General features: G+C 43.0%; 1 protein-coding gene across 1 annotated transcript; it reads left to right on the top strand.

Moving 5' to 3' along the window:
• The first annotated feature begins 78,727 nt into the window (after positions 1-78,727).
• Positions 78,728-259,924, top strand: AHI1 (Abelson helper integration site 1). Its single transcript, XM_065401145.1, has 25 exons — positions 78,728-79,029; positions 94,520-94,591; positions 95,069-95,190; positions 100,403-101,013; positions 101,774-101,958; positions 105,437-105,656; positions 106,442-106,634; positions 108,152-108,247; positions 114,243-114,428; positions 115,770-115,922; positions 117,262-117,394; positions 118,687-118,810; positions 120,637-120,866; positions 124,935-125,038; positions 125,696-125,814; positions 133,179-133,309; positions 134,645-134,785; positions 142,204-142,406; positions 166,740-166,857; positions 203,540-203,598; positions 223,717-223,782; positions 230,433-230,595; positions 232,024-232,127; positions 252,493-252,572; positions 259,711-259,924. The coding sequence occupies exons 2-25, from the start codon at positions 94,582-94,584 to the stop codon at positions 259,922-259,924; spliced, it is 3,765 nt and encodes a 1,254-aa protein (XP_065257217.1). The 5' UTR covers positions 78,728-79,029; positions 94,520-94,581.
• Positions 259,925-288,358: the final 28,434 nt, after the last annotated feature.

Raw genomic sequence — 288,358 nt, 5'->3', positions numbered from 1 at the left:
TTGGCTAAGATCCATTGATGGACCTATCCTCCATGCACATAATTCTTTCTGCATCCCATTCTGAGGTGACATGTTCCCAATCAATATGGGGATAGTTGAAATCTCCCATTATTATTGGGGTTTCTATTTTTGAAGCTCTCAAATCTTTAAACATTTCACAATTACTGTCACCATCCTTGTCAGGTGGTTGGTAGTATATTCTTACTGATATATTCTTATTAAAGCATGGCATTTCTATCCATACACATTCTATGGTACAGTTTGATTCATTTAAGATTTTTACTATATTTGACTCTGCTTTCTGTCCGATAGTGCCACTCCCCGACCTACTCTGTCATTCCTATATTTTGTATCTTGGTATTACCATGTTCCACTGATTATCATAATTCCACCAAGTTTGGGGTGCTTATTATAGGAATATCCTCATTTAATACCACACACTGAAGTTCACCCATCTTCGTATTTAGATTTCTAGCATTTGTATACTAGCACTCATAAAATGTGTCAATATTTAGTTGTCTGCCTTCATGTGATGTAATTTAATGGGATTCTTTGTTTGACTGTTTCTCTTCAGTTCCTACCTGTACTTTATAAACTTCTATCATCTCCTCTTTACTAGGATATAGATATCCCCTTGAATAAATCCTCCCCAAAGGGATGCATCTGTCCAAACTGTGTGCTCCTCTGCACCTGTCAGCTTTCTCCCAGCCCTTAGTTTAAAAACTCCATGATTTTTTTTAATTGTACATGCCAACAATCTGGTTCTGTTTTGCTTTAGGTTGAGCCCATCCTTCCTGTATAGACTCCTCCTTTCCCAAAAGGTTCCTAATAAACCTAAATCCCTCCCCCCAAAACCATTGTCTCATTCATGATTGGGACCCTGCAGTTCTGCCTGTCTAACTGGTCCTGAGCATGAAACTGGAAGCATTTCCGAGAATGCTTCCTTGGAGGTCCTGGACTTTAATGTCTTACCTAGCAGCCTAAATTTGGCCTCCAGGACCTGTCTCCTACCTTTGCTTATGTCACTGGTAACTACATGTATCAAAAGTGCCAGCTCCTCCTCAGCACTGCATATGAATCTATCTAGATGTTTTGAAAGGTTCCCAAACCTTTGTGCCCAGCAGGCAATTCACCATCTAGTTCTCTTGTTCATCCCAATCCCAACTATCTAGATATCTAATTATCAAGTCCCCCATTAATATTAACTATCTCTTCTTAATACCTGGAGTCCCCTGCCCCAGAGGGTATCCTAAGTGCAAGAGGATGATACCATGACATCATCTAGAAGGATACATTTACTATAAAACAAAACATGTGGCAGTGTCAAAAATGTTTGACTTCAAAAGAAGGGGATCACCAGCCTGAAAACATTAAGGGACACCGGTTTAGAGCATCAGGCCTAGACCTCATGATAGAGAGAGGATATGGGCTCCCCTACCTATACCTGGCCCCAACAGCAACTAGGCAAAGGCCATATAGACTCTGGACAGAGGGCTGTGAGCCAGAAAGGGTGAAGGGTTTTGGGGAGCCTTTGCACAGTCAGCTTCTGCTGTTTCTAGGCTTTGTAGCAAGCTCTCTCTCAGACTTATAATGCAAAAATCAATTATTTTGTTTCCTTGTTTCTTCCTTCTGGAGTGGAAAAAAAATACATCCACAGAGAGAGTCATTCAAGAAATCCCAGGATTGCCCCTAAAGGCTTGTGATGCTCAGATGATGCTCAGGATTCAGAAAACTGATTATCCTGCTGCCCTGGGCCACTTGTAAATGACCACCCAGCTCGTTTCATCACTATCCTGCAAATCTCTTTATTCAACTTTCCTGATAAACAACCACACCAGGAGGACTTTTCTGAAAAGTCCACCACACAAAGTGATCTTAAAATAGAAGCCCATCAGCTGCTGACCAGATTAATCAATTGGTAACAGGCCCAACAGATGCTTGGTTGTTCTGATCTAATGGCTATATGACAGAACAAGGAGTAATGGTCTCAAGTTGCAGGGGGGGGAGGTTTAGGTTGGATATTAGGAAAAACTTTTTCACTAGGAGGGTGGTGAAGCACTGGAATGGGTTACCTAGGGAGGTGGTGGAATCTCCTTCCTTAGAGGTTTTTAAGGTCAGGCTTGACAAAGCCCTGGCTGGGATGATTTAGTTGGGGATTGGTCCTGCTTTGAGCAGGGGGTTGGACTAGATGACCTCCTGAGGGCCCTGCCAACCCTGATATTCTATGATTTTAGGTGCATATAACAAACCTGCCTTTCCTGCTGGTTTCTAGGGGTTGGCATCACATAATAATCATGACACAATTTCCAGCAGGGAGGGCATGTAATAGGCAGTGAAGGTTTTAAACTAGTGTGTGGTAAAGCAGGTGAACAGTTACTGAGATTACCACTAAGCAATGCCAAATGCTTGAGGCTGAATGAGCCATTCTGATTATGGGGTATTTCTCCTTGATATTTTTCTTCTTTTAATTGAAGAGTAAATCCAAATATAATGAAATCCATTTAGAATCAATTAAAATAAAACAACTTCTGCAGTAGCCTAACACAGTTACTGTTGCTCTAACACAAGAAAATCTGGTTCAAGTTCAGTGACTCTATAAATGGAGATGTAAGCTGTATGTCAGGAACAAGTGTAACTTACCAAGTTAGAGCCCAACTCTCATTTACACTATGGGTCCTTGACACTGATGTGCCGAACAGTGTCAAGAGACCTCAGTATAAACGGGAATCAAGACCTTAGTATTCAGCGAGGTCCAAAGCAGGGGTAGCCTACCCCAACTTGATATTCCACGGGGATGGAATTGATCTCTGGACTAAATGTGTCCAACTGCTTTTGCAGTCAGTGGGATCATTCATCCCTAGCATTTGTTTATTAAAGGCCCTTATCTGGTACTCTAGGTGACTTCATTTATAAAAATACAATAGCTCATACACAAAACAAATCAAGATTCACCAAAAGATCTGAACTCTCTGCATAAACCCACCCCTCAGGGAAAAGAGATAAGCCTTGTGGCTACCCCTGGAAGTTAATAGATCTAGGCTCTGTCAAACCAGGGTTGGATGGATACTAAGGGCTGGTCTATACTGAAAAGTCTATACTGAAAATTGGCATAGCTACCCCTCTCAGGGGTGTGGGAAAAAAATCCACACATCTGAGAGATGTAGTTATGCCAACCTAGCCACCAGCGTAGAACGCACTAGATCAACAGAAGAAGTTTCCTATTGATCTGGCGCTGTCTACACCAGGGATTAGGTTGGTTTAACTGAGTCACTCAGGTGCGTGGATTTTTCATACCCCTCAATGATGAAATTATACCAACCTAATTTCCTAGTGTGGACCAGGCCTTAGATACAACAATGATAGGTACAATGCAAAGAGCTACAGTAGGCAGAGGTAATGGACATTTACATTGAAAATGCACTGCTGTTTGCCTCCCTCCTGTTTAAATGGGAATTCACATGCATCAGTTAATCACACTTACTACAGCATCAGAGGGAAAAGAGATGGACTTTGAAATTGCCAGGACCCAAGCCATTTAGGGCACAACATCTTATACATCGCATGGAAAAATGTTGACAGCCAACGCTGACTGAAGCACAGGTACAATATGCTCTCTGTGAGAAGTCTGACTTAACAAGCATCCACATTCTGCACCAGCTGAAGTTTGACTCATTTTCAGGCATAGCCCTGTGTAGACAGTGTTGCAGCAGTCCCATCTCAAAGCAGTACAAGCATGGATAGCTGCAGTCAGGCCCAAGTGTGAAATTTGGGCCTGATGGATTGCAACCTCCTAACCATGAACAATTTATTGGAAAAAAAAAAAAAAAACAATTCCCCTCTTCCCCCTCTCCCCCCGCCCCTCCCCCCCCCCCCCCCAAAAGCCCCACCACCATTCTTGATCACTGCTATCTGGGCAACTGAAAGAGAAGCGAGAATCCAAGAGAACACCTATGTTGCAAACTACATCAGAGGAGCAGATATGGTTCCACATCTTCTGGTTACTTCCTATAGCTTGCAAGTACTACCTCTCTCCACTATCATAACCAGGCCTAAAACTGAATTTATTAGGATCAAGAAGATTTAGCAATTTCAACAAAGTTACACTAGGTATGAATTTGGCTCATTGGAATTAGTACCACCTTAGTCTAGGGCTCACTTTGGCCGTGAAAGCATTGAAGATAAATTAAAGAGACCTGTTTTATCTTGTACCCTCCTGTGTTACTTCCCCTACTTCTACCCTCTCACTATGTAAGTTGTGTTCATTTAGCACACCCACTGAATACCAAAACATTGCAAGCTTCATTTACACAAGATGTGCAGCTTACATTACTGGTGAATTTGGCCAAAGATTTTTTTTTTTAAATGTACTGACTTGAAGCTGCATTTTAGCTGAATTGGGTCCATGTCCTGTAGGAACCTAATTTATTGTATTAGGAATGGGAAATTTGACCTTCTAATCATTTTCATCATGCATCACAAAATTTGGTGTTACTAGAGCAACTGTCCAGAGTTCTTTAATGGGCAACTATCAGTTTTAAAAATCCTTTCTGAAGGGCCAGTCCTGTCTTTAATCACTGCAGGTTCTCGTATTCCCTTGTATAGCTCATTGTTTCGGTAGCATTGTGCCTTTACACAATAGCATCACTGCTGATCTTCAACCTTGCAGATCAACCATATTACATTGCTGAAGTTCTGACAATGTAAAACGTATCATTAGCTAACAATTATCTGCAGTGCAAACATAGCAATGTTCTGACACACTGACATCTTGTGGTAATTTTAAAGTACCTTGGGGTGGGGGGGGGAACAGATTGTATGTATGTTAAAAACCTTTTGCATTAGACAACTGGAGCAGACATGCAAAGAAACTCCTCTGACACCTCACTCAGGGGATACAGCATTGCATTATATTACTGGAAGCTGGATTTAGTGTCCAGTATGGCAAGATGCAATGGCAGTAGCTGAAGTATGTATCAGACATTCCCCTTCCACCCTCCTGCAAATTGTAACTACCACCCTTGATTCCAGGCAGTGTAGCTGTCCCAACAACCATTATTCCTCTTTTCTGCCCCAGATGTGCAAAGCCTCATACCCACCACTACAGTAACAAACACTTGTATTGTTTGTTAAAAATCTGTATGAATTTACCATGCTCAGTACAGTATCTCATAGACTTTAAAGCCAGAAGGAACCAGCATTATCTTCACAGTATTATTCCAAAGCCAAAAAGCTTCATTTAAAAGAAAACAGTGGAGGTTACTAAATGATAACAGTGCACTTATCTGTCACATCATTTAAAAGCAAGGCATTGAATCATTAAAGCAACATTAATCCTACTCTCCTGCTGAGGCAAATCAGTGAAATGCAATCTTAGTTAGGTGCTTATTATGTATTATGGTAATGGCCGCTATTGAAAAGAGATTTTTTTAGATGGGATGGGGGAGGAGAGAAAACCGTGCGTTGCACATATATAATGCTTTTTCTTTTAAATGATTTAAAGTCACTTTCAGAGGTAGGAAATCAACATAATTGGCCTAAGCACAGATATTTTGAAACAATTTGCATGAAGGCACAGACGTCTATTGGATGAGATGTGGGTCTGTTGTTTCAGGGGGCCCAGGTTCTTTCCTTCCTCTAGTCTAGACTTCCTACGTACCTTTGGTAAGTCACTGAAACTCAGTTTAGTAACTTTCCTTATAGAAAAATCTACTTGAAAACTCATGTGCTGACTATATTTAAAGACAACAGATATGCAACATTTCCCCCTCTCCTTTGTGAGTAGTTTTTGGCCCAATTCTGATACTGTTGATATCAATGGACAACATTTTTGGCTTTGACTTCAATGGGAGCTGGATAGATCACTGTAAGGTATCTGTTTGAGTCCGATACTCACTATAGGTTGGTTACAGCTCTAAAACATACAGGTTCTTTTGTAGTTGACGACTAATAGCACTCTTGCTTTATCAACGGTAGTAGAGGCATGTGTTTTTGGAAATGTAAGCCCTGGGTAACACTCCAGGCTATCTAGGTTTGTGAGACATAATTATGGAGAGGTACCGCCCCTCCACGAAGGCTACAACACCAGTCTCATTATAAGAGTGATTTTGATCTCCCTTTTAGCTTTAAAATACTCATGTTTTCAATGCTTCAGGGTTAAGCTTCATTGTAGAACTAGTCAAAAATTGTTTGCCTCAAGTTTTTTCCCCTCCTACTGAAAAATGGCTGGTCTCAAACTTATAATTTTCACAAAAAGCTCTTAATTGAAAATAAAAATAAATCCAAAAATTTTGTAATTTCATATTTTGAATGTCTGTTTTTTCTTCTCCCCCCTTTTTTCTCATGAATATAAACAGAATAAATATGTTTTCTCCCCCACCCCACCCCTGCTCTTTTTGCTACTTTGTAACTTTTCAAAGCTTTCTCGCCTGTGGAAAAATTAGAGTGTCAAGAGGAAAAAAATGAAAGAGGGGAATAAAAACCCTGGACGTCATTCATTGGACTGCACTTTTGGGGGAAGGGGGAGAAAAAGATAAAATTAAAAAATGTCATTTAAGGAAAACAGTACTCTTTGAGGTTAACAGATTAAAATGTCCCAGTCTAAAATGTTTGCAGAGTGAGTATTTGAGTCCCTATCACCCTCCTCAATATTTGAAACTTAGGTAACTATGGACAGTGGCTCATGCAACAGTCAGTTTTCAAGTGCAAGAATAGAAAAGTGTTTATAAGTTTACTATTATCTGAAAACAAGACCCAATTCTCTATCAGTTAGGCCAATTAAGTCAGACACATGATTACAGAGAATGTCCATCACTGACCTCCTCCAACCTTCAGTATTCCACACTGTAACAGGGTTGGCCACCGCCTGTGTCCCCCAAAATGGCTCAGAAGTATCCTACTTCAGTTTCCCTTCTTGGTTCCTCAATGACTAAAAAAAACAACAACCACCCTTACACAACTCCAATAATAAACCTTCTTGAGGTCTGCTTTCATCAGCATAAAATTCAAACAAACACCCTCCTTCCTGAGATACAGTCTCTTCCTGTTCTGAGTCACTGGAGAAGATACGGTCTGGCCTACCTTCTTTGCCACTTCCCAAAAGGCAAAACAAAACCTCTAGCCTGAGCCAGGACTTTCTACCCAGCTACAGCTCCCTTCCTCAGGGACTATTGCAGGAGACTCTCTCATATTCAGCCCCCTTCTGGCTGTCCACACACTTCTGCTTTTCCACTGGCAGAGGTTGGGTTTAATCACATGATCATCTGTCATATGATGTAATGCATTCTCTTCACCTGGGGCACAGAATCAGCTGCATCATAGGTGAGCTGAGAAATATCTTCCTTTAGAAGAGACATCCACTCTCATATCCTTAGAACCAAGGGGAAATTCACACAAGTTGGGTTTTTGTGTGTTTGGGTTTTGGGGGGGAGGGGGCGGGGAGCACACAAAGAAATGTTAGAATTCAGAATGGAGGTAATTTTTTTTTATAGTGACCCAACTCAAAGACCTTGATACATTTTCATCAGACTTTGCAGAAACATTCTTCTTTACCTTCAGAAGAAGTCTGGTAGTTTTCAGGATAAACACATTTTTCCAAGCCAAAGTTATAGGATTGCTAAACAGAGTTTTAATGGAAGTTAGTTGCTATCATGACTATGAAGAGTCTGCTTCCTTTCTAAAATACATCTAACATTTTCATTAACTGTGCTTTCTTTCACACCCTGAGCTTAAAATGTATCCAAGTCGACAGTTGTAAATTTGATATTTGCTGTTTCAAAGCTGGTGTGCCTGGGGACAGCTGTGATAGTGTTATTGTGTAACTCAGTCAGCTGGTTTGCAACCCCGTCTGTTATTCGGATGTTTGATACTGTACCCATGCTATGTTCAATTAGTGATCACTGGGAACATGTTACTTGACAGAAAGGAAGTTATTAGACAGTGTCAGGTTTTAACATCTCCGTTTGAAGATGGTAATCTGACTTAGTATGTGACTATGCTAAGGCAAGTGAAAGTAGTTAGCAATACAATTTTAATTCTGCTTTACATATATGAATGATGTCTATTCTTAAAGAAGTGAAGACAAAATAAGAGGGTGGACAAAACCCTAGTGTAATGAAACAGAAGAGGAGTCTATCTCATGGGTTTCTCCCAGAAGCAGATAATGCATTTACCAGATCATTTTTACTATTCTTCATGGAAATATAAATCACTATTGTGTGGCTAGGAATGGACTATTGAGAACCAGAAAGGATTAAACTCTAAAGAATCCTGATTTATCATGAATCCTGCAGACCTTGGGAACGGCTTTGTTTGGTGTGTGGGGGGGGGAGGGTTGTTTGGTTGGTTTTTTGGAGGGGAGGGGAGGAAAGAATAGGTAACCTCCAGGTCTCTCTTCCTATCTTCTTTTCTAGTCTTTTATTCGCCTTCTAAAGCCTGCACCTCCCATTCCTTTCCACATCCTATCAAAAATGGCAGGTGCTGCTAGCCAGGGAGTGAAAAACAAGTTCAGGACCCAACCTCAAATTTCTAAAGGCCAGTGAGCCAGCCCCTTGGAACTTCTTCTTCAAAGGTTTTCAAATGCTCGTTATGTAAATTACCATCTAAAATTCCCCACTCCCATAATAGGGTTGTGCAGGAATATTTTATTCTACCTGTAAAGGTTTCTGCTGTAACTGAAGTTATGGGAGACTAAGTAAGTCCTATGTCTTATTTATAGTATTTCTAATTATGTATGCATTAAGTGACAGTTGCACTTAGATGTGCTTTAGGGTAGCTTCCTATTCTACTGACTGCATGTTTTTGGAGGCTGGCTTCAATTATTTCAAGGAGCCGAGCTGGACATACTAATATACACCACCACACCACACTCAGGACGGATTCAGAATGGCAACACCAATCTGCATTGAGGCTACCAGGATTAAAAAGGTACTCAAATACTGCTCCAGGTATATATCCAGTAGCCAAGACTCTAAGCAATGTATATCCTGTGTGGGTATCTTTTTATCCTATTGTAGGTCAATTATGGTGTTTTGGCCCATACTACCATTCCCCAATCTTGTCAGAAATATATTTGATATTCACCAATCTGAGCCATTCAGATCTTTAGTCACAAATTTTTTTGCCTCACCAGAATTGACCCTAGGTTTTGCAAGGCCCTTTCCATTGACTTATGTCCCACCTAAACTTAACCCCAGATGCCTGGGTTATTAATGTCAGATAGGAGGCACAATGACCAAATTTTGCTTTGGAGGTATGCAGGGAGAAGAAGTGATGCTCCCCACATAGTAGTACCAGTGCCCACCACTGAGACAATAAGAATTTCAAAATGTATAGATAAGAATTTAACTCATGGTGTGACATCCTGAACCATTGATATCAATAGGAATTATGCAACCCCACTGAAATCAGTGGGGATAGTGCAAGTGTAACAAAGCAGAATTTGGACCATTTTATGCAATTACTAAATCATACCAGTATAACTTTTGACATCAAACTTAAATCCTACTTAAGTAGTGTATTGGCCTTGTGATTTCCCTCTGCACAAAGGAGTATCTTATCCTTAGTGCTCAGTTATTGACAACAGTAGCTTTTGGGTTGCTTTTGTTACTTTCTTGGGGCAGTCTATTATTGTGCACACCACATATATGGGAAACAACATTTTTGTACCATATATTCAGAATATGGGTAAATGTGACCTACTAAGACTTAGGCTCCTAAATCACTTCAGTGCTTTTGAAAGTTTTACCCTAAGTCTCATTGACTTTCAATGAGACGAGGCTCTTGTTTACATGGGAAAAGTTTTCCAGGTATAATGATATCATTATGGATATAATCCCCCCTGCATAGGCACTCTCATTCCAGTGTAAGAGTGGCTTTCCCCCCCCTTCCTAAGAGAAATAAGTTAAAAGCCAGAATAGGAATTTCCCCACCAGAGAGATTGATATCTGTATTAGTTTAAATTCACACCTTAGGTTATACCAAAAATTCCCATGTAGATTAGGCTTTAGATTCCTAACTCACTTGGGGGGAAAATTGAAAAGCACCCTCAAATCTGCTATTTGAAAGATACTACACAAAAGTACGTATTCAAGAGAAGAGTTTTGTAGTCTTCCCTGACAATTCAATTGTACTTTAATATGTTTCTTACCAATTCCATACTTCAGGTATTCTGTAAATCATTTCCCCACCCCCACCCCAAACACAGCAATGGTACTTGTTCTCAGAGAGGATGCATTCCATGATAGTTTGAAGTTTAAAAGTGAACTTGTATTTTAAGGCATTTTCTGAGCCCTCCGAAAGCATCTACAGTTTTTCTTAAGGAAAAAGTAATTTTTGTTAATAAACCATGTCACAATACAAATTGTTTGTATTTGTATTACTGCAATATTTCAGGTAGATAGATCCACTCTGGCTGATCAAAAGCCTTTTTAGCATCTTGTGAAGTTATTCTGCACAGGTTGTGCCATGTTTGTCTTTCTTCCACAGGACAGAAGCGACTTTGTCTGTACAAAGTGCAAGCTGGTCTCCATATTGGAAGAGAAGGTTCGAGGTCTGGAGAAACGAGTATCGACTCTGCGTTGCATAAGGGAAAATGAAGATTTCCTGGACAGACGTCAGGAGATGCTTCTACGGCCACAATGTTCTGAAGATTCAGAGCAGGCGCAGCAGGGACAGAAGGATGAAGAAGAAGTTTGGCAGCATGTGACCTCCAGAAGGAGAAAGAGGAGCGTCCATGTACCAGCAATGTAGATACAGGTGAGCAATCGTTTCCATGTTCTCTCTACCGGTACTAATGCGGAGAGTGGAGTAGATGACCCATCTGAGGGAAGGGAGCAGAAGGAGACTCCACCGATTGGAAGGCAAAAGATGCACTGTCCTAGGGATGGGGGTTCCACGACCACCACTCCCAAGAGGAGGAGGAGGGTGGTGGTGGTCGGGGACTCCCTCCTCAGGGGGACTGAGTCATCTATCTGCCGCCCCGACCGGGAAAACCGAGAGGTCTGCTGCTTGCCAGGAGCTAGGATACACGATGTGACGGAGAGACTGCCGAGACTCATCAAGCCCTCGGATCGCTACCCCTTCCTGCTTCTCCACGTGGGCACCAATGATACTGCCAAGAATGACCTTGAGCGGATCACTGCAGACTACGTGGCTCTGGGAAGAAGGATAACGGAGTTTGAGGCGCAAGTGATGTTCTCGTCCATCCTCCCTGTGCAAGGAAAAGACCTGGGTAGAGACCGTCGAATCGTGAAAGTCAACGAATGGCTACGCAGGTGGTGTCGGAGAGAAGGCTTTGGATTCTTCGACCATGGGATGGTGTTCCAAGAAGGAGGAGTGCTGGGCAGGGACGGGCTCCACCTAACGAAGAGAGGGAAGAGCATCTTCGCCAGCAGGCTGGCTAACCTAGTGAGGAGGGCTTTAAACTAGGTTCACCGGGGGAAGGAGACCAAAGCCCTGAGGTAAGTGGGGAAATGGGATCCTGGGAGGAAGCACAAGCAAGAGGGGAGGACTCCTGTCTCATACTGAGAAAGAGGGACGATCAATGAGTTATCTTAAGTGCCTATACACAAATGCAAGAAGCCTGGGAAACAAGCAGGGAGAACTGGAAGTCCTGGCACAGTCAGGGAACTATGATGCGATTGGAATAACAGAGACTTGGTGGGATAACTCACATGACTGGAGTACTATCATGGATGGATATAAACTGTTCAGGAAGGACAGGCAGGGCAGAAAAGGTGGGGGAGTTGCGTTGTATGTAAGAGAGGAGTATGACTGCTCAGAGCTCCGGTATGAAACTGCAGAAAAACCTGAGAGTCTCTGGATAAAGTTGAGAAGTGTGAGCAACAAGGGTGATGTTGTGGTCGGAGTCTGCTATAGACCACCAGACCAGGGGGATGAGGTGGACGAGGCTTTCTTCTGGCAACTAGCAGAAGTTGCTAGATCGCAGGCCCTGGTTCTCATGGGAGACTTTAATCACCCTGATATCTGCTGGGAGAGCAATACAGCGGTGCACAGACAATCCAGGAAGTTTTTGGAAAGTGTAGGGGACAATTTCCTGGTGCAAGTGCTGGAGGAACCAACTAGGGGCAGAGCTTTTCTTGACCTGCTGCTCACAAACAGGGAAGAATTAGTAGGGGAAGCAAAAGTGGATGGGAACCTGGGAGGCAGTGACCATGAGATGGTCGAGTTCAGGATCCTGACACAAGGAAGAAAGGAGAGCAGCAGAATACGGACCCTGGACTTCAGAAAAGCAGACTTTGACTCCCTCAGGGAACAGATGGGCAGGATCCCCTGGGAGAATAACATGAAGGGCAAAGGGGTCCAGGAGAGCTGGCTGTATTTTAAAAAATCCTTATTGCGGTTGCAGGAACAAACCATCCCGATGTGTAGAAAGAATAGTAAATATGGCAGGTGACCAGCTTGGCTAAACAGTGAAATCCTTGCTGATCTTAAACGCAAAAAAGAAGCTTACAAGAAGTGGAAGATTGGACAAATGACCAGGGAGGAGTATAAAAATATTGCTCAGGCATGCAGGAGTGAAATCAGGAACGCCAAATCACACTTGGAGTTGCAGCTAGCAAGAGATGTTAAGAGTAACAAGAAGGGTTTCTTCAGGTATGTTAGCAACAAGAAGAAAGTCAAGGAAAGTGTGGGCCCCTTACTGAATGAGGGAGGCAACCTAGTGACTGAGGATGTGGAAAAAGCTAATGTACTCAATGATTTTTTTGCCTCTGTCTTCACAAACAAGGTCAGCTCCCAGACTGCTGCACTGGGCAGCACAATATGGGGAGAAGGTGACCAGCCCTCTGTGGAGAAAGAAGTGGTTCGGGACTATTTAGAAAAACTGGACGTGCACAAGTCCATGGGGCCGGATGTGCTGCATCCGAGGGTGCTAAAGGAGTTGGCGGATGAGATTGCAGAGCCATTAGCCATTATTTTTGAAAACTCATGGCGATCGGGGGAGGTCCCGGATGACTGGAAAAAGGCTAATGTAGTGCCCATCTTTAAAAAAGGGAAGAAGGAGGATCCGGGGAACTACAGGCCAGTCAGCCTCACCTCAGTCCCTGGAAAAATCATGGAGCAGGTCCTCAAGGAATCAATTATGAAACACTTAGAGGAGAGGAAAGTGATCAGGAACAGTCAGCATGGATTCACCAAGGGGAAGTCGTGCCTGACTAACCTGATTGCCTTCTATGATGAGATAACTGGCTCTGTGGATGAGGGGAAAGCAGTGGATGTGTTATTCCTTGACTTTAGCAAAGCTTTTGATACGGTCTCCCACAGTATTCTTGCTGCCAAGTTAAAGAAGTATGGGCTGGATGAATGGACTGTAAGGTGGATAGAAAGCTGGCTAGATCGTCGGGCTCAACGGGTAGTGATCAATGGCTCCATGTCTAGTTGGCAGCCGGTTTCAAGCGGAGTGCCCCAAGGGTCGGTCCTGGGGCCGGTTTTGTTTAATATCTTTATTAATGATCTGGAGGATGGTGTGGACTGCACTCTCAGCAAGTTTGCCGATGACACTAAACTAGGAGGCGTGGTAGATACACTAGAGGGTAGGGATCGGATACAGAGGGACCTAGACAAATTAGAGGATTGGGCCAAAAGAAACCTGATGAGGATCAACAAGGACAAGTGCAGAGTCCTGCACCTAGGACGGAAGAATCCTATGCACTGCTACAGACTAGGGACCGAGTGGCTAGGTAGCAGTTCTGCAGAAAAGGACCTAGGGGTCACAGTGGACGAGAAGCTGGATATGAGTCAACAGTGTGCTCTTGTTGCCAAGAAGGCTAACGGCATTTTGGGCTGTATAAGTAGGGGCATTGCCAGCAGATCGAGGGACGTGATCGTTCCGCTTTATTCAACATTGGTGAGGCCTCATCTGGAGTACTGTGTCCAGTTTTGGGCCCCACACTACAAGAAGGATGTGGAAAAATTGGAAAGAGTCCAGCGGAGGGCAACAAAAATGATTAGGGGTCTGGAGCGCATGACTTATGAGGAGAGGCTGAGGGAACTGGGATTGTTTAGTCTCCAGAAGAGAAGAATGAGGGGGGATTTGATAGCAGCCTTCAACTACCTGAAGGGGGGTTCCAAAGAGGATGGAACTCGGCTGTTCTCAATGGTGGCAGATGACAGAACAAGGAGCAATGGTCTCAAGTTGCAGTGGGGGAGGTCTAGGTTGGATATTAGGAAACACTATTTCACTAGGAGGGTGGTGAAGCACTGGAATGCGTTACCTAGGGAGGTGGTGGAGTCTCCTTCCTTGGAGGTTTTTAAGGCCCGGCTTGACAAAGCCCTGGCTGGGATGATTTAGTTGGGAATTGGTCCTGCTTTGAGCAGGGGGTTGGACTAGATGACCTCCTGAGGTCCCTTCCAACCCTGATATTCTATGATTCTATGATTCTATGGGGAAAAATGAGCCAAGATGCAATGACATATAGCAAATGCAATATATTTGCCATGGAACATCATTCAGGTATAAAACTAGTTAGATCATTATGTATTAGTGAAGTGACCACTTCCCCAAATGTTATTACTTTTTTAGATAGGATTTTGTTCACATTTTAAAAATAAATATTACCCTATAGGAGGTAGAGTTTATTGGGGCCTCTCCTTTCTTTGAAGGAAAAGAAGTAATGTTAACAAGTCTCCCTACTGCGGTGTATTATTATTTAGGGGGTTTACTGCATTAGTGCTGAGAGACTACAACCAGAACTAGCACAGCACACTGCTGGGTGCTAACTGACACAGAGTAAGTGACAATTCCTCCCCAAAGATCTTATAGTCTAGATAGACAAGAAAAACAAAGGATGGAGGGGGAAAAACAGCAAGTCGCTTTATCTCCGAGCCTAACGTCACCCAACAGGCTGGTGGGAGAGCTGGGAATAGAACTTTGGTCTGAGGGTCCCAGTCTAGTGCTCTGTACACTAGACCCATACTGCTCTTCTATGTTTTTCAAATTATGGTATATGGAGAGCCACAAACTTTTCTTTCAGTAGTGATGGAATACTAGCTGCAGCTAACATCCTAATCTAGCATATGTTGTTTGAACTCTAGACCTCTCTCTGAAACTTCCTCTTTACTGTACCTCTGTACCCTCCCCTCCATAGAAAGAACACAAATGTATACTAACCTTTATAATTGTCCTACTGCACAATGAACAGGGCTGGTGAGGACTTTAACAGCTGATATATGTTCAATAACTGCCCTGTAGTCATTTATTAACATTTTGGTCAATGCTCATTCAGTAAATTTATTCCAGGAAATCCTTCTATTCACTCACAATCTCCAGAGGTGGATGAGCTGGGTGTGGGTACAGTTAACTGATCTCAGGAAAGTTGTGTACTCTGCAGACTGATGCTCCTGCTGAAAAAAACTCTTCTAGGAATGCTAAAATATCACTCTTATCCTGTGTCTTTAGCTTCACCAGTAACATGTACGCTTTCTCTCTCACACACAGGAGACTGAACACACTCACTCCACTAGGTTTCCCTCACTTCTCTCTCACATACCCCACCCTTATATTTTAGTCTTCACAGTTAGACCACTTCTAAAAGAATAGTGTGAGGAAGTGTGGTGCTCATAGCCATAATGGGGGAGACCTCTGTGCATAGATCTCCCCATCCTGCATGACAGGAGGTTTCAGTCACCTCTTCAGCATCACACCCCTGCCACACGGAGACCTCTCTCTGCTTGTCGGGGGAGCTGCACAGGGGCGAGGTGGGGACCTGGCAGGCTGAAAGAGCCACTCCCTGTGCTCAATGCCAGGTTTGAGGATAAGGTGTTGCACCCTTTTTCCACCACCCCCACTTGGACAATATTGTGAAATCTACACAGGAGTCTCCTGAGAGAGATTTCCTCTCACAAATTCCATTGAAGGGAGCTCTACGGCAGGCAGGGTCAAGCTGACCCTATATTCTTGTATCAGAGGGGTAGCCGTGTTAGTCTATAGCCACAAAAACAATGAGGAGTCCGGTGGCACCTTAAAGACTAACAGATTTATTTGGGCATAAGCTTTTGTGGGTAAAAAACCCTACTTCACAAAAATATTTATAAATATATCCACACACACAGAGCAAAGCTTTTTATTAGTGGGGAATGAACTTGTACATATAAAAACTGGCCTAAACCTTCAGCCTGGACTGAAAGTGAGCCCAACCTTTTAGAGATTCCAAACGGAAGTGTAGTAAGATTGTTCAGTTGTTTTCATCTCCTCACACATCTGCACTTCCAGGTTCTAGCCAGGAATAGAAAGAAAGTACGAGGATAGGACAAAAAAGGACAAAACAAAATTGGAAGCTCTTTCCCTTCAGCTCCTGGTATATTTTGTATCACGGGGAATCCCCATTTCTCTGCACCCCCATTCCCAAGGATGTCACCAACAAAATACAACTATGCTTTACAGGATTAGAGAGAATGTGGAGTGTATGAGAATTATACTTGCATTAAAACAGACTACCTTTTCTGAATTTCAGTTTGCAGCAGGATGAAAGCCTGCTCTAAGACAACTTTCCATTACAGAGAGAAGGTAAACCATAAGGCTTTCCTGTAATGAGTAGGCATCGCTCTGCTCAGATACATGTTTTTTGCATCATACTATGCAGCTTTACAGTGGCTTAGATCTACCCAAAAAGGATATTTTATATGTGTAATGTTTAGAGAGGGTTGAAAAGGGGTTAAATTGTGGGTGAAAGTTTTACTAATTAGAAAAATGTCCCTTGTCATTGAACGTTTTCAAAATATAAAGTTTAAGTGAGCTTTAATATTTTGTGACTAGTGTTTTGAAGTTAAGCAGTCATTAACAATCCTATGGGAAATACGGTGACTCAGAGTCTGCATTATGATCCATTCATTTGTAGTGCAAAGTAGATACATTCAGGCTGCAAATGGTCTGTGGAGAGATCCTCTTACAGAGGAGAATTCCCAACTGGTATAAAGCTGGTAGAGACAGCAGACCTACCTTCTTGTGCCAGCCACCGCACTCCAGCGAATGTCAGGGGTAGGTTGGGGTAGGGCAGGGCACAGATGTCACACTCATTCTTCACTACTGTAAATTCATAAATTAAGAAGGTCAGATCTTCTAGTCTGAGCTCCTGCTTAACACAGGCCATAGGACTTCCCTGAATTTATTCTTGTTTGAATTAGAGCATATCTTTTGGATAAAGATCAATCAAGATTTAAAGATTTCAGATGATGGAGAATCCATCACAATCCTTGTTAAATTGTTCCAATGGTTAATTACCCTTGTTAAAATTTTGTACCTTATTTCTAATCTGAAAGTGTCTCTCTTCAGCTTCTAGCCCAGGGGTAGGCAACCTATGGCACGTGTGCCGAAGGCGGCACGCAAGCTGATTTTCATTGGCACTCACACTGCCTGGGTCCTGGCCACTGGTCCGGGAGGCTCTGTATTTTAATTTAATTTTAAATTAAGCTTCTTAAACATTTTAAAAAACCTTATTTACTTTACATACAACAATAGTTTAGTTATATATTATAGACTTATAGAAAGAGACCTTCTAAAAACGTTAAAATGTATTACTGGCACACGAAACCTTAAATCAGAGTGAATAAATGAAGCCTCGGCACGCCACTTCTGAAAGGTTGCCGACCCCTGTTCTAGCCATTGGATCCTGTTATACCTTGGTCTGCTAGATTGAAGAGCCCTTTATTATTAAATTTCTGTTCACCATTCAGACACTCCTTAACCTTCTTTTTGGTAAGGTAAGTAGATTGAGCTCTGAGTCTTTCACTAGAAAGGCAAGTTTTCTAATCCTCTTCTCTGAACCGTGTCCAATTTATTAACATCCTTCGTGAACTGTTGATTTCAGAACTGGACACAGTATTCCAGTAGTGGTCACACCAATGCCAAATAAAGAGGAAACAACCTTTAATCCTACTGGATATTTCCTCATTTATACATCCAAGGATCATATTAGCTCTTTTGGACACAATGCCACGCTGGACGCTCATGTTCAGCCCTTTTTCCCTTATGACCCTTAAGTCTTTCAGAGTCCCCCATCCTGTAAGTATGGCCAACATTCTTTATTTCTCGATGTATAACTTAACATTTACCCTTTGTCATGGCTGGGTCCCTGGCAGCCAGACCTAGTGGTCAAAGCTAGAGTTCACAGTCATGAGACAGGATCAAGAGTCAGCTGGGGGTCAAGAAATCAGAAGCAGGAAACAAACTGGAGATCAGAACCGCAAGTCAGACAGCAGGAGTCAAGCCGGGTTGGGATGCCAGGAAGTCAACCGGGAGAAGCAGGAAGCATAAGGTACACAGCCCAGTTGTTCAGACAACTTCCTGTTCCTGGCTTAAATAGGGCCAGAGGTCCAATCGGCTGCTCTGGGACTCCTCCAATAGGACCTCAAGGGCAGAGCCTCAAACTGGGTTTGGGATTCATGGATCCTGGGTAAGCAGTTGTCAGCAGGCTGCCAAGTGGAGAGTTAGTGCATGGCTGCTCCTGCAGACCCGGGTTTGAGGCCCATGGGTCATGACATAACCTCCTTCCCTAGGCACACCCTCTAGGCAGCATAGGTCCAGGGTGGCTCCTATAGAAGGCCCACACCAGGGCAGGAGTGTGAACATTCTCAGCTAGCTCTGAAGTGTGTTCCTCTGACTGGGAAGTTTACGGTTCAGTCAGGTACCAAATTTACATCACTTGACTTTGCAATCAAGGACTTTGTAGAGAGTGTATTCCTCCTGACCTTTTACTTGACCCTGGTGGGGGTGGTGATTGGGCTGTATTGGGAAATGTGTTCTCAGTGTAGAGTTTTAGGAGTGTGACATGGAATATGGGGTGGACTCCAAGGGAGCTGGAGCTCAAAGGGACAAAGTTGATTTGTTGCCAAATCCAGAGCAGGCCAAGGAACCGGTGGTCTAGTTTCCAAGGTCTGTCTATATGGAGGTGTTCTGTAGAAAACTTTACTTTTTGTCCTATAAAATAGGTGGGGCCTTGTTGCCTATGCTCATCTGCATAATTTTTGTAGTCCTCCTTTATCTTCTCAAGCTGTCCCTTCACCTCTTTTTGGATGTAATGGATGTTTTGTATTAGGTCCAAGGCCGATGGGTTGGGAGAGGATGTCTGCAGTTGTGGGTGAAATCAGAGGTGGTACTCATAGTTGAAAAAGGAGATTTGGCCTGTGCGTGCGTGGTCTGAATTATTATACAAGAATTCAGTATATGGTAATAGTGTAAACCAGTCATTCTGATGGTAGTCGGTGTAGCATTGTAGGTATTGCTCTAGGATCTGGTTGATTCTTTCCATTTGGCCATTTGACTGAGGATGGTAGGCAGAACTGGTGCTTGTAGACCCGTAATAGACATAGGGCCTTTTGCCAGAAGCAGGCACTGAACTGGGGCTCCTGGTCAGACATGATCCTGGGGGCCATGAAGACAGACTATATTGTTTATCCAGAGCCAGGCAGTTTCTCCTGAGGAAGGTAAATCCATGCAGGGAATGGAATGGGTCATTTTTGAAAAGCAATCCACCGCTGTCAGGATGGTTGTGAAACCACTGGATTCTGATAGTTTTACCATAAAAGCCAAGGAAATGGTCTCCCAAGGCTGAGATAGGGTGTCCAGAGGTTGGAGTAGATCACAGGGTTTCTGGCATGGGATCTTGGTGCAGGCACACCCCTGGCAGGAAGCAACAAAAGTCTCTATTGTGGGGCACATATGGGGCCAACAGATGAATCTGGATGTTAATCATTGGGTTTTATATCACCCCACATGGCCTGCCAGGGTAGAGTCATGGCACAACTGAAGAACCCCCACTCTTGCAGATCCAGGGGAAACACAGATGTAGTTCCTTACGAATGCAATACCCTCCTGGGTGTCGTGTGGCTCTTGGTCAATAATGGCCATCTTGTCGGGTGGAATTCCAGAGACAGAGGCAGAGTGGATGAGCATCAGCAGGTGCTGCCAATTGGGCATGTTGCGGAAGTTATGGGACTTGAGAACATGGGTTGGTTCCAGAATGCTGCTGGCTTAAGTAGGGCCAGTGGGCCAATCAGCTGCTTTGGGACTCCACCAATAGGACCTGAAGGGTGGAGCCTGAAACTGGGGCTGGACTTTGTGGGTCCTGGATAAACAGTTGGCAGCAGTCTGTCAAGTAGAGGGTTGAAGCATGGCTGCTCCTGTGAACCCTGCAGACCCAGGTTTGAGGCCCGTGGGTCATGACACCCTTATTGAAACACATAGTGTTTGCTTGTGCTCAGGTTAGCAAGTGGTCCCAATCGCTTGGTATCAGTGACTTGTGCTCGTCTTGTCTATCACTCCCCCAATCTTTGGGTCATCTGCAAACTTTCACTAATGATTTTGTTTTCTTCCTTAGGGACCTTATTCTAGTAGTAAGAATTAGTTATAATAGTTCAAGGGCTACTCTAATTCTGGAGGCTGGGCTGGTGCAGATTCAGACAGATGTAATTGGCTCTCTGATGAGCCTTCCACTCCCCTACAGCAAACTGAGTTCAGTTGCAGGTGAGACTTGAGCCTGTGGCTTTAAGTCACAGCTTTAAGTACAGGATAATGTACAGGCCCAATAAGTCAGTGGGAGCTTCAGGAAGCAGCATCTCAGATATAGGCTCAATAGACCTAATTCTTCACTCATTCATGCCAGTGTAACACCACCAGTTTTAGTGAAGTGCCACCCAATTTTTACACCAGAGCTATGGTGGAACAACCTGTGGCGGGTGCAGACCTGCACATCATAAACATGGCCTTATCACCTTCTCCCTCTTTGGTGTTAGCCAAGAGTAATCCTTTGAGCACCAGGACTAGAATAGCTACTAGATCCTGCTTAGAAGTGCAAGGAGGAAGGAAAGATGTTTTTTTTTAATGACCTTTCCCCCTGACTCACTTGCACAGGACTAATGACAATCTAACCTTTGTATGTTTTAGGACTAGTATTTTAATGCCCTAGAGATGCCATCCTGCATGGACGGCTACTCTATACTCCCAGGAATTCCTTGCCATACCTGATATTGAATCAAGCAGAATAGAATTCAGTTCACACTCTTATAGCAGTGTTGGTTCTATACTATTAAAGGAATTTGAGAGACTGGTTATAATAACCACATTTTTGTCACTAAAATGAGTATGTATGACTCTGAATACACAGAGGGCAAAGATCTGCTGATTAAGAAGCCACTTTTATAGTCTCTTTTCAGACCAGAAGCACACTTCAGGATATAGAAGGAAGGATAAAGAAAGATGAAACATATAAAGAGGTAAAGCACTGATGAGGCAGGAGGATAGGAAGGTACACAAATAAGCCAGCAGAAGTTTTCTCTAATTGCTGTGGATGCTGTTCTGGTATTTGTTTACAGTGAAATAGTCACTGTTGGTTAATGTTGTTGCAGTAATGTTTTGTCACTGAACTTTATCCATGTTCTCTCTCTCTCTCTTTTTCCCCACACTCCCTCACCACACACACACACACTTTGATTCATTGTTAAAAACACACTTGTTAGTCTACAAGCAGGCTGAGAGCAGAGACTCACTCATTGGGATGTCATCAGAACTACATGCTGACAAGAAATTTCAACAGCAGTTTCATTCTCAACAGTGTGACTCCAATTTATGGCCCTTCGACTTTCTGCTCAGTCCTTTCTATCTTTTCACACAGTCTATGCAACATAAGGCTGTAGTGTATCTCAAGACACTTGACACACCTCAACAACAACAGAGGGTGAGAGAAATTAAGAGGTATAACAGAAGGTGAAAAATTTGCTTTCAACTACAGTAACTCCTCACTTACCGTCCTCCCGCTTAACGTTGTTTCGAAGTTACGTCGCTGCTCCATTAGGGAACATACTCGTTTAAAGTTGTCCAATGCTCCCTTATAACATCGTTTGGCGGACTTTACAAGGGAGCATTGCACAAATTCCTCTTCTCCGCCTCCTCCCCCTCCTTTCCTCCCTCCCTCCCAGCGTTTCCCCCACCACCAAACAGCTGTTTGGCGGTGCTTAGGACTTTCTGGGAGGGAGGGAGGGAGCAGGGAAGCTGCCCTCCCCCCGGCAGGCAGGGCCACCCGGAACACTGGGGCTTTAGGGGCTAACTCCCTCCCAGACCCTGCACCCCACCCTGAGCGCCCTCCTGCACCCTAACTCCCTCCCAGACCCTGAACCCCCAGCCCTGAGCCCCAGGGGTAAGCCAGGGGCACCTCCCCACCACAGTACAGTACTATACAGTATATAATGCCTTTTGTCTGCCCCCAAAAAATTTCCTTGGAACCTAACCCCCCGCATTTACATTAAATCTTATGGGAAAATTGTTTCACTTAAAGTTGCATTTTTCAGGAACATAACTACAACGTTAAGTGAGGAGTTACTGTACATTTTTAAAGGAGATAGGAGATCCAACAAGATAGTGAGATACAGGAAAGTTGTTCAGATGCCACAAGGATAGTGTTTTTGGAATTCTTCCTTTGGGTGAAGGAAGTTTCTTCCAGCAGGGAGAGTATGGGGTGTGTGGAGTGGGAAACATTCTGCCTTCCAAATCCTTAGCCTTCAGCAGAACCCCTCACATATCTTTCCTGAAAAGGCCCCTTACCTTCAGCTTGCTGCTTACCCACTGGGAGCTATGGCAAAGTACCCCAAGAGCCATGATGTTGGAGTACATCCTTACTGGAGCACCTCCTTGCACTGTTGTGCAGGGCAGCAGCTACTCAGCCTCAGTTTCCTAGCTGGTCTTCCACTGCTCCACCCAGCCACCAGTGACTTCTGGGTAGCAGAGGATAAGCCCTCCAACTGGCTTACTTACAGTTCTACCCCTTCCAAGAGCACTCAAAGTCCAAAACAAGTATGAAGTGTCGCAACCCTATGCTCAGACATGATGTCTGTATGGCCAATTGTCGGTCAAAAGGTCACATTGGTGTTGTGTGCACCACCGTGGTGCCATGTGCCTATTCTCGAACCTTCTGCCTGGTCAATTGTAGGTCACATTGGTACCGTGTGCTACAATACCGGCGTGTCGTGTGCATAAACTTAGTGTGCTGGGTGCAGTATCTGTTGACGTAGAGGGCACCAGCTCGGAACCCGGTTGGTGTAGGAGCGGGGGACCAATCGAATGCTGGCACAAGTAAGGGTCTTCGAATAAAACTATGTCCCGCACCAAAATCTGTGGGAGTGTCCGCGTGTTAGCTGAAAGGCCTGATCACCCTTTCAGCCAGGGTCTCCTCCGGATTTAGCCGGCTCGTGTCATGTCGTTTCAGATTACATCCCGTCATGCCCCTGGTGTCTGTACTGCTGGTCAGCTGCACCTGGAGTGTGGTATGTGCATTTTAATTTTTGTAAATATTTTGCCTGCTTGGCCTCTTCCTTCTTTCTCCTCCCTTACTTGGTACCAAATCTCGTGTATAGTATATAGGGGACGAATTGTTGTATTAATTGCTGTTGTGGTATAGGATTCGATTAATGTATGTACGGTTTACTCAGTTTTGTATGTCTGTTCTGGCTTTTAGTGAGCAGTTGATTATAGATCATTCGGTTCTTCATTGTTGGATGTAAATAGACTGTTTCAAGTTACATATATTACTGTTCTGGTGATACTTTTGATTGATGACTTGTTTCTCTTTTAGTTAGAGTTGTGTGAATATTTTTGCTCTGATAGTATTGCTAGTGGTAAAGGTATTCCTCCCCAGCCCAAGTTGTAATTCATTCCCCATTAATAAACAACCACCTGTTTTGAATTGCAATCTGTCTTTGCTTCAATTTTCCTCCTTCACTCAAATACTCATTCGAACCTGCATTGGTCTCGGACATGAAGCAACACAAACAACCTCTTCCCTTTCCTCCAGGAGCCCTGCTACAGTCTTGCCCTATGTCAGCAAGCAGACATTGCCCACAACTAAACAGAGTTCTTCCGTTTAAGCCCCTCCCGGGAAAGCCTACCTCCTGCTCCAGGCCTCTTGATTTGGGCTGACTGGGACTTCAGTAGCTCATTAACCCCTTCCTGCCTTGCATAGAAGCTGTGGACTGTAATAACTTTTCGTTAGTATCAATCTGGATGAATTTGAACTGGCAGCATACAACAAAACACAGATAATTGTTGGGACAGATTGATTTTCTCAGCTTAAAAAAGGCAAAGTATACCTTATAACTAGGACATATGCTGCTCTGCTATTGGAGACAGAAAATGATGACCAGGAAGGAATGAGAAAGATTTAGCATTTTAACAGGATTCTGAGATAGGTCTTAAAAACAAAACAAACACACCAAAACAGAACAAAAAAACCCAAACAGTAACAGAAGACCAAGTTTTCCAAATGTAAAGTTGGAAAACTAACTTTATTTAATGTCTGTGACAAACTTAAAATACAGTGAAGGGGATTTAAAAAGTTCAGTAAAAAGAAGCTATGTTTTGCTCTACTATTAAAAAAGTCACCATTGCACTTCGCTGCCTAGCTACAGTATCTTTCTTAACATCTATGGAGACACAACATGGAAAAACAAGTTATACTAATCAATTTCTTATTGCCGCTTTAAAGGGAATGATTGTATATTTTCCCCACCTCACACACACAGAGCCCCAGCAAACAAATGAATGTTATGGATTAGCACTTTATCCATCCGTCCTAGGAAATGCTGACTAAAGTGATAGCCATTTGGATACCGCCCAATTTTGAAATGATTTTTCCATAATAGAAAGTCATCTCATTCCACCAATATGCAATTTACATGGGATGCCAAATGTAGAGTCACTGAAGTTAGAGCCAAAAATCTACCACTGCTTATCAGGTATTCAGCAATTATCCATGTCAGAGTGGCAAGATTCACAAGAGATGTCTAATTGTGAATTGTAATTTAATTATTTTAAAAATATTTTTTTTCAATTACATAAAGATTTATTATTTCATATTTTTCAGATGGCTGGTAGCCTCTCATGTTTGTTCAGGACTCCAGTCCTGAAACCTCTCACTCCCTTAGAGCTACAGTCTAAAAATGTCCTATGAAAATTACCAGGGCCCTCACCAAAGAGGTCAAATGAAGTATTCAGGCATCTGCCTAAATCTGCTGGTGCATTAAAATATGCTCACATAAAAAACTCTGTAAGATATATTGCTTGCATGCTAATTAATTCATAGTCTCTAGGGCCCAGATCCACAAAGGTACTTATGTACCTAAATCTCAGACTTAGGCACCTTAGTCCCAGTTTTGGCTCCACTGTGATCCACAAAACTCCCACTGAATTAGGGTGACCATATTTCCCTATGCTGAATACGGGACACCTGGTAAAATTACTCATATTCAAGCGAGTTCAACTGCAATCAATCAGAACTATGCAGTACAAACGTGCAAATTAACATCAAGTTGACTGAGACCCTATTAAAAAGAAATACTGCATAGCTGGATTCTTTTTATTTACCTTCTTATCCTTAAGGCTTTGGGGTTCACATGGGGAGAGGTGACACACACACTCCCGTACACCTCTCTCACACAGGGGGGTGATTGACTGACCCGACCTTCTCTACCTGGTGCTCTCCGCCCTCTATGCCTGGCTGGGCCCACAGGACAGACCTGCCTCTCCTAGTATCTGGCACCGCATCTTCCCAAGGCAACACGTGGGGAAGGCACGCAAAGTCACATCGACCCCCCCCCCCCCCCGATTTCTGCCAGGGTTCAGAGCAGAATGTTGCCAGCAGCAGCTTTTCAGCACTATGCAGGAGAGAAGGGATGGGAGCTGCTTCCAGCCTCAATGGGGGAGGGGGGGAAGGATGACCTGGCCCAAGTCTTTGCAGAGCTCATCTCTTCCCCGCTCCTGCCCCCGCTCCCCCGTGGCTGGAAGCAGCTTGTACCTTCCTGCCCGCACAGTGTCTAAAGGCAGCTAACACCTCCAGGCTGCTGCTGGCCACTGACATAACCCAGCCACCTCCTGTCCCCTGGCTACAGCGTGGGCAGGGAGGGGTTAAGCCCTAAGGATGCATTGTGCACCAGGGCGCAGGGAACCTGACTGCAGGGGCTTCAGCGAACCCACCCAGAAACTCGCCCAGAGAGGTGGCTCAGCAGAGGAGGGTGCCTAGGGGATGGAGCAGCCCCGTGCTCCATGGGGGCAGGACCCAGTGCAATGAGGGGGGCAAAGAGGGTGCTAAGCCCCTGGCTGGGAGGCTGCTGGGTTGGGGCATGAACAGGCTGGAAATTGCTTCCTCCCCCCGCCCCTCTCTGCCACTCCAGATCCAAAGGGTCTTGGGCTTTCCTGGGGCGCCAGCCCAGCCAGAGGCAGTGGGGGAAGGAAGGAGCCTGCTGGCCAGGTTGTTGGTGAGCTGAGTGCTCCGACCAAGGGCTGGTTCTCTGCACAGTGCTGGGAGCAGAACACGCCCCGCGGGGGGGGGGGGAATTATGGAGGAGCAGCGGGGCTGGGGGGGGTGAAGGGGCAAAGCAGGGAGAGGACAGCGAGAGGGGGAGCACATAAAAGGACTGATGGGTGGGCAGCAGAGGCGACACATAACTGGCACCGCCTGGCGCCTAACTGCACTCACCAACCACCACAGCTTTGCAGCGTGCACCCAGTGCCAGCTGCTGGCTGAGAGCCAGCATGCAGCAGGGACTGCGCTGATGGACCAGCAGGGAGAGCAGCCAGCCCCACACGCTGCAGCTTTGCCCTGCCACCAGCCTTGCACATCCACCATTATCATCAGCCACTGGACCCCTACACTCACCGCTGGTGGGTGAGTGGCTGGCAAGCAGGGATCTAGCCAGCAGCAGGACCTGCAAGTATTGATGGGGGCTGGGGGGAGAAGATAGAAAATACGGGACAATTTGCCTGTTTTTAAGAAAAAGTCAGGACACCTGCAGAAGGGCTTAAAAACGGGACATCTGGTCACCCTACACTGAATCTTGTAGGTGCCTAAACTCACTCAGCACCTAATTCTGCCTCTAGACATGGACACTGCTGCCTCACTCTAGGCATCTGGATGCCTAAGTCTCAGAGCCGTTAACAAACAAAGGGTCAATAGGCATTCGTCCACCTAAGTTACATGCCGGGCCCAATTCAGTAAGTGTGCTCAGAGGCTGCCAACTGGATCAGTTCTCAATCAAAATCTGGCTGGAGGAGGTAGTGCCACTACCCCGCCTTATGACTTGTAGACTAGTGGTTAGAGCATGGGACATGGTAGACCCAGGTTTGGTTCCACCCTTAGCTGCAGGGAAGGGAAGAAAAGGATTTGAACATGAATCTTCCACCTCGCAGGAGAGCTCTCTGTCTACTGAGCTATGGGATATTCAGATGTGGTGGTCCTTCAGTCTCTCCTGTTTATTTATCCACAGTGGAACAGCTTCAACAGGAAGATTGTGGGAGCCCAGGTCTCTCTCATCCCAGGTGAATTCTTTAACCTCTGCGCTAAAAGTTATAAAGTGAGCACCACCACCAGCACCACCTCCTCTGGAGGTTTTGTGTGGTGAGAGGCAGGCGCCTAACTCATTCCTACAAGAAACTACTTAGGCAGATAAGCCACCTGATTTTGTGAGAGGGGTTTCTGTTTGTGGATTGCTAGCAGAGATAAGCGCCTAAGTCCTGCTATAGGGAGATGCCTATCTTGGTGAGGGGGCAGGGCTCAGTACACATCCTATTGTCAGCATCTCGCATTGGCTAGCTTAGGTGGCTTCCCACGCAGTGTCCTGGCTTTGTAGATCACATTCTAAGGTGCCTACTTCTCCCCATTCATTGTATTGGGAGCCTAGGCACCGAACTCAGGCTTTGGGGATTGCGGTATTGTTCCTGTGATTTTTCTAGTCACCTAACTTTTAGAGTTGTAACATCTACATCCCTTTGTGGATCTGGGCCTAGGTGATGAGGAGGAGACTGATACAATCTAAGGGCCCAATCCTGCAAAGACTTATTCACACACACAACTTTAAGCAAAGTAAGTAGTCCCCGTTGACTTAGAATGGGACTAGTTGTGTGCTTAAAGATGAGCACGTTCATAAGTCCTTGTGAGATTGGGGCCTAAAAGAAAAAAAAGTTGTTAGAACAGGAGCAGATTGCAAAGAAAACCAAGTAGAAGCTAATCAAAGTGGCTTTACACCACTGAAGATGCTACACTGTAGAAAAGAGCAATTTTGCATCAGGGGAGTGGGACAAATCTGCCTTAATGCAGGCCAGAATCTTACCCCCAAAGTATATATTGTTTACTAGCTTTACCAAGGTTCTCCCCTAAACTTCCTTTCCTCATTGCATTTGTCTCCTTGGGCCAGAGCAAGTTTTGCCATTGACTTCAATGGTCTGAGCAGGCTTATTAGGTATGGTAAGCCCCTTCTTTTGCTTTCTGACAAATGTAACTCTCACACAGACATTAAAGCTTTCCCACCAACAGCAGTAGACTCAGTATGGGAAAGGATCCAAGCTCACAAAACTAGTGAAGAACACTAGAAGTCGGAGACAAGACTGGTAAATATCATTTAGGTTTTATTTGGGGATAGGGTTGAATGCGCTTCTTTTAAATTTGCAATTTCAAGTTAGCAGCAGCAGATTAAGCTATGGCTATTACTCTGTTTGATGATCTTTCTTACAGGAAAGCTTTATACTGTGTAGCAAAACATACACTCATGGACAAAATTCTTTGGGGGCAAGGTTCTTGGAACACTCACTAGGTTTTCTCTATGATTCTGATCTTCTGCAACAGGGAAAGAAAGATTTTAACAGTGCGTTTCAGAGGTCATCTAGTTCTCTCTACATCCGGAATGCAAACTGTCTTGCTACCTTTGCATAATCTGTAACTTACCAGTATCTGCAGGAAAGCCACAAGAGAAACCTCATTTACGCACATATTCACCACAGCAAAACCACGTGAGCAGCAAGGTGGAAATAACAGACTGATACAGCTGGAATACACTTGTGATATAAATAGCCAGAGAAACTCTGCTCCCTAAAAAAAAAAAAAGACACCCCTAGAAGCACTTTTTGGTAGGCATTTTTAAATACATTTCTATGTAGTTTATAAACATGTATTATATGTATACACACACACACACGTACGTATAGTGCTACTGTATGTTTAAAAGTATTTTTTGGTAGGCTTGAGATTGGGATCTTTGACTTTTGTCATTTGTTCTATTAAATTCCTTACATTTACCTAGCTTATGGAGTTGGAAACGGTTTTTAATAAAAATCACTAAAATAGTTTGCAAGAGAAAGTCGTAGGCCCCAATTTAACCTACAGGACACTTCATTTTTTTACCACTTTCAAGGGGATGCAAGTATTTTTAGTCCTGCAAAGAGGTGTTGGATTATGATTATTTTGTTGAGAACCAATATAACAGAGTATATGTCAGAGTTTTATAAGGGAGAGCTTTATAAAAAACATGGGCTTGACTTCAAAAAACAGCACGTTAGTCTTTAATTGTGCACAAAAATACACCACAGGACTAGGGAGGGGTGAAGTGGTTTAAATAAATCAAGAGGCACTTGACCCAAGCCTTCGCCCACAACTCAAACCAAATATGAACCTTTTCTGAGGTTTGAAAAGGTTCCATTAACTTTGTTTGTTTGTTTTCATTTTTATGCACTGTGGCACTTCCTGGTTTCAGCCATAAGCAGAAATATCATAATACAGTACGAAGAGAAAGGCTGTTCCTCTGGTACTGTATTTCTGGCCTGATGAGCAACAGGAAATACCAGGAGTCTCATGAGAGTTTCTGTTCTCAGAAGATCTCCAGCCCAGTTTTGGATGATTATAGGAACCCATCGGAACGGCAGAACCTTTTGAGGTTTGCCCATTGCTAATGGGAAGATGAAAATCATTGCAGGAATTCAGTAGCTTGATCATTAAAAATATAAAATGATTCAGTTATGGTCATAAGCACTATTGCTTGACAGAGCTCCCTGCAGCAAGGACACACTTGACAAATGCTGAATGACAATGGTTGGTGGCTCTTATAAAAAGGCCACAAATGTACCTGGCCCTTTACAAAACAAAGCTCAAGGTGCAGATTTTCAGAAGTGACTAACAATTTTGGGTGCCCAATCTGAGATACTTTAAAGGGGCCGGATTTTCAGAGGGCAGGTGCTCAGCACTCTGAAAAAAATCAGGCACCTTTAGAGACTCTCAAATTGGGCACATAAAACTTCAGACACCCGGAGTCACTACTTTTGAAAATTTTGGTCAGAATCCTCTCCCCCCTTCCCCACACCTCCAGAGTTTACCATTTACATTAAGTCAAGAACAACCAGAGAAGATAACGCAAGGAGGGATTGGTATGGGAAGAATTAAAACAAAGACACGGATATATATTTTTTCTGAAGATACCCTATGTAATCCTCAATACACATGTACTACTCTCCCAAGCAACTGCTTCTTTTACTGTCATATGTACTTATACAAGACTCCTTGAAGAAGTGTTTTCTAAAAAAGCTTAAAGGGGGAAAAGGTGACAGACGGGATCAGGAAGGCAGTCCCAGGCATAGAGGTTGTATCAGAGAAAGGCTGAGGGCATAAAGGACCCTAGATCCAAAGCCACTATGTTCAGTGGGGTTTTGATGAGGCCCCAAAAGGCAATCAGACAAACATATTGGGCTGAGTGAAGAGGCATGGGGTTTTGGGAATAGACAAGGAGTGGGAAGGAACCAAGTTGTGGAAAGCAGAACAAGTGATCAATCCCTTATGATTAGCTAACATAACCTAGGGCTGAATCCTGCTCCCATAGACTACAACAGAAGCTGGATCAGGCCCTAGATCTCCTTGCTTAAGAGACACTACTTTTTGTTTATGAATATGCATTAAAAAACATCCCTGTGAAATGAAATGTCATTTAAGCTATTTCCTTGCTGAAGTTGTTAATCTAGAAATTCTCAAAAGGTAATAAGGATTATAAAGAAAACTATAATTTCAGTTCTGTTGCCAGAGAGAACTGAGCTGGAGGTGTGAGGAAGATTTTTTCTAGAATCCCTGCTTTCATGGTCCTGTAAGCATTGTGATGTGGAAAGAATAGTCCGCATCTAGATTGCACATAGACTTCATTAGCTGAGTTAGCAGGTTTGCCTTATCCAGCAGCATGAGTTAGAGATGCATTGTCAATGGAGACAGATGCTCTCAGTCACTCTTTTTGTCACTTAGAGCTGTGTGAAAGAACAAGGATTTCAACTACAGATTTAAAAAAGCTTCATGAAATGAAATTAAAGAGGTAAACCAGACTAATCTGTATATTTTTAGAGAGGAATGTATGCAGGCTCTTTCATACTCTCCAAGTTCCTGTGGATTAGGCCTTTAGAAAGGGGTCTGCTAGACCAGGAGGCAGGGCCGGCGCTTCCACTAGGTGACCCTAGGCAGTCGCCTAGGGTGGCAGGATTTGGGGGGTGGCATTTTGCCGCCCTCGGTGGAAATTCTGCGGCGGGGGGTCCTTCCGCTCCGGGTCTTCGGCAGAAATTCAGCGGTGGTCCTTCACTCGCTCCGGGACCCGCCGCCAAAGTGCCCCGAAGACGCAAAGCGGAAGGACCCCCACCGCCGAATGCTCAGAGGAGGAGCGCTTCCGCCTAGGGCGGCAAAAACCCTGGCGCTGCTGCTGCCAGGAGGGCATGCCAACAGCAAAGTTACAGTGAAAGGAAAGTGCAGATGAATTCTTCAGGGTAGCGAATGGCTGGTAAAGTTGACAGAGGCATGTCAGCTTTGATGTATATGAAGCTTATTATTATGGATTCAGAGGACCAAGTCAAAATTAAAATTGAAAGTTTTAGTTAGCTCAAGTGTGGGTTCTAAGGCTTTGATGAAGAAATAATTTTAATCTGAATAAGAATTACCTGTATAATTAGCTGACTCTTAACTACCGGAGCTACAACTCGCTAATGCTTTCATCCATTGCAGTGATCTGTGATTTGTATCAACATAAAGGAATGGCGTACCCTAAACTAGACATAAGGCTGAAATTTCAGCCAGGGTTTGGATAATATCAAGTCATAGTGAAGTCCCGGTCACTAAATACCACAGAATAGAATTATAACCTAGTTCTCATACATTTTGAAGCTTTATTACTTACATGGTTAAAAAATCCCAATTCACATATCACTATATCTTATAATTTTTAATTAAGCCACATCTGTATCTTACGTTCCTCCACATAGAGTCAACGAGAGCTGCTCAGCACCCCTCAAGATCAGGCACATTATTCCCCTTATCTTGACTGCTTTCATTTTAAAACTATTTACATTCCCAAATGCATAAGATAAAATTTGTGTATCTTGTACTTCCCCCCTCCCCCCATCTGTGATGGGGTTTACAGACCCCACTCTAAAGCAAAGGGAGCTGTGGAGCAGTACTGGGACAAGAACTCCTACCTCAGCAGCTGCAGAACATGCTCCACATGGAGGACCTGCTTAAAAGGGGACAATGACAATCATCAGGGCCGGCTCTGGCTTTTTTGCCGCCCCAGGCAAAAAAGCCTCCGGCCGCCGCCCCCCCCCCCCTTGGGGGGGGGCGGAGCCGGGGGGGGGCGGCGAGCCCCGGTGGGGGCTCCGCTCTCCCGCCGGGGGCAGGGCGCCGGGGGGGGGGGGGCGAGGGCGGCGAGCCCCGGCGGGGGCTCCGCTCTCCCCCCGGCGGCCGGGAGCAGGGCGCGGGGGGGGGGGGGCGGCGAGCCCCGGTGGGGGCTCGGCTCTTCCCCCTCCCCCCCCGCGGCCAGAGGGCGGCGAGCCCCGGCTGGGACTCGGCTCTCCCCCCGGCGGCGGGGGGGAGGGCGGCCAGAGCGCCGGGTGGAGGGCGGCGAGCCCCGGCGGGGGCAGGGCGGCGAGCCCCGGCGGCCAGAGGGCGGCGAGCCCCGGCTGGGGCTCGGCTCTCCCCCCACCCCCGCGGCCAGAGGGCGGCGAGCCCCGGCTGGGACTCGGCTCTCCCCCCGGCGGCGGGGGGGAGGGCGGCCAGAGCGCCGGGTGGAGGGCGGCGAGCCCCGGCGGGGGCAGGGCGGCGAGCCCCGGCGGCCAGAGGGCGGCGAGCCCCGGCTGGGGCTCGGCTCTCCCCCCACCCCCGCGGCCAGAGGGCGGCGAGCCCCGGCTGGGGCTCGGCTCTCCCCCCGGCGGCGGGGGGGAGGGCGGCCAGAGCGCCGGGTGGAGGGCGGCGAGCCCGGCTGTGGCCCCGCTCTCCCCGGCGGCCCGAGCGCCGCGCCGCCCCCCTCCAGGTGCCGCCCCAAGCACCAGCTTGGGTGCCTGGTGCCTGGAGCCGGCCCTGACAATCATGGACGGCCGGTATAAAAGCCTCTCCAAACGGGGCAAGAAATGCTGGATATGGGGCACCATCCTCTGGAGGTGCGTCAGCCCGCCACCTTTGGAGTGCCGTCGCCGTAAGCTCCTGAGAAGAGGGGGGGACATTGGTGCCCAGACTGTGGTCCTGCCCATGGTCCGGCCCAAGGCCCTGCTCCTGCTCAACATTTCCCCAGGGGAGGGGAAGAAGCCGCCAAGTGCAAGTGAGGCCACAGTCCGGGAGCCGGTGGCCCCCCCACTTCTAAGGAGCTTCCAGTGCTTGCGCCCAGACTCCCCAAACACAAGAGTCATGTGCCACCTACGATGACAATCAAGCAGAGGGACAAGATGGGTGACGTAATCTTTTATTGGACCAACTTCTGTTGGTGAGAGACAAGGGGCATGTCTACACTACAGAATTAAGTTGACTTAAGTTAGGTTGACCTACAGCCACTGCTGTGCATCCTCCCTCCCCAAGAGCATTTCCACCAGCTTAAGTGGGGCATTATGGGGCATTGACAGCCTGAGCTGTCAGCCCTGCCCGGGGCGGCGGGATTCTCGCTGTCAGCAGCAGCAACAAGTGATGTAAGCAATGCAGTGTCTACAAAGACAATGTGTCAACCTAACTACATTGACCTAAGCACTATGCCTCTTGTGGAGGTGGAGTTATTAGGTTGACATAGTGGGCGAGTTAAATCAGCGGGAGGAACATAGTAGTGTAGATGCTTACATAGTTAGGTTGATGTACGCTGCCTTACGTTGACCTAACTCTATAGTGTAGACCAGGCCGAGCTTTTGAGCTTACACAGAGTTCTTCAGGTCTGGGGATGTCCCAGCTGAATACAAGGGGGAACAGATAGTTTAGCATAAGTAAACACATATTTCAAGGGACCATTTGAGGTGAAGTGGTCTGTTAACGCGCCTCCAGTCATAGGGAGGAAAGTGAAGGGGATGGGGGAGCAGCTGGCAAGAGATGTTTAGTGAGCTATAGATTGTTGTAATAAGACATAAATCCAGTGTCTCTATTCAGTCCATGATTTTTAGTGCTTAGCAAAGTTATGAATTTAAGCTCCCAGGCTCATCTTTTGAAAGTATTGTGCAGGTTTCCTTTGAGGATGAGGACAATTAGGCCAGATATAGAGTGTAGATGGACTGTCTTTATGACCAAGTATGGGTGGCCCGACTCCAGGATCTGCAAGAAGGAGCCACAGAAACTACTAATGCCCGTAAGAGTTAATGGCTGCTGCCAAGCTCTGGTGAGGGCAAGTCTGGCAGGACCTGAAACAGGCCCTTTGGCCTAAATGGCACAGGAGCCACCTTCAAAAGCCGGTGGATAAGGTGCTTTGGCCTCACCATCAATATGCAGCTGCATATGTCAGTGACATTGTTATCTATAGCAAGTCCTGAAGCCAACATCTAAAGCATGTCACATTGGTCTTGCAGGCCCTCAGAAGCAGAGGACTTACATATAACCCAAATAAACTGGGACGCCCCAAATGACTGTCTGCATTATTGAGACTATGAGCAACCATCCACTGAGAGGGAAACAGAGTACTGGGACCATGTCCCAAACTGAACCAAGAACAGAGGAGGTAGGAAGTGGCCCAGGGGAGGCTGGTCTGTTGTACCAGCTAGAGGGGCCTGACACTCTCCTTCCCCCTTCGGCTCTGGGCCAGGACCCAGTGGAAAGGGAGGGCCTGGATCCCCCTACCCTTTCCCCCCTCCTCTGGCTGGGGATGGTCGACTGAAATTCAACTACTAGGCCCTCAGGTTGCCCGGAAAGCCCATCCCAAGACTCAGGTGCACCATGCCTTCTAGGCCTGCTGGCCCCAAGTGAAGCCCACAACAATATCACTTTATTGCTCTGAAATATTCAGCACTATATGTATATTGTTTCCCAAAAACAGATTACATGCAAAATGTTAAGTTTGCAAAGTAAAGCACTCAATGTCACGAGACAGCTAAGGTTATGTGTGCAGCCTTAACTCTGTCCTCTTTTGCATATATTACTATTGTCATTATCCATTTCTGGTGGCAGATGAGAAGTGAGTTTACAAGCTAGAGGGACAAAGGTTAGGGGAAGGGGCTTCAAAATATACAGTAAGCAGAGCAATCAAGGTGGTGCATGGCCACACTATGATCTAGATATAAGACTAGTCAACTAGGTTCCTCATAGGCAGCACAGCAGGAGGGGGTGCTAAAGTTGTATAATATGAAGGAGAGCACGTATAGCAGAAAGGCTGCTAGACTGGCTCTTAAAAAGGAGAGTTGCAGATCTAAGAGATAACTTAATGGAATAAGAGGACCTGGTGCCATGGACAGAGAGATGACATAGGGAGTGGAGAGCCCTGGAGGAATGGCATAGTGTTAGACATGTGGAGAAGCCTAGAAGTGGTTGGTTGTAGACATTCCAGTATGAGAAGTAGATAAAAGCAGTGTGGGATGGGTGTAAGGTTGTGAGGAAGAACCAAGACCTTAGCTGGGGAAGTAGAGATAAGAGACCCAGGACACAGTGGTCAGGGTGAATGCAAGACTGCCTTTATTGCTTGTTCTCACTATCTTGTCTTCTGGCTTTGTGCTCCCTAGTGGCCACCTGAATGGTAACTCTATATGTTCACACATCACAAAAGGGTTGCTCCTTAACTGAAACTATCCCAAACCTTGGGACCGTCATCTTTAGTTTGGAATTAGGCTAAGGTTCAAACTGGCCCTTGTAAATACCAATTTGGCCAGCCCTAATCTCAAATTTTGGAATAGGAACATAGAATTTACCATACCAGATCAGACCAGTGCTACATCTAGTATCCTGTCTGACAAATAGCCAGTACCAGATTTTTCCAAGGAAGGAGCAAGAGTTGTTGTAATACACAACTATAAAATAAACTAGCCATAGGGAAATTTCTTCCTAGCCTCCTTATCTATAGGTTAGTGTGATGGGTTCCCCCCAACCCTGGGGTGCCACTTGGAACTGGGGTACTACTGAGCCTGCCTGACCCACCAGCCTAGGCTCCCTTTACACTGTATTGCTGAGGCAAGCCAGCCAAGCCCTCTGTCAGGCTTCAGACTGCACTTAACCAGCACACAGACAGGTAGGGACCCACCCAGCTGCAGCTATACACACACTGATGCTGATATCAGCGCTGCTTGGGAAGGCTCAGCTAAGGAATTGCGCAGTACTCCAGTGCACACACCCCTCGAGAGGGTAAACCCAAAATTATACCGTCTTGCGCTGCACAGAGAACTGTACAGCGTAAGCTCATGAAATTAGCCCCCACCCTCAATATGGAGAGGAATATACACAGCTTGCTGCCCCAAGTTATGATTTCCACACACACAGGTTTTAGACAAAACAAAAATAAGTTTATTAGACAGATTTTAAGTGATTATAAGGGATAGCAAACAGATTAAAGCAGATTACCTAGCAAATAAAACAAACACACAGTCTAAGCTTAATGTACTACTGAAATTGGATATGAGCAGCAAATTCTCACCCTAAATGTTCTAGGCTATTTGCAGAGAGGCTTGAAGGGAAGCTGCACTTGCTTGCTGCTTAAAACTCCAGATCAGACATGCCAAACCCGGGGGAGGGGAAACCCAGAAATTGGGTTTATTTTTGGCTTAATTGGATTGTGAGTTGCTTGTTGGAAAGTTTTTTGCTTGTAGCTTGTTTGGCTTGTAGCTTGTTGCTTTTTTTTTTTTTTTTTTTTTAAATCGGCTCCCAGCAAGCAGGGGCAAGTAGGGGCAAGCAGGGCAAGGGGGGAAAGAGAGTCAGGGGTGCACAGTGGGCCCACCAGATTGCACGCCGGGGGGGGATCTAGTCACATAGAGTGGTGGGGTTCTTAGGGATTGGCTTGTTTTGGCCTTGTTTTGAAATGGAATTAGCTTGATTTTGGGCTTATTGTAAAACTCAGGGAGCTTATTTACTGCATGAAAGTTGGCAACCGTGCTCCAGCTATTTCTTTCACAGGCCAGACAACGCTCCAGCCTAGGCTCAGCCCTTCTCCCCTAGTCCAATCCTTTTGTTCTCAGGTGTTTCCAGCAGTCCTCCTCTTTCTTGGGCGGGGAGTCAATGAAGAACCAACCTCGATGATGTCATTCCCAAGCCTTAAATAGCTTTTGCATATGGCAAGAATACTTTGTCTCCCAGTGTGATTCCCACCTCCGGTCAGTGGAAAAATACTAGTATTATCATCGAGTCCAGTATCAGGTGACTTGGTCACATATCCCTGCAGCCATAATTCAGAGTCTGTTTGCAGCATCCCCAGGAAGCATTCCCGGTGGGAGATTAGCATCTTCAAAGACCTATTGTTTTCCCTAATGGTCCTTCCCAACTGGCCATCCAGACTGACTGCATTCTGTCTAGTGGGCATTCCCCAGGTGTAAACACATTTGTAATAGATGCATAGACAATATTCCTAACTTCAGATACACAAGTGATATGCATACAAATAGGATAATCATATTCAATAAATCATAACCTTTCCAATGATATCTCACATGACCCATCTTGCATAAAACACATCTTAGTTATGCCATAATCATATCATAACCATATCTCTATGAAGAAATATGGAGGGGGGAGGTAATGTGACACAGTTAGTATGAGGATTTACATCTGTTTCAAACTGCTAGAAGTCCTATCTAGTATAACTATGCTCTAGAAGTGTCTGGCCTTTTTGGAATCCTCCTAAGCTCTTAGCCTCTGATACCTTCTGGCAGTGAGTTTCACATGTAAACTATTAACTATGAAACATTTCCTTTGTTAGTTTTAAGTTTACTACCTTAAAATACTATTTTAATGTGCCCGTGTTCTTGCATTATGAAAGATGGCCTATAGGAGCACTTGATTTGCCATTTACCTAAACTTGTTTGTAATCTAAGAAGTTTTCAGCCAAAACTTGAACCAAGCCTTATAAAGTTTGAAAGACTGCATTAATGGTTTTGTTTCACCAAATGATTTTCATTTTCATCCATATCTCTACTTTTTAGTTCTGGTCAGATGCATGTGTCAATATGGAAAAAAGACTGTTCCCATAAAATCTTTGATTGACCAGAAACAAGAATTACAGAAAATGACAAGAAAGCTTGTTCTCATGAGACCTCTAGCTCAAGTTTCCAGACCCAAAAGTTTCAGATAATTTGGGTCACGTTCAAAGAGGCACTGGAAATATTGGCTGCCTATCAGAATAGAAGCTCTAAGACTCATTGTTTCCCTCCCTGTCACCATTCAAGACTTTTTCCTTTTCTTTCTCCTCTCTCAGATGTCCTTGGTTCTTTTTGTTTTTCAACCCTTTCCCACGTGTTTGATAGTTCAACCTTTTGACATTATTTACATTTTGCAAAGTACATATCCAGATTTCTAATGTATTTTTCTGCTGTCACTTTATTATGAAATCAAGCACTGACCAAAAATAAGATTGTGGACACTTTTTATAATCCTTGTATAAGCTCCCATGATAGCAGTATCATTTGGCATCCTAATAGTGTTCTAATGCAATGCTGCACTCTTCATTGCTATCCATAATGAGTAGGGCCAAACAAATAAACAAACAAGACAGACAAAGTGTGACATAGTGAACTAGAATCTATAGGAATCATAGGAGGAAAATAATTTAAAATGTTTCCCATTTATATTTTCTGTAGTGGTTTTATGGTAATGAGACAAGTATAGCTAATATTGTGACTGGTTAGGATTCATTAATAAAGCAATAGTATCAAGGCAGAAAATGAAACTGATCTAGCAATTAGGGGACTAACTCATCCTAGCAGAAGGATAGGGTTCATTAACTAGGGCCAGATCTACACTACAAACTTTGGTCAGGGGTATGATCTCTGACCAAGATAACTGTACCAGCAAAAGCCATAGTGCAGATGCAGCTATACTGGTAAAACTTCGCTTTAGTTTACTTCACTTGCAGGGGGAGGGCAGGGGCTCCTAGCGTACACCTGGCCTAGGAGAGAATGTGCTTGTGCTTAGAAAGGTATAGGACTGAACCGTAACAATAAAGTAACATGTCCTGACAGAAGGATGGAGTTTGGAAGAGAAGAGAACATACAGAGGGATGTAATTCAGTAACAAAAGCAAGTGAGCCCATCTTTACAGAAGAATGGACTTTGGTTAACAATAAAGAGATGGAGAGATAGTTACCCCTCTAGTTCACTGGGGATACCTGCTGCCATGCATCTTCATGGCCTATCTAAATGAAAGACAGAACGATAAACAAAGGAGCAATTCTCCCCTACCACAGCCTCAGGTACTTTTAAATAGTAAGTCAACCCACGTGCTAGGCTTTGGACACACCCTTTGTACAAACAGGACCATTTCACTCTTAAACACACATATTACAGGGCATGTGTTTAAGTTGTTTATGAAATTGGATGCACGGACTTTCAATTGCATTTTTACAGTTATAAAATAAGATGTTTTCCTTTCTTTCTTTATTTTTTCTTATAGTCCCTTGAGGTTTATTGCTAGCTTAGTTTCTGGTTTGTGTCAACTTGTTTATATCAGCTGCTGATTTGCGTCATTGGATTGGCTTTGTGGTTATGTCTGTGGCCCAGTGGACACCCTGGTGCATGAAGAAAGTCACCACAACAGTTCAGCATATTGAGATCAGCTAGCATAACCCAATGTTGCTCTCTCTCTCTCTCTCATACACACACACACACACACAACCCTAGCAAGTTCCTGAAGACACCTAAGGGAAGTACATATCTGCATGGTGCTGACCAGTCTGGATTCTTTTAGATAAAGAGAGGTTTCAGAGTAGCAGCCGTGTTAGTCTGTATCCGCAAAAAGAACAGGAGTACTTGTGGCACCTTAGAGACTAACAAATTTATTTGAGCATAAGCTTTCGTGGGCTACAGCACACTTCATCAGATGCATAGACTGGAACATACAGCAAGAAGATAGTTATACATACAGAGAACATGAAAAGGTGGAAGTAGCCATACCAACTGTAAGAGGCCAATCAATTGAGATGAGCTATCAGCAGGAGAAAAAAACCTTTTGAAGTGATAATCAAGATGTAGCTCACGAAAGCTTATGCTCAAATAAATGTGTTAGTCTCTAAGGGTATGTCTACACTATGAGGGTATTTCGATTTCACTTAAATCGAATATGTGGAATCGATATTGCAAAGTCGAACTTGTGTGTCCACATTAAGGACAGTAATTTGACTTTGTGAGTCCACACTAACGGGGAAAGCGTCGACATTGGAAGCGGTGCACTGTGGGCAGCTATCCCACAGTTCCCGCAGTCCCCGCTGCCCATTGGAATTCTGGGTCGAGCCGCCAATGCCTTCTGGGTAAAAAAAAAGGGTCGAGGGTGCTTTTGGGTAATTGTCGTCATCCGTCTGTCACTACCGCCTTCCCTCCCTCCCTGAAAGCGCCGGCGGGAAATCAGTTCGCGCACTTTTCGGGTCAGTGACAGCGCGGACGCCACAGCACTGCGAGCATGGATCCCGCTGCGACCATCGCTGCAGTTGTGGCACTTGTCAACGCCTCGCAGGTTATCATCCACCTTTCCCAGAGGCAGATGCAGATGAACCAGGCGAGGAGGCTACGGCACCGCGGTGAGGGCCTGAACTCTGAGAGGGGCACAGACCTCTCACAAAGCACGGGACCCAGCTCCGAGGACATCACGGTGACAATGGGTCATCTGGATGTTGTGGAACGGTGATTCTGGGCACGGGAAACAAGCACTGACTGGTGGGACCGCATAGTGCTGCAGGTCTGGGACGAATCCCAGTGGCTGCGAAACTTTCGCATGCGGAAGGGGACTTTCATGGAACTTTGTGAGTTGCTGTCCCCTGCCCTGAAGCGCAATGACACCCGGATGCGAGCAGCCCTGACTGTCCAGAAGCGAGTGGTCATAGCCCTCTGGAAGCTTGCAACGCCGGACAGCTACCGGTCTGTCGCGAACCAGTTTAGCATGGGCAAATCTACCGTGGGGGTTGTTGTGATGCAAGTAGCCAACGCAATCGTCAAGGTACTGCTCTCAAAGGTAGTGACCCTGGGAAACGTGGAGGTCATCATAGATGGCTTCGCCGCAATGGGATTCCCAAACTGCGGTGGGGCTATAGATGGAACTCACATCCCTATCCTGGGACCGGACCACCAGGCCAGCCAGTACATCAACCGAAAGGGCTACTTTTCAATGGTGCTGCAAGCACTGGTGGACCACAGGGAACGTTTTACCAACATCAACGTTGGATGGCCGGGCAAGGTTCATGACGCTCGCGTCTTCAGGAACTCTGGTCTGTTTAGACGGCTGCAGGAAGGTATTTACTTCCCGGACCACAAAATAACTCTTGGGGATGTGGAGATGCCCACAGTGATCCTTGGGGACCCAGCCTACCCGCTAATGCCCTGGCTCATGAAGCCCTACACTGGCGCCCTGGACTCTGAAAAAGAACTCTTCAACTACCGGCTGAGCAAGTGCAGAATGGTGGTGGAGTGTGCTTTTGGACGTCTCAAGGGGAGATGGAGAAGCTTACTCACTCGCTGTGATCTCAGCGAAACCAATATCCCCATTGTTATAGCTGCTTGCTGTGTGCTCCACAATCTGTGTGAGAGCAAGGGGGAGACCTTTATGGCGGGGTGGGAGGTTGAGGCAAATAGCCTGGCATCTGATTACGCCCAGCCAGACAGCCGGGCGATTAGAAGAGCCCAGCGGGACGCCCTGTGCATCCGGGAGGCTTTGAAAGCCAGGTTCCACAGTGAGCAGGGTAACCAGTGACTTTTAAGTTTCTGTACAGAGAAGCTGAACCTGCCCCCGTTTCTTTACCCAGTTAAGGATGACTATCCTCTCCAGTTACAGACATCCTCCACCCCCTTCCAAAAAAATAAAATCAGTTTTACTTTTGTTATTGAACACCGTTGTCTTTAGTACTGTTTTCGCGGGAATCTTTGAAACCGGGGATGCAGACTGTGGTGGGGAGCGGGTGTAGTGTACTGATGCAAATGATCCTTCTAAACTCCAGGAATGACAGGATTCACAGTAGCGGACTGGTTGTTTCAACGGAGCCTGCCAGCCCTCCTGAGTGGGACTGCGTGTATGTGGGGGCTATGTGACTTTATGGCAGGGGGAGGAGGGTTACAGATCCCCTGCTGCGTGGCTCTGTGATCCAGGACAAGGACCGCTGCATACGATCTGTAACTGCCCTCCCCCGCCACAAAGTCACAGAGCAACTAACCCCCCCCCCGCCCCCCACAGAACATGAAAACCACCTCCCAGACTGACCAGGGTAACTAGTCACTGCACTGTGTATGTGCCCTGCTGCTGGACCTGCCCCCGCCTCTGTAGCCTGCTAAAGGTGACTGTCCTGTCCAATTACCAAGCCCCTTCCCCCCCTGCAGACAGACTCTCCCTCAAAACAGCATGACTGAAACAGTAATGAACAGAAACGTATTTTTTATTAACAACCACACATGAAACTGGGGGGTGAAACTTGGACGGGGGCTTGGGTGAGGCTGCCAGGAAAGGACTTTTCAAATTTTGGGGAATGACAGCCTTCTGGTGCTTGAGCAGTCTGCAGGGGTGGAGTGAGAGTTTTCACGGACTCTTCCGCCCCTCCTTCTTTGGACTTTGGGCGAGGGGGGTATGGGACTTGATGGCGGGGGAGTGCGGTTACTGATAGACTGCAGCGGGGCTCTGTCCTCCTGCCTCCATTCCTGCAGAACATCAACAAGGCGCCGGAGCGTGTCCGTTTGCTCCCTCAGAAGTCCAAGCAGCGTTTGAGTCGCCTGCTGGTCTTCCTGCCGCCACCTCTCCTCACGTTCCATGTGTGTCCGGTGCATTTGGGACAAATTCTCCCTCCACTGGTTATGCTGTGCTGCCTGGGCTCGGGAGCAGCCCATTAGTTCTGAGAACATGTCCTCTCGCGTCTTCTTCTTCCTCCGCCTAATGTGCGCTAGCCTCTGGGAGTGTGATGCCAGGCTGGGTTGGGAGACAGTTGCAGATGTGGCTGTGGGAATGAGGAAAAGGCAGTGAATTCCTCCGAAAGATAAATGTAGTTGTGAATCAAGAACATAGTCTTTCTCTGTGAACAAGACCATGAACCACACCTATCACATGCGCACTGAGGACAAGGTCGAATTTTCAAACCTCGCCTTCAGTGCCTGGGCTTTTGCACTGCCGATCTGGGAACCGGGGCAGGACACGGTACTCTCTGTAGCAGGCAAACATGGTAAGCCGTAGACTTGTGGCAGATTAAAACTTTAGGAGTACCACTGGCCACCTTTCACATTGAAAGCACTGCCAGTCTGTGCTGCCAGCAATCGGCCAAGCAGTAACTCTGGCCCTGTCCCACCCCCTCGCGGATGTGCCAGGGAAAGATCCCTGGATGCTGGCCCTCTCCTGCCCCCACCGCGTGGCTGTAAACCAGCGGTCACAGTTCTGTAAAGGAACTTGTTGCAAGCAGTCCCAATACTAACAGTCCCCTACCTAATTCAAAGCAGGTTGTCATGAGCGACATTACCCTCATGAGGATCCCGGACACCGAGATCCAAAGGATGCTTCGAGAAAGCCTGCAGAGACCGGGGCCCTATGCCGCCATGCTATGCAAGGCACTGATCCCAGAGTACCTGCTTGTCTCCTGGCGCGGGAACGTCTCGTACTTCGGAGGACCAAGTAAAGCCGCTCTCCCCAGGAACCTGATGAACAAGCTATCCCATTACTTGCAGGAGAGCTTTGTGGAGATGTCCGTGGAGGACTACTGCTCTATCCCCGGACATATAGACAGGATTTTCATCTAGCTGCAGTAGCAGGGACTAAAGAGTGGAGCAGCTTGGGCAGCACAATCATGCACAACCGGACACTGTTTGATTTTTTTATAAATAGTTGTTACTGATTACTTAAGCGCCCAGGGGGAAGAAATCATGAATCACAGATTGTTATTACTCTTAATATTCAAGTTTTGTACAAAATAAAGGTTTATATGTTTAAAGCACTTACCGCTTGATCCTTCCCCTGAATCTGTGTCCGGGTTACATGCTGGGGAGGGTTGGTAGGGGATCTCTGTAAGGGTGATGAAGAGCTCCTGGCTGTCGGGGAAATCAGCTTGGTAAGCGCTGTCGACTGCCTCGTCCTCCTCATCTCCTTCCTCATCTTCCCCGTCCGAGGAACCGGCCCTGGACAATATCCCATCCTCAGAGTCCACGGTCAGTGGTGGGGTAGTGGTGGCGGCCGCACCAAGGATGGAATGCAGTCCCTCGTAGAAACGGGATGTGTGGGGCTGGGATCCGGAGCGTCCGTTTGCCTCTTTGGTCTTCTGATAGCCTTGTCTCAGCTCCTTGATTTTCACGCGGCACTGCGTTGCATCCCAGCTGTATCCTCTCTCTGCCATGGCTTTAGAGATCTTCTCATAGATCTTTGCGTTCCGTCTTTTGGAGCGCAGCTCGGAAAGCACGGACTCATCGCCCCACACAGCGATGAGATCCAAGACTTCCCGATCAGTCCATGCTGGGGCCCTCTTTCTATTCTGGGATTGCACGGCCATCTCGGCTGGAGAGCTCTGCATCATTGCCAGTGCTGCTGAGCTCGCCACGCTGTCCAAACAGGAAATGAGATTCAAACTGCCCAGACAGGAAAAGGAATTCAAATTTTCCCGGGGCTTTTCCTGTGTGGCTGGTCAGAGCATCCGAGCTCGGACTGCTGTCCAGAGCGTCAACAGAGTGGTGCACTGTGGGATAGCTCCCGGAGCTATTAGCATCGATTTCTATCCACACCTAGCCTAATTCGACATGGCCATGTCGAATTTAGCGCTACTCCCCTCGTTGGGGAGGAGTCCAGAAGTCGAATTTAAGAGCCCTCTATGTCGAACTAAATAGCCTCGTGGTGTGGACGGGTGCAGGGTTAATTCGATGTAACGGCACTAAATTCGACATAAACGCCTAGTGTAGACCAGGCCTAAGGTGCCACAAGTATTCCTGTTCTTTAGATAAAGAGGACTCCCTTGTGCACCCTCCCCCTGCCCCTCAACAGAAAAATTGCACTGACTTTAAAAAATATGTAGTGATTTTTAAGAATTAGTACACCAAATATTAAACATTCCTCCACCCTCACCAAGTTCCCACTACAAATGTCCTAGTGCTACATTCTTTTATGTGCAATGAGGTTTTTGATTTTTAAATTTGGAGCAATCACTATAATTAACTTCAGTACAAAAAAGTCACTGAATATTTCAACTGGAAAATTTGGCTAGTTTGTTGTCCAGGACAACCACATACTATAGGCAGTTCAGTTGTAAGACACAAACTTTGTGAAATATTCACAATACACCAGGATGCACACACAACAGATGCTATGATTAACTTTTAAGCTATATGCCCTTGTTTAAGATGGCTGCTGTTTATATGCTTAATGAAATGCCTCTTGGAGCATTTTTTACACATGCAAGGGCTTTTAAATGGAGAGTCTTCTTGCAGCTTCTACTAGGGTTACCATATTTAACAAATAAAAAAAGAGGACCCTCTACGGGGCCCTGGCCCCGCCCATTTCCCACCCCCAGTCCCGCCCCAACTCCGCCCCTTCCCCGCCCCAACCCCGCCCTAACTCCGCCCCCTCCTCCCTCCCACTCCCAGCCACGCGAAAAGGGCTGCCCGAGTGCTACCGGCTTCACGGTTTGCCGGGCAGCCCCCAGACCCTGCGCCCCCGGCCGGCGCTTCCCCAGCGCAGCTGGAGCCCGGGAGGGGAAGCGCCCAGCCGGGGGCACAGGGTCTGGAGGCTGCCCGGCAAACCATGAAGCCGGTAGCGCTCAGGCTTCGGGCAGCTCCCATGCCTCCGGACCCTGCGCCCCCGGCCGGGCACTTCCCCTCCCGGGCTCCGGCGGTGCAGGGTCCGGAGGCATGGGGGCTGCCCGAAGCCCATAGCGCTCGGCTCTTAAACAGAGCCGAAGAGTCAGGGGAGGAGCAGAGCCGCCGCGGCCGGAGGCTCTGCTCCTCCCCTGACTCTTCGGCTCTGTTTAAGAGCTGAGCTGCCCGAGCGCTACGGGCTTCGGGCAGCCCCCATGCCTCCGGACCCTGCGCCGCCGGAGCCCGGGAGGGGAAGTGCCCGGCCGGCGGCTCGGGGTCCGGAGGCAAGGGGGCTGCCTGAAGCCCATAGCGCTCTGTTCTTAAACAGAGCCGAAGAGTCAGGGGAGGAGCAGAGCAGCCGCGGGAGGGGAAGTGCCCGGCCGGCATTTTCCCGGACATGTTCGGCTTTTTGGCAATTCCCCCCGGACGGGGGTTTGATTACCAAAAAGCCGGACATGTCCGGGAAAAACCGGACGTATGGTAACCCTAGCTTCTACTCCAGATGTCACAGTCAATAAGAATGAGCACAGGGCAGGGCTGCTGGGGGGGCAGATGCTCAACTTGAAATCCAAATTTGCATCCACTAAGCTAGTCTCAACTGATATTTTTAATCAATGTGGGTTTATTTAAAATGACAAAGAGCAAGAGGCACTCAAGAAAAGAATGCCCCTGGGCATAGTAGGGACATAGTAGAACAATTTATAGATCTGAAAGAAAGAAGTGTTGGAAGATGTTGCATGAGAGGAGAACAGATTACCTGGAATCTAGAAATGGTTTATTTGGATTGTATTCTGTTTGGATTGCATTCTGGAGTAATAATCCAATGTGGTTGTTATGCTTTACTTTTCCAAAAAAGTAACAAAGAACTGTCAAACCTTGGACACAATTTTCATTGCTGGTTAAAGGCTGCCAGTTAAAACAAGAGGAAAGGGTTTTTCATTTAGTATAACATCTAGTTTATGCATTTCCACACCTTTTTGCATGTCATCATGACAGCCACAGAAAGGAGAGATTACAAAAATATTTACTATGTAGTATTAATTTTGTTTCTTCAGCCATTGACTTTTTAAATTTTATTTTAAGATACAGTTTAAAATATGCACATGTACTTAATTATTTTACATTTGATAACTAGGGGTATGTCTACACTACGAGAGTAGTTCGATTTTACTTAAATCGAATATGTGGAATCGATATTACAAAATCGAACGTGTGTGTCCACACTAAGGACAGTAATTCGACTTTGTGAGTCCACACTAACGGGGAAAGCGTCGACATTGGAAGCAGTGCACTGTGGGCAGCTATCCCACAGTTCCCGCAGTCCCCGCTGCCCATTGGAATTCTGGGTCGAGCCGCCAATGCCTTCTGGGTAAAAAAATGTGTCGAGGGTGCTTTTGGGTAACTGTCGTCATCCGTCCGTCACTACCGCCCTCCCTCCCTGAAAGCGCCGGTGGGAAATCAGTTCGCGCACTTTTGTGGTCAGTGACAGCGCGGACGCCACAGCACTGCGAGCATGGAGCCCGCTGCGACCATCGCTGCAGTTATGGCCGTTGTCAACACCTCGCAGCTTATCATCCACCTTTCCCAGAGGCAGATGCTGAGAAATCGGGCGAGGAGGCTACGGCAGCGCGGTGAGGACCTGAAGTCTGAGAGTGGCACAGACCTGTCAGAAAGCACGGGACCCCGCGCCGAGGACATCACGGTGGCAATGGGTCATGTTGATGTTGTGGAACGGCGATTCTGGGCCCGGGAAACAAGCACGGACTGGTGGGACCGCATAGTGCTGCAGGTCTGGGATGAATCACAGTGGCTGCGAAACTTTCGCATGCGGAAGGGGACTTTCATGGAACTTTGTGAGTTGCTGTCCCCTGCCCTGAAGCGCAATGACACCCAGATGCGAGCAGCCCTGACTGTCCAGAAGCGAGTAGCCCTCTGGAAGCTTGCAACGCCAGACAGCTACCGGTCAGTCGCAAACCACTTTGGCGTGGGCAAATCTACCGTGGGGGTTGTGTCATGCAAGTAGCCAACGCAATCGTTGAGGTACTGCTCTCAAAGGTAGTGACTCTGGGAAACGCGCAGGTCATCATAGATGGCTTCGCCGCGATGGGATTCCCAAACTGCGGTGGGGCTATAGATGGAACTCACATCCCTATCCTGGGACCGGACCACCAGGCCAGCCAGTACATCAACCGAAAGGGCTACTTTTCAATGGTGCTGAAAGCACTGGTGGACCATAAGGGACGTTTTACAAACATCAACGTCGGATGGCCGGGCAAGGTTCATGACGCTCGTGTTTTCAGGAACTCAGGTCTGTTTAGACGGCTGCAGGAAGGTATTTACTTCCCGGACCACAAAGTAACTCTTGGGGATGTGGAGATGCCTATAGTCATCCTCGGGGACCCAGCCTACCTGCTAATGCCCTGGATCATGAAGCCCTATACTGGCGCCCTGGACACTGAAAAAGAACTCTTCAACTACCGGCTGAGCAAGTGCAGAATGGTGGTGGAGTGTGCTTTTGGCCGTCTCAAGGGGAGATGGAGAAGCTTACTGACTCGCTGTGATCTCAGCGAAACCAATATCCCCATTGTTATCCCCATTGTTATTGCAGCTTGCTGTGTGCTCCACAATCTCTGTGAGAGCAAGGGGGAGACCTTTATGGCGGGGTGGGAGGTTGAGGCAAATAGCCTGGCTGCTGATTATGCCCAGACAGACAGCCGGGCGATTAGAAGAGCCCAGCGGGACGCCCTGTGCATCCCGGAGGCTTTGAAAGCTAGGTTCCTGAGTGAGCAGGGTAACCTGTGACTTTTAAGTTTGTGTACAAAGAAGCTGAACCTGCCCCCGTTTCTTTACCCACTAAATGTTCAGTATCCTCTCCAGTTACATACCCCGTTCCCCCCCTTCCACCACACGTTTAAAAATAAAATCACTTGAATTTTGTTAATGAACACCGTTTTCTTTATTACTGTTTTCGCGGGAAAGTGTTGAACCTGGGACGCAGACTGTGGTGGGGAGCGGGTGTAGTGTAGTGATGCAAATGACGCTTCTAAACTCCAGGAATGACAGGCTCCGCAGTGGTGGACTGGTTGTTTCAACGGAGCCTGGCACCCCTCCTGTTCGGGACTCTGTGTGTGTGGGGGCTATGTGACTTTGTGGCAGGGGGAGGATGGTTACAGATCCCCTGCTGCGTGGCTCTGTGATCCAGGATAAGGACCGCTGCATAAGATCTCTAACTGCCCACCCCCGCCACAAAGTCACAGAGCAACCCCCACCCCCCCACCACAGAACATGAAAACCACCTCCCAGACTGACCAGGGTAACTAGTGACTGCACTGTGTGTGTGCCCTGCTGCTGAACCTGCCCCCGCCTCTGTACCCTGGTAAAGGTGACTGTCCTGTCCAATTACCAACCCCCTTTCCCCCCCCTTCAGACAGACTCTCCTCTAAAAGAACATGATGGAAACAGTAATTAACAGAAACGTATTTTTTATTAGCAACTACACATGAAACTGGGGGGTGAAACTTGGACGGGGGCTTGGGTGAGGCGGGAAGGAAAGGACTTGTCAAATGTTGGGGAATGAGAGCCTTCTAGTACTAGAGCAGTTTGCAGGGGTGGAGTGAGAGTTTTCACGGACTCTGCCGCCCCTCCTTCTTTGGACTTTGGGTGAGGGGGGTATGGGACTTGGTGGCGGGGGAGGGTGGTTACAGATAGACTGCAGCGGGGCTCTGTCCTCCTGCCTCCGGTCCTGCAGAACATCCACAAGGCGCCGGAGTGTGTTCGTTTGCTCCCTCATTAGTCCAAGCAGCGTTTGAGTCGCCTGCTGGTCTTCCTGCCGCCACCTCTCCTCCCGTTCCATGTGTGATCGGTGCATTTGGGACAAGTTATCCCTCCACTGGGTCTGCTGGGCTGCCTGGGCTCAGGAGCAGCCCATAAGTTCCGTGAACATGTCCTCCCGTGTCCTCTTCTTCCTACGCCTAATCTGCGCTAGCCTCTGGGAGTGTGATGCCAGGCTAGGTCGGGAGACAGTCACAGCTGTGGGAATGGGAAAAAGGGAGTGAATTCGTCAGAAAGATAAATTTAGTTGTGAACAAAGAACATAGTCTTTCTCTGTGAACAAGACCATGCACAGCACCTATCACATGCGCACTCAGGACAAGGTCGAATTTTCGGCCTTCGCATTCAGTGCCTGGGGTCTTGCAGTGCAGATCAGAGAAGCGGGGCAGGACACCGGAATTTGTGTAGCAGGCCGACATGGTAAGCTGTATACTTGTGGCTGCTTAAAGCTTTAATAGTAGCACTGGCCTCCTTTCACATTGAAAGCAATGCCAGTCCCTGCTGCCAGCAATCCGGCAAGCATGAACTCTGCCCCTGTCCCACCCCCTTGCGGCTGTCCCAGGGAAAGATCCCTGTATGCTGCCCCTCTCCCGCCTCCACCGCATGGCTGTAAACCGCCGGTTACAGTTCTGTAAAGGAACAGGCAAGCAGTCCCAATACTAACATTCACCTACCTAATTCAAAGCAGGTCACCATGAGCGACATCACTCTGATGAGGATTTCAGAGACGGAAAAAGAAAGGATGCTTCGGGAAAGCCTGCAAAGACCAGGGCCGTATGCCGCCATGCTCTGCAGGGCAATGATCCCGGAGTACTTGCTTGTCTCCTGGCGCGGAAATGTTTGCTACTATGGAGGACCCAATAAGGCCGCTCTCCCCAGGAACCTGATGCAAAGGCTTTCCAATTACCTCCAGGAGAGCTTCGTGGAGATGTCCATAGAGGATTTCTCCTCTATCCCCGGACACATAGACCGGATTTTACTGTAGTTGCACTGGCAGGGACTAAACAGTAGAGCGGCTTGGGCAGAACAATCATGCTAAACCGGACATTGTTAGATTTTTTTCAGTAGTTGCACTGCCAGGGACTGAACCGTTAAGCGCCTAGGGCAAAGTAATCATGCAAAACCCATTGTTAATATCGTTAATGTTCCTGTTCTGTTAAAAATAAATGTTTAGATGTTTTAAACACTTACTGAGTGATCCTTCCCCTGATTCTGTGTCCAGGTTAACGGCTGGGGACGGTTGGTAGGGGATCTCTGTAAGGGTGATGAAGAGATCCTGGCTGTCGGGGAAATCAGCGTTGTAAGCGCTGTCGACTGCCTCGTCCTCCTCCTCTTCTTCCTCATCTTCCCCGTCCGCTAACATGTCTGAGGAAGCGGCCGTCGACAATATCCCATCCTCAGAGTCCACGGTCAGTGGTGGGGTAGTGGTGGCGGCTGCACCTAGGATGGAATGCAGTGCCACTTAGAAACGGGATGTCTGGGGCTGGGATCCGGAGCGTCCGTTTGCCTCTTTGGTCTTCTGGTAGCCTTGTCTCAGCTCCTTGATTTTCATGCGGCACTGCGTTGCATCCCGGCTCTGCCATGGCTTTAGAGATCTTCTCATAGATCTTTGCATTCCGTCTTTTGGAGCGCAGCTCGGAAAGCACGGACTCATCGCCCCACACAGCGATCAGATCCAAGACTTCCCGATCAGTCCATGCTGGGGCCCTCTTTCTATTCTGAGATTGCATGGCCATCTCTGCTGGAGAGCTCTGCATCGTTGCCAGTGCTGCTGAGCTCGCCACGATGTCCAAACAGGAAATGAGATTCAAACTGCCCAGACAGGAAAAGGAATTCAAATTTTCCCGGGGCTTTTCCTGTGTGGCTGGTCAGAGCATCCGAGCTCGGACTGCTGTCCAGAGCGTCAACAGAGTGGTGCACTGTGGGATAGCTCCCGGAGCTATTAGCGTCAATTTCCATCCACACCTAGCCTAATTCGACATGGCCATGTCGAATTTAGCGCTACTCCCCTCGTTGGGGAGGAGTACAGAAGTCGAATTTAAGAGACCTCTATGTCGAACTAAATAGCTTCGTGGTGTGGACGGGTGCAGAGTTAATTCGATGTAACGGCGCTAAATTCGACATAAACTCCTAGTGTAGACCAGGCCTAGGATACTTCTAAAATAACCAGGTGTGTATAAAAAAGTCAAACGAGTATTTTGAGTATTGCCACTTAATTTTAAATAGTTGACATGGTAGAGATATAGGAAAGAAATAACTAGAAAATTAAATATTGTTTTATTATGTAATCTGCCCCAGAGCTAGATTTTTTTTAAATGGCTGTTTGTCCAGAATATCATTGTATGCAACAATTGCCAGCTGGAATTCACTAGCCTGTTGGGGAAATGTAAAGAAGTCAGTAAGGCGGTATGTCTAACCGAGCTGCTATCATACCTTTGATTACACTGCAGTTGACCTGGAGACATAGCCATAGGCTGCTCAACAGGCCCTTGCAATTGGTCTGTATCCGTTTTTGAATTGTTGGATGATGTTGTTATGGAGTCTCCTTTACCCAACTATTCTGTTGACATGCCTGAAGAATGCAAGTACTTTGGAGAGGCGTCCTCTTCCTGTACAGAAGCTGCGTGAGTTTGCCCTTCCTTTGTCACAACCACTTAGTTGTTTTATAGTTTACATTTAGTTATTTCAACCAGTTTCTCTGCTACTGGAGTAAGGCTTACTGTTCTTTCATTCCCAGAAAGTCATGCTCTGGCACCTTTCCCCCCCCCCCTTTTTTTTAAATTGGGGATAGGTACAATATTTGTTACTTTCCAGTCATCTAATATAGCAGCTGATTTTAATGAGATTGCATAGTTTTGTCAGCAGCTTAGCTACTTTATTCTTAAATTCTTCCGAACACTTGGGCATATGCCATCTGAATCTAGGGCCTGCACAATACGGGTTGGGTAGAGATGCTTTCTTGGCTCCAGATAGAAACAGTAGCCCCACACTTCATCAGCACTAAAATACACAAGTAAATAGAAAAAAATATATATATGTAAGTCCAGGAAGTAGAGAAGACAGAGCCAAAACAGAATGGGAACTTGGTTTTGCCGAAACCGATACCTTGGTTAGCACTGTGATATTTTATTTGTTTCATATTAGTTGTACATGAAGGGTATCAAGACTATAGATAATTATGTCAAAAAAGTGTCCATACAAGGTGTACAAAACACACAATGACAAGTGTTTGCAAAGTAAACAAACCCTGGATTATGCACAATTAATTGGTCCAAAACAGAAAGTTTGCAATGAGATGGGTGAATCTCAATAAAGAAAGGTGGACTTTCTGCTGTCAGAAAGTGATAGAACTAACCTTTTAAAAACCTCAGACTCTGGGAAGTTCAGAAAACACAGAGATATATTTTGTGAGCTACCAGGAACCTTCTGACAGCCAGATCTGAATGAGAGAAGGAGAGCTTGTTGCAGGGGCAGAGAGAGCAAACCTGAAGGTTGAGCAAGAGGAGAGGATGGTCTGGGGACCCTGAAAGGAGTGGTTAAAAGCTCAAAGGTCTCCTGGAGTGGTGAGAACACTTGAGGAAGGGGTTTTGCATAAACATTTTGTTTTGCAAGATCTGCAAGATCTGCAAGTTTTATGAATAAAGTGCGTGTGTTTAAGAAGTTACTTTGTAAAGCCTCTAGGTTCCTTGTTGTAAATCTCAGACATCCCCAAAGAATTAACCAGTAGTTTGGGTCCCAGGGCAGCTGGGCCATTGGGTCTCATTTACAAGGGTTACCCAACCGAGTCTGCGCCCTGGGAAACCAAAGCCTCGATGCTGCTCAGACTAAGTGGGCTGGGAAAAAAGGAGCCTAACACAGGAGCCCAGTCATTGTCCAGCAAAGGGAGCTTGACCAAGTCTGTGACATCTCCTAATGCCCAGTACAATTGGATGAAAACCACTGCCTTGCAGAGTGGAAGCCCTGACCCTAGGCATGTAATGAGTAGGTAGGCGGGGGGAGGGGAGAAGAGAAAACAAAACCCATACTTCCTATTAGTGCTAGGGAACATACTGACTTGTGAGAGATTCTTTGAGCAATACTGCTCCTGGAAACTTTCTGCACTCCGCTGTCTCAGCTCTTTTGGGTAATGTTAGCCTGTCAGCACAAAGCAGTTACACAGCTTTGCCTATTACAGTCTACCTTGCAGAGGCTGGTTTATAAGTAATGTGCAACTTTATTTGGGGTTCAGAGGATTAGGGGAATAATATATTCTAAAATTGAGAGAAAAATCCTGCAAAGGAAAAGACACGATCCGGAGTTGCAAACTGGTAAACAGTCTAAATATAGCTATCTATCTATATCTTCCCCCCTAGTATGGGTTACACTCCCTTTCACTGACTCTAAGGGTCCTTAAAAACTTTGCTTGCATTAAGTCCTTCAGAATTCAGTCTAAGTCCCAGTTTGCATTTTGACTTGTATTTACCAAAGGAAATAAGTTAAGCAACATCCAACTGTCCATGATTTCCTGAGATGTATTATTTAAAATGCAGCAAACTGACAATGATTGCTTCATATGCATTTATACCTTTTCTGCCCTGTAATGAGTGAATTAGTAAGTACTTAGTGATTTAAAAGCATATGTTGCCATTATACCCATTTATTAACTATAATTAACTTGAAACAATTCACCTTAAAGATAGCAAATACAGTCATTCTATCTGACTTTGGGAATAGTTTCCCCAAGGGCTCTCTTCTATTTGTGATAATATGCAATATTTTCCCCATAAAAGTCTCTATATAAACAGAGACAGAAACCAAATCCATCGGATCATGCAGCCTCAGTGCAACGTGTCTAATTTTGCCTACCCTGATGACATCAGTGATCTGCAAGGCTTCTTTCCTGTTCTCAAATCTTTTCAGATTTCAATAAATCAGCATTAGTACCAAAGGAGCTCAGTCAATACTATTTAATGGGTTCAGTAATCAAAGCTATAGTATAAAACCTTCATGACCAGCATTTGCTGTCTAATGAAACATGTTATAGTATAAATGCCTTATAGTGACTTAGATACAAGATGATAACCTTTATTTTTGAAGTTATTTGAGAATGTATAATTGGTTTTCAGGTGGTTTGATGGAACCAAGAGATCCTGAAAGTATAGCAGATTAAATGCTGTGATCCATGTTACAGAAATTAAGCCAAAAGATTTTGTCTGGTCAACTTCCACAAATATTTCCTATATTTCATATATATATATATATGAAACATAAGCAAAGTAGTGTTCTGCAGATCTATTTTGTTTTTATTCTAGAAAGACAGTTATATCTTTCTGGGGTCTGGAATGAGGACTGACTTTCTGGTTAGGATTGCCAACTTTCTAATCGCACAAAACCAAACACGCTTGCCCTGCCCCGTGCCCCTTCTCTGAGACCCTCGGCTGGGAGTGCGGGCTCCGGGGTGGGGCCAGAAATGAGGGGTTCAGGGTGCAGGAGGCGGCTCAGGAATGAGGCAGGGGGTTGGGGTGTGGGAGGGGGTGAGGGGTGCAGGCTCTGGGAGGGAGTTAGGGTGCAGCAGGGGGTTCCGACCTGGGGTAGAGGGTTGGGGTGCAGGCTCTGGCCGGGTGGTGCTTACCTCAGGTGGCTTCTAGAAGCAGCTGGCATGTCCGGCTCCCAGCCGGAGGGGCTGAGGACTCTGCATGCTGCCCACATCCATGGAGCCACCCCTGCAGCACCCATTGGCCACGGTTCCCAGCCAATGGGAGCTGAAGAGCTGGCGCTCGGGGAGAGGGCAGCATGCAGAGCCCCCATGGCCGCCCCTGTGCCTAGGAGCCAGACATGCCGTCCACTTCCCGGAGCCACGCGGAGCCAGGGAGCCTGCCTTAGCCCCACTGACCAGACTTTTAGTGGCCCAGTCACCAGCTGACCGGAGCCACCGGAGTCCCTTTTCGACCGCTCCAGGCCAATGGGGGATGCGGGAAGCGGCACGGGCCGAGGGATGTGCTGGCCACTGCTTCCCACAGCCCCCATTGGCCTGGAGCGGCGAACCGCGGCCAGTGGGAGCTGCAATCAGCCGAACCTGCGGATGCAGCAGATAAACAAACCGGTCCGGCCCGCCAGGGGGCTTACCCTGGCGGGCGGCATGCCAAAGGTTGCCGATTCCTGGCCTATGCTATCTTTAGTGCACTAGCTAGAGCAGAGCTAGGATGTGTCTGTCTACCCACACTGGGAAGCATTCCCCCTCCTGCAGCATAGACGTGCCCTATGTTTTGTGGTGGTCCATATTTTTAGTCAGTCTTAGTCATGGCCTTCAATTTTTCATCTGTGCCACAATTACTTTTCTTATGAACAAATTGAGAAGCAGGGTACCCAACTAACCCAACTACTCAGTTTCCATATGCAAATATCTGCTTTCACAAAATACAACAGCTGAAAATTTGTCCTTGTCGTCAAACTTGAGAAACAAAGTTTTGCAGACAAACTGTAATCAGTAATTGAACATAGAGGAGATAATCATAGCATATACCTATTATCTCCGTAGGTGGTTCTGAAAAGCCAGCGTTCTTCAATTTAGTTAACAAGAATTATACTATTGCTAAACAGTGGTCATACGAAGTAATTTCATTGTTTTATTAATGTTTTAAATGAGAAATTACACACATTGGCTGTGCATTCACCCTTGGCCTAACTCTGTTCCATGAGAGTCAGTGAGAACTTTACTATCATTTTAAATAGGCTACGCATTTTTGCAAATCCATTCATAGATTCATAGATTCATAGATTCTAGGACTGGAAGGGACCTCGAGAGGTCATTGAGTCCAGTCCCCTGCCCGCATGGCAGGACCAAATACTGTCTAGACCATCCCTGATAGACATTTATCTAACCTACTCTTAAATATCTCCAGAGATGGAGATTCCACAACCTCCCTAGGCAATTTATTCCAGTGTTTAACCACCCTGACAGTTAGGAACTTTTTCCTAATGTCCAACCTAGACCTCCCTTGCTGCAGTTTAAGCCCATTGCTTCTTGTTCTATCCTTAGAGGCTAAGGTGAACAAGTTTTCTCCCTCCTCCTTATGACACCCTTTTAGATACCTGAAAACTGCTATCATGTCCCCTCTCAGTCTTCTCTTTTCCAAACTAAACAAACCCAATTCTTTCAGCCTTCCTTCATAGGTCATGTTCTCAAGACCTTTAATCATTCTTGTTGCTCTTCTCTGGACCCTTTCCAATTTCATTATGTTGTCAGTAAGATGACTGGCAACATAACAGAAGACAGCCTTCAGGCAGGATGGATAATGATTATGGGCCAGATTCTGCATTGCCCTTACATAGGCATGCAGTGTATGCAAGCAAAGTGTAAGGAGTCTTCATCCCACCCTCCTGTGTGCCCCATAAGAGCCAGCCAGAATCACTGTCCTTATGTTCCGGGTTGCTCCATCTTTACTCCTTCAGCCTCACTCCTTATGCACCAGCCAATGGAGCGAGCTGATTGCATGAGTAGTAAACTAACCATTCACAAAGAAATATAGTAGCTGGCCCACTGGTTGTATGCTAAGGAGCTCCAGGAGGCAGAGTGGAGCGTTAAATGTTACCTGTATGTGGGTTGTATCATATCCCTAATAGGTAGGCCCAGTTACAAACACATCCATCCATTTATAATGTTCCGGTTACTGTAATATCTAGACATCATCCAATTTGAAAAAAGAACGTGGGCTGTACGGATTTAGCTAAATATTACAGCTGTTCCTTACCCACTTTTACATTTCCCATACATTTTAGCAAGAGTTCAGTGTGACTGCAAGGTGGGTTCATTGGACCAGGGTGTTTCAGAGGGTGTGTATTTATACAATATGTTTCACCATGAGATCGGAGTATAAAAATACTCACTTCTGGAGGGGGGGGGGAAAAGGGAGGATTTCAGTTACTATAGAGTGTGCGAGCCTTGTGCCAGCAGCAGTCCTCTGTTTTATTTGAGTCTTGGTCTCAATATTTGGTTTGTTCCCTGTAGTCAAAGTATTGACAGCTCATCTGACCTTTGAAGGCCGTGTGAGTTAGACAAATTCCCAGTGCACTAAACTGGGTTGGGAACTACTATTTGTAAATCTCATTGAAAGTGCAAACAGTATTGAAGTTTTCTAGTTTGCCTCACTGTTTAACATGTAGAATTATATATAGAGAGAACTGTAAGCAACTGGACACCTTTGCAACAGACTCTTTTCAAGTTCTTATAAGTGTCCAAGAGTCCCATAGAGAAGGAAATCTTCCTACTGATTCTTGGCCAAAAGGTTTTGTTAATATTTAACATGGACATTTAGTTTGGCCATATTATAGTTATCTGAGCATGGGGGCAGAGGGTGGAAGTGGTCTTCAAAATTTAAAAGGAAGTTCAGAAATTTTTTTTGTATGTGTCTAGGTCACAAATGACTTTGTTTTCAAAATTTAAACTTGACAAGTGAGGAAGTCTAATTTGACAAGTCTGAGATAACATTAGGGGGGGAAAAAATCCAAACCCTGTTGTACATGCAACATGTTATTCTCTTTTCTGATTCAAGAGTATCTATTTTGTATGTCTGGTTATACACTGAGAATATCGAAAAAGTACATTTATTGAGATGTGCAACAATTTGATTCTTGCATCAAAAATTAAGTTTTTCTCCTTTCAAGGTGAAAATAAAATTCACCACACCATTTATATAATCCCCATTCATACAAAACTGTACTCAATATCTACTTCAAGAGGTACTGCAGATTTTAAATGTTAGTCATTTAAAGCCAAGTGCTTTCTCTTTTGTATAAATAGATATTTCATTTCAGAATAAAAACCCTCAGCAGTTTCATGCAAGCCAAAATCGTGCGACCTCTGAAATAAAGTGACACAGCTGATATGACAAATCTAGTGAGTAACTTGCAGGAAGGATACAGTCAGATTGATTCACAGCACCAGTGCTCCCTAGTCTAGGATAACAGAGACGCAATCCCAACTGCGATTTGGAAAGGTGGAGAAAAATTACAGTGATATTCTTAAATTGAAAATATACATGTTCCATGCACAGCGTGCATAAATAAATAAGTAAATAAATAAATAAGTCTGGCATTTTGTTAGTTTAACTTATATCAAGTGTCCTAAACCAGGAAAGAAAAAGAGCTTGTTTGTTCCACAGTATGGTATTTCCAATGATGTAGGAAGAAAGCAGTAAAGTGACATTTTAAAATAAAAACAGACTACTACTTTGATTTCTGTAAAGCCTGTCATACTTAATTACATTTTATAGTGTTCTAAATGGTAGTGAGTTAGAAATCAATAGTGAAGTGACTGCAGGCAGAGATGATTCAGAAGTTCTAGTCTTAAAATGTTTGATTTCTAAAAGTCATCTAGCATCCATTCAATGTTATAAGTGCTCATGCACATGCTATATACATATGCACTCATGCTCAATTTGTGCAGGCATTTGCATGTGCAAATGCAATAACTGGTCATGTGTGTGCACAAGTTAGCTACACAGGTGCATTTCTGGACATAAACCTTTTGTCTATTTTTAAACATGGTCAGCACAGTTCTGGACATGAGAAAAAAATCTGAGAGAACAATTGAGAGTCATATCCCAGATCATTGCCTACTCCTTTCAAAGAGTGCCTTTGGACCTTTAACATCCGTCTACAACACAGCCATCAGAGACTTTAGACACTCTACCCTGAAGGAAAACACCTTTAACAATGCAGCATTCCCTTTAGTCCTGTACAGGATCACCATTAATACTGGTTTGTGGGTGGAGCTATACAAAGCTACCCTAAAACTCTGAACTTTACAAGGCTCGGTTCTCATTTACACTAAGGTTCCTTTACACCACTCTGGCAGCGTTGGGAACAAATGTAATTAACACTGCCAGAGTGGTGTAAAGGAACCTTAGTGTAAATGAAAACACAGTCTTGCAAGCCCAGAACACAAGCAAGATTCATAAGGGTCAGTTTGGGGTAAAAGCCACATGAAACTCATTGGCTTTGTTTGTATAACTGACTCCGAGGCAAAGACTCTGTATCTTCAGGTAATTTTAACTTTGCAGTTTATGTGAACAGGGAGTTCAAATCAAAACACAGGGGATAAAAATCACACGAGCCAAAACTGGAGGAAAAGCCTTGCACAAATCCATTAACTGAAGCAGCAAGAGTTAAGAAGCTGCATTGCACCCTATCTGTAGAGGAGCAACAAGCCATCATAGGAGCCACAAACAAACATATTTCAGCAGGAGGCACGGAGGAGAAATCCTTCCCTCTCTAGTTCATTCTTAGGCCCTTCATGTCCTTCGGTTTTTATAAACATTTTGTACACAGCAGAGGGAAAAACCCACATGCAGCCAATCACTAGGTTTTTCCTTGCCCCAAGGAAACCTGACCAATCTTCCCACTTACGAAATGGACAAATAACCATGGTTCCTTTCCCCTCAGGGAAGCTCTATTGCTCCTTTCCACTTCTCCAGTCAGGCTTTGCTCCTCAGGCCCCTCAGGCGCAACGCTGCTCAGTCACACAGACTAAAGATCCTCTCTCTGCCAAAGCAGCCAGCCCACTAAAGCCTACTTCCTCCCTTATATTTGCTGTTTCCCTCCTGTTCATACCTTCCAGATGGAGCATTTTGGGCAGGTGACATTGCATAGAGATGACTACAGGTCAGATCATGAACCCTTCCAGCCCTGGTCCAGGGCAGGGTTTGTACAGGCTATGAAATTCTGGGTCAAATGTGAGAACCTTACCAATGTAACCAATCTGACATAAAGGGCCAAGTCTTCCATGTCTGTCATTCGAGTAGCTTTACCGATGTCAATGGACTGTCCGTGTGAGTAAAGTGAGAAAGACATGACCTTCAAATATACAGATACTCATTAAAAACAGTAAGCCAAAAAGCATGATGAAGGAATAAGTCTAAAAGTGTTTTATGCTATAACAAAATATATTTTCCTAGTAGACCTTTACCATTCTTTGTTAAACTTTCCTTTTGAATTGTTCAGCAATGCTTCCATTCAAAAGAAGAGACTGATATTTTCCCACAGAGAGATAAATATTGAGCATTCTCAGCTTCCATAGATTCCAGTGATGACTGCACAACACCTTATAGATGGGCCCTAAGAACAACAGGTATATGGTGGCAAAGAGCTTTTTCCTCCTTTCTGGCTAAGGGGCATGGTGACATTGTAAATACATACTGGTATTTTTAAAAACAGAAATCAGAACTCTGACCCTTGATAATACATAAAATTGAAGTATCCTATCTTTATTAAGTTATAGGTGATAGTGATTTTCTTGTCTGAAATGTCTGCCCTGATTAGTGGATTGACTGCTTTATTCTCATATATCATAAAGTGCTTTTGGCACAAGTCTTCCTTCACAGGGTGACTCTAAAAGGAGAACAGGCCATCTCTCTTCCTCTCCAAACAGGGTTTTGAAGTTCACAACTGCAATGCAGTCATTACTAGATGGAAGTGAATGCCTTTGACAGCCTTTGGTCAGCAAATCTGATCAAACATAGTCTAGCAGATAGAAACAAATGGAATAGCTTTCATCTACATTGAAGGTACTACTGCACTTAGACTGCCTAGGAACCTTTATTATTTTGTGTGTGTGTGTGTGTGTGTATATATCTGCAGGCATGTAATTTTACAACTAATCCAATTATATTTTACTATGTCACTCAGTGATTCTATTGTACTTTTTTTTTTTTTTATGTGAAAAACATCTGGGCTAAATAGATATTTCTGATGAAGTGGGCTGTAGCCCATGAAAGCTTATGCTCAAATAAATTTGTTAGTCTCTAAGGTGCCACAAGTACTCCTGTTCTTTTTGTAGATATTTTAGGAAGATCAACTGACATGTCCCCCAATTGACTGTGGAGCAGCAGAAGTCAATCTAAATTCTTCTCTGCCTATAACATGGTGTGTTGTAGGAAGCTATGGAAGGAATTTCCAAATCAGCAATGCTTGTACACAAGATCATTATTCAACCTCAATTTTGGAGGCTACAGTTAAGTGTTTGTTGTTGTTACTGTATGAAGTTTACATTAACAATCTTAACTTGGACTAAGATTATCAGAGGAAGCACACTTTTATGTATGCTGAAAAAACCAAGAAAACAGAAAATCTGAAGGATAGTTTCATGATACAATTTGAGGAAACATCTAGAATAATCTAATTTATCCAGAAACTAAAGAGCTTGATTCTCCACTACAATGAACCTTGTATAGTTGTTTACACCTGTGCAAAGTGGGTACAAATGCTACTCTTCTGATCTAATAGCATTTTACACTGGTGTAAATGACTACACAAGGTGCAATGCAGTGGAGAATTGGGTCCCAAATATCATTTTGTCTTGTGTTTGATAACAAGGAGAATATGATTTCAGACAACAGTAGAAGTGGTTGCCAGATGTGATATATATAGCAATAGTCTTTTTGTTCTATAACTCACTTGATTAGTGGTTGGGAGATGCTAGTCAGGCTCTTCCATGTCACAGAGAGCTAAGTTCGAGCAATACAAGCAAATGGCAAAAGCCATGTAAAATCACTGATACCATTCATGGCAATGTACACTGAAGAGTGAAAAATAAGTCATATCATAGCCATCATTTATAACAGGAATTCCAAAGAGTTACATGTGAGTGAGGATTCAGATATTCTTTAGAATCACCCAAAAATTCACAAGTAAATCATTTAGCAGGGAAGACAACATGGACTGAAAAAGAGAAAGTGAGAGCAAGTTGGCAAGAGAATCCAGACTTAAAAAAATTGGGGAAAGTGAGAGGTGGCCAAAGGGACTCTATGTATCAGTATACTGGAATATCAAAGATGAGTCACCTTGTAGATGAGTGTTGTTTGCCAACTCAAATACTGGCAAATGGCTTATTTGGTACAACTTACAGTAGCCAAACTGTAGTACATACATGTGCCACAGAGAAAGTCATCTGTAGACTAAAGAGGGAAAGAAAGGCTTTAAAAGAGATAGAGAGGAGGTGACTCAGCAGAAAGTGGAAGAGAGACTCAGGAAAGGGGCAATACAAAAGAATTCCTCCAACTGTGGAAAGTTCTAGGAGGGAGATGGACAGGAGACCAAGATTGGAAGACTAGAGTGAGTGAACAGACAGTTAAAACCAACAGGGCAATTTTGAAATGGAGATGGAGAGGGACAGAAAGCTATTGAAACCAGGTAGAACTGTGATGGTTCTCAGAGTATCCAGGACTGTGAGTCACCTTGTTATCCATTGCCTTCAGCATGAGCAAGTCTAGCTTGTGCTTAGCTGGGGTCAGCTTCCTAACACCACCAGCCTTTTAGATACTCAAGCACTCTCCTCTGGGCTAAACCAGCCCTTACTTTGCCTTGCAAGTTAACGATAGGTGCACCCCACTTCCTGAATCCCTTTGGAGAGTTCTCCTGTGATATCCAGCCCATATCACTGGCTACTCACAGAAATACCAGGACAGCTGTCCCCAAAGGACCAGAGAACTCACCAGCTTGCAAGATTCAACTCAGGACCAGCACTTTCCTGAATATCACAGCCCTTCACTATATTTATAGTAGAAAAAAAGAATAAGTTTATTATCAAAGATTTAAGGTTCAAGTGATAGTGTGGAAGGATATTGGAACAAATGTTAGATATAAAACTAAATCATAACATTATTTCTATAGACTAAACCAGGGATTGGCAACCTTTGGCACACGGCTCACCAGGGTAAGTACCCTGGCGGGCCAGGCCGGTTTGTTTACCTGCCGTGTCCGCAGGTTCGGCCAATCGCACCTCCTATTGGCCGCGGTTTGCCGTCCCAGGCCAATGGGGGCTGCAGGAAGCAGCGCGGGCCGAGGGATGTGCTGGCCGCGGCTTCTCGCAGCCCCCATTGGCCTGGAGTGGCAAACTGCAGCCAGTGGGAGCCGCGATCGGCCGAACCTGCAGATGTGGCAGGTAAACAAACCCGCCCGGCCTGCCAGGGTGCTTACCATGCCAAAGGTTGCCGATCCCTGGACTAAACATTAGGTTACCCTCTAGTCTAAAGAAGTTGCTCATCCAAAACCTTTTGCAGCTTTTCAACCAATGTTGGCTGAGATGCTGTTTTCATGGATGTAAACACATGACCTCCCTATTTTCTAGGTGCAGGATGAGGGGAGTGTCTTCTTTGCCTTCTACTTATACCCCCAAAGTTCATAGTCTTTACTCAGAGACAGGATAACCACCTGTGGCTGTTTTTCCTGTGTGCTGCTTTCCTGCTGACTTCACTTCTTTGTTGACCTTGTATGCAAAAGAACATCCATTGTGTAAGCTTATAATGCTTAATTTACATCTTGACCAAGAGATAGGTGAATAAACATTTGTCTCACAGAAAACCTGTTTTGTCACCTCTGCTGGTGACTCAGACCTTGATATAGGCTCGGAGAATGTATTTTCAGTGTATATACAAAACTCCTTACATAGTATCTGCACATACATTTCACAACAACATTAATGACCAGAGTGACTCCAGCTTTCATTTAAGACCTCACATGACATTCTTTGAACCAGAATGTGCATAAAATAAGGAAAGTCCTGTAACTCCCTTGCCAGTTGGCATTAAGGAGTTCTTGGGTCACAAGAACTAAGTAGAAAGCAAGGAGAAAAAAAACATTTGCCAAAAAAGAGTATAGGAACCAAAACATAGCAAAGACACAAAGCATATAAAAATCATACATACTTTGCAAAAACGTCGCCAATAGAAACATCTGGTAGATAAACTAGTAAAATAACATAATAGATTAACTCAGTAATAAGTCAATGAAAGTTGCTATTTTCTCTTTTGCAATACTATGGTTGGTGATGCTTTTGCAAACTAAGTTTTCCACTTGCATTGTTTTTGCATACATAGGGTTTTGGTCACAATGTTTTTGCATCCTATACTTTTGTCTTTGTGGTTTGGTTGCTGTATCTTTGTCCCACACTGTTTTTGTTTGTTTGTTTTTGTTTTCCCCCTGCTTTGTATTGACATGGAAACAGTGACAGAGGACAATGGTAATAAGATTCAACTTCCTGCAGTGAGAAGTCCAACACTATTCTCACTTCACTCACTATTCTCTTGCTCCTATTAGATTATCTGATGTTTACAAAGTGGAGATTTAGGAAAATCATAAAAAAGGAGCTGTGTTAGTCAAGAAGGAAAGTGATAATGGCAAGGCCAAGAATTTCAGAAGGGGCAAGGACAAATTTAGACAGTCTTCCAAAAGAGGCTAGAGAGAGTTTTACAGACAAATGGAATGTAGAAGATAAAGAGAGGTGGGAGGATCAAGGATGCCTCCTAGATTTCTGGCTTTAGAAGCAGTCTGAGTTAGCACAGGGAACAGTGAAATCAGAGACTGGAAAAGAGAAGATTTTTCTTTTTTGCCATGAAGGATTTAATTCTATGAAGGATTAAATAATAAGAAATTATGGTTGCATTCAGGAGATGACAGTCAAGGCAGACACGAGTGGGTAATAGAAAATACTGAAAGAGTTATGGAATTGAGCAATATCTGCACACAAATGATGTACACCATAGATACTAGTAATAAAGATGTTACGGAGGACCAGGATATATGGGGAAGCCTGCCAAGGGTAGAGCCTTGAAGCTGTACATACAGGAGAAGGGGATGGGAAGTTGTAAAGCTTCTGAAAAAGAATGAAAAGTAAGCAGTTAGATAAGTATGTTTCCAACCACATGAGTACAAGTTTTTTGCTCAAGATAAAGCAAGAGGAGGAGGAGGAGAGAAAGAGAGTGTATCTTCTCTACAGTGGGGATGTACACTAGTTATGGGGGTGGGGGAGGGGGGAGTTAAGGCTATAATCATTATCAAAAATGCTTTCCACTGCACATTCCTCCCTAAAAAAAGATGAATTTTATTTAGTTCTATACTCACTGAGTCTTTGTTTCATCTAACTGGTTCCTTTTTTAAAAAAAATAAAGAAGTCCTCTGGTAAGTTGGATGCAGTCTTCACCAAGTTTTACTTTGAGATTTTGATTTCATTTGAACTGGTGCCAAACACACATCCTCACAATTCTCTTGTTTCTTTAGCAGGATCAGTTGTTTTAAGTAAATCACTTGTGAAATGAAGCCTTGGCTAAACTGGGGTTTTCAAATTTGGCAGCCAGACACCAGAGTATGGTGCCACCACAAACCTCTCTAATGTAGACAATGCCAGTAAAGGCTCTCTGCTGCACAGGTTTAGCTCACCCCACATCCTGTAGAGGTAAGTTGCACCACTGGAGTCACAGTACAGCCTGGCCACATGAAGTTTGGAGTTCAGTTTTCACGCTGAGTTTCAGATTTAAATGAACTCAACATCTCAAAGTGAAACTTGGTTCAAGTTGCTGAGTTTCACCTGGTTTCCCAGGCTGCTCCAAAACACCATGAAACTCAGCCAAAACTTACCCTGGCTTTTTGGGGGGTTGGCTGTACTAACAAGTTAATATAAAAACCCAATAATCTCCAGCCCAAGCCTTCTCCCCAAACTTGGTGCTTCCTACCTCAGACCTGTTCAAACCCAGATTACTGTCTATAAAGGTTTCAGAGTGGTAGCTGTGTTAGTCTGTATCAGCAAAAACAATGATTAGTCTTTGTGGCACCTTAGAGACTAACAAATTTATTTGGGCATAAGCTTTCGTGGGCTAAAACCCACTTCATCAGATGCATGGAGTGGAAAATACAGTAGAGAGGTATAAATACACAGCACATGAAAAGATGTGAGTTGCCTTACCAAGTGGCGGGGGGGAGGGTCAGTGCTAATGAGCCAATTCAATTAAGGTGGAAGTGAGCTATTCTCAACAGTTGACAAGAAGGGGTGGAAATCACTTTTGTAGTGCTAATGAGGCTAATGTAATCAAGGTGGCCCATTTCAAACAGTTAACAAGAAGGTGTGTATCAGCAGGGGGAAATTAGTTTTTGTAGTGACCCATCCACTCCCAGTCTTTATTCAGGCCTAATTTGATGGTGTCCAGTTTGCAAATTAATTCCAGTTCTGCAGTTTCTCATTGGAGTTTGTTTTTGAAGGTTTTTTTGCTGAAGAATTGGTTCCTGTGTTAGTATTTTTGTTGTATGGTGTGTAGTTGCTGGTGAGTATTTGCTTCAGGTTGGGGGGCTGTCTGTAAGCGAGGACTGGCCTGTCTCCCAAGGTCTGTGAGAGTGAGGCATCATCCTTCAGGATAGGTTGTAGAACCTTGATGATGTACTGGAGAGGTTTTAGTTGGGGGCTGTAGGTGATGGCTAGTGGCGTTCTGTTACTTTCTTTGTTGGGCCTGTCCTGTAGTAGGTGACTTCTGGGTACCCTTCTGGCTCTGTCAATCTGTTTCTTCACTTCCCCAGGTGGGTACTGTAGTTTTAAGAACGCTTGATAGAGATCCTGTAGGTGTTTGTCTCTATCTGAGGGATTGGAGCAAATGCGGTTGTATCTTAGAGCTTGGCTGTAGACAACGGATCATGTGATGTGGTCTGGATGAAAGCTGGAGGCATGTAGGAAGGTATAGCGGTCAGTAGGTCCAGTATAGTGTAGTGTTTAATGTGACCATCGCTTATTTGCACTGTAGTGTCTAGGAAGTGGATCTCTTGTGTGGACTGTTCCAGGCTGAGATTGATGGTGGGGTGGAAATTGTTGAAATCCTGTTGGAATTCCTCAAGGGCTTCCTTCCCATGGGTCCAGATGATGAAGATGTCATCAATGTAGCGCAAGTAGAATTGGGGCGTTAGGGGACGAGAACTGAGGAAGCATTGTTCTAAGTCAGACATAAAAATGTTGGCATACTGTGGGGCCATGCGGGTACCCATAGCAGTCCCGCTGACTTGAAGGTATAAATTGTCCCCAAATCTGAAATAGTTGTGGGTGAGGACAAAGTCACAAAGTTCAACCACCAGGTTTGCCGGGACATTATCGGGGACACTGTTCCTGACGGCTTGTAGTCCATCTTTGTGTTGAAGGTTGGTGTAGAGAGCTTCTACATCTATAGTGGCTAGGATGGTGTTTTCTGGAAGATCACCAAAGATCTGGTGTTTTCTGGAAGATCACTTCCTCAGGAAGTTAGTGGTGGCTTGAAGATAGCTGGGAGTGCTGGGAGTGACTATTCTTCCCTTGTTGTATCCAGATGGAGTTCATGAGACACCTGCAAGAAAGTCAGTAGGACTCAGATTGTCCCAGGTGGAACAACTGTTAACAAGCTAGGTCCACAAGTTCATTACTCCCTTGTCAGTATCAAATCATAGAATTTTTAATGGTTTCAGTGTGAAACCATAAATCTTGGACAATAAGCATACCTTCCAACAAATGTAGGCCGAGTATGGAGATCATAATGAAACCAGGTAAATTCACAGTGTTAGGTGTCATCATTCACTTTTTTTGTGAAGCTCTAATCCAAGGATCGGCAACCTTTCAGAAGTGGTGTGTAGAGTTGTCATTTATTCACTCTAATTTAAGGTTTCGCGTGCCAGTAATACATGTTAACGTTTTTAGAAGGTCTCTTTCTACAAGTCTATAATATATAAATAAACTATTGTTGCATGTAAAGTAAATAAGGTTTTTAAAATGTTTAAGAAGCTTCATTTAAAATTAAATTAAAATGCAGAGCCCCCCGGACCGGTGGCCAGGACCCGGGCAGTGTGAGTGTCACTGAAAACCAGCTCGCGTGCCGCCTTCGGCACACGTGCCATAGGTTGCCTACCCCTGCTCTAATCAGACTTCACCAAAAATTAGTAAGAATCCAACAAAGACAAGACTGCATTACAACAGAAATGCGAAAGGGCTTTCAAAGTTAAATAATGGGACCCCTGTTTGGACATATAGTCATTCTGATGCAGGTGGCAATTTAAAATACATCTTACTGAAATACCAAAGAATAAAATATTCCAGTGCAATAGCCAACATGCAATTAACAGACAGGATAGAAGGTTTGGAGGACTATATTAAAGAATACCTGTTAAAAAAAAGAAAAGAAAAAACTCCTTAAGAACTAACAACTCCAAATGCATCCCAGGTACAAGAGGATTAAAAAAAAAAAAAAAAAGGAAGATGTCTGGCAAGATAAAACAAACAAACAAACAAACAAATATAACAGAATAAAAGAATATCTTTCCTAGGACTGTCTAAGGAAAGACTGTTCGGTGGAAAGTAATCTGGAAAGGAAATGTTAATTGCAGTTAATTACAATAGGGAGATAAACTTTCTTCATAATTAGTCTCCCTTAAAATGGTATCATAAGCAGTGTAAGATGAAAATAATTAAAATGTATCCACACTGGCAGTATGACATGTTAATTGTATAAGTGAAATAGTAATATGCTAAAAAGATCAAACACAGTCATTTTATACCTACTGTCGGAAAATTTAAGAGCCAACGTTATGGTAATATTTGAGAAATTAGATGAGATGTGTTGCTACACTGCCACCTAGTGTTGAGGTGGATAATTGTACTTGCCACTTAAAACCTTCCATCTGAGACATCAAAGTGCTATACATATATTAATTAAGTATCACAACAGCCTCCTGAGCTAATGTATAATAGTCCTATTTTACTGATGATGACAGTGAGGCACAGAGGTTACAATACATGCCCCAGGAGAAACAGTGGACGAAATCCGCATTGAAGTCAATGGAAAGACTTCCATTGACTTCAACAGGGCCAGGATTTCACCCAGTAAGGCTGTCAGATTCAGGCAGGACCTGAACTCACGACTCCTGACCCCCAATTCTCTGGCAATTAAACAAATAGATTTAACTAATTCCTTATGTTTAAGTTGTATATATTATGTCATGCCATACACTGCTAATGTACTGGAATACAAACTAATATAAGGGATTTTTCACAACTTTTTTTTATTTAATTACCGTCCATTTAAACAGGTTTCAGAGTGGTAACTATGTTAGTCTGTATCAGCAACAACAACGGGGAGTCCTTGTGGCACCTTAGAGACTAAATTCATTTAAATGAAGTCCATTTAAAATGAATAATAAAATTACCAATTAAAATTCTAGAAGCCTTAAAATCCCTAAAAATACTAGATCTCAGTGGTTTGCTAACTTCTGGTTTCAGCTTCAGTCCAAGTCTCCACAACTGGTACCCTTAAAGAAGCCATGGCTTGAACTTCTTAAAGCACTTGAAAGCCAGAAATTGGATAGACTCTAGAAAAGGCTTTCAAATGGACTAGAGTTTTTTCAGATGTTTGTTTCTGAAGTTTTCAATACAAAAAACTGCGATTTCAAAGGTAGCTTATATGGCTTTGGCTGAGGTGAAACACCGTAGCAAATTTTGAAGGGCTTCTGGATCTTAGGAATTTTAGCTTATGGAGAAAAGGTGTCCACATTAAGATGACAAAAACAACCCCGCCATGATAAATGATACTTTCCCTTATTCAGGAAGCACATAAGCATGTTGTCAGGGTTCCCTCCCCACTCTGAACTCTGGGGTACAGATGTGGGGACCCACATGAAAGACCCCCTAAGCTTATATTTCACCAGCTTAGGTTAAAAACTTCCCCAAGGCACAGATTCCTTTCTTTGTCCTTGGACAGTATTGCTGCCACCACCAAGTGATTTAAACAAACATTCAGGGAGGGGCCACTTGGAGCCCTATTTCCCCCTCCAAAATATCCCCCCCAAGCCTCTTCACCCCTTTTCCTAGGGGGAGGCTTGAGAATAATATACCAACCAAATAGGTTAACAAGGTGAGCACAGACCAGATCCTTGGGTTTTTAGGACACTAAAAACCAATCAGGTTCTTAAAAGAAGAATTTTATTAAAAAAAAAATATTAAAGAATCACACCTGCAAAAACAGGATGGAAGATAACTTTACAGGGTAAATAAGAAGATTTAAAACACAGAGGATTTCCCTCTGACTCTGCTTCCCAGTTACAAAACAGGAATAAAATTACCTCTTAGCATAGGGAAAATTCACAAGCTAAAACAAAAGATTCATAGATTCTAGGACTGGAAGGGACCTCGAGAGGTCATCGAGTCCAGTCCCCTGCCCGCATGGCAGGACCAAATACTGTCTAGACCATCCCTGATAGACATTTATCTAACCTACTCTTAAATATCTCCAGAGATGGAGATTCCACAACCTCCCTAGGCAATTTATTCCAGTGTTTAACCACCCTGACAGTTAGGAACTTTTTCCTAATGTCCAACCTAGACCTCCCTTGCTGCAGTTTAAGCCCATTGCTTCTTGTTCTATCCTCAGAGGCTAAGGTGAACAAGTTTTCTCCCTCCTCCTTATGACACCCTTTTAGATACCTGAAAACTGCTATCATGTCCCCTCTCAGTCTTCTCTTTTCCAAACTAAACAAACCCAATTCTTTCAGCCTTCCTTCATAGGTCATGTTCTCAAGACCTTTAATCATTCTTGTTGCTCTTCTCTGGACCCTTTCCAATTTCTCCACATCTTTCTTGAAATGCGGTGCCCAGAACTGGACACAATACTCCAGCTGAGGCCTAACCAGAGCAGAGTAGAGCGGAAGAATGACTTCTCGTGTCTTGCTCACAACACACCTGTTAATACATCCCAGAATCATGTTTGCTTTTTTTGCAACAGCATCACACTGTTGACTCATATTTAGCTTGTGGTCCACTATAACCCCTAGATCCCTTTCTGCCGTACTCCTTCCTAGACAGTCTCTTCCCATTCTGTATGTGTGAAACTGATTTTTTCTTCCTAAGTGGAGCACTTTGCATTTGTCTTTGTTAAACTTCATCCTGTTTAACTCAGACCATTTCTCCAATTTGTCTAGATCATTTTGAATTATGACCCTGTCCTCCAAAGCAGTTGCAATCCCTCCCAGTTTGGTATCATCCGCAAACTTAATAAGCGTACTTTCTATGCCAATATCTAAGTCGTTAATGAAGATATTGAACAGAGCCGGTCCCAAAACAGACCCCTGCGGAACCCCACTCGTTATGCTTTCCAGCAGGATTGGGAACCATTAATAACAACTCTCTGAGTACGGTTATCCAGCCAGTTATGCACCCACCTTATAGTAGCCCCATCTAAATTGTATTTGCCTAGTTTATCGATAAGAATATCATGCGAGACCGTATCAAATGCCTTACTAAAGTCTAGGTATACCACATCCACAGCTTCTCCCTTATCCAGAAGACTCGTTATCCTATCGAAGAAAGCTATCAGATTGGTTTGACATGATTTGTTCTTTACAAATCCATGCTGGCTGTTCCCTATCACCTTACCACCTTCCAAGTGTTTGCAGATGATTTCCTTAATTACTTGCTCCATTATCTTCCCTGGCACAGAAGTTAAACTAACTGGTCTGTAGTTTCCTGGGTTGTTTTTATTTCCCTTTTTATAGATGGGCACTATATTTGCCCTTTTCCAGTCTTCTGGAATCTCTCCCGTCTCCCATGATTTTCCAAAGATAATAGCTAGAGGCTCAGATACCTCCTCTATTAGCTCCTTGAGTATTCTAGGATGCATTTCATCAGGCCCTGGTGACTTGCAGGCATCTAACTTTTCTAAGTGATTTTTAACTTGTTCTTTTTTTATTTTATCTGCTAAACCTACCCCCTTCCCATTAGCATTCACTATGTTAGGCATTCCTTCAGACTTCTCGGTGAAGACCGAAACAAATAAGTCATTAAGCATCTCTGCCATTTCCAAGTCCCTGTTACTGTTTCTCCCTCTTCACTAAGCAGTGGGCCTACCCTGTCTTTGGTCTTCCTCTTGCTTCTAATGTATTGATAAAAAGTCTTCTTGTTCCCCTTTATTCCCGTAGCTAGTTTGAGCTCATTTTGTGCCTTTGCCTTTCTAATCTTGCCCCTGCATTCCTGTGTTGTTTGCCTATATTCATCCTTTGTAATCTGTCCTAGTTTCCATTTTTTATATGACTCCTTTTTATTTTTTAGATCATGCAAGATCTCGTGGTTAAGCCAAGGTGGTCTTTTGCCACATTTTCTATCTTTCCTAACCAGCGGAATAGCTTGCTTTTGGGCCCTTAATAGTGTCCCTTTGAAAAACTGCCAACTCTCCTCAGTTGTTTTTCCCCTCAGTCTTGATTCCCATGGGACCTTACCTATCAGCTCTCTGAGCTTACCAAAATCCGCCTTCCTGAAATCCATTGTCTGTATTTTGCTGTTCTCCCTTCTACCCTTCCTTAGAATTGCAAACTCTATGATTTCATGATCACTTTCACCCAAGCTGCCTTCTACTTTCAAATTCTCAACGAGTTCCTCCCTATTTGTTAAAATCAAGTCTAGAACAGCTTCCCCATTAGTAGCTTTTTCAACCTTCTGAAATAAAAAGTTGTCTGCAATGCAGTCCAAGAATTTGTTGGATAGTCTGTGCCCCGCTGTGTTATTTTCCCAACATATATCCGGATAGTTGAAGTCCCCCATCACCACCAAATCTTGGGCTTTGGATGATTTTGTTAGTTGTTTAAAAAAAGCCTCATCCACCTCTTCCACCTGGTTAGGTGGCCTGTAGTAGACTCCTAGCATGACATCACCCTTGTTTTTTACCCCTTTTAGCCTAACCCAGAGACTCTCAACACTTCCATCTCCTATGTCCATCTCTACCTCAGTCCAAGTGTGTACATTTTTAATATATAAGGCAACACCTCCTCCCTTTTTCCCGTCTATCCTTCCTGAGCAAGCTGTATCCATCCACACCAACATTTCAATCATGTGTATTATCCCACCAAGTTTCAGTGATGCCAACAATGTCATAGTTGTATTTATTTATTAGCACTTCCAGTTCTTCCTGCTTATTACCCATACTTCTCGCATTTGTATATAGGCATCTAAGATACTGGTTTGATCTTTCCTCCCAGTTTTGTCCTGACCCTCCTTTCTCTCTGCCAATATAGCCCACACTCCCTCTCGTTTCCGACCCATCTCCCAGGTCTCCATGTTCCCCACTTACCTGCGGGCTTTGCTCACCTGTCCCCGTCGAACCTAGTTTAAAGCCCTCCTTACTAGGTTAGCCAGTCTGTGTCCAAATAGGGTCTTTCCCCTCCTCGAAAGGTGAACGCCATCTCTGCCTAGCAGTCCTTCCTCAAATAGCATCCCGTGGTCTAGGAAGCCAAAGCCCTCCTGGCGACACCATCTTCGCAGCCAGGCATTCACCTCCATGATGCATCTGTCTCTGCCCGGGCCCCTACCTTTGACAGGAAGAATCGAAGAGAATACCACCTGCACTCCAAACTCCTTCACCCGTACTCCCAGAGCCCTGTAGTCACTCTTGATCCGCTCAGTGTCACACCGCGCAGTATCATTTGTGCCCACATGGATGAGTAGCATGGGGTAGTAGTCAGAGGGCTGGATAATCCTCGACAATGCCTCCATAACGTCTCGGATACGGGCTCCCGGCAGGCAGCATACCTCCCGAGATGAAATGTCAGGGCGACAGATGGGCGCCTCCGTCCCCCTCAGCAGAGAGTCTCCGACCACCACTACCCTACGTTTCCTATTCGCAGTGGTGGCAGCAGACCTCCCAGCCTTAGGGGTACGAGGCTTCTCCTCCTTTACTGTAGGGGGTGATGCCTTCTTTCCTGTATCAAGAAGAGCATAACGGTTACCTATTACCACAGCGGGAGGGTTCGGAGCAGGGGTGGAGCACTGCCTGCTGCCAGAAGTAACCAGCTGCCAGTGTCCACCCTGAGCCATCTCCTCCTCCACCAGTGGTGTATCAGCAGTCCTGTGTACTGGGACAGCTACCTCAGCTGTCTCCACATGGACACTGTCCAGGAATTGCTCGTGGATTCGGATGCTTCTCAACCTAGCCACCTCCTCCTGTAGCTCTCCCACCTGCTGCCTGAGAGATTCCACCAGCAGGCACCTTTCACATTGGATGGTCCCCCCAGCCTGGATATCAGTAAGTGGAAATTGCAAGTTACAGTCTCTGCAAAACCACACCAGGATCTGGGTAGAAGCATCCATGCTCAGGCGCTCTGTCTGGCTACAGGCGCAGGTGGAGGAGACAGAAGCAGTGCTGGCACAGGTGTTGCGGGTCTTCCTAACCATCGTAAGCCTCCCTCTGTCAAACTCCCGTCTGCAGCCCCCTGTCCGCTGAAAGGGTTGTTTAAGCAAGAAGTTTAAAGTTTTAAGGGGAATAAAGGGAAAACAGATAGAACCGGCAAGGGACCCTCGCCCCTTCCCACTCCCCTTCCAAACTCCCTTGCGAAACTCCCTGTTAGCAGCCCCTGTTCGCAAAAGATAATCTAACGCATTTCCTTGCTATTACTTACAATTTCTGTAATTTTAGATGTATCATTTCAGGATCTTGTGAGGAGCTGGTTTACCTGCTTGGTCTCTCTCTTTATCCTGAAAGGGAACCAACAAAAAGAGCACCACCAAAACCTTCTCCGCCCCAGATTTGAAAGTATCTTCTTTCCCCATTGGTCCTTCTGGTCAGGTGCCAACTAGGTTAATTGAACTGATTAACCCTTTACAGGTAGTGATTCTGTACCTCTGGCCAGGAGGGATTTTATGTTACTGCATACATAAAGGTTGTTACCCTTCCCTTTATATTTATGACACATGTACTTAAATTTAAGCATATGTGTCAGTCCAATAGAAGTCAATGGGTTTTAAGCATGTGCTTAAAGTTATGCATGCATTAGCATGTACTTAATTTCAACCCTACTCAGGAAAGTGCTTAAGTGCCTTCCTGAATTGCAATAACTAATATTAGCATCTCCACAAAGATTGAACTGGTATGGAAACTAACCTATCTTTTCACCCCTAGGCATTGAAGCACATGGGTAGGAAGGTGTATGTAAGCTTGCACTGCTAATTACTGTGTTGTACTTGTTCTTCTTCTTTAAGAGACTTCAGTTTACAAGACTGCCAGAGTCCAGGACTGCTCCTTTCAGAGCACTAGAAACCTGACCCTGCAGAGCACAGTACAAGAAGTGGAGGGTGCTCAGCACCTTGCAAGATTGGGCCCTAAATTTACCATAATTTTGTGATAATCTTAGGCTTTTAAAGGCTTTCATTGCTCTTATAAATTCATTTAAAAATTATAACTGTATAATATAGTAGGGGAAAAGCTAAAACATTTTTTCTTATATTTTTTCCCCTTGGCGTATTACTTCAAAAGGCCAATGTCACTAACAAATTCCACTGTGGCTGTTGCCATATAAATCACACTGGTTGGGCCTTGTAAACCTGCCCACTTTATAATATATTATAAAGAAGAAGAAGAAATTATTATCAAGGTAAAATAACCTAGTATGTAATTCTGTTACAAATCCGACTTTTATGCCTCATTACTGGTAATCACTTTAAACCTATCTTTCTGTAGTTAATAAACTTGTTTCACTGATTTATCTAAACCAGTGTGTTTGGATTGAAGTGTCTGGGGAAACCTCCATTTGGGATAATAGGATTTGTGCATATCATTTTCTATTAATAAAATGGCAGACTTTATATGAGTTTGTATTGTTCAGAAGAGAGCTGGGCAGTACAAGACCTACATTTCTGGGGAAAGTCTGGGATTGGGAATTGGCTGGTGTTTCTCTGCAGTGTAATTCAAGAGTGGCTGGCTATAGCAGTTAATGTTTTCACCCCTCAGCTCATAGAGAGCAATTAACATGCTGGAGGTTGTTTGTGAATAGACCAGGAGTGGTAACTCTCACTGTGAAGCAATGTAAAAGGCATCCCAGATTGAAGAACTGAGGGAACAAAGCTGTTCATCAGTCCAGATTGTACTCTGGGTAATGTCACAGTGTCATAATTGTACTAAGATTAACAAAATGTGTTTTAATAGTTGCATATAACTTTGACAAATGTAGGGCCTAAGCTTTCAGAAATCTTATGGACTTGATCATGCAATCCTTACTACTCATGTGAGTAGTTCTTTGAGTGCTGTGTAGGAACTCATAGACTAGAATCAAGTCACTCCTTAACCTTCTTTTTGTTAAGCTAAATAGATTGAGCTCCTTGAGCCTATCACTAAGGCATGTTTTCTAATCCTTTAATCATTCTCATGGCCCTTATCTGAACCCTCTCCAACATATTTCTTGAATTGTAGACACCAGAACTGGATACAGTATTCCAGCAGCAGTTGTACTAGTGCCAAGTACAGGGGTAAAATAACCTCTCTACTTCTACTTGGGAGACCCCTGTTTATTCATCACAGGATCACATTAGCTCTTTTGGCCACAGTGTCACACTGACAGATCATATTCAGCCCCCTAAATCTTTTTCAGTGTCAATACTTTCCAGGATAGAGTCCCCCATCCTATAAGTACAGCCTACATTCATTGTTCCTTGATATTTACATTTAGCCATATTAAGCTGGACACAAACAATATGCATTTTAGCAAGCAATCTAGTTAGCTCAATCAGTGACCTGTCCTCTTCATTATTTACCACTGCCCCAATTTCTGTCATCTGTAAGTAAGTTACTTAATTTCAAACTAGAACCCTAATTCTTCTGCCTGCTTAAATGAGCCTAGATTGGGGAAAGGAAGCAGGAAAGGGGGAGATGGGATTCTTCATACAATTGATTTACTCAACACTGCCAATTTTTAAAAAAGACTTGGAAAAAGCCTTTATATGCATATTTTACATATGTACTTGGCTATAGGTTTCACTCTGTGTTCCTGGAACTGAATTTTAGCCGTATACTTGAGAACAGTGAATGATGACACTGTCATCCAGGAATACAAGTTTTAGTGGCATCTCTGAAGTGATACAAATAGCATGGAGTTAGTTGAAAACTGACTTTGGAATTGAAAGGGTGTGTGATTTCATTTAACCAGGCTTTTGGAAAGATTTGATTATATTCATCCCTAATGTAACTCTATTGACTTCAGTGGAATTACAGCAGGGATGAATTTGGGCTTCTAGTACTGGAAGTCTTGACCTTTCTAGAAAACTTCTACAAATGAGAAATGAAATCATTTATTGCGCTGATTTTTTGGGGGATATGACTCCAGAAAGGATTTATTCCCTATTAGAACAAACGTCATGCTGATTGACAGGAGGTTACACTGAAAATGGAGTTTCCAGATTCCCAGTGTAGGTACACTGAAAAACTTTGGCACTTACTGACATATGTGAGTCTATTTGTGCTGCCATTTATAACTGAGGCAAAGACTGAAATTGTGTCCTCACTGAAGTCAATAGCAAAATTCCCACTGACTTCAGTGGGGACCAGGATTTCATTCAAAGACTTTCATTTGACAAGTTAATTTTCATAGTTAATGCACACACAGAGCTTGTAAAAATTTAACTTTTTTTCATCAACCAATGACTTAATATTGAAAAAACTGTTCTCTGCATTTTTTGGCAAACGTTTTTCTGTTGGTTTGCTTGACTTCCAGTTTCATGCTTTTGAACTTGAATTTTACTGGGCCATCACCCATTACAAGGGCAACAACAGACACTGATTTGGGGCTTCCCAAATAACAACAGTATAGCTGGTGGAAACACAGTGACGTTCCTGTTTTGCAAAATATTGTCCCTGCTTTAACAGTGAGATGCTGAGGTCGAGGGAACGTTTTAAATAATAATTCACTTTATTGCATGCTTCCTACATGTCATCCCCCTCCCGCCCCATAGGGTTAGGCCCCGCCCTGGCTGGGGAAGAGGGGCGTGCACTGCCCTCCCCTGTGCCCGGCGGGCTCCTGGCTGCCCAGGTCACTTGAGGGATCGGGAGTGTGAGGCTCCCCTTCTCCAGCCCGGAGCCCCTGGGCTTTGGGGCAGGCCCACGATGCCCCGAGCAGACCCCTGCCGCGGCCAATCGCCAACGCCACCAGGAATCGGCTGCGGGGGCATTAAACCAGTGCAGAATTGGCCGTTTGCATCATCCAACAACCGCCGCCCTTAACACTGCCGCGCCTAGTTAGGCGGCAGGCATCAGAAACCCCAACCTCATGCGCCGCGCATGCGCATCACGTCTTGCCCGCATCTCTCCGCGTGCACTGCATCACTCTCTGGCGCATGCGCCTTTCCTCCCCCAACGGCCTCCCTTAATTCTAAGGAGCGCACGCGCGTTTCATCTTCGGGAATCAGTAGTGGCGCATGTGTTTCCGTTGCCGTTGAGGTGGGAAGCCTGCGAAGAAGTCCCGGATGTACGCTGCTTCTCCACGCCCGGCTTCTAAAGGAGCTGTTCGCCCCGCTTTAGGCGCATGCGCGTTCTGCGGAGCGTTGTTTCCTTGGCAGCTGTTGTTTGTTTTCGGCAAAAGTACCGTAACAGGCCGCGGAGGGGGATAAGGAAGAAACCAAGTGGCGGGGGGGAGAACCGGCAGCCGCGGCAACAGCGGCCCTAACTCGAGGCGGTGCCGGAGACCCGGTCAAAGTGAGTGAGAGCCCCTGTCCCGTGCGCGCTGCCGTTTGCTGAGGCACCGGGACTGGGAGGAGGCTCGGGGAGCGGGGAAACTGCGTCTCCGCCCGGCCGCCTCTCCAGCCCCCATTCCCTGTGCCCCGGTAACTGCACAGTGGGTCCCTGGCTGCTGGTGACACTGGCCTTGCGCTGCTGGTCTTGTGTCCCCAACTTTCTAATCACACCAAACCCAACGTCCTTGCCCCGCCCCCTGCCCTGAGGCCCCGCCCCCTCCTTCCCCCTCCCTCCTTCTCTCGCTCTCCCCCACCCTCACTGCTGCAGCCCGGGGTTGGGGGCGGGGGATGCGGGCTCTGGGATGAGGAGTTTGGGGTGTGGGAGGGGGCTCCGGGCTGAGCCTGGGGCAGGGGTTGGAATTTGGGAGGGGGGTTGGGGTGCAGCAGGGGGTTCGGACCTGGGGCAGGGGTTCGGGCTCTGAGCACCGGCCAGGTGGCGCTTACCTCAGGCAACTCCCGGAAGCGGACGGCATGTCCAGTTCCTAGGCAGAGGGGCCGGGGGGCTCTGTGCACTGCCTGCCCCCACAGATGCCACCCCCACAGTTTCCATTGGCTGCGGTTCCTGGCCAATGGGAGCGTGGAGCCAGGGCTCGAGGTGGGTGCAGCTCATCGAGCCTCCCTGGCCACTCATGCACCTAGGAGCCGGATATGGCAGCTGCTTCTGGGAGCCGTGTGGAGCCAGGGCAGGCAGGGAGCCTGCCTTGGCCTTGTTGCACCGCCGACTGGACTTTTAGCAGCCCGATCAACGGTGCTGACCGGAGCCACCAAGGTACCTATTCAACCAGGCATTACGGTCAAAAACTGGACACCTGGCAACCTTATGCTGACCACTGCCCTACCTGGGGGTTTCAGGGGGGCTGAGACCGCATGGGAGGGGCGTGGTGGTGCTGTGAGATGGGTCGTTCACCCCACTTGGCAGCAGCCACCTGGACACTGGCCACTGTCTTTGGGCTTGGGCAGACTCCTGCGTGGGGGCTACTCTTGTGGGAATTCTGTGCCAAAAAATGAAAGATTTGCACATATTTTAAAATTCTGCAATATTCTGCATATTTTATTGGCCAAAATAACACAGTATAATCACACACATTTCAATTATTTTGGTAATTTATTTCAAAATACCTGTCAGCAAGTATGTCTGTAACAATACAGACAATGAAAAAATATTCAGGAAATGTTTTTTGTCAAATAGATTCCTTACTAGGCATATAAATACAGAACTTTGAATAATTAATTTAAACTACAATGCAGAACCGTATTTCCCGCCCCCCTCAGAAGCAGTGAAAAAGCTTGGGGGAGTCAGGGGTAACAGAGAGCTGAGGGAGAGGGAAGGAGCCTGGGAGTGAACCTGGAGGGTTGATGGGTATGGGTGGGAGAAATATGGAACAGGGTTTTTTGCGGGGCAGGAATGGATTGTTAGGAAGCCTCCCCCATGCAGACTCTGGCTGACCTCTAGCCTCTCACATTCAGTCAGGCACATCTGCCCCATGTGTCCCTGTACCCCCGTGTGTCCCCCCATCCCCACTCAGACACCCACTCCCCCCATGCCCATATGTCTCTGCACCCTTTCCCTCATCCCCATGTGGCCCTGCACCCCCTTAACCAGCCCCCTCCTCCCATGTGACCCTGCACCCCTTTTCCCACATCCCCATATGTGACCCCACTCAGCTGGAGGTGAGTAGTAAGAATGAGGGTCCAGCTCTCGGTGCAGCTCAGATTATATAACTATGGCCCTACCAAAGTCACAGTCCATTTTGGTCAATTTCGCGGTCATAGAATTTTAAAAATTGTAAATTTCATGATTTCAGCTCTTTAAATCTGAAATTTCACAGTGTTGTAATTGTAGGGGTCCTGATCCAAAAAGGAGTTGTTGTTGGGGAGAAGGGGTTGCCAAAGGTATTGTAGGGGGGCGTTGCAGTACTGCTACCCTTACTTCTGCGCTGCTGCTGTTGGCAGCGGTGCTGGCCAGCTGGAGGGCGGTGGATACTGGCCAGGAGCCCAACTCTGAAGACAGAGCCAGCAGCAGCACAGAAGAAAGGATAGCATGGTATAGTATTGCCACCCTTACTTCTACGCTGCTGCCTATAGAGGTGGGCCCTCAGTCAGCAGTGGCCACTCTCCAGCTGCCCAGCTCTGAAAGCAGCAATGCAGAAATAAGGGTGGCATGGTATGGTATTGCCACCCTTAGTTCTGCGCTGATGCTGGTGGAGCGCTGCCTTCAGAGCTGGGCACCCAGCCAACAGTCACTGCTCTCCAGCCACCTAGCTCTGAAGGCAGTGCAGAAGTAAGGGTGGCAATACCATGACCCCCCTAAAATAATCTTGTGACTCTCCTGCCCCGCAACTCCTTTTTGGGTCAGGATCTCCAATTTGAGAAATGCTGGTCTCCCCCATAAAAAACTGTATAGTATAGGGTAAAAGCACACAAAAGACCAGATTTCACAGGAGGAGACTGGATTTCACGGTCCGTGACGTGTTTTTCATGGCCGTGAAATTGGTAGGGCCCTATATATAACCAACGTAGCGTGTGGCCTTTCAATAAGCTGCTGCCTGTGATATGTGTCCACAGCAACATAGGGCAGGAGACAATAAGGAGCTACTTCTTGCATGTTAATGGGTCTTCTGCAGCGTCAAGTAGTGGTCTAATTGGATGGGAAAGGGTGGGGGCGGGCCTTGGACTTGCTGGTGGTGGGGCTACGTGTTGCAGGGAATGTGTGAGACAGAGGCCAATTTGTGGTTCACTATTCTGTCACTATTTGTGTTCACAGAATAGTGGCCTGACATCTTCACTACACCTCACGCACTGGTGTCATGATACTATATAAAAGATGATGTAATATATTGTTTGAAATCTAAACACACTGGGCATTAATGTCACTGTGAATTTTTGTACCAACTTTGTAGCTGGAATTATGAATACTCTCTGATATTATGTCCTGGAGACTGTAAAGGTGACAAAACAGATTCTTCTATATAAAGGGTAAAGAAAATATGGTAGCAGATGCTCTGTCCAGGAAAAAGGGATCTGACCTGCTGCCTCTGGGTCACCCAGTGGCTAACCTTCCTGCAACTGTGTAAGGGAGGAGGTGTGACCCTAAGAGCATCCCAGTGCCAGAGGGCAAAGGGCTCATTTGTATCAGGTAATGAGTTTCTGCTCGCTGCCCAATTCAGTATACCCCAATTCACGGTGGTTATAATCCGTGTCTGAAAGGTGTCATGTAAGATGTCCTTGGAAAGCTAATAACTCACTGATCATTAATATTCTCGCGTGATGTATGTATGCAGTCTGTACTGAGAGCTATGGATATATGCTGGAATGATGACTAACGTGCTTAAGCCAGGCATGTCAGGGGAGTTGGTAAACAGGTCTGCTCTAGACAAAGGAATATGTATTTGCTTCTCTGATCAGCCCAAGCGTCAGGCACATACGGTGAAGGTCTATTTGCATATTAGCTTCATAGCTTTGTTTTCCTAATAAGTGGGGTCAGAGGCAGCAGAGAAGAGAAACTTTGGGCTATAAAGATGGGGGTCTGAACTTCAAATGATAAGCAATTGAATCAACTGATTATATAAAAGTTTATCAAGTAAGGTGTTTTATGAAAGCCAATGACACATTGCTGGTTAATGCTGTAAAATGTGTGTGTTAACACTATATGTGGAATTGGGTACTCATTGATATTAGACTTTACAGTCTGTGCCTAAGTAAAGGGAGAAACATGCCTCTCCCAGACAAGAGACAGGTAAATAGCTGTGATGTTTCCTCCTATGTAAATTAAATATGGTGGAATTAAAATGATTGGAAGCCCAGTTTACATACAGGTTGATGGGAAGCCCACAGGAAGGGGAGAAACAGCATGAGGCCATCCTGCCTCTTGATAAAGGTAATTGAAATTTGGAAGATATAAGCAAGAACAGAAGCCATCTTTGGCATCCATTACTAGACAGATACAAGAGAACAGAGCTCTTGCAAGGTGAGAAAGATGGGTCCTTCAACCAAGGGGGGATTGAAGTTGCTGGAAACTGAATATGGGTGAAATAACTGCTTAGGCAAAGATCTTTTGCCTAGGAAGACAAGGAAAGCCAGCACCTTGTACTTCTGTGGAAGGTCTTGACTGAAGAAAAGACAGCTTTGGCAGGGAAGAAGGACCCCATCTTTCTCACCTTGCAAGAACTCTATTCACTTGAGTCTGACTAGTGCTGGATGCCAAAGACGGCTTCTTTGGTTTAGTTAAGTTTTAGACTTTTAGATGCATATCTTCAGTTTTATTTGCTTGTAATCCTTTCTAACTTTATTTTTTTTACTTGGCATCACTTAACCCAGGGGAGGGCAAACTATGGCCCGTGGGCCAGATCCGGCCCATCAGGGTTTTCAATCTGGCCCGTTGGATTGCTAGCCCCTTGGTGCAGTGGGGCTAAGACAGGCTCCCTGCCTGCCCTGACCCCGTGCCACTCCCGGAAGCGGCTGGCACCGTGTCCCTGTGGCCCCTGGGGGAGGAGGGACAGAGGGCTCTGTGCGCTGCCCTCTTCTGCAGGCACTGCCCCCCGCAGCTCCCATTGGCCAGGAATGGGGAACTGCGGACAATGGGAGCTTTGGGGGTGGTACCTACAGGCGAGGGCAGCACGTGACAGAGCCGTCTGCCCCACCCCACCCCCAGGAGTCACTGCCGGACATGCTGGCCACTTCCGGGAGCGGCGTGGGGCCAGGGCAGGCAGGCACGCCGCTGCCACCCTGGAGTGGCTAGAGGTAAGTGGCGCTGGGCTGGAGCCCGCAGCCCAAACCCCCTCCTGTACCCCAGCCACCTGCCCTGAGCCCCCTCCTGCCGTCCGCACCTCCCCTGCACCCCAACCCCCTACCCTGAGCCCCCTGCCGCACCCCTCCTGCACCCCAGCCCCCTGCCCCAGCTCTACATTCATGGCCCTGCATACAATTTCCCCACCCAGATGTGGCCCTCGGGCCAAAAAGTTTGCCCACCCCTGACTTAACTTATGTCCTATTATTAATAAATTTGTTTTATTTTAATATAAACCAATTCAGTGCTGTGTTTGAGGGGAAAGGTGTATTTATCCCAGTTGAGTTAATAAGCTGTAATATGCTTTTGTCTCTTTAAAGGCACAACAGCTCTCTGAGCTGTCCAGGAGAGGACTGGACACTCCAGGACACACGGTTTGGGGGACATTTGGGAGTGGAAGTGCGGTAGGGTCATCTTGCTGGTTATAACCAGGGCTGGTAGGAGCTAGAATGGAGGTGTAGATAGGTTGCTGGGATCAGAGCTGCTGAACCAGGCCTGTGTAGCACATAGACACTCAGAGTGTCACCTGCATTCTTGTAGGCTAGCTGTGAGCATCCCAGGCTCGTAGCTATAGCTAAAGCATTGTAAGGCACCGAGGGTTGCATGGCAAGTGGTGACACAACTCTTTACTGGAGTCTGGATGGTGCTCTCAAACTCTGTGACAGAATGGTGCGGCAGAGACACACTAATCTTCTGTCACATGTTTAGTGGCACTCGAACAACCATGTAATAAAACTGTGAAGGGTTTGGGACGTAGACCATGTATGAGATTTCTCTCACTGACCCTATTAGCAACTACACATTGCAAACATTATGCTAATTCTACTATAACAAAATTGTAGGAGTGGAGAAGAAGCACTGGAGAATTACATAGTGACCCTATGGTCTAGCGGAAAGACCACTGTACTGTAACTGTTCCTTACTCTGCCACTGGGCCTGCTGGATGATCTTGGGGAAATCACTTCACCTTTCTACTGTCATTGAATAATTACTGTCTGACACCTTCTCCCCCCCCCCCCCAAATGTACACAGTTACAGGAAATTAAATCAATTAAAACAGAAAAAATGCCTAAAATAAACATTGATATTTGGTCAAAATTATATATGTTAAAAAAAAATAATTAATGGTGCCAAGTCTAATTATTACCTACACACAGGAGCATATAAGCTAGAGTGACCAGACGTCCCGATATTATCGGGACAGTCCCGACTTTAGGGGACTTGTCCCGCGTCCCGACCTTACATTGGTCGGGACGTCTGGTCACCCTACATGAGGGGGACCGCGGCAAGCCGGCGCCGCCGACGCCACTCACCTTTCCTCCCTGGGCCCTGGGGCAGCGCGCAGCTGAGCTCCCGGCGCGGCGGCGCCAGCCCACGGGGCCCGCCGCCAGGCCGGCAGGAGCCTGCAGAGCGCAGCCCTGCCCCTGCCCTGGGCACACAGAGAGGCAGCGCGGAGGTCTCGCTCCCCTGTGTGCTGCAGCAGGGCGGGGCTTGTAGACTCCGGCAGCAGGCAGCGGTCGCCGGGCAGAGAGCCCTTCCCTCAACCCGACCCTAGGAAGGGGCCAGAGGGACTGGGGGGACGTGCCTGCTGGATGCTTCCTGGGAGCCGCTCCAGGTAAGCACTGCTGGGCTCACCTGGCCCCTGGGCAGGTCCCTCTGGGGGGGGCTCCCCTCAGACCCACTGCCCTGAGCCCCCACCCTGACCCTGTTCCCTCAGCCTCCCCCGCAGTCCCCCCTGTGCCCCCCACCCTCAATCCACTGCCCTCAGCCCCTCTGACCCTGTTCCCTCTGCCTCCCCCACAGTCCCTCCCCTCCCCTCCCACCCCCCCCATCATCTCACCCTGCTGGATGTGGAAATCTGTCCCGGATTCCAGGCTGTTGTTAGCCCCTGGGACAAAAGATCAGCAGAGGTTTCCAAAGGGAAGTTTGCAGCCTTTGCTCAGACCCAAACATTTTCACTTAAAAAAATAAATAAATACCCAAACCCATCCTGACACCCATCTGCTCTGTCCAGATTTGCTGTTATCCCTGTTGAGGCCAAAGTGGTTTGAAAAATTAAAAATCCTTGACACCATTGTGTTGCTTCCCCCTGTGTTGCTCGTTAATCTGATGGACCTGCCGATAATGATTAAAGATGAATGCCCTGGGAGCAATGTGCCAGGCAGACAGTTTGTCAAGTAGGAAAGTGAATGCTGAAGCCCTCACAAAATGCAGAGGCTTTTCTTAACCTGAGAACTGAAAAAGAGCCCGATACCCTGCATGGGTTTGAAAGTGACAAGAGCCTAGCGACTGACCAGAGCAGCACCAGGTTTGAAGTGACGAGGAGGGTCTGTGTCATGACGTCTGCATTTCCACTGAGGACTCTTCCATCGCCAGGGTAGCGCTGGTGCAGGTCTGCCGCCCGGCACAGCAATGCTGAGAGGTGCCAGTGTAGACCCGACCCACTGCCCTCAGCCCCCACCCTGACCCTGTTCCCTCAGCCTCCCCCGCAGTCCCCCCGTACCTCCCACCCTGAACCCACTGCCCTCAGTCCCTGCCCCGTTCCAACAGCCTCCCCCACAGTCCCCCTGCTCCCCCCTACCCACTGCCCTCAGCCTTGCCCTACCCCAAATCTCTTCTTCAGCCTCTCCCGTCATCCCACCCCCATCGCTCCTCCTGCTGTCCCACCCCCTCAACTTCCCCCCCATTCCAGTCCTGCTCCCCTCTGTCTCATCCCCTCCAGACCCTGTTCCTCTCCCCAGCCCAGCCCCATTGTCTCCCCCGCCCCACTCTACACAGCTCTCTCTACCCTGTCCCATTCATGCTCCCCTCAGCCCCTACCCTACTCCCCCCATCCCAGTCCTGTCCCATCCCCCTCAGCCCCTCCCGACTCCCCCAGTCCTGTCCCCCTCAGTTCCTCCACCCTGCTTCCCCTGGTCCATCCCCACACACCCACCGACTTCCTCGACCTCCCTCCCCCCAATCCCACTGCCTGGACCCACCCCCGTCCCACTCAGGACATGCAGGAAAAAGAAGCAATGGGCTTAAATTGTAGCAAGGGAGATTTAGGTTAGACATTAGGAAAAAACTTCCTAACTGTAAAGGTAGTTAAGCACTGGACAAATTACCTAGAGAGGTTATGGAATAGCAGTGATTGGAGTTTTTTAAGAGGTTAGACAAACACCTGCCAAGGATGGTCTAGTGTTATTACTCAGTCCTGCCTCAGTGCAGGGGTTTTAGATGACCAGTTGATATCCCTTCCAGTCCTACATTTCTGTGATTCACACTGAATTGCCTTGTGCCACTGTCTAGTAGTAGTGGCACACAGTTCTCTGACATGCAGGTTTATAAAATTGTAGTTAATATACAGTTTAGAGCATAGCAGTTTTAAAGCTCTGCATGTTCAGACCAACTGAGCTGAAAATTGTGATCTATAGTATTCAAAACTATTAAGATGTGGGCTGAAATAAAATCAACATGAATTGCTCAACAATATCAATGGAATCAGCATTGCGCTGCTATATATTGTAAAACATTACAGTGAAATCTTGCAAGTATTACATAGGACGCCGCCTTGCCCAAGTGGTAACTAAGCATAACATCTTCCTGTTTCAACATTCTTAACTTGTATCCCAGAGCTCCTAGAAGTTATTGTTTTTTTTTCCAAACACTGAATACTGCTAAGTTATACGTTTTAACAGGTTTGTTTTTTTTTTCTTTTAAACCACAGCACTGAATGTTTTTCTAAAATTGTTTTCCAAATATTCTTAAATTCCCAGTTTATCCCCCGCTGATGTTCATTGTGAAAAGGATTGCAGGTCTAATAATAATATTTGGCACTTTTGTAATTCACTGTCCAACATGTGTTTTGTGCCCTCCTCTGGTGGATTTTTAGAGGATAACTGTATAGCTACCAGCTAAGGGAGTTATATCTTGAACTCAAGTAGTAGAAGCTCATACTTTTAAGTCTGGATGGCTCGGGTTCAATCTTTGGTGACTAGCTATGATGGAGGTTGTTACACTTATAATCCCTTTAATCAGAGGTTCTGAATATGCTTTGTTGTAGGCAGAGAGAGCTAGCCTATAGTTAAGCAACCGAAAATTTAGAATGGGAGTGTTGAAATGTTGGGAAGCCTTATAATTTTGCCAGTCTGGAACGAACATCCCATCTGAGGGATGGGGGCGGGGAGAGAGGAGAGTGAGACAGGACCAGGAAACTGGGACAAGGAATCCAGAGCGGTAGTGGGGGGCAGCTGAAATCAGATGAGGAGCTGGGGCGGGTTAGACAGCAATAGGATAGACATAGACTGGAGGGGACGGGGAAGAAGGGTCTTTGACTACTAGAGACCACTCCATTCAGGAGCCTGGAATAGACCCAGGATTCCTGAGTTTCATAGTTCCTCTTCTGTCAGCAGATATCTGTGAAACCCAGTGGCAAAAAAAGTGTCTCATCCCCCTATAGAGCTGATCTATCACATATAGGATGACAACCTACTGCCTCTGCCATCACTTACTCCATTAGCTCAAGTGGCAGAAGTCTGTGCAGTGGATCTAAAGGTTCATCGGCAGGGTTGGAGCCATGCGAGTTTCACGATGATTCCACATGACAGAATTTCTGGGGCAGTTCAGTTTTGATTTTTACAAAAAAACCTGGGGAAATGCATACAGAAATAGGGTGACCGGATGCCTAAATAGGGGAATCTCAAGCAGGAGTAGAGAGGTTATTTTATCTCTGTATTTGGCACTGGTGCAACCACTGCTGGAATACTGTGTCCAGTTCTGGTGTGCACAATTTAAGAAGGATATTGATAAATTGGAGAGTGTTCAGAGAAGAGTCACAAGACTGATTAAAGGATTATAAAACATGCCTTATAGTGATCGACTCAAGGACCTCAATCTATTTAGCTTAACAAAAAGAAGGTTAAGAAGTGACTTGGTTATAGACTGTAAGTATCTACATGGGGAACAAGTAGTTAATAATGGGCACTTCAGTCTAGCAGAGAAAGGTAGAGCATGAGCCAACGGTTGGAAGTTGCAGCTAGACAAATTCAGACTGGATATAAGGCATACCTTTTCAATGGTGAGAGTAATTAACGATTAACAATATACTAAGGGTCATGGTGTTTTTCTAAAAGCTTTTTCTAAAAGCTATCCTCTAGGAATTATTTTGGGAAAGTTCTATGTCTGTGCTATACAGGCGGTGAGACCAGGTGATCACCGGATCCCTTCTGGCTTTATAATCTCAGAACTAGGTACATCAATTCACATGCAAAATTCTCATTGAATTCAATAGGAGTCCTTGCCCTGTGGCTTGTGGTGCGGGCTGCAGCAGGGGCCGTACAACCCCTCTCGCAGCTTCCTAGGGCCCCCTCTCGCAGCTTCCTAGGGCCCCCTCTCGCAGCTTCCTAGGGCCCCCTCTCATGGCTCTGTGCACCTGTGTCTGTTGATGTCGTCCTCCCCCCGCCCCCCCCCCCAATGTGTCCTGATATTTCACTCTTGCGATCTAGTCATCCTACAAAAAAAAAAAATTAATGGTGCCAAGTCTAATTATTACCTACACACAGGAGCATATAAGCGGCAAACCTAGGTGAGAACTACAACTGTCTAAATGACCATTAACTCCTACCAGCAAACATTTCACTTTCTGTTTAAAAAAACCTAGGAAATTAAATGGCAAAATACTTCATTAGCACAGAGTTACATTTGCCCAGTGATAGCTCATGCCCTTTTAGAACATTGATTTCAGTAAAGTCTCAGACTTCTGAAAGTCAGGAAGGCAGAGTTAAGGTAAACTCATGCAACCTTAATTTTGCCCTCTTTGAGCGATGCCCCAATATGTCCATAACACACATGCTCCTACTCTTTCTTTTCACTGTAATGGACAGCTGCATTTGCTGTAAACTCAAACACCCAGCCTGCAGAATACAACACTTGTAATATTTAAAAACTGCTTCATACTCTTTTTATAGCCCCTTCACACTTGCACGTAAGAACCACCTTAACCTATTTTCCCTTACCCATCATTAAAGCCACAGATGGCTCTCGTATCTGGCCTTACTACTAACAGTATCCGTGCCCTGCCACTGACACAACCTATACAATTCTGTATTGAAAAGATGCAGAGTGGAAACTCAAGGTATATATACACCTCTTTCCTTTCATAAAACACATGCGGGGGAGAGGACTCAGACCCAGATCTTCTCATATTGCACTCGCAGCTCTGTGATGCTCCTCAAACTAATCCCCAGGTCTCCTAATATCACAGTCACAGCTCTTTCAAGCTGCTCCACCTTATTCCTCTTCCAATGAATATACACCTAACACAGTGAATGCAGCAAGAGTGCATGCAGATCATTCTCAGTGCTATTGTCACCTCCGTGGGTGTAGAGTTAAGGTTGCATAGGCATTTACTGGCTTTCAGAAGTTTGAGTTTTGCTGAACTTAATGTTCTGGGAGGGCATGAGCTATTACCAGGTAACCTTAACTCTGCTTTAACAAAGTGTTTTGCCATTTAATAGATTGAGCTCCTTGAGTCTCTCACTATAAGGCATGTTTTCCAATCCTTTAATCATTCTCATGGCTCTTCTCTGAACTCTCCAGTTATCCGCATTCTTCTTGAATTGTGGACATCAGAACTGGACACAGTATTTTAATGATGGTCTGCACTAGTGCCAAATAAAAAGGTAATGTAATCTTGATACTGATATTTCCCTGTTTATACATCCAAGGATTGATTTAGCCCTTTTGGCAACAGCATTGCACTAGGAGATCATGTTCAGGGGATTCTCCACCATGAACCCCAAGTCTTTTTCAGAGTCACTGTTTCCTAGGATAGAGCCCCCATCCTGTAAGTAGGACTACATTCTTTGTTCCTAGATGTATGACTACATTTGTCCATATTATTATTAGTAGTAGTATTATAATAAATGTGTATTATCATAGCACCTAGAGAACCTGGACCCTATTTGCTAGGCACTGTACAAATATAGAACAAAAAGACAGCCTCTGCCCCAAAAAGCTTTCTCATTTTTGTCTAGTTCCCTCTTTTGAAGTTAAATGCTATTGTGGTGTGTTTCTTTGGTATTTTTCCTTCTACAAGGATGTTAAATTTAATTACATTATGGTCACTGTTATTGAGTGGTGCAGCTATTCTCATCTCTTGGATGTGCTCGTGTGTTCCATTTAGGACTAAATCAAGAATTGCCTCTCCCCTTTTGGGTTCCAGGACTAGCTGTTCAAAGCAGTAGTTATTAATGGTGGCTAGAAATTTTATTTCTGCATCCCCTTCTGAGGTGACATTTCCCAGTCAATATGGGGATAATTGAAAACCTCCATTATTATTGCGTGTTCAATTTTGTAGCCTCTCAAATCTCCCTGAGCTTTGCACAGTCACCGTCACCGTCCTGGTCAGCCATAGGCAGTATGTTTCTGCTGCAGTACTCTTATTATTCAAGCATAAAATTTTTATCTATAGAGATTCTGTGGTACAGTGTGATTCATTTAAGATATTTTACTATATTTGAGTCTATGCTTTCTTTGGCATGGAGAATTATGTTAGCCGATGTTGCCAAGTTAACCTTTGCATGATATTAATAAGGCTTCAGAAATGATGCCTAGTTAATTACTCTCTTGACTAAAGTACCCCATTGAGGCAAATGAATAAAAACCTAACACACTTTTTGGTTTTACATAAATAATAAATGGTGATGAATAGGAATAGTTTGTATTTTTGAGCTATTTTGTCATGTAATTCTGGGTTGCAGTCTTGTGAAATCTCAAGCTAAGCAGTTACCCCTGTGAATCCTTGGATGGGAAACCTCCAAGGAAAACATGGTGTGCCTCAAGATGGTGCTGGAGCTTCAGCAGCTTGGCCAATCAGTGTCCAAGTTCAGTGTTGGGAAGCATTTTGCTGTGCAGATGCTATATTTCAGGTGAGATGTAAGCAAACAAAATCTGAAGTCATGACCATTTGTGATCACTAAAAATTTCATTTCACTTTTTGCAAGAGGGTAAGGGAGCTAGTCTGATCAAATTCTAAATTGTGTAATAAGGTCCACCTACCTAAATTCCTCTGTGGTTCATATTGGATGAGGAATTCTTCAGTTTCGGTAGTGTAGCATTTAACAATAGACACACACTTCTGCTTTATTATACCTTAGGTGTGGCTGCTTTTCTGTGGTGGCTGCAGGTATTTTTTTTTTCTATGATGCGTAACCTATACAGCCCTTGGGATCTTTCAGGACAGAAAATGTTACAGAAGTATGAAATACTGAAGCAGCAATACTACACTATCTGTTTATAGACACAAAAGACAGTGATGGACAATACATTAGTTGCCATTCTGAAGATTATTTTTGCTACCCGATGAATTTGAAAAATGTAGTTTAAAAATGATAGTTTAGATAGAGAAAATGAGAAAATCTGCAGGAAGAAATACAGGACACTTTAAAAATCTCTGGCTGCAGACTTCTGTTTCCCTGGTAATATCCTGGTGTCTGGAATATAACACTGTACTGTATTATGTGGTGTTGTCATTGTTGGTGGAAAACTGCTTTATTAATCTATGTGCTAGAAAAATAATAGATTAAGGAAAACTCTAGCTTTAGTCATTTTGGGATTTTCTGATTGCTGAACTTTAACACAAGATTAAATCTCTCCTATTTTAAAATGAGATTATACAGGGTGAACATCCTTGTTCTTATCCATGTTGATTAATGGGCTATATTTAGACTTCTGATACCGGGTTGATTAAAGGCTCTGTGTCAAATGTTATGTAATTCTTCCTTCAGACTACAGTGGATAAAAATAACTATAAATATTATGGGTTTTAATTTTGTTGTCATGAAAGGGATAATTTATTTAGCAGGAGAAGAGTGGTGTGTAGAGAGATGTGTGGTCTTCAGTCAAGCCTGGTGGATCTGTGCAATTTATAGCACTCAAAACAAAAAAGTGAGAATACTAGCCTAGCCTGTAGAGAAGATGATCAGCTGTGGACAAAATTAATTTGCTAGTGGCCCTTTTTTCTTGTGTATTTTTGGATACTAATGAAGGTATTTCAGCCATTAGACAGATACGAAGCAGGTATGCGCTATGCATATTTTATTGTTTTTTGTCCTGTGTGTTACTTCAGTTGTTCCTTTTTATAAAGTTGAGAGTACCCGCTTTCTTAGTGCTCGGTCTCTTGAGAGGACAAAATCAATCACAAAAAGTATCCTTCCCTACTCTCCAAAAGACAAAAGTAATTGATAAACTCCAGCATATTATAGTTTAACAGTGTTTTGGTTTCTACCTTAAAGTAATAAATGTTTTCTATTTCTGTCTGAGTCTGAATTTGAATTGTCTGCAAAGCAGCAGTATCCTGTTGAGACACATACTTTATAGTGCCTTATAGTGACAATAAATCTAACTTTAGTAATATTAAAATTGATTTTATGTAACTAAAAAAACCCCTAAGACATGATTATTTAAAAAAACATTTTCTCTTGTTTTCATTTCTTTTAAGTGTTATGACCATAGGGATGCATAGTTTAACAATGACATTAAAGTAGTTTTGTTTCTGAGCTGGAAATAAATGATTTCTGTTGGGGGGAAAATATTGTTACTAGCTGAGAAATGACAAGCTACATTTTTACAACAAAAGATGCTCCCCGCAGCCCTCCCATGTAAAGCCACTTCTGGTCATCCCTGCCAATTTCAAACAGCTTTCAGAATGTAAAGAAGTTGGTATGGTTCCACCTCAAAAGACTGCCTATCAGCAAGAGGTAGAACTGGTATAACTAGATGTTAATGCGTAGCTTCTGTTTCTCTCTTTTTGGTTTCTAGAGCTGCGCAAATATTGGAATTTTGGTTCATTGGCAGTTCTGAAAAATAAAATAATTAAAAAAAAAAAAAAACCCTTTAAATTTTTTTGTGTGCATATCAAAAAGTCAAATTTCATTTCAGCATGATGAGCATTTTAATTAATTTATTTTTTATTAATAAAAATAATGTTGAAATGAAAAGTTGTTTCAAACTGAAAAATCAAAACACTTTATTTAGAAAATGTCAAAACAAAATGCTTTGATATTTTTCAGACTTTTTTTATAATTGTTTCAATAAAAAAATAAGTGTTTTAGTGTTGCTTAATTTGCATATTGTATGTGTGTGCGCGCGCGCGCCCGGGGGTGGGAGGTGGTTGGCCAATAAATTTCACCCAACCCTATTTAGTACATTATGACAGTTCAGTAATTGCTAGAATTATGCTTGGCATATCCTCTCAAGTTTCTTTTAGAACTAATATACCTCACATTTTGTAAAAAGGAATGTAGTCCTATGATCTTTACTCCACCAAAGCTAATGTTGGCTTCATTTGGAGAATCATCTGAGTGAGGAGGGTGTGCAGGATTGACTCTTAATTGTTGTTTTTTTTAAAGAGTGAATCTGTAAAATCTCTCTTTAGAGCATGCCATAAATTAAAGGGAAATGGAGTCTATTTCATTCACTCTGTTTATATGGTGAGGAGTATTTCTTGCATTGTTCCATATAAATTGAATTGAATTTTAGATTTATTCAGATCAGCGTTTTTGTTTTTTTTTTAGTCTCAGTATTACTAACCCAGTCCATTCAGGCCAGCATAAATTTATAGTATAAATTCTGTAACTTAGTTTTGTTGATTAAAATATTCTGAGTGCTGGTGTGTGTTTTGCAGAATGCTGAACTTTGAAAAAGAAAAGTGTAGTGTATTGAGCCATTCTTAATATAGGACTGAAAATGCCACCAGGTAAGAACGTCTACATTTTTAATTTCCAAAATGCATTTTATTCTTAGAATTGGCTATTAATGTTCAGTTACTTCCACCAGTTGATCTTTAGTGATGTCTTGGATTAATTCTTGGTCAATGCTCACAGCTGTTTTTATGTTATGTTATGTTTTGTTTTGTTTTATGAACTTTTTTATTTAACATTTGTAGGGTTTATAAAATTGATAGTTAATATGTGAAGCAATGTATTTGAGAATTGTCTTGTCATGTACAATAGATAGATGATTCTACATATATTGCTTCTTTGAGTTATCTTCATCTGGTTGCCATTGTAAATGGGAACTTTTTCTCAGTTTCACGAGGTAAAATAAAAGTCTTGATTAGTGTAATTCATCTACGGTGAAAATGCTGCCCTCTGTGCCTAAAAGTGTAATCAGGTGCTGTTGTAATTAACCTAATTATTTGAGCCAATTAATCTTATTTTAACTTTTTTTCCAGCGGAGAGTGAGGCAAAGGCAAAAACCAAGGTTCGCTTTGAGGAAATATTCAGGAGTCATTCTGGGCTAACAGAAAAAAAGAAATCAAAGAAGCAAAAATTTCACTCTCATGAGAATATTGTGGTGAGTTTGATAATCTGAGAACAGTGATTCTGCTTGCTTTGGTGGAAAAAAATCTCATCTCTCAGCAAAGGAAGTATACTTCATCCCTCCCCACAAAAAGGAGATGCTTCAGCAAGCACTATGAAAAGAAAACATGGTGTTTGCTTCATAATAGATACCTTTCATTTTTAATGTATTTTATTCAATATAGATGTCCATGCTGAACAATAAGAGTAAACCCCAGTAGTTTACAACTTACCGTGACCTTGATATACTAGTAATGTAATTCAAGGTTAATGTTAAATGGTGCCTCTTGGCATGCCTATAGTTAAAATTGTGTCAACCTATTCTGATCCACCACGTTTTTCAGTAGAATTTTGGAGGCCATCCTTCAAGCTTTCCAAATTCACATTAACTTCAGTGAGAGTGTCATGTGTGAAGGGCTTGCAGGATCATTCCCACAGTAATACTGGTAGTTAGCTCTTAGAGCAAATACCTCATGTCTGTGAATTTTACAAATGCTTATCAGTTGTCTAGTTGGTAACAGAGGTAAATGTTAAATTTTCCAAAGCTAGTATCATGAAGATAAGAATATGCAAACAAAATGACATCAAACTAGAACTCCCTCTCCTCTTTCCCACTTATTTCTCTGCTTCTGAACAGCACTGAATATGGCTCTTCTCTCCTCCCACCCTCCAGGTTGTTGTCATCTAACATCCACCCAACTCTTCCCCAACAGCCTTCCTCTCTTGATTTTGATTCATGGCGCTCTCTTTTCCTCTTCTCACAATCATTTGTGTTCATAGAATCATAGAATATTAGGTTTGGAAGGGACTTCAGGAAGTCATCTAGTCCAACCCCCTGCTCAAAGCAGGACCAATCCCCAGACAGATTTTTACCCCAGTTCCCTAAATGGCCCCCTCAAGGATTGAGCTCACAGCCCTGGGTTTAGCAGGCCAATGCTCAAACCATTGAGCTATCCGCCCCCTGTTTTCTTCAGCTTCCATGGTGATGGTCCATCTGACCCCTTAGCTCAGTGGTTTTCAACCTTTTTTCATTTGCGGACCCCTAAAAAATTTTTGAACAGAAATCTTAGACCTAGTCTGTGGACCTCCAGGGTGAAAAACACTGTTTTATGGTAATGACAACCTTTCATGGACTCCTTAGACATAGTCTGCGGATCCCCAGGGGTCCGCAGACTACAGGTTGAAAACCGCTCGCCATCACCTCTTCATTCAATTTGCAACCCTGATCAACACTCCCACTCACTAAACTGGCCACTCATTTGACTTGGATTCCACCAACCACTGCTCTCATTTATCTCTCTGTTGCTGAGTTCCCTGTCCAGCCAGTAAAAGCTGGCAAATTACAGGAACATCAACATGTTCTATTGGTGGCACAAAAAGCTGCCCGTGGCAGGGCTCAGACCTTAGTTCCTTAGACAGCTCCAGCCTGTACAACCTTAATATATGCCACTGGTACGAATGCATTATGATACCATCTTTAATTACATGATCACATATTATTTTTTTCCACAGGACCCCTGCTTCATTCAGTGCACAGCATGGATGGTACTCACTCAGTTGGTAGCTGGTCAATATTTCATTTCATTCTCAGCACTGTGTGTGTGGCCTCAGACCAGACCTTATTGCATACCTTTCAGAGCCTGTTCTGAATACAAAATTATTAATTTCCTCGTGGGCCTTTTTTGGTGCTTATCACCATGGAATCAGAGTGCTTCACAAATATTAATTAATTAATTAATTTTCAAAATACCCCTCTGAGGTAAGTTATCATCCCCATTTTACAGATGGGGAGCAGAGCACAGAGAGATTAAGATCAGAAGTGTCCACTAATTTTGGGTGACCAACTGGAATGCATCTACCAATAAGGCCTAAGGACTGATTTTTTTTCAGAGTATTTAGCATTTTATAGCACTTTATCCGTTTAGAGTACGGCTTGCATTGACTTCAGTTGTAGGCCCCAGATGTCTAAAGTTGGTCACTGAGAAAATTAGGAACACACAAGTGACTTGCCCAGCAACACACAGGAATTCTGTGGCAGAGGCAGGAATAGAATCCATTTAAGCAGTGTGGCAATTAAGTGCCTTAACCGTGACACCATCTTTTTATTACATACCTTCCAACTTCTACAACAAATGAGGCAGAGGTCCTACAGACAACAATTTTCTTCACTGCATAATCCTGATCCAGCCCCAAAGCACTATCCTTCCTTCTTACTGAATGAGGCAGGGGTCCTGTGAATAGAATAGTATGTGATCATGTAATAAAAGTCTGTATCATAATGCATACATACCAGTGACATGAATTCAGGTTGTACAGACTGGCGCGGTCTGAGCTCACCCACAGGTAGCTTTTTGTGCCACCAATAGAGTGTGTTGATGTTCCTGTAATTTGCCAGCTTTTCGGGGACAGTGTTTGATATAGTTAAGAGGAGCTTCTGTTTTGCTAAGAGTTGTGGCTAAATTTAAGTGGACAAAGGGGTTTGTTGTTCAAATTAGGGATATATGTGTGTGTGGGTGCTGTAGATGATGAACTGCACAAAGTTTACAAAAAATGTAACACACCAGTCAAAATATCTCAGGTGTGATTTTTTTGAGATTTCTTCAATGGAACACTTCTTACATATCAGGATAATTTCAGAAAATCACAGACGTGTAAATTATTAATTCCAAGTTTATTTTCTGAAAGAAAACTGCTTCCTCAGCTACAGAGAAGGAGTAAGGTCCTGTCAAAGACAAAACAGTGACATAACCTTGACTATGGTGTCCCTATTGTTCCTCTGTAATAATTTGTCTGATAAATAACTTCATCCATTATACTTCATGGGTAAAACCTGCTCAGTAAAAATGCAGATAAGGAGGTGGGGTAATCCATCCAAAATCAGTTGATGTTTCTGTATGCTTTGCCTTTTTTTGTTTTGTATGTAATTTGCTGCATTTTTTAGCCACTGTGAAAATATTTTTCCTTTCTTTCCTTTATCTGTCACTCTTAAAGTTACCTGTACATAATCTGCCACATCCTTTTAGATTGTTGGCTTTTGTATGGAAAGGATGTTATTGGACTAACTAGCAGGAAAAGGTTAAATTCATATGATGATGAGTATTTTCATGATTAAATACTACATAGTTTTAAGTACTCTCTATGTAACTAAAAATACAGACACCTACTGACAAGATGTGTGAATACAGGGCTGGCCTTAGGTTTTTTGCTACCCTAGATGAACATCATTGCATGCAGTCCCATTCTCTATCCTTCCATTCATTTACATCCCACTTTTAATAGAATTGCTTAATTTAATATTTTAGCATGCGTTTTTTACATTACTATGTCTGGGTTTATGCTTCTCTTTCCTTTCCTTCACTCCCTTTTTCTTTATGTTGACTCTCTATGTTGGTGCATTTTTTCTCCCACTCTCTGTTTATCTCTCCAATTTATTTTTCTAGTATGAATAATAATTTTCTCTCTCTCTCTCTCAACCCCTCCCTTCTTTCTTCAACATCTCCAATGCCTTTTCTACCTCTTTTTGTAATCTCTCTTCCCTCCCTCACCCCCAGTGTCAGTCATGGCCAAAACAGACTTCCTCCTCATCTCAAGGGTAGAGGGGAAGGTTTGGCAGCTAAGATAGCTGAGGTGAAACTTGTGATGGACGCAGATGGCTGGCAGATAGGGAGTAATCAACTTTTCTTGGTTAGCCACATGAAAGGTCAACCGTATCCTTCTCTCACTCTTCAGAGATGGATTTCTAGAAATCAGAGATTCTAAAAGTGTGTTTGCCTTTGTAGCTACATGCTTTGCCCCTGTCTAGGGTTGGGCCTTCCTGCTTCCTTCCCTCCTTCTTGAACCCCTTTCACAACCCCTCAGGATGACATTTAGTGGCATTATCTAGACAGACCAGATGAATATTTAAATGTCATGTTCTTATATAATGTCCTTAGGTATTTAAAAAAAAAAAAAAAAAAAACATTACTTAAAGGAACCCTATCAATCTAAAATTGGTTTGTCTTCGATTTTTTTTTATCTGCTATTCTTACAAGTAACACCTGTGATAGGGGTTCTCAACCTGGGGTTTGTGAAAAGGTGTCAAGGGCGCTTTCGCCACTGTGCCCTTCCTAGCTAGATGGGAAGGGAGTCCCAGGATTGTCTTGCTATTGAAAAATAGGGTAATGGCAAGGAAAAGGTTGAAAAGCACCGAAATAAAATATTTGTACTGGAAGAAATCAGAGGGGAAAATATATATTTTAGTTATTGGTTTTTTTGTGTGTGCGCATCTGAAATCTCTTTCTGTATAGTTAGTTCTACTATTTCCCCCTGTGTAGTTAGTAACACCCCAATCCTGCAATGAGCTTCACTTTGGCAACCCCCTGAACCCACATGGAGCCCCACTGACTTAATAGGAGCCCCACACAAGCTCAGGGACGTACCTATGTGGAGCTCAGTGCAGGATCAGGCCTGTATTAAGTTTGCTGTGTTGTCTGTATGGGTTTTTCATTCATCCATAAAGGAAGTGAAACCTTAAAAGTATTTTGCAAAACCACAAAAATTGACAGAGGGAATCAAAGGGCGGGAGTATTATCTGAAAATACTTTTAACTACGTTTTTGAAAGTGGACTAGATTTCAGGTTGACTCTGTCCCTTTAATAAGAGTTGTTTATTAATAGAATTTTTTCCATAGTTTTATAAGAGCTGTCATCTTAAGAGTTGTCAGTTGTTAAATTTTATCAAGTCTGTCTTTTGGAAAGTGATTTTCATTGCCAAACTTTGGCACACTGCTCATGGTAAAAAGGAGTCCAGACAGGCATTGGCACCTCTAACATTAATATTTATATCCGTTTGAGACATGTTTTGGTTCTGCATTTCATTTCTGCAGATCTTTCAAAATGTATTACATTGACATATCATTATGGAGTAGTCCTGTTCATTGAGGTAGTTTTGAATTTTACTGTGTGGTGAATATATACGTATGGTGCTTGTTTAAAAAGAATGTTGGAAGTACAGATTTCAAGCTGTCCAAATACAAACACTTATTTTAAGCATGAATGATCTGTTCCATCTGGTACTTGTTAGATTTAAACAAGACAATGATTAGATGACTAATATCACTTTTATATTTCACCATATAGTGTAAACTGATAATGTACTAAACTATTTTTATTATTGTAACATTACATATGATATATACTTAAAATTATGTTCTCTGTTTTTATTTCTAGCTTGACACCTTTAGAAATAATCTTGATCTAGCTAAAGAAAGTGGAAATGATGAGGTAATTATAAACAACACTTATAATCCTGAGGAAAAGAGCCCCCGGTTTACAAAAAACAAACTAAGAGACAAAGCCTCAGTTGCAGAAAAAATAAACAATGATGTTGTTAGTGGAGAAGAAAACAAGCAACCAAAGTCTAACAAGAAGAAAAAGAAAGCAGTGTTACAAGAACAATTTAATGAGGAGGAAAAGGTATATGAAACTAAATTGGAGAGTTTTGAAAAACCGATTACTGATTTGCCAAAGAAAAAAACAAAAAGTAAATCACAAACAGATGCATCTCGTCAAAAAGGTAACAACAAGATAAAAAGTACCTTGAATGAAGCGAGAGATGTTACTGAATTAGAAGAGGAAGAACAGCTAATTCAAGCCTATCAGCTGCAAGTGGCTGAGGATGAGGCAAATATAATTAAGGAGAAAATAAGAAAAAAACTTAAAGAACAGATGTCTGAATTCACCTCCAGTGTTCAAAGCCAAAAAGTTGTATTGAACAATGAAGTGGGCAAAAAGAAGAAAAAGAAGAAAGAAGTGCCAGTTGTATCTGAAGCTGAAACAAGGTATAGTGGTAAATTGTAATCAGTGCATGTATACATCTTAAACAAAATGTTTGATTTTTAGGATGGGGAAAGAATCCTGTGATAGAGCTGCAAGAATTTTTTTTAACTGTGAACTAGCCAGATGATTATATGTTGGGGGGAGGGAACCTCTTCCCCCATATACACAAAAAACCCTTCTACTGCATGATCTAAAAATGGTGCCAAGATCCATACTAATTTGTAAGAACTTACAAAATTGAATTAATTTTTTTTTAATGTTGCAATACTACATTTAACCTGCCAGTTATTCACTGTGGACTCCACTCCTTGACTGTGTGGCCTTTGGCTCAACCCTGATTAAAATCAGGCATTAATAAAATATTGTCTCAAGTCAAAACTACTTATACACTCAGCTAACAGAATGCATCATTCTTTATTATATTTTATTTCATGTGAACTGTGTATCTGATCCTGCAAAGATCTTGTTTAAATTTATGTCACAAGACTACTTGTGCAAATCCCCACATGAAAATTTTTAGAAGGTAAGACTTAGGATAATAAAATGGAGAGAGAAATTAAGGATAGACCATTCAAGAATGTGTGCCACCATTATCACTGTAATAGCTAAACAAGACAAAATATATTTTTGATGGGATTTTGAAGATGGAGAGCTAATGAATTTGAGAAACAGGAAGAGGCTGTTTCAGAAGTCAAGTCTTTTTAGTGGATTAACAACAGAAATAGTACGTACTTGCTGACAGTGATGTGTGTTGCATTACAGTGCGATGTCCCTTGCTGAACTACAGCATAACCCACTGGAAGATAATACCAGAAAAAAGAAGTCATCAGGAAGACTGCTTGCATCATATTTTAAAGATGAAATGAACACAGAGGAACACAAGGAGGAGGAAGATGTGGAAAAACTGAAACCTAAAATAAAGAAAGCAAAAAAGAAATCCCCAAAAGGTTTGTGCAATCAAAATATTATAGTCAAAGTTTTTCATATCAGAAGACTTTGCTGCTGCTAAGTTCCTTTGCTGTTGCTTGTTCCTATCAATGAGACAAAGGTGACTTAGAATATTATAAAAATATTCAGTAGCAAAAAACTGTTAACTCAGAGTTAATGTTGGTTGGTGGTATGTCATCTCGTTGCAGAGTGTTGCGTTAAGCAAAACTCAAATTTCTGAAAACCAGGAAATGCACAGTTACGGTTGCCCATGCAATCTTAACTCTGCCCTCTTTCAGTAATACCCATTACGTCTCATTAACAGACACATCTTTACTCTGCCACCCCCACAGTTTCTGAAATGTACAAGCTCTTCACCTTCATTCGTTCTCACCCACAGGATTCTATCTAAACCATGTCACTGACCCATTCACTGCATCCCCCCTCTCCACTATTGTACCTAGGCCTCCCCACTGCAGTGCATCTCCCTGATGTCTTCACTCCCTGGTTTACAAATGTTTCTGTTGCTGTTATTTTCTCCCTCCTATAACTTGACTCACATTCCGTGCTTGGAGTGAAGGACAACTATGTTACAGTGGAATAGTGTTGGGATGCAGGGGGATTGGGGTGCACTGGCAGAACTGGTGGGTTCAGGGAGGTTGGGGTGCACTGACAGTGGTGAGATATAGGCAGATTGGGGTGCAGGAAGGTTGGTGTAACTGGCAGAACTGGGAGGTGCAAGGGGATTTGGGTGCACTGGCAGAGCAGTGGGATGCGGAGGGGTTGAGTTCCAGAGGTTTGGGCTGCACTGACAGAGCTGAGGCTATTGAGGTTGGGGTACACTGACAGAGCTGGGGGGGTTCCATGCCTCCTTTACCTGATCCCCCAGCCTCTCTTGCCTCCCCTACCATCCATCACCATGACCCCTTTTCCCTCACTACAGTCCTAAACCCAATCTCCAAATCTCTCCCCCAGTCCCCCACTCCTCCATTCCCTAATGCCCCTCTCCTACCCTCCCAAGAAGCATTCACACATCTACTCTCTTCCCACCCCATAGACTTTAATTACATTCCCCCAAAATAATTTTGACACCCATGACTCACAAATTGTAGCAACCTCCAGCCCCTCAGTCTAAAACTCCTTTTGTCTTAGGTAGGGGTTTGTGATTGATTTATCCTCAGTTATGTTAAACTGAATTGTGAGTTCACAGCCATGGGTCTCAGTGAGGTCTGTGGTTCATCCAGTCATAATTGTCTCTCAGTTTAACAGTACAAGGCATCAAAAGGAAACCAGTTTCTTGGGAGGGCCTGTAACTCAGGAGCCCCTCTGTCAAATGACCCCAAATGTGGTCTCCCACTACCCTGCACCTTGTGAGGCATAATAAATTTAAAAATAATCTGATTAGCTGTTCAGATGTTAGACCATTTACAAGAATCGAGCTTCAAAGCACGTAAAATGGTGGGACTGGAAACTCTCTAGCCGTTTTTCTGTATTGGTGCATGCGCAGTGTAAAAAATGTACATTTTCTTAAATGCTGTTCTCAGTTTGGGTCCCCCAAAGATTTAGTGGGTGCTGTGCACTGCCTTGGGTAAAACTTGACAGATTGAGACCATTTTGCTCTGCATGACATCAATAGTTTAATCTCTAGCTCTGGGCAAAAGAAATACCCACTTAGAAACTTTTTTAAAAACGGCTATTTTCCCCAGAGCATATATCTCCAGAACCCCTGTCTCAAATGACCCCAAATTTGGATCACTAACCCTACCATGCACCCACATGAGGCACACCAAATTTCAAAGAAATCTGACTAAGCATGTTCACTCTAGAGCAGGGTTTCTCAAACTTAATTGCACCGTGACCCCCTCCTGACAACAAAAATTAACTACATGGCCCCAGGAGGAGGGAACTGAAGCCTGCGCGCCTCCCCCCTCCCCTCCAAGCCCTGCTGCCCTGTGGTAGGGGGTGCCAACCCCTACCGCCCTGGGCAGGGGGGCCAAAGCCCAAGGGTTTCAGCCCCAGGCAGGGGGCCTGTAACCTGAGCTCTGTCACCCATGGCTGAAGCCCTTGGGCTCCAAATTTGGCCCCAGACCCCAGCAAGTCTAAGCCAGTCCTCGTGACCCCATTAAAACAGGATTGAGACCCACTTTGGGATCCTGACCCACAGTTTGGGAACCGCTGCTCTAGAGGACTTAGAGGTGGGCAAACTACGGTCCGCGGGCCACATCCGGCCTGCGGGACCATCCTGCCCAGCCCCTGAGCTCCCGTCCGGGGAGGCTAGCCCCCGGCCCCTCCCCTGCTGTCCTGTCCCCCTGTAGTGATGCCGCCGCGTGGGCAGTGTGGCTGGCTCCGGCCGGGGGGTGGGGCTGCGAGTTTCTGCCGCTCTGAGTGGCATCGTAAGGGGCAGGGGGTAGTGGGGGGCAGTCAGGGGACAGGGAGCAGGGGGCGGTTGGATGGGGTGGAGGTTCTGATCAGGTGGTCAGGGGATGGGGAACAGGGGGGGTTGGATAGGTGTGGGAGTCCTGGGGGGCCTGTCAGAGGGCGGGGGTCTGAATAGGGGTCGGGGCAGTCAGGGGACAGAGAGCATTGGGGGTTGACTGGGGGTGGGGTCCTGGGGGGCGGTTAGGGATGGGTGTCCCGGGAGGAGGCAGTCAGGGGACAAGGAGCAGGGGGGGTTGGATGGGTCGGGAGTTCTGAGGGCGGGTAGTCAGGGGGTGGGAACTGGGAGGGGGCGGAGGCCAGGCTGTTTGAGGAGGGACAGCCTTCCTTACCAGGCCCTCCATACAGTTTTGCAACCCCTATGTGGCCCTCAGGCCAAAAAGTTTGCCCACCCCGACTTAGAAAGGTCAACCTTTAAACAAATGATGTGATGCAGCCTTAACTGTAGTGCTGCTCCTGTGCCATTATAATACTATAAAATAGCTAAGGAGGCATATGTCATATTTTCTGTTTCCTAGTTTTGGGTTGAATTCATGGAGAATTAGATGGGTGCACCAAATTAAAAGCCATAAGTGCCTATTATAGTCTAGGGGATTCAGCTAATTGTGCTAAATGATCTTGTGCTGTTCTTGCAATTTGGATAGTAAGGTATTTTTAATCACATTATATAACCATTCAACAGCATATTGTTTAGCTATTGAAATCATAAAAGACAACGGGCGTACATACTGTAGTTTATCACTGTGGATAACTACTTGTATATTGAAGTCTGAAGAGCCTATGCAAATCAAGAACAAGAGTTGTGGTTCAGTAATTTTTATTTGGTAATAAACACTGGTAGAGAATGCTTGTATTAAAATATATATGCATATAGACAAACATATGTATAATGCTGTAAATCCACTGACTTTATTTTAATACTCTATTGCATAAAGAACAGAACTAAATATAATTAGCTTAATATAAAGTTTGCTGTGAAAATGTGATAGATTTTTAATCCTTATAATTTGTCACTAATCTCTGCTTGAAGATCTTTTTGTTTCTTTGTTTCTTTGCTTCTAGCATTAGAAGAAAATACAGAAATTGCTGCAGAAAATGTACAGGAAACGAACAGTCCAGAAGTTTGTACTCAATCCAAACTTGCTTTTGATGACAGCCTTGTGTTAGGGGTTTACATCCATCGAACTGATAGACTTAAAACTGATCTCATGGTTTCGCATCCCATGGTCAAGATTCATGTGATTGATCAGAAAACTGGTTTGTATGTCAAGAAAGAGCATAGGTGAGTTTACTGATTTGTTTCCCCCAGCCCCCTCCCCAAAACACCCCAAAACCCTTCACCTGCCTGCTTCTGCGGGAAATAATTACTTAAATAAGCATATACATACATGTTTAACTTTAAGCATGAGTGTAGTCTTATTGACTGCAAATCCCCACACAACTTGCATACTTAAATAAAGTACATGTGTAAGTGTTTGCAGGAATGGGGCCATTGTTTTCTTTCACATTTGGAGCACATGTATTATCAGAGTAGCAGTGTAGCTGATCAGACACATGTGGCTGATTGACTCTTCTCCCAAAACAGAGAGAGATATGGCAGAATCATTAGAAGCCTTGTTGAGAATAAGCAAACAAACATATTGAGGCATGAATAAGAGATTTCTTTTTGCTTATTGGCAAAACATCCATAAGAATATTGAAATGAAGTTGAGTTCTCCATTCTTCTTACTGTTTCGCTTACCTATTCCCAGCTCTGCTAGTAATTCATGAGGGGCCTGATCCAAAGCCCATTGAAGTCAATGGGACTTGTATTGGCTTCAATGGACTATGGATCAGGCCCAATCAAAATGCTTGATTATTGGGATTTGGAACTCCAGCTCTGCTTATTGCCCTGTACATCATCAGTTGCATTAAGATCTCCAGTGGTTATTGAATATTCTTTCTAAAATAAAGAGAATGGCCGTCTTGTACTTTTTTGTTTACAGTAGTTGAAGTAGTCGTAGTATTTTGTTCTTTGCTTACTTTTTTGAAAAATATTGACAATTGCATTTGGTTGTTTTTAAACAGCAGCCGGGCGGTTTCATCTTTTTATGAACAAGAGCGAGTGGAGCACATTCTTCCTATTATGACCCAGCCTTACGATTTCCGACAATTTAAATCAACACTTCCAGAATGGGAGGAACAAATCATATTTAATGAACGTTTTAGTTATTTCCTTCAAGATGCTGAAGAAAGCCCCAAAGTAGTCCTGTTTTTTGAGGTACAGATGAAATATTTTACAGTAAATTTTTCAGGTTGCAGTTTTCTGACCATGTATTTCTGGAAGCGCTTTATTTATGATTTACAGTTATATTAAGAGAATATATATTATGATGGAGATTTTAAAAAACACTCAGCATTGGCCAGCTGTTCTCTCATTGAAGCCAATGGAAGTAAAATTAGGCCAATACTAAGCAGTTTTGAAAATCCCTCCCTCAGCAAAATTTTGTTCTGGGTAATAAATAAATACTTTGGCGACTGTGTCTTATTGACACAATCCGAACGCTTCCAGGAAGGACTGAAAGGGGCATGCCAGACTGGGAGCTATGATACCCTCTCATTGAATTAGCACTTCTTGCTGACTGACAGACCAATAGGGTAGGGTCACTGTCCTTTTTTGGGTTCCTAACACCATCAGTTCAGGGGCTGATAGTGGCTGCCTCCTTAGTGCTGCCACCTCCTACTTGTATACGTAAGCAAGGCTAGCCAACATGTAGCCCACAGATTTTTTGCATGTTTGCCATAAAAAAAAGTAGACATCTGTTTCTTCTTCATCATTACTCACACAGCAATAACTACCTCAGCCTCAAATACATTTATGTTTATAGGAAAAATTGTAAAGCATGTTCCGAACATGTTTTTGAGCATAACTGTAGCCGGTATTTATAGACCTCTATATACAAGAGAGTTTATATAGTGTTAATGTGGAAATGGAGACCTAGTACAATCAATAATTTTTTTATACCCCTATCATATGTTTTTCTAAATACATTGCATATGCACAATCTAATAACAGTGCCAGATGTTCCTTTATGGTCTGCAATTTTCATAAAATAAGTATATTCGAATTACTAAGAGAGGATCCTGGTGGTTTATCACAAAAGTGATTCCAGTAGTGTATAGAGGCTCTTCATGGAAACAGTTTTAAAGTTTGAGACAAAATCTTTGTCAAATGAAAGCCGGCATTTTCTATTGATTTCACTGGCGTTACTTAGCCACAAATCCGAAGATGGATTGTAACACTAATATTATGCATGTCATGTAAAGATGCAGAAGTGGTCGGATATGAGGAGATTCTGGTTGCAGACCAAGAAAATCAAGAGAATTGTATACCAAAATGATGAAGCTAGGAAAAGAAAATGATCTTTTTGACCACATACTTCTATCTGGATTAAATGTGCAGTCAGTTTGGGGACATATAAAGGGTTTGTGAAGAGTTGCTTTTGTTCAATTGTTTATAAAAAATATAAAGAGACTGATGTGAAATAAGAAACTTAAAAAAAAAAAAATGACATGTTTGAAGATCATAACACTGATGTGGTGGTATGTGTGTTTAAATATCACTTGGGGTAGATGTGGACACTGGATAGTTAGTAAATTACATTTTTATAATAAGTAAAATGGGAATTTTGTTTAAATCCATGAATCCTATCTAAAATACCTTCAGTAGTAGTTATTACTTCCAAGAAGTGCATTCTCAATGGTAATGTATGTATATATTCTAATTAACATCTGCAGATCCTTGATTTCTTAAGCATGGATGAAGCAAGAGCCAACTCTGAAGTGCAAATTAAGGAAAGTGGTTTTCGCAAAATCTCTTGGGCATTTCTAAAGGTATTGTGAACTTAAACATACAAAAAAATAAAACCAAAAGAAGACTAAAAAGCCTGCATAAAGTATCTAAAATAAATTGACAAAGCCAGCTTTTCAAATAAACAAATTACTTAGTGAGAAACTTTTTTAAAACAAAAAATTTTAAAAAAGTATTTTAAACCACAGGTATAGAGGCAGATTCAGACAGAGCTCATGCTATTAAAAGATCATGTAGATATACAGAGAAAATAGGTGTGGCAATAGAGAAAATTGATATTTCTCAACTAAATGAACAAAATGCGTGGAAAAATGCATGTTCTTTTTCAAGCGCAGCTCTTGGCAGAAAAATCAGAAGCTTCTGAATAAAGGCTAATCAATTGATAAATGTCATGGGTGGCTTCTCTGTACACCTGGGACCAGAAATACTACTTCAAGAGCAGTTAGTGTCTTCTGTTTAAGTGCTATTCAAAATTCTAGTGGAGCTTTTAGTTGAATCCAAATATTGAGGGGGCACTGTGGGTTTTTCCACCCTTGAAATAATGAAATTGTCATGACCCATCTTAATCCTACAAAAGGGGAAGCATCCTGACAAAGAGTGGTCTATCTCCTGCTCCTAGTAGGCAAAAAACTAACTTATGGAAGGGATAAGTTCCAGAGCTCACTTATTTCCTCTTACCCTAAGTCATGCTATGCTACTAGGGGATGTTTACACTACAGGTGCTACAGTTGTAAAGCTATGGCTTTGCAGCTACCCCGTTGTAATGCCTTAGCATAGACACTTGCTACAGTGACAGGGGTTTTCCATCACTATAATAAATCCATCTCCTTGAGAGGTTAGGCAACTAGGTCGATTGAAGAATTCTTCTGTTGACATAGTGGTGTCTATGTAGAGGCTTAGGTCGGCTCAACTTCATCTCTCGGGTATGAATTTTTCACTTTGGGGAAGGTGGGAGAGCTGCTACACCTTCTGTCCTCCACCAGAAGCGCCTTCACTGGGACATGGAAAAAGTGGGGGCAGGAGTAGGGACCTAGCTGCTCTTTGTGGCACTGTCCATTGAGACTCACTGTATTTCTGCAACTGTTAATAACATTAAAAATATAATATTTTGTCTTAAACAACCACCTTAAAACGAAACCTTTTTTTGACTTTTCCCTCTGGAAAGGAGTTGGTGATGTTGCAAATATGGATTCTTTCCCAAGTACAATATATTACACATCTACTTCTTGTGAAAAATTGTAATAAATTCATGAATGCCCTATTTCTCTTGGGAAAGACAAGGTAGGTGAGGTGATCTCTTTTATTGGACCAACTTCTGTTGGTGGAGGGTTTGAGTTTCACAGAGCTCTTCTTCAGGTCTGAGGAAGGTAATCCGAGAGCCCAAGCTAAATATAAGTTAGGACAGATAGTTAAGGGATTCACACATTGTAGGAGACCACTTAAAATGAAGTGGTCAATTACCGGTTAGCAGGCAGTGAGGCGTGTTACAACTTGGCATAATGAACCATGAAACTTGTTGAGTCCATGGTTTGTGGTGTCTGTTAGAGATATGAATTTAATTTCCTAGGCTCACCTTTTGAAGGTGCTGTGCAGGTTTCCTTTGAGGACAAATATTGAAAGATCAGATATGGAATGATTGCTTTGTGAAAAGTATTCATCCACAGGTGAGAAGGTGTTTTTGTCTTTTATCATTTTTCTGTATGAGTTTATTCAAGAGCTTATTGTCTGATTGTCTGGTTTTATCCCTCATTGGTGGTGCATTCGATGCACTGGATGAGGTACGCTACATTTTGAGATAGGCCTGTGTAGGACCCAGGAATCTTGAAAGTTGTATTGTGCGAAGTATTGATGGTTGTAGTGATGGAGACATGTCTGCAGGTTTTGCATCTGTTGTTCTGGCAGGGTCTGGTGCTGCTTTGAGTTTTGTGTTTTGGGCTATGGGGAGCTTGCTTCTGATGATGAGCTTATAGCAAGGTTGGGGGATTGTTTGAAGGCCAGAAGAATGGGTCTGGGAAAGATTTTTTTTTCAGGATGTGGTCCCCATCAAATGTGTTATGCTTATAAGAGCACACGGAATCTTTTTCAAGGGGATATTGGGACCCTGTGGAGGTTTCACATGAGGCCGCTCCCACGGACTGGGTAACTGCAGACAAAGGGTAATACCCGGATCCCTGATACCTCCCAGAGGGCACTAAGCGGTGCCAACAACAGGGGGAGAAGAAATACAATTCCATTGAGAACGAAGTTCCCTGGCTAGCCTGATGGACACTAATGCAGCATGGAGAGAGCCAGGAAAAGTGGGATGGAGCATGGACTGGGAGGCCCTTAAATTACAATTGCAGCAGAAGGAGGTAGCAAGCATAACCCCTAACGCTCCTCCTTTCCCTCCTCCTCCAGAAGACAACTAGGCAGGCCTGCTGGACAGGGAACCCCTACATTATGTAGGAGCACAGCAGTGGAGGTTCATAGATAAGATCACCTGGGTCACCGGGGGGTGACCATGTATTTATGTCCAGCAGGGTAGATATGCTTCTACGCTAGCTCTAATTGACACAGGAGCCGTTGTATCTTTAATAAAATCCACTCGAAAAGCCTAATGGGGAGAAATTGTCTCGAGGAAATTGTAATCCATTTGCTTATTTTGTTAGCTTTGAATTAGTAAGAAGAAATTGTTTTGGTTTTAGTCTTTGTTTTACATGCTAATGGTTGTTTTTAGAAGGATAGAAGTTTTATGGCTGTAATTCTTGCTTTTGAAATTATTTACTGTTTTGTGTGTGAGTGAAGAATATATGGCATGCTAACAAAGAAGACACAGGAGGTGCTAGTACTGAAGGGCCGGATGGTCAAGAGGGGAGTGGAAAAGTCGAGAGGCACCAACCTTATTATCAGAATCACCCAGATGGCAGATTGATGACCCTAAAACAAAGGCATACGCCCCAAGGACAAGATAAAGAGTGGAGCCAGAGGGACGAGATAAGAAACAGCTGTGGATACTCCCAGTAACAACCCAAAATAATGCTGATTGACAGCAACCTTGACTACCTCGTGATTAACAGCTCTGGTGTGACACAGCAAGGCCCATAGACTTGTATGGGAACTTATTACTATAAAAGAAGGGTGTATTGCCATGGGACTTTGGGTTTGTTCTGCATCAACATCAAAGCATCCAATAGAGACCCAGCTCCAGCTCCTCCCCTCCCTCATGTGCAGTTTCAGCTGTCCACTGGAACTGACAGAGCAACACTAAGGACTGGTAACTATAAGATCCAGTTGCAGAACCTTTTGAGGTGTGTGTGTGTGTGTGTGTGTGAATGAATGAATGAATGAATGAATGAATGAATGGAAGCAGATGCTGATTTTAATTCTTAAATTGTACTCTCAATAAACACGGCGTATTGCCTTATCCCCTTGAAAAAAATTCCGTGTGCTTCTTATAAGCATAACATATGGCTTGTAATTATTTGATGATATCCTGTATAGGTTCCAATGTGGGGTGACAGGTGACAACTAGGGGTGTGCGGTCAGTAGGCTTTCTTTTCTTTTTTTTTTTTTTTGAATGGAAGCAGGTTCTCCTTGAGTATTTGGGTGGCCCTTTCCATGATGTGATCTACTTCTCTGGTGGAGTGTCCTTGTTTAATGAAGGCAGATTTAAGGAACTTTAGGTGTGTATCCCGGACTTACTCTTCGGAGCAAATTCTGTGGTATCTGAGTGTCTGGCTGTAAATAACAGATTTCTAAGTGTACCTCGGTTGGTAAAAGTGATCTGTGAGTTTCTTGTATATAGTTGTTTGTAGGGTTCTATTGCTGAAGCTCATCATGGTTTCCAGGAAGCTGATGCAGGTATGGAGTATTCTAGAGAGAGTTTGATGGATGGGTGATGGTGGTTGAAGTTGTGATGGAAATCTATGAAGGAGTTGAGGTCGTCTGTCCAGAGGATGAAAATATCATCTATGTTTCTCAGGTATATCATTCATTTCATGATGCATTTTTTCACAAATTCTTCCTTGAGGTGTCCCATGAAGAGATTGGCATATTGGGGAGCCATCCTAGTACCCATGGCTGTTTCCGTGGTTTGGACAAAATGTATGTTTGTTAGGTGTGAAATTGTTGTGGGTGAGGGTGAAATGGATGAGTTAGGAAATGTGTTTAGGATGAATTCCTGAGTGTTTTATATGATCTTGTAGATATTTGAGGCAGGCAGCAATGCCATCAGGGGGAGTAATGTTAGTGTATAATGAGGTGATATCCATGACGGCAAAGATGGTGGTCTGGGGGAGGGTTGTTAATGTTGTGGAGTTTCTGGAAATAGTTGGTAGTGTCTTGGAGGTAGTGCCTTTGTGTGATGAGTGGTTTGACAATGGTTTCTGTGTGTCCTCATATTCCTTCAGTAAGAGTGCTGTGGCCAGTTATGATGGATCTGCCTGGGCTCCCTTGTTTGTGTATCTTGGGAAGCATGTAGAAGGTTCTTGGGGTGGGTTTGTGATGGATGAGGTTGTAGAGTTTTTCCAGGAGTTATTTGGGACAAGATTTGGTGGTGTCTTTAAATTCCAGTGTGAATTGTGGTGTGGGAGTCATCTTTGAGTTCTTTATTGCAGGGGGTGTGAAAGAGTTGTCTGTTGGCCTTGACATAGTCATCATGATTAAAGACCACAGTGGCACCCCCTTTGTCTTCTGCTTTGATCGCTATCTGGTATTTGGACTTCAGGGACTGTATGGCTATCTTTTCTGTGGTAGAGAGGTTGTGGTGAATGTAATGTTTGTTGAGGATGTCCCAGTCAATTTTTTTTCCTGAAGCAATCAATGTAATGATCCAATGGTGTGTTTTTCTGCTGGGGGGTGTCCAGTCAGATTTTTTTTTTCTTCTGACTGTCAGTGGGGGTGTGGTAGTTGGGTAGTATTGTCTTTGTTGTGAAATAATTCCTTGAGGCAGAATCGGTGGAAGAATTCTTCTAGTTCTTCACATGTTAGCATGGTATCCAGTTCTGCAGGGGAGCAGAAGTTCAGTCCCTTGGAGAGAGCAGATACTTCAGTTCCAGTTAGGGGTGGTTTTGATAGATTGATGATGATGAGGTGTCATGTAGTGTCCATTTAGTGGGTCCTGGTGTCATGGTTTCTCCCAAAGGTGTGGTATCTGTTGTGGAGTTGTTGTAGTTAGTTTCATTTTTTGTTTTTATGTTGGATGGCTGTCATCAGAGGCTTTTTAATAGTTGTTTCAGGTTTCCTGCAAGATCTCCGGGTATGTTTCCTTATTTTTTTATTCCAGTGTGTGAGAACACGTGATGATTTCTTGTTTGAGGTTGGCCCTTCTGAAATAAGGTGGAGGAGGTGGTTCCTCAATTTTTCTGAGGTCCTTCCGCAGAGCTGTTCATCCTACTTGGAGTTTTATGTAGTGGTCAGAGGGTTATAGATGGTGAGGCCTCTTGATATGATGATTTGTTTCTTGTGTCTGTTCAGGAAGTAGATGTTGCGTGGGTCTGTGTCACTTAAAGGTATTGTAGTTTTGCACCATTTAAGACTGAGGCCGGATAGGAGTAAAGTAACAGAAATATTTAGTTTCTCTTAAACGCTATATGTGCTTTTACCAAAAAAAAATTTTAAAAACGTACAAAATTTATTTTAACAAATTTTCTCTATTTTTGTGGCAATATGACACAGATAAAATATTCGTTGCAAATTCTTATTTGCCTGAATCATTTCAACAAAATGTAACTTGTAATGCCTCAATTGCTGCAAGAAAAAGACTCCAGAAGAATGCCAGTTTGAAGAGACATGTCAAAAATGGTAGTGCTTTCTGAATTATAGTAGGGCTTGATCCTGTAAACATACTAGGGTAGTGCTTGCTTACTCTCAAGAGTAATCCATTGAGTAGAGTGGGGACATCACTTGTGGGAATAATAACTATCCCCAGTAGTAAGTTGAGCCCCTAGTTGGTCAAAAGTGTCAGTGTCATCAATGACTTGTATGAATTTTGAACACAAGTAGCAAATTTCTTTTATTTTTTTTAAATTACTCTTTTAGCTTGTAGGTGCAAACGGAGTCCTAAACATTGATGGGAAACTACGTCTGCAATTATATTATCCACCTCCAAGGACCAGGACACAGTCAAATGTTGTTGAGGTTTTTGATTGGTGGGCAAAAGGTCCTAGAAATCGTTACCCATCAACATTATATGTAACTGTAAAAGGCATAAAACTACCAGATCATGTAAGTTAAGTACATTTACATATTTATATATAAACAGAAATATTTAAGATCCATTCAAGCTATTTATTTGTAACCGAAATCAGATGACAGTTTACATTTTTAGTTTTTTTCTGTAACTGTCCTTTATAACTTGCTATACTAAGCATATTACATCTTAACATGCCCCCTCTTTTTTTTTTTTTTAATCTACTTAGCACTTTACAACTTTCTGTAAAAATGTTCAAATCAGTTTCTCCTACTACTCTGATTTTCCTGGTATTTGGCCAATGGTTTCCATAAAACATCATGTATCATCTTGGATCTCTTTCTCCTCTCATATTGGTGAAAACTGGGCCAAACATCATTAAAGTTAATTGAATTACACTGGTGTAAATTTAGTCGAAGGCCACAGTGTGCTAGGCACCATACAAACATAGAGTAGAAGTCGGTCCTTGGCCTGAACTATAATCTAATAGACATGCCAGACAAAGAGCAGAAGGAAAACAGAGGCACAGAGAATAGAAGTGACTTGCTTCTCCCTGATATTAAGGCATGTTCTTGGAGGGATTTTAGTGTGCATTTCATTAAGATATTTATGGTTTTCCTTATCAAAATTGTCAAAAGAGGGGCCTGAGTTCAGTAGCCACTATGGCAATCAGGCTGGACAGAGATCACGTAGGTTGCTCTCATGTGCTATATGATGTTCTGTCTTCTTTGTGAAATTTCAATCCCTTATAACTTCAGTCTCCCTCCACAATTAATTCCACACATGGTGCAATCCACTTGTGCAGCACTTTTTTTTTTTTTTTTTTAAACAGTAGGGTTTAACTAATGCAGTGAGCCTGTGCTGGCCCTTGGCACCAGCTGTGAATTTCAGTAAAGAGCGGTGTCCACTAGATCTGGGGTGGGTAGATTAACTTGATTTAAGTGGGAGAACTCATGCTTAAACTGAATTGGGCCCAATTGTGGAAAAGGCTAATAAAACAGAAAAGCATGAATCGTGTAAGTAAAAGATTTATCAACCATCTGACAGAATTTTACCATCCCAATTTACTTTTCACCAGTTTAGGCTTGTTGGCTACTTTCTTTGCACTTCATTTATATTTGACGATGAATTTCACTTATTTCTTGTGGAAGTATTATGCATTACTGTTTAACTGCATGTATCACTGTACTATTAGGTATTTTTTCATATACAAGGATTGCCCCCATTTAATTTTCTTTCAGTGTTTACACAAAATATGTTTAGATCCTAACATTTTGAGACTTATTTCAATTTTGTGAAATATGTTACTGTACTTAAAACATTTTGCGTTTTCCTGATATAATTGATTTTGCTATTGATATTTTGTCTGCCTTTAGGTAGATCCTTCTTTCCGTTCTATGATGGCTGTTCAGCAGGAACAAGGTAGCACGTCATTCCGTGAGCTCCAGAATGAGGTATCAAAAAAAGCTACTGTATATAGTCCACATGAGAAAAAGGAGCAGTTGAAATGGACAAGACTGCCTGGACAGGTGAAGATTTTTTTAAAAGTACCAAAAAAATCCACTTTCTGCTAATAAGGTTATTTTATGGTATAAGTATTGTGAAACAAGTCTGGTTTTGAGGGTGTGGGTGGGTCTCAGGAACCTGCTGGAGGGTGGGGCTCTTTGCATGGAGGCCCTAGGCTCCCATCCTAGCTTGGGGACCTGTGCAGCACTCTCCAGTTCCTTGACAACATGATTCTTGGGACTCCTCATTCAAAGGATGTTTCACCAGCTTAGTGGGGATCAAGAGGAGTAATGCAGCTCGACTCTTGGTGCTTCTGGTCCTGCCCACTCCTCAGTCACGGATCCCCACCACACGTAGGAAAGGGGACCTTCTGTGAGCCTATTATTGTGCATATAATCATTCCATTTATTCTCCAAATGGGAATAGGGTTTATTTCACTGTTGGATGCCATGTAAGAAACACAACTAATACACAGAGTGCATTTGTTCAAAAGAAAATCCCAATTTAATCTTTGATGTAAATGACTTTTGTTTGATTATGTACCTTGATTTTGTGACATTATATATCATTTGTCTTAAAAACTGCCAATGGTTTTATTTCTATTTAATAACAACCAGTGATTTAAGTAGTAACAAGGAAATGTTAGAAAAATCAACGAATTGTTTTAAAACAGCAAATTGTCCAAAGATGAAAAGGGTATGGAAACAAATTTGTTTTTGACATGTTTAGGATGAATAAAAATAGTGTAAATTTAGATTAAATTATTTTTCAAAATGTTCTATAACTAATTTTTGCCTTTTTGCAGAAAGGCAAATAAATGCATGAGCCAAATTAAGTGAATTATAATCTTGAGAATATTGTCTAGACATCCTCAAATATTAAATTATTTACTATTAAACTTGTCCATGTAAACACTGTAGAAATTGTGTTTTTGAGAGATCCAGGTACTAACAACTTATTTTGCTGATTTTTGGCTTGTGGAAAAGTTCCAAAAGGATCAGCACGGGAATACATAAACCTTATTTCCTCAGATTATTAAAATATAAGAGGACCAATTAAAAAAAATCAGTGTTCAGTTAAAATGCACATTTTATACATGCATTAATGGGATTGCCGGAAAGAATCCTTTTACTTACTTAAGTTCTATTGTTGAAGTCATGGAGTGAAGAAAGATTTTCAAAATCAAAATAACTAATGCATGGGCAGAAAGTTGCTTTGTTTTTCCTTGTTGTTTTTAAAACCGTAAAAATGCTTATATTTTTACAGCAGTGTAAGAGTTGTTAAATACATAACGTCTTTTAAGTTTTGTGTATTTGTTAACATTCACAACTGTGCAATAACTGTTTTTATTTGGAAATGTAGGCTTGTCGTATACCAAACAAGCATCTCTTTTCACTGAGAGCAGGAGATATGGGATGTTTCTGTATTCGTTTTTCTCAAGATGGAAAAACATTAGCAGCAGCCTGTGCAGGGAGGGATGGTTATCCCATTATTTGTAAGTTACAAATTTATTACTTCTATTTTAACATAGAGCTATAACATATGCAAAGAGCTCTTTTTTTTCCCTTTAGTTTTTATTTTGAAGAGTGTGTAGATTGGACTTTAAAAAAAAAAAAAAAGTGTTACTTTTTGGAGCATAAAGGTTTTATATTAACAGTTATGTTCTTTTAGTAGATTTATTTAGTAATTCAGCATTGTAAATATTCTTTGCTGTAAGGCCAATTTAGCAAAGTGTCTGCCTGATTGAAGACAGTATGATTTTTCATATGTGGTAATGTATATGTCCAGTTTAAGGACTTGATATTACAGTATTTCAGCATCCAGTAGAAATCTGAGAGTCTGAAATGTGCCAGGAATATAAGTTCTGATAATAAGTTTTTAAGTGAAATAACTTGCCCCTTTCGTAGATTGTTTTTATAGGGGAAAAGGGATTTGTGAATGAACTTAGTTTTCATGAAAGTGAGTAACCAATAATACATACTAGAGCCAGGCATAATGTTGGAGATGCCTGGCTCTAGTCTTCTTCACAAAAATCCCCAATACAACTCACTAATGACTAGCAATGCTATTCATATCCTGAGCTGCTTTTGTGCATGAAAATGTCACTTGTTGCATTTTGAAACAGAATATAATCGATTTTTTGAGATTCTTGGGAACAATGTTCCATCTCCACACAGAATAAAAGGCAAAACCTATAAATGCAAGTACTTAAATAGTAGCTATCACATTTATATTGCTTCTCTACAAAACTTGCTGATCACCAAAAAATTGACCTCACCATTAATATTCTTATGTAGCTGGCCAAGTAGCAATCAGAGTTTAAAAAAAATAAATAAAGAGTATTTACTTAATGTCCTAGGTTCATCCCTGATAACTTAAACTGTCTAGTCTAATTTTTAAAGGGGTTAATGCACTTGTGACACATCCATGAACCACTAGATGGAAGTAGATGCTTGCAAACTTGTGTTAAATTATTAACAATGCATACCCAGTAGCTATTTGATTTTGAATTATGGAAATTAGGAGCTAGTGGAATTGAATTCACTTATGCCAGCAATGACTTGGCCCTAGGAATATGTCTAGCTTTGTAGTAATTATATTCCAGATGTTGGTTGCATCAACATCTTCCATATCTGAAGATTTAATTTGTGTCGGAACATGCAGTTATAAGTCCTATATATAAAATCTTGGCCCTAAATGGTTTTCTTTTGAGTATTGATGCTTTATTATTGGAAAAGCAGTTTCAAATGTTTTCAAATTTAACCTTTTTATTTACATTTTCATTAGTATATGAGATTCCTTCTGGACAATACTTGAGAGAATTTTATGGCCACCTTAATATTGTATATGATCTTTGTTGGTCAAAAGATAATGAGTACCTCCTTACTGCATCCTCTGATGGCACTGTCAGGTCAGTATGAGTGATATGTTATAGCAACTGTTGTCAAAATTATAAGTAGGCTTAGTGAACCCAGCTGTGTCTTTATCATAAACTGTGCTGGACAACTTTTAACCATGGATTTGAGTGTAATTTGAGTTATTTGTTAATGTTATTGGAAAGCTATGATAGAATTATAGCTTTTTCGGAATAATTTTATTATGTTTGGTTTAAAATATATGGTGGTTTTGGTCCAAGATTTTAAAATGTAGCTGCCGAAGTATAAGCTCTTAAATCCATGTTTAGCCGCCTAAATAAATGGCCTTATATTTCAAAAGTGTTCAGCACCCAGCAGCTATTACAGAAATCAATAGGACTTTTGGAATATTTAATCCTTGCAAAAATTACCATATTCTAGATGCAAAAGCCAATCTTAATACCATATTAAGGTTGCAAATTTGAACACACAAGGCAGGAAATTGCAAATTTAGAATTCAGATGGCAACTTTAACTTTACCACATTGCAATTATATATAGTAGTTTGAATTCTTGGCTAGGCTGTTAAATATGTAACTCAAGGTAAATCACTGTATCAGGAATATAAAATCTTAACTCTGAAATTTTTCCCCTCTTGTGTATAAATTTAAAAAGTTACATTAATGCAGCGTTTAAGCAGCAAATCTTGAGGTACTTAAAGCTCCCTCATCCCTCCAAAAAAACCAACACAGAACACTTAAAACACAGCAAGAAAAAATATGGCCATAGTATTCCACAAATGTGTTATGGGTAACCTCATAGGTTTTAATCTTCACTGATGTGTAGATGCACAAAAACCTCCTAGCTATTGCCTTTGTTGGCCAACTCCATAGTGCTACAGGCAGCTGCATAATTAAAATCCCCAAAGAATTGTGATTGCCATATTATATGTGTTGAAAGTGTTAATTTAATTGGTTTTACTATGGGGTAGAGGGGATATAAATTTAAAGTTCTTCAAGTGATTGTCCACATTGTTTCCACTCTTAGTATGCTTGGGTGTGAGATCAGGTTTTTTGGGTTTTTTTGGCCAGCTGTATACATTGGGGTCATGCCTTTGCCCTGGACATCTTCGCACTATTCATCCAAGCCTGAGGGCATAAAAGGCAGAGTGGGCCCAGCTGCCCCTTGGTTCTGTAGCAGCAAGATGGAATCCTTGCAGTGCCCTCCTTCTTCTCTCTGCAGTGTTAGTGTAGGTAGTTAGTAGTCTTACTGCTTAGTTACTAGTTAGTTTGTTCATGTAATTAGATATTTAAGAAAAAAATATTTTAAAACTAAGGGCAGGTCTACACTTACTTCCTGGTCCGGCCGTAAGCAATCGATCTTCTGGGATCGATCCCGGAAGTGCTCGCCGTCGACGCCGGTACTCCAGCTCGGTGAGAGGAGTACGTGGCATCGACGGGGGAGCCTGCCTGCCGCGACTGGACCCGCGGTAAGTTCAAACTAAGGTACTTCGAATTCAGCTACGTTATTAACGTAGCTGAATTTGCATACCTTAGTTCGAAGTGGGGGGTTAGTGTGGACCAGGCCTAAGTTTCAGTTTAAGCTAGACCCCGTGCCTGTACAGGGATGCTAGAAACAAGGTGGAAGCTAAATTTCCAGCGTTCAAAACCTGTCCCTCATGTGAAGCTTAATTCCCATTGGAATGTTCCACAACAAACTTTTGAGTATAGCTGCAAAAATTCAGTAGATTCAATTAGACCCTTAAGTATTTGCATGTATTTACATCTAGAACCATTAGCACAAAATTTGGTATTAATTTATATGGTAATTACGTTATGAGACAGTTATCCTAACTTTTTTTTTTTTTTTTTTTTTTTTTAAAGAATGTGGAAAATTGAGACCCAGGCTACAACTTCTGTGAGAGTTTTCCCTCATCCTTCATTTGTTTACACTGCAAAGTACCATCCAGTTGCTGACTATCTTGTGGTGACAGGATGTTATGACTCTGTAATTAGGGTATGGAATACAAAAGTGAAAGAGCTCTATGGTCAGTTGCTACAGGAGTTTGATGGTCACAAAAGTTTCATCAATACACTGTGTTTTGATGCAGAAGGTATGTTCATTATGTCATAATTGCATCTCAAACAAAGAGCAATTCAAGCATGCTCAGTTTGGTTTATTTCATTGAGATAGTTGTTAAAAAACAGGATGTTTTTATTTTGTTACAATTGTTGTTTTATTAAAATGTGTCACTGAGATCTACTACTACCCTGTGTGTTGATGTATTAAATTATTGTTTACTATCTGTAATCTGGGCATGTCTACAATATGCTGGGCACTGTGCAAACGTATATAGGAAGACATAGCCTGGGCCGAAAAGATAAATAAGCAGGCAAAAGACAGGAAAAAGGATACAACAGATGTAAAAGGGTCAAGGTGATGTCTGGCAAGGTCTTGATGATACATATTTTAGATATATAGATTATCCACAGTTGACCCTCTTCCTAACTATTTTTAGTTGGCTAGTTTCTTGTAAGTGTCATGGTAGAAGTTGGTATGGAATAAAGAATGGAGACTATTGTGGGAGAAGTAGGCAAATGGTGTGGCAAGGCTGGTATTTTGGGCTGAGCAGAGATGTGGAGAGGCAATGTGGAAAAAAATAGGGCTGTGAAACAATTACAAAATTAATTGCGATTAATCGCAGTTTTAATTGCATGGTTAAAGAATAATAGAATACCATTTATTTAAATATTATTGGATGTTTTCTACATTTTCAAATATATTGATTTCAACTACAACACAGAATACAAAGTATACAGTGCTCACTTTATATTATTATTTTTATTACAAATATTTGCACTGTAAAATGATAAACAAAGGAAATAGTATTTTTCAATTCACTTCATACAGTACCATAATGCAATCTCTTTATCGTGAAAGTGCAACTTAGAAATGTAGATTTTTTGTTTGTTTGTTACGTAACTGCACTCAAAAACAAAACAAAGTAAAACTTTAGAGCCTACAAGTCCACTCAGTCCTACTTCTTGTTCAGCCAATCACTAAGACAAACAAGTTTGTTTACATTTACGGGAGATAATGCTGCCCTCTTCTTATTTACAATGTTGCCAGAAAGTGAGAATAGGCATTCTCATGGCACTTTAGTAGCCGGCATTGCAAGGTATTTACATGCCAGATATGCTAAACATTCATATGCCCCTTCATGCTTTGACCACCATTCCAGAGGTCATGCAACATTATCTCCCATAAATGTAAACACGCTTGTTTGTCTTAGAGATTGGCTGAACAAGAAGTAGGACTGAGTGGATTTGTAGGCTCTAAAATTTTACTTTGTTTTAGTTTTGAGTGCAGTTATGTAACAAAAAAAAATCTACACTTGTATTTTCCACTTTCATGATAAAGAGATTGCACTACAGTATTTGTATGAGGTGAATTTAAAAAGATAAAATAGTATTTTTCCAGTCCAAGTATTTGCAATAAAAATAATATAAAGTGAGCTCTGTACACTTTGTGTGTTGTAATTGAAACGAATGTATTTGAAAATGTAGAAAAAAAATCTAAAAATATTTATAATACATTTGAATTGGTATTCTATTATTGTTTAACAGTGTGATTAAAACTGCAATTCATTGCGATTAATTTTTTTAATCTAGTTAATTTGTTTTGAGTTAATCGCTTGAGTTAACTGCGATTAATTGACAGCCCTAGAAAAAAGACAGAGTGGGATAAGTAGGAACAGGTCCGGCTCTGGCTTCCTGGCCGCCCCAAGCAAAAAAAAAAACCTGCGGCGCGGCCGGAGCATGGGTGCAGGGGGACTCCCTGCACTGCAGATGTGCCCCGGCTAGCGGTGGGAGGGAGCGGGGGGAGAGAGAGAAGGGGGGCGGCCAGGGCTTCAGCGGGGCGCTGCCACGCGGCCCCTCCCGCCGTGCCCCCTGCCAGGAGGGCTCCGCACCGCTCCGGTCGGCTGGGAGGGAAGGACGCGGGCTGCCCTGCCGGGCTTGCTGCAGGGCGCTCCCGTCCTCCACGCTGCTGCCCCCTACAGGGTGGCCGGAGCGGAACAACAACAACAACAACAAAAAAGCGGCCGTGCCGCCCTAGGATTGGGCAGAATGCCGCCTCCTACAAGCTGCCGCTCCAAGCACCAGCTTGCTCAGCTGGTGCCTGGAGCCGGCCCTGAGTAGGAAGAGGTAAAAAGATGTAGTGACTTCAAGGCAAAGACCAGAAGTTTGAATCTAATATGGTGGGGAAGGAGAGAACCCGTGCAGGGAGTCAAAGAGGAGGAAGATGACCTGATCTGAACAACAGGCAAGGAAAATCTTAGTGGCTACTTTTGGTGTGGATTAGATGAGTAAGTATAATATAGGGAGGGCAAAGAGGATGATGATCCAGTAAGAGATGATCTGGGTCACTGAGAATTTTAGCTGTAGGGACACCGAGAAAAGATTGGATTTTAGAAATGGTGTGGAGGAAGATACGGTAAGATTTAAAGTTTGCCTGGTTGTGAGAAGGAGAGTGTGTGTGTGTGTGTGTGTGTGTGTCTATCGGGGGGGGGGGGAGAAAGAGAGAGAGAATGAGACTGGAGACTAAGATGACTCTTAGGCTACCTCTACACTACAGCACTTACAGTGGCACAGCTGCACCGATGCTATAGCGCTTGTGGTGGAGACGCTTTAAGCCGACGGAAGAGAGCTCTCCTGTCTCCGCAATAGGTGGTAGTTATGTTGGTGAGAGAAGCTCTCCCGCCAGCATAGTGCTGTCTAGACCAGCGCTTAGGTCAGTATAACTTATGTCACTCAGGGTATGGATTATTCAACCCCCTGAGCAACATAAATTATACTGAAGTAACCTGTAGCTTAGACGAAGTCTTAGGTTACAGCTTTGGGAACTAGGAGGATGGTGAATTTTTCAACAATGACAGAGGATGGAGAGGGTTTGGAAGGAGAGATAAGGAGTTCAATTTTGGCAGTATTAAGACTGTGTTGGTGGCAAGACATCCAGGAAGAGGTGTTGGAGAGATATTCTAAAATGCGTAACTGGATGGAGATGTGAGTTGATGCTGTGTGAATGGAGGAGCTCCCCAAAGATGGGTCATTTGTATTTTGGAATCTGGGTTTTTCAGATAGGTATTTCATGAAAATGTAGATGGGTTATTTCTGTGATAGGCATGGCAGCTTACCATAGAAAGAAAAGAACCTTCTACTTCATTTAAAAACAACGAGGAGTCCTTGTGGCACCTTAGAGACTAACAAGTTTATTTGGGCATAAGCTTTCATGGGCTAGAACCCACTTCATTAGATGCATGGAGTAGAAAATACAGTAGCAGGGGTGTGTGTGTGTGTGTGTGTGTGTGTGTGTGTGTGTGTGTGTGTGTGTGTGTGTGTAATATATATACATGTATGTATGTATGTATATATATACACACACACACACACACACACACACACACACACACACACACACACACCCCTTACCAAGTGGGGGGGGGGCAGTCTAATGAGACAATTCAATTAACAGTAGAATACCAAGGGAGGAAAAATCACGTTGTTTTTACTGATACAGACTAACATGGCTACCACTCTGAAACCTTCTACTTCATTTTTTACAATGATGTATACTATTGGTTTAAGAGCAGCTGTTGAAAGGCAGCAATTGGAGGGAAATTTGCATTTGCTCTTGCTCAACCTGTTCTCAGCGAGGATCTTCACTGGATAGTTATGCACTAGGGGTCTGATCTAAGGCCTGGAAGACAATACTAAAAAGCAAAGACATTGAATAAAACCAACTTAGCATCTAAGTGAAAAACAGTCAAAGTATTTAATTGTAAGTATTACAGTATTTACATTTTTATTCTGTTTGGAATTTACGATATTGACTTCTGTGATGTATTATAAGCAAAATTTAGGCTTTTTGACAATCCCTGCATTAAGTGGAGAAAATAGAAACAAAACATTGCTGTTCAAATATTGCCTGTAATAATTCAGTTTATAATATATCCATGAATGTGGAAATGACTATAAAACTGTTAATAGCACTGATAAGACAGAATTTCCAATGTATATTTAGTTTTGGAGATGTCTCTAGCTCACATATTCCCTGTTGTTCATTTAGTATGGTTTCAAAATCTTGCTGTTAATACTACATAAGTGTAATTATTATTTTACAGGACTTCACATGTTCTCAGGAGACAGCTCAGGGCTGATTATAGTTTGGAATACCTTTGTCAAAGGAAGTTCACAACATCCAGTCCAACACTGGGGTATTAATAAGGTATATAAATATTTTTAATTAGCAAGATAACTTTTATGTAACGTGGTTTCAAATCTAGCAATCCAATTTCCATTTAATTACTTTTTCATGTCACTTTTGTGTGGTTGGAAAGTAAATTTCCCCTAAATGTCTTGTTAACACTTTGCAAACGGCTGATAAAACATGCTGTGATTCACTGGCTGGGGATTTCTAGATTTTTGTCACTGTTTTAGATATGATACTGTAAGTAGAGAATGTAAATGCTTATTCCTAGCACCAGCTTCTACAACAAACATTTGAGAATTGGTAGCATTGTAATTGCACACAGTAACGTGTTGTTTGTACTTCCATAGATAGAATTAAAATAACAGCCTATGTATCTTGTCAAAGTAGCTTTGTTCACACTTCTATGGTTAACGTCAGCATTTCTGTTAACAATCCTGGTTTTCAGGATTTCATCGTTATAATAGGATCCGTCATTTGGCTGTGGAAACTTGATTTGGGATATAGTATCTTGTCTAGGAACCAGTGTTGGCTTGGGTTTTTTTTAAACTGCATTTAATCTTTCCTTGTACTGCCCCCTGCCAATTTCATGAGTTAATACCATCGTGACATCCTTACCTTTGTTTCCTATCAAATTAGTCTTGCATTACAATAAACTTCATTTTTTCATTGTAGGAAATAAAAGAAAATGATATTAAAGGGACTCCAATAAATCATTTAGAGGTACATCCAAATGGAAGACGTTTATTAATCCATGCCAAAGACAGTGCTCTGAGAATTATGGATCTCAGAATGTAAGTAGGTTTTTGTAGTCAATGCATAGATTTCTGTGTCTAAAGTCGACTCATCGTGGCAATAAAATGTTTTAAAATTATTAAATACATACTTAAGAAGAAGGATGGTCCAATAGTTACAGTGCTAGACTGGGACTTGGGAGACCTCAATACAAATCCTTGCTCTGCCACAGGCTTCCTTTGTGACATTGGGCATGTCCTGTAAGTTAGAATTTCCAAAAGTGCCTAAGTCCTATTTAAAAACAAATATTTAGCCGCTTACCCCGTGTCATTGACTTTTCAGTGTCACTCAGGAAGTCCAACCTCATACAGGAAGTCTGCAGCAGAGCAGGGATTTTAATCCAGGTCTCCCAAGTCCCTTTAAAAAAAATATTTAGTTACTTAGCTTGGTTCATTGACTTTCAGTGGGACTTAGGAGCCTGAGTCACTTAGGCACCTTTGGAAATGTTACTCTTAGGGTATGTCTACACTTTAAAACGCTACAGCAATGCCGCCGTAGCACTTCAGTGTAGACACTACCTACACTGACAGGAGGCATTCTCCCATTGGCATAGGCAATCCATCTCCCCAAGAGGTGGTAGCTAGGTTGACAGAAGAATTCTTCTATCAACCTAACACTGTCTGCACTGAGATTTTCACACCATGATTGATGTAGCTATACCAATGTAAGTGTCTAGTGTAGACCCAGGCCTTAGGGCTAGTCTACACTAGAATTGCAACAGTGGCGCAGCTGTACCAGTGTAGCTGTGCCGCGCTACTAGTGCAGATGGGCTATGCTGAAAGGAGAGAGTTTCTCATGCTGACATAATGCTGTCCACACCAGCACTTAGGTCAGTGTAACATACGTCGCTCGGGGGTGGCTTTTCACACCCCTGAGCGATTTAAGTTATACTGAAGTAAGCACTAGTGGGTACAAGCCCTTAGTCTCTCAGTGCCTCAGTTCCCCTTCAGTAAAATGGGGCTAATAGCACTTCACACTCTCACAGGTTAAATACATTCAAGATACTATGGTAATAGGGGCCACATAAGTACATGAGATGGATGGGTGGAGAGACATTTAAATATAAGCTGAGATTATTATTTTCCCCTTTATTAATATTTTTAAACTATTAGTATAAAAATAAAGAAATTAAACTACAAAAAGCAAAACTGCTCTAAGTGAATGTACCGCTAAGGCTAAAACTTAAATCCAGAAAAACAAGAGAATGTAGTATTAAAGCATAAAATCTGTACTGATGTTTTGTTCTTAATTTCCCCCCACCCCCTCACAAACACAGATACTCAAAGTTTCCCCAATGTTAAGAAAAGATGCTTGGGGAAAATACTTTCCAAGCACTGACAGCACAAGGAACTGTCAAAGGTCTAGGGACATTTTTTCAAAATATACATTTATTTATAATGTAGCTCTCTCCCCATATCACTCTGTTTAAATTTCTTGGACTATCATGTTTTGGGCTACCAAAAGACTTAGCTCTTTTACAGCACTTTTCCTCTTGCCAGAAGTGGGAGGATCCTTGGAATGGTCTTGGTGGAGAGGCCAAAGCTCAGAACCTTGGTGCAATGTGGTTGCTTTTCACTGAACCATCCACAGAATCTGTGTGTGGAGTCATTGTAATGGGCCCTTTGAGGATCATATGAATGTAGGGGGATCCTACAGAGGTGTAGAGCCAGCATTATAGTTCCTATACTAACACCCTTCCTGCTACTGGCATGGCAGTGTGTTTGGGGGAGGAAGAGGAAAAGTGGGCATGGCTAGGGTTTCCCCACATACTGCTGGAGCCACTGGCAGCCAAAGAACCTTACATTGGAAAACCAGCTAGCCAAGACTTAGAAACAGCGGGTATGTACCATGTGCTGTAGTCGATCCCCTTGGAGCTATTATTGTGTTCAGAATCTCCACTGTCACTAAAAAGTTTCCAGTTATTGTGACTGTGAAGCAAACTTCAAAAATGTGAGCTGAATGTCACCAATATGAAGTTGTCTATGTGAGTCTGCAGAGAGCATGAAATAGTAGCTCTGAGAGGTTTGAACTGCTCTATTCATCTCCATGAGGTGTTAATTTGGATTCCCAGCAATTATACTTTTAAATGTCTACACTATTAACCATTTGAATCCTCACGAAAGAAAGGAGAGAGGGAGGGGATCACAGTTCTGGACAACTTGCTGTGAGTGACATGTAAAGCTAAAACAGAGCTTACTCTTACCCCCAAGTCCTCCCCACTACCTCCTTCTTTGATCACTGGACAACCGCACCATTCTGCACATCATTCAGGTCTGAAACGTGGGCATCCTCTTTGACTTGGACCTCTCTCTCTAGGTCCTCACGTCTAGGCTATGTCTCAATCTTGCCAACTTTATCTGCTTAACATCTCTAAGATACAACATGTGCCATCAGTCCATGCGGCTAAGACTCTCATCGTCTCAAGTACTGCTGCAACATCCTTCTCGCTGGCCTTCACAAGTGCATCCTTGCCCTGCTTATATCCATTCAGAACGGTGCTATGAAGATAATTTTCCTAGCCTGTTGCTTTGACCACGTCACCCTTCTTTGTATCCCTCCACTGACTCCCCTTCTCAAGTGCATCAAACATAAGCTATTTGTCCTCACTTTCAAAACCTATCCCTGCCTACCTGTCAACTTTCATTCACTATGAAAATCTCTGCTCCTGACTCCGATCAACCATGATATCAGTCTCCATCGTCCACTTGTTAGGTTTTCAATCAGGCACCTTTGTGCTTTCTCCCAAGTGCCCCTCATGTGTGAGAAGCTCCCCATAAACATCTTCAAAGCTATTTCATTATCCTCTTTAAAATTCTCCTTTTCCATAATGCCTACAAAAAATGTGACAACAGATTTTGTAAGCGTTTGTTTGGTTTTGGTGTGTTTAGATGACTGCCTATCATTCTGACCTCGTTGTTTCTTAATACTCCCCCATCGGTCTGTCAGTCTAGTCATCTGTCTCTCATTGTACGCATTGGTCTGGTCAACGCCAGAACATTAAGGTGATTTACATCAACCTGTCTCAACGAATTTATGTGTCTACACCAGGGGTGGGCAAACTTTTTGGCCCGAGGGCCACGTTGGGGTTGCAAAACTGTATGGAGGGCCAGGTAGGGAAGGCTGTGCCTCCCCAAACAGCTTGGCGACTGCCCCCCTCAGAACCTCCGACCCATCCAACCCCCCTGCTCCTTGTCCCTTAACCACCTCTTCCCGGGACTCCCCACCCCTAACTGCCGCCAGAGACCCCACCACCTATCCAACCCCCCTGCTCCTTGTCCCCTAACTGCCCCAACCCCTATCCACACCCCTGCCCCCTGACAGCCCCCCCGGGACTCCCACGCTTATCCAACCCCTGCCCCCCCCAGAATCTCTGCCCCATCCAACCGCCCCCTGCTCCCCATCCCCGGGATCCCCTGCCCCTTATCCAACCCCCTGGCCCCCTTACCATGGCGCTCAGAGCAGCAAGTCTGGCCGCTGCGCCGCCCGGACGGAGCCAGACACGCTGCTGCGCTGCCCTGCAGGAGCACGCAGCCCCGCTGCCCAGAGGGCTGCCCGTGCGGCGGCGTGGCTGCGGGGGAGGTGGGACAGCAGGGGAGGGGCCAGGGACTAGCCTCCCCGGCTGGGAGCTCAAGGGCTGGGCAGGACGGTCTGGCCCGTGGGCCGTAGTTTGCCCACCTCTGGTCTACACTTAAGTTTGTTTCTAGCCAGCATAAGCACACTGTTAGAGCAATGCAGTAAAACCATTTTGCTGAATGGCATGGAGCCCTGGTTGACCTACTGAGGCCAACACAGTACAAGTGTAGACACTGTGTGACCTGTGTCAACCCTAACAGTCCTCCAGCAGCTATTCCACAATGCTCCCATCTCTGCAACAGTGACTGATCTGGTTACCATTGTGAACTCCACTGCTCTGGGGGTCACAGAGCCTGGAAGCCACCCCACCCCTTTAAAACTCACGTGTGTTTTTAAAAATGCCTTTTCCTGATTGCCCACCTTGGTGAGCACACCTAGTAGCTCATCCCTGTTGTGTGCAACTGCCCAGTGGACTATGCTGGCTCCACACACTAGACATGCTTCTGCCTGGAGTAGACACGGAAGCATTGTATCTCTTAGGCCTGTGGGAAGAAGAGACTTTGGAGACGCAGCTACGGACCAGACATAGAAAAGTGAAGATCTACAAACAGATTATATGGGGCATGCAGGCAAAGGGTTATGATAGGGATCAACATCAGTGCCGTGGGAAAGCCAAGGAACTTTGCCAAGGATATCACAAGGCCAGGGAAGCCAACAATAGATCTGGTGATGCACCACAGACCCGGTGAGACAATGAGCTTCATGCCATTCTTGGCAGAAACCCCACCAGCAGCCTGCAGATCACTGTGGATAGCTTGGAGAACCCTGAGACAGAGAACCCTGCCGTGAACAGCGAGAAGAGGGAGATGCGGCAGAGGGGCTGCAGCCATGCTACAAGCCGGAACCTGTTCAAAACTCTGCCAGTCTGGCCAGTCCTGCCTGAGAAGCATGGATGAGTTTGATGAAGGGGAAGGGGCGTTGGGTAAGTGTGTATGCATTTTTCCTTACAATCTTTAAATTTAAAGAGGGCACTTGGCCCATCCCTGTGTTAATAAGACACAGGTATCAACCCTTCACTGTTTCACTCATACGAGAAAAGGTAGAGGAACAACAAACAGAGGCAGAGTTCTCATGTGCTTTTTATTCTCCTATTGGGTTAGGTAGGTGGATGGGCTGTGCAGAGCACTTCGTTTATTTACAGAGGGATGTTCCTTTTATCCTCCTGAGAGATCTTGATGAAACTTTCATGGAGATACTCTGCAATACTCTTCTGAAGATTAGGAATGGCTGTCTTATTTCTTCCTCTGAAATAGGACATTTTCCCATGCCATTCCTCAATGAGTTTGACTGGCACCGTAGCAAGAAACAGGCTAGCAGCATACAGGCCTGTGTGACTATGGGATGCCAGAAGCAGCTGTGTTATCTGTGCCTTAATTACCTTCCCAAGTGCGATATCAGCTAAAACCACCACCACCTATGGAAAATAGTGCCAATATTCAGTGCCATTTCACTATACCCGTACCCATGGAAGAATAGGGACTGAAATTTTATTGCTTCATGCAGCAGAAAATTCTTCTCTTCACTCATCTCAGTGGGCCATACTTACCATGGCTGGGGGGAGCGCAGTGCTATGCTGAGGCGCTCCGTAGCTGAAGTGTCAATAAGCATTTCTTATTAAAAGTGTTTATGCGGGTAAGGGAAGGAAATTTTAAGCTTAACTTTCTCTTTCCGTTGTGACTGTAAATCCAATGGTACATCTGTCTGTTATCAGCAGCTTCAGGCGTGGCGGCCTTGAGGGATGCCCCCTCCACACCCATAGAATGCCTGACTCTGATGAAGTAGAGAAAGAAGAGGATTAGGGAAGACATGTTCAGCAAAATTCTACAAGCCAGTGCTGCATTGGACCGTGAATAAAGGGTTGGCAGGGCCAGGATGACTGACAGCATGGAAAGGGAAAGAGAGAACAGGAGAGAAGCCCCTCAGGATAAGAAGAGAGAAATGCATCAGGACATAATGAGTCTTCTCAGGCATGACACCTAAATACTGCAGATACCAGTTGATCCCCCAGGTCCAAAAATCCCAGACTCTCCACCTGTTTCAATCCTTGGAGAACTCCATGGCCGCTTTTCCCTGCACCATTGCATGATGACTTCCACCGTGGATTGTCCAACTCCAAAATGATTTTCCACTGACTGGTCGCCATTTGGTCTTGCAGTCTTCTAGAATGTGATCACCACTTGCTTTTCAGCTGTCAATGCTCTCATTCTGGTTTCCATGCGCTGGAGAGCTGAGGCAAGATTGGCACACAGATCCAGGAATGTGGTCTTCCGCATTCTGAAGCTCTGCAACTACTACTCGTTGTCCCAAACCTGCCTATGTTGCAGTCCCACCAATCAGTGCTCGTTTCTTGGGGCCAGAAACGGTGCTCCACTGTCAGCTGCTGCTCCATGAATGCCATCAACAACCTTGAATTGGTTCTTACTATGTCCCACAGCAATCTGTCCTAGAAGAAACTGTCATGTCCCCCATTATTGTGGCATTTTCTGTGGGTCTGCAAATACCAGAGGATCACATGTTCTGTATTTGCAACATTCATGGGAATAGTGTAGAGCTCTGTGGCTCTGTGCTTCAGTCAGAGGTGGCAGACACTGAAAAGTGCCACCTGGATTTGTGGGATTTTTTTTTTTTTTTTTAAGTGTGAAAATTATGGAATACGGATGGCATTATGGAATGGAGTAAGTTACATGCTGGGAATTTGGCCACTAGCTCCCAGAGATCCCTGCGTGAGTAATTTCTACCCCATAACACATTGCGAAAATTTCCCAAAAGGCTTTGGACCAAACCACAGTGTGTAGCGCACTGTGATACCTACCTGAAATAGATCATACTTTGCATCAACACAGGCACTCCTGCTCAGTATGTGCAGTGCCAACGCAAGTAGCCAAGTATGCACGTGCTGAAGCAATATACAAACTCTGGTGACTGTATGCCAATATAAATTGAATCGACCAGTTTGTTTTGTAGGCATGGCCTTCTATTGTAATCTCCTTGGGTGTAGGGACCGGCTTTTGGGTCTTTGTTCGTACAGCCCCTAGCACAATGAGGTCCTGGCCCATGACTAGGACTCCTAGGTGCTATGGTGATACCATTTAAAAAAAAAATCAATTTTGGTGCCATACATGGGTGATGTTTCAGAGTACCACCACCTTCCCACCCCTCCCCCAGTCAAGAAGGAGCCAAGTCCAAGGAATCCAGCAAATCCCATGGGCATATTTAAGCCTCACAGAGGGGAGGAGGAGCTGAGCTCTGAGAGCTGCACAATCATATTTTGAATATCTACACATCCTACTGTAAGGGGCACCTCATTTTGGCAATTTACATGGGTAGAGCTTATTTTGTTGGCAGAGGTGGGAAAAGTACCACCACTTTTTTTTCCAGTCCAACCCCCTGGGCCCAGCAAATAATCAGCCCAGAATTAAGGAAATGCAAAGACAGCTTTTGTACCCACTGTGCAGACCTGGGTATTCCTTTGCCATTTCCAAAGGTATGGGCTTAAGTATTTCTCTGTACTATCAGAGATAAAAGTGCCATTATGAAAGCCAGGAAAGGGAAGGGTTTGAGGGAGAACATGGGACATGCAGTGAATAAGTGCGCAGTGCACTGATGCCTACTTTAGATACAAGATATTGAGCTAGTATTATTTATTCAGCAGAAAATTCATATGTGAGGTATGGGAGATTTTGTCTGTTATGAAAGTAATTGCCAAACTCAGACTATTTTTTATTTTTAGCTTGGCTACAAAGAAATACATAGGTGCCACAAACTATAGAGAGAAGATTCACAGTACCTTAACACCATGTGGGACATTTCTTTTTTCTGGAAGTGAAGATGGGATAGCATATGTTTGGAATCCAGAAACAGGTAACCAATCAATTATTTTACAATATTAGGCCAGGTTGTCAAGCTCTCTGGAAGAGCCTTCTTTAAAAACCAAAAAACAAACAAAAAAAACACAACAAAACCCCCTTTTTCATGTAATAACTTTGGTGCAAAATAAAAATTTAGGCTGATGTCCTTACGTCTATAAATGCAAGGTCCACCTTCTATATCAGTGTTATTAGTTATATGCTCTGAGTTAAAAATTATATTCATACGGGAATAAATCTCAATCACAGGTAGTATCTCAGATTTCTAGTAGTAATTAAACACTTCTAATTTGGTCTTTTGTTAAGTTGTCCTTTCCATATATGATACCAAAATATTTGTGTATTCAGATTAAGACCCTGTTCCAAAGCCCATTGAAGTCAATGAGTGTCTTTCTGTTAACATCAATGGGCTTTGGATCAGGCTGTTATCAAGAGCTGTTTATTTTACTTGCACGATTGATTGAAGACCTTTAATAAGTGAATGATCAGTATACGTAGCCACCTGGATGTAGGAGTACTAGGCTTCATCATAAATTGCCCTCAAAACTGGATAATTCCCACATAACCACTAAAATACAAAAGAACTCTGCTGGACAAAGCACAAGCAAAGCACAAATAAGAGCTAGAGAATTTCTTGTCTAAATTAACCGTATTGTACTGTGTGTAGCAGAGAGGAAATTAAATGTAGTGGTTAGTAGCAAAAGTTTGGTTTTGTTGACTTTCTGCTTTGTTCTTTTATATGAAGTTACAACCTAGATATTTAAAACATTTAAAAACTGGCATTTAGGCAGGCAGGTCTGTTCTGAAGATTTGCTTTGAAGGCATCTTCATCAACCAGGGTTCAAAACTACCTACACATCATTGCACGACTTTCCCAGTACCTATCAAAAATAGGTGGAATGTAGGAAGAGAGAGAATTTGTAAATAAAAGCCCTGAGCCTAAAAAGATTTATGCATGTGTTTAACTTTATAGACATAAGTTGTTCCATTGAGTTCAGGATCAGGGCCAAAACTTTCATGAAATAGTGGTGTGCAAAACTTCCATTCCCATTGGTCAGTATGACTGAAGCCCATGACTAATGTAACAAGCATTTTCCCAGAAAGATACAAACACATATTATGGTTATGTGCCATTTAATATTTTTTAAGTGGATAGTGCTTTCCAAGTTATAAACTAGTTTAAAATACAAAGATTGAAGTCCTCTTCTCTAAGATTTTGGTAACATAAATATAATATAGAGAGATGAGTGGATATTATAAAAAGTTGCAACATTATCATGTCAAATTTTTATGACAGTACAAATTAAGAACTCTATTTTTCCTTTTATAGGTGACCAAGTAGCCATGTATTCTGACCTCTCCTTCACATTTCCAGTTCGAGATGTCGCCTTTCATCCACATGAACACATGGTGTCATTTTGTGCCTTTGGTCAAAATCAGCCAATACTTGTGTACATTTATGATTATAAAGGTACTGTAGAGCATTTCTCAATGCATAAGAATCTTGGTAGCTGTTTGTTTAGCTTTTTAGAAGTGACTTGCAAAGGTTCTTTTTTAAAAACAAACAAACAAAACAAAAAAATCAAAACCTGCATGCAAGAATTGTGCTGAAATCTCTAAACCAGTTTAAGATCAGTACAGAATTAGCTTCAAATTTACCTTTCTGTTACGATTTTGCATGTCTGAATTCCAGACTTGCCATCACTTCCCTCTCCAGATCCTACCCTCAGCATCATCAGCAATCTATATTGTGCTAGTGATGTCATGTCAATCATTAGAACCTTATGTCAGTCTTGGGCTGGATTATGGAGTCAGGCAAACTTACATTTTCTCAAAATACACATAGTTTAATAAAAACCTTAATGTTTTACGCTTGATGGGATATAAAATAATTTTTTAAAGCTGTATAAAAATGGTTTAATTGTTGAGGAAAATCTAGGCTCACTTGGTCCTCTGTGGGCAAACTCGCATCTGCAGTGGAATTCCATGGCAAGTGTGTTATCATCAGGGATCCTAGAAATCTGTTTGTTTTGGAAAAACATGGAATTTGTGTTTTTACAGAGAATCTTTGAATTTTTACATTTTGTGAAAAAACAAAAACATATACTGTAGAACCATGTTTATCGGAGCTTCTGTTGTACAGCTCACTGTATTAAGCAAACCGGGGCTGTCAGCCCTGGGTGGCGGGGTTTGGGCGGCCAGCCCCAGCAGTGGGACTCCCTATTGTGGCTAGGGAAGCTAAAAGTTCAGAGTTTCATTTTAATCGCAGAACAACATGGATTTGTATGGGTTTTTATTGGAGAATTTTGGGATTTTTATCACAGAAAATGAGATCCCTGGCTATCACTAGCATAGAGTTAATTGTAGACTTAATTAGTCTTTTAAACTTGTAGGTTTCTTGATATTTAAATTTTGTTGGTTACTATTCAGTAGCATCACTGTTTTCTTTGTTGAGGATGTTGTTTCAATTGTCACGTTTCATCTTAATGGCAGATATGTCAAAGGTGTTGTGACAAAGTTCCTCCTCTATCTTGGTGGGTCCTGCGCTTATTGGCGGATTTTCTTGCTTCAGAGATTCCCCATGTGGGTTGGGGAACAGCCCAGAGACCTTCCCCTCTGGAAGAACCCACAGTCCAGGTCAATTGGGAGGTTTGGGGGGAACCCGGGCCCGCCCTCTACTCTGGGTTCCAGCCCAGGGCCCTGTGGACTGCAGCTGTCTATAGTGCCTCCTGTAACAGCTGCATGACAGCTACAACTCCCTGGGCTACTTCCCCATGGCCTCCTCCAAACACCTTCCTTATTCTCACCACAGGACCTTCCTCCTGGTGTCTGATAACGCTTGTGCTCCTCAGTCCTCCAGCAGCACACCCTCTCCCTCTCAGCTCCTTGTGCCTCTTGCTCCCAGCTACTCGCACCACAAACTGAAGTGAGCTCCTTTTAAAACCCAGGTGCCCTTATTACCCTGCCTTAATTGATTCTAGCAGCTTCTTCCTAATTGGCTCCAGGTGTCCTAATTAGCCTGCCTGCCTTAACTAGTTCTAGCAGGTTCCTGATTACTCTAGTGCAGCCCCTTCTCTGGTCACTCAGGGAACAGAAAACTACTCATCCAGTGACCAGTATATTTGCCCTCTACCAGACTCCTGTACCCCACTGGTCTGGGTCTGTCACAGTGTGTATATAATATATTATGCAGATATATATATTTACTTTTTTTCCGTTTACATCTGCTGTAGTAATAATTGCATTTTGTGCTGATAAAGATGAATTGTTAACAGAAAATTTTAAAATTTCCATTTAGTTTTTGTCTTGATAATATAGAGTGAATAATTAAAAAAAAAATGCAACACACTTACTAACTTTATATTAAGGTTCAAATCCTCCATCTACTGTACTGACATGATTTTACTGAACTAATTACATTGAAAGAATTAATGGTCAATATTAAATGCTAACTTTTAGTCGACTAATAAATCTATTCTGTTTGGCTGACTAGAGAACCACTGATAATTGTCTCTTTTATTAAAAATTGATTGTGGGCCTGATTCAGGAAAACACTTAAGCATGTTCTCAAATCTGTCCCAGTTCAGGAGAGCACTTAAGCATGTGCTTTAGTATTTTCTTCAACAGGGATGTTTTCCTAAATTGGGGCCCATCACAGTTCTGGAAAGCACTCTGCTTTGTCTATACAAAGAAACAAAAACTATTATTTCCTGCAAGTAATTCATATTCTATCATGTCAAATTAAAGCTGAGAACTAATTTGCATTATAGCGACATAGATATTTGTTAATATGCATATAAATTATATTAATAAAGGTGAAGAAAATTAGCTATTTGAAATCACTAAACAAAATTACATTCTTGAATTGGACAGGTTTCATAGCTGTTTAACTATGTACCTAGTGGAAATTCATTTTCTATTTAATGGAAAACGTGGTTGAGTCTTGAACAATCAAACAGGATCACACTGAGACTATATTGGTAGTTAAAGTCATTGGTTGTATTAACAAAGTTACTGATCTTTTCTCATCAGTAAGCCATTTCATAGGTTGCGGTCTTTTGGGCATAATCTGTATGACATACCAGGGTACAATCCAGACTGAGTAGCCATGTCACCTCTGCCCTCGAACCTCGGGTGCCCTTTAAAATGCTTTGCTGCTATAGCCTACAGTCTGCTCACAAAAAGCTTCCAGCATGCAAGTCACTCCCAGCTATGTCTGTGTATGTGCTTCAGCCAGCCACACCTTCGCTCTTACCAGCCTTGATTATACTGCAGGATGACCCAACACATCCACAGTCTTAGATTTCCTCCTAGAAATGTGTATCCTGTACTTCCCAGCCCTCTGCTGGACAATACAGGTTTATATAAGATCTGTTATTGCTTTAATAGAAATAGTATGCATGCACCTTGTTACCCCCAAATGGAGTTTCACAGACACTTCAATGTAAACACACTGGATTAGATAAACCATGAAACAAGTTTATAAACTACAAAGAGAAAGATTTTAGTTGAATACAAGTAATGAGGCATAAAAGTCAGAAACGGTTACAGGGAAAATAAAGATGAAATGCAACTGGTGCCTAACTTAACAAGCTATGTTAAATTCAAAGCAGTTTTTTCTCATCACATGCACTAAGCAGTCTTACTGACCAAACTTCTTAGGTTAGGACCCCTTTTACAGTTCAGTGGCTGCTTCCTTTGTCCCTTCTGGTGCAGTGAATCGAAGGAGAGGGAGAGGAGGGATGTTTGTCCTTCCTTTTTATAGTGTTAGCCCCTCTCCTGAAAAACATTTCTAACTGAGATTCAGGAGACAGTCTATAGGGAAGGATGTTCCCTGCTGCTTTTTCCTAATGTGTTGGAGCTTCTTTTGTTTCTCTTCCTGCTTGATGGCTCTGTTTATTGCTTAAATGCAAATTAAGTAGCACATATTTCTTTGTTTGAGCCAGACTTGTTTGCCAACCTCAGTTTGGAACATGTGTGAAGAACAACATACCGTGGAATCGTATAACTTCACATACAATGTTGCCACACACATTTTCTCAGAACAGTAATGACCAGCAAATTATGAGTTTTCAGATAATACCTCACAAGGCACATGTTGCACAAAGATTATTACAATAATTTGTAGGGTGTGGACATGGGTACGTTCTGACACAGTCTGCTACTAACTTTTTGTTCCTTTTTGGTTAAAAATATTTGCTTTGCTTTCAGAAGACAGTTTTATTGCATTGGTGTTAAGGAGTTAATCATATAGTAATATTAATTTTAGTCACTGGTACCATTTTTAAGATTCCCATCGTTCCATAGTTTGGCTTAGATCAGCTGGTTTAAAAACACCCTTTAATGTTTACAATGGGCAAATTTTAAATAAGGAATGCTGAAATCCTTTGTTGCATCAGGAAGACAATCTAGAAACTGTAAAAGTCATGTGTGCGTGGTTAAAAGGCAACTGGGCTCAACTTTTATCAAGCTAATACCAGTTAACGCTGGTACCTGGCAGCTAGCCCATGTGATTGTCTAATTGGACCCTAATGGCCCTGCAATAAATATTGCCAAAAGCCTTTTCCCAAAACCTGAGGTTCCCAGCCCCTAAGCTGTTTCGCTGAATATCTCACTCTGCATGACTAGGCCTGCTCCTGCAGGATATCTCCTGTGCCTAAATGTGTTCAGTTGTCAACTTTAGAAATTTTTCTCAAAGACAGTTCTCTAGATGAGCTCAGCGCTACTGGGCTGGAAAAACCTCCAGGCAACTTTAGTAGAAGAAGCAGTGAGGCTACAGAGAGAAAGAAATAGCAGCGTCTAGTGGCAGAAAGAAGTAACTGAATTACAAACTCAGGGTCTTCAGTCTAAGTTGCCCAAGAGTTACCACTTGGTGACCTCCTTGAGCACCTGCTGGACTGGACCCAGCAAGTTACTAACCTCAACTGAACTAGAAGCCTGCATTTTAATTTAGTCATCATACTTTATCCTTTAGTTTGTGTTTTCAAATGTACTTGGTGTTTTCAGTTTTACTTTTCCTTAATTGTATGGAAAATGGACCTTTTTAAAATAAAAATAGTCTGCAATAGAGCCCTTGCTTATGCAAACCCATTTCTGAAAACATTCAAAATATCTCTGGAGATATTTAAGAGTAGGTTAGATAAATGTCTATCAGGGATGGTCTAGACAGTATTTGGTCCTGCCATGAGGGCAGGGGACTGGACTCGATGACCTCTCGAGGTCCCTTCCAGTCCTAGAATCTATGAATCTATTAATCTTTTTCGTGTATCTTGGTAGTTTCCTAGACATGAATTAATTACTGGTACATAATCTCTCCTTTATCTCAACCTGGGTTTATTTGAATAAATTTTATCCCCTTCTTCCCATTTGGAAAAACAGTATTCTTCCCTATTGCTACTTGCAGTTACGTTAATCAGTTGTAATCTATTTTATTTGTGTAAAAAACAAACAAACAAACAAAAAAGATATAAGCGGAAGTTAGAAAATGTATGATTCGCTTGAATTCAATGCCAGTCACCTACTTTTTTGACTTGTGTAGGACAGCCTTATTAAGGTCATATTTTACTAATATTTTTATCAAGAGAAAACTACTGCTGACTAAGGGTTGTGATGAATCAGCTCAGTATTAGAGGATGGTGAATACCAATAGTGGGAGGAAATCAGACTTGTGTGTGGGGAGAGGGAGAAAGAGGGAATTCTGGAATCAAGACATGAGAGAAGCTGCTCTTTTTGGAGATCCTTGAACAGGGATGATGGAGAGAGGGAGGGAGGGGGGGAGAGAGAGAGAGAGAGGAGTCAGACCTACAGAAGTGTACTCTAGCACTGGGAAAGAGTGGCAGTGGGGAACCTGGCACATAGGGCCAGAGTCTTTTTTGCATTGTTAAGCATGGCATGAGGGGATTTTCTCTAAACTTTACATTTGTCTTTCCTGGTAGCACCTTTATCATAAATTTTGATAGAGATTCAGTGGAACCAGAGCAGGCATACGTAACAATAGCCAGCTGAATTCTTTGTGTTTTGGTAACTGAATACTAAGGCCTGGTCCACACTAACCCCCCACTTCGAACTAAGATACGCAACTTCAGCTACGTTAATAACGTAGCTGAAGTCGAAGTACCTTAGTTCGAACTTACCGCGGGTCCAGACGCGGCAGGCAGGCTCCCCCGTCGACTCCGCGTACTCCTCTCGCGGAGCAGGAGTACCGGCGTCGACGGCAAGCACTTCCGGGATCGATCCAGGATCGATTTATCGCGTCTAGACAAGACACAATAAATCGATCCCAGAAGATCGATTGCTTACCGCCGGACCCAGAGGTAAGTATAGACGTACCCTAATACTGCACTATTCCTTATATTCCTACACTAACTGAACTTAAATTGTAGATTCATCACATCCATAGGATTGGCATGTTCAGAATACCTAACTTTTTAAAATTATTTTGCTGAGAGTTTTATATAATTTATTCTTTTTTCTTGTTCATATGTTGTATGCACTGATGCCCTGTATTTCTAGAGGGAGCTGGTAGTGATCCCTATATTTAGGGTGCTTAACACTTTCCATTGTTAAAGATTCTTATGATTCTTTTTTGAGAAGCTCCGAACATCTCCATTGTTTGCAGAAGGACTTTGAAATCTGGCAGGGAAAAAGCCCTCAGGCTAGAAAAGTTCCTTTTCTTTGTCCCATGAAATCCCATTTGGGTTTTGCTGAGTTGCAAACTGTTTAAAGTTGTTACTTCCCTTTTCTTGCTTATGTTCCTCAGAAGAACTTTCACAGCATACCAAAATAACTGAACCTTAATTTTCTAAAGAACTAGGCCCACACCCTGGTAAAGCAGCAGTAGCAGATTGTTAGTGGGAACACCACGGAGCTGCCAGAGCAGCTGTAGAAATGGGGTGGTGAGAGACTCTGGCTGGGGTCACCCTCCTTTGATTATCCCAGGGACCCAGCACATTGCCCTGGCAATCTGTCCACCTTTCTAGGAGTACCATGTTGGACAGTAACCCACACCATATGGGTGCAGGGAGTATTAGAGAGTGCTAAGTTGGGCAGGCTTCTCTTGGACCCAGCTCATGGTGCCATCAGGTCATCAATGCTTCTCCCTTCCCAGGGAGAACAACCTACTCCTTTTAACAGCTACTGTAATTAGACCTGTAGCTCAAGTGATAAGTCTGTCCAGTAGTGAAAGTTCAGGTTTCAGCCCTGATAAGTGAGATGTGATATAGGGTTTGTTACATAGTGAGACATAATGAGATTTAGTTTTATTGTATTCCTTTCAAAATACAAAAACCCTAAATTACATACAAACAACCCTAAGATAATAAGTCATTTAGATTTCAAAGTCAAGAGAGATTTATGGTTGCCCATGCAACTTCAGTTTTGCACTCTTGTATGCATTATGATATAGTCTTTAATGGCAATAATCACATACTATTCTTTTGCCACAAGATCTCTGCCTCATTGCATGCACCAAAGGACAGAATTAAGGTTGCCTAGGCAATTGTAAAACTGGCCTTTTTTTTTTTTTTTAAATGGAGATACACCTATCTCCTAGAACTGGAAGGGACCCCGAAAGGTCATTGAGTCCAGCCCGCTGCCTTCATTAGCAGGACCAAGTACTGATTTTTCCCCAGATCCCTAAGTGGCCCCTTCAAAGATTGAACTCACAACCCTGGGTTTAGCAGGTCAATGCGCAAACCACTGAGCTATCCTTCCCTCTTAACTCAACTATGTAACCTAAATAACTTTCTTTTAATGAAGGGTTTTTGTATATAATTTCTTTATCTTGTTCAGCAAAGTCTTAGATTTAATATGACCTATGAACTCAGTGTGGTTTGTTTCATGGAACTACTAAGACTTGACCTAAAATGTTAATGTTGATTATTTCTGCAGTTGCACAGCAGGAGGCTGAAATAGTAAAAGATCTCAATGGGTCACTCACATCAACAACACCCAGAGGGCCACAAATTCTTAGCAATTCTTCTCATATTTCTGCACAGAATGATTCAACAATGTCTCCAGCAGATCAATTTGTCAGTGTTGCAAGAGTATCTATGAGAATGCAGAAAGTGAAGCAGAAACTTGACTCTGTTATGGTATGTCAAATTTATTTATATTTCCAAGCAAATTGTAAAGTCCTCTCATACAATGCCTATATTCTATATAGCACAAGCACATATTACAAAACATCTGTACATTGTTTGTAGATCTATTCTCCTTTTGATAAATGAATATAACTCCCATTATTGTCAATGCACTTATTGTGTCTGTTCAGAGACTAGATCATGTAAATATAAGTTATTTTTGGTATCTCTTTTTTTAACCACCCATCAGTGACTAGAGGTTCTTTTGGCAACACCCATTAGCATTAATGTGAATTACATATCTACATATCCTGACTGTTTTTAAGGGATCCATCTTCATCATATTTTTGCTTTTTAGAAGATAACATTTGGTGGCATTCACAATTCAGCTAGTCATGTCTAAGATGTACAGCACCCCCAAAAAATCCTTTCCTAACCTCGGTAATAATAATAATATTTCCACTTAAAGTATAGGCAAAAAATAGTCCTGTCTCTAAGTTACACAAGGAGTATTAATACTAACTAGAGGCAATTCTTGTGTGCTTGATACTTTTCAAGACACACAATACCTAATCTTGTATGGGGTAACAGTGCCTTCAGATTTTAATCTAATACTGTGCCTAGATACATATATATGACACACTTCTACTCAACTATGGTTAATCAGAGATCAATAATTAAATCTGAAAAACAAAGTTCTACCGATATGTAAATATTCTGATGTAATTGGAGGCAAAAAAACAAATTATACAGCTACCATATATCTCTGCCAAAAGCGAATGACATCCTTGTATCAGAATCAAGAAAAGAACTTTGCAAGTCTTGAATGAACACACATAATTAAAATTTTTGGCGTTACTTAAAAATGACAAATGTTTATACTATGTCTCTGACAAGTTACATACTTATGCTATATCTTTCAAAACTGTAAACTCACATGACTAATACTAATTCAGAAATATTCATGTAATTATTAAACAGTTTTTATGGAGGTTTCATTTTTTAATTAAGATGCATTTGCCAGTTTGACATCACTAGTACTTAAATTTTAAAATAATTGCTTGTTATAGAAAATTTACTATTATCTCACCTGCTTTTTCTTTTAGTAATCATTAAATTGAAGAAACTTGTTCAAACATACATTTGCACATAAGATCATGTTTACTTGAGTGATAGGAAGTTAAAATAATTATGGTTGGATGTTTCCTATCATTAAATCTCATTATTACTTAAATCAATATCATTAAATGTGATTAAGTCCATGTGTATCCTGATAATCTACTTTATGTATGCAATAAAGGCTAAATTTTTTACCATATGTCTGAATTGTATCTACAACTTTTGCAGATGCATACACAAACTACCCAGTTTTCATACATCAATGAGCTTTTCATACATAACTTGCACACACCTGCATTTTGCCTGTGCAAATTAGGCATCTACATTGAAAAAATTAACCACTTGGGCTCAGTGTTGATCTGATTATATATAACAGGGATAGGAAACCTATGCCTATGCCAAAGGCGGCACACGAGCTGATTTTCAGTGGCACTCATACTGCTCGGGTCCTGGCCACCGGTCCGGGGACTCTGCATTTTAATTTAATTTTAAATGAAGCTTCTTAAACATTTTAAAAACCTTATTTACTTTACATGCAACAATAGTTTAGTTATATATTATAGACTTATAGAAAGAGACCTTCTAAAAACGTTAAAATGTATTACTGGCACACAAAACTTTAAATTAGAGTGAATAAATGAAGACTCGGCACACCACTTCTGCAAGGTTGCCAACCCCTGATATATAAGCATATATCCTTTTTATTCCTTTTTGTGTCTTCTTCATTCCTGGAATATCTTCTGCATGAGCTCTGAAGAATCATTTTCAGTCATGTTGTGGCCACTACCTTCTGTGCCGCTCTCTTTGTACCCAGTCCATCTTGCTTCTCTCCTGTCAGGAGGGGGGCATTAGTGGATAAAGCAAGAAACTTCCTTTTCTCCCCTTTTCCCCATGGCAAAGCATGCAGCCTTGGAAGCATTCCTATCCTTTGTTAGCCCAGAGAATGGGAGACTAGAGCAAAGAACTGAATCTTGGTCCCAGCTTTAGTAGTGCACAGCACTATACTGGATCAAGCCAGGCTATATTTAGTAAAATGAGTTACTGTATATTCTCTTAAGCTTAAAAGAGACACCGGAATTTTCTTTGTGAATCAAGTGTTGATGGTTGGTCTCTGCCTCTCAGAGAAATAGGATTGAAATACACTGTAGTAAATCTTGGCAGCACTTACTGTTTATCTGTGCTTCAGGGGATTAATGTTGATAATTTATATTCTCTCAATTCAAAGTAAACTTAAGTGACAAAACATTTAATGCCTAAGTGTTTGCCTAACATAGCAAGTCACTAAAAAATCCTTTGTATTGGATTTCTCTATTTATATAGTAAAATTCCCACTGTCCGCTAGCGGCAAAAATACCAATTTAGCATTTTCATTATCAGAAGATTGTGTAGTATTTCTCACTATGTGGTTGTGGGGAGGAGATTTCATACTATTACCTTAGGGCTGTGAAATGACACTTTTAAAATATCCAGAATTAAACTACTAACTTCACTGATATTATTTTAGAAGTAAGAAAAGCCTAGTATTTTACAGCACTTGTAACAAGTCCATTTTTCTTCCTTAGTGCTGGAGTCAGCTATATATTGGCTGAGATACCTCTGATGCCCAAATACTCCTGAGCAATATTACCCCCCCCCTTTTTTTTTTCTTTCTTTTTTTTTTTTAAATGCACTTTTCTCAATACTTTATTTTTTTTGGAAATTTTTATTGAAAAAAATTGTTAAAATGATAACTGAAAATTTTCATTTATTGAAAACCTGCAACCAGTACAGGTTTGAAGGCTTTTAAGAGCAGTGACAACAGAAGGTTAGGATTTAAAATTAAGAGATCTCTCCTTTGTACAAACTGTAAAAATCATTGTGGTTTTTGTGGTCTTCCAACATATACTTACCTCAGAGAATCTTTAGTATGAGAGAAACTAGGAGCTTTTTACTTCAGGTGACTTCTAATCACTTATAATGCTATGAATTAGCACATTATTCTATATGACTACAAAATCTGATTTTGGAAAATCCTTCAAATTATCCCCTTACAGAATATACTTGAGATGTAAAATCCCTACTGGTAAAAACCAAAAATTTACAGAACTTGTGCCAGTATGCCTCTGAAAGAGTACGTAGCCTTTTGAACAAAAATTGAAGCACTGGTGAAACATGATACTGATAATATCTAAGCCAGTGGTTTTCAACCTTTTTTCATTTGCGGACCCCTACAAAAATTCTAATGGAGGTGCGGACCCCTTTGGAAACCTTACACATAGTCTGCAGATTCCTGGGGTCCGTGGACCACTGTTCTATGGTAATGACAACCTTTTGTGGACCCCATAAACAAAGTCTGCGGACTCCCAGGGGTCCACAGGTTGAAAACCATTGATCTAAGTGATCAAGTAGAAGAAGCTGGCAACTTGTCCTTTTTGTCTGCATTAAAGACTAAGAGGCAGATCCTCAGCTTGTGTAAATTATCATAGCTCCATTGCCAGTTTGCTGAGGATCTCTCTCCACACCGTCTCCCCTCAAGGCCTTCTCTCATTTAGTACATCCTGGAATACCTTGCATAACAACTTTGGCTTTGAATTCAGATCAGAACGATAGGGGTTCCTGTAACAGCTATTACAGGTTTCCATGTGGAAATAGAAAATCTCAAGATGAGTATACACCAAATGATCAAAACTTTGTAAAAGCAATGTGAGTCTTGTGGATATTTCTGTACCGGTATAGGCAGAAGGAGTGGAATCCCTGCACTCAGTCAGTTCAATATTAGAAAAATCTTCATCTACCACCTCTTAAATGAGGTACTGATCTTCTGTAATCTATGCTGAAGTTGCCCCCTTTCTCTTCCCAAAGAAGCTTTAACTTTCCTCCAAAATAACTTTGCATGTACAATTTCTAGTGAGCCATTTTTATTAAACCTGACTTCCCATGTTTGAAGTAGGATCATAAATCGAATGCTATTTGTAATTAGAAATAATAAACTGTTTTCACCCCAAATTTAAAACATTTAAATCCACAAAAATAGTACAATAGTAAAAATAGTACCCTACTACTTATTAAAGGTAATTGAACAATATGATAGATCTTGGATTAAACTCATGTTTATAATGCATTATGAGAACTATGTTCTAAATTCATATGTTTTATTTCTACGTTTCTGTTTTGCTAGATAAGGGTGTAAATAGATATGGATGAGGAATCCTACTGTAAAGATGTGTTTATCTTTTAATTTTTAAAAATTGTTCTCCGACATAGTTTAAATACTTCTAAATGCTCCCTCAGTAGAGAACAGGATGTAAAATGGATTTCAATAGATTCCCACACCTAAAAGGATTAATGCACACATTTATTAAATTTATTTTACCTCGACACACAAACACTGTAATGGGACAACTCTGCCTTAATAGGTTCTCTTGGCACCCAATCTAATTACAAGGTAATACTCTACAAACATACTGCATATAGTCTGCAAACACTCAAATATCTAAATTAGTAAAATAAATATAGGTAGAGGGGAAAGCCTGAGGTGTTAAAACAAAAAGACAGAGAAAAGACTTATGAGAGACTTGCAGAGTTTATTTATAATTAGACTTTTTGTAATTGATAATAGGTTGGAGAGGGAAAGCATTTCTGTGTGTGACATTCTATGTGCTGAACAGCTGTATCCCCTCAATTCTCCAACCTGAGATACCTTTTTTACACTGCTGTGCTGTAAAAGTGACCTTTTCTGGTCTGCTCTCACACAGCCTCTAGCATGTAAATTACTCCCAGCTGTATTATATATGAGTGCTCTAGCCAGTGACTCCTGAATTATATTACAGAGCAACACCAGCAAATTCCCAGTCCCAGACCTGTCCCCAGAAATGTGCATCTTGTACTGCCCAGTATTCTCCTGGACAACACAAGCTCATAGGAAGTCTGCCATTCCATTATTAGAAAATTATAAGCATGAATCTTGTTATCTCAAATTGAGTTTCCCAAGCACTTCAATCCAAATACACACTGCTTTAGGTAAAACAAACAAGTTTATTAACTACAGAAAAATAGATTTTAAGTGATTACAAGTAATGAGGCATAAAAGTTAGAATTGGTTATGAAGAAATAAAAAGTAAAACACAAACTAATACCTAACTTAATAAACTAAGTGAACTTAAAGCAAAAGGATCTCTCTCATCACCTGTTCTTTTACACTCTTACTGGCTGGATGCCTTTTAGCAAAAATGCCTCCCCCAGTCCAGTGTTCCTTACCTTGTCCTTCAGGCATTGTGGATGTTGTGGGCAGAGAGAAAGGGAAGAGAGATGATTTGTGTCCTCTGTTCTCACTTCTTATAGTTATTTTCCTCTTTGAAAATTATCTCCAGCTGAGGTTCAGGAGACAGAAAGTCTGTGGGATGGGAACTTCCAGCTGTTTCTTTACCAACATGTACACTTCTCGCTTGCACTCTTTTTCCTGACAAGAATGGCCCCTTAGCCAGGTGATAGTCCATTTGATTACACTGACACCTGGCTGAGGTGCTGGCTAGCCTTTAGTCTCTGGGGAACTGGTTTGAAGCTGTTTTCCTAAACTTGGAACATGTCTTACACAGCAGAATTTTATAACTTTACATACAATGGTGCCACACATATTTTACCAGGACAATAAAGTTCAGCAGATTACGAGTTTTCAAATGATATTTCAAGGCATACGTTGTACAAAATGTATCATAGTCCTGAAAAGGGGATTAACATAAAGGTACAGACTGTGACACTATGTAGGCATTGTGTAGTTGGTTGTGGTTTTAGGTGTTGTGTTTGTTGTGGTTTTTTTGTCATTTACTAGTTATATTTCTAATCTGCGTGTTTCCAGTTGTCAGTAGGATGCAGAAGCACTTTGCAGAGTAACATTGATAAGGGGTGTGTGTATGCAAATTGAGTATATATGCCTTTTTTCCCACCAGCTGCGGATCTTGTCCATGCAACCTGTGATATGTAATACAATTTTTGGAGCCCTAAACAAGCTGAAAATGTTTCTTTCAACTAAGGGGAAACACCACATAGGATATGACTTAAACTTTTCCTTCCCAAATAGTTTCCATTAAACAAAAGAATGCAATGTAGTGCAGAGAAGGCAATGCACTTCAAACATGAATTGAAGTGCTAAAGTAAACAGAAAAGAAATATTGTATTAGAAAAAAAATTAAACACTTTATTGCAATATAGTTTATTGTGCTAATATAGATTTAATAGAACCCAACTCTTTTAATATTCACAGGAAAGATATGTTGTGAATATAATAAGATTAAATTTATTTTTAATTAGTCAATATGTGAGATGTACAGGACTCTTATAGCTACAAAATTCTGTAAGCATCATGTTCTTTTTTTAAGGTGTCAGCCAAATGTAATTTTGGAATGGTAACTGTACAAAAATAGCACAAAGGCACAAACTTACTTTAAAACCATGTGTTGTTTAATTTAACAACTAAATAACCAACTTATGTTTTCACTTTTATTTGTTTGACATCTCATCCTTGCATTTTACCATAAAGTACAGCGCAACATGGTACATCTTTACTTTGTTTTTCATACCAAATATATCCCAGTTAGGTCTAGATTTTTATCTCTGATCTGGCTCCTGTGTGCTGCATAGACTGCTGTAACTCCTACTGAGACTAGCGCAAATCAGCCTGCAGAATGCATACACTGTAACCAGTTCTCCATTTCCCCACTCTCCTGTGCCAAGTATATCTCAGCATACAAGAGAATATGCTTCTTAAATAATATTATAAATGTAAAATAATAGTGGAAGGAAAGCTAAATTAGGTAGAAGAAGTGAGGAATATGTTTTCAGTTGAAAATTGAAATTACAGTGTGTGTGTGTGTGTGTGTGTGTGTGTGTGTGTGTGTGTGTGTGTGTGTGTGTGTGTGTGTGTGTGTGTGAGAGAGAGAGAGAGAAGTGGGTCTTTAATGTTATCTCTGCTACATTATAGCTATGAGAACTTGAATTGTGCTCTGATCCATTGCATCTAGGATTTAACTGATTGTAAAACACAATTAGAGTGATTACTAGGGTAGTGCATCGAGGGCCAAATCCTTCTCTCTGTTCAAAGCTTGAATAAATGGGCTCTGTCATCCTCTACTGAAGTTAGAGGAAGAGGATTGAAATTGTCCTGTGGGTTGGTAGACAGACTATGCTAGAAATGCTATGAATGCCAAGTGATCAAGGTGGTTTCCATTAGGATGGGGAGGGTATTTTGACAAGTAGATCCACTGTCTCCACCTCTTATGTTATCCAACCCCTTTATGATCTTATGTAGCACAGCTCAGGAGCATGCCTATGGGTTGTTAACTCTCCTGTGTAGGCTTTTCACAGCCTGCCCTCCTGTGTGCAGTAGAACAATACCAGCACAACTGCTTTTGGGCCCTGCATGACAGCAGACACATAGGTGTTCGCATGTCATGGAAATTTGCCAGAGACCGTTCTCCAAATAAACCAAAGGACTGAGACCACCAGAGGGTTTTATTCCCACTCTGGTGGTTTTTACTTTACCTAAACCTAACCTTTAGAAAAATGAGAAAAGAGAGGCCGAGAGTGGACACACACAACCCTCCACAGTCCCTCAACTTACTTGAAAAGTTGTTCCTTGAAAAAGTTATCCTCCATCCCCCAGCTGCTTTCCCCCAATTTTTTCCTCCCCATGGTATGGGATTGATCTCTATTCCATGTAGGCTGTTCTTCCGGCAGCTCATTGTTTCCCCTCCTTTGCTCCCTGTTGGCCGCCACTCTCAGCAGCAGCTGGCTCCAGCTCTATCATCCTTCTGTAAACAACTGAGAGGTAGCTGCAGAGAACAGAACTAATTGCTGTTGAGAGGCAGAAGGGGGGCTTGGACAAGTCAGACTGTTGGTGGGGGGCCACTGAGCTGCTGGGAGAGGAACAGCTCAGAGAAAAAGAATCTCCTGTGCTGCCACAATCCTGCTGTAGGGATTTTGGTTGAGACACCAATTACCAGAGAGGGATTTTGCAAACCTGAGACTGTCCCAGACAAAGTAGGTCTGTTTGCAGCTATGCACAAGTGTTTTGAGTTTTGAGGCCAAAGAGCAGAGCAGCATTGTGTTAGAGGTACATGGACAAGAATATGAACTTGTTTACACAGGTTACATTGTTAGAAAGCTAACCTTGATAGGATACAGTTGTGCTGAAAATATGATTTGGTTTGGTTGTAATTTTGGAGAGGTTTTTTGCATATGCTTTCCATTATTTAGTTGTTTGCAATGCAATAGCACCTTGTTTGTGGCTTGTATACTAGAATATACAAAATTAACATGTCACATGTTAAATGGATTATAAACAGGCTAACTGACAGGTCTCAAAGTGTAATTATAAATGGGAAATCATCTTTGACTAGGTCCTGTTCTTGGCCCTATGCTATTTAACGTTTTTATCAGTGACATGGAAGAAAGCATAAAGTCATTACTGATAAAGTTTGCAGATGACACAAAAATTGGGGGAGTGATAGATGATGAAGAGGACAGTTACTGATACAGAGTGATATGGATTGTTTAAAGCTAGGCGCAGACTAACAATGTGTTTTAATATGGCCAAATGTAAAAGTATACATCTAGGAACAAAGGTCGTAGGCTGTAGTTACAGGATGGAGGACTGTGGTAGGAAGCAGTGACTGAAAAAGATTTGGGGGTCATGGGGGATAATCTGCTGAACAGGAGCACCCAGTGCAACATTGTGGCCAAAAGGGCTAATGTGATTCTTGGATGTATAAACAGGGATCATTGAGTAGGAGGTGATATGTGTTATAACCTCCATATTTGGCACTGATGCGACTGCTGCTAGAATACTGTGTCCAGTTCTGGTGTCCACAATTCAAGGAGGATTTTGATAAATTGGAGAAGGTTCAGAGAAGAGCCACAAGAATGGTTAAAGGATTAGAAAACATGCCTCAAATGAGAGACTCAAGGACCTCAATCTGTTCATTGTGACAAGGAGAAGGTTACGGGTGACTTGATCACAGTCTGTAAGTACTTACATGGGCAACAAAACATTGATAATAGGCTCCTTAAGCTAGCAGAAAAAGGTATAACATGACCCAATGCCTGGAAGTTGAAGCTTGACAAATTCAGATTGGAAATAAGGTATATATTTTTAACAGTAAAGGTAATTAGTCATTGAACAATTTACCAAGAGTTGTGGTGGATTTTCTGTAACTGGTAATTTTGAAATCAGGGTTGGATTTTTTTTTCTACAAGATATGTTCTAGTTCAAGCAGGAATTGTTTCAGGGAAGTTGTAGGACCTGCACAATGCAGGAGGTCAGGAGATCACAGCAGCCCATTCTGGCTGTAAAATCTAGGGAATATGTGTCACCGTATAAAAGTTATATTGATCTGTGTTGGGGATGGCTACATTACTCACTAGTGGGTGATGCAGGTAATTCTAAACAACACGGAAACCTTTACATTACACCAACTGTATTTATAAACATTTTTGTTTGAAATGTTAAGTGCTTCTAATAAAATGTATTGGAGCTTCTTGTCCTATACCTCTGCCTTTAAAGCCTGCCTGCCTTAGTTGCCATGTGTCCAACTATATGGCATAGGTGTTGTTTTGAGGGTATTATTGGTGCTCGGATACCATAGGGAAGGCATGGTATAAAGGAATAGATAGAGGCACATGCAGGTATTTGTTTGAGATCGCCTCCAAAATGTGGTAACTGAAAGTCAATGGGATTTAGGCTCCTTAGGCTTTTGAAAATTGTACTTGATTTGTGGCAGACAATTTTCCTTTTAGAATACAAATTGCGTTACTTTGCTAGTAAATTCTATTCAGATGATAACTTTTGACCAAGCTGCTCAAAGAATAATATCGTAAGGATATGTTGTATGAGCCACATTGTAAGGGCTTTGGGCTCTGAAGTCCTAAAATGCAAAGCAAAGCAGTATATATTTCATATAAACCTTATTACCTCCATTTGCCAGTAAATAGAGTTGAGCAGTCAACATTGCGCAAAACATGATCACTAACATAAAATGCTTGAAGAATTATTAAAACCTGTTGATCAGTAAAGTATTTAACAGTATAAAAATGCTTTACCAGAATTTTCCATTATATTTCCTAAAGAAATAGTGTAATAAAAGAAAAGCCTTTTGGAAATGGTTATGTGCTTATTTTTCTTGCCAGTTCATTAAGTATGTCGAGCTTTAACTCCAAGATACTTTACTACCCACAGCAGGGGCAGGATTATAAATTGCTCTTATATTTGGTTACCCATATTAGCAAAGAGCTAATTGCTGCTTTTCCTATAGTTTTTCTCTTATGATAACCTCCATTCAAAAGCAATTTAATGAACAATTTCTACATGTATGCAGAAAGTGAGGGAACTTTGGGTCTCCTCTTCCTGAAAATCAGGCCCTTGAAGTCTCAACTGTTTTTTTCCCTATAATAATAATAATAATAATTAATAATAATAATTAATAATAATTTGCACTTAAACAAAAGATTTTATATGTGCATCTCCAAATGCTTTACAAACATTAATTAATGTTGTTTTACAGCTTATGAAAGCAAATTTGAGAGGTAGAAAAACATTATCATTGTTTTGAAAATGGAGAAACTGGGGCATAGAGATGTGACTTGGCCAGACTCAAACAGTGAGTCAGTATCAGAGATGATAACAGAATGCAGAATTCCTGACTCCCATTTTGGTGCTCTATCCATTAAGCAACTCTTCCTCCACTGTTACGCTGGTGTTTCTGTAATGTCAAAATAGTTTTCAAGGAGTTGTCTTCCCCTTGCAAGATGACCTAACTACTAGTATCATCAACAGGAGTTATGCATATGGGTCCTGAATCTGGAATTGAATATGCATGGGCATTCCCTGGCACCCCTATAGAGCTCAGTTGACCCATGTGGATTCACTTGTAGGATCAGAAAATCTCCGATTTTCGGTAGCAGTGCCTGGTCGGGACGCACGCACTCAGTTGGTATCTCCCGTCTCATTGGAATCTTCCTGAGTGCATGCATCCCGCACCCTCCTCAGTTCCATCTCAACCGTCCTCAGCTGAAGACGGGACTCGGGGCAGTGCTGCCTTTTCTTCCCTGGTCTCTATTGGAAACAGTAACAAAGAACATAGAAATAGTTATTAGTTACATCCCAGTTGTTTCCCTTCCTTTAGTATAGTTACATAGTTAGTTACTTAGTTTAAAAAAAAAAAACTTTTTCGCCTCAAGCTTGTCTCCCGTTGAGACACTCTCCCCTGCCATTTCGAGTTCACAATGCCAGGGGCTTCAGGATTCAAAAAGTGTGTTTCCTGTCAGGACTCCATGCCAAGGTCAGATGGGCACTCACGTTGTGTGAAGTGCCTCGGAGAAACTCACGTCCCCGCGAAGTGCTTCCATTGCACGAGCCTCAAGTCTAGGGCTCGACGCAACAGGGACCTGTGGCTTAAAATGTTGTTGATGGAAAAATCCCTACAGCCGCTTTCGGAGATGGGGAAAGTTAAACCTGCTCCCACACCCTTCCCGGCCAGATCTGAACCAGTTGGGAGCATTGCTTCACCCTCCCTGGAACGGAGGCAAGAAGCACCTCAGTCTCACAGGAGAGACTTTAACAAGGGTAGGGGGTCTCCCGCGAGATCCCTACCCTCTGTGCTGACAGCACCAAAGTCATGCGCCTCAGCCTTTTCTAACGCCTCAGCCGTGGTTCCGACAGAGCGCAGAGGCAGGGACCCGACCTCCCATGCCGGGAAGGTTCCCATGGCACCGGTCCCCTCGGCACCGAAAACGGACGCAGTGCCGACAGCGCGCTCCTCGGCACCGAAAACGGACATGGTGCCGACAGCGCGCTCTTCCACAGCACTGAAAAAGGACGCGGTGCCGACAGCGCGCCTCTCCTCGGCACCGTGAAGAACATTGGCACCGAGCCTGTCTTCCGCCTGGGCACCAGCAGTGGACCCCCTGCAGGGCACGTCCAAGCGGTCCGCAGCACCGCTGTCACTTTCACTTTCTCTCGATAATGGGTTAGAGCACAGAGCAGCCTCAGCGCAGCCCAGGGAGCAGGAGCAACAGTTTCTCACTCAATGTGACTTCTCAGTGCCACCTGAGCCTAACTCTCCGCTCCTAGATACACAGGGCTCACTCTTCGAACAGCCGCTCTCTCCACCTGAACTGGCTACCTTTACTGACAGCGAACTCGATTTACAGCAGCAGGCGGAGTTCTCCTCTCCTGCTTCTCCTCCTCCACTGGAACCTCTCCCACATCAGGTCATGGCTCAAGGCCACCAGCCTCAGTTTCCCTACTTCACCCCCACGCCCCGTGGGCGGAACCTGGGTTCTCCTACCCTATGCCTTGGCCTCAGTGGTACCCTTGGCCACATCCTCGTATTAATCATCCTCCTTCTGTGCCTCGATCTCCAGCTCCATCCACTTCTAGGGTGCCTGAGCCCCCTCCTGAGACTGTGAGCTACGCACCATATCCTGACTCACCAACCCCTAACTCTCCATCAGTCCCGGACGGAGCCCTCTTCCCTCCGCCTCCACAGAACGTGGACAACTGTAAACAATTTCAAGACTTTTCAGGAGGGTGGCACTCAGTCAAGATATCCCCTTAGAAGAGGTTCAGGAGACACAACACAGACTCCTCAGAATCCTTCAACCGTCTGTGCCCCCAAAGATCGCGCTCCCTATAAACGAAGTGCTCCTGGAACCAGCTGACACTCTCTGGCAATCCCCAGCTTCTTTAGTACCAACTTGCAAAAAGGCCGAATGTAAATACTATGTCCCTGCTAAGGACGCTGACTTCCTATTTTCTCATCCACCACCGAACTCTCTTGTCACGGATGCAGTCACAAAGAGGACGAAACAGTCACAATATCGGCCCACCCCGCAAGACAAGGGCCTTAGATTCTTTGACGTCTTGGGTCGCAAGGTTTATTTGTCATCCACTCTACAATTCAAAATTGCGAACTATTCTGCCCTCCTCGCCAGCTACGACTTTGATAATTACAATAAACGTATTGAATTTGCTTCCTACATTCCAGAGGATAGGAGAGCAGACTTCAGATCAATCCTGACTGAGGGCAAACTGATTTCCAGAACCAGGGCCGGCTCTAGGTTTTTTGCCTAAAAATTTTTGGCTGCCCCCCACCCCAGCCCTGGGCTCTCACCACCACCCTCCCCCACCAGTGCCCTCCCCCACCCGCACCTCCTGCCACCCCAGCACTGGGCTCCCCCCCACCAGTGCTGACTCCGCCCACTCCCCCCTCGCCTCCAGCCGGTCCGGCGCTGGCAGGGTCGGGGTAAGCAGCGGGGCTCCTGGGCTGCGCCTCAGCCCAGGGTCCCTCCAGCCAGGGCTCCTGCCTCCAGGACTGGCCGGGACCCTGGAGGGCAGAGCTGGGGACCGCCCGGCAGGGGGCTGAAGAGCCAGGGCAGGGCAGCCCCAGAAGGAGCGGAGCCCCGGAGAGCAGGACGCGGGCCCTGCACGGCTGCGCCCCGCCTTCTATGGCCCTGCTGCTGCTTCTGGTCGCCCTGCCACAGCCCCTGGGCAACTCGGGCCGCTTCGCCCAGCCCTGGCTGTGGCGCTGGGGGGGCGGTCGCCCTGCGGCACCTGCAGGCGGCTCCATGTGCCCCGTGGGGCGGCCCCCAGCCCGAGTATCCCCCGCTCGGAGCCTGCCCAGCCCAGCCACAAGGTGCTGGCACTGTTCCCCCGCGGCACGAACTGCAGCGGCCCCACAGCACCCCCCGCACATGACACGCTGCTGCTGCCAGGGCCGGCTCTAGGCTTTTGCCGCCCGAACCAAAAAAAAAAAAAAAGATGTGTGGAATGCCGCCCTTGAAAATGTGCTGCCCCAAGCACGTGCTTGGTTTGCTTGTGCCTAGAGCCGGCCCTGTCCAGAATGGCCCTACAGGCCTCTCTAGACATGGCGGACACAGCAGCCCGTACTACTGCAACTGCTGTGGTTGTGCACAGATCTTCATGGCTCTCTGCATCCGGCATCCCTAAAGAACTGCAGACCAAAGTGGAGGACCTCCCCTTTGATAGGGACAAACTTTTCTCCAAAAAAACTGATGAACTCCTTCACAGCATGAAAGATTCTAGAGCGACACTGTGCACCCTGGGCATTCACCCATCTCTTCCCAGGATACAACGATACCAACCATACCAAAGACCACGCACACAACAGTATTATCGTCCTCAACCCAGACCATACGACATAACTAGGAATCGCGCTAGACCCCCTAAGTGCAGACAAAATCAAACTCAAGCAACCATCTCCCATCCATCGGGGAATAAACAACAATTTTGAAATGTTGGTCGAGGGTCTGCACGACCACCCCTTGATTCCACTGCCTACTTGCCCATTTGGCCACTGCCTCCAGAGTTTCCAACATGCCTGGCAGCGGATTACGCAGGACTGCTGGGTCTTCGAAATAGTTCAGTCCAGTTACTCTATACCATTTATATCCTACCCTTCCCTGTCTCTCTTCAGGGACCCCTCTCATGAGCACTTACTTCGCACAGCTAGGTGCAGTGGAACCTGTGCCGACGCAACATCAAGGTAAAGGTTTCTACTCCTATTACTTTCTGACTCCGAAAAGGACCGGGGGATGGAGGCCTATACTAGATCTACGCCGACTGCACAAATTCGTGAGGATACAAAAATTCGAGATGGTCACACTGGGCACGATAATTCCTGCACTGGATCAAGGGGACTGGTTCACAGCCCTCAACCTACAGGATGCTTATTTTCATATATCAATTCATCCAGCTCACAGACAAGTCCTACAATTCATAATCGGTCACGACCATTTTCAATACAGAGTTCTTCCTTTCAGCCTCTCCACAGCGCCGAGAGTCTTTTCCAAGACTCTAGCCGTGGTCGTGGCTCACCTCCGCAAACATGGTATCACGCTGTTCCCCTACCTGGATGATTGCCTCATCAAGGGCAACTCCTATGGCGAGACACTACAAGCTACCCGTTTCGCCATCTCCCTCTTTCACAGCCTAGGCCTCCAAATAAACATCCAAAAATCCACCCTGACACCTACACAACAGATCGAGTTCATTGGAGCTCATCTCGACTCAATCCAGAGCAGGGCCTCGCTCCCATATCACAGATTCCTCGCTATCACACAGCTCATACGCACGCTCTCTATTCGTCCCAGGACGCAGGCAAGAATCTGTCTACAGCAGTGGTTCTCAAACTTTTGTACTGGTGACCCCTTTCACATAGCAAGCCTCTGAGTGCGACCCCCACCTTCCCCCCCCATATAAATTAAAAAATACTTTTTTATATGTTTAACACCATTATAAATGGTGGAGGCAAAGCAGGGTTTGGGGTGGAGGCTGACAGCTCGCGACCCCCCATTTAATAACCTCGTGACCTCCTGAGGGGTCCCTACCCCCAGTTTGAGAACCCCCTGGTCTACAGCTCCTTGGTCACATGGCAGCCACCACCTTCGTGGTTCAGTACTCCAGGCTACACATGAGATGTCTTCAGGGCTGGCTCAATTCTAATTTCAAACCCAACAGACACACCTTAGGGACGCCGCTAACTCCTCCTCCCAATGTTATAGCTTCCCTACATTGGTGGAGAAGACCAGAAAACCTCTGCACGGGGGTTTCCTTCCAGCAACGATCCCCAACGCTCATGCTCACCACGGACGCTTCCCTAATCAGTTGGGGAGCGCATCTAGGGGTACACAGGGCACAAGGCCGGTGGTCCGCATCAGAGACGCACCTACACATAAATCTCTTGGAGCTCAGAGCAATGAGGCGAGCATGCCTTCACTTTCTTCCCCTCATAACGAACAAATCTATTTGGATCTTAACAGACAACATAGCATATATGAACTACATCAACAGACAAGGGGGAGCCCAATCACATTCCCTTTGTATGGAAGCCATCCGACTATGGAATTGGTGCATACAGCATCAAATACAAATCATCGCTTCCTACCTACCAGGCTGCCACAACACTACTGCCGACGCACTCAGCAGGCACTTCTCAACAGAACACGAATGGGAGCTGCACCCCGCAATACTTCAACAGCTCTTCTCCCTCTGGGGCCCCCCATCAAGAGACCTCTTTGCCACAACCCAGAATCGAAAATGTCCCCTGTTTTGCTCCAGAGCGAGACTCGGGACTGCATCCCTAGGAGACGCATTCCTCATCCCGTGGAACAACTCTCTCCTGTACGCCTTCCCACCAGTCCCTCTGCTACACAGGGTTCTTCGGAAGATCATAGACGACAAGGCCCGGGTCATCCTTATTGCCCTGGCTTGGCTGAAACAGACGTGGTATCCCTACCTACTCCGCATATCCTCCCGTCATCCACAGGCTCTCCCCAACAGGCCAAATATCCTTTCCCAGGACAACGGACGGGTTCTTCACCCCCAGCTCCAAAAGCTCCACCTTACAGCCTGGTTCCTTCATGGTTCCAAACCCATGAACTAGCCTGTTCCGAGCAAGTCTGATACGTCGTCCTGCACAGTAGAAAAGACTCCACTCGTAAAACCTACCTGCAAAAGTGGAAGCATTTCGCCCTCTGGTGCTCACGTAATCACTTAACGCCCAATATGGTGACCCTCCCTAACATTCTAGACTACCTCCTGAAACTAAAAAAGGACAGACTTTCGCTCAGCTCCATCAAAGTGCACCTGGTGGCGCTTACCACCTTCCATGACCTATTAGAAGGTTATTCACTCTTTACTCACCCTGCCATAAAACGATTTCTCACGGGCCTGCAAAATCTCCACCCTGAAATTTACCCAATGGCGGCTATCTGGAATCTTAACCTCGTTCTTCACGCTCTCATGAAACCTCCATTCGAGCTCTTGGCTACCTCCTCTCTTCTCCATATGTCCATGAAGGTAGCTTTCTTAGTTGCGATAACATCGGCAAGGAGAGTAGGTGAAATAAGCACCCTGATGGCCCATCCTCCCTACACAATCTTCTCCAAAGACAAAGTCACTCTGAGACCACATCCTAAATTTCTCCCTAACGTGGTATCTACCTTCCACCTCAACCAACCTATATACTTACCTTCTTTCTATCCCAAACCTCACAAGACTCCGCACGAGGCAACCCTGCATACTCTCGACGTCAGGCGAGCAATCGCCTTTTATTTAGCAGGACTAAGCCATTTCGTAAGTCCCCACGACTTTGTCTCCATTACTTCAAGATTGAAAGGTACGGCTATCTCTAAACAACGTCTGTCCAAGTGGATCTCTGACTGCATCAGATCCTGTTACCGCACGCAAAATATTCAACCACCCAAAGGCATTAGAACTCATTCCACTCGAGCTATGACGACATCCGTTGCCTTCTTACATAATGTACCCATTCCTGACATCTGCAAAGTGGCTACATGGTCATCTGAACATACATTTGCCAAACACTATGCTCTCACGCAAGACACCACGGCAGACACCATAGTAGGCCATACAGTATTATCTACAGTACTCACTGCCGCATCTCCAAAGTCCCACCAACCATAGTGGGTACTGCTACACATTCACCTAGAGTGGAGCACCCACAGGGACAGCACTCAAAGAAGAAGAGAAAGTTACTCACCTTGCAGTAACTGAAGTTCTTCGAGATTTGTGTCCCTGTGGGTGCTCCACTCCCTGCCCTCCTCCCTTCTTCTTTGGAGTACTAGTATGATTCTCCACGGTAGAGAAGGAACTGAGGAGAGTGCGGGATGCACACACTCAGGAAGATTCCAACGAGATGGGAGATACCAACTGAGTGCGTGCGTCCCGACCAGGCACTGCTACTGAAAACCTCCGATCAACAGCGCCGGGATGCACCATCACCTAGAGTGGAGCACCCACAGGGACACACATCTCAAAGAACTTCAGTTACTGCAAGGTGAGTAACTTTCTCTTTTGTCTCATTTCCAGGGCCGGCTCCAGCTTTTTTGCCACCCCAAGCGGCGAAGCAAAAGAAAAAAAAAAAAAAGATAAAGCCGCGATCAGTGGCAGTTCAGCTGCGCCGCTTCATTCTTCGGCAGCAATTTGGCAGCGGGTCCTTCGCTCCGAGAGGGACTGAGGGACCCACTGCCCAATTGCCACCGAAGACCTGGACGTGCCGCCCCTTTCCATTGGCCGCCCCAGGCACCTGCTTCCTTTGCTGGTGCCTGGAGCCGGCCCTGCTCATTTCTATAAACCCATAAGCTTGTTTGATTTCTTGTTTGTTTCTTTTTGTTGCTTTATTTCTTCTTTCTCTCTGTGCTTTGTGTTTAAGTTGAGGTTACCTCAGTGTGAGGAATGTATTGCAGTAGTGCCATACTCTAGCATAATCCTGTAACCCACACAAGTGCTATATTTTACTAAAGAAGATCCAAGGAATATTTCTGTCTTTGAGGACAACCTCACTAATCAATGCATATTACAGATTGGTGTTGTCATTTTATTTCTTTGTTCCTTATCTCTTTGTTTGTCTTCTTTCTTGTTTCTCCCTGTACATGTTTGTACAAGATTAACAAAGAAAAGTTTTTCACTGTTTGTTTGTTTTTCTCTCTCTCCTGAACAAAGTGAACTGTGGCATCTGAAAAATGCTATATTTGATTGTCATATTTAGAGCAGAGGGGCCAGACTCACTTTTGCAGGTGCAAGGAGGAGCAAATTATGTCTGTGTGTCATCTGGCTGTGGGGAAAGTTTCCCATGGGAGGGCAAGCAGTGGTGTTTCTGTTGGGGGAGGGCAGTTTTAATCTATAATATAAGCCCATGGGAACTCTCCCCACAGGAGATGGCTAGGAGATGGATTGAATTAGTACATTAGCAGTGCCCCCAGACAATGCTACCCACTTGTTGTTTTTTATTTTATTGGGGCTGCACTAGCCACTTGTTAGCCCCATGATGTAAAGGAAGATTGAGGGCATCTCATGCCACTTGATTCCATCTATTTCTGCTGCAGAGTCCATGTGTGAATTTGGTCATGGCTCAGATGCTGAAGGTGCTATAGATTAAAAGTAAAGGAAGAGCAGATGAGATTGAAAATGCTTACAGATTTTGGTAACACTGTTTCACAGTTTCCTTTTAGTGTTTATACATTCACTTGAAACAAAAAGAAACACCCTGAAATGATCACCTCTCATTAGAGTAAAAAAAAAACCCCAAAACAAAAAAAACCCACTAGAAAGAATCTTACGTATTTTGCATCCAAAAATGGAATGTGTAGCTCATTCTGCGTGAATCTGGATAGTTTATTTTAACTTTCTTCCAATTCCAAGCTGCCTTGTAATGAATCAGCAGGCAAGGCAATTTAGGCCTTGTCTACATAAGAAAGTTGCAGTGGTTTAACTGAAAATGTGATTTTTGTAAGCCAATTTAATTAAACCAGTACAAACTCTTGTGTGGACAATGACTTACTGGTTTAGTTTAAACTGATTTCTAATTGAATTTCACAAAAATGTTGTCCTGTTTTTTTTTTTTTTTTTTTTTTTTTTTTTTTTTTTTTAACATAACCACTATTAAGCTGTCTGGTCTGGCTTAGGGCACACACAGAGAGGGTTTTATATGTGGGGGGAAATGCAGGTGCCAAATAGATGTCTCGGAGGAAGAGGGTTTTGTGTATGCATTTCAGGCTTTTGCTTGGTTTCCTGAAAATGTATTTAAATTAAAACAGACAATCATGCCACAATGTTTTCTGTCAACAGGTAGGAAGGAACCAGGAATAGGGTTTTGCATTATTTGTCTGGAAGCCCCTGAGGTATGCAAGAGAACATCGGTCAGGAGGGAAAATGCAATCACAAGAAAGGTTCACTGAGTCAGTTAAAAACAAAAAACCCTCTGGATTAGATGTTCAAGTGGGACACAACTTTGAATGCTCTGTTTGCCATATCTCATTGCAAGAAACTGGACTGTAGCCAATGGAAGCTTTATCCCATAATTGGTGAAGAAATGTCATGTACTTTTCCCCCCTATACCCTTCAATAGCAAGAAAAATAACCAACCTCTAGAGAGACAAAGATTACATAATCCTCATAGCCTTTATTAAGCAAGACAAATATACTTCCCACTGCTGTTGGTGATGGCATTGACCAATCCCATTAAAATGGCAGTATCTCTGCATTTTATTATGTAGACACATCTGTATTAAACCTCATCCAAGAAAGATCACTGTTTTTCTGTATGCCTTGCAAAGGGAATCACAAGTTCTTATGGCTCCAAGGAAGAAGCCTGTTAGTTCAGATGGTTATAGAAATGTTTGTTTTAACAGAACACGGAGAGGAGAAATGGCCTTGATGTTCAGGCATTGAACTGGAACTTGAGTTATTTGTTCAATTCCTGGTTCTACCATAAATTTCCTGTGTGACTTTAGGAAAGTCATGTGATCTTTCTGTATCTCAGAGCCTGATCTGTATACCAGGGAAGACACTTCATTTCACCCACCTCGTGTCTGTTTTGCCTACTTAGACTGGAAGCTCTTTGAGGCAAGGACTGTCTTACTATGTGTTTGTACCATGCCTAATACAATGGAGCCCTGATCTCAGTTGAGGACACTATGTATGGCTGTAATACAAATAATAAAAAATTATATATCAGATGTAAACTTGAGACTCAGAATTCACATAAAAATTGTGGCAGTATATTTTTATTTATACTGAAGTGTTATTGCATATGGATCCATTCTAGTATTGAACAAAAGAAATGGTAAAAAAAAATTTTTTTTACCTGATTGCATTGTCAACTTTCTAGACCCACAAAATCATGATTTAAAAACTACTTTAAAAGTCTTCTTTAAAAATAGAGTGTCCTAAAGGCACAAAACCTCAAAAAGCAAACCTAAACGGATAAGAAATAAAACAGACCTGGCCAACTTAATTTGACTTGCAAGTACATATGGAAATTTTAATTATATCAGTTGCAAAGTTCATAAAACTGAGTTGTAAGGGAAAAAGAGAAATTGTTTTTGTTAGCTTGTCAAATCTTGCAGTATTTTTTTTTGTCACATGCAGTTCACTTTTTTACCATGAAAACTAGTACCATTGAAAATGTATATTTGCATAATTTGCATAGAGCTGCCCTAACACAAAAAAGAGAATACAAAGTAGCATTGTTTAAACTTGGCAAAAATTATTGTGGGTTTCTTTTTACCTCTGCAAAAACTTTGAGTTTTATAACTTTTAGCTTTACTCAACTCAGGGGTGGTAGTAAACTGTGTCTTTGATAAAGCTGTGGTTTTTGCATGAAGCAAGCAAAGTATGTTGTGAAAAATGAGTAGATTGGTGTTGGCTATCTTAGCCAACCTTACTTGTGGTTGTAAAGGTATTTAGCAATCCCTTCCCACAGCATGCATTTCAGAAATAGTGATTGCTTCACTCTATTGGTTCCATAGGTATTATTACATGTTTGTCTATTGGAAAAAGTAGAGAAAATACATAAGTATTAATGTGCTTTTTCAAATATGCTTTCTTAACACATTCATGTTTCAAATTTGAAACACTAATAAAAAAGTCATTATTGTGTATCCACATTTGACTTCTCTAGCCCTTTGTAGTGCTGTTCTTCACTATTTAATAAGTTTTTAAAAAGGGATTTAAAATAATATCAGAAACCTAATGGCGTGGAAGAAAATGCAGGCCCTGATTATGCAGGTACTTCATGTGGTACTTCTTATGCCTGCATAGAGCTCTGTTGACTTCTAGGGGGTCTTCCCACATGGAGTCAATTGCAGAATTGGGACCATTGCTGTAAGATTTATTTTCAAATGAAAGCTTTTAAATTAAAAAAGAATATCAGTCTTTTACAAAAAAGTAAGTGCCTTGCTTTAGGGTTTTTTGGAGGGAGGACAATGGGGGCATGAATTGTTTTGTGTTTTTGTTTGTATTTTAAATAGGGGCCATTTTTCTTAAGAGAAAAACTGAAAGGGAGAATTTATTTCTCTAATGTAAATCCAGTCTTGTGGACTGGATTTCAAAGCAATAGAGTGTGGCATGTACAAAGGTTGTTGGTCATACAGAAGGAAACCTGGATTTAAAAAGAGAAGTGAATTAAATACTGTACTGAAATAACTTTACATGTGACATATTTCACTTCATCTTTAAAACTCCATGTAGGGTCACCACAACTGAGACAGGTTATTGAAACATCTCTGATATCTGAAATTTTAAAATCAATTTCTCCTAATTTTTCCTGTGATGTACAAAAAAAGGGATTATAGAAAGTCCCAATTTTGAATAGTTTTATTTGTTGTTTGTGTGATTTATTACACACATTAGGTTATGACTTTACAAAATATTTGCGAAGTTTAGAAAAAAGATCCATAATATTGGAAATGGCTCATTTGGAGAGAAGTCAGGCTGTAAGGAGGGGAGAACTTGTTTTCACTCTGCTTAGATTTCAGAAGTATTACTTAAAATGTACATACAATTGAATTCTCATACTGCAGTAAAATGCAGATGCTTTAGAGTTCTTGGATAATGTTCATTGGTTGGCCTGATTTTGTGCATTGCGTGTCGCAGTTAACCCAAAACTGAGCAAAACAGATTAGCCTGTTTTGGAAAATATTCATTATTACAGTAGTATGTAGTTGCCAAGTCAGGGCCCCATTTTCACTGGTGCTGTACAGACAAATAATAAAAGATAGTCCCTCCTTCATGGACACTTAGGCCTGGTCTACACTAACCCCCAAATTCGAACTAAGGTACGCAACTTCAGCTACGTGAATAACGTAGCTGAAGTCGACATACCTTAGTTCGAACTTACCGCGGTTCAGACGCGGTCCACACGCGGCAGGCAGGCTCCCCGTCGACTCCGCGGTACTCCTCTCGCCGAGCTGGAGTACCGCAGTCGACGGCGAGCGCTTCCGGGATCGATTTATCGCGTCCAGACGCGATAAATCGAACCCGGAACTTCGATTGCCAGCCGTCGAACTACCACGGTAGTGTAGACCTGGCCTTAGATACATTTACACCCCAGCTTGCAGCAAACTAATTGTTTATATAGACAAGTCCAAAGTTAAATCCATGCATACATATTTTTTCAGGATCGAGGCCTAGGGAATTGTTGAACATATGTTGTAATTTATACAACCAGTGCTTATGTCACTGTACTACTTCTGAAAGCAAGCGAAAACTTGCCCTTTCTTGTAATTGGCTTCATTTCTTTAAATAGAATTTAGAGACTAATTAAAATAGAAGTAGGCTTAAATATGTTATAATTTTTCTCCACAACTAAAGTTTAAGTGCCTGATCGAAAACCCACAGAAGTCACAAGAAAGATTTCCATTTACCTGGCCTTCCATTGTGATGGGCTTTGGATTAAACCCTAAGTGAACATGCTTGATAACATACTTCTTGGCTTTTTTGTTTGTTTTTTGTTTTTATATATGTTACTGGGGAAAAAAACAATTTCAGCTAATTACACTGATTTTATTTAAAGGAAACTCAGTGAATTTTGTTGCAGATATTTTATGACTATATTTTCCCACCAGTTTGACAGTATGATCAAAGGCAGTCAGTGACAATAGGTGTAATTTATAAGAAAATGTTTTGTTTGATCATGTAAATGCCTCAAATTGTCTTAATATATTTTACATGTGTTATCTAGGATAACACATTAGGAATAGTTTGAGAAGGGTTTGTATTTGTGGTAACTGCATATATGCAAAGAACCTCTATAGCAAATCAGATTTCAGCTATGTTATCTGTGTCATTATGGAAATAAGTATGTGTGCTACAGGTGGCTTTTGTGTAGTCTTCATAAAGGAAGTAACTGGTGTTTTGGTCTAAATATGTTGCACAATTTGCAAAGAATAATTTTCTCTATGACTATGTTTTAACCCTTTCCTCATAAGTACTCTATTTAGACACAATGTAATTTAAAATACTAAAATTAAGTGTTCTTTTTCATATCTGAATTTGGTCTAGCATACAGATAGTTTGATAGGCCAATATGAATAAGAGTTATTACCCATATAAACAACTGTACATTATATTTCTTTCTGTATTGTGGAGGATTTTTTTATTCTATCAGTTTTTCACTACTCAGTTTTTTTGTTAAGCATTTAAGCTTTCATTTACATTTCAAACCACCAATAGTTTTTCAACTTTCTGTTCCCAAATATTTTTCTCCAAAAAAGCAAACAATTTAAATTGCTCTTTTGCCCTCAATGTGACACTCATTCTATCTAGAATTTAATAATTATTTATGGTAAGTAAATACTTCTCATCTAGTTCTTGCATCAGTAAGTAACCCAGGAAATTACAACTTATTTTCTGATTTGCCTTTCCTATTACAGACCAGCTCAAATCTCATGCTTCCGGCTCCATCACTGCTCTCGCCACACTCCAAGTTAAGGCTGCCAAGTACTCTGGGCACTTCACTGATTCCTCAGTGTCCTTTCACGTCTCAAAACGGTGAGCCTCGTTCCTAATTTGATTACTGTCTCTAATGTATGCGTACTGTTTTAGTTGATGAGTATTTTTTCCTTTGTTATATTAATCAAGTTTAGTATGCAATACTTCATGTAGTAGTCAAGATGTCATATGTACCATTGCTTATACAATGCAATATTTAAACCATTACCTCAAACTGTTTTTCGTCAGTTGGACACTTATTATTGTTATGCTAAGTTTTTAGTATAAAGAGTTAGTTTTTATCATCTTTTGTGTCAAAGTACTTTAAACACAACAAACACTATTAAATGAGCAATCACATTTTAAAATGCATAATTGTTGAAAAAGGAGAAGGGAGAATAACAGTTTTGTCTACAAATTGGGAATGGACTATTTACAGGGGTGTTAATACAAAGCCTATCAGGTTTAAAAACAGCATTTTAAAAAAAAGCTTAAATGAATCTACAGACTTCAGAAAAAAGACTTGAAGCAACAGAATTGTATGCTTCCTGAAATTCTTACATCTTGGTTTCAAATTGCAATTGTGATCACAATAATAATTTATTGCAAAACAGCATATTTGATGTTTGTTTGGAGTGCCTGTTAGAATGATATATAAAACTGTTAGGTGGTGGTTGTTGTTATTAATCCTATTTTAAGGACTAACCAAGAATGTGGCCCAATTGTACTAGGTAATGTACAAACACAAAGTATGTTAGTTTAAGCGATTTTATTTTGTAACTTTGGGAGATAGAAGAAAAAAGGGTACCATATAATGAGATAGAAACAGGAAATTGAGCTTTTTAAAAAAAATGTTTAATGTAGTTTGGTAGAGTAAGATAAATGGGTTCCGTTGTTATATAAAATTAGCTAAAAAAGAGGCACTAATAATTATGGCTTGAATCAGAATATTTCCAGTCAGAATATTGATTGATATGCTTTTTCCTAGTGTGAACTAAAGGACTGACCACACAGGTGTAGGAACTGGGAGATGAAGTTCTAATTTGCCTCTGCCACTGATTTGCTGTGTGACTTTGGCTTTGTCAGTTAAGCTTTCAGTTTCCTTATCAGTAAAACAGTGATAACTACCTCCCTCACAGGTATATGGTGAGGCTAATTAATATTTGTTCAGTGCTTTGCAAATATGAAGATCTCATAAAAGCAGTAAGTATTAATATTTCATCTCATGGAATGAACATTTAAATTTAGTAGAATGGCCCTTTCAAGAAAATAAGCATACACTTTAAATCTAGGCTGTAATTAACTCAGTAAATAATAGCACCCAAACTATACTGTCCTGTATCTTCCTTTAGACAGAAACACAGTAAATAATAATAATAATAAACTATACTGTCCTGTATCTTCCTTTAGACAGAAACTCAGTAAATAATAGCACCCAAACTATACTGTCCTGTATCTTCCTTTAGACAGAAACACAAGATAAATGTGTTGACAATGGCTTCTTACATAGAACGATAAACCATGAATGTGTGCTACCACTGTGCATGCATGTTTGTCAACAGTCCTATTGTTTCCAAAACCGACTATGCTTCAGCACCTTCCTTAAATGCAGAACATTCTTTGTGAGGCAAGTAAAGCTGAGAAAATACAACACTACAGAAGATATGCTTCTAAAGTATCTTTCAAATATACAATTGGAACAACCAAAAAATAAAGATTCCTGGAAAAACCACCTTAGAAAGATTATGGGCTGCATAGACAAAATGGAGTTTCCCGTGAGAATCCTAAGTGACACCCATATTTTCAGTTTCAAAGCTGCATTACTATGTTTGTAGCACTATGTTAGAATTATTTTCATAGAAGTATAAGGAAAAAGTTTCACTCATGTAGTTTATTTTTCACCACCAGCTAGCAAGTATGAAGAAAGATACTAGTTTCTTTCAGTGTAGCTCTTACTGTTAGTTTAGTTTTAGTTTTGAATATTTTGGAATTTGGACTAAAATGGAGATATGAGCATGCAGCAGGCTCATAGAACCTGTGTTTCCCTGATTCCCTTGTATTCCTGACTGTGTACTATCTTTTTAAAAGTCAGGATCTACTCTGGCTACTCAAATTATTTGGAGCAGCAAATCATCCTCTTATAACAGGGATCCTTAGTGTTCATTGACTATGAAAAGTTTGCTCAAGGGCCTAGTCCACGTTTCCCCTCCAGTATTCCTCTTTCCGCCAGAACTCCTTGACAAACAGACCTTCATGAGATTTGAATTTAGTACTGAGAATACACAGGGGGACTCTCCCTTTTGAGACAGTGGAGATGTAATCCTCAAAGAAGAATTCCTGATGGTCACTATAGCCTCAATGCAACAAAGCACTTAAGTACATGCTTAAGTACATTGACAAAGAGTTCTTTTTAAGCATTTGGTTAGTGTAGCTGCATGTTCTACTACATATATTACTAATGTTATTCAGATGTTTTGTGATGAAGACCAAATTGCAGCATTGGCACATGCAGCCATCTCTACTTTGAAGACCATCCAGTTGCTCCCGATAGTAGAAAACAGCTGGGTGTTCCACCTTATGGTTAGTGACAATGGAGGTAATACTAAGGATTTGTCTTGAGCTTGCAAGATCTTGCAGAAGTAGCTATGAATATTCTTTTTTATTGCTGTAAAAAAGGAAACTAGTACTGCTACAGTTTTTTTATCCAAGTGTCCCCTAGCAATTTTAGTAGATGTACTCAACAAGTTACCATACATGTAGCAATTTCAGCTTTTTTTCCACATGCATTTGGTCATCTTAAGCCTTTTCTGACACAAACCCTAATACCCTTCTGGGCGGAAAGTCAGTTTTTGTAGTGTTTACATTATTGCTCTGGAAATAATTGGCATGCTGGAGCTTCTAGTGCTACCATACTTGATGTCATGTTTGTTTAGAGTCAGGAGCTGAGGCAAAGGAGGACACTCTGAAGCTTTTTACAAGCCACAATAAGAATAAAAATATGCATTAGTCTCCCTCCCCTCTTCTCCTCCAAAAGTCACACTAACAGAGAATATCAGTAACCCCCTACCACATACTCTGTGTCATGGATATAGTGACATGAGTATGTGATATTGTAATAGGGTCCTTGTGGGCTGGATGGCCTAGTGGTTAACACTCACCCTGTTGTGAAGGCAGTGGTACAAGAGCCCGGGCCTGCCTATTCCAGCAGGCTCCGACCCAGAGCCCTAGGAGGGTCAGCAGTGTTTGGCCTCCAAGGGGCCCTCTGAGTTACCCTTCCTGGGTTACTTCCTACTGTTGCTTTTCTCCCTCAGCTTCTGGTCCCAGATAAGGAAAAGGAAATAGAAGTCAAACCATCAGCCCCAATCAGCCTCAGCATATAGTCCTGTTCCCACAGGGAGGTTTCTTCGGCTCCTTTTGCCAGGAGCCTTCAGCGTAGGTCTGTCTTTCTCTCCAGCCTCTCCCTTCTGAGTTGGGTTGCTCCCTTTTCAACCATGTCTCCAGTTGGAGCATGCTCTGCAGGGCTGGAGGGATGGGGCTACCTGGGCCCAGTACTGTCCTTGAACCCTTTCCAGCCCTTTGGGGGGTTTGTATACCCCTCACACAGATCATCTCATATTTTATCAAAATTTTGAGAAGCTGCATAAATTCTTCTTTTGTACAAAAACTTAACAATTCTATTCTTGAATTGGCCACAGTAAATATGTTCTTGCAAGAACAATGATACACAGAAAGGATATATATCTCTACCATTGAAGGCAAGTCTTTGTTCATAAGACACTGAAAATATTGTTCAATGCAGTTTATCTTCTGAAATATCCCTTTTCCTTTACTAAATCTACTGCTGTAAGAGCTAACTTGGATTATTAGAAATGTCACGTAAGCTTATCTTTGTGTTCATACCTTCCTGAACATTTCTTAAATGAAGAGGAAAGATCCCTTTCTTGTACTTGCCAGTTTTTTTTCCCTTCACAGCCTTTTTCCTTCTCTTCATTATTTTACATTAATTGGGGATTTCCTTTTGTGCTGTAGCTCTTCCTTACACGTATTGGTCAAAAATTTGTGAAATGTCTATTGCTAAATTTGTGAAATTGCTCCATATTCCCCAGACAGTGCATAACTATTGAAAAATAAGCAATTAGTGTCATATTTTAGGTTAAACATTCTCAAACAATGCATTGCTAAAAATTCCAAACCAACAATAATAATAATTTTTGTCCTTGTAACCATTTTAGAGACTTTCCTTGATTATGGTCTTTTGTCCCTAACCTGTGTCATGGATATGATAGTCATAGGGCTGGATAGAAAGGTCTCATTCAAAACTAATCCATCTGTTGATTAGCCAGCAAATACAGTATTTGAGAGTTTCTCTCCTCTATCCTCACATATAATGTAATATACTTGACTCCTAAGTAATGTTTAATATTTGTGGATCTTCACAAACATTAATGTAATAAATGTCACAGCACCTATATGGTGTATGTAAATGTTCTTATTCCCATAACGAATGGGGTCCTACAGGGATCAGTTTTGGGTCTGGTTCTGTTCAATATCTTCATCAATGATTTATATAATGGCATAGAGAGTACACTTATAAAGTTTGCGGACAATACCTAGCTGTGAAGGGTTGCAAATACTTTGGAGGAAAGGGTTATAATTCAAAATGATCTGGACAAACTGGAGAAATGGTCTGAAGTAAATAGGATGAAATTCAATAAGGACAAATGCAAAGCACTCCACTTAGGAAGGAACAATCAGTTGCACACATACAAAATGGGAAATGACTGCCTGGGAAGCAGTACTGCGGAAAGAGATCTAGGGGTCATAGTGGACCACAAGCTAAATATGAGTCAACAGTGTAACGCTGTTGCAAAAAAAAGTGAACATCATTCTGGGATGTATTAGCCAGGAGTGTTGTAAGCAAGACACGAGAAGTAATTCTTCCGCTCTACTCTGCGCTGATTAGGCCTCAACTGTAGTATTGGGTCCAGTTCTGGGCGCCACCTTTCAGGAAAGTTGTGGACAAACTGGAGAAAGTCCAGAGAAGAGCAACAAAAATTATTAAAGGTCTAGAAAACATGACCTCTGAGGGAAGAGTGAAAAAACTGGGTTTGTTTAGTCTGGAGAAGAGAAAACATGGGGGACATAACAGTTTTCAGGTACATAAAAGGGTGTTACAAGGAGGAGGGAGAAAAAATGTTCTTCTTAACCTCTGAGGATAGGACAAGAAGTAATGGGCTTAAATTGCAGCAAGGGCGGTTTAGGTTGGACATTAGGAAAAACTTCCTAACTGTCAGGGTGGTTAAGCACTGGAATAAATTGCCTAGGGAGGTGGTGCAATCTCCATCATTGGGGATTTTTAAGAGGAGGTTGGACAAACACCTGTCAGGGATGGTCTAGATAATACTTAGTTCCTGCCATGAGTGTTGGGGACTAGACTAGATGACCTCTCGAGGTCCCATCCAGTCCTATTATTCTATTTTACAGATGGGGAAACAGAGTCACTGAGAGATTAAGCAATTTCCCTACATTCAACAGGAAGCTTGTCAGAGATAGGAATAGAACAGGGATTCTCAAACTTCATTGCACCGCGACCCCCTTCTGACAACAAAAATTACTACACGACCCCAGGAGCGGAGTCCAAAGCCTGAGCCTGCCCGAGCTCCGCCGCCCCGTGTGGGCAGGCCAAAGCCCCGGGGCCTGTATCCTGAGCCCCACCGTCCAGGGCTGAAGCCGTTGGGCTTCAGTCGCGGGTGGTGGGGCTCGGGCTTTGGACCCGGGCCCCAGGAAGTCTAAACCAGCCCTGGTGACCCCATTAAAACGGGGTCGTGACCCACTTTGGGGTCCTGGACCCACAGTTTGAGAACCACTGGAAAAGAACATAGGTTTCCTGACTCCCAGTCCTGTACTTTAGCTGTGACTTCCTTCCTTCCCCATAGTTTGTCAGTCAGATTATGTTCTCTGATATGTGATTTATCTGGCCATATCATGCTAATCTCGTGGGGGACTACGGTCTGTTGCACAGCAATTCTGACTTCTTCATGGATGGCTATTCCAGTGGCCTGTGAATTATCTTTTTTTTAAAAAAATACCCATGTACTTTAACACTTTTGCCAAAAACTCTTTATAAGAGCCCCTAGAAGATGTGCACACTACTAAAGCAGCTGCTTTTTCATGGCTAAATTCTGTTCTCTCACCAGGCGCAAGTAGCCTGGATTGAAGGGGATTTCCCCAACTCCAAATCCACAGAGTAGCAATGGAGTAAAGCTTCTTATTGTTCTTGGGCCTTTGCTGTGTGCAGAGTAAATGGAATTTCCTTGTTGAGTAATAGGAGAGAGATTCCGTGAACTATGCTAGATGTACATGAAAGCTTTAAAGAACTTCTTTAATGCCTGCCTTTTGCAGTCAAGTGCAGACTCCTTTTACTTGCCTTCCTCACTCTGCACAACTCTGCTCCTCCACATATCTCAGTGTTGATATTATCTCATCCCACCTTCCTGCACTTTGTACTATCCAAGCCCTTCCCTCTTAATCACACCCTTCATTTCCTTATCATGTTCTCATCTTTGTACTGTCTTCCATGCTGCCCCATTATCTTGGTCATTACTTTTAAAAAACTAACTAAGAAAGAAACAACGCCCCCAGCTTTTAAACTTTCACTCCCTAGAGAACAATTAACTCCCTAATAGTTTTTATTTACCTGTCTCATTTTAAATTGTAAGCATCTCTGGACAGAGACTTCACCTTCCTATTGACCTCTAAAGTACCTTTTATGTCTATAGCACAATTTTAAAAATAAAAAATGGGCCCAATCTTGATATCCTCAGGTATCCCCCATTGAATTCTATACCTTCCATTCAGTTCAGGAGTTTGCTGAGCAAAGACTATATAAGAACATCAAAATTGGGCCTATTACAATTAGTAATTAGCCTAATAATTAACACTGGCTTTGTGAGAGATCGCTGTTTGACTGAAAATACTGCCCAGATAGTTTCACTAAAATACCGTCTTCATTGAAAACAATGGATTAAACCTGCTCTTAAAAATAAATTACATCTGTGTTAGGAACATGATGGTTCTTGTATTTAAAAAAAACACGTTGGCAAAGATGAGAACAATTAGACTGTTTCTCTCAGTTAACACAGCTGATAGTCAAGGGGGTTTTCCAGCTAAAGAAAGCGAAAGCAGCTTCAAAGGACTCTTTCTTTCTCTCTGAAGATATTAGCAGAGCTGACTATTGCAGTTAAACCCTCCATTATATTTGATGGACTACTTAAAAAATATATTTTTTATTATGGTCTCAGATAAACTGTAAAATCAAAATCTTACAGCTATAAATAAAGGATACCAGAAAAGAACATTCAGATTCTACATTGATTTAAATACCCACCAAATCTCAAATTTTCTCTTTCTTGTAGGGGGAAGGTGAAAGATTTGTTACAAAATCCCACACCTATGCAAATATGCTTACCGTTCATAACTAATATGTATGTTAGAATCCTTGATGATTATTGCAGTGTTGCCAGCTCTCATGATTTTATCTTCTCTTAGAGATTTATACTGCTAACCATCTCTGTAGTATGTGAGATCTTCCACATAAAACCAGTAGCAATGGTGAAGTCCCTACTTGATTTCATGGCGTCTCTCTGTCTCTTCTTCCTTTTCAGGGTTTAAACCTAAATAAATAAATACAGTCCTGATATCAGAGAGGCTAGTTAGAAAACAATCACATTATGTTAGTAAGCATATATTTCCACTTTAGTCTCTACGCTTTTGTTAATATTATTCCAGTTGCTTATTTGGCCCTGATTTACAACCTATTTTAGATAATATCCTTCTCCAACTCTTTACATAGACTGGATTTTAATTTTAACTGTAAAACTGCACCAAGTCACTTTAAACTTTTCATTCAAAAAGGATTTGGATAAGAAATTTGATGTGTCTTCCAAAAAATCATGTTTTTTTTCTTATGTTTTTATAAAAAGAATTGAGTAGAGCCATAAAGCACTTATTAAAAGGCTAATATCCTCAGCTGAAGATCAGGCTCTTTGTTGAAGTGTTACTTTATTTCACATTTTAACTTTTCTCTCACTTTTCCTGCCAGGAAAAGAAGTAAGAGAAAGGAGACACACCCACCCCATTCCCTAAACATATGAAACTTTTTTGTTTCAGTCCAAAATTTTGTTTTGAATTTTTCATCAAAAAGAAAAAAAACTGAAAATGTTGAACAAAAAGAAAACTTAATTTTCTTAAAACCTCTCCCTGCCCACATACTGCCTCCCACCGTTAATGTATGTCTAGTCCCTTTTTTCCCATACCATTTACATTTTGGGGGCAACATCCTGCAGAATTTTTGTACACAAAACTCTCATTGATTTCAGGGGGAATTAAACACATTAATCCTCAGATGCAGCCAAGATCTGTTTATGCTACCCTGATACTGAAGCTGCTGAGGGCCGGTTCAGTGCCTAGTGTAATTTAGAGCAGCCTCTGGGATTCTCTGAATTATATCCAGCTTTAATGGCTCCCAAGAATTTGTTTGGACAAATGCCCTGGCCATGACCCTCTTCCCCTGCCATGCCTCTGATCCCAGGGGCTCTGAGTGGGAATGGCCAAGAGTGAGAGTCTCCAGGGAGCCAAATAAGCCTGCTCTGTGGCCCCTGGAGCAGCACAAAATAGCTATATTGGGGTCCAGGATCTGGCCTAGGGCATGAATACAGGCCCTAGCTCTGGAGTATTATAACTATAAGTTTCAGAGTAGCAGCCGTGTTAGTCTGTATCCGCAAAAAGAACAGGAGTACTTGTGGCACCTTAGAGACTAACAAATTAACACTATAAGTGTTTCAATATATAAAAAGAATTGTAAAAATGAATTATATAATATTTAATTTGAAAACCCAAGATCTTCATAAGTAGACTTATCTAACCACAAAAATGTTTTGACATCCAATAAGAATAAAGTTAATTATTTTTGTGTCTGTTACTGTACTAATGAGAACAATCTGTTTATTCTGTTTTAAAAAGTTGCTTATCCAGTTTCCTCTGGCTGATTGATTAGATGTTATAAATATAAATGTCAGAATAGTTTGCATTTTCTAGTTCAGCTCAGTGTAGCTCGGTGTATTTGTTTATACTGAGATCAAGGGTATGCACGTTCCTCTATTATGTGTTCTTTTTCATGTTACTCCTAGGCATATTAATTACAATCTTTGACTGAAAACTACACTAAATACAGAGCACAATAACAGCAGTCTTTGAAGACTCTAAAAACTTTATCAAGAGAACATCATTTATATTTATGTGAAATTGGTATATGTTAGGATAATTACTGCTGTACCTTCAGGGTAAAGGAAGTACTCTCAGCCAAAATTATACAAGGGTGCGGATTAAATGAAGCATTACTCTCTGTTTGGCAGCAATGGATGTAGGTTGCGAAATCAGGGTATGACGTAGCATTGTAGAACTAATCTGCCAAAAATTATTTGGCCTGAAAATGCCCTTATTTTTTCAATTATGTGTTATACTAAAAGAACCAAATTTAATTCGGTCTTAACTGAGAGATCCTGTTAACTACTTTTAGTCCTTTGAAAATAGAGCCACTATACATTTTCTGAAGCTAGAGAGCCACGAGGCAGGAAATACAAGATAATGCTTTGAGACAAATCCAGCTGCTCTTGGCAGTGGAAGCAGTGAAGTTTCACTGCCCAGGGGCTCTGCAATGGAGTACACACCCTCTGCACAGTATAAATTTCAGGTTTGAACGGGGACTCCCTTCATGGGAATGAGCATAAGGTGGATGGGGAAAGAGGATGCACTTCTGCATGGCTCCCTCCAGTCTTACCACCACCACCGCCACCACCTGAGGCAGAGTATATTAGGGCTGTAGTCAGTTTGGTATGGGAGATGCCTACTATTTGGGCTGCGTGCTGGATGCCTGGATTTGGCCCTTAGTTTTTGAAATTGGGCAAACAACAAAGTACACCTACGGCTAGTTTTTAAAGGGACCTCATCTGTCCCTGGTATACACACATGTCTGTGCACACATTTTTCAAACCCTAACACCTGTATATGCATTTTATGGATTCTTTTATCTGTGTGCCAAGATGATGGTCTTTTCATATGTAAAACCCATTTGCTCTTTTATGTGAGTGCTTGAAAAATGCATGCTCATGTATTTCCTTATAGAGCATTGCACATGAAGAGGCCACTGTTTTAAAAACCAAGCTGTTTAATTTTCATTGTTGTGATGCATTGTGGGCAGTGTAGCATGTGTGCTAAACCTTAGCAGTGAGAGAAACTGAAGGTTATCTATAGGCAATTGCTGATAATGGTAAAATGTCATTTTAAGGATATTTGATTGTGTGTGTGTGTATAAAAAAGATGAAAAACACTCTCATTTATAGGGAGTAAACATGTAATTTTGCTTTTTTCTTTAACTATCTCAGAATTTGAATTTTTTATTCACCACCTTTCACCATTATGTTGTTATTGTCAGGACTATAACTGAAGGAATGAAGCAACATTTTTAGAAACCCCTGCCTTTTCCACATGGTATGCAAGTTTCACTTTGAAGATGCTCAGAACCCAACCACCAGGCCTTTTAGGGTCTGAAACAATGGAATACCTGCACAAGGACTCCAGCTATGTCCTCCAAATCCACCCTAGGCTGTAATGAGCTTATTGGTGGTTCTTGTTGATCAATAGGATCTGGTCTCAAACCCTGAGGTCAAAGGCTGATTCTGACTGCTTCCATTTCTTTAGATTCTCGGATACCTCCTCATGGGGCATTCCCTAGATAAACCCATGCATTCCTAGCCTCTCATCTGTGGTTTTTGGACTGGCAGATATTGACAGAACTTCTGAGAGATCACACTGTATTATAAGGAAGATTTATTTATGCTGCCAAATAGTCTATTTTTGCTCGTTGAAAGGAGTGATGGGATTGTTTCTACATCAAGGATGGCACAGAAGTGCTTCCAGTTCCTTCAAAGGATGGTAGTTGGTCAGTCATTCCAACAAAAGTTGATGCGTCTGTTCTCCTGTCTGTAATTACATATTTGTCACGTGGGCTTACCTCTCTACACTGTAAACACAAAAGATATAGGAGGAATAACCTACACGGGGGGAGGGGGAAATAGAGTAATAGATTTCTCCTCACCAGCAGCTGCCCATACCTTAAATTAACATGTCCCTTTACAGTCTCTCCATTTTTGAACCATTACTACTACTACTTCAAGTGATGGTACCTATTATATTCCACTGAGGGTTTTTGTATGCACACCATGTGTCTGGAGCCAGAGAATTTGAAAGTAGTATAGTCCATTGGTCCACGCACGCACCCATGGCTCACCTCATGATTTCATCTGAGGTAAGAAAGGGCAGGGTGGACTGATCACGTCTCCAGTTCCTTCTCATTGCTGCATGGTCTTGATCAGTGTCTTCTTGTGTGTGACACACTTCTAAAAATACATAGTTGTACATAGTTAATTTTAGAGTATTTTACTGTTTATATAGTAGTTTTTAGTAGTTTATGGTAGGAGTAGTATTGGGACTTTGGGAGATTTGTTTCTGAGTAAACACTCCCCTCCTTCCCCCCAACCCACGTGTGGGTTCTGGACTATGCGGAAGACCCCAGGCTTTAAAATCTGCACCTCCTGCCCATGTTCCTTCTCGGTCAGCAGTGAACATCAACACTGCCTCTACTGCTTGGGAGAAGCGTACATTGCATCTAGCTGCAGTATCTACCAGTCCTTCCCCAGCCATACCCATATCTCCTCATCTCAGACGCTTTCAAGTAGACGCTCTCCGCATCTGGAAGCACCTTATGGAAGTCACCATGAGACCTCATTCGGACCCAGGCAGGGCAACCCCCCAGTACATCAGCCTGAGACAGCCAGGAGCGTGCCACCGGCTACGGAGTCAGAGTCCAGCACTGGCAGTACCACCACTATTAACCCCACGCTGGGGCCTAGTTGGTAAGTAAGGAAGCATGCACATAAGCATGTCAGTAACTATTCCTCCAAACCTAAGAAAGAGGACGCTCCCTCGACGAGTTCCAGTCATGGGGAGTGAGCACACTCTAAAGCACACAAACACAAAAAAAGACCGCACAGTCCAACCAATCCACCAGTATCAGGTACCAAACTGCACACACCATCAACATCGGCGTCCCTCAGAGTTCGAAAGCCACCCACTCTGGGGAAGACCACCCTCCTTTACTGGTTTTGGGGACAGAAAGAGTACCCTTCACTCCAGGGAGGTCAGGAAAAGGGCCAGAGCCCCAGGAATTGTTTGCCCTGGGAAAGCCGAAGTCTTTACGCCTTCTGTGACCGTCTACTTCCAAGAGAATATATCTCTTGCTCAGGACATACCACAGCTGAAGCACCCCTTGCCCCCTGCTCCTGTGATGTACATACTTCCGCCGGCTTTGCTGTTACTGCCGATGGAACTGGTCTCCGAATTTTTGTCTTCGGAGAAGTTGGATGAGAGGCAGGGACCATCCATCCCCTCCCGTCCATACGAGTACCAATGGAGGTCTTCTATATCATGGCAATATATTCCACTCCAGCTGCCATGGAGTCACTGGTTCCCCATACCATGCGGCCCGCTACAACGTCCTCTGGATCCGTCATTCAGCCCTATTGGGAACCCTGGCCCCAATACCCACCCTCAGAACCTATCTGTTCTGTAAGGGAAACTTTGCCTATCTCCCTGTCTCAGGCACCTTCAGATAGATGCTTGGAACCAATGATAAAAGAAGAGCTGCCCAGTCTGGTTCTGACAGTGCCATTGAAGCAGGAAAGATTCCTATCATCCTCATCTGATGTGGCAGTGGCTTCGGCATCTCCCCCACCTCCTGAGGACTACTGCCAATGCCAAGTTCTCCTGCGTAGAGTGGCAGCTGCACATTCCCCTGATCCAAGACACTCAGCATAAGCTGCTGGACATACTTCACTCATTGGTGCTGTGTGGAGTTGTTCTGCCTATCAACAATGCCGTCCTTGAGCCAGCTAGAACGGTTTGGCATATGCTGGCCACATGCCAAGGGGGCAGAAAAATACTACTATGTACCAGCTAAATGAGCTGAGTTTCTTTTCTCTCCCTCCCAATTCACTTGTCCGGCGACAGTGAAATGGGCTAGACAACAGCACCCATGCTCCACCGCATCCAATAAGGAGGGCAAGCAGTTAGACCTTTTGAGCCGCAAGATCTTCCCCTCAGCCAGTCTTCAATTGAGGATTTTGAATTATCGGGCATTATTTGCCAAATACAATTTCCTGAATTACAGCAAACTGGAGGACTTTGCTGAAAAACTGCCACAAGAAGACTGGGCCTGCTTCCAGGCAATAATAGAAAAGGGGAAATTAGTAGCAAGGACATCACTTCAATCACCAGTGGATGCGGCAGATACCTCATCGCGCTCTCTGGCCACAGGCGTAATCATGCAGAGGCAATCGTGGCTCCATTCTTCTGGTTTTCCCAGGGAGATACAAAATACCGCTGAAGACCACCCTTTTGATGAATCCCATCTTTTCAAACAGAAAATGGACAATTCCCTTCAAACCCTCAGTTATTCAAGAGCTACACTTTGTTCTTTGGGTATTTACACACCTGCGCCAAAATGTAAATTCTACCACCCACACAGCATTACAGAATCTCCCAGTTTTCCCATCAGAGGCCTTATGAACCACCATGGAAGCATCAAAAGACTCAAAGATCTCATCCTCAGCGTCCGCCCTCACAGCCTTCCTCCTCCCAGATGCAACCCTCACAGGAGAGAGATTTCTGAGGAACTCTAGAGAGCCTTCAACCACCTTGCCAACTGCCATACAACCACCCCTCTCCCTTCTGGGGTCATCTAGCACTCTTCTTACCAGGTTGGAATCTAATAACGATGGACAAGTGCTTGCTAAATGTCATATGATAGAGTTCATCATGGTACCTCATCCAGGGACCCCTCTCGCAACAGCATCCTGACCTAGAGGTGAACTCCTTACTACAAAGAGGAGCAGAAGAGGGGGTTCCTCTGGAATGCCCAGGGATGGGATTCTATTCAACTTACTTCCTGATACCCAAAATGGAAGGCGGGTGGAAGCCAATTCTGGACCTCCGCCACCATAATCGCTTCAACTGCAAACCCAAGTTTAGTATGGTCACATTAGCAGCAATCATCCCATCATTAGAAGAAGGCATGTGGTTTATGGCTCTTGATACGCAGGATGCATATTTTCACAGACATTAATCTGACCGACAGATGGTTCCTGAGGTTCACAGTCAGCTTGCACCATTTTCAATACATGGTCCTTTCATTTGGAATCACCACTGCTCCAAGGGTCTTCACCAAGGTTTTCTCCATCATGGTGGCCTACCTCAGGCATTATGGGGTCCTTGTATTCCCCTAGCTGGATGACTGGCAAGGAAATTATTCGTGAAACTGGAGAAGATGGGATTAATACATGAATCAAAAGGTGCGTAAGGAATTAGTTAAAGGGAAGAATACAGCAGGTCGTACTGAAAGGTGAGCAGTCAGGCCGGAGGGAGGTTACTAGAAGAGTACCTCAAGGATCTGTCTTAAGATCAAACTTCATTAACATTTTTATTAATGACCTTGGCACAAAAAGTGGAAATGTGTTGATAAAATTTACAGATGACACAAAGTTGCAAGGTATTGCCAATGTGGGGGAGAAGTGGAATATCATACACAAAGATTTGGATGACCTTGAAAACTGGAGTAATAGAAATAGGATGAAATTTAATAGTGCAAAGTGCAAGGTCATGCAGTTAGGGACTAACAACAAGAATTTTAGCTGTAAGATGGGGATTTACCAGTTGTAAGTGGCAAAGGAGGAGAAAGGCCTGGGTGTATAGGTCGAACACAGGCTGACTATGAGCTGCCAATGTGATGCGGCTGTGAAAAAGGCTAAAGCAATCCTAGGATACATCAGGCGAGGTATTTCCAGTAGAGATAGGGAAGTGTTATTACCATTTTACAAGGCACTGGTGAGACCGCATCTGGAATGCTGTGTGCATTTTTGGTTTCCAATGTTTAAGAAAGATTAATTCAAACTGGAACAGGTACAGAGAAGGGCTGCTAAGATGATCAGAGGAATGGAGAACTTGCCTTACGAGAGGAGACTCAAGGATCTTGGTTTGTTTAGCCTAACAAACGAAAGGCTGAGGGGGGGATATGATTATCCCTCTGATGTATTTATAGAGAGAGAACACCGGGGAGGGAGAGGAGTTATTTAAATTAAGGGCTAATGTTGGCACAGGAACAAATGGATGTAAACTGGCCATTAACAAGTTTAGGCTTTCTAAAGATGAACATTTCTAACCATCAGAGGAGTGAAGTTCTGGAACAGCTTTCCAAAGTGAGTACTGGGAGCAAAAAACCAAACTTGTCTCAAGACTTAGCTTGATAAATTTATGGAGGGGATGGCATGATGAGATTGCCTACAATGGCATAAGGCCCATCTGCATCTGCTATTAGCAAATATCTCCAACTGCCGGATATGGGACACCAGATGGGGAGGGTTTTGAGTTGGTAGGTCTCACCCACATACTCAGGGTCTAACTGGGCGGATACTATATTTGGGGTCAGTAAGGAATTTCCCCAAAGGTCAGAATGACCGAGACCCTGGAGTTTTTCACCTCCCTTTGCAGCATGGGGTAGGGGTTTCTTGCTGGTTTGATTTAAAGATTTCAGGTTGCTGAGTTGAAATCTTCAAATCAAGATTTGAGAATTTCAGTAACTCAGCTAGAGGTTGTGGGTCTATTGCAGGAGTGAGTGGGTGAGGTTCTGTGGCCTGCGATGTGCAGGAGATCAGACTAGATTATCATGAAGGCCCTTCTGGCCTTAAAGTCTATAAGTCTATGCAACAAAGTCTCGTGATCATTGAGAAACAGCCCAGAAATGGACTTGGTCTGATGATAATGCTGATAGAGTTCTTCCACTATTTCAAACCATTCAAGCATGGCAAACTTCACAAAACTATAGTCCTTCAACTCTTCTTCATTCAGGACTTGGTAAGGAACTTTCCCTTTTCTAGTGAAAAATGGAGACAGGCCCAGTTTGGAATGGGGCTAGAGCCACTAGTGAAATCGCCAGATGGCATCGGATTGGCTGACAGGTTTGGACTTGAGTCTTGAAAGGCTAAAACCATTGCATCTGCTGTGCAGCCATCGGAGCTTACTGTTCAGTGGTGCTGTATGTACATTAGTTGAAGCAGGGCAACTGCTTCTGTTGATCCTATACCACAGCTTCCTCCCTGGCCTCTCTTTTTGTTGACAGAGCATTCGACATTCCATTTCTCTGGCACCAGGTTATCACTGTGCAGACTTTCCTCCTCAAAACTAAACTCCAAATCTTCCCTTTTGGTGGATGTAACAAAGTGGTTCAAAAAAAGACTCTTCTTCCCTTTCACAGGGTATACTAAAGATTCACAGTTTTAAAAACGTAAGTTCTAGAAAGAGAACAACATCCACCCTTGCCTCCCAACACTACCTCTTTTGGCCATGGGCTCTATGAAGATGAGGCTGAAGGCATCGTGGACTTGTAACTAGATAAAATGATTGGAAATCAAAATTCCTGGAATCTATTCCCATGTCTGCCAATAACCTGCTGCTTTGACAGTAGACAAATGAGTGGCATAGCTAGGAATGGAAATTTGGGTGGGCCCCAGCTTATGGTGGACAGGCAATGACCTGAGAGCTTGGCTGGGCCCTTTGGCTCTGGCACCTTGCCCCATTTCCTGTCCCAGCTACCCAGTTTTTCCAGTACCGCTTCTGTAATGTGCTGTTCCCCACACTGAAGAAGCAGCAGCTCCTGTTCCCTTCTGTCCTGTAGCTGCAGTGGCCTGGGTCTGACCCCTGCAGCCCTGGGCAGCAGCCCTTCCCCCCACCCCAATCTGTGTGGGCTGTGAGGAGCCCATACAGGTCCCTGCAGAGGATTGTGTTCCCCTAACCCCTAGTTGTGTGCACCCTTCCTCCATGTTGCTGGTGGGGGGGAGAGACAGGGCAAGAACAGTTACTGACTGATCTGGAACAGCTGTGTGAAGTGAAGACAGTCCCAGAAATGAAGGTTCTCCCTCTCCTTCCTCAGTCCCTGGAGCAATCTGCTGCTTTTGTTGCAGAGGAGAGTGGGGTGTTCATAAAGGCTCAGATTTTGGTGGGCTTGGGGCTAATTGGATGGGCTATGGCCACCCAAGCCCACCTGTGACTACACCCCTGAGACAAACCATTTCACTTCTCTGTGCTTCATTTTATTCTAAAATGGGGATAACAATACTAATATACCTCACAGGGTGGCGTTGACAGTTAGTTTGGTAGTAAAGTGCTTTGAGATTTTCTTATAAAAAAAATTGCGCTATAATTTCCAAATATAAAAGGAAATGAATTAGAAAGCGCCTTTTTTTTTAATGCATGCTTCAATGATGGGAATGGATCTCCTTAAAATACCAGAGTTTGTTGTAAAACATCTTAAATTTTGAAAACGTGTTAATTCTTGCATATGATTATATATAATGCAAGTTGCATTGCATTTCTGTACTCAAAATATCTGATAACATAACAGCTTCATATACTGGAAAATAACATGGCTAAAAGTCCATTAAAAATTGTGGCCTTATTTTCTGAATATATGGTAATAAGGCATATCTACTGTGCACAGATATTTTCTTACTCAGTTACTCTTGGAGATATTACAATTAGTATATTATGGCTGACTTGTTCTCGATTCGTGGTTTTGCATTTTTTAGGGTTTGTAAAATACTGGTCTGGATTTTTTGTCAAGCTGTGATGTCATAGGATTTCCTGGTAGTGTTGTCTGGAAATGAATATTCTGTACTTGCTGAAAGTGCTAACTCAAGAAGGAAAATAGGCTGAAGTGCGAACAGTGGCTATTGTGGTCACAGTAAAGATCTGAAAGATAAAGCTGATTTATATTTTCCAGAATACTGCATGTGGGTTTGCTGGAAATATTTTCCTTGAACAAAGATGAGATGAAAATGCTGTATATGTTCTTCAAGTGCTTTTGGTTGAAAGGCTCATCATTTTTGTTTGTTTTTAGTCAACACTCAATTCACAAACTAAAGCTGGTGAGCAATACAGAAACTTACAAGTTTACTGCGTGCAGTGACTGGTCAGTTTCTCTACTGAGAAGACTGCATTGCAAATCTTTTAATGGGTGAATCTGTAAAGTAATCAAGGTGGTCTAAGTTCAGACAAGGTGTTGGATTTTAGTTACAGTTTCTCATCTGTAAAGCAAGATCACTAAACTGCTTATCATAAGTGTGAGAGTGATACTGACTAGTTGAAATTTTACCCTGACTGCTGAAATGTTACCTACCCATTATAATTTTTCTTTTCAGTTGTGGGACCAGTAAAATAGATTATTTTGGACTTTCTTTTCTATCTAATTTTCATTCTTCCATATCTCTTCCTAATCTCGTCCCTGATCCAGCAAACAACTTAAGTTTTTGCTTAACTTTAAGCATGTGAATAGTCCTATTGAAATCAGTAGGGCTGCTCGCATGCTTAAAGAATGTGCTTAAGTACTTTGCTGGATCTGGGTCACAGTCACATTCTTCTTGTAATAGCCAAACAAAGCTTGTTTCAAGGTTCCAGTAAATGGTATTTACTCAGTTTCAGTAGGGGGTACTTTAAAACAGTGCAGCTGAAGCAGCAATATGACCACACCCAGAAATTATAACCTCTGTGTGAGGCATCTCCTCTCCACAAGCCTACAGTCAGTGTAATACAAAACTAGCTTCTTCTTTGGGCTGGTCTACACGGGGGAGGGGGGGTCGATCTAAGATACGCAACTTCAGCTACGCGAATAGCGTAGCTGAAGTTGAAGTATCTTGGATCGAATTACCTGGGGTCCACACGGCGCGGGATCGACGGCCGCAGCTCCCCCGTCGACTGCGCTACCGCCGCTTGCTCTGGTGGAGTTCCGGAGTCGACGGTGAGCGCGTTCGGGGATCGATATATCGCGTCTTAATGAGACGCGATATATCGATCCCGGATAAATCAATTGCTACCCGCCGATACGGCCGGTAGTGAAGACGTACCCTTTTACTTCACATATAAACATACTTTTCCCCCGTTTTTATTAACCTTGGTAAACCTTGCAAAAGGATAATTGCTTTCTCAAGATATTTGCAATTTTGAAGGGAAATTTTCAGTTGTTTAAAAATAAATTATGTGGCATAATCCAGTTTTTCTTTAAACCTTTTGTGAAAACCATTGCCTTTATGACAGTGATGTTATCCATTCAGCACCCTTACCCAGGCTTACTGACACGAGGTCTGCATTCATTTTCCCTTATCCACTTTGTGGAAAGAAACAACTGAAAACTACAGGGGTCATAGTGTCTGTTGCCATAATGATGTAATGGTATGGACCATTAATTAACATGTTCTTGATTTTTTTTTTTAAACTTAAGGGCATTTAATCACCAATAACAAATTAAGTGCTACTCTTCAGCTATTTGTATGACAACTAAATCAAAGCTACCAGTACTTCCCTAATTTTAATTTTCTCCTTCCTTGATTTAATTTTGTTTTATGACTTATACCTCGCAATCTGGTTAGCCCAATTTGAGGTTTAGTGTGTGACAAAGACCCACAATAAGGGTCGCACAAAAACTATTATCACAGGAAGATTAAAACAATGTGAGGCACTTTCCTCAATGGCTTGTCTACACCTTGCAGTAATGTGCACTACAGGGATGTGACTTCTGAAGCATTACAATGTGTTGCACAGTAACTGACCCATTAAAAGTTTCATAGTGCACATTACGCACATTTTCCATAACCTAACTTAAGATTCTGTATTTTTATGCAAATAATTTACAACAGTAAAACTGGAAAGGCACCACATTTGTGTGGTACATGAATGAGTGACATCCCTTGAAATGAAGGACGTTTCAAAGATGTGACTGTCCTATGTAACATAACAGGCATTTGTGCAAACATGTCAAATATATTTTTTTTCCACAAGAAGGAATTTTATGGGATATATTTTTGTAAGACCTTTTTATTTAATAACAGTATATAGCTAAAAGCAGAACATGCCCTGTCAGGGTGGGGGGAAAGATAGTATTTTGGGTATAACTTTTCAAGAATTGCAAGTGTAAAAAAAAAAAAGGAGAGAAAAATAGTGCATTTTATTTGTGCACTAGTGGAATTCAGAGCTCCAAAAAGAGGTAAAGTCAAAAAGGGCTGGGTCCGAGTAGTGTATGTTGAACACACATTCCTGAAGTGGAAGAAATATTACAGAAAACATCACCTGAGTGTCTTTTTGTGGCACTCTCCTTCAGTTTCTCAGTTTCCCAATGATCCAGTCCCCCCAACTCTTTTGGAAATTACTGTTGGTAGGAAGGAGATCCCTTAGAATGGTTAAATATGCTGAACAGCCCTCAAATTTCTGCCTGCTGCCTATCAGGTCAGTCTGTGTTTGGCCATGGGTAATGCAGATCGATCTTATTCGAATATATTCTGTACCTGCTCTTTACTTAAAAACAGTGTCTTGGACTCGAGCTATTACTTGTAGTCTTTTATATATTGTGGGAAATTACATTTGCAAGAAAAACTACATCACACTAGCTGACATTTTGATAAGATTACCAAGAAATAATGGTTGGGTGCGTAGATTTGATTTTAATCTCTAATTAAAATGTTGGGATTGTTTTTATTTGTGATACTGCAGGCGTAGTTTAGTTATATTTTGGGCCCAATTCTTCATATTGGTTGTGCCTGTGTGCAATGCCAGTAAATCCATGAGAAGAGGGAAAGCACAGGATTGAAGTTTTCTGGCTCAAATATTGCTCTCCACAAAGCCGTGGAGACCTGTCCATGGTTCTGTTATGAAGGATTACTGTGGTGTAGAACCTAGGGGTCGGATCATAGTCTGCTTATATTTGCATGTACACCTTTGATCCAGCAATGGACGTTTCCCTACTTATGGTAGGAATAATCAGTGGGGGACATGCAGTGGGAAATAACTTCCTTATTATAGAACTTCAGGCATATTAATGCTTCTTCTACCAGCTCAACAAGCACTTTTCCATTGGATTCCCAAACACCAGCGACTGGGGCAACTTCTGGCCCCTTTGGGGGAAGGCACAGTAACAATTTTTTTTATGGTGTCACTGCAGGCTGATTGAGAGAACTGATCTGTGAGGGGCTGGAAGTTGTCCCAGTCATTGGTGTTTGGGAATCCAATGGAAAATTACTTGTTGAGCTGGTAGTAGAAGCATTAATATGCCAATACTGATGTTATTTCCCACTGCATGTCCCTTTTTACCTAAGGCCTGTGTGGCGGACCTGGCACCGAACCGCACGGCCGCATTGGAGCAGGGTGGAGATAGGGTGTCGGAACCTCGCCACTCCCAAGTTCACATGCTCACCTCTCTCTGAGCGGCCCGATGCAGCCTAATAGCCTCCCTCCACGCAATCACCCCTTGGTCGGGGTAGTGTGGCCTAATGGCCAGAGTCCATGTAACCCCAAATGTCCAGGCAGTGTGGCCCAATGCCAGGGTCCATATAAACCGCTCCCCACGTTGGAGCAGTGCGGCCTAAGGGCCAGGGTCCATACAATCCCCCTCTCAAGTGGGGTAGTGCGGCCTAGCGGCCAGAGTCCGGGTAACTCACACCAAATGTCCGAGCAGTGTGGCCCAATGGCCAGGGTCCATATGATTCCTGTGCCGGGGGTAGGGGGACCCAGGCCTGACCTCTCCACCGGGTCCTGACCCAGGGCCCTGGTAGTGGCAAGTTCCCCTTGCCACCGGCTCAGCAGGGATCCGCCCAAAACACGCCGAGCCTCTATGCAGCTTTAATGCCATTTTCCTCTAAAGTTCCCCTGAGTCACTTCCTACCATAACCTCCGGGTTCTCCATTTCAGGGGGTCCTCTGGTCTGTTCCCCTTCTGTGACATACTCCATCTGGGTGTCGGGGTGCATCCTGGCTTGGCTGGCCTCCAGATCCTGGAGTGCAGGCTGTCCCTCCTCGAGAGCTGGCGGTGTGCCTCCTTCCCCTCCGGCAGTCAGCCCCGACTGAGCAGCTCTGCAGGCTTTTATACCTGTTCTCCAGTTGGAGCATGCCCAGCAGAGCCCCAAGAGCATGGCTTCCTCTACTAGGAAGGAAGGCTTAACCCCTGCGGTACCAGTGCGGGGCCGCTCTGCCCCGTCACAGCCTGGTTTACTAAAAAGTTAGGTCGACCCTACTACTTCACTCACCACACTCCTGAGCGATGTACGTAAGCGTTCCAGGGAGGTGGATTAACTACAGCGCTATAGTGAGTGTCTGCACTGAAGCACTACAGAAGCACAGCTGTAGTGGTGCAACTGTGACACTGTAGTGGCTGAAGTGTATACGTAGGTTGACCCACACAAAAGTCCCTTTTTGAAGCCAATATCTAACTTTAATAAACTACTGGACAAAGCAAGCGTTGCTGATTTTTTTTTTATTCGAAGTTTATACCCTCCCATGTAGATTTTTGACTGGTTTAATATCTCGAGTAGCCAATACAATCTGATATAATTGACATAAACTGTCAACTTTGCTCTTTAAAGATTTTGTGATGCCTTGAAGCTGAGGGGAAAACAGTAGGAGTAAAATTCTGTTTTACCAAGTTTAAGTAGGGCCTTGCATTGGCTTATTGGATTTTTATTGGGGCTGCCAACAAGATCAGACAGAGCACACTCGATCTAGAGCTGTGACAACTGGGAGTAGTGGGGCTGACAGCTATGTTTTTTCATTATGTATATACCATTAGGGCAGCTCACAGGAATCTGATTTCTAATTGAAGGAAAAGTTTCTCTGTATATTTCATGCAAATTAGTACTGAAGATAAAAGAAAGAGCTTATTGTTTTTTGTCTTTTATTTTGAGTGTTTTGTTTTAGTGGACAGACTGTGGGATTTATATGATAAACTGGAACCCAGCGTAGAAAGACATGGCCGTCCTTGGGGAGACAGTAGAATCTTTTCAAACTGCTGTAGAGGTTTCCAGGGATGAGAGGGGGAAGAAGAATATAGAGGAGGGGATAGTAATGATGTGAAATGACCTACTGTGTGCTGTAGAGGTAGCCTAAGAATGGTAGAAAGAATTCTGCAAATTCGCAGGACTATATTCTGGGTTTTTTGAGTGCAAGTAGCACCTATTAGCACCTTGATCTATTTAGGTCAGGCTGGGGTCCTGATCTAGCAAAGAACTTAAGCATACACTGTTAAGGACATGCTTAACATTGAGCATATGAGTACCATTGACTTTGAAGACAATTCAACAAACGTGTTTTAAATGGTTTGCTGGAACTGTCTTTGTCCTCGTTCTTGCTACATGTGGAACACTTTAAAATAGTGGTTAAAAACGCAGCTCAACCCCTCACTTCAACCCCAGATTAGTTTTGAACCCAGAGATCCAGCAGTTGTGGCAGACTAACAGTGATAAAAACTAATTACAAAAACTGCAATAAAGAGTAAATTTTGTTGAAACACAGTTTTTGAATATAGTTTGGTCCTGGCCAGACAAACGACTATGTCCAAAACCATGTTACAAGAAAACTAGGTTTGAACTAGGTTTGAATATTGCCACTATTTTTCAAACTGATCTCCACCTGTAGTAAGGATTGGGCATTAGAGTACACTCTCTTTCTTCTCTGGCAAAATAAATTGTTAGATGATGTCAACTGAGTGATTCCAACTTTTTATTATATATGAATCACACCTGAAAATATGTGTATGCAGTGGCTTTCAAAGCCTTTTTTTTTAATTTGATCATGGAGAATACCATTTTGTGGCAATGTTATCGTGGCTGTGAAACAAAAGTTGCTCTCTTTGTTGGTTATTCTGCTTGACACTCTGGATATAGATACAATGGATGAATTCAGTGTGGCCAAACTGTGGCAGGGTTAGTCAGAACAGAGGGCAGTTTCTGGTAGAATGGTACACGCACAGACACTAACTCTCCCTGAAGACAGAAGCAATTAGGTAAGAATGAGGAGGTGAAAGACCATCCAGGGCTCCTGTGGTTCAGATACACATTTTAGAAGGTAGGAAAACTGCCTAATCTCTAGTTAATTTTTCCAGCTATTGTTATGCTGATTGAGGATACCCACCACATAATTTATAGCCAATTGGAGACGAGAAGGCTAAAGATACACTTTCAGTACTCTGGTGCTCAAATCAATCAGGAATAAGGTAGTGTGGTTTCTGGCTGTCTGAAAAAGTGACTAAAATATTTATGAAAAGATACCCATCCTTTCCAAATGATTTACATAAACTCAGCAAATTTTTGGATAACTGGAGGACTTTGTCAGGAATGTGTATAACAGGGGGATTGGGGTGTTTTTGTTTTTTGCCATGTATCGTGAAAAATTACTCTTTGTGAGGAAAAAACCTTAAAGAAAAGCTATGCCACATAAAGTTAGTAGATATCCTATTCTCATAGCTAACATAATCAATGGACATAAGGGTTATACAGAACAGAGGAACACTGCACCTGAGTTGGAAATATGCCAAGGAGGAGTCCTAGTAGTTCAGGAAGGAGCTGCAGTACATCTCATTTTGAGAGGCTGTAATAATTTCTAGGCATTAGCCTACATACTCTTAAAGAATGAACTGGCTTTATTTACTCCTCTCATGTGAGATTATATATGTAAAAAAGGTCCTGGAAGAACCAATGCAGAGCCACAGAGAGCACAGCAATCTAGGATGTAGTCCTTTCACAGAGAAAACTGGCTTCACAAGGCATATAGGGATCTGAAGGTGAAGGCAGCAGAAGTTGCTAAGGAGGGAAATTGATGGGGAGAACTCATGTGGATGATCATCTGGAATTATAAAACTTGTTCTCTGAGTGATCCTGAAATGTCTGTGAGATTGTTTAGGACAGGCAACCTGGTTTAAGCATTTTATTCAGGTTCAGCCCTATAAAAGACTTAGTGACCATTATACAGGCTCTGACTAAATGACAGACCCAGTGGGACATGTTCCAGTCTCTCTATTGTAAGTCACCAGATAAAAAGAAAATGTCCTTCCATAATTCTGACTGCTAAATTCCAATACTGAACTAGAGTAGTTGGAAAGTTTGTACAGGTATCGGGGGCAACCAAACCAAGCCCTTCTGAGATAGTCACATACCTGCTCAGTGTAGTTTACGTGCTTTATCGAGAATGGAACCCTGTCAACCAACCACTGCGCAGAACTGCTTAAAAAAATCAGGTTTCTGCTTAGCACTATATGAGGAAGGGGAGTTGGATATTCACCTACTTGCTGAATGGACCTTCCTTTGTGAATGGACCAAACTTTTTAACAAATTTTTAAATATAGATGTAGAAGAAAATCCTGTGGATGAAATTACTAATAAGAGATGTACAACAGACAAAAAGAACCCAAGGGCAAATCTAGAGAAAAGAGGTGGAGGTAGCCAAAGAAACTAAAGATTAGATGGAGGAAATTGAATAATTATTTCAGAAGCTATAGCAAGCCCTGACCACTGCCAACAAATAATGTTGGCTCCATGGAGTAGTGAATGCACTGCAAAAGTGCAGTGTACAGTTTATCATTGTTTCTGAAGCAAAAATGACATTAACTGATTACTTTGGCAGAGGACTGTAGTAACTCAGAAAATGCTTTTAATCACAGAGTAATTGGAAATGTTTTTTGGCAGTGTATTGTTTTATGCTCCTATAGTAGCTTAGTAGTATTGACTTTCATTAAAAGGTAAACTCTGTTAAAAGACACAATTTCATTAACCTAAATATAGTTTTGTGGTACTTATAAGGCTAAAACACTGTTTTTAAAGATGCTGTTTGCTTCATTATTGTTAAAATATACAATGACGACACTGGAGGTGACAGGTGCCACAGTATTGTGATAAAATGAAGTATCAACATTAAAACTATCAATAATAAGCCAAGATTTTGTTTATATAATAGTTTCTTCTTTGATGCTTGCTCATGTCGATTCCATTCTTGGTATATGCGCGCCCAAGTGCACAGTCATCGGAGATTTTTGCCTTAGCAGTATCCGTAGGGTCAGCTGTGGCGCCCTCTTGAGTGCCGCACTCGTGCATCGGTATATCAGGCACTACCAGCCTTACACCCTCTCAGTTCCTTCTTCCCGCCTGTGATGGTTGGTTGGAGAACGTTTTTCCCTTGCCTAGCAAGGGTTAGCAGTTCTCTCTCTCTCCTGTCTTTGAGCCTTAGAACAGTAAATTTGTTTGTATGTAGTTGTTAAGGAGTGTAGTTAGAAGTTAGAGTCCCAGTGGGGACTTTGTCCCAGGCGGGGCATGTCCCGGTATTTGAGTTTTAAGTACTATTCTGATTGTAACAGGCCTATGCCTGTTAGTGACTCCCATAGTAGCTGCCTGAAGTACTTGGGAGAATCACATGTGAAGGACAGTGTGTCACATCTGTAAGAACTTCACCCCAGAAAACAGAAGGAGCGCAACATCCGTTTGAGGGCCCTTCTCATGGAGGCTGCTCTCTGCCTGGCCTCAAAGCCATCCCAGCCGGACTCTAGTCCCAGTACTTCGGCCTCTATGCATAGTGCACTCCCAGCACCGGGCTCTACCTAGCACTGCTTGCCGTGGCTGGTGCCCAAGAAGAAGTCAAAGAAGCGCGACTCACCGGCACCAAGCAAGAAGGGCCAAGGGGCATTGGGTAAAGGATCCAGTTCGGGCTGCTCGCCCACTCTGGAGCTACATGGGGGTGCCTCCCCGATGGGGCCCCCTAGCACCCTGGGGATCCACCACCGACTCCCGGGAGCAGTAGGGGACCCAGACTCATGGCAGGGCCGACACCTTCCCAGGCCCTCTCGGCGCCCAGAGAGCAAAGGCCTCTACCAGTGCCGCTGGCACCGTGCGCATCACAGGAAACAGCAAGGGTTCTCTACGAGGGCAGGCCAGCCGTAAAGACCTCCCAGAGGGCAAGTGATTGCCGCTGGTCTCCGGAGCCAAGACGACGCTCTCTGTCTCCGTGCCCCAAATCTCCAGCTTCTCAGCCCAGGTCTCCCGCAAGATGTTCCAGGTTGCCGGCACCGCGATCACAGTCTCTGCTCTCTCAACGCAGATCGCCCAGGGGAGATGTCGGTCACCATATCGCCGGCACCGGTTACCGCCAACCGTCTCCTCAGATCCCCATCTCCTAGACCGTGGGAACTGTCTCCAACACGGTACCGGACTCCCTTCCAGCACTGATGCACCTACTCAAGACATCGGTCACCCGTGGCAACCGTTAGCCATCAGATACAGGCTTCAACAGCCCCACCGTAGTCACCGGAAGGGGATTCCTCTGGCATGGAAAGGGAGTTCAGCCCCTCACCGAGGCAGCACTGGCACGACTGGGCACCTGAGGCTGCGTCGACCTCCACAATGTCATCTTGCAGCAGGGCCAGTGGCCGGCACAGTGGCCCTACTGGAGTGCGTGGGGCATGCCTGTGATGTTGATGCCCCCTTCTCACCATTCTTCGGCTGCCGCCTCAGATCAACAACCAGCGGCACCGGGCTCGGTGCGCAAAGCTCCTTTGGACATTGGGATAGAGGAGCGAGTGCCCACCCCAAAGTCCCCTTTCCACATGGGGGATTATTCCCCCAGTGATCCAGTCGTCATCCTTGTCCCTGGATGCTGCGGTGGCGAGGCCCTCTCATGCCATCCCACAGATGACTTTAAAGAACACCAGGCCCTGCTTCAGAGGTTGGCCACCAACTTGGGCCTGGAGTTTAAGGAGATGGCTGAATATGCGAACACCCTGTTTAATGTACTCTCGGCATCTACCCCTACCCGTGTCATGCTACCGGTACATGATGGGGTCTTAAAAATAGCCAAAGCCCTCTGGCAAACCATCCCTCCCATCTCCAAGAGGGCTGAGGAAAAAGTATTTTGTCCCTGCCAAGGGTTTTGAATTCTTGTACACCTATCCACCTCCGGGTTAGCTCATCATCTCTGCAGCCAACAAGAAAGACAGATGGGCAAAACCAGTTTGACCCCCAAAAATAAGGAGATCAAGAGGCTGGACCTTTTTGGAAGAAAGATTTATTCAATGGCCAGATGGCTAACCACCAGGCTCTTTTGGGCAGATGCATCTTTAACTTATAGGACTCCAGGAGTCTCTGCCCCAGGACTCAGCCCAGGAATTTGGGGCCTTTGTGGAGGTGGGTACGGGAGCTGCAAGGTGCTCCCTCCAAATGGCATGGGATGCAGCCGATTCAGCAGCTAGGGTGGTCGCATCGGCAGTGGTCATGAGGCACAGCTCCTGGCTTCAGACTGCTGGCCTGTCCCAGGAAATGCAGTCCTCAATCCAGGACCTGCTGTTTGATGGAAATGGACTCTTTGCAGAACAGACGGATGTGAGGCTGCATGGACTGAAGGACACTCGGGCCACCCTTCACTCGCTGGATCTGCATACACCGCAGTCAGCAAGGAAGCAGTTCTGGCTGCCCCCGCTGCCAAAGCCTTGGCAGCCTCAGCAGGGTTCTGCAAGGAAAAAGGATAGAGATGTGAGTTTTAGTTGTCACTGCCCTTCCTTGTCTCGCTTACCCATGCAACCCGGCCCGGCAAAGCATCATGGGGACCAGAAGCACTCATTTTGAGGGTGCACTCAAGAGCGACACCCCAGTCAACTCCCCGGATTTGCCTCATTCTTTCCTCAACCGTCTTCATCCCTACCGTTTGACCTGGTCGTGAGTCAGCTTGGACTGATGGGTGCTAGAAATTGTATCTCTGGGCTACACCCTGCAATTCTCGGCCACCCACCCCCCTTCTACCCTTCCTTCCCCATCCCTCTTCAGGGACCCTTCTCACGAGCAACTCCTCGTTCAAGAGGTCGAGAACCTCCTGCAGCTGGGGGCAGTGGAGGAAGTCCCATGGGAAGTGAGAGGTAAAGGTTTCTACTCCCATTATTTCCTAATCCTGAAAGCAAAAGGGGGCCTAAGACCCATCCTGGACCAGTGGCGCCACAAAAGATCTCTCAAGAAGTTGAAGTTTTCATGGTCTCCCTGGTCTCCATCATCCCCTCCCTGGATCCGGGAGACTGGTACTCCGCCATTGACTTGAAGGACACTTATTTCCATATCTCCATCTTCCAAGGACAGACGATTCCTCTGTTTTATAGTGGGCGGATGGGTGCCATTTCCAATTCATGGCATTGCCCTTTGGTTTCTCATCAGCCCCAAGGATGTTCACAAAATGTATGGCGCCAGTGGCTGCTTACCTGAGGCCAGGGGTCCAGGTCTACCCATATCTCGATGATTGGCTCATCAAGGACAGATCTCGGGAATAGGTGCAAAGGCTCCTCGATCTGGTACGTCCACCTGCCACGACCTGGACCTGTTAATAAACTAAAAGAAATAGACCTTATGGACAGTGCAATGGATAGAGTTCATAGGGGCACGTCTCGACTCCACATGAGCCAGAGCCTTCCTTCCAGAGGTGCGTTTCCAGGCCATGTTGGGCCTGATCTCCCATGTGAAGGACCACCCACTCACCACTGCTCGCACCTGCCTGAGGTTGTTAGGCCACATGGCAGCATGTATGTGTGTGGTCCATCATGCCTGGCTCCATATCTGGCCACTGCAAGCGTGGTTGGCATCCGTCTACATCCCCAATAGGTATGATCTAGACTGGGTAGTAAGGGTGCTGGATCACATCCAGTCGCCCTGGATTGGTAGTTGAGCCCTGTATCAGTGTTGGAGGGTGTTCCCTTCGCAGCCCCATCCCCATCACTGACCCTGGTTTCCGATGCCTTGGACCTGGGCTGGGGAGCCCACCTGGGCGAGCTCAGCATGCACTGGTCATAGGACGATCTGTCCCTCCACATAAATGTGGCTTTCCTGCCCCACCAGGAGAGCAAGGTGGTGCAGGTCCTGACGGACAATACCACTACGGTGTATTACATCAACAGGCAGGGCAGAGCCAGGTCGTTGGCCCTTTGCCAAGAAGCTCTCCACCTTTGGGACTTCTCTGTACAGCATGCCATCCATCTGGTAGCCGCACATCTGCCCGGGGCCAGGAACATGTTAGCGGATCGCCTCAGCAGGACCTTCTCATCTCCTCACAAGTGGTCACTCCATCCGGAGGCGGTCAGTGTAGTCTTCTAGAAGTGGGGCACTCCCCAGGTGGACTTGTTCACATCTCATCAGAACAGAAAATGCCACGTGTTCTGCTCATTCTGGAGGATGGACAGGGGCTCTCTGTCAGATGTCTTTTTGCTCCCATAGTCGGGGGCTCTGATGTATGGCTTCCCACCAGTGCCCTTGATCCACAGAGTTCTCGTGAAAATCAAACAGGACAGGGTGAAGCTGATCCTGATAGCCCCGTGTGGCCTCAATAGCACTGGTTCGGCACGCTGATGAACCTTTCGGTGGCTGCCCTACTGCAGCTGCCTCTGAGGCTGGATCTGCTGTCACAGAACCACGGCAGTCTTCTGCACCCGAACCTGGCAGCGTTGCACTTGATGGCATGGCTCAATGCAGAAGAACGGGAATGCTTGCCCCATGTCCAACAGGTCTTGTTGGGTGACAGAAAGCCTTCCACCAGAGCAACCTGCCTGACCAAATGGAAAAGGTTTACGTGCTGGACCTCAGACCAAGGTATCTGGGCTGAACAGGCCTCGCTCGCTGCAGGCAATCCTGGACTATCTTCTGCACTTCAAGCTCCAGGGGTTATCCCTGTCATCAATTAAGATCCACTTGGCCGCTCTTTCGGCCTTCCACCCTCCACTCCAGGGCAGATTGGTCTTCGCTCATGACATGATGGTTTGGTTTTTGAAAGGTCTGGAGTGGCTCTATTCCCACGTTCGGGACCCTGTCCCTCCTTGGAACCTGAATCTTGTGCTGTCGCGACTCATGGGTCCTCCCTTCAAGCCTCTGGCTTCCTGCTCCGTTCTTCTTCTCTCCTGAAAGGTTTCTTTCCTGGTCGCAATAACATCTGCCCTCAGGGTCTCTGAGATCAGGGCGCTTACTTCGGAGCCACCCTATATGGTGTTCTACAAAGACAAGATCCAGCTGTGGCTTCACCCAGCATTCCTACCCAAGATAGTTTCACAGTTTCATACCAGCCAGGACATGTACTTAGCTGTCTTCTTTCCGAAGCCTTATAAATCGTAAGAGGAGCACAAGGTGCACACTCTGGATGTCATAACTGCCCACTCAACGAGGACACAGGCCTTGTCAGTGGCCTTCCCGGCCCAGGTGCCAATTCAAGATATCTGCAGGGCCGCTACCTGTTTATCCACACATTTACATCTCATTATGCGCTTACCCAGCAGGCCTGAGACGATGCTGCTTCGGTAGAGCAGTGTTGCAAGCTACACTACCGTGAACTCTGAGCTCGCCTCCAGGGATATTGCTTGTGAGTCATCTAGAATGGAATCGACATGAGCAAGCGCTCGAAGAAGAAAAAACAGTTACCTACCTTTCATAACTGTTCTTCAAGATGTGTTGCTCATATCCATTCCATTACCCTCCCTCCTGCCCCTCTGTCGGAGTTGCCAGCAAGAAGGAATTGAGAGGGCGTAGGGCTGGTGGCACTTGATGTACCGACGCATGAGCGCGGCACTCGAGGGCACCACAGCCGACCCTATGGATACCACTAAGGCAAAAATCTCCGACGACTGTGCACGTGGGCGCGCGCACACCTAGAACGGAATTAACATGAGCAACACCTCTCCAAGAACAACAGTTACAAAAGGTACGTAATCGGTTTTTTTTTGTTTCAATCCTTGACTTTCTCTTCAAAGGTTACAAAACAGCAGGAAAATTTCTTTGTGGCATGTGTCATAGTTCCTGAGCTAACTGCACCTCTTACCCCTTCATGGCCACCTTAAAGGTGCTCTCTTAGGTCTCAGGCCTCTAGTCATCATTGCCCTCAGGGCAGAGTCCCGTGAGTCTCTTCTCTAGACCTGGGCTGCAGACACTTGTAAATCGTTCATCTCAGCAGAATTTTAGTTTAGATCAACACTTGCAGTCCTGTTTTCTCAGTGGCAATGACAGGGTTAAGCAGTGACCAACCAGCTTTCATAAAGCAAAGAACTAATTTTTCAGAACAAATGTGTTAGAGAAAACACCTTAAAAACAATAAACTGCTTATACATCTGCCTAGTTTACTAGGTGTCACCCATCTTCCACATGGAGACTCTGGCAGGTTCCAAGTACTTCAGGTCCTCCCCGGGACCTGTCCCTCTTGGTCACAGTCTCACCTCTGTTGTTGGATTGATGATGAGCAACTTTTCTCCCTATGTCAGGGTGAGAAACTCTATACAGTTTACAATTCAGTTTGCCAGGCTTTTTGAACCAGGTCAAACCAATATATGCTATCTCCCCAGAGGGCTAAGCGTCTCCAGAGGTGTTACTTGCAGTAGGGATTCGCATTAATTGCCCAGCTGATTTTAGTTCCTGCAGGAAACCCTTTAGTTCCCCACTTGAGCGAGGAATACAGTCACTAGGCAACCCATAAAGATACATGTAACATTTTTAAAGTGCATACACTAGTTTTGAATATTCCATTTTTCATTGCCTCTGTCTCAGTGTGTTTTGTTTTGTTTTTTTCTTTAGTAGATTTATCCATTTATAGGGCTGTAATTGTATCAATACAAACATTTCTTTTTAATATATCAGGCTTTTCCCTCCACATTTCCGTATGCTGTGCCTCTCCAACCATCCCTTGAATAAGCATCTGGTTCACTACATTTCAAAACAGAGTCCTACTTTATTATAATTTCTTGGATTAATCAACCTAGATTTTATTTTTAACTCATTTATTCTTGAATCACGAAAGCATTAAACATATACATTGTTGCACTTTATTTTTTTTAACTTTATAACTTTAAACCAAAAAAACTTTGTTTTAAAAGGATTTTTCTAAATAAGATTTCTCCTTGTCTCAGACTTTTAAAGCTAAGATTCAATCAGTTATTTTGGTTTACAGCAAATTTATAATAAATCCATTTAAATAAGGGAGTAAAATCTTTCGAAGTCACAATTTGAGCCCTGCCCTCTTCTTCAGGCAGTGCAGTTATGTGCTGCCCCCTATTCAGGCTGGATTGGAAGATGCTAGTGTGGCCCTAAATCCCTAATCCTGCAAACACTTATGCACATGAACTGAAAAGGATTACTCACTTTTTGTAAGGATGTACAGTTCGGGCCCTAAGAGGGTTGCCTTAGATCTGACAAGTAATATATATTTTCCTTAAAAGGGCACTGTGAGATTAAAAAAAAAAAGTAATTAAAATTCCATATCTGTTATAAAAAATGTCTTAAATTACTAAAATTGAAAGAATTTTCAAATCTGTTTCTTTTCATGTTTACATTCTGCAGTTCTCTCATCTTGGAGAATTAAAATGAAGTAATAAATTTCAGTTGTTTTTAGTCTCTTTTGAGTTCATATGACTTTCAGATTCTCACAAACTAGCACAATGCTGGTGTGTTTGATTTGAAAAAATGGCATTAGAAAGTTTAAAGTTTAAAAAAAAAAAAAACTATTTCCGTTGGATTTTAATCATGAAAACATTTCTGTTGGTCTTGAGTTTTGCACAAGTTGTGTTGTTTTTTTAAAACAAAAACTGGTAAATTTGACTGTACAGTTTCCCTTTAAATCCTATGTAATTCTTTGCACAGACTGTGTATGTAATAGTGATTACATTTTACTTTTGATACACTAAGACCTTGCTCTAGCAAATATATAAGCACATGAATGACTTTGCCACATGTATAGTAGTCCCATTGACTTGGAGGCTTCTCACATGCGTAAGTGTTTGTGTAACCTTTGGGTGGCTAGAGTTTATTTTACTGCCCTTCTCCAGTGCCTAAAAAAGCCTAACTTCATGGAAAAGCACCTGGAGACCCAGAATTCAGTCATTAAGGATTTTCAGCAAGGATTCCACAGGGTCAACCTCCCCACAATCAAGTCCAAAAAGTACAAACGGAATGAACTTAATACTTAAATACCAACTTTATAAAATCTTATAATAATAATTTTATTAACAGCAACTTAATTTCTACAACATAACATAGCTATTTTATAATCCACATAATCTTCACAGTGATACATAAACATAAAGAAAAGAAATTAAATCTAATCAGGTCAGTCCGCACAGAAACAGTGAGAAGAAATTCTGAATTCCCAGAAGCTTAGGTTGAGTTCATCTGAGTCTCAGTTACAGTCTTTGATCACCAAAATCTCTACAGTCTGCTGAATCAAAAGCACTGCATCAACATCTTCCCTCCACTTGCTTGTAGAAATCTTCAGCTGGAATCCATGCAGACTCTTCCTTCTCCTCGACTGAAATCACTCAGCTAGCTAACTAACCAACCACTCACTTTAAGTATACGGGGGGGAGGGGAACTCTGTTACAAGAAAAATAGAAACTGAGAATAGCAAAATATAAGTGACTCTTTCCCTATCATCACATTTAAATAAGAGAAAAGTTGGTGAATCATACTAGTTGAGACAATTTAACTAAAACAGTTTGGCTAAAATCAAACATTTCAAGTATTCAATTAAAATAAAAAAATTAGTTTTTCCTCCCCGTTTCCCCTTTCTATAATTAGCACTGCCAGGAAGGTTAACAATATCACTAACCTGCTGCAAAATGCTTCAGTGTTAGGGAGAAACAGCCTGCTTTCTGCTCCTGTGGCTTGGCTTCTCCCAACCCACAGAGGGCACAAGGCCTTTTTCAAAGCAGCTGCCCCAGCTACTTGCCCTCATGGATAAGTCTGCGAGTTTTCACGGAAGTCACGGATTCCGTGACTTCTGCAGCTCGGGCAGCCCCTGCGCCAGTCAGACCAGCCACTGCTGGGGCAGTCTTAGGCCATCGCACACACCCCCCAGCAGAGTTTGGGTATGAGAGGGGCACAAGGCGGGGTGAGGCAGACTGTGGGCGACGCTTACCTGGGGGGCTCCCTGGAAGCGGCGACATCCCGCTCAGCTGCTAGGTGGAGGCATGGCCAGGCAGTTCTGTGCGCTGCCTCTGCCTGCAGGCACCACCTCCACAGCTCCCATTGACCATGGTTCCCTGTGTGGGTTGAGAGTAGCTGAGAGAGGGGAATGTCGCCACTTCTGGGGAGCCTCCCAGGTAAGCGCTGCCCAGAGTCCACCTCACCCCATCCCGTGCCCCAACCCTCTACCTCCTCTCCCACACAAACTCTGCTGCTGCTGGGGGGGGAGGGTAGGGAGCCTGTCGGCCCCGCCAACCCCACCACCACCAGTGGGGGTCCCGGGCCGTGCCCTGCCGGCTACCCTCCCCCAGCACCCAGGGCACCTCCCCCCAAGTTTTAGTCACAGGTATTTTTAGTAAAAGTCATGGACAGGTTACAGGCCGTGAATTTTTGTTTACTGCCCATGACCTGTCTGTTACTTTTACTAAAAATACCCTTGACTAAAACGTAGCCTTACTAATGGAGTCTCAGTCCATTACTCAGTCAAGCTACTGGGAACCCATTGAGCATACCCAAAACTACCACACCCAATTCCAGAAACTTCTGAGTGTGCAGTGCTAATTGTGCATGTGCCTAACAATGACCCAGACACAACTCATTCTTACCTACCTACCTCCCTAGATAGATCTCTTAAACAGTTATCTCCCTTTTAGGCACCTGGATTACATTTGCAAGATCAGGGCCTAACAAATTGTAACCCTTTGAGCTTGCATTACACCATTTAATTACATATATAAATATTTTCCAATGGTTAAACATTCACGAGTAAATCACTTATGAATATGACTAATATCACTGGCTTAACAGGGGTATAGTGCAGGTGGAGGTTGTACAAGGTTTCCCAAGGATCTGTGCCAATGCATCTGAATCTTAACCTGAAAAATCCCCATTATTCAAACTCTGGGCTCCTTATGAGCAGATATTACCTGTTGTGCTAAATTGAGTTGGGTTTTGTGGTTGGAAACTAGAGTGAGACCTTAGAACTCATTTTTACTTGAAACCTAAACTAGGATTTGAACCTTTGTGTCTCATGGCAAAAAGCTGGTGAGCTTCACTCTGTGATATTTGGCCTCCCTCTGCTCCACCTGCTTGAGGAAAAAAAGAAAGATGAAATATCTTGAGCAAAGCTATAGCATTTAAGTATTGTCATGTTTAACAATTTTCAGATGTCTCTATCTTTTAAAGATGTTTTCTTAGAAGATATACAGTAGAAGAAACCAATACAAAAAGATAAATCCATAGATGATGATAGGATTTTCTTGAGTTTAGCCAATGTAATAATTTCAAAAGGAACAAATTTACAAGTAGCACTTTTTCAAATGCACTGTATAAAGAGTGAATAAAATAAACATCAAGATGTGTTGTGGTAGGAAGTCAGATGATCAAAGGGAGATACTGAATAGACATACTTATTCTTTCAGATAAAATAAGGAAGTAATTCCTTTGAGAGGTTTTGTGATCATTTCTGACTGAAAACTTCGTATGCGCTACTCAGAAATACAATGAAAAGAAAGGCAGTGTAGCTTAGATAATAGTGTCTGTTCTGAGCACAAGGTGGCATGTGGACATTGCTTGTGCTATTGCTCCAAATCATTTGAATGGAAATATTGGATTAACTAACCTTGTGTCAGGTCTATTAGTTAGATAAACCCTCCAACTGTTCCTGACTGAAGGATGCGTAGTTGCAACTGAAAGATGGTGCTGCTTTTCATTAGAGTTTTGTGAAACATGTCCTGCTAACATAATGATTTTAAAATAAAGTGGTTTATTAGAATGGGATAACAAGCAAAAATTCACAGCTTTGTCTTTTCACAGGGAGTTTCAGCCCAGTAGGAAGTCCTCTTAGCCGAACACCATCAGTCAGACTACAGACGGTAAGGAATTCTATTTATGCATTTAAAAAAATTGATAATATTAAACTATAAAATGGCATTCTTCACAAATTGCTTTGTAGAAAAGCTTTCTTGCTTCTTTTGTGAATAAAAGGAGGTATCTTTAAGGAAACTTTCGTGGCTGTGTAGGCTTTTACCTCATGTTGTTGATATAGAGGTCAGATTTTTTTTTTTTTAAGATAAAATATAGTCTTCTCTCTCGGACGTGCACACTCTCATTGTTTAGAAATGAATATGTCAGAATCACATTCCTGTATTCTTGGTATTTAGCAGGAATATAGGCAATACTAAGTCAGGAGGGGAAAATGTGGTTGTAACTTAAAATTGGCTATTGGATCAATTGCAGCTGTTTTTTACCATTAGCTCACCTACATCTTATTTCAAGCTCTGTTTGTACCAGTTGGCTTATGGTAACCAAAGTGAAATCACTAATATCTTCTGTGTATTTCTTGTGCATATAGGAATTGGTTGGTGATGATGTATACTCCGTCCTGATCCTTCTCCCCCAACACAAAAGAACCCCCAAACTCTATAAACTTAGTTAATTACAACTATACAATCATTAAAGTATGTTTTTTTAAAAAAATACCAGGGAGGGACTAGTTGTAGAAGAGGTAATGTTCTTAACACTTTGTGTTTGGCCCCTAAAAAAATGGGCCTATTGCACTTGGACGTTAACCCCCTGGTGCCTGCAGTCAAAATGTCCTGACCTAATGTGATACGGTAATCGCATGCCAGCTGTTGGCCTCCAGAGGGTTCATCGGAAAGAGACATAAATTAGGTTGTGCCCTTAATTCCCAGAACCTGTTCCACCCTTTTATTTCCATCTCATTCAGACCTTTCCTTCACAAAATCCTTTAATGTGTCTTTGTATCAGGCTGATATGATAAATAAGACTTCTCTTGAAAAACAATGCTGAAAATATAGTTTTGCACTAATCTTTTTCTCTGTTGGCTAAGTTACTATTATTGTTTGCATATTTTATACATATTTAATTCTAGATGTCAGCCAATTATTAGGAAAATTTATGAATTATTCAATATGTATATCAGTGCTTTTCTGCTACAACAACCCTTAAAAGTATCTGTATCATTGACTCATTTTGGGAAGGGATTTATAAATAAATTAGCAGCTTTCTGTTAAACTTGGTGGGATTGAGTATATTTTCGTTAACCCTTTTTCTAGTGATGTTATAAATGAAGTCGTAATGGCATGGAAGTGATATTCTTTAAAGAAAGAAAGTAAATGTTGCCAATTAAGGACAAAATAGATCAAATAGTTTTGCTGTGTATTTGATTAATCTCAGGAGTTGGATTATTTCACGTACTTCTGAATTCATCTTTTTTTTTCTTTCTTTATCCCTGTAGGCTTTGCTGAGGCAGCTGTGTTTGCATTTCTGTTCTCTGTTTGTACATTGTAGGATTCAATAAAGTGCAGCCTGGCACAGTTTTTCCTCTAGGCAGATTATAGATTCCCATGCTCATTAAACGCTGAAGGACTATAATCAAATAAGGATCATATTCATTTGAAACCCAACGAAGTAACATTTACAGTAGTTTCAGGATATTAGATGTATTAATTAAGACCAAAGCCCACTACAGTATTTTATGATGTTACTACTTTCTCTATGCTTATAGCATTTTAATGCAACTATTAATACTTTCCCTTGTGTTTTTTCCTTTGTGTATACACGGAATGTATACATTAAGATTCAATATTAAGTGTTCATTTAAGGATGCTTTCCATTTTCAAGGTAATAACCTAACTTGGATGATATTTCTCAGACAATTTTCATTTTGAGGCACATCAGTCATTTTAATCCCAAAGTCACCTATATTCCACACAAAATAAATGTTCCCTCATTCTTATTATTGAAGATCTCAGACACTGGGTGGAATGAAATGGCCCAGATCTACTCGTTCTGATTGAGACTACGTGAAGAAATTAAGAACGAACTAGCTCATGTGGAGTCCCCAACCAACCTAGATGCCTTCATCGACCTTGTCATATGCATCAACAATAGGCTCCACAAGAGACATAAGGAAAGGAATGGATATGGGCCACCACCCAACTGGCATACATTGGTACCCATCTCCAACCTGGACCTTGAACCCAGGCAGCTGGATACCACCCACTGCCATTTGACCCTTGAGGAAAAAGAGTGCCGTCGCTGCCATGAGCTATGTTTCTATTGAGGATCTAGCCATGCAACTGCCCATCATGAGATGTAGCATGACCCAGTTCGGGAAATGACTATGCTCAGGATCAGTAGAGGGGATTTCCCTGGGCAAACCCCAAGATAATATCCCCCCTACTCCTCACTGATGCACATCTCAGGCACAGTGAGTGCTCCCTGTGGCCTAAAGTCTGGATCTGCCGCCATGTTACAGGAGAGCCTTTCCAAATTCCCCCCCAGTGGGCACTGATAGATTCCTGTGCAGCAGACAACTTTATAAATGCCGATACGGCCCAAGCCTTGGCTATTCTGGTACAAATAAAGATGGTCCTTGTTCTACTGGAAACTATAGATGGTTCACTCTTGTTGTCGGGGCCAATGATACAGGAAACAGTGCCTCTAGAAGTTGTCATTCAGGACTATCGGAAGCCCTTCATTTTGAGGTGATCCACTCACCACACTTCCCAATAATCCTTTGCATTTTGAGGGTGACAACTCATGAGCCACAGGTCCTTTGTCATGAGCACAAAGTTAGCTTCCTGTCTGAGTTCTGCCAGCAAGTCTACCTATATACACCACCTGACAAACCCTGGAACCAAGATATTCCCGCTTCTGGGCCCTGGCCTTGGGTCAGGTGGGACCATCACCAGAGTGACTTTGGCACTGCTCCCCAAATACAGTGACTGTGGTGTCGTCTTCGAGAAGTAGAATGCTAACACCCCACCACCCCATTAGTATTATGACTGCCTGATCGAGCTGTAGCCAGGGGTCAAGGAGCCATTTGGCCATTTATATGCGATGTCAGAATCTGAGGTGCTGCAATGCATTCTTATCTCCAGGAGAATCTGCCTAAGGGTTTCTTTCAGCCATCTACCTCTCCCACCAGGGCCCCAGTTCTGTTTTTTAAAAAGAAAGATGGAACCCCGCACTTACGCATGGATTCCCAGGCCCTCAGTCAGGTTATCATCAAGAATCAAAACCCCTCTTCCACTTATTCCAGAATTACTGGATCATTTGCTATCAGCCCAGGTATTCACAAAACTTGACTTGTGAGGGGCCTGTGACAAGTTGGACCCACCCCTCGTCCGGGGTGACACCTGATGTGCTGGGGTTTAACTGAGCCTCCCCTGCTCAACCAGCCTGGGTTCCCTCTCCTTGCTTTGCTGAATTAGGCTTTCTGGTCTCTTGCAGCACACACACACAGGTAGGGCCACACCCCACTGCAGACACAGACTGAAGTCCGCTCTGTGTGAGAGGGCTTCCCCAGCACTCACATGCCCACCCCTTTGGGGAGACAAACCCAAAATACTACTGCCTTGCACTGTATAGAAATATCTGTACAGGGCAAGCTCATAAAATTCGCCCTCTTCCTCAATGTGAAGAGAGAGATGCACGACTTCTTCCCTCCCCCAGTAAGAAATTGCATAAACTGGGTTTAATAATAAACAAAACAAATTTTATTAACTATAAAAGGCAGATTTTAAGTGGTTCAAGGGATAGCAAACAGAACAAAGCAGATTACTAAGCAAATTAAACAAAACACGCAAATTAAGCTTGACGCACTAGATAGGTAGGATACAAATTAGCAAATTCTCACCCTGAGTGATAAACAAGCAGGCAGATTCTTAAGGCACCAATAGCCTTGGCTTTCCCAGGTTTTCATACACAGGCTAAAGATCTTAGCCTGGGACCATCACTTCTCACAGTTCATTCTTTGTTCCTCAGGTGTTTTCAGGTGTGTTGTTGTAGGGAGAGTGAGGCCCCTCATGTTGTCATTGTCCCTCTTTTATATCTTCCTCCAACTTGCTGGAAAGCTTTTTTGCTATGACCTGGGTCAAACGGTTCCCATTGTATAGAGCTATCTCTGAGAGGTTCCTATTGCACACAGTTCCTGGGGTAATCCTTATGCTTGTGTCATTTATTCAATAAGCCACTAACATTGTTTGGCCTCATCCAGCGTAGCACATTTGAAATGTAGAGACATGGTCAATATTCCCAGCTTCAGATACAAAAATGATACATGCACACAAATTGGATAAACACATTCAGTAAATCATAACCTTTCCAATGATACCTTACATGAGCCATCTTGCATAAAGTACATCTGTTATGTCCTATCCATATCATAAGTATATTTCCATAAAGAATATGGAGTGTTATGTCACAGGGCCTACAACCTGGTTCAAATCCAAGCTGGGGTTGAGTGGAAGACAGATTTTCAAACCTGCTATAGCCACTACAAGTACCCAGTAATGCAGTTTGGCCTCACAGATACCCTTGCAACATTCCAGCACTTCGTGAACGAGGTCTTCCATGACATCCTAGATCAGTATGTTGTAGTCTACATAGATGATATCTCCAACTTTGCTGAGGATCACAAGCAACACACTGAGCATGTCCGGTCAGTCCTGGAATGGCTCTGCCAACATGGCCTGTATGCAAAGGTGGAAAAATGTAGCTTTGACCAGTGCTTCATGGAGTTCCTAGGCTACATCCACTCCCCCAAGGGCTTCTAAGTGGACTCCAAAAAGATGGAGGCAGTACAGACCTGGGTACCCACCCGAAATATCAAGGAGCTACAATATTTCCTGGGGTTCACTAACTTTTATAGGCTGTTCATCTCTGGATTTTCAGGCCACATAACCCCATTGACAGCACTTCTCAAAAATACCACCTTCAGCTGGTCTCCAAAGACCCAATGAGCATTCGTCCTTTACCCCCACCCCAATCCTGGCTCATCCCAACCCAACATGACTCTTTGTTGTCAAGACTGATACCTCCAATGTGGCAATTAGGGCAATACTCTTTCAAAGAGGTGGTCCCCAATAGCACCTCTCACTTTGCGTGTATTATTCATGGAAGTTCACTGCAGCTGAACAGAATTATCTAGCTAAGGAGCTTCTAGCCATCGGAGCAGATTTAGAAGAGCGTTGCTGCTATCTCAAGGGTGCTTGGTACCCAGGACAGGTTTACTTTGATTGTAAAAACGTAGAGTACCTCTGCTGAGCCAAGACCCTTAACCAGATGCAGTTTCGCTGGGCCCTGTTCTTTGCACGCTTCAATTTCACCATCATGTACCACTCAAGAGTCCAGAACAAGACTGCCAATGCCTCGTCCCAAAAAGGAGAATCTCACCAGCCAAGAGCCCCCCTATGCTGAGCCTCCCCCCATTCTTAAGCCCCCTAACTTCCTGGATGCTGCAGTTCCTCAGGACTTCATGTCAATGATCCGCTCAGCTGCAGAGAAGGATCCCCTTTCCAAGGAATTTTGAGGCAGCAAACCAAGAGCAACACCAGGTCCAGGAAGGCTTGCTCTCTGTCAAGGGCTACTTGTACATTCGACTGGGACCCCCTCAGTTAGAGGTACTAGGCTTCTGTCATGACTCGCCATTAGCAGGCCATTTGGGTTGCTTCAAGACTCTCTGTTTGGCCATCCACTCCTCCTGGTGGCCCTGCGTGCACACAACAATCCACTTGTATGTTGATTTCTGTGAGACATGCCTGCACCACAATGTCACGCCCAAAACCACTCAACATCCTAATGCCTTCTGAGAGCCCGTCCAGGCTTTGGGCAGCCATTACCCTGGACTTTATAGTCAAGCTCCCTGTGTCTAACAAGCACACTGATCTGTCTCCATGGACTCCCAGAGCGAGTCACAATTGATAAGGGTCTGCAGTTTCTGTTGTTGTTTTGGGACAAAATCCTACGATTGCTTAGGATCTGTGCTTACACATCCATTGCTTATCTCCCACAAACTGATGGTCAGTCTGAGCAAGCAATCAAGTGTTAGAACAATACATGTGGTGCTTTATTAATTTCCACCAGGAGAACTGGTTGAGCTTCCTACCCCAAGCAGAGTTTGCTTACAACAATGCTGATCATATGTCCACCATGCAGAATCCGTTCTATGCAAACTATGGCCTCCACCCACATCTCCACCCAGCTGCATTTGTCACCTCCACCAATCCTGTAGCCGCTGACTGGATGTGCCTGATCCATGGTGTCCAAGAAGAACTCAAGGCACATATGGACAAGGCTAAGTAAGATTACAAGTGGTATGCTGACCACCAGTGCTGGGAAGGCCTGGCATTCACCATTGGGCAAAAAGTCTGGCTATCAGCCCAACACATCCACACTGACTGGCTATGTCATAGCTGGATTACCAATACCTTGGGCCATATTCCATCAGCCAGGTAATCAACCCAGTGATTGTGAGGCTTCAGTTATTCAGATCCCACCAAAACCACGCAGTGTTCCACGTATCCTTGCTAATCCTCTATGTTGACAACCCCTTCACTCACTGGGCCCAACCACTGCCTCCTTTGGAGCTGATCCAAGAGCACAACGAGTATGAAGTCTGTGAAATACTGGACTTGAAAATCAAATGCAGCTCCCTCTGGTACCTTGTAGGCTGGAGGACTATGCCCTAAAGGATGATCCTGGGAGTCAGCATCCCAAATCCATGCCCCTGACCTCATGGCAGCCCATCCAAACAAATATGGGCTGGCAGAGGGTGCCCAGCGGGTCTTGAATCAGGCCTGCAGAGCTGCTAGGCAGCGAACACCTCCACACTGCCACCCAGCAGCAGTTGTAACTGGTTCACACTCTATCTGTGACCAGCTGTGAACAAAGACCACAAGAAGTCCCTGCCCTCAGGCTCTATCAGGCAGCAGCCTCATGGCTCCTGATTGGCTCCCTACCCTATATAAATCTAAGGGGCATTCTAGAAAGTGTCTGGACAACAGCACAGATCTCCTGTAATTGCCACAACCATTTTTGCTTCCTGCTGTCAAACTCTTGGCTTTGACCTTGGCTTGATTTGGACCTTGCCTCCTGACCCAGACCCTGAAACCTATCTCAGACTCTGATCTTTGGTATTAACCCTGGTCTGGAACTTGACTACAAACTCCTCCGCTATTCTCAGCCTCAGATTTGACCCTGCTCTTATCTTTGGTCCCCACTGCCCTTGTTATGATCCTGACATGATGCATCTGTTCAGAGGCAAGGCTATTATATATATAATGTCCGACTGAGGTTAATTAGAGGAAAGCTCCTTATCCAACTAAAGAAAGGCAGAAGGTGTAAAAGAGTTAGTTAATAGTTGATTGGTAAAGGAAGACAGTCCACATATTTACTCTGTTGTAGTGAAGAACCTGTTCGCAAATCAAAGAAAAATGGCACCTGAAATGTTTTCCTATTTCTTCCCTTAAGTTATGGTATAGGGATTTAAAGTATATGTGTTGAGTAGTAGAAATAAAACATTGCAGTATATTCAAGAAAGATGACAATAAATGCATATACAATTCCTTTATGCGTACAGAGTGCTTCTTCTCTTAGAGGCAATGAATGCTATTTAAAGTCCAAATCTTCTTGATGTGTGCTCAGTAAAGGTGCATGAATAATCCAGTGCACACATGCACAGTCCTCACCACCCAGTATCACTGAAATTGCTAATATGAGAAGCACCTATAAACACTTTAAATAGCTCCATTGTCAGGTGCCATGGTGATGATGTAATTTGTTCTCCACTTGACTTTGTGATCTGGAAAGCAGCGAAATATTTATTTATGTATTTACTCTTCCCCTTAGTTGTTTCTTTATTATGGCTCAAGTTTTTTAGGAGTATGAGGTTCTAACTAACTTCCCAATTACAGTAGAGGAACTTGGAAAGTTCTCCAGAAAACATCAGTTCTAATGTCCTCACAACTGCAACTCTCTCTCCCACAACTGAGGGAAAAGGGATGTTGATTTTAGACTGTAACCCCTTTCTTTGTCCCCAGTTCTGCAATGAACTCCATGCATGTGGACCTCTGTGCCCACCTCGAGCTCAACAGATTTCAGTAAGACTGTATGTTGATTTAGGTGTCCAACTGCATGAAGCTCATTGCACGACTGGGGAGTTAACTTCAAACAGAGCCATTGTTTGTGTGTTCATGAATGTGTGGGAGTGGAGCAGCCAGAAGTCAGCCTACAAAATCCATTGGTGCTCATCCCATTACAGTTCCAGAGACTGGAGTGACAGCAAGAGGAATGTTAGGAACATGGGAAGTTAAAGAAGAATTGGAAAGTGAAGGGAAAGAGGATATTAAGAGGCAAAAAGTTGGGGAGAGATTCAGTGTGTGGGCAGAAGGAAGGAAACAACAGGAAGTGAGCAAGAGGAGCATTTAACAATAGTCTCAAAAGTGAGCAAGAAAGAGCACACAACATGGAAGAGGGTCAAAGAAGGAGTGAAAGATGTGTGAACAGAACAGGGGTGACCAGAGATATGAAAGAATAGCATAAGCAAGTAAAGAGGACAGAAAAACAGACTAAAAGGGGAGAGACCATATATTTCACATATGTAGAATATAGGAGGAAGGATCTGAAGAAAGGAATCCTTTTTGTCTAACGGAGAGAAGCAATATATGGTTTGATGTTGATGTTTGATACCACTATAATGGGCATCCTATAAATGCTTGAGGGAGAAAGCAAACTAGACAGTAAAGGAAATGGAAAAGAGGGATAAAATGAAAGGGAGAGTGGGACTAAAAGAAAGGCAATAAAGAAATGGAAATATATTTCACTGATTCCTAATCCTATGTTTTATTGTATTCTTCTTCGAATGATTGATGTCCATTCTAATAGGTGTGTGTGCACGTGCTGCGTGCACAATCGTCGGTAGTTTTTACCCTAGCAGTACCCGTCAGGTTGGCTGTGGAGCCCCCTGAAGTTGCGCCTTTGTGGCAGTGTATATAGGTCTCTGCCGACCCGCCACCTGCTCAGTTCCTTCTTACCGCCAGTGACGGTCGTTGGAGCAACTGGTCTCTTGCTTTAGCAAGTGCTTCATAGTGGTTTTCCCTGTATATAGTTGTTATCCTTCACTATCTTAGTTCGTTAGTAAGTTTAAGTAGGGGGATTTCCCCTCCACCCCCCAATATTTTTCCCTATTGCCGGGGCATGCTGCAGCCCCAGGGGTTCAAGCCATGCGATAGGTGTGGTAAGCCTATGCCCAGAGGGGATCCACACGCCGCTTGTCTGAAGTGCCTGGGAGAGGGTCATTTGCAAGACAAGGGAACCACTTGCAGAGGCTTCAAGCCCAGAACTAAGAAGGAGAGAGACTATCGCCTCAAGCTCTTCTTGATGGAGTCCGCTCTCTGGCCCCAACCAGCTCAAGAGCCAGCACCGGCAGCATCGGTGCACAGCGCACCAGCCTCAGTGCGGGACATCTCGGCACCGAGGAAGGACCTGAATAAGGAGCATCAGCACCGTTCCCCTGCGCGAAAGACCAGCTCATCGGTGTGGCACCGATCGCTATCCCCAGTGTTGCATAAGAAGAAGAAGGCGTAACGGGGCTGCTCCGCCGCCAAGAAGAGCAGACAGGACTCCAGCATGGTGCGTCCCAAGGTGGGACACCAGAAGGCTGGTCCATCGGTCCCGGCACTGTCGACTCCGGCTTCGAAGGGGGGGGGTCTGTCAAGTCCAGTGTCAGTGGACTCTCCGGTCCAGGAAGTGTTGGAGGAGGACCTGGACCTCCCCTCCAGACCAGACACCTTTGAGGCCATGCGGACTTAATTGCAATGACGGCACAGTCCCCAGCCTCCTATTCCCATGCACCAGCTCAGGTGCAGGCAGTGCAAGAACCAGCTGCTGCACTACTTCCGGCACCGTCTGCGGCACCGATGGCGACACCTCCTATCCGGCACTGGGGCAAGCCCACCATGATGCGGCACTGTTCCCCATCACCACAGTACTGCTCCCCGGCACCTTCGGGATACGCACCTCCCTGGTTGGGCTTGGACTATTTATCAGAATCAGAGTCGGAGTTGCACGTGTCCCGACACAGCTGATACTGGTCGAGATCCCAGCACCAGTCTCAGTACCGTAAGGTGGAGGAACACTCGTTACGGATGGTGTCCTGGCCTCTCCAGTGGCAGGGACCAGTACAATGGCCCTTTTGGACACCATGGGCCTACCACTAGGACTAATGGCATGGTTCCAGGGCAGCATTGGTGGTCTCCGTTGCCCATGCCACACCTTCTGTGATGTCTGTTTCCCCATATCAGTCATGGGCTCCCGAGGACCCACCACAGGGTTCAGACCCTGGGCCTCCCGTATTGAGTGCAAGGTCAGAGATGCCAATGATGGTGGCTCCCATACCACCAGTAGCAGCAACGATGGATATCCCTGAGCAAATCACCAGGAAACCAGAGGGGCAGGAAGACCCCGTCCCACCTCGAGCCTCGTCTTCTCCCTCGCAGGACGAGGCAGTGGTGGGCACTACCACGTCCCTTCTGGCGATGGACATGAAAGCCCACCAGGACTTCCTTAGGAGGGTGGCCCAGAACCTCAACATGACGACGAAGGAGGTGGTGGAAGACTCAGACTGCATGGTGGACATACTCTCCCTGGAGGGTCCCTCCAAGGTGGCACTGCCACTTATAAAAGTCATTCAGAACACCACAAAGGTGCTCTGGCAAACCCCACCCTCTATACCACCAATGGCCAGGGAAGTAGAGAGGCGCTACTTTGTCCCTCAGAAGGGGTACGAGCACCTCTTCACTCCTCTCCCCCCCCCCCCAGGGACCTTGATAGTGGATGCAGCAAACCACAAAGAGCGGCAGGGGTTGCCAGGGCCTGCCCCTAAGAATAAAGACGCTAAGAAGCTGGACCTCTCTGGTCGAAAAGTATGAGGGGGGCTCCAGCTTCGAATTTCCAACCAGCAGAGGGTAATTAGCTGCTGTGTGTACAACCCGTGGAATGCCCTCTCTAAATTTCAGGAACTGCTTCCATCGGAATCCCAACAGGAATTCACTGCAGTCCTGGAAGAGGGCAGGGTGGGGACTAGAACCTCCCTCCAGGCTGCTCTGGACTCCGCTGACTCGGCAGCGCGAACCATGGCTACGGGCATCACAGTGAAGTGTAGCTCATTGCTACAGATCTTGGGACTCCTGGCAGAGGTCCAGAATACCATACAGGACCTCCCATTTGACTGTGGGGGGCTGTTTGCTGACAAGACAGACTCGAGACTGCACAGTCTCAAGGACTAGAGAGCAACCCTCAAGTCTCTGGGAATTCACACCGGCATGCCAGAGAAAACCCTTCAAGCCTAAGCCCCCCTCATGATTCTCTCTAGGTCCCCCCAGGCAGGACTATAATTGAAGGAGGGGCAGAAACAACGGGAGGTGTTCCCTGCAGTCGTCCTCCTCCCCTGGAGTCAGGGCTCCTCCAAGTAGCCTCCCGGCTGTAAGCCCAACTTTTGAAGTTGCGCCTAGGGACAGAGCGCCAGCCCAAATCCTGGATCCTTGCCCTCCCTTTGTGAATCGTCTGTCCCACTTCTGCCATGCCTGGGCCCCGATTACTTCAGATCGCTGGGTCCTGAGCACGGTCGGGGTGGGATATTCTCTCCAATTCTGGCCCTACCTGCCTTCCCCAGCCCTCTTCAGAGATCCCTCTCATGAGCAGGAAGTGCAGTCGCTCCTCGCGCTGGGCACAATAGAGGAGGTTCCTCAGGAGTTCAGGGGCAGGGGATTCTACTCCCGATATTTTCTCATTCCCAAGGCCAAGGGTGGGCTCAGCCCTATCCTAGATCTGTGAAACCTCAACACATTCCTAAGAAAGCTGAAGTTTCATATGATCTCTCTAGCCATCATCATTCCTTCCCTGGATCCGGGGGACTGGTATGCCACCCTCAACTTACTTCAGCAAGCTGGGGCTCATTCTGAATGTTCCTAAGTCTACACTGGTCCCAACCCAGAAGATAGAGTTCATTGGGGCTCTCCTGGACTCCACTCAGGCCAGAGCCTCCCTACCCGAGTCCCGGTTCCAAAGCATCAAGGGCATCATCGACAGCCTCCACCGGTTCCCAACTACCCCGGCCAAAAACTGCATGAAGCTTCTGGGGCATATGGCAGCCTGCACGTATGTAGTGCAGCATGCCAGGTTGCACTTTCGCCCCCTCCAGGCTTGGTTGGTGAGGGTATACAGACCCAACCGGGACTCTCAGGACAGACTTGTTACCCTTCCGCCCAAGATTCTCGAGTACCTCAGCTGGTAGCTTCAACCTCATGTGGTCTGTGCAGAAGTACCCATCGCCAAACCTCAGCCCTCGCTGTCACTGGTCCCGGACACATCACAGACGGGCTGGGTAGTGCACCTGGGCAGTATCAGAACTCAAGGCATGTGGTCACAACCAGAACTATCGCTGCATATCAACGCCAGGGAGCTGAGAGCGGTTCACCTGGCTTGCCAGACATTCCAGGCCCATCTTCAGGGCAAATGTATCTCAGTACTGACAAACAACACCACAGCAATGTTCTATATAAATAAACAGGGTGGTGCTCACTCCTCTTCCCCGTGCCAGGAAGCTCTCCGACTGTGGGACTTCTGCGTCGCATATTACATCCAACTACAGGCCTCATATCTGCCGGGAGCACAGAATGAACTAGCGGACCACCTCAGCCACTCGTTCAACACTCACGAGTGGGCACTCAGAGTGGATATCACCCTTTCAATCTTCCGGAGGTGGAGCTATCCCCATGTGGACCTGTTCACGATGCGGAGCAACAGAAAGTGTCAGCTGTTCTGCTCCTTTCAGAACCACAGCCATGGAGGATGCCTTTCACCTACCGTGGATGAGTCGCCTGCTAATGCGTTCCTGCCCTTCCCCCTCCTACACAAGGTCCTCCTCAAGATCCAGCAGGACAGGGCTTCAGTCATCCTCATAGCACCAGTGTGGCCCTGACAGCACTGGTTCACCACGCTGCTGAATCTATCAGTGGACAGGCCAGTGGCCCTTCCTATGCTCCCAGACCTCGTCACACAGGATCACGGCCAAGTACAATATCCCAACCTGGAGTCCCTCCACCTCATGGCATGGAAACTCCATGGCTGAACCAGCTTGAACTGCAGTGCTCGGACTCTGTTAGGGAAGTTCTGTTGGGGAGCAGGAAGCCTTCCACTCACACAATGTACCTGGCGAAGTGGAAGCGTTTCTCCATTTGGTCCCTACAGAAAGGTACCTCCCTGCAGCAAGCCTCTATTCCCCTTGTGCTAGACTACCTCTTGTACCTGAAGCAACGGGGGTTGGTGATATCATCGATTAAGATACACCTAGCGGCCATCTCGGCCTTCCACCCGGGAGTGGTGGGCAGGTCAGTCTTTAGCAATCCCATAGTGGGCTGATTTCTTAAGGGCTTGGATAGGCTTAACCCCCAGGTGAGGCAGCCCCTTCCTCAGTGGGATCTTAACCTGGTCCTTTCCGACTCATGGGTCCTCCTTTTGAGCCCCTGGCAACCTTCGCCTTAGGCCACCTTCCAGGAAAGGTAGGCTTTCTGGTGGCCATAATCTTGACCAGAAGGTCTCCAAGCTCACAGCCCTGACTTCCGAGCCCCCCTACATGGTCTTTTACATGGACAAGGTGCAGCTACGCTCTCACTACCCAAGGTAGTATCCCAATTTCACGTTAACCAGGACATATTTCTACCAGTATTCTTTACTAAATCTTATGCCAGCAACAAAGAGTGGACACTCCGTTCCCTGGACGTAAGGCATGCCCTAGCCTTCTACATTGAATGCACAAAGCCGTTTCGTAAATTACCACCGCTTTTTATTGCAATTGCCGAGAGGATGAAAGGGCTTCCCATCTCGTCCCAGCAGTGCGTGCACACACACCTGTTGGAATGAACACGAGCAACACATCTCGAAGAACAACAGTTACAAAAGGTAGGTAACCATCTTTTTTTCCTGGCAGAAACTCTGGGGGGAAAAATTTAAAGGACTTCTAAGATGGGGAAACACAAGTGGGAGTTATTGATGCCAATTTCCCTTGGCCTCTTGGGTCATCTTGAAAGGAGACTGGTTGCTCTTCCACTCAGCAAAAATGCAAATAGTCCAGTCACCCAGCAAGACATCCAGGGCCTGATTTTCCTGTTGCTTACATAGGTGTGAAATAGGAGTTAACATCATCGTAGTTATCAGAAATATGCAGTGTAAAGCAAGCATTGTATAAAAGTGGAGAATCAGGCGCCAGATTCCAGACTATGTGAAAGATACAGGTAAAGAATCATTTCTTTCACTATATTTTTCTCTTTGGATGTGAATTTCTGGCATGTCGGATGTGTAATTTGGTTACTCGGGTTAAGTAATTGGTTGTGCATTGCCTGTATTGTAAGACTGCTACTTTTGATACCTCCTTAGGCTACTTCTCTTTTGCATCTGCTCCCTGTACTTTGAGAGATTACAAGTTTAAGGGTGTCTTACTTTTCTTCTGGCTCCTCCTATGGCTCGGGATCACCTCAGACACAAACATACACCTAGTGTGAGGGTACTGGCTCCTTACTCAAGAGAACGTCCCTGTGTGTTGTACATAAGGAGTATATAGGTACCTGTGGAATGCAGAAAATTTACTATATTTGGAATTTAGTAAATTGATACTGTCTCACAAAATCTGGCATGAAAAATATAATACAAATTGGTTTAGATTGCTATACTCTTGTATACCAAAAACATATTAAAAATAATAAGGGATGTTTTGATAGAAAAGAGTTGGGGGAGGGAGTGTCCGGCAGTGTTGGCAATTCTCGTTATTTTATCATATGTCTTGCAATATTTGCCTAGGCTTCAGGATCCATATGATTATGTTAAAATCACAATTTTCATTTTTTTTTAAAGTAAGTTTCTAGCCCTCATGGTTATGGAGAAAAATTGGAAAATGTGACTTGCATGCATCCTAAAGTCTCAGCAATCTCAAGTAAAATAAAAAGAACCCAAAATGTATTGGGTTTTTTTTTTTAAACTCATGATTTTTAAGCCAATATCAAAACGTGATGGAGAGTGTGACTCATAGTTTTTAAATGCTTGAGGGTTAGCAATAGAATAGAATAGAATCCAGGTGGGATACTGAGGGACTGGTGTTAGAACCAGCCTTATTTTACATGTGTTAATGTAGGAGAGGGAGTGAATAGCATAGTAACGCAATTTGCAGATGGTACTCAAAGTAGTCTAGAGATCAGAAACATGGGTAGAAAATAACAAAAATTATCATCTGTTTTGAAAAATACTAGCTTATTACACCTGAGGAAAAGTAATCTTAAATGCACATACTGAGTGGGAGGTAGAAATCTAGGAAGTATCATAACCATCTGAAGGAACTGCAGCAGTAGTAGTGGAGAAATACCCAGCTTGGGCACCTGTTCCATCTTCAGGGTCTAGGAGGAGAAACCTTCCCCTAATCCTCAGGTACATGGGCCTCAGCTACGCTCCCCTTCTCCAGTTATATGGTCTAAGGGAGGCCAAGTAGGACCTCTCGGGAGCGGCAAGGACTTCCCAGGAAACAAGCTGCTAGAGTGGGCTAAGTGGGATCCTTTGTCCCTCTTCATCCTAAAAATCTTGACACCTCCTAGATAGCCATGTCACCAACAGACTCCAACATTATTTTCTGTCTGCTAACTGCTTGCTTGCCTCAACATACTCCCACCCTTCTACCTCATAGTCTATCAGCCACCAGCATTGTTCTTTCTGCCCTCCATTCTTCCCTCCTTCCCTCCCTCTTCTTTCCTTTCACCATTTCCTCTTATCTTCTGCACCTCAGTGTCCTCCTTATGCTTCCTTGCTCCTTCTTATTCATTTCCCCTCTCCATAATTAAAACAAAGAGAAAAGGTTGGAACTAATGAGACACCTTCTCCCATCACTAGAGCTCATCATCACCCTTAACACTTTTCCTGTATGTAGCAGCCCTTTTCCTGACTCTTCATCCGTTTTTTGAATCTTTAGACCATAAGCTCTAGAGCAGGGACTGTGTCTTCCTATATGTTTGTGCAAATCCCAATATATTTGGACACCACAATATAATATTTATTTGTGTTACCACAATATCCATAATAAGTAATAATGCTAAAAAAGATCTAGGCCTGATAGCAAATTAGATTTAAATTTGAAGTGCAGTAAGGCTGCAAAAAAATAAAAAATCAGTTCCATTTTAGGATGACATCATGGAGCAGAGAAGTACTAATTCTTTTCTATTTGGCTCTGATGCTACCACATCTGGAATACTGTGTTTGGTTCTGGGTATCATATTACCAGAAAACTACTGACAAATACAAAAATATCAAAGCTAATGGGGGTCTGACATAGAAGAAAAGATTAAGAATGGTGTATATACAGCTTGACTAAGTGGTGACAAAGTAGGGGTCATAATTGTCTACAAATATTTGGAGGGTGTAGATACCAAAGAAAATTGAGTTAGAGTGGCACAGAGGTATAACTAGAAGTCATGGGATGAAATTAAGAAAGGGTGACTATCTGGCAAAACTTTCTGACTGAAATTTTTGTAGACTGTGGAATAGGCTCCTAAGAACACTGATGTGTAATCCCCATCATTTCAGAATTTAAAATGGCACTGTGCAAAACACTAGAATATGTACAGTAGGGAACAAATTCTGCATTAGCAGGGAGAAGAACTGGATGATCTAATGGAGTGGTTTTCAACCCATGGTCTGTGGACCCCTGGCAGTCCCACAGACTGTCTAAGACTTCCAAAAAGGTCCGCACCTCAATTCAAAATTTTTGGGGGGTCCGCAGATGAAAAAAAGCTTGAAAACCACTGATCTAATGTGTTTTCTACCTCCAACTTCTGTGATTCCATGATTTTACTGACCATGTGCTCAATGTAGTTTTCTTGGTTTTAGGAATAAAGCAGTAGAGCCTGGTTTTGCAACCTGGGGGGAGGGAAAATGGGTCACTGGTGCCCCCCACTACAGTCTGAGTCCCCCAGAGCCCCTTCCCCCAGTTCCTACCTTACCCTCCCTGCTGGTGAGCCCAAAGCCCTCGAGGGATGGGTCTGTCCTGCTTCCCAGTTCCTGGCACCGAGAGGAGCCAATGCCACATGAGCCGCTGGCAGATAAGGGCCTAGTTACTGGCACATGGCATGATGCAGAGTGGGACCCAGGTGCCAGCCAGCCAGGCCAGACTAGGGCACTCTCCCCCCCCCCCCCCCAGCTACATTTTAAAAAGAAGGGGGCATGGCATCCCCTTTTAAAAAGTGTGGGAGGGGGAATAGCCCTGTGGCCCCCGTATCTCCAGTGCCTAAGAATAAAATAGAGTGCTGGTTCTAGGATTGACTGAGCCCTGGTGCAAGAATGGGAAGTGTAGGGTGTATGCAAAACAATTGAAAAGGCATCACACATACGCCTAATGGCCGCCAGCAAGTTTGGTTGTCATTTGGCAAGTGCCTCTTTTTTTTCCCCTTGATCTGCTGGGCAGAATTCAATTTTAGAATACACTGTGATTGGTCAGGTAAGCTAGAGTCTGATGAAGTACTAATACTTAACGGTCTTGAAATCCAACCAACTGGTACATCTATGGGGGTTCTTCCATGGAAGGGCTTAAATATTCACAAAGGCTTTGTTCAGCTAAGGTTAATGTGGCAAAAGAGGGCATTCCCAGTTAGCTTTTTCATCCTGTCTCTCTCAGGTGGGCTGACTCCTAGTGTGCTAGCTCCAACTCCTCTGAACACATCCATCCTACACTCCAAAAATAGTAATATCATGGAATCTGAATACAACATGGTTGAATTGTTTTCACTTTACAGCAAAGAGGAGATGTGTTAAGAATCATGCTAGAGCCAGATATGTCCAAGGCTTTAGGACAATTCTGAAAAAATTATGTTTTAGTGACACTGTGAAAAGGAGTCATGCTTTAAAAGTATTGAAGGAGCCAGTTATATCTCCATGGTATAATTTTGAAATTTAGATGGGAGCTTAAGTGTACTGGGGAAATTACTTATTCACCACAGCAGACCCTATCCTGCTACCAATCCCTGTGTTTGGAGCATGCAGCTGTGGTCATAACTCTGCTTGAACTCTCACTCTGTCCGCTCTTGGATGGGATCTGTACACACACTATCACGTATACCATTTAAAAATATACCGCATACTCCTTCAAGTGGAAACTCCTTGGGTTCATGTTGTAATAAAAGTTTAGCACAACATCGGAGTACATTCAAAATATTCCGGGGGGTGGCTCATGGCTTTGAGAATATTATTTCCTAACAGCTCACCTAACTATAAGGAGAACTTGATGAGACCTTCTATAGAATACAAATACCTTACAAAAAAGAGAGAGAAACATTCAATATTGTAATGGGGGCTATATAAGTTCCTTAACTAGTTACCTAGATAATATTAATAATAATCCTGATGAATCATTGTTGAGCAACAACTCCCACCCTCCAGGCTAAGCACACTGCCTGCAGAGTTCTTTCTGCTCAGAGAATGAAAGATGAGGAATAGGCTGAAACCTGCATGGCTGTGTTAACTACCAGTATGCCATTTACAAGCCGCTTAAATTGTACTGTAATACAGATGTGATGTGTTCAGAGCCTGTATATTTATCAGATGAGATTTAAAGGTTTATTACTCTGTGTGTACTCTACAAAAATTCAGTAGCACTTTGGTAGTATGGATAGATATGCTAGTAAAATGTAAGAATGGATTGCAGCCATTTGCTTTGATACTTTATTAATGTATGGTTAATCTGGTAAACGCCATATTGCATATTATATATTGCATCTCATAAATGAGCTGGAGATGAGTTTAGAGAAGCTTAAGTTTCCTGGTTACCAAGTATCCTTCTCCTAGATGAGTTAAAACTAGTCATCATGTGAAAGTGCATTATACTTGTGCAGAGAGAGGAATGCAGGTCACTTGAGATTTTAGAGGAGACCACAAATTCTGCTCTCCTTGCTGAAGATTGCTATAATGATGGTCCTTTAAAAAATACGTGGTGATGGCCTAATAGAAATAGTACTGGGAAAATAAAAGCAGCATCAAATTTAAGATGTGCATTCATTTGTTTGGGAAAAAAAGTTAAAAGACTTTTTTTTAAGAGAAAAGGAAAGAGAAAAAGGTATAGGTGCTGAAAACATTTGAAGTGAGTGTGAGATGGAAGAAATAGAGGTTGAATGAGATTTCTCATAAATTTTAAACTGGTTTATAATTTAGCACAATCTGCTGTGGGTGAAAAACATCACTTCCAAATGCCCATAGTTGATTCTCCCATTAAAATATCGTAGTCCCTTTTATCCTGGTTACATGCTGGCGTACGTGTGCACAATGTTTCTATTCTGAGTTGTAGTATGCACTCTTCAGCACGCAGAGAATCTGGTTTCTCCTTTAATAAATTAGGTAATTGACACCTTCGCTATTTCAGTAGCGCTGACAAATGCCTTGTATCGGCTCAGTTACTATGAGGGAGCTGCTTTCAGTATAATGGAGAAAAATAGTTTTTTCATAATTATTCAATTCTAAATGTACCTTCAGTGAATGCTTCTAAATTTGGAGAAACCTGCCAAAGGTTTGTAGTTCTGCTACTTGAATTATATCAAACTTTCCAGGTACTGGTACATCCAAATTTAAGCACACTTGTAGCATTGCTAAAATGTTAGTTATATCTAATATTCCATTTATTTCAGTGAAATGATCATGAATAATGGCAGCAAAGTACTGTTAAGAACCAGCAGTGAAAAGGTTGTTTGTTTCAAATGAACCAAAAATGAGCCATTATATTAAAATATATATATATATCAGTTTCAGCATAATAATCAGAGGTGAAATTCACTGCATGATCTCCATGAACCACCATTGTGTAGTTTGTAATGCAGGCAAGCTCAGAATGAGTACTCATTAACAGCCTTTTTTCTTACCATAAGGAGTTATCTTTAGTGGGGTGCATATAGCAAAGGAGTTTTAATTAAATCTTCTCCTAAATAACTTTTAATCAATACTGCTACGAATATTATCCAATATCACTTGTATTTTGCCTTGGGAAAACAAAAATTAATATTTATTACAGTACACTGTTGTGTTTACAGTATATGACAAGTGCTCATTTTGAAAACTATCCTTACCAAAATTTTGCATGCTAATGTTAAAATAATTTCTTCTTTTAGAGTGATGACCTTCTGGTTACATCATGTATGAGAGGAGCAAATAATTCTACACCAGTGCAAGAGATAGTACGTATTATGCAATTGTTTGTTGTTTCAATACCTGCCACACTGTATGTATAATTTTGGAAATGTTAATCTACACCACCACTATCACTCCTCCGTCTCTGACTGTTTTGTAAATCTAGCCCTTTAAAAATGCCTGGAAAACAAACATTTTGGCTGAGGGACATGGGGTTTTTTTTGTTTGTTTGTTTTACCCAGAACATATTTTTTGATTTCCTGAAAGTTTTTGGAATTTTGGGGTCTGGTTCATAATTTTTTTTTTTTTTGCCAGCGAACCAAAAAATCAGTTATTTGCCCAGCTCTAATTCAGATATCTCTAATGGGATAATGAAAATAATGGTAGCTTCCACTTTTATTTTTAATCAGTGATTCCCTAATTTCCCTAAACCAATCACAATTCAAGGTACAATGGTACCTAAATTTTTGATTTGTCTTGCTTTTCTTTTAAGCGTGTTGCAAGTTTGTCAGGTCATTAGATTTTTGTAATTTTTTTCAGATATTGAACAACCACTGAACATTTTACTATAAGATATTGCAAAAATACACAGCACTTTCTGTTCTGCCTTTCATTTTGTGCATTCTGCTGAATATTTACCTCAAGTTATGTTCCTTTTACCTTAAGTGACCTATTGGTTTTCACAGTATTCTCTCCAAGGAGTCCTTGCATTTCTCAGTTAGTTGATATTTTGAGAGCATCCCTTGCTGGATGTGATCGTGCAAGCTGCATCCATCTAAATTTTACACTGGCAGTGTTGGTTTTGATCATATTATTGCCTTTCCTGATGTGGAGAGGAGACGTATAATTGAGAGGGAGGTATTCAGTTACTCGGTTTCTTTGGTCCTTTAGGGCATGTCTACACTACGAAATTAGGTCGATTTTTATAGAAGTCGATCTTTAGCAACTGATTTTATACGTCGATCGTGCATGTCTCCACTAAGCGCATTAGGTCAGTGGAGTGCGTCCTCAATACCGTTGCTAGCATTGTCTCACAAGTGGTGCACTGTGGGTAGCTATCCCACAGTCCCCGCTGCCCATTGGAATTCTCGGTTAAGCTTCCAATGCCTGATGGGGCAAAAACATTGTTGCAGGTGGTTTTGGGTACATGTCATCAGTCTCCCTCCCTCCCTCCCTCCCTGAAAGCAACAGCAAACAATCATTTTGCGCCTTTTTTCCTGGGTTATCCGTGCAGACACCATAGCACAGCAAGCATGGAGCCCGCTCAGCTGTACGCTACTTTTGTGAGCATTGCAAACACCTCGCGCATTATCCTGCAGTATGTGCAGAGCCTAGCTAGGAGCTGCCAGCACGAGGAAGATTGTGAGGAGGACATGGACACAGACGTTCCTGAAAGCACATGATGTGGCAATTGGGATATCACGGCGGCATTGGGGCATGTTGATACAGTGGAACGCCGATTCTGGGCCCAGCAAACAAGCACAGGCTCGTGGGACCGCATAGTGTTGCAGGTATGGGATGATTCCTAGTGGCTGCGAAACTTTCGCATGCATAAGGCCACTTTCATGGAACTTTGTGAGTTGCTTTCCCCTGCCCTGAAGCGCAGGAATACCAAGATGAGACCTGCCCTGACAGTTGAGAAGCAAGTGGTGATAGCCCTGTGGAAGCTTGCAACGCCTGACTGCTACCGGTCAGTCAGGAATCAATTCAGAGTGGGCAAATCTACCGTGGGGGCTGCTGTGATCCAAGTAGCCAGGGCAATCAATACCCTTCTGCTAAGAAGGGTAGTGACTCTGGGAAATGTGCAGGGCATAGTGGATGGCTTTGCTGCAATGAGGTTCCCTAACTGTGGTGGGGCGATAGACGGAACGCAGATCCCTATCTTGGCACCGGACCACCTTGCCAAAGAGTACATAAACTGCAAGGGGTACTTCTCAATGGTGTTGCAAGGACTGGTGGATCACAAGGGCTGTTTCACCGACATCAACGTGGGATGGTCGGGAAAGGTGCATGACGCTCGCATCTTTCAGAACTCAGGGCTGTTTGGAAAGCTGCAAGAAGGGACTTTCTTCCCAGGGTACGTCTACACTACCCGCCAGATCGGCGGGTAGCGATCAGTCTATCGGGGATCGATTTATCACGTGTAGTGTAGACGCGATAAATCGATCCCCGATCGCTCTCCCGTTGACTGCTGAACTCCAGCTCGGCGAGAGGCGGAAGCAAAGTTGACGGGGGAGCCGTTGAAATCGACCCCGCGCCGTGAGGACGCGAGATAAGTCGAAATAAGATACGTCGACTTCAGCTATGCTATTCTCGTAGCTGAAGTTGTGTATCTTAGGTCGATCCCACCTCCTCTCCCCCCCCCCCCCAGTGTAGACCAGGCCCCAGACTGGAAAATTACCGTTGGGGATGTTGAAATGCCAATAGTTATTCTTGGGGATCCAGTCTACCCCTTGCTCCCATGGCTCATGAAGCCATACACAGGCAGCCTGGGCAGCAGTAAGGAGCAGTTCAACTATAGCCTGAGCAAGTGCAGAATGGTGGTAGAATGTGCCTTTGGGCGTTTAAAAGGGCGCTGGCGCAGTTTGCTGAGTAGGTTAGACCTCAGCAAAAGCAATATTCTCATTGTTATTGCTACTTGCTGTGTGCTCCATAATATCTGTGAGAGTAAGGGGGAGACGTTTATGGTGGGGTGGGAGGTTGAGGCAGATCGCCTGGCGGCTAATTTTCAACAGCCAGACACCGGGGCAATTAGAAGAGCACACGGAGGCGCGCTGCGCATCAGAGAGGCTTTGAAAAATAGTTTCATGACTGACCAGGCTACGGTGTGATAGTTGTGTGTGTTTGTCCTTGATGCAAACCTGCCCCCTTTGGTGAATGTACTTCCCTGTAAGCCGATCCCTGTCCCCCCTTCGACCATAGCTGGCACAGGAAATAAAGTCCCTATTGTTCTGAATCCATTCATTCTTTATTTATTAAAAAAAAAAACTTGAGATGACTGGCAACGCTGACTAGTAAAAGGAAGCCCGAGTGTACAAAGGGTTTGATAACGGGGTGGGGGAGGAGGGAAGGACAAGGCTACATTGCTTATTGTAGCCACACTACAAATCAAAGCTGTTTGAATGACAGCCTTCTGTTGCTTGGGCCATCCCCTGGAGTTGAGTGGCTGGGTGCCCAGAGCCTTCCCTCTCCCCCCATTCTTGGACGTCTGGGTGAGGAGGATATGGAACTTGGCGAGGATGGCAGGTGGTTACACAGTGGCTGCAGCGGAGGTCTGTAGTCTAGTTGCCTTTCTTGCAGCTCCACCAGATGCCTCATCATGTCTGTTTGCTCCCCCATTAGCCTCAGCATCTCCTCCTGTGTGTTACAATCACGCTCACTGTATGCTTTCCTGGCCTCTGCCACCAAATACCTCCATGCATTCAGCTGTGCCCTATCAGGGCAGGAGGATTGCATGAGCTCTGAAAACATGTCATTGCGAGTGCGTTTTTTTCACCTTCTAATCTGCGATAACCTCAGGGACTGAGTTGATGCGGGGAGCATAGAAACATTTGCAGCTGGAAAAAAGGGAGAGTAGAGTTTACAGAAGATACTTTTCTGAGAACAAAAGGGAGACTCTTTCACAGTGAATCAAGCAATTCACAGCAGACAGCACGTGTTTTAGGAACAAGGTTGCATTTTGCCTTTATATTGAGCGCCTGCCGGAATGGTGACACATCACACACGGCTGGGCAACAGAATTCGGGGGATGTGGGGTTGGCTTCTTCTGCGTTCATAACGTGGGAATGGTTTCAAACTGCAGCACCCTCCTGCCCCATAGCAACCAGTGCCGGTTGTATTTGCCGTTTAAAAGGAGGGGCTGCGGTATTGGGGTGAATGTGCAGCACAACCCTCCCCTCAGCATTGCTATCTCTGGCTGCTATCCTTGTTGTGTGAACCGAGGGCAGCAGAACTGTACCTGGCATACCCCAATGGAGGGACTCACCCTCAAGTGAACAGCACTCGCTAGGCAGGGGACATGGGTTCCAAAGCCCAATGAGTTGAGAGAGGGTGGGGACAGGTACTTGTACCTGGTGGTGTGGGCCCTGTTTAAGGGTCCTAGACACCATTTGACCCTTCCTCTCTCCATGGTATAATAAGAGCTAATTTAGACTCAATTAAGAGTCTTGTTACATGCTGCAGAACTGAAATCACTTACACCTAGGTATCCGTATTAGAGCTACTTTGGGATAGTGCCTCTTTTAGCCAAGCACAAACAGTCCAGCATGCCCAGGGTCTAATGTGTCGGGGATCACCAAACAGAGGGGATTACTGTTCCCTTACAAAACTTCCCGTATTTCAACCAGATAACCATGAATGATATCACTCTCCTGAGGCTGACACAGAAAGATAAAGACCGAATGTTGCATGAATGCAACCAAAACCCAGGACCTTTCACTGCCATGCTTTGTGCTGCAATGATTCCAGACCACTTGCTGCTAGCTGGGCGTGGTAAAGTGTCCTACCATGGAGGACGAAATAAGGCAGCCCTCCCCAGAAACCTTCTGCAAAAGCTTTCAGAGTACCTCCAGGAGATCTTCATGGAGATGTTCCTGGAGGATTCCCGATCCATCCCCAGACACGTAAACAGACTTTTCCATTAGCTGTACTGGCTGCGAATGCATCCCAATTGTTCAGGGCAAATCAAACATTAAACACAATTGCTTTTAACCCCTGTAGTGTCGTTACAAATGTGCACTCACCAGAGGTGCCTTCTCCGCCATCAGGGTCCGTGAACAATAGGCCCTGGGCGGATATTGGCTCCAGGGTGAGGAAAAGGTCCTGGCTGCTGGGGAGAACGGATTCTCCACTTGCTTGCTGCGCATTCTTCCTCATCCACAAAATCCTCATCCGTGTTGCCTGAGGCTGCCACCTTCCAGGTGTCCACGGAGAGTGTTGGGGTACTGGTATGGTTCCCCCCCAGAATGACATTCAGCTGATCATAGAAGCGGCATGTCTGGGGCTCTGACCTAGAGCAACCGTTTGCCTCCTTTGTCTTTTGGTAGGCTTGCCTGAGCTTCTTAATTTTCACGCGCACTGCTGTGCATCCCTGGTGTAGCCTCTCTTCACCATGCCCTGTGTGATTTTGGCATATATATCAGCATTTCTTCTGCTGGTTCAGAGTTCTGCCTGCACAGATTCTTCTCCCCATACAGCAATCAGATCCAGTGTCTCTCATTCGATCCATGCTGGAGCTCGTTTGCGATTCTGGGACTGCATGGTCACCTGTTGTGCTGAACTTGCCACGCTGACCAAACAGGAAATGAAATTCAAAAGTTCCCGGTACTTTTCCTGTGTACCTGGCTAGTGCATCAGAGTTGAAAGTGCTGTCCAGAGCGGTCACATTGGAACACTCTGGGATAGCTCTCGGAGGCCAATTCCATTGAATTGCACAGCGCTACATCTACACTACCCCAAATTCGACCCAGGAAGGTCAGTTTTAGTGCTACTCCCCTTGTCAGGTAGGAGTACAGCAGTCGATTTTAAGAGCCCTTTAGGTCGGCGGAACGGGGTTGGTTGTGTAGACACATTCATTATAAAATCGACCTAATGTGGCTAAATTCAACCTAACCTCGTAGTGTAGACCAGGCCTTAGATATGTTAGTGGCAGCTAAGTGAAAGTTTGGATGGATTCCTGTCTAATAGTAGCTAAGCTGATCTTAATGCTTTGAGGCTGGCCAAATCACAAAGTACCATGCTAAACTTACGATTATAGAAGCATTCCCTTTTCAATTTCTTTAATATACCTGGTTGCTGTTTGTGATATACAGGTATGCTTTGGTGGCAAAAATAGTTTGTATAAAATATAACATAATTATGTCTTGGGGAGGGTGGAGATTCCTATCTGTTCAAACATCTTCTATTGTTTTTACTCTTTTCTACCTTTTGTTGGTCAAAATGGGACAGAAATCACTCCCTGATCATATAGTTGTGGAAGCTAAATAAGAAATGATCCATGGTATTTTTATTTTCAGGGCAGTCGGAAAGGCTGTGATTGGTGGTTGTGTATTCTATGTATTATGAAAGATGGGAGAAGCCTATTAACATTTTTTCTAGTGGAAGTATTGATGCAGCAGTGCAGTATGTTTCAAAGGCAAATGGCTTTATTATGTAGATAATATGTGGACCCAATGTACAAATGTTTATAACAGATATTTGTTTCAAAACAAAACATTACAAATAAATGAAAGGATCAAAATAAAGCTTTATAATGAAATTGTTCCATTGGAGTTTTCCATCTAGTAAAACAGTCACATTGTTGAAGTATTTATTCAAACATATATGTTTAGTGTGCACACACACAGAATTGGATCTGAAAGTGGTGTAACAATTCTGAGAAAGTGAATGTACTAAGGGTTTTTTTTTTGGTTTTGCTTAACAAGTCAATTGCTTATAAAACTAGCAGCTGCTGTTTTGAAGCTAATCTTAGTGTATTGAATGTTCTTAACCATTTCTACAATCCCACAGTCCTTTATCTTGCTTCTCCTGCTGCGTTCCCACCACCCCTGATCCCATTAGCAAAAATTGAGACAGCCTCAGCTTTTACCAAAGTGCAGCTTTGGTTTCAGCTGCTTTTCTGCAAGAGGAAGTGAATGTTGGGCTTTTTTCTCTGTGGCACAGTTGTGATAAAGATGTGGTGGTCTTATCTCTCTTTTAGGTAGTGGCTCTTTATGACTACACAGCGCATCGATCAGATGAGCTAACCATCCATCGCAGTGACATTATCCAAGTGTTATACAAAGATAATGATAACTGGTGGTTTGGCAGCCTAGCAAATGGACAGCAAGGCTATTTTCCAGCTAATTATGTGGCTGGTGAAAGTAAGTTTACTGCTCTCTTCCTGGTATACCGGTGTGGGTTTAACTGATGGTCCAAGATTTTACCATGCTATTATGCTTTATTAGTCTGAATACATATGTTTATACAATACACATGACATATCAAGAACTTACTGTGATGCAGAAATTATGTATAAAATAGCATGTTAACATGTAGTACTTTGTACTTTTCAAAAGTATCAACACTGCAGTCTCACGTTCCAGTTCACACAGTATCTTTGCAGTTACCAACCACCTCCTTCCTCACTCACCGCCTCCTCCCTCCCCCCCGCACACAACCACCTGGTTCACATAGTATCTTGGCAGCTCTTTGGGGCTCCCACAGCGTCGAGATAGTTCACAGGCATCTGAGACTTCCACTTGGTAATAGCTCCTGGACTCAGCCATCTCAGGCTCCTAAACATTAACTTACCTGTTGAAGTTACACAACCTTTCCCCACTCCGGTGGAGATGTCTCATTCCCCAATAATTCAGTTTCTTTCTAAGGATTTAAAAGAGGAATGCCAGTTAAAACAGCAGTCCCAGGTACAAACTCTGAATTTGCCACTTGGTCCTAGCCATTAAAAACAACTTCTATAGAACACTGATGCAGCCTGAATCTCAAAACATAACTAAACTAAAAGCTCATTGTAGAACATAGGGAGCAGCCTAGGGAGCCCCTCTGGCATAGTGATGCACACAGTGCTGCTAGGGGTTCCCTATCGGTTCAGAACTTTCCAGTTATGGGATATCTGTCTGCTATGTGCTGGAAGCGTGGATTCAAGGGTAGAAATCTACTGGGATTATCTCTTCAGAGAATAAGAATTACAGTTATCTATTTTTTCTTTTCTAAATAAGTGATGATACTGGTGTTTAGAACATAGAAATTCCCTAACCAGAACAGCCCAAAGGTTGATATCTGGGATCTAATCTTCAGCAGCAACCTTGACTGCTTGGGAAAGGTGAAAAATAAATCTCATAACAAACCTCACGAGCTGTGCAAAATAACTTCAGGAGATCTGTCCTTACCTCATCTGGTGACCCTCTTATATTATTCGGTTGTATTATACATTACTAGCAGTGAGCATGGTACTTTTTGATAGCCTTTGAAATATAGTTGCTATAACCACACATGCTACTCTTTACTCATATAAATGTCTAATCCTTTTTTAATATTTGCTGAGCATTTATGATTGTAGTGGTCATAACTATGCTAAAGACTAGAGTTTATTGGAAAATTTTAATTAAAAAAAAGGAAAAGTTCTAATGAAAAAAATTTGTGAAAAATATTTTCTGACTGGCAAAGCTAATGTCTCAGTGTTAACTAGATAATAATATCACTACCATTCACATTTTTATTAACTTCATTCTTGATTACATCATTTTCATGACAAACATAATGGTGAATTGAATCATGTGTTATATTTTTAGCTGAATATGAAAAGGAACTGTCTTCTGAATTAGTACCAGATTCTACTCCTCTTCTACACCGTGAACAAACAGAAGCAGAAGTAAGATATCCAGCGCCACATGGGGTAATTATTTGAGAGGAGGGGACCATAAGCTGTAGAATATAATTTTCCTGCTTTTTTTATAAAATACAGAACGTTCAGAACCTTTCCCTAGGCAAACAACTGTGTTTTCAGATGGTGTTCAATGCAAATTTGTTGCCTAGATCCAGTTACCTCCATGATTTGTCAATTAAATGCTGGGCCTGTTCCTGCTCTCTTTGAAGTCAATAGCAAAGCGTTATTGAAATGAATGACAAAGCTCCCATTTACTTCAAAGGGGGCAGGAACATAACCATAGGCACATAGATATTGAAGCATGAGTATGAAGATGAATTTATAGAGAACTATCCCCCTTAGTTACTTTTTAGATATCAGCATTCAGTTTTAGTCTTGGGCAACACAACATCCACAACGCATGTGTATATATAACTTCAAAATAAAACTCCTAGTTCTGTAAAATTTCTTATTTATCAAATGGCTTAGATTAAAACCTGTGATATAACTGGTGGAAGAAGTTTTCAATCCATGTAATAATTTCCTAATTAGCATACACGTTTGGTACCATAAAGCCTCTTCACCAAACAGAGCAATATGCCACATCCAAACCTTACTTGAGCAACAGACATTTTTATTCAAAAGGAGTTAAGTCCCTCCTGTCAGTCCCTGCTCCCTCCAGGTGATTTGGGAAGAGGAATCTACACTGACTTGGCCTATTACATTACATGTCTCATTTTGGGGAGTGAAGGACAGAGATGCAGGGAAATCCATAAACAGAAGCAGAATACTGTTTATTTTGGTCCCTTCCTCTTTCTGCAGGTTCATCCCATTTTCTTAGTTCCAAAGAAACCTATTTTCTATTGAAAATATTTAACACATTTCTGAAATTTACATTTATAAAAGTAATTTTTAATCATTAAACCACTTTATAAGTAAAATAACTCCTTGTTGTTCACCAGCCAATATATAGATATCCTACCATAGAGGTGTGTTAACGATCCTGCCTGTACCTCTTAGATAAGCATTCCCAAGGTGTATATACGACTGGCAAGTTCTCATCACGTTGTGCATCATTGCCTATATATCCCATTCTCTATTATATGTTTGATTCATTGTGGCATTCTTGTTTCCATGCTGTTGCACAATGTTGCGGCTTAACAAAGTGAATTCAGCGTGCAGAAACTAGAACAAAGGCACAAATACCTGTCCCAGCTCAAAGTAGAGAAAATGTATTGTATAAGAAGGGAACGAAATACCATGTTGGTATATCACAGACAATAAGATATGAGAATATATGGGAAGGATATGTGTAAAACAGACTGTGACTTTCGCATCTCCATACAATGTAAATTAGAACCTTTCAATAAGTGATATTCACATTCTCTGAAGAATGGGTGAAAATTACAGTCTTAAACTATAGGATAATTTGTTAGCAAAACTAAATGAATAGTGGAAACAAGTTCAGTGAATATTAGTAAGAATTTAAAAGTGATTTTTGAATTGAACATGTTTGTAACCCTCTTTTGTTTGCTTCCACAAATGTTCAAGTAATCAAACTTCACTAACAAATACTTACAAAAAAATAATTTTAACTTAGAATTTTCAAATATTTTTCCAACAAGAAGTTCAAGTTTTGTTTGATTGTAAGATTCAAAAATTTATACTGTATTGCTTAGTTAGATAAATCATCCAAACAAAGAAAATATCATGTAACTTATGTTACCAACATATTGCAAATTTTGAGATTCAGATATTCACGAAGAGCTGTTTGGAACCTCCTCATGTAGAAATAACATTTCATGTAGGGGAAGAGAGAGGTGAAATCTAACAAATTATTTATTATAAATTACTCACTCAGCTCTGCTGAACCCAACAATTATCATAAATCCACTTACTGAATATTTCTAATTACATTTTTGTAAAATTAATCAGTATATTGACCAGAAACAACAATACTGAAATATTTCTGTTGCTTCTTTACTTCATAGCTGATCCACTATAAGAATGTGTGAGAAACGCATAGCCAAAACAGTATTCCAAATGGCAAACATAAATTAAATACAAATGTATACTCTATTGTAAAGCATAGTGGCACAAATATAGTAAAAGGTATTATATGACTGAATGGTTAATAATTTCTGTTTATAGTCTAGACTAGCGTGGATTTTCCCAATATCTGCATTATCATTTTGTTGCTTAATTACACTGACAGACATTTGAAAACCTTAGCCCATTTCCACTATCTTCTTATTCCAGCTGTAGATAGCCTAATCAGATCATCAGTGTTACCTTTAGAGATTCTGTTTATCAAAGACACACAGAAATTAGAAAGGGAAAAGATCTGTCGTAGTTAGAGTTTTAATAAAGATTATTTTTGTGTTTGTCTTTTTTATCCAGCGTAAATCTAATTAGATTATTGAATAACAACAACCTTTTGGTATAAAAGTGAACATCAATCACAACCAATTTGTAACAAATAACCAACTTGGTAAAGGAGCACCACCCACAGTCTGAGGGGTCATTTACTTCTTTTTAAGACCATATTGTTTAAAGGAAACCATTTTTATATCTTCCTAATAATTTCTTCTGTAGTAGCAGTTTCAGTAATATTTCAGGGGGAAATATTTGTGTGTGTGTGTGTTTAATCTTTAGATTCTACTCCAAAATTAAATTTACCAAGCATGTACAATAATGAACAGGGCATCATTGTGGACCATTCAGTGTGCAGTGATGGTCAAAAACAAACAAAATGTTAGCATATATATATATATATATATATATATAAAGAATGGGATAAAAATACAATATTGAGAATATTATAATACACCTCTACCCCGATATAATGTGACCCGATATAACACGAATTCGGATATAACGCGGTAAAGCAGCGCTCCGGGGGGGGCGGGGCTGCGCGCTCCGGCGGATCAAAGCAAGTTTGATATAACGCAGTTTCACCTATAACACGGTAAGATTTTTTGGCTCCCGAGGACAGCGTTATATCGGGGTAGAGGTGTACCATTATATATCTGATGCCCTCCCTGGAACACTGCATTCCATTCTAGTCATCCTGTCTCAAAAAAGATACAGCAGAGAGAAAAGAAGTTCAGAGATTTAAAAAATGGTTAAATGGAGAAAATTATGAGTTAGGAGATTGTGTAAACTGTTCAGAAAGTTGTTTGCATTGTTGTTGTTGCTGGGTTGGTCCCAGGAATATTTGAGAGGCAAGGCGGGTGAGGTAATATCTTTTATTGGACTAACTTCTGTTGGTGAGACAAACTTTCGAGTTTACATAGAGCTCTTCTTCAGGTCTGAGCTCAGTGTAAGCTCAAAAGAGGTAATAAAGGTAGTAACACCGCTCTACTCCTACTCAAGCTCCCCCCCATTTATGTATCCAAGGATTTCATTAGGCCTTTTGGCCACAGTGTCACTCTAGGCGAGCATATTCAGATGAGTATCTACCATGACCCCCAAATCTTTTTCAGAGTCACTGCTTCCCAGGATAGAGTCCCCCATCCTGTAAGTATGGCCTAAACCATCATACCTCAGGACATCAGCCAACCACTAACTAGGGAATCCTAGAAAGAAACTTCTCTATGGGCAGGTTATGCTTTAACTGTTGTTCCTGGAGTTTTTTGGATGCTCCTCTGAAGCCTTTGGTAGTGACCACTGTCAGAGAGAGGATACTGGACTAGATTGATCACAGCTTGATGTCCTGAACTAGTATGGGAATCCCTATGTAATAGCAAGTACACAGCAGTTATTCTGGCTACTTTTTATTTTTTCCCCTAAACTTTCTAAATAAGTCAATAAATATAGCATTTATTAGAGAAGCTCAAATAGTGCCAATTATTTTTCATGGGAAATTTTTGGGGGAAACTTTGTAAATATCCTATGAATTTTACCCCAAAACAAATAAAAACAACGAACACCCAAACAAAAAACTACCACCATTATGTGAAAAATTTTGACATTTGAATATTTACTGAAATGTTTACATTACCGTTTGATTTTTTTTTCACTGAAAACTAGAAAAATATGATCAAAACTTTTTTTTTTTTTTGGTTTTGGCCCCAAAAACACCTTATTTCAAAAATGTTTAGACAGAGTTTTGACCAACTCTACCATTTATGTGCTTTTTGAGAAATGCTCAAATATATAAATCAATTCTGATTACAAGTACTGTTAATATGAGAGCTGTCATAAGTGTGATTGTTCTCTGATATTTTTAAGTCCTAACTGACTGATGGGTGCACCTTCAAAAAAAGCAGATGAAGATTAATGGGGTTTGGGTCACACAGGATTCCACATATGGCTAAACCCTTCAAAAAAAATACTACTGAGATGGTTTGGTTGCTGGCAAGAGACAGTTTAAATGTATTACAATCATCAATCTGAGCCCTAGAATTTTAGAATTAACTAATACAATCACATCAGTGGCAAAGAATGTTACTTCTTAAAGACCACTTTGGGTCCTGCAAATATGGACCATTTTGTTGCAGTCTTAGATCCACTTGTATTTTTTGGGAGGGTATCACTTTCTACTGTTCACTTTGTATAAATAATATAACAACTTGATGTAAAACTTTGTTTTCCTGCCTTTTGAATTACTTAACTCCTGAGCCACAAAATTAGCTCATATTCATCTTTACTTACAACATACATCTAACTGCCAATATAAAATCCTTTCAGAATTTTCATGGCCTACGGTTACAGGGCTCTTTTTATTAAACAAAGTTTAAAATTTAGTTAGGAACCCCTTTTTTTATAAGCACTTGTGAACTTGCTCTGCTCTTGTGGGAGGAGAGGGGCAGTACCAATCATTCTCTAAATCTATGTTAGTGTTATTCTGAAAGTTAATTATGTGAGGTTGACCAGAGCTTAGGATAAGCACTCTTTATGTTTATAAATCTAAATAAACAAAAATAAATAATACTCTTCCCTTCCCCACCACCAGAAGCAGGTATTCCCATCAACTCTCTAAGGCCCCAGTCTTGCAGTTGAGTCCATGTGGGCTGACCCCTGAAGTCTCTGGGGCTCTTCATGGTGTAGGGTCCATCCTCCTGGGTGCATCAGGCCTCCTAATTGAGAGTGATTGGAAACATTGTTCAAGACTATTTTGACATATTATGGCTGGAGTTTTTCACTGAATTTCATCAAAAATAGAATATAATTCTCCCTCCCTTGTGCCTTTTCTCAGCTGAACAAGGAAGTACCTCCATGACTTAACTTCATGGCCTTCTAACATTCATGTTTAAACAGAACAAAAGATTTGGAAGTTCATGGAAGTTGTTTATGCATTTTGAAGAGCCAAAGAAGAGGCTGAAGCCCCACAAAAATGTGTTATCCAATCAGATCAGAATGTGTTTCAATAATGCCTATAATGCAAGGTCCAGCTTGTCCAGTACTCTTACAGTTCTGTTCTTCTAGAAGCAATGCCACCTCCTTGGCTGAGAGAGATTGTGCTTCCCTAGAATAGATCTGCAAAGCCTCTGAGTGATATTGCACACAAATTACCACTAGACATTGCCAATGACAGACACACATCAGCAAATCCAGTTCTTGACAGAATAGCTAGATCTCTTGTTCTTGGAAAAATTGTACTCTTTTCTGAAGGAAATGATACTAAGATCCATCCAGAGAGAACAGACATTTTTGTTACCTGTAAATGGTATTTCTCTGATGGACAAGATAAGACCCTAACACACTCCACCTTTTGTTTTTGATCTGTTATGACGCTATCTTTAGATATTCAGTTCTCTTGTCATGCTGAAATGTCTCTATTCAAAAGTAGCCACTGTTACTAAACATTTTAATTTGAACTTTTCCAGTTAGATTATTCACTCACTAGGTTTAAGTGGGGGAGGGGCACACTTTTCTCTCTAATCTGGTGTTTTCAACTGTTTTCTAACTGTACCTGAGAATTAAGCTACAGCAAACTAAGGCCACTTCACTCCTGAATAATGTGCTGTAACTTATGTGCATTGACTTCACACCTTTAGCTAATTTGCCTTAAGTCTCCTGAGTGTCTTCAAAAAAAAACGAGGAGTACTTGTGGCACCTTAAAGACTAACAAATTTATTTGGGCATAAATTTTCGTGGGCTAAAACCCACTTCATTGGCTGCATGCAGTGGAAAATACAGTAGGAAGATATATATACACAGAGAACATGAAAAAATGGGTGTTGCCATACCAACTCTAACAAGACTAATCAATTAAGGTGGGCTATTATCAGCAGGAGAAAAGAAAACTTTTGTAGTGATAATCAGAATGGCCCATTTCAAACAGTTAACAAGAAGGTGTGAGTAACAGTAGGGGAAAAATTAGCATGGGGAAATAGTTTTTACTTTGTGTAATGACCCATCCATTCCCAGTCTTTATTCAAGCCTAATTTAATGGTGTCCAGTTTGCAAATTAATTCCAATTCTGCAGTTTTTCGTTGGAGTCTGTTGTTGAAGTTTTTTTGTTGGAGAATTGCAACTTTTAGGTCTGTTATTGAGTGTCCAGGGAGGTTGAAGTGTTCTCTGACTGGTTTTTGAATGTTATAATTCTTGACATCTGATTTGTGTCCATTTATTCTTTTGCGTAGAGACTGTCTGGTTTGGCCAATGTACATGGCAGAGGGGCATTGCTGGCACATGATGGCATATATCATATTGGTAGATGTGCAGGTGAACAAGCCTCTGATGGTGTGGCTGATGTGATTAGGTCCTATGATGGTGTCCCTTGAATAGATATGTGGACAGAGTTGACAACAGGCTTTGTTGCAAGGATAGGTTCCTGGGTTAGTGTTTTTGTTGTGTGGTGTGTGGTTGCTGGTGAGTATTTGCTCCAGGTTGGGGGGCTGTCTGTAAGCGAGGACTGGCCTGTCTCCCAAGATCTGTGAGAGTGAGGGATCGTGGGTTGTAGATCCTTGATGATGCGCTGGAGAGGTTTTAGTTGGGGGCTGAAGGTGACGGCTAGTGGTGTTCTGTTACTTTCTTTTTTGGGTCTGAAACCCTGAAACCCGAGTGTCTTCATGTAGACATGGCCTTAATATATTCCATTACCTAATTCTTTGTGCTTGCATCCTACAATGCTAGTTGAGTCACAACAGGAAACTGCATCTGGCTTTAGTTAGGGAGGGTACCGTGAAAAGGTGCCACTTACAGATGGTGTGAAACTGATAAGCACTCACTGTTAAGTGTTGAGACCATGAAGTCTACGCAGCCTGATCCTCACCATCTTTAAGTCCCTCATTTTATGAGGAGAGATGAAAGAAAAGAAAAGCTACTGCAGGGCTTGGATGGCAGTAGCAAGAGCAGACAGGAACAGGCCAGCTTCTCCTTCCCTCCCCATTGCTTGCTTCCTGGGCCCTTGCAGCCTCTTACTGAACAGGGCTGAACTATTTTGTGGAGATTTTTCTGCAGATCTACAACCAGATGAGAAATGACTTGGAGCTGTGACCCCCAGGCTGACAGAAGCTACTGTAACCCATTTCATTCCAGTCAGGAGTGTCTTGCTTCCCTGCCTCTTGAATTGTAAATGCTATGGCATTTATAGCTGGAGAATCTAAGTGCTAACTTAGGGTTGGCACTAAACAAAACCTCATCATAAAAATATCTTTTACAGGGAAGAAAAAAATTGAGTTCCACATCTCCACTGTGTTTGAAGCCCTGTGCTTTACTAGATATACAAAACTGAACTGATAGTTTCAGAAATATATATGCCAGGGTAAGTCTAATTTTAAAACATCAGCTGTCTATACAAGTAATTTTGGGCCATACTACATCCCAATAAAGAGACCAGAGGGACAAGAAAACTCCACATGATTCACCTTACAGAGTTCCCTGCCAATTGTCCATTCAATGGGAAATTGTTTGGAGGGGCCGAGAATGGGGAGAAATAAGGCAGAATTAGCAGGAAGTGGTGGCATGGACTCCTCCCAACCTTGTCTCCAAAACTCATGACAGCATTTTCCACAGGAGCCATCTACTTGCTTCTAGGCAGAAAGAATATATTGCCATGGAGAGAAAAACTTCTTCCCCTTCCAAGCAGGCATGGAGGGATCTGCACTCAGAGGACCCCCACACACACTTAGATCTCTGGGAGATGATCTAGGTCACAATCTGCAACTCATAAAACTTAAACTGTAGTTTAGGGGAGGAAGGGATGGTCTTATAATTGAGTATAGGTTTGTGAGCCAGGAGACCTAGGTCCTCTTATTTAAGTCTGTGCTATGGGCTTTCTGTGTGACCTTGGGAAAGTATCTTACTTCTGTTGCCCCATCTGCATTATTGGGACAATAATACCTATCACAGAGGTGTTATGAGGCTAATTGGATTGGAAAGCATTTTTGATCCTGGAATAGAAGGTGTTATAGAAGTGCAAAGTATTTTTTATTATTATTCCATCATACTAGACTGGGGGTGATCTCTCCTAGTGAACAAATGGCCACATCATTAAATTAAAAAGTAAATAAAAGGAAAAAATATCCCTTTACAGTTGGCACTAATTGGCAGTCCTATTGTCAATCTCTGTCAATAGGCAAAGGATTAAATGGGCACAGAGACACTGGTTGAGGGAGGGCAGAATGAGGGAACTTGCTGTCTGTATCGTATCGTATGGTATGTGTTCTGTGGATAGAAAAACTTCAGACACCTGTGTTAGCAATCTGACATCAAGAAAATCCCAGCCCCAGCAATTGCAAATTACCCATTTGATTGTTGGAATCTGGATTGCCTTGATCACTAATACTAAGTATGGTAGAACGTTGGACACAATGAGTCTCAATTGACTTCAAGTTATGAAGGAAAATTGCCTTTAATGGCCTATGATGAATGAAGGTAGTCTTTCTTATAGTCAGGACTGGTAGCACCACCTATTATTAAGGTTGCCTAAAACTTCCCAATGAATTTAATAGGCAGCAGATTTAAAACAAAAATAAACAAGTACTTCATCACACAATGCACAGTCAACCTGTGGAACTCGTTGCCAGGAGATGTTGTGAAGGCCAAAAGTATAACTGATTTCAAAAAAGAGTTAGATAAGTTAATGGAGGATAGGTACATCAATGGCTATTAGCCAAGATGGTCAGGAACCCAATCCCATGCACTGGGTGCCCCTGAACCTCTGACTGCCAGAAACTGGGACTAGAAAACAAGGGATGGATTACTAATAATTGCCCTGTTCTCTTTATTCCCACTGAAGCATCTAGCACTGGCAACTGTGAGAAGCCAGGATACTGGGCTAGATGACAATTGGTCTGACCCAGTATAGCCATTATGTTCCTATTATAAAACCTTGTTTTCAGTTGTTTATGACTTTGCCAAACGTTAGCTGTTTGGGTTGAAATTTTCCATGCTCGATGTCTGCTTCAGGCTGATATATATATAATATTTTACTTCAACCAAAACAGTTCAGTTATTTCTGACAACAAGGAGAACGAGACTAAGGAAAAATATATTATTTTGCCCATGTTAAAAATTGCTTAGTAGAGACTTGCTAGAGCTTAACAGCTAAAACCTCAGATGATTCCATCTTCACTGAGTATGCTTGAGCCTCTCACATATTGTAGTGCTGATCAGACTGTGCATGCGCTATCCCCACAGAGCAACAGAGAATACACTCCAGCCCAGGGCTATGGAGGCTTAGAAGGACTTTCCCTGTAATGGCTACTCCCAGTTGTTCTGACCTAGGGTGGGGTTGAGCACTGGAACTGAAAAGCATCCTGTGCTCTCAGTGACCCCCTGCTGGCACCCAGGCAGTGAGAAAAAGAAAGCTGTCTGATTCAAATATAGAGGGGACAAAAGCCAAACTGGGGGAGGGAGGAAATAGTTTGGGACAAGAAGTCTGATAAGACTGGGACAGAATCATAGGATTAGAAGAGACCACAAGGGTATCTAATCCAACCCCCTGCCAAAATACAGGATTTGTTGTGTCTGAACCATCCAAGACAGATGGCTCCAGCCTCCTTTTGAAAACCTCCAATGAAGCAGCTTCCACAACCTCCCGAGGCAGTCTGTTCCATTGCCCTACTGTTCTTACAGTTAGAAAGTTTTTCCTGAGATTTAATCTAAATCTGCTATGCTGTAGTTTGAGCCCCTTGTCCTGCCCTCTGTGGCAAGAGAGAACAACTTTTTTCCATCTTTTTATGGCAGTCTTTCCAGTATTTGGAAACCTCTATCATACCTAGCCTCTGTTTGTCATAGGGTGGGGATGGACAGCAGGAGAGAGATCACTTCATCATTACTTGTTAGGTTCACTCCCTCTGGGGCACCTGGCATTGGCCACTGTCGGTAGACAGGATATTGGGCTGGATGGACCTTTGGTCTGACCCAGTACGGCCTTTCTTATGGTCTTATGTCCTTCCTCAATTTCCTGTTTTCCAAATGAAACATACCCAGTTCCTTCAGCCTTTGCTCATATAGCTTGTATTCCATCCCTTTGATCATCTTTGTCGTTCACGTCTGGATCCTTTCCAGTTTCTCCACATCCTTTCTATACACTGCTGACCAAAACTGGACACATTAATTCATCTGAAGTCTAACCAGCACTGAGTAGAGTGGTATTATCACTTCCCGTGACTTGCATGCTAGCCCTCTGTTAATGCACCATAAAATTGCATTTGCTTTTTTTGCAACAGCATCACATTGCTGACTCATGTTGAGGTTGTGATCCACCACAATTCCCAGATCGTTCTCAGCAATGCTGCTGCCAAGCCAGTTAGCCCGCATTCTGTATTTGTGCATTTGGTTTTTCTCCCCTAAGTGTAGCACCCTACATTTGTGTTTGTTGAATTTCATTTTGCTGTCTATAGCCCAGTTCTCCAACTTATCAAGATCCCTCTGAATTTTAGCTCTCTCCTCGAAAGTGTTGACAACTCTCCTAGCTTTGTGTTATCTGCAAATTTGATCAGTAGGGATCTGGCCTGCATTCCATGTTCCTAGATGATTGGGGGAGAGAAACAGTGATTTAGATTTGGCGGTCGGGCAGTGGACTGGGAGCAGGAGGATCGACTGGGACTGGCTGGGCAAAGAGACTGTGAGCCAAGGGGGGAGCAGCTGGGACTGGAAGCTGTGTTGGGGGAGACTGGGAGCTAGTGAAGGAAATGGGGGTAGGACCAAGAGCTATTTGGCTTTTGGCGGGGATAGGAGGAACACTCATGCCAGATGAGGAGATCAGAGTTGGATCTGGGGAGAGGTGAAGACTGGGAAGGCCTGGAGAAGAAGACTTGGACTAGGAACCAGTTGTGGAAGGGAGGTGGTGGCAGGGGAAGGAGAATCTGACAAGGAGCTGTAGTATGGGGGCAGAACTGTCGCAGACTGGGCAACGAGACTGAGACATGGAGTCAGGGCAGGGGAAAGTCTGAGATTAGATGAGCCCAGGGAGGAAGACTGGGCGTGGAAGCCAATAGGGGGAGAGGAGCCACAGATTGGATGAGGAGCCAAGAAGGGGGGAAATGGGGCTGCTGGGCAAGGAGACTTGCACTGGGGTGGGATGAGAGACCTGAGGAGTGGAGAGTGGGACAAGGTGCCAGGTATGGAGAAGAGAGAGAGACTGGGACAAGGACAGGTTGGAGGGGACAGGACAGAAGAAATCAAGCTTTGGGGAAACAGGCAGAAGAATCTGTGCCCCCTAGAGGATGTTCCCCTACAGAGCCTGGAATGGAACCTAAGATCCCTGAGTCTGTCTTCCTCTGCTCTCAGCAACTATCTGTGAAACCCATTGGCAAAATGTGTGTCTTATCCTGCTCTAGTGCTGGTCTCCATAAAAGATGACACCGTAGTGCTGCTATCAGTTACACCCTTAGCTGAAGTGGCAGAAGCCTTTGCTCTGTATCTAAATGTCCCAAACCTGCTGATGAACTACAGGAGTGTTGTTATGATACCATATGATGGAATTTGTTTTTCAGTTTGTGTACGTACTCATATTGGTAGCCCATGCCATATTCCATGCCGCCACATCTTCACTGCTATTTTTTACCTGTGCACACCAGCACGGAACCTCATTAATTTATCATGAACAACAGGGAGACTGATTACAGATTACTCAGTTTTGAAAGCATTTTGTGGAGACAGTAATGAAGTCTTTAATTACATGAGGTTAGTTTGACCTCAGTTGTATGCAAGGTATTGGAACAAATTTTGAAAGAGAAAATAGTTAAGAACATACAGGTATGTGAGATAAAATACAAAATGGTTTTACAAAAGGTAGATCATGCCAGACCAGCTTGATCTCTTTCTTTGAGAAGATGGATTGATATATTTTTATTTTTTTTTAGACAAAAGAAATGCAGTAGATCTAATCTACCTGAATTTCAGTAAGGCATTTGATATAGTTCCACATGGGAAATTATTAGTTAAATTAGAGAAGATGGGGATTAATATATGAATCAAGAGGTGGGTAAGGAACTGGTTAAAGAGACTACAAGTCATACTGAAAGGTGAACTGTCAGACTAGAGGGAGGTTATTAGAAGAGCTCCTCAAGGATCAATCTTAGGACCAATCTTATTTAACATTTTCATTAATAATGTTGGCACAAAAAGTGGGAGTGTACTAATAAAATTTGCAGATGAGACAAAGCTGGAGGTATTGCCAATGTGGAGGAGGAGCGGAATATCACAAGCAGATTTGAATGACCTCAAAAACTGGAGTAATAGAAATAGGATGAAATTTAATAGTACAAAAGTGAAAGGTCATGCAATTAGGGACTAACAAGAATTTTTCTTATAAGCTGGGGGCGAATCATTTGGAAACAACAGAGGAGGAGAAAGACCTGGGTGTATTGGTTGATCACAGGATGACTATGAGCCACCAATGTGATGCAGCCATGAAAAAGGCTAATGCAATCGTAGGATGCATCAGGTGAGGTATTGCCAGTTAAGATAGGAAAGTGTTATTACCATTGTACAAGACACTGGTGAGACCTTCGTTATAATTACATTGCTCAGGGCTGTGAAAAATCCACACCCTTGAGCGACATAATTATGCCAACGTTAACCCCCTGTGTAGACAGCGCTAAGTCGGTGGGAGAGCTTCTCCAGCTGACATAGCTACCGCCTCCTGTGAAGGTGGAGTTATTAAGCTGACAAGGGAGCTCTCTCCCGTCGGCTTAGACTGTCTTCACCAGATGTACTACAGCACCGCAGCTGCACTGATGTAAATTTGTAGTGTAAACCTGCCCTAAGACAGGCCAATTCAAACTGAAACATGTGCAGAGAAGGGCTACTAGGATGGTCAGAGGAATGGAAAACCTACCTTAGGGGACTTAAGGAGGTTGACTTGCTTAGCTTTACAAAACGAAGGCTAAGGAGAGATATGATTGCTTTCAATAAATACATCAGAGGGATAAATACCAGGGAAGGAGAGGAGTTATTTAAGTTAAGCACCAATATCGGCTCAATAACAAATGGATATAAACTGACCATCAACAAAGTTAGGCCTGAAATTAGATGGAGGTTTCTAACCATCAGAGGAGGGAAGTTCTGGACCAGCCTTCCATGAGGAGCAGTGAGGGCAAAAAACCTAACTGGTTTCAAGACTGAGCTTGATAAATTTATGGAAGGGATCATATGATGACACTGCCTACAATGGCTGGTGGCTGATCTGCTACTGCTAGTAACAAATATCCCCAACAGCTAAATATGGGACAGTAGATGGCGATGACTCTGAGTAACGACAGACAATTCTTTCCCAGGTGTCTGGCTAGTAGGTCTTGCCTACATGCCCAAGGTCCAACTGATCACCATATTTGGGGTTGGGAAGGAATTTTTCCCTCTGGTCAGATTGGCAGTGGCCCTGGTTTTTTTTGTTTGTTTGTTTTTTGTTGGTTTTTTTTCTCCTTCTGCAGCATGGGACATGGGTCACTTTCAGGTTTAAACTAGAGTAAATGGTGGATTCTTTGTAACTTGAAGTCTTTAAATCATGATTTGAGGACATCAGTAACTCAGCCAGAGGTTATGGATCTATTACAGGAGTGAGTGGGTGAGGTTCTGTGTCCTGCACTGTGCGGGAGGTCAGACTAATCATAGGTAATCACAAAAGTCCCTTCTGGCCTTACAGTTTATTAGTCTATACTATTTTTTCCACGTGACTCCAGCCATATTTACTGCACAGGATGGATGTGCCCTGGAGATGGATGTTGTCTGTGGGCCCTGTATTCATTTATTTCAGAAGTTGGAAGATGTATAACAAATGGGGCAGAGTATTGCAGGAAGAAGAAAGATGGTCTCATGCTTAAGGCAGTTGAATGCTGCCCTGGGAGAACTGGATTCTATCCCTGCCTCTGCCAGAGTCCCTTTGCGATGCTAAGCAAGACACTTAAACCAAACTTTCCAACTGGTGGTCACTCAATGTATGTTCCTCATTTTCTGGGTGCCTGACCTGAGGCTCGAGGGTCTGATTTGCAGAAATGCTGAGCACTCACAACTGCAACTGAAGTCAATGGGAGCTGTGCTTGAATATATAAAGTGCCATATAACAGTAAGGTCTCTGAAAAATTAGGTCATAGACATTTCAAATTGGGCACCCAAAATTAGTGGATACTTTTGATACTTTAATCTCCCTGTGCCCCAGCGCCCATCTGTAAAATGGGGACACCACCATCTCACCTCAAGGGGTTTGGTGAAGATGAATAAATTAGTGTTTATGAAGCACTTGGATCCTATAGTGATGACAACCATAGAAAAGCCAATGAGGAAATTAATCGTTCTGACTTCATAGCAGGCTTTGAATAATATGCAGTAAATAAGGCCCAAGGCCACATACTGAACAATGAGGATAAAACAAAATGTTGAATAGCTGCTTATTAAGTGAGCACTGCCCAGCCTGTGCACTGAATGAGGCAGGAGTCCTGTTGGAAAAAATGGTACGTGAGCATGTAATGAATCTACCTGAATGCATTTGCACAAGGGGGTGGAATTAAGGCTTCATTCTAGCATTTCCTAACCCTTGAGTACTTGACTTTACAACTTTAATACTGTCGGAGAAAAACTGAGTTCTCACTCTTTTGTTTGGGTGCAGCAAGTCAGAAGCTTTATTCACTCTCACAGTGTGCAGAGGGAGAGAGCCAAGCAGGTCTCTCTCTGGTACCTAATTACAACAAGCATTTATACCTTTCATTACAAAAATAATGAGGGACAGCTGTATCTTGTTATACATATGTCATCTTGGTATTTTACTTTTTTAATTGTTTTGACTCCTACCGACAGGCAATATTTTCTATACCTTATCTACACAAGGTCTTCTACACCTTATCTATACAAGGTCACAGGTCACAATAACTCCTCACACAGTACTTTCTCACCCGCCTCTCACAATCCTCGCTTCTACAAATCTCGCGTTATCAGGCCTACAGTTAGCCTGACTCTTGCTAACAAACTGTCATGCATTGCAGTTCTTTTCTGACAGTTCCTTTTTCTGCTTCCACAATACCGTTCACTATTATTTCTGGAAGAAAACTTAAAGGTATCTTATTGGAATTGTCTGTGATAAGGAATAGGCTTTAATTGATTATTGATGCTTTCCGCCTTGTTTCTGTAAGGAGAATAAAAAACAGCTTATTCCTTAGACAAGTTTTCATTATGTGCTTCCTCTGCATGGCCAATAACTTCCTTTCTAAAATAGGAACTGCTCTAGTGTTACACTCCATTTAGAATTTCTGTGATTCTGTAAACACTAAACAAATTCAGGATCACTCCACTGGCAAGTGGGAGTATCTGAGTGTATTTGCATATCCCATTATAATCTTTACTATCACGGGATTTATCTGTTTTCTTTGTATCATCAGCTAGTCCTCACCAGCACAGAACCCTTTTAATTCCCCAGGAACAACAGGAAGACCACTCGCTTCCAGATTACTCCATTTTTAAGTTTAACAAAAATGTGATTTTTAAAAATATGAAGAATACTGTATCAGACAGAAGAATGATAGAACGTCACTGATCAACACTCGGGGGAAAGACCCACTGTAGATCGGTGAAGTTTTATACTAGAGAGTTTTGAGTTTGGGGAAGAGACATCAGCATTGAGGGCTAATTAGAATTAATATATATTTATAATGTATTTCAGGGAGCGACCAGAGGTGATGGGGGTCTTGCCCCATGTCTCATGGAGAACTAGATGTTACCCACACCAGTCGTGACTCTGGCAGAATCTCACTTGGCTGTTTCATTCTGAAAAACTCAACATTCAGTTTTTGGACTAGGTTCACATTTTGCTGCAGTGCAGTTTAGTCAAGGTCTCCTGTCTTGTAAAGCGAGATGTTTGATTGCAGTATTAACAGAGTTAGGAGAGAGATTCCGGTATTAAAGATTGTTGTCTTCTTTTCCTTTTTTGAAAATATGGAAGATGAAAAGCCTTAACTACTTTCATGTGGGAAACTCCAAGAGAATGACCTGGCCCAGTTCTGACTATAAGAAAAGGGAGTGTAAAAAGGAAAAAATAAAAATCAGGAAGGTGTGAACATTGAAAAATGTAGTAATCACTCATGGTTGCACTCCATTGTATATCGTTATCAGACAGTGACAGTATGTTTCCTTCTTTTGTGTACAGTCCCAAATTTTATATTATGTTAATGTAGATTTATGTGTGAATTTAACACAGAGAGGTTTTTTTCTGTCATAAGCAGTACTCTTACACATTCATACACTGGCTGGGTATGGTATTTTCTAACGCTGTGATCCTGTCTCCACTGGCCAAGGAAACTGTTAGAACCTCTTCACAGGTCATGTGTGATGATGGCTCATGTCTGAACATGGCTTTTGTTAACAGCGTGCATACATTAATTCCTTGGCCATTAGAGGCTTGATACTGCTCCCATTTAAGTCGGTAGTAAAAGTCTCATTGACATGGAGGGAGCAGAATCAAGCCGTAGAAGTAGGAGCTTACACGTCTGTTTACTTTGTTTACTTTGCTTTAATTAATGTTATAGGAAGCATGATCTAGTAGTTTGATTAAAGTCCAGGACTGGGACCCAGGAGATCTGCCACAGACTTACCGTGAGGCCAGTCATTTAACATCCATGCCTCAGTTTCCCCAGCTTCGGAATATGGATGATAATACTTGCACTGGGGAGTTGTGAGGCTTAATTCATTAATGTTTGTGTAGGACTTTAAGATCATTGATGGAAAGCTTTATTATCCCTGCTGATAAAACTTGTGGATGACACACAGACTGGCAGAGTGGTAAATAATGGTGAGGACAGCACAGTCATGGAGTTATCTGGATCACTTGGTAAACTCGACCCAGTCAAACAAACTGTATTTTAATGCAGCCAAATGCAGTTATACATCTAGGAACAAGGAATGCAGGCCAGATCTATAGAGTGGGGAACTGTATCTTGGAAAACAGTGACCCTGAACAGGATCTAGGAGTCATAAAAGACAAACAACTCGACATGAGTTTCCAGTGTGATGCTGTGGCAAAAAGGGCTAGTGTGATCCTTGAATGTATAAGCAAGAGAGTAGGAGTAGGGAGGTGATTTTAACCCTGTATATGGCACTAATGAGACTGATACTAGACTATTGTATCCAGCTCTCGTATCCACATTTTTAAAGGATTTTGAAAAATTGGCAAGGGTGCAGAAAAAAGACACAAAGATGATTCAAGGGCTGGAGAAAATGCCCCACAGTGAGAGACTTAAAGGAGCTCAATCTGCTTAGCTTATCAGAAAGAAGATTGAGAAGTTACTTGGCTACATTGAATAAGTACCTATAGGGGGAGAAAATATTAACTACAAAAGGACTCTTCAGTCTAGTAGAGAAAGGCATAACAAGAGCCAATGGTGAGCAGAAGCCAGACAAATTCAAATGAGAAATAAGGTACAGATTTTTAGTACTGAGAGTGATTAACCATTGGAACAAATTACCAAGGGAAGGTGGATTCTCCATTTCTTAATGTCTTCAAATCAAGACTGAATCCCTTTTCTAGAGGATATGCTTTAGCCGAACATTAGTAATTGGGCTCACTACAGGGTGACATTTAAGGGCCTGTGATATACAATAGGTCAGACTTGGTGATATAATGTTCTCCTCTTGTCTTAAATGCTATGAAATTATTGAAGAGTAAAGCGTTATTATTATTATTTCATTTTATAATAGTGAAGCTAGCCTAAGTTGTACTTTATAAGAAGATCATATTGCCTTGAAGGCAATATTTGTTTTCTCTTATTTGTTTAAATTAGAGATGGCATGGCCATGATATACCTATTAGCCCATATAAACGTTAATCACCAAGTGGCAGGCTATCAGAAGTTGTCGTTTCTTTCTTGACATCTCTCCCAGAAGGTGCTTGCTGACTTTGAGAGTGCTGTTTCCAATAGTTACATCACTGTGTCAGCCACTCAGGAGGATCTGAAGGGCATTTTCCCTCTCAATACTATTGGTGTTTCTAGAGAGAGGATTTCAAAGAGAGTAATGTCAGAGAAAATGGCACCTGGCTATTTCCTGGAGAGATGAGGGTTGAGAGTGAAATGTGTGATTTACGAGCAGATAAGAGTTGCTGGGTAGGTCCATCTCTAGTGTAAATCACGGGGTGTGGTGGGGTGAATTTAAGAACTAGAGTTGTTTGAAATGCCCCAATAAAACCCAATGGAATGGGTTTTACTTAGTTTCATTTTGAACTCAAAACGTAACTTAGTTCTGTTAAAAAATCATAAGCTTGGTCCAGGTTTTATTGGATGAGTTCACTTTAAGTCCACGCTTCTCATAATCTACCTGGAAAAACTTCTTAGCTTTAGAAAATATCATGTTTTCAACTTAACCCCTCACCCTCCTTCAGGCTCCAGTGTTTGAAAATCTCCATGGAGAGCACTATCCAATTTTCAGAGATTCTCCTGTTGTCTTTCTGCAGACCCATCTCATCCCAGAAAGATTTTTCTAGGGTGCAGAGCCCTGTCAACCTGCAGCAGAGAGACCAGAAAGCTTCCTGTTGCCACCATTGTGGTGTTACGCGTGGAATAAGAGATGCCCCAAACTCCTTTGCATGGTTTTTTTAGCTAACCATGTAAGGCACTGTGGAGCTTCTTAGGCCTAAATGTGTCTAACTGCAAACAGAGGTGCAATTGCAGCTGCGGTAAACATACCCACACTAGCTTCACTGTGTACAACCCCGCCTGGAACCCTGGGTATGTACTCACGTTGCTAGCCTGTGCCAGGGTTCATGCCAGTGCATCGTCACTGCTAGATTCAAGCTAGTGAGGGTATTCCTACTCAAGCTGCAGTCACACCTCTGATTGTCATGTGGAATTACCCTACGTGTACATCTATACTGCAGCTGAAAGTGGTAATTCAGAGCTCAGTGGATGTACATGTCCTAGCTCTGTTGGAGCTAGCATGCTAAAAATAGCAATGTGGCTGCAGTGGCTCGAACTAGCTGCTCAAGTACCATCTGAAATCCTCGGTACATACTCAGGTGGCTAGCCTAAGCTGCTGCCCATGCTACCATGACCATGCTGCTGTTTTTCGCACACGAGCTTGATCAGAACTAGCGTGTGTACATCTGCCTGAGCTGTGGTATAGGCTTAGCCTAAAGGTCAGTACTTCAGTTGTGGGAGTAAGTGCTGCATGGTGAGATGTATGTGTTGCATACCAGGACAGCTTTTCTGAGTAAGATTTGGGGAGAGAGAGTGAAACAGCAGGCTTTCCGGTTGTGCCCTCTTCTCTCCTTCATGAAAATTCAACAGTAAAGAATGGCCGCTAGAGGCCTGTGAAGACTCCAGGAGGAAGAGCAGGCAGTAGAGTCCTCTGCCGTGGAAGATTTCAGACCTTGGGTGGAGGAAGTTGCAAGCCACATTGAGCCTAAGAGGAGTTCTTGTGGTAAAGGAGTGTCCCAGTCCTATTAGAGTAGAGGAGGTTTATGGATGTGAAGTGCAAACTGAGCTGACACTCACTGGTTTCATAGAAAACTAGAGAATTTTGCATGAATTCACTTTGAGTTTTGAGTCTGTCCGAACCCTAACCTCTAGACAAACCTGAAGAGATTTGAACCACTTTGAACAAAATCTGCAAGGCTAGGTTAACAAAACCCCTATGAAGTGAAGCAGGCAGCTTTTTCACTAGTTAAGGGTGTGATGGGATGACTCCTCAGTATTCTTTAGTTACTAATTCAATATCTGAAATAAATTTAATCCCTTACAGACTATGTGCATTTTAAGATTCATTCAAGCAAAGAATCATAACCCGTTGTTTTTGCCACACACCTGAAAACTGTCTTTGTTTGCAAGGAGTTGTTAAAGCAGGGGGCTGTTTCCTTGTTTTTAACCACATAGGAGTGAACACTTCATGGCTGATAGACATTCTTTTTTCAGACTGGGTATATTCTCTCCTTATTCAGGAAGCTGGTGGCTTTTCAATGTACATGTGTTAGCCCCATTGTCTTTCTTCTTTCTACCTTCCTGCTTGTTTTCTTTTGCAGATGTCAGCAGTCATCACCAAGTCAGGGGACCTGAAATTTATCTCAGAGCATGACACAAATATAGACTCACCTGTGACACAGTAAGCAACAAATCATTCAAAGCAATTTGCAGTGTTACTTCTACAACTGCTCTTAGGAAACTGAGATATTGTCTGGGGGGAGGGCGAGGGGGAGGTTGTTTTGTTCTTTTAAGCGAGACAGCAAAAAAAGAAGTTAAATTTAGGATAATTGGTCTAGAGAAGTGTTTAAGAAAAATAAAGTGAAAAGGAAATAATGGTTTGTTGTACTTTTTTGCATAAGTATGTTACAGAGATACTGTAAGGAATATAGTGTAAGGGAATTGAGCTGTAATCCAGAGGTGCAGGATTGCCATGAAACATCCCTCAGCTCTTTTGATTAACCCATATTGTTATGAGCTGCCAACTACTTTTTGCACCTTCTAAGAATTAATTAATGTAAATTGAATGAGTTTGTCACATGTAAGGAAGACAAGCCAGCCAGCATCTTTCATTATTACATTTGTATTTTAAGTGTGTGTGTGTGTGTGTGTCTGTGTACACATATATATGTAGCTATACAATGTGTGAAACTTTGAAATAAATAAGATCTAAACATTTTGCACAAGATCTTCCATATGGATGCTTAAATACTTGTTTTTCCATGTCATCTTCATGTTATCCTAACCATTATTTGAAGTATTTGCATTCATTTATTTTTGAAGAATACCTAGAAAATACTTACCTTCCTTGTCATTAAAGAGCTGATCATATAATAACCTATCCTTGAGTGTTAGAGATGGTTTTATATCTCTAATTTTAACCATGTCTCAAAACCCTCATTGCTAGGGTTCTATCTTTGTGTCTAGATTCAGAAATAAATGGTGAAGGGAAAGTTTGCTTAACGCTCATGTGCCATAAGAAAGGGGGCTGTAAAACTGCACCGTGACACAATATGAGGTTGCATTTTGAGCATAATTGTATTAACAGGATTGTGTTCAAGAAGAAAATGCATGGTTTAGTAGGAGTACACACAAACTTGATACAATTTTTTAAAAACAGGACTCGGACCACAGTATGACAGGACTGCATAGTTAAAACTTCAGTAAAGGTGATTTTTTTTTTTTTTTTAGCGTCTTCAAAGTAGTGTAGGAGCAGGGATTTATAAAATATAGAATTCACAAAGAATATGATCTAATTCAGGGTTTGGGGGGCATTACTAGGTATAAAATGTTCATTTAAATGAGAAATAAACACGTCATGAGAGTAGGTCACATTAGCAATCTGGTTCAGATGCTGAATCATATGAGGGAAATAAAGAGCCTAAGAAACCTTTTAACTGCAATTCAGAAAGATGTTGGATGCCTGAGTCATTGGAATTTAAATTCTAGCAGTCCCTCTTCCTGCGCAGCAGGGAGTAGGAGTGTCACAGAGATGCCACTCCAAACATGAGAGGGACTGAAGGACATGCTACTCAAGAGGGGGGAAAGACAATAACAGAAAATGTGGAAATGGCAAAGGTGCTTAATGACTTCTTTGTTTCTGTTTTCACCAAGAATGTTGGTGGTGATTGGATGTCTAACATAGTGAACGCCAGTGAAAATGAGGTAGAATCAGAATCTCAAACAGGGAAAGAACAAGTCAAAAATTACTTAGACAAGTTAGATGTCTTCAAATCACCAGAGCCTGATGAAATGCATCCTAGAATACTCAAGGAACTGACTGAGGAGCTATCTGAGCCATTAGCAATTATCTTTGAAAAGGCATGGAAGACGGGAGACATTCCAGAAGACTGGAAAAGGGCAAATATAGTGCCCATCTATAAAAAGGGAAATAAGGACAACCTGGGGAAATACAGACCAGTCAGCTTAACTTCTGTACCCGGAAAGATAATGGAGCAAATAATTAAAAAATCAATTTGCAAACACCTAGAAGATAAAAAGGTGATAAATAACAGTCAGCATGGATTTGTCAAGAACAAGTTGTGTCAAATCAACCTGATAGCTTTCTTTGACAGAGTAACAAGCCTTGTGGATAGCGGGTATATCTTGACTTTAGTAAGGCTTTTGATACTGTCTTGCATGACCTCATAAACAAACTAGGGAAATACAACCTAGATGGCGCTACTATAAGGTGGTTTCATAACTGGTTGGAAAATCGTTCCCAGAATTACCACTTTCAGCTGCAGTATAGATGTACATTTAGGGTAATTCCACATGACAATCAGAGGTGTGACTGCAGCTTGAGTAGTTATCAGTGGTTCACAGTCATGCTGGAAAGGCATAACAAGTGGGGTCCTGCAGGGATCGGTTCTAGGTCCGGTTCTGTTCAATATCTTCATCAATGATTTAGATAATGACATAGAGAGTACACTTATAAAGTTTGCCAATGATACCACGCTGGGAAGGGTTGCAAGTGCTTTGGAGGATGGGATTAAAATTCAAAATGATCTGGACAAACTGGAGAAATTGTCTGAAGTAAATAGGATGAAATTCAATAAGGATAAATGCAAAATACTCCACTTAGGAAGGAACAATCAATTGCGCACATACAAAATGGAAAATGACTGCCTAGGAAGGAGTACTGCAGAAAGGGATCTGGGGGTCATAGTGGATCACAAGCTAAATATGAGTCAACAGTGTAACGCTGTTCCAAAAAAAGCAAACATCATTCTGGGATGTATTAGCAGAAGTATTGTAAGCAAGACACGAGAAGTAATTCTTCCGCTCTACTCTGTGCTGATTGGGCCTCAACTGAAGTATTGTGTCCAGTTTTGGGCACCACATTTCAGGAAAGATGTGGACAAACTGGAGAAAGTCCAGAGAAGAGCAACAAAAATGCTTAAAGGTCTAGAAAACATGACCTGTGAGGGAAGATTGAAAAAATTGGGTTTGTTTAGTCTGGAGAAGAGAAGACTGAGAGGGGACATAACAGTTTTCAAGTACATAAAAGGTTGTTACAAGGAGGAGGGAGAAAACTTGTTATTCTTAACCTCTGAGGATAGGACAAGAAGTAATGGGCTTAAATTGCAGCAAGGGCGGTTTAGGTTGGACATTAGGAAAAATTTCCTAACTGTCAGTGTGGTTAAGCACTGGAATAAATTGCCTAGGGAGGTTGTGGAATCTCCATCATTGGGGATTTTTAAGAGGAGGTTGGACCAAACACCAGTCAGGGATGGTCTAGATAATACTTAGTCCTGCCTTGAGTGCAGGGGACTGGACTAGATGACCTTCCAAGGTCACTTCCAGTTCTATGATTCTATGTCATTACTGTCCTGTTTGGGCAGGCAGCAGTGCTGCAGAGAAGGTTAGTTCTCAGGCTTTGAGGATGCTGAGGCCATTTGAACCTGATAATAGGAGAGGGAGAGATACTCCAGCTCAAAGTCTGCTGCTGCACCTTGACAGGAAGGAACTAATTTAGAAGGGAAGGGGATTAAATCAAAAGATGGGCAGGCAAGTTTTGTACAATGCTCCTTTCTCAGGGACACATTAGGGTTTTTTAAACCTTTAGTTTTCTTCCTGATGTTTTGCCTTTTCTAACATCATGGGGAGAGCTGCTTTTGAGCCTAAAACAACATTCTTCTCGAGCTCCTGTGCCATCTTGAAAGAAACAGGAAAGCAGCCAGTTGTGCATGTAAATATAGCTGCAAAGAAAGAGATTGAGAAGTTATTCCACACAAAAATTCCCGTCGTAGACAAGAGTTCAGTCATAAGAGATAAAAACACAGGCAGGATTCAGGAGATTGATCTGTGGGTCAGAGTCCTTGAAAATACATTATCTGGACTGGATGCCAAGATTCATGATCTCTTAAGACAGCAGTGCCTACATTATTGAGACAGCACGGAAGGATAATGTCATTCATTCATTTCCCATTGTTCTTCGACTAGCCCCTGCATGTTCCCACTCATGGGATGTGCTGGAGTGCAGCTCCTGAGGTGGAACATTTCAGAACAGTTTCCTCCAGAGCGCTCTCATGCCCCCTCCTCCCTGCCTTCACTGTTCCTGAATATTCTGAGCGGGAGGCTATAAAAAGGAGTCATGGCATTCCAGCCACCTCAGTTCCTTCCAAACACAGCAGCAGAAAGACCAAGAACCTCTCCAGATTGATCCATCCTCTTTGAGGACTCAGTGCCCTAGATAGATTTTTTTAGTTAAGCTAAAATTTCTAATATTAATACTATTTGTTTTCTTTCTTAAAAGTATTTCTTGTTTTAGTTTTTATTCGTTCCAACACCTCAGTTCAGGTGTCTGTGGCAGATCTGAAGAGGAAGAGACCAGGATTTAAGAGTTGTGCCTCTTGTTGTGCTGTATTCCCACTTTGAATGCCCATACCAGGTGTCTGGCTTGCTTGGGGGAAGGAATGCTCTCCTGCATGGTACACAGTCTGCAGCACCTTCATCCCAAGAGCTCACAAAGAGTGTCAGAGCCAGCACCAAGCCTTAGTACTTCTGGAGGCGCTAGCAGCCAAACCCTACCCACCTCTGTGAGTGCAGAGAGGCCCATGTCAGCTCCTACCCCTTCAGGCAATAAAAAGCTCAAGATGCTGCTGAAGGTACTGTCAAAGGATCCTAAGCCATCAGATCCCAGTTCAAGACACAAATGGAACCCCATATGTGTTAGCAGAGTCAGTCCTAGTGGGAGCACCCCTTCACATCCAGTACCTCTGTTCCAGATAAGATTACGGTGCGAGATATGGCACCTGTTAGGAGGGCGGAGCACCATTCCCAATCCCTCTTGGATCCTTAGGTCAGTTATGAAAACACCCTGGGCCAAAGGTTAAGGTCATGGCACAGTGCAAATGCCTATAGAAGTGTCATGCCCCTAATGCAACAACCATATCAGTTCTGGATCTTGGTTCTGACTCCTTGGTGCCATCAACAGAGATCAGATCCTCAATCTAACATTGAATTAGATTGTGACAGATAGGTTAAATTACCATTTCTGTTCACAAGAAAGCGTATCAGGGCAAATGCTACATAGATGCTCTACACAGTTCATGTATATATAGACCATGCTCTTACCCCAGTAGGTACTATGATAGGGAACCTGAAGCAAAATATTGGCAGGACTGACAATTCCCTCCTTGTGTCAGATGAACTTACTGGTCCTCACCTAGGTGTTATGGGGATAGTGAACACACTTGTCCTTACAGGATCAGTCCCCTCCTAGAGGTCAGGGGAAGCTTCATACATTGAATCTGCTGCTCCCATATCAATCTGCATCACTGGGCTATCAGGACCACTTCCCATCAGTAGTCCCAGAAACCCTTTCAGAGGAAGAACCAATGGGACCCATGGAATTCCAGGACACACATCTAGAGCCTGCTGATGAGACCTTTCCTGATGATAACGTAGAAGTTGCTTCAGCATCTTCCCCATCAGAGGATGTCATTCAGTTTCATGAACTGTTGGTCACAATGGCTTCAACTTCACCTCTCAATTGCAGGAGTGTGAAGATATGCTACATGAAATGCTATATACATTTACAAAACATTATGCAATAGACCTAGCCTCCCATTCAGATGCTCACTTTGGTACAATGGTGCTTCAGTCATTATTTAATTAGGACACCACGTCCCATCTTCCTCACATGTCAGAACTGCATATCAAATTATTCCATGAGTGGGGATGTACACAGGCCACTAGAAGAAGAGGAAAAAATGAAGGTCACTCACCTGGAACTGGAGATCTTAAAGATGGGCCCTGCACGTTCACAGTCCCTGCCTACCTTCCTATTTTCCCCAAAGTCCTAATGTAATCTTGGACCTGAGGAGGAGGTGGTGGAAAGAGTTGTGGTGGCCAGAGTGCCTTGCCCCTTTTTTTATAGCCTCCCGCCCAGAATGTTCAGGATCAGTGAGGGTGCTCCAGCAGGCACTGCTGTCGAACATTTCGTGCTCGGAGCCATAGGCACCAACTCTGTGGGTGCTCTGGGGCTCAAGCACCCACTGAAAAAAAAAAAAAGGGGGGGAGGACGTTCTCAGCACCCACAAGCCACCAGTAGGTGGCATGAGTATATACATGGCGCACAGTGAAGGCGGAAAGCACCCACTGGCAAAAACAAAAGTCAGCGCCTGTGCTCGGAGCTGCACTGCCAGCACATCCCAGGGGTGTGGATGTGCACAGTTCATCTCAAAAGAACTCTGTTTACAGGAGAATAACCTTCATTTCTTCAGCAAGACTACCATTTGAAGGGCTTGCATATGAAAGCTTATTGCACTAGAGCAGTATCTCCAACATCAACTATTGTTCTGCCTTGCAATTTCCAGGGCAGCTCCATGAAGCTCTTTATGTACTTTGGACTTCAGTCATCCATGCTTATTATTTATTCATGTGTACTGTGGTAGCACTTGGAGTCCTGGTCATGGACCCAGACCCCATAGTGCTGAGCACTATGCAAACACAGATCAAAGAGATGGTCCCTGACCCAAAGAGCTTACAGTCTAAACTAAGTAATTATTTAAGTAAGGTTACATCAACTTCTGCCCAGAACAGAGGGTCCATGACTTTGCCTTGATGAGGGTTGTAGCACTATAATGCACTCAAATTCCTGCTCTATTTGGGGGTCTGCAGATGGCCATCACAACCCATAATTGGGTGGCAGCAGTTGGGGAGGGTATATAAGGAAATTGACTTGATTCATGGTGTGTTTGGTGCTTATGTGACGTGCCCAGTCCATTAGTGGAAATGAAAGCAGCTTGCATTTCTGTAAATACATCCTAGTTCAGATACTTTAAATGATCAAATGAGTTACTCCACTTTGCATGATTTTCCTGGAGTGGGTGAATGAATAAATAAACCAGGAATCTCTCTTTGACTGGAATATTGTGGAAATCAAAGTTGGAGGATGAAAAATATTCTGTAATGGCTCTTTGGAGGAGGCCAGAGGGTTGGTAATTTGACATTTTTAAATAATTAAACTTATTGATTACTCAAGGCTCTAGTTAGTCTTAAAAATCATAGGCAGCTGTCATCAAACAGGACTGTTAGAACATATGTTGCAAAGCAAACCAGTGGATTTGGAATAGAGACCACCATACTTGGATCTAGTGCTTTTGTCTGTTTTGGTTCTGCAGTAGCACAGTAGTACTTTCAGCTGTTTCACCACTATACCCGGGGGGGAAGGCAGACAATTGTTTTAGCATGTCAGCTGGGGGTGGAAATAGCTCTAAACTTTAGCTAATTCTGTATGTTTCTTATCCTCCTTCTCTCCCCCTCCCCAATAGAGTTACAAAGAAGAAGAAAAGGATACTGAAGAATGAAACAATGGAAAATCCGCCAAATTTAATGGCTCTTGACACCCCTGTATCATCAATTACCACTAACAGTGTTGAAAACAAGCCTAGAACACATGGGTTAGAACTGAAGAAGAAGAAAAGAGCAGTGAAAAACTCAAGTGCAAGTGGAAAGACAAATGTTGCCTTTGAGCCCGACAGTTGAAGTGTAGTCATCATTTAACTCCAGATATAGGTGTTGCATTCAGAATATTATATACAAAAAAAATGGATTTGAATGGGATTTATGCTGAAATGATAATCTCACTTTCAGGATAAAAAAACATTGAAAACCAAAACATTAAACATAGACAAACACAAAATTCCCCCATACTCCTTTCAAGACATGCCATGTGGTATGGAACCTAATTCTGCAAGGAACCTGGCACCTCCAGCTCTTACTGAGGTTAACGAAACTTGAGTATCCAGCACTTCACAGGATTGGGCTCCTGGACAGTTCAAGCCTGAAGTTTGACTTTCATATTTCCCAAGAGCAGCATTTACAGATGCATTCTGAAATAATCTAAGTCCCGATTCTGCTACCTTTCTGACTAGAATTCTGACTAGAATTTTACTGTTGGAAAGATTCCCATTGACTTCAATGGGCGTTGGATCCAAGCCATTTTTGAGCATGGGCAAAGGTGGTAGAGTGAAGTCCAAAGTTGTTAGTACTCTGTGACCTAAAATGAAAGAAGCTTGACCAGGATAGAAGGTTTTGTGTTAGCAATTTTGATTTTCTTGCACGTAAAAAGACAGACCGTATTCTGTATTTAGCATGTGAGCACTCTGAAAGAATTTTACACAGGTCTACATGAAAACATACACTTTTTATGTTTTCCTGTTGTTGAGTATTCACTTTGGACTAGATTTTGCAATCCTTGTTTATATTGGTGAACACCTACTCATGCAAGTAAATTGACTTCAGTGGAACTACTTGTAGATAAAGCTCACCAACATGAGTATGGATTGGAAAATTCATGTTTTTGGTACATTGATTTTTAAAACGAAGGCTTTTTATAAATATATAAATGTGCACTAAAACTTTGTAAAACTCAGTTTTTGCTGCACTCAGAGCAGCATTGCCAAATATATTTTACTTTATTTTGAAGAAATGTTTCATATCAAAATGGGTAGTTTATTTTATGCTGTGTGTAGTATTTATTTCCTTTATATGTTTAGTTTATCTCTTTTTTAAATTAATAGCACTATGTTGTGAACCATTATTAATTATTTCAATAACTTCTTACAATACTATCATTTTACATTCGACATTAAATGAAATACTTTCCATCAGTTAATGCTGGTATTTTTTTCTGACTGATGGCGTCCAGTTTATTTTTACTCTGCTAGGAAAATCTTCCCCCTCCCCCTCTGAAGCAATAAATAACATAAAATTAGAAAACCCTTATTTAGTAGACAAGGCACTTGATTCCATTAAAAAAAGAAGTGAGAATAACCATGTTGGGCACTGATGTGTGAAATGCACCCAGATGCAAAGGACTAGTTGCCATATATTCTAGTATCATCCCTGCACATGTTTTGAAGGCATAAAAATATGTAAACATGTTTCTGTTGGGTAAAACTCCCCAGGAAAAAATCCTTTATTCAGGGGCATTGTTAAGGGCTCTGTTTGCCCAATGCGTGTGTGTGTATGCAAATCCCATATTCTCCTAAACTGGAGTTACATGTGTGCACTGGGGTGATAATGAACTCCTGTGTGTATGTTTCCCTAGCCATATATTATAAAAGCATATTATTCCTGTGTAGTGAAACTGCTTAATATTTGAGCCTGACTTCTTGTCTAGCTGCTGTTGAAATACAGCCCAGCTGCTACTTCAGTGAGGTGTGTGGGATTTAATGTTTATGAAAGGAAAACGTCAGCATCTTATTACTTTAAAATGTCATCGGTCACATTTAAAGATAAGGGCAAAGCATGACATCAGGCTACACGTCAGGGTGAGTGGAGCCATAGCCAAGAGCTGGGTGCTCCTTTGGAAAGCCTAGTAAAATGTTAATTTGGCATTGTGGATGCTGAAGATAAAAATAACACTTCAGATACACACCAGAGAGAAATGGTAGTTCTAATCAAAGGCACAGTGCCTCCTTTCATGCTTGCGAACTAGGGCTCCAATTATGTTCACTGCTCTGAAGCTGAACAGAGCTGCTTTGCCACACTTTCCAAATTGAGAGAGGAGAGGCAGAAGACACGTCTTTCAAGGCACGGTTCCAAATAACAGTTAAGCAGAGAAATCAAATAAAAGACCCAACATGAACATTTATGGAGTTGAAAATATACTTTAAAAAACTGTTTTGTTACTATTCTCATTATTACAGAATCACTGGCTTTATTTGCATTACCCTTTTCTCCCCGCCTCATGGAGGTTAGATTCTTTTACTGCTTTGTATTCCTTCAGTGCAGTGTGAGAGCGAACTGCATTTACTTCAGAGGAAATGAGAAAGAACAAAGATCTGCATTTAACAAAACAACACTTCTGAGCCATTTTCAATATCCAAATTAGGAGATTCAGATTAAGATTATTATTAATCTTTTAAAGTAGTACATATCAGGAGATAATATCAAGGACTTGTAGTTTTTACCTGTCTTTAGAAATGTAGCTAATACATTCCTGTAAAAAAATCTCATTTTTCTTTTCAGTGGTGTTGAAGTCTGAGAAATGGCAATGCTTTTTCCCCCCAGGCATTCAGATTATGTTTTAAATATACATACAACCATCGAAGAATAAGTTTTCTATTTGTCAAGTCAATTTGTAGTAGCAAGGGGATGGTTTAGTAAACTAATCTTGGAAATGAAACTTTGTGTCCTTGTGTAGCATGGTGCTTTTTTCATGATAATGCAGCACACACACAAAAAGTTATAAAAAATGGTGAACTTCACACACTTGGTGGCAACTTTCTAGACATTTAGAGGGACTAAATTTTAATTTGGGGGAGGGGGATTTCAGAATGCATACTGCACAAATGATCGGAAAAAATTTTCCTCCTCCCTATTTTTTTTTTTTTTTTTTTAGAGCTGCACATTAAACATCCCAAAATGTGAGTGAGCTGAGACCTTGTTCACTAAGCTACTGCCCAGAATGGCAGAGTTATAAATACCTGCATGAGGGGTTTCTACAGGAAACACAAACTTAACCTTGATCTATTGGCACAAATAGTGTCATTGGAATAATGACAATGGCAATCACTGGTGGAACAAAGCAGGTAGAAATCTATATAAAGAGATGAAACATTACAAAAGTTTATAACTACCTGACCAGTGATAGTATAGTGGTTTGTTGTTTTGGGGTTTTATTGTATATTTTTTTCTGGATACATACATTTCTCCAGCTGTAACACGTGTTTGTGGTTCAGCAAAGAAATGTTGAACAATACACAAATGTGAACAATTAAAATGGAAAGGAAGAGACAACTCATTTTTTCCTTGTATTCCCCCATAACCATCAGCTTGCATTTGTTTTTTGCCTTAATGCTTTAAGGAATGGACATCATAAAACACAAGTCGTGTATTTGTAGCATCACTTAACTCAAAAGGCAATAGGCAATGGATCACAGTCAAATAAGGGCTAATGAGAACACAGAAGAACATGACAATTGAAAGTCTCTGTTGACTAGTGAACTAAATCTGCCGGCTGGACCCGATTGTCTGATGAAGAATTGAATGTCAGTATCATTTAGGGTTAACAATGGTCCAACACAAGCAAAAGCAGACAGCTATGAAAAATAGCCGGCATGGTAGCCATTCTGCAGAGACCGTGGATGCAAACTTGATAATGAGGCACTTCATTCACCACATCTTTCTGCTCTAATTACTGAGGTGAATAGGAAATACTTCATCTAAGGCGGGAACAGGCTAAAGCAAAAACACTTGTTTGGTAAACACAGAAGGTTTTTTTTTAATTATTCTTTTCTTGCATCTATGAAATTAGTATGAACTTCAGTTTCATACTTACCTTTGCATTAGCATGTGTGCCTGTTCAAAGTTTCGTCTCCAAGTACAATGGGTGTTAGACATTAGCTCTGTCCTAGTGTAGTATTATATTTTTAAAAGTGTACAGCCTCCAACTGCTTAAAACTAAGCAGCTATAATTTTAAACTGAATCACCAACTAAACTGTTTCAGTTTTACACAGGGCTGATGTAACAGCTTAACTAGTTTTCCACCATTGACTTAAAGTCCAATTTAGAGCTTATCCTAACTATTCATTTTATAAAATACCTACTCTCTCCAATTGAAGGGGTAACCTAGAGTGCCAGAAAAAGTTACATCAGTAACAAAGTATAAAACTGGGCACACTTTCAATGCATATGGTACAGTCTTAAAAAAAGCAGTTGTAGTAGTCTGGAAGTTGGGGGGGGGAAGAGAAGTATTTGCTGAATGTTAAAGGAGATGAAAGGTTAATTTACAGGTCTTTCATATTTTTTGCTTAACATTCTGTCCTAAAACTACCCAGAATGTTTTGGAGGAAATAATTTATGGATGTGCAACTGTGCCTGTAAAAACATACTGCATCAATTCAAAGGTTTGTATTGCTTAAAAGTATCAATGTGTGCATTTGGAACAGAACTACTGAGCGTAAGGAATAAAAGGGAGAGGAGGTTTGAAAGCGGTAAATGAGCAGCTTGAGAAGAAAACTGCTGTCTGGGGCAGATTTAGGAAAATGTAGCAACTAGGAATTGGAGCTTGAGAAGAAGGAACAGAAGAGAGTGGAAAGGCTCATTATAACAGAGCTTTGGTGGCTTCCGTCATGTTTTTTAATCTTTAGGAGCTAAGACCTTTTAATCATCCCACCAAGCTCTTCATCCTTCTGTGGTGTGTACGCTGAGTTCCATGCTATTTACTGGGGTCCTTCAGACTAAACCTTAGAAACCAAGAGGGAGATTCTGGGCCGGACCTCTAAGAGGCGCAGCATGGAACTCTCAGCCCAGGGGGAAAGGAGGCTATGGTGGCTTTGTGCCCTTCCACTCCTAGGCTGCTCCAGGGCCTGGAGAGGCACCTGTCATAACTTAGATGGGCGCTGCCAGTAACTGCTGACGCTGTGGTGCCACAGCCCTATCCCTGACATGGCCCCCTGATCATGCAAGCTACTCTGTGTGAGCAGACCCCTGTGCCCAAGTAGAACCCCATTGAAATCAGAGTGGAGGGGGCAGTCAGTGTGTGAGCAGGGTTCCATGTGGCTGGAAAACTTTTCAAAATGCGGGGCTATGGTTTACACATTACTTTGCGATCCTTCAGGTTCAAAAGGCTGCATTTTCATTGTGCTCTGACAAATGTGGATGGCTACTTTGTATTTCATCTAACAAACTCCAACCACCTGACTGTTTTGTCGCTATACTCTTTGCACTATGGTCGGCTGTGGCCAACCAGTTTTACAATTCCTGTCTAATGCTCAGATGTGAATATTCAGTAGAAACTGCAGATGCCACTTTTAGCGGAAAAAAGTTTCCACACCGGTAAAGAAATATCAGTAAAATCTATGCAGTGAGAAGACATCAAATTCTTGTTATACTTATATCTCCTGCACAGGCAGGGAGTATAATAAACTAGTCTGCAGCAGCTGTAAATTTTCTGAGGATTTATCTAACCACAAATACATTGAAATGGGGAAATGGGGCTATATTAAACTGTGCAAGATGCTGCTGGAACTTAGCCATTTCTGCAACATCCTGTAATTAATTTATTATGACAGGTCTGGCAAACTGAAACACCCAATACACTTGCGACAGACTGTTATGATATAGCTGTTTGAAAACTCTGTAGTCACATAACATGCAGGTATAGCTGAAAAAATACAGCAGGGAAATATTAAATTGATACATTATTTCTCCAGAGGTAGCAATCATTCCCAGAGCCATGTTCTTCAAACCCTTGGAATGGCCCTGGGTAAGTTTATCTAGACAGAATTCTCCAGAATATACAAACTTGGATCCTGCTCCTCAAGGAGTCAAAGTGATAGACCAGGCAGAGATACTCAGAGCATAGAATCAGAGAAATGTTGGGCTGGAAGGGACTTCAAGAGGTCAGCTAGTTCCCACACCATGTTCAGCAAAAGCAACTGTACCCCACACATTTTGTGAGTCCAGGCTGAGCAGCCTGTTTTTGCCCCTCTGGATGTTGGACATGTTCAGTTTTGTTCAATAATATTGAAAGAGGACACCATTTATTTTGTTTCAAGAGCTGAAAAAAAAATAATACTCAAAACTACAAAAGGGTTTTTGGGGGTATGGCTGGTCCACTTTAGAAACAGGGTCTGAAGAGGCTCTCTGTTTATTCAACTGCACCTCCTGATTTCACCTCAGTTCACAATTTAAACCAAGAAATACTGAACTTTATCTTCTCGTGGGGCTTTCCTCAATCCAATGGTATAAATCCCATTGCTGGAGCCGATCACTCACAAGCTATTAGACCCTGAATCTGTCACTGGTGTAGAACTAAATTCAGCCCATCCTGCCCCTCAGAAGTGTGTGATCTGAGGGGAAGTCTTTTTCTCCTCACAACATGTGATAGCATGTTTAGCTGTTTTGCTTGTTTGCTTGACCAGCTGTTTTGCTTGGTTGGTTTATTGTTTTAATGGCAGCAGTTTGAATCTGTTCATAGATTCGAGTGGTAGAGTAAGTCCCAGCACAGATGCATTCATAGGCAGAGTGCAGGTGAGGCAGCCAGAGATGCATAATAAATACAACCTATTATATGAAGATTACCACCATGTGTTTATATTAATATTCACCTAGCATTGGTTATTTGTAATGGGCCCTAAATGCACAGTTCCATGATATTATTAATGCTTTTATTTCACCAGAATACCATCAGCCGTTCATTTCACAAATATATCTGGCATTCGTATTTTAATAGCATCATTGTATAAACAACATCTGTAACCGCTTAATTCTATGTAAGGCATTAATCTTCACTGGTTGGAGATAACTTGTCACAACACACGGCTGCCGTAGTTGTATATGGCATCAGCCGCCTCCTCATTAAAATAAATGCTGTCTAAAGCTAAGGTATAACAACATGCATAAGCCTATAATAGGCTTATAAAAGTGGATGGCTAATCCTCATTATGGTTTGGTGTTATGTCATAATGAGAAAGTGACATCCAAAAAGTCCATGAAATGAGTTGAATCAACATTCCCCCTCCCCGATATAATAGAATCATAGAAGATTAGGGTTGGAAGAGCCCTCAGGAGGTCATCTAGTCCAACCCCCTGCTCAGAGCAGGACCAACACCAACTAAATCATCACAGCCAGGGCTTTGTCAAGCCGGGCCTTAAAAACCTCTAAGGATGGAGATTCCACCACCTCCCTAGGTAACCCATTCCAGTGCTTCACCACCCTCCTAGTGAAATAGTTTTTCCTAATATTCAACCTAGACCTCCCCCACTGCAACTTGAGACCATTGCGCCACCACTGAAAACAGCCTAGCTCCGTCCTCTTTGGAACCCCCCTTCAGGTAGTTGAAGGCTGCTATCAAATCCCCCCTTACTCTTCTCTTCTGCAGACTAAATACGCCCAGTTCCCTCAGCCTCTCCTCATAAGTCATGTGCACCAGCCCCCTAATAATTTTCGTTGCCCTCTGCTGGACTCTCTGCAATTTGTCCACATCCCTTCTGTAGTGGGGGCCCCAAAACTGGACGCAGTACTGCAGATGCAGCCTCACCAGTGTCAAATAGAGGGGAATAATCACTTCCCTTGATCTGCTGGCAATGCTCCTACTAATGCAGCCCAATATGCTGTTAGCCTTCTTGGAAACAAGGGCACATTATTGACTCATATCCAGCTTCTCGTCCACTGTAATCCCCAGGTCCTTTTCTGCAGAACTACTGCTTAGCCAGTCAGTCCGCAGCCTGTAGCAGTGCATGGGATTCTTCCATCCTAAGTGCAGGACTCTGCATATCTAATGGGCTAATTCAGGGGTGGAAGGTGCATCAGAAGGAGCCAGTCAGCCCCTGCCCACACTCCCTTTTAACCAACCACATGGTGAGGACGTAGCTGATGACTGCAGGCTTTAATTGATGGTGAATTTAAATATGCATTTTCTATTCACCTGTGCAGGGTGAGGAAAGTACAAACAAATCTTTTTGGCTGCAGTTATTGATGGAGGCAGCACAGTGTCATGATTAGAGCAGTGGGGACTGGGAGTCAGGAGACCTGGGTCTGCCACCAAGTCACTCTAAATAAGTCACCTGGGCCAAAATTGACAAACTTGGCTGCCTAAAATTAGGTCTGATTTTACCCAAGGTTAACAGCCTGGCCTAGGCGATGGGCCGACATTCACAGACCAAAGCAGTGGCAGCCATGAGTAGAACAGGAGTCTTGACTTCCAGTCTTCTGCTCTAACCATTACCCCCAATGTATTTATAGGTTGCATCCAGATAAAAGTACCAATCTTGATTGAGGCTTTTTGGGTGGTATTGCCCTGAGGATACTTAGCACTGGGATTTTAGTGCCAGTAAAATGGAGAGCAGTAAAGCACCACTTTCTGTTCTAAAATGGTTGGAATTGGACCCACCACTGCTAACTGAGATTGCCTCAGGGCACAGGAGAACAGGGAGGTTGCTGGAAGAAAGTTTTAAGACTAAAGTCCCCTGATGAGCTCCCAGCCAAGGGCTATAAAGCCTGGTTTTTAGCCCAGTCTACTTACGACAGTAAGGATTGTGTTGGGAAAGGGGAGGATCCGATTATATGTTTGTGAAGGGTATCACATTAAGTCAAGGGTGCTCTGAAGTACCTGCACTTTGTCATTTTGCTCCCCTTCTCACTCATCTGCTTTCAATTTTTTTGCAGCTTCTTTAAAATTCCAAACTCCAATTGGGTGGCAACATGCCAGGCATCCATGCAGCAAACATCCTTTGACAGACACCCAAGCATCCATGGGCTGACAAGCTTCTTCACACGCTCATGCCTTCTGTCACACAGGTCATTTATTCAGTCCGGGATGCATTTATGCAAATATTTATATTGCTGCTTTGTTTGTGTGAGGGGATGGTGAGGGTGTTTTGGTTTATTTATCATTGTATCTTTCTAAGAAGGTAAAGGAATGCAGAAGAGGGCTGTTTGCAGTATGATAGTGTACCAGGCGGCAAAGTATTCAGCTGAATAAAAGCCTAAAGCTATTCTGTAGAATCCTAGAGCTGGTTGAAAACCAGCAATGTCACAAAACATGTTGAAAGGATGTTTCCATTTTGCAGGGTTTGAACCTGAGCTGTTTTTCATGAAGTTTTTCATGCTGTTTTTAACTGTTGTTAAAATCATTATTCCCATTTTTTTCTATACCCAAAGCCAGGTTTTCTTATCAATGCAGTTTTTGGTAAGAGGAAAAATTTCCAGTGTCCTTTTGAAAATGACGATAAAATATAGATTAAAAACTGTTACCAAAATGTTGATAATGTTAATAGTTTTTTACAGAAAGTTTCTTTTAAAAAAGGACATTTTTCAATGGAAAAAAATGTTTGTGTGTGAAAAATATTGACCTCCGTTGAATACTTAAATCTTTCTCTTGTGGGGCAGTTTACAGATTATCTATTTCCTTTCCTCTTGTATGTTCCAGTGTCCCATGTAGTACCCTATTTCACACTGTAAAATAGGATCTATACTTTCCCACCAAGTCTATCTTGATGCTTAATCACTAAACTTAGGACATGCTGATAAGAAAGTTTTTTCATTACTTTGTCATAAATCTATTATTTCAACACATTTTAATTGCCAAGAGTGAAATTCTGCCCCCCTTGAAGTCAATGGCAAAGTTCCCATTGATTTTAATGGACCTAGGCTTTCACCTCAGACTTTTTCAGGGACTCAGAGGCCAGCAGTTCCTGAGTTGTATCCCTGCTCTTCCACTGCTTCTCTGCATGGCCTTGGGTAAGTCAAACATCTCTGTCTCTGTTTCCCTAATCTTAAAGTGGGGACACTAACACTTCTCACGTGGGTAGGGTGACCAGATGTCCTGATTTTATAGGGACAGTCCCGATTTTTGGGTCATTTTCTTATATAGGCTCCTATTACCCCCCACCCCCGTCCCGATTTTTCACATTTGCTGTCTGGTCACCCTACACACGGGTATTGCTGGAGGGCTGTTTAGTTGATGGGCATATAGCACTTTGACATTATATGGTGCCCATTATTACTATTTTAATTGTTGGTGGAGTCCTCTCTCCTTCCCCACAAACATCTGCGGGGATTGCAGAGCACGGCCACGTGAAGCCCCTTGCAGACAAACAGTGGTGCCAACATTCTTAGTTTTATCATGAGTCTTGCAATATTTGGTGCTTTTTTATAAAGTCCCAGCTCCTGGATTCAAGTGATTGCATGAACATTTCAGCTTTTATATAAAAAAATAGTTTCTAGCCCTCATGATTACAGAGAGACTAGAAAACATGACCAGAGTGAAGCCAAAAGGCTCAAAAACCAGAAGACAAATAAAAGGAACCCAGAACTAGTTAATTTTAAAAAACCTCATGATTTTTAAATCAGTCTAATGATTTTGGAGGGCTGACTGAATTTTTGTACACTTGGGGCTGGCAGAACTGGACATGGGATGAAAAGTCCTAGAGAAGCACTGCAAGAGCCATTGCTTTGCAAGATTGGATTCTTCAGCTGTACTTGGAGACTATCCCACTATTACAACACAGTCTCCCCTGGCAGTCACAACAGACTCCAGAGCAGGCCCCATTGAAGCTCCCGAAGTCTGGGATGCAGCTGGGACAGAACAGCTGATAGCCCTGAAGCGTGTTCCATTTAAAGGCAAAGGGGCTGCCTTTTCCCTCAGGTTTTCTTGCACTCCTAAATCAGTGATCAGGAGAATGCTGGAGATGCTGGCAGGGAAGAAGTCTGGGACTGTCTGTATATCACACTGGATGAAGCGGTGAGGTAATACCTTTTATAGGACCAACTTCTATTGGTGAGAGAGAGAAGTTTTCGAGCTTACTCAGAGCTCTTTTTAGATCTGGGAAACCAACTCAGACTGTCACTGCTAGATACAAGGTGGAACCAATAAAAGATATTACCTCACCCGCCTTGTCTCTCTAATATCCTGGGACCAGCATGGCTATAATGACACTGCATATGACATTGGATGAAGTGTTTATTTTACAAAAACAGTGATGAGGAGCAAAGAGCTGATCTGTTCGTTATGTCAGGTATGAAAGTGGTATCAGAAGATCTAAGGATGATCCAGCCGTTCCAGCGTCAGTCTCTATTTTCAGGGCTTTGTAACAGGGGAAAGGGAGTTCCTTCGGGTTGGGACATGGCTAACAAAGGCTCCACCTAGCAGGTCGTTTCTTTAAAATATGTCACCTACTATTGTAATCATAGGCCCAAATCCTGAGTGGTACTGATGTGTGCAACTCCAATTGACTCATTCATTAAACAAATTCTTAAATAAAAAACACATTGATCCAATCTGAGATGTTTTGATATTGGAGTGCAAGACTTACTACTTTTTTTTTAACAACTTCCTTTTTGTTCATTTGTAACTTGAAACCAGCTTTTTTTTAAAAGTGTCAACGAACACAAGATGAGATCACGTTTTGTCTATTTTGAAAAAAAAAACAATCCTACATTTCAGACCCAAAGATATTTCTGTTTAGAAAATGTAGTTAGTGAATGCAACCATTTTTATTGGGGGGGGGGAAGGGGGGGCTAATGATCATAATGTTTTAGTTGTTGGTATTTCCCCCCCTTTCCAACTCCCACAAAACACACACCATGGCCAAATCCATTCCAAAGCCTCGATTAGAGTCCAAGATTATTATTATTATTATTATCTATTATTTATTTTGCCTCTAAGCAAAATGTGCTCACCCCAGCTGTATGTTCCAGGCACTAAGTGCAGAGCGATGTGATGCTGCGAGCTGCAAATAAAGCCACTGAACCACTTACCCCCATTCAAAACTTCATTAAAACAACATGGTGCCTGATAGAAAACCACAAGAGCTGGACACTGCTTCCTAGGGGCCCCATCTAAGGCTCAATTAACTCAATGGGAGTTTTTTCCATTGACTTTGATAAGCTTTGGACTGGGCCCGGGGTAAAGCTCTTCCAGGATCCAAGTTCAAGTGCTGGAATAGCTTTTGCAATTATTTTCCATGCTAAAAACTTTCTAAAGTCCTTACCCAGACCAAGCGCCCAATGATTTCAAAGCATAAAGGGCTTGAAAGCATAAATATTTAAATATTTCATTACAGTTCAAGTCCCACTGAAGTCAATGGGGATTGAGAGGCTTATCTACCACACAACATCTTTAACGTAGTCTGATCCACGTCAGTGGGAGTTTTACTATAACTAGGCTTCAGTGGGGATTGTCTCAGGCCCTTAGTCATTAGCATTCTCTTTGTACAACTTTTGCTTGGTAAATAGTAAGATATTGTACTTACACGGTGTCCATAAATAGAGAGGGAGAGTGTAACTTCACACTCTGATTTCTCCGTTGTTTGTACCTAGCTATGTCATACTGACGGCACCTATTGTTCTGATGCCACTGAAGGGCGGCCAACTTTTTGTATCATTAGATTATCATAATGGTGCTAGGACGGCTGTCTGTGCACAATAAAGGAGTTTTACTTCACCTACAATCACTATGTGCTGTTACCTATGGCTGTCATCTAAACCCCATTAATGAAACAGCCAATTATGTCATAGATTGAATGGCTGTGCGGGCATACAAATATATGCAAAATGATTTGATTTAAGAGTGGGAGGAAATGGTTTTACAAGGCTAGAGTTCCCTTCCATGGAATTCCACTTTAACTAGTGAAGGTTGACCAGCGAGAGTCCAATTTAGCCAGCGAAGAGCCTGAAATATCAGAGTATTGTTTACAATCAAATAATAACGGATACAAAAATAATAGTAGTACTTTGCAATTTTATAACACCTTTCAGCTGAAGATTCCTAAGTGTCTGAAGAATTAAAACTCACCCCAATTTATGAGGTAGGTAATGTATTAGTATGACCAAGAAAACATCCAAGCCTCACTGTTAAAAAGAGGCTGGCCAGCAGATGAAATGGTTTCCCCTTGCCTGACTGCACGATGGAGAGGCTTTGTGCATGAGCATTCCAAATGAAGGACACTGAAGCCATAGCTGGCACAGGGTTGCAGCTTGAAAGTAGCATATCCAGGCTAGTGCCAGACAATGGCATCATGGCCTTGCTCAGCTTTCCAGAGTCCCCAAGTAGTTGTAGCAGCATGGCCAGCTACCACCTCACAAAACCTCAGGCGTTGTTTTATATGATGATGGTGACGCTCAAGAGAAGGGGGAAAGGAAAAGGTGGCATTTCTGGGGGCAGGAATACAACTGCAGGCTAGCAAGGTCAAGCTGCCTGAGGCAAATTATTTTTAACTGAATCCAAGTGAATTAGCTGACACTCTGCCTGTCTGACGCTAGTACAAGCGTCAGTCAATAATAACATTATTAAATATTCCCCCTCCACTACAACTCAGGTGCCCAGTATTGCCCTCTCAGAGCCCTGGTGATCTCCACATTTTCCCATGCATTATCCCCGCTTCATTGCGGCTAATGAGCCTTGGCTGGGGCTAAGTTTGGCTCCCATCAATGGAGGCAAGATTGGGGAGCAGCACAAGCCCATCCTTCCCACCTCCCCTTCCCACCCATCGGGCTGCAGAGTGAGAGACAGAGGAAATGAAGCTGGGGTGCCCAACGTAGCAATGCAGAGCACAGCCTGCTGGGAAACACAGAGGCTATCTACCCCCTCTTCCCTTTCCTCCTGCCCCTCCTCCTGGCTTGGTCACATCAAAGAGTGAAGGTAAAAGTGAGTCTGGCTGTTTGGCCCCTTAAATCATGCCAGTTCCTGGCTTCAGAGAGCGAGGAGGAAGCTGTCAGTATGCCGGTGAGAGATCAGAAAGATGAGAGCCACCACTGTGGAAATATGGATGTAGGGAAAAATAATCTGGCCCACGTGTACTCAGTGGGCGGGAGGAACTGTGTGGGTGACAGCGAAGCACAAGTTAGACAAGATTTTACCACGTGATATGGCAGCAAAGAGGGCCAGTGCAATTTTGGGCTGCCGATGCAGCGGCCTCACGTCATTGCGCAGGGATGCGAGAGTCCCACTCTGCGTGGTTCAGATGCAGCTTCACCTGGAATGTTGAATTCATTTCTGAGACCCGTGTTACAGAGAGACACCTGGAAAATTTGAGGGTGTTTAGAACAGAGCAACAAAAATGATCAGGGGGCTGGAGGAACCTGGAGGAAGTTTAAAGGAGCTAAATATGGATATCTTGGCTTTGTGACAGCCCATTAGACTGGGATGGGCATGGCAATGTATAAACACCAAGTATGGAGAATTATGATTTTGTATGATAGCTGGGGGTATAATTAGCCAGAATTAGATGAAATTAAGAGAAGAAAAAGGTAGGCAGACTATCAGGGGGAACATCCTGGCCTTGATACTTTTGAATAGAGCCCCAAGGAGAGTAATAGACGTCCCATTGTTTGGTCCTCTGAACACTAGACAGGAAAGTAACACTAGCCATTGCACCTTAGGGAACAATCCTGCATTGGCAGGGCCAGGGACTGGATGAGCTAACAGGGCTTTGTTTTTTGGAAGGAATAATAAATTCTAGGTCTCCCTGACCACTTGTGCTCCTTAAAGACCCCATGGAACTTTTTATTTTAATGTTAATGTCTCAATCAACCTTCAATCTGGGGAATTCCAATCTGCTCCATAAATCCCACCTTTATTTCCAATTGCTTATATTATTCACTTCCTGTCCCAAAGTGCTTGTCTGAAACTATTGCGTAGTTTTACTGTCCTCTGTTAAATGACTGCTGCCTTCCACCCCAGAGTTGGCTGCATTTCAGTGGGGGAGGGGGGAGAGGGTGAAGTGACCTTGGCATAGCTTAACTATTTAATGAAAGTTTTGTAATTAATTGGCTAATGTTTGGAAAGTGCTCTAAGAGCCTAAGAAGAAAAGTACTATGGAAATGAAAAGAAACTGCAAAAGTACTATGATTAATCTGGGGGCCAGTTTTTTGGACCGGCTGTCATTAGTTTAGCTATTTATTTATGCAATTTTGAGCTAGGGGTTTTTTGGGTCCATCTTGGGGAAAAAAGGGTTAATAAGTTTCAGTAAAACATTGACAGTCACTAGAGACTACTAAACTGAGATGAAAAACAAGACTGCACCTGTATGTTGGCAATTTCAGCTAGATTCTGGTCAGCTATTTTTCTCTAGCGCTTTGTTCTGCCAGCTGCCTCAGTGCTTTGGATGCAGGTGGAAGGATGGACTTTGCTATCTATAAAAAAATTTAATGGTGAAGACCAACTTCCGCTTCACCTCCCAGGGGATCAAAGTTACTGTATTGCTACATAACATGGCAAAGCAGCACAGAACAGTCTGCAGGCTGCATGCCTAGCTACTGTGCGGGACACTTTATCCAAAGAAATAGCTGGAGATATTCCTCTTCTTTTTGAAAGACATAATAGATGCATGGAAGGAATCCCAAACTGAGCAACTATACACAGAAGGGACAAGCATTCACTTCAGAACAATGCCAAGCAGTATCAGTACCATACTTCCTCCACTAAGGAGCAGTTGTATTTGTTCAAATAATCCAGTACACAGAAATGAAGTGCTCTGGAACACTACGTATATGATGTGATGTATGTCTGACAAAGCAGCTCTCTGAAGGACCCTATAGAGTTAAGTCATATGTGCTGGCATATAATAAACAGCCCCACCTGCTCTTGGAGGCACCTTCATTGTCTGTGGTGGAAAAACAAGCTACCGTCCAGACTTTTCAAAAGGGTTAGACCTATTCTCAGATTGTGAGAGTAATATTGTGAAGTAAATCTTTTAACTGAGATTTATCTAATTGCTTCATCTTCTGGGAACTCTCTGGGGCAAGAACTGTCTTTGTGCTATGAGTTTGAATTGCCTAGTAATAATGATAACAATACCTAGCTCTTATAGAGTGCTTTTCATCAGTAGATCTTAAAGCACTTCACAATCAATGCCACTGTGAGGTTTATCCCCATTTTACAGGTGGGGAACTGATGCACAGAGAGACTATGTGGCTTGCACCAGGTCACAGTCCTGATTGGAGTGTTTAGGTGCGACTGTGATAGAAATAAATAATAATCCTCTGATAGCAATGTAAGAACTCAGTGTGAGTAAGTCACAAGAAATATAAAGAATCTACATGAAAAACCATTAACAAGAGGGGCAAGAACTATCAGATCTGATGGAAAGGTTAAATGTAAAAGAGCTGTGCACCAATTGAGTGGGCTTTGTAAATGCTATTAGGAGCAAGGGACATCTGCTCTTTTTTTAAATCACACAAACAGCTGCTTAATTTAGGTTGTTTTCTTAGATTGTTGTTTTACATCACTGCTCTATGACCCCACGCCTCCAAAGTGACAGAAAAAGAGGAAAAAATACAGAAGTTGCTAAATGGAGATCAACGGGTTACAGCAGCTGAAAATAACCTACATGTATATTGTAATTAAGTATGTGGGGGGGTTGGTTTCTTTTAGAAGTGGCTACGTAGCAGACAAATGTTAGAAGGTCAATCTATTCATCACTGTATACCATGATAATCACAATGTTATCTAGGTAACATCACATACCGCATGTAAGGATAATGAAATCTCTTGTTTCAGGACATGCTAAGCACCCGAAAGGACCCACAAGGAATTAGTTGCATCATGGGTGGGGCTTACCTTACTCTGAAGCAACAGGTATCGCCTGCTGTGAAAGGCAAGATACCAGGATAGAGGGACCAAGTGTCTTATTTGGTTTAGTAAATCATATGCTCTTGTGCATTTTCTGGTATTTGGACATTCTGATGCAGTATTGTGGATGCTGCCACAGACCCGTGTGTAGGAGGGGCTTGTCAATGGGCAAATGTCAACACTAGTTTCATATGTGGTCATGGGACAACTCTTACTTTTCCCGGGCACAGCATATGGTAAATGAGTCACTGTTCCACCACCTATGGCACATGAGCGCTTACCTGACATATGATTCTGGACTGCATGAAGTGTGAACAAGCTGCCCAGCTTTCCATTAATGACCTTCAGCATTATTGTATGCTTGGCAGAGTACTATTGCCATTAAGGGACATGACCTAGTGTATTAAAAGAAACATTTGACTTGGGTGGTGCTGTAGCATGCAGGCTCAGGATAGCTTATTCTCTGGGCCAGAATGATCCTGGCTTCAATGGTGTTACAGCTAGGATTAATTTGCTCTAATATGCTTATACGGTGCTAAAGATAATAAATAAGACCAGCCATTTTATTGGACTATGCATGCGTGAGTGAAATAATTTCAAAATCTTCTCCCATTGCATGTACAGCTTTTGATAACTGGTATTAACTGGTCTGTGGGGCAGGCTGGGATTGTCACTTGAACCAGCCCATCCTGCTAACAGGTGTTGCTGCTGCAGACATGGAATTTATTGGGTTCTGCTCTCTGACTAAAACAGGTGGCTCATTACCTCTCCCAGACATAAGTGAAAAGGTGGGAGAGGTGCTCTAAAGAGAGGGGAGGGCTGAGCAGTCCAGAGGTAGGAACTCTCGGAGCAGCCAAGCCCGAGAAGAAGGTTTGAGCTGAATCACGTGTTGTATTGTTGTTAATTTCTCTGTTAGCAACTCTCCCGAAAGGGGTGAGTTAGAACTCTCCATGGTGTATGGACTGGGTCTGAGAGCAAGTTGGGAATGGCCCCTGATCTCAGCCTTTGTTGTAGTGAATGTGGGAATGTACTCTGTGGTGGTATAGAGCGTGGCTGGTCCTGGGTTTATGGCTATATATTAGGAAGGGTTTGATTAGCTACTATGCCCACAGAGCAACCTAATGGAATCTCTAGTTTATTTGAATATAAATCCTTCTCTCTTTGTAGGCTTTTCACACTTTGATTTCAACATGGGAATACATTAAAATTGCTCTTATGTACAAGTCCCTCTCCTTCTCATATGCTCCCTGCACTCTCCCTGGTTCCCCTCCCTGAGCTGTACAATGTGTGAGATTTTTCTAAGGAGTAGAATATCTAATCAATTTACATGGGGCCAGATTCTGTAATTCACACTCACGCTGAGCAGTGTTTACTCAGGGGAGCACTCCCCTTGAAATCCTTGGCACTACCTGCATGAGTTAATGATACTCAACATGAGTGTTACATATATGGATAAATGAATCCACATGCTCCCGCCACTGTAGCACCTGAATTAAGGTAAATTAAATGATAATTGTCACAAATCCTAGCGAGCACCTATCCTGGCCACCCACTAGGATGGCTGTGGGGGGAATCCAAGCCTGTGTGAGCTGGATTCCCCTGGGGTGTGTTAAGCTTAAAGCCTCAGCAGGCTGCCGCCGTATTTCTACCCTTAGCCTCTCTGGCATATTTCCTGGGCACTGACTCTAGGACCAGTGCTGAATCCCAAGATACTCTATTTATTTGCCCACCTTTTTCCCAGAACTCTGCCCCAAGGTGTGACACTTCTTGTTTAGTTTAAGTCTCTCACGGGCATGCAGTAGTTGTAAAGCAGCTAACACACACTATGCACAGAGTCTAACACATTTATGCTCTTTTATTCTTAATCACACAAAAGCACAAGAGAGTACAGATCATAAAAAAACAATAAACATTACTCACATTTCCCTGTCTACCTCAGCTTTCCCTTGGGAGTCCTGCAGGACTATTGGTGTTCAGAAAGGCAAGTGGGGGTGTCCCCTGCATCATGAGGTTGTTACATGGTGGTGGTCTCTCCCTCCTGGAGCCCGTTACCCAAGTGCTATGACCTTGGTCTCGCCTGTCACACGCTTCCTCTTCCTGTCCGACTCCCTGTTCCTGTGTGGCTCCCTTATTCAGACTCCTCCTGGTCACTTGGCAGCCTTTGTTCTATCTTTTGGGTAACTCTCTGTTGCTCCTGCCTTCCCCACTCCCTTCAGAGAGGTTGCGCTAAAACTGGATTTCTAAGGAGCTAGCTGCTTTTTAGCATAACCTTTGTGAGCAGTAAGTACCATCGTTAATAAGGATTTCTTATCGTCCCTGTCTGGTGTGTCCTGCTACAGGCCCTTTGGGCAGTGGTGGATCCACACACATGTAGGCCCGCATGATATAGCAGTTTTTCCATAGTACACTTCACAATATCAATCAAAATTCATAAGTTGTGCAGACATAGCCCCAATTCATCCCAATAGTGCTGTAGGAGTGTGTTGAAGGTTAGAATCATTCCTTCAACTGGCTACAAGGGGTCACTGCAGGGTGACTGAGACCTCCCCTTCTGACAGAGTTTGCTTTGCAGCACTCCCTGGTGCTGCCAGGAAGTCAAGGACCCAACTCAAGGATTATTTGCAAATCTAAGCGATCTGAAGCTGCATCTCCTCATAAGGTTAACAGTTCCCAAATGGGCAGTTTTATTAAGAACTGCCTTCCGAATCTCGTCCATATCCTGTATCTTCCTCTACCCCTCTGCTGCTAAAATATACATGAAGTTTTATAGTCAGTTGTTTTTCTTTCAGATCTGTTCCCAGTTCCCCTTCCAGCCTACAGTGTTTTCATATTCGTCTGTTGCCAGTAGAAATTCATAATTCTCTTTTAATGCTATTACACTTGTTCCCCCAGACTCTCATGTGATTAATAAGACATTCAGAGAGGCGTACCAGGAATGGATGAAGCAAGAATCCCATCATCAATGATGTAAAACGTTTGCACAAAATAAATAACATCCCGGTTAAGTAAATTTGCGTATATACTTTACCTGTAATTAGCTTACATATAAACAGTGCATAACCTATAATTAAAGGCATTTGCATCTTTTCAGTTACTCTTCTCAACTTGAATGAACTCTGGTGTAAAATATTCCCCTTGTTTTGATTACATATAAAGAAAGTTACATCCAAAAAACTATGTTAAAAGAACAGTGAGGTTGCAAAGTCAAGCTCTCAGGAGATAGCACAGCTGTGGTCCCCCTTGTGTGTATGCATTATGATACAGTCTTTAATTACAGGATCACACTCTGTTATGGCCACAGGATCACTTCCACCAGTTCTTACCACTCTCAGCCTATCCTTGTCCCCACTTTGCTCTTCATTCCTCAGTAGTTGAGTCAGGTTGCTTCCTCCCTCTCCTCTACACTGCCTTGGGGCTATAAGAGGAAGCATTTTGAGCACAGGAAAGCCAATCCTCTTTCTCTTAGTTCTGATGCCTTGCACCACAATGGCCCTCTGTAGTGGGAGGAACATTTTCTGGGATAGCCTTCTCAGCCCCTGCAACCTGGGATGGAGCATGCTCTGTACAGACGGAATCTCCAGAGAATTTAGCTACCAAACTCAAAAGGTCTTTACTGAGCATGTGTGAACTGAGATTTTCAGGTGTTATAATTTGGCCAAACTTGTTTCCCAAAAGGCACATCCCAGACTGCAGAGCAATCACTCTGCCAAATGTTAAGTCCCTGATCCCAAGCATGGAGGCACCAGAACTTCTCAATTAAATGGTTGCAAGATTTTTTTTTTTTTAACATGAGCAAAAATAAATAAATAAAAAAAATTTCTACCTTCATTCTCAGAAATGGCTGAACCATTTTTGCTAAAACTGTTTTGTTTTTTGATTGATCCCTTTTATTTGTTTTCAAATACAGAAGGTGTATTAAGTAATTTCTTTACCTGCAATAGTACTAACCTTCTTACTAATTGTGACGTGGCTAGTGTTAGTCAAAGAAGACTCACTCTATAGCTTCTGGGAACCTGAAGCTTATCCTGAAACACCTTGCTTATCTCAGAATTCTGGATATATTTAAAACAAATGTCACATTTTGGATTGGGCAAGGCTGTCTTTGTCAAATAGTAGCCTTTGGGACTAGCTGTTGGGATGCTGTTGTTTCATCAGAATTTAGATTATTGTACTTATGTTTATCAACAGTTAACATGAAATTCACCAATACTTTAAGTGAATATTTCTCCTATGAAATAGTACTTGCCAGATACATTTTTTGGACAGAATGCCATCTACATCTATGTAGAGGAACCATTGTACAAGGGAACATTTAAGATGAATATGAACCAACCTTCCCTAACTATGTTTTAAAGCCAACATGTATGTCACCAGGATATGTAAGATATAGAATATTTGTTCTAAATTGTTATATCCTCTTTTAAGCCCAAAATCAACATGCCCCCAGCTATCCAAACATATTTGACATCTATCTATTGCAACATTCTTAATAAGTAATTTCCAGCCTCATGTTTGTTCTTTCACACTTAGTGCTCTTAAAAGTTGTGGAAAATAGAGAATGTTGTATTTGAGATCACATACTTCACAGAGGAACATACTACATTAATGGAGCTTTGAAACCCAGGGCTTCATTGACATTAGAACCTCCAGGGGAAACCAGATATTCACAGGGTATTTCTGAGTCCACAGTTTTTCCCTTTGGGTTTCTGAATCCTCAGGGAGATGATAGCTGCGACACAGGTTGCCACAGCGTATTGCCAGATCAGCATGGACAGCTGTGGCTCTCAACAATAAGAAGCATTGTTAGGTCAATTTTAAAGTAGGTCCTTGAAGTTAATGTGATTATGCAAATGCTGTCCTAACTACCATGGCTCTCTTATATCCTTCACAAATGAATACATTGTCACATTTCATTATGTGGATACAGTCCCACTGGTGTGGTGGTATCATTATATCTCTTGGAAATGGACCACGTAAAGGCCATTCACTGTTGGCATTGCATTGCGCCTTTCCTCAGGCAAAGCAACTTTGACCCACAAATTAGAGTGGTAGGGATTTTCAGGCCAAATGGTGCTTGCCTTATTCACATGATTACTCCCATTGACTTCAGTGGGACTACTTGAGTAAGGCAAGCAGGAATTACAGTTAGAGACAATTCTACAGTTAAGTCCAGTCTGCAACTTACACATGTTGAAGCTAAGATGTGCGAAACTTTAAAACCCTGTGTTGCTGGACAGATCACTATCATCCTAACACCTGAACAGGGTCAAATAAATGTTAATGGTTTTATTCAAAGTCATTTGCAATACAGGTGTTTGAAAATGACTCCAGATACATTTGGAAGACAAGAGAATCATTTGGAAAACTTTAGTGCTTGACTAGCTTTTCTGTTTTCATTATTATTCATTTCTTTGATTGTAAGCACACCACAGCCTTTCCTGGAAAGCTGTGATCACAAATGGAGGGAGTGTACAAATCTCTAGACCCATGTGTACTTGAACACAGCAAGCTTCAGGTGACTTGTCAGTTAAGAGACACGACTGATTTCAGAACCTCAGTTGCTTTGTCTTCAATGAAAACTGGTAGCATGCAGTTTCATTTTTCATAGCAAAACATGGTCTTTGTTGTTCACACAGCAAATCTCTTTTTGGATTATTTTAATGTTTTGCAGTGGGGGCTGCCAGTTCCCTCCATTTATTCCCTTTTGCAAGCCTATGTCTTTCTGGCAAAGAAGGCGCATCAGTACTCTGAGGTGCATCAATACTTCCCCTGGGTTGGTTGGAAGGGGGCTCTCCTAAGAGAAATATGGAGTGCGACGTCTCAAAGAGCAGCATACAGACTGCCTCTGGAGCAATCCTAGTCCTTTGTAGCTCAGGGAGATGGTGAGTTGTACATGGAGCACCACATCCTACAATACATTCTTCTCTATAATATTTTATATCATCCTCGTCGATGTATTATCTGAATGCCGCTAGAGCAGTAGGTAGGTCAGCCGTGTCCCCACCGATGTACATAATTAATAGAAAACCTAAGTTTAAATTATTCTAAATGTAGTGAAATGGACTTCTCCTTTCTTCCATACATTTCAATTTCCTTGTGAACTTTCAACCCCGTCCTAGACAGGTAACGCCAACTTAACAAGACTGCAGTTCTAGCATCATGAATCTCTCTGACACGACACACAAGTACTTGAAAGTTTAAACAGCATGGACAAATTGGCCTTTCAAATGGGATTTCTTTATTTCAAGATATATATTTTTAACAAGAGTTTATTTCTTGATTTGGAAATCCTTTGAACAAAGTCAGTTAAAGAGGAAGCAAAAGGAGCTTGTGTCAGTCTGACAGTTAGGGAGGCAAACCAAGATATCACTTTAAATGTAACAGTCCATCCATTCAAGCTGTCATATCAAAAAGGTGGTTGTTCCATTCATCCGATGCCTAAGTGGATGGTACCAGGGGTTTTTTGGATGTCAGATAGACGCCCAAACCTTAGAAGTGACATCTTAACAATAGGAAAATAATCCAGCGTGTTATTTTAATCATCAAATAGGTGTGGGGTGCTGTTTTATGATGCCTAAGGCCAAAGTATAGAGCAGGTGTGTCAGATTTATCCCTTTCTCCTCACACTGTTCTTGGAACCTAAACGTTCTGACTATGCCACTTTGGTCGAATGCAGACTATCCAAAGCTGAGTTGAGACAAGTTGTTTTTACAGTCGAGGTGTATAGGATATATATACCCTAGTTTCTGTGGTGGTTTTCTTTCACTGTATGAGCTGCAGTTGTATTTTTATGGGTTTTGTGACAAAGTATATAGATTCCAATCAGAGGTTGGCAAGGGAAGGGTTAATCCTATTTTGGTTAGAGGAAGCTACAGCCATGTCTTCATTGCAGAGTTAACTGAAGTTATCTGCACTCAAGTTACTCCTCTCAAGTTTGCCTAGCTCTAGTGAAAGTGGCCACGCTGTGAACCAACATGCCAGCTGGTGTGTCGATACTGGCACTGCCATGGGTGGCAGGTGAAGCTTCCCCTGGGGGTGGCTAGCTCCCTGTCCTGCCTCTTCCCCCCATGTCCCCACCACAATCCGTCCCGACTCTGCCCCAGGCCCTGTCCCTGCTCTGCCCTAGGCCTCACCCCCACTCCCTCTCCGGCTCTGCCCACTCCCCGCTCCGGCCTCCATGGGCCACCACCACTCGCCACATTGCTCCTCTCCTCCCCCGCGAGGCCCCCTTGCCCGCCACTGCCCCCATCCCTCTTCTCCTCCATTGTCCTCTCCATCGGGGTGGGGGGGTGAGAAGGGATGCAGCAAGTGTCGGGCAGGGGGACCTCTCAGGGACGGGGGGTGAAGGAGAAGAGGGATTCACCAGGCAGGGGCAGGCAGTGGGGGCCTCGGGGAAGGGGAGGAGCAGGGAGGGGAAGAGGAGTGCAGGTGGGGCCACCACAGCCCAAGCATCTAGCAGCGGGTCAGCAGCGGCTGCACCATGGGAGACTTAGCTTCCTCTGGCCTTTTATACCTGCCGCCCATGGGCACTGCACTCGCTCAGATGTGGCACTAAGATGTTTAGATACACGTCCCATGGTTCCTAGCCCTGCATAAGCTGAGCCTGTGACGTTGTGCAGTCTATATGGTTTTATAAAAACATGATAATAAGTGAATATAATGTAACTGGGATAGTTTTAGAAAAATATGGTAATAAGTGAATATAACGTAACTGGGATATGCTTCATGAAAAAGGTCTCTTGTAAGGTATCATTACAAAGCTTATAATCTACTGAGTATGCTCATCTGATTTGTATAAATGTACCACTCTTGTATCTAAAACTAGAAATATAAAATGTAACTCTGAGGGCCTATTGTAATTATGTAAAGTGTGGGCCATTAGTGATGGTTTGGAATCTTGATGTCTCCCATTAACAAGGACCATTATCCGCAGATGGCTGTGTTTACCTGTGAGTCTTCCTGTATATGTGTGTGCTGGCAAGTGGGCAATGAAGTCTTGCAGTGACATGTGATCATGTCATCTGAACTGGAATCCATCTTTAACCTGGTGCTTTTCCAGTGAGGGGGGGGTGGAAACCCAGAGGGACAAAGGGTTCCCGCCTTATGCAAAAGATATATAAAGGGGTGGAACAGAACAAAGGGGAGAGAGGAGCCATCATGAAGAATCTCCTAGCTACCACCTGAGCTGGAACAAGAGCTGTACCAGGGGAAAGAATTGTGCCCAGGCCTGGAAGGTGTCCAGTCTGAGAAAAACTTACTGAAGCATCTCTGAGGGTGAGATTATCTGTATTCAGTTTGATTAGGCATAGATTTGCACATTTTATTTTATTTTACTTGGTGACTTACTTTGTTCTGTCTGTTACTACTTGGAACCACTTAAATCCTACTGTCTGTATTTAATAAAATCACTTTTTATTTAGTAATTTACTCAGAGTATGTATTAATACCTGGGGGAGCAAACAACTGTGCATATCTCTCTATCAGTGTTATAGAGAGCGAACAAATTTAAACTTTATGCAGGGTAAAACGGATTTATTTGGGTTTAGACCCCATTGGGAGTTGGGCATCTGAGTGCTAAAGACAAGCACACTTCTGTGAGTGGTTTTCAGGTAAACTTGCAGCTTTGGGACAAGTGATTCAGACCCTGGGTCTGTGTTGGAGCAGACGGGAGTGTCTAATTCAGCAAGACAGGGTGCTGGAGTCCTGAGCTGGCAGGGAAAACAGGAGCAGGGGTAGTCTTGGTACATTGGGTGGCAGCTCCCAAGGGGGTTTCTGTGATCCAACCCGTCACAGAGCCACCCTATGAATTGTTTACCAGGGAACTGCGGGAGAACTAGTCTGCCCTTTCTGAGCACATGGGGGGCATCGTGGGAAGGCACTGGAGGACTGGCAGCACTCAAATGGTGCTAGCCTATGCCCACATTGCAGGAGTAGTTGTTTAGCAGCTGATGAGTTGTGCTAACTCAAGCTTCAGCCTACATCCCCTGACGGGCCAGCCAATTCCAGTTAAGGGTTTTTGTGTATGGGTGGGATGTGAGTTGGGGCAACACCTGAGTTACAACTCAAGTTAACTTTGCAGTGAAGACAAGCCCTTAGATACCAAGATAGCAAGCACTTCAGAAATACCATGGCGAGAACCACAGGTGCCTTCCCTGAGTGCAGGGCTGGGTCAGCTGTGGGCAATTAATTAATATTTTCTAGCCCAATACTGTGTGGGTCTGATCCAAAAGCCACTGAAGTCAATGTGGTTTTTCATTGGCCTCAATGGGCTTTGGCACAGGGTCTATCATACAGATGTGCTGTGGTGGCTAAGTCTACCAGCAAGAGTCAGGGAGAAAGGAGTGCTAGAAACATGACTGGCGCTGAAAGGAGAATGAAGAAAGAAAATATTGCTCTTTATTCCATTACTGAAATAAGATGTAGCTGAGACCTTTACTTTGGATGGAGCTGAAGTAAGCCCTGGCTTGCCTTTTCTTTGGCTGAGGTAATCCCTGTTGTATTTTGTTTGGCTCTTTACTTTTCTCTTTGAAACAAACCACACCACAGAGGGGTTGAGGCTCCATTGAGGGATGCAGAATCATTGTTGCTGGGTTTAGGTGATCACAGGGTGAAGATTGTGTCAGGGAAAGCAGCCATAGCTTCACTCTTTCTTCATTGCTCCTATGCTAGTGACACCAGTCTTGTGCCACTGTTCAATACCAACAGCTTTTATTGATAATATTCTATCTGTGCTCATGTGTGGCTATGTTACAGTATTCAGGGGCTATGGTTAAAACTGCAAAAGAGGCATTTCCTTTCCCTCTCTTTATCGATCAGACCTAAGGATCTCAAAGCACTTCATAAACTGTTTACACACAGCCATCCATACACAGCAATGCAGGGGACGTCGCTGGCCAAAGACATAATGGCAAAGCCCTATATAGGTAAAGGGCTATGGAAACTCTAATGTCCATGCAATGCAAACAGGACACTCATTGTTAAGGTGCCTCCAATAGACCTGCCACCACTTCCCCACAACTACATGATGAATTGCACAGTACATATTTTTTCTACCTACAAAAGTTGGAGTAGTGCTTCTAGGATCAAAACCTGTGGTTGTTGGGAATACAGGTACTGTATTGCAAACCCATGGCTTACCATCCCCTCAAGTTTAGAGTGTGCCCATGTCTGTTGATTTGCGAATGAGTGAAACATTATCGCAAGAAAATGACAAACAGAGGCGTATACATGCATTCGTGCACATCTGTGTTCCGCCGTTCAAGCTTCCTGATGTATTTGGCATCAGCAGTGCTCCAATTATGTGCGACTCTGGAAATAATTGGGAGATGTGTAGAGTTGGTCAAATAGTGTACGAATTTGTTTATGAACAGTTTTCTGAATTAAAAACTTTATTAGGCACTGTTTGTGAACATTCATTTGACAAAAAAAATCAATGCAAATGTTCATAAACATTGCATATTTGTGATTAATCAAAAAACAAAATTTGTTTACCCATGAAATGAAATTTGTTTCTGACAAAAGTCAAAGTAGTTCATACATGTTAAGCTCTTCAATTAAGGAACAGAAATAGCAGCACCATGTGACTTAGGTGACCAATCACAATCCCCCATGAGGAATTCTGATTAGTTGACAAATACTTTCTAGGAACAATTCACTTAAAGTTCTTAGACCCAAGTATGTTTGTAAAAATGATTTGTAGAACCATATTAAATACGTAACAAATTTCTAACAAATTTAATTTGATTGCAGACAATTCATGAATAAAAAGCATCAAATGTGTTGAATAAATTGCTAAGTTTGAATTGTATAACCAGCCCTGTTGATGTGCCTGCATTTCTGAGGGCAGAATTTGGCTCTGGATGATCTAACTTCACTCATTTAAAACTCAGCAGTCATCCAAAGGAAAAGTTCTAGCTGTTCCTTTCTGGCAGGAAAAGAAGGTTGTGAGTTCACACTGGCACCAGTGACTGCAGTGAAAACTGCCTAGATGCCTGTGTCAAGTCCAGAAGAAAGAGGCCAACAATAACTCCAGTCAGTTAGGAATGACCAATTTTATTTGAATTAAGACATGAGTCCTAGGGATTGAAAGATTTGGCCAGGCTGCCTCTCCTTGGCTGCTCAGCTAAAAGCATACGTCAGACACGCTGATTCTTGGCAATGCTTGTCTGTTCAACAGATTGACTCCTCCCATAATAATGGAAAAGCAGCCAAGCAGGATGCAGAACAGTGTTTAAAAACCATAATACTTACTTTCCTTAATTCCTAATTGGTAATTGATTGTTTCCCAAGCTGCAACCTTTTAATAGTATTTACGTTTTCATTCTTCTTTACTGTATAAACTAAATCCTTCCTCCTCTGCCCCCCGCATAGGGGAATGATTTAGATACAGAATTTAATCTGGCAGAAGGGGAAGGTAGAAAAGGTGGATGAACTTAAATGGCATAAATGATTGACAATGTGGGGTTGTGGTTTGCTCCAGAGCAGTGGTTTTCAACCTGTGGTCCACGGACCCGTCGGGGTCTGCAGACTGTGTCTAAGATTTCCAAAGAGGTCTGTACTTTCATTCCAAAAATTTTAGGGGTCCACAAATGAAAAAAAAAAGGTTGAACACCACTGCTCTAGAGTCAACCACTTGCCTGGCCTGCCAGGGTGAAGGAGCAATGCCAAAAGGATGACTAGGGAGAGTACATAGGACCAAGAGAGTGAGGGTAAAAATAATGAATACTTGGGAAATATTTTTCCTCCAGCTTTTTGTAGCAAGATGTAACCCACCCAGTGGTCAGTTTGTATTATGGGTCTCCTGCGGTGTCTGATCCACTGCCGATGTGAATCTGTTACAGCCACTAGCTAGGAGAGAGCGGCTCTATAGCTCAAGCTGTACAGACTTATACT

The sequence above is a fragment of the Emys orbicularis genome, chromosome 3 (assembly GCF_028017835.1).
Source record: "Emys orbicularis isolate rEmyOrb1 chromosome 3, rEmyOrb1.hap1, whole genome shotgun sequence".
Classification (NCBI taxonomy): domain Eukaryota; kingdom Metazoa; phylum Chordata; order Testudines; family Emydidae; genus Emys; species Emys orbicularis.
This window is presented reverse-complemented; position numbering and strand designations above follow the sequence as displayed.

What these genes read in the sequence shown, in the direction of transcription:
- AHI1 (XM_065401145.1), top strand. An exon ending in TATGTCAAGAAAGAGCATAG is followed by an intron (nt 105,657 to 106,441) that starts GTGAGTTTACTG and finishes GTTTTTAAACAG; the next exon opens with CAGCCGGGCGGTTTCATCTT. An exon ending in GCATAAAACTACCAGATCAT is followed by an intron (nt 114,429 to 115,769) that starts GTAAGTTAAGTA and finishes GTCTGCCTTTAG; the next exon opens with GTAGATCCTTCTTTCCGTTC.